The sequence below is a fragment of the Schistocerca gregaria genome, chromosome 10 (assembly GCF_023897955.1).
Source record: "Schistocerca gregaria isolate iqSchGreg1 chromosome 10, iqSchGreg1.2, whole genome shotgun sequence".
Lineage (NCBI taxonomy): Eukaryota > Metazoa > Arthropoda > Insecta > Orthoptera > Acrididae > Schistocerca > Schistocerca gregaria.
In genome coordinates this window covers 90,377,442-90,665,799 of record NC_064929.1, presented here as the reverse complement: position 1 = coordinate 90,665,799, position 288,358 = coordinate 90,377,442, and the positions used below count along the sequence as shown (strand labels likewise).

Below are 288,358 nucleotides of genomic sequence, written 5' to 3'. Positions count from 1 at the left end.
GAAAACGGAATCCTCCTTCCAAACAATATACGAGCAATAATTGTAGGCCCATCCTATTGCGGGTAGACTAATGTCGTCATGACTCTGCTAACACAAGCAGCTGGGATCCGATTTGAACATGTTAGCTGATACGTGGGTTGAAACGGTGTTTTTGAGAATAGACTAAGCAAAACCAAACAATCTACACCGAGCGAAATCTCTTGGAATATTCACGTGGAGGAATGTCGCATACACGACATTCAGTGAAAGCGCTAACACCGTCTTCATATTTGACGATGTTACCGTGGAAAACAAAGACCAGATTCGAAAATATTTGTTTCAGTCGTCATATGGGTGCTGATGTATTTTCTCTAAGTCAAACGTATTCCAGAATTCCCAAACAGCTTTTTAGGGACAACGAAAACCTCAGCCTTCAAACAAGACAACCTCAATTTAAAACATTTACCAAGCACATGTCGGAACGGACGTATCTTTACAAAATCGTTGAACGACATGTTCAGATTGCTGGAACCATTCACAGTGTGGGTTTCTCGTTACTGATAAAACAAGAAACCCGAGTGATGGTAGGGCAGGCGAAAATTTCAAGAGAACAGCGAATCAGCGATCATAAAGCTGTTACTCCAGAGATGATTTCAGTCGTAAATAGATATATTAAAAAAGGTTGGAAAATTTGTTTAGCAAAAGTGAAATCTGCTTTTTGTCAGAGTATTTGATGCCTCAACACAAAAGCTTTGTCTCAAGTACAGATAGTGTTGAGGATCAGTGGACAAAGTTCAAAACCATCGTACAATATGCATTAGATGAGTATGTGCCAAGCAAGATCGTAATAGATGGAAAAGAGCCACCATGGTACAACAACCGAGTTGGAAAACTGCTGCGGAAGCAAAGGGAATTTCACAGCAAACGAACATAGCCAAAGCCTTGCAGACAAACAAAAATTACGCGAAGTGAAATGTAGTGTGAGGAGGGCTATGCGAGGGCCGTTCAATGAATTTGAAAGTAAAGTTCTATGTACTGACTTGGCAGAAAACCCTAAGAAATTTTGGTCTTATGTCAAAGCGGTAGGTGGATCAAAACAAAATGTTCGGACGCTCTGTGACCAAAATGGTACTGAAACAGAGGATGACACACTAAAGGCCGAAATACTAAATGTCTTTTTCCAAAGCTGTTTCACAGAGGAAGACTGCACTGTAGTTCCTTCTCTAGGTTGTCGCACACATGACAAAATGGTAGATATCGAAATAGACGGCAGAGGGATACAGAAAGAATTAAAATCGCTCGACCTGATGGGATACAGTTCGACTTTACACAGAGTACGGAAAGGAACTTGCCCCCTTTTTGCAGTGGTGTAGCATAGGTCTCTAGAAGAGCGTAGCGTTCCAAAGGATTGGACAAGGGCACAGGTCATCCCCGTTTTCAAGAAGGGACGTCGAACAGGCGTGCAGAAATATAGACCTATATCTCTAACGTCGATCAGTTGTAGAATTTTGGAACACGTATTTTGTTCGAGTATAATGACTTTTCTGGAGACTAGAAATCTAGCCTGTAGGAATCAACACGGGTATCGAAAAAGACGGTCGTGTGAAACTAAGCTCGCGCTATTCGTCCACGAGACTCAGAGGGCCATAGACACGGGTTCAAAGGTAGATGCCGTGTTTCTTGACTTCCGCAAGGCGTGCGTTCGATACAGTTCCCCACAGTCGTTTAATGAACAAAGTAAGAGCATATGGACTATCAGACCAATAGTGTGATTGGAGTGAAGAGTTTCTAGATAACAGAACGCAGCATGTCATTCTCAATGGAGAGAGGTGTTCCTAAGTAAGAGTGTTTCAGGTGTGCCACAGGGGAGTGTCGTAGGACCGTTGATATTCACAATATACATAAATGACCTTGTGGAAAACATCGGAAGTTCACTGAGGCTTTTTGCGGATGATGCTGTAGTATATCGAGAGGTTGTAACAATGGAAAATTGTACTGAAATGCAGGAGGAACTGCAGCGAATTGACGCACGGTGCAGGGGATGGCAATTGAATCTCAATGTAGACAAGTGTAATGTGCTGCGAATACATAGATAGATCCCTTATCATTTAGCTACAAAATAGCAGGTCAGCAACGAAGCAGTTAATCGCATAAATTATCTGGGAGTAGGCAGGGGGAGTAGGCATTAGAGTTCTTTAAAATGCAATGACTATATAAAATTAATCTATGGTAAAGACGATGCCAGACATTCATTGGAAGAATCCTAAGGAAATGCAATCCGAAAACAAAGGAAGTAGGTTACACTACGCTTGTTCGCCCACTCCTTGAATACTGCTCAGCAGTGTGGGATCCGTACCAGATAGGGTTGATAGAAGAGATAGAGAAGATCCAACGGAGAGAAGCGCGCTTCGTTACAGGATCATTTGGTAATCGCGAAAGCGTTACGGAGATGATCGACAAAAGCCCGTACCGAGCTACTGAGCGTCTCTCTTGCAGAATCATCCACAGGAGTTTATCTAAGTTTCGAGGAGGGAGCAATATACTGCTTCACTCCTCGGTGAAGGTATCTCGCGAAGAGACCGTGAGGATAAAATCAGAGACTAGAGCCCACATAGAGGCATACCGACAATCTTTCTTTCCACGAACAATACGAGACTGGAATAGATGGTAGAACCGATAGAGGTACTCAAGGTACTTTCCGCCACACACCGTCAGGCGGCTTGCGGAGTATGGATGTAGATGTAGATGTAGATGTAGATGTAGATGTAGATGACCTAGATGGCCAGGGTGACTGGCATCTACTCCCTGGCACACGTGGGGAGCTAACGGCGCAGGCATCAGCAGAGTGACCCCAGTGTGGTCAGGGGGCCACAACTAAGAGGGTACATGTGGCCCCACCACAACGGACTGGCCACCTTGCTGGATATCACGTGCAACCGAGCAAACATGTCGATTATCATCGGCAGTATAGAAAATGATGGAAATGTACACATCCAGGAGGGTGACTATGCAAAACAGTTGGAGAATGAGCAGAAGTGCAGATCCACATTGACGGAGGACACGATTGTCTCAGTGCACGATGGACACAATGCACCTCGTAAGGTCCTCTTCCCCAATTGGCTCGCTCTTGGGGAAAATTTTGAAAAATGGAGGTCAAACCCTACAGGGGACCATCACAAAGACCAAAATGGGTGAGGCTCCTTTTAGTCGGATCTTAAGACAGGCAGGTATACCTCACGCCTATTTTAACCACTGGACCCACAGGGAGTACAGTTCATGTTAAACGGCAAGGGGTAACCATGTGCCAGGGTGGAGGAAGGCTGCGGGTATTCCCAGTGTGACAAAGTACTTATTGTGTCCCTGGTGGCTGCCACTGCGAGCTCGGTTCTGCCTCTTGCACTGGTGCACGAGAATGTTTCTTATATATTTTAGCGGAATCTCTGTAATAATGTGGTCCCTTTCACTATAGGAATAAACATTGTCAAAGTAATGAAATTGGTGTTCACAGTATTTAGAGACTGTTTAACATAGTCCATTTAGAGACGTATTGCGATTTCATAAATAACTTTCTTAAAAAATAGTTTAAACAATGCGTGACGTGCGCTATATTAGCCAACCATTGTGAGACCCTGCCACTCCATCAGCTCGACACAGACTGAGCGAATTTCGCACCAATTTCAAGGTGCGGGAGGGCATGGGAGACTGAAGGGGTTGGATGAGGTGGTGGTGGTGTGAACTAGGTTAGTTCATCTCTGGATCTCAAGGTGAGCACACGAAATCCGATATTTCCACCAATAAATTTGAATTTTCTGCAGTTTTCAGGATTGGAGGATGGTTGAAGTTACATCTATTGAGCTACCTCCGTTAATCTACACTCCTGGAAATTGAAATAAGAACACCGTGAATTCATTGTCCCAGGAAGGGGAAACTTTATTGACACATTCCTGGAGTCAGATACATCACATGATCACACTGAGAGAACCACAGGCACATAGACACAAGAAACAGAGCATGCACAATGTCGGCACTAGTACAGTGTATATCCACCTTTCGCAGCAATGCAGGCTGCTATTCTCCCATGGAGACGATCGTAGAGATGCTGGATGTAGTCCTGTGGAACGGCTTGCCATGCCATTTCCACCTGGCGCCTCAGTTGGACCAGCGTTCGTGCTGGACGTGCAGACTGCGTGAGACGACGCTTCATCCAGTCCCAAACATGCTCAATGGGGGACAGATCCGGAGATCTTGCTGGCCAGGGTAGTTGACTTACACCTTCTAGAGCACGTTGGGTGGCACGGGATACATGCAGACGTGCATTGTCCTGTTGGAACAGCAAGTTCCCTTGCCGGTTTAGGAATGGTAGAACGATGGGTTCGATGACGGTTTGGATGTACCGTGCACTATTCAGTGTCCCCTCGACGATCACCAGAGGTGTACGGCCAGTGTAGGAGATCGCTCCCCACACCATGATGCCGGTTGTTGGCCCTGTGTGCCTTGGTCGTATGCAGTCCTGATTGTTGCGCTCACCTGCACGGCGCCAAACATGCATACGACCATCATTGGCACCAAGGCAGAAGCGACTCTCATCGCTGAAGACGACACGTCTCCATTCGTCCCTCCATTCACACCTGTCGCGACACCACTGGAGGCGGGCTGCACGATGTTGGGGCGTGAGCGGAAGACGGCCTAACGGTGTGCGGGACCGTAGCCCAGCTTCATGGAGACTGTTGCGAATGGTCCTCGCCGATACCCCAGGAGCAAGTGTCCCTAATTTGCTGGGAAGTGGCGGTGCGGTCCCCTACGGCAATGCGTAGGATCCTACGGTCTTGGCGTGCATCCGTGCGTCGCTGCTGTCCGGTCCCAGGTCGACGGGCACGTGCACCTTCCGCCGACCACTGGCGACAACATCGATGTACTGTGGAGACCTCACGCCCCACGTGTTGAGCAATTCGGCGGTACGTCCACCCGGCCTCCCGCACTCCCACTATACGCCCTCGCTCAAAGTCCGTCAACTGCACATACGGTTCACGTCCACGCTGTCGCGGCATGCTACCAGTGTTAAAGACTGCGATGGAGCTCCGTATGCCACGGCAAACTGGCTGACACTGACGGCGGCGGTGCACAAATGCTGCGCAGCTAGCGCCATTCGACGGCCAACACCGCGGTTCCTGGTGTGTCCGCTGTGCCGTGCGTGTGATCATTGCTTGTACAGCCCTCTCGCAGTGTCCGGAGCAAGTATGGTGGGTCTGACACACCGGTGTCAATGTGTTCTTTTTTCCATTTCCAGGAGTGTATTTTCCCACCATGACGTCGGTGTCACATTGCCACATATATGACCTCAATCTTTGATCATCTTGAATAAATTTGGCATCAATGCAAAAAGGGTGAAGTTGGCATCACCTCAATTTCTGCCAAGTTGTCAGTTTGTGAAACAAGTTTATAATTACTTTTAAAAAATTTTTCGGAAAAATGAAACAAATAATAATCAAATAGGGTTTTGTGTTATTTATAGTGTCCATTAATCTCACCAGTAATCTAATTATGAATAGTACTTTCTCTGCTTTTGTGTTCAGAATAACTTTGAAGAATACACAAATGAAAACTCGGGGTATTTCGGAACTTTGTCACTGACTCATTTGCACAGGTTTATCTGCCACAGTCTAGGCTACTGGTTCACATCCTAAGGCTTGTGTCCACAACGTTCCTTTTTTTTTGGAGTTGTGATGTGACAAATGTGACGTTATTCAATGCAAAAGTTGGAATTTGATGAAACAGTAAGCGAAATCTTAATCACAATGGACAAGCCATGATTCTTATCACAATTGTCTTAATATATTGCATTATGAAATTTGAATAGTCTTTACTTGCAGTTTCGCGTGGCTTGCGTGCTATTGATTATGAAGTAACAATTAGTTAATCGTAGATACGATCATACCCGGTCGTGAAGTTATAACAAAACAAGTTCCTAAGGGAACAGAAAGTTCTTAAGGGCGCAAATCAACTATCACCACACAAAAGTGACAAAAAAACAAACTGTTTTATCGTCTTCATGCATCAGCTTTAATATTGAATTTCACTGTAACACGCACATTGGACTGCTGCTCTTTGTGTCTAATCTTAGCAAAACGCATAATTAAAATGAAAATACTGAGGAGATAATAGGAATAAGCACTGCTAACTGATTCAGTATTTCCAGAACATTTATTATAACTAAAAGAAAAATCTACCGTCATTGTAGTACTAAGCATAAGGTACGATAGATATGTCCGTTTCATGTCCATTGAGCGCTCTTTTATATAACCATTGTCCTCTTGAGCCACCCGTGACTCACGATAAGTTGTAACAGTTATTTTTACAGTTCACTCAGACGGAACACATTTTTAAACATTTAGTAAAAAGTTAGATCAGACCGCCACAAATCTGCGTCCGTCTTACTTAGAGAAACAGTACATGTGTTTAGCGCTCAGCGCTTCATTTGTTCTCCAGCGAACAAGGTGCTTATGAGAAATGAGAGACGTAGCGCGATGAACTTCGCTAGCTTTGGTAAAGCTTGTTACGGACAGGTTGCGTGAACCCAGTGAAATGTGGGTAATCCCATTCATGCAAAAAAATAGACTTTTTTTTTTTTAACAGAGAACGATTGCTGAGTACATGAAGCGAAGAGGGAGACCTATTGTTATCTAGTCTGCCCTCAAATATAAAAATTTTGGCAAGCACCAAAGAGAAAAGCCACCAAAGAAAAGATTCAGCGTTACCTGCGTACTCGTTAAGTAGTACATATGCTATGTGGCAGTAGAAAATGATATTCGTGCAGTAAAGAATAAATGCAACGAATGTTGCAAAGTCTGTAGTTTTCCTAAAGAGGAAATAAGCCCTTAAAAGAACGTTTGAAAGAACATTTTTAGATTCACAAGTAAAAGTAAACTTTGAGATCTATAGAGTCCATTCATAAAGCAGTTGAGTCCCACAAGATTTGACACACATTTTTGAACACAACTGCTAAGGTCATCAGTCCCTACACGCACACTCACGTACCAGCCGCACAGCCCATGACTGCAGTAAGGCAGTTCACTGGACTTGCCCAAAGGAGTGACCATTACTTGTAAATATTAGCTCGTAAGTGATCTATTTACAAAAGAATATAAGTGTTTCTGTAGCAATGGAGGAAACCTGCAAATTTGATTGTTTTGTAAACGAACGCTATCGACGAAGGAACTGAGCACGAATGCTGTGTGAAGAAGCACACTAAACTGCGACGTTCATAATATCACTAATACACACTGAACAGTTAGTGTTACACTGCAGGTGTAAAAATAAGTCAAGGCTACGACAATAGGTACAACGCAAAGTTCACTGTTGTTCTAAATGCACTGACAACTAAAACATTCGTCGTCACGTACCTGTGAACCTCACGGGAGGCGGTTGACAGGGAAGTATGGAGGCAGCTTCAGTGTCCGGCACCTCCGATGGAAAATGCGCGCGAGGCGTGTGTATCGAGGCACTCGCGTGATACGAAGTTCACAAAACAAAAAACAAACAAAACAGCGATCGACGACCGGCAGCTCTGCCACAGCCTGAGCGCGCACGGATACCGTGTATTGGAGCTCACGCAACACTGTGCAGCCGCTGTGAGTGACGAAACAATCCCAACTTTAAACTGCTAACCGCCGTGACTTCTATCGTACATACTGGAGGAAAGACATTTGCACACTTGTGCGACTACATTTTCATACGTAAATTAAGCAATTTTCTTGAGTTGATTTTAAGATGAGTGAGATTACTCAGACCTTAAAGCCATTAATGCCGGCACTCCTGAACACTGCTAAAATGAATTATAATCCTCTCTCTCGATAGTCAAAGAAAATGAATGTGCACTATAAGAAGACCCTGGACTCCAGACCAGTCTCGATCCTTAATGTATCCAATAGGTTGAAAGTTATACTAATAATTTTTCACTTCTGTTTCAACTGTAAATAAAAACCCGGGAAGCCACTTGAATTCCTGGCACCACAGTGGAAAGGACAGATGTACTGCATGATGAACGCCGTAGACAGCTAACACGGTGATGCTTTCACTTTCTAAGTGTAGTGCTACGTTATTAAACTGTAATTGGACCACAATGAGTCAACAGAGGCTCGAACATTGTCCACTTCAGTTTAGTGAAAATAAACGCTCACTGTACTCATGTATTAGAATTTACATTCTCTTGAGTTTAACAACTGAGTTCTATCCCCCGAAGTGAGAAATGAACGTTCACCTATTGTTATAAGCAAATATGGACCAAACTTAAATATGCACATAAATGTGAATCTTGGCATTAAGGAATGAAGTAACTAATGAACAAAGAGTGAAATTACTTTGATAAACATATCTGATATATATCATTTTCCAAAATAAAGTTTTTCAATTTATATACTTCGTACGCCAGGAACATTGTGTCATGTCACGAGATATTCGTGATTTTTGGTATGAGGATCGAGGTAATCCTTCGGCATTGACTTTCTCTTCATGGAAGAGATGTATTTGCTGTTTTCATGAAGTCAAAAATAGTGAATAACACTTTCAGCCCTTTGTCAAATATTTGTTTATAAAGAATGATTAATGTATAATAAGATGTCGCTTAGCGACGGTGGAATATCCTAAATAATGGTATTTGTTGTCTTTGGGCGGCAATATAAACAGAAGAATACGGATCGATATGTGACCCTTCACTATTTTTGAAATGGGCTTTCACGGTTTTTTAATACCACCCAAGGGTGACTAATGGAAGGTGTGGACCAAAGGGATTTGAGGCACTTCATTAACTGTTTCCTTTTAAAAGTATTATCAATGGTAATATAGAAGTTGTAAGTAGGCTGTTTAGGTTTTTTATTGGTAACGCCGCCGCCACGTAGCGCTCTGTATGAAAATCACTGGCTGTGCCGTGTGCAGTCTGTGGCTGGTTTGCATTGTTGTCTGCCATTGTAGTGGTGGGCAGTTAGCTGTTATCAGCGCGTAGCGTTGCGCATTTGGAGGTGAGCCGCCAGCAGTGGTGGACGTGGGGAGAGAGATGGCGGAGTTTTGAAATTTGTAAGAATTGGTGTCATGAACTGATATATATATTATGACTATAAAGGTAAATACATTGTTTGTTCTCTATTAAAATCTTTCATTTGCTAACTGTGCCTATCAGTAGTTAGTGCCTTCAGTAGTTTGAATCTTTTATTTAGCTGGCAGTAGTGGCGCTCGCTGTATTGCAGTAGCTTGAGTAACGAAGATTTTTGTGAGGTAAGGGATTTGTGAAACGTATAGGTTTATGTTAATCAGGGCCATTCTTTCGTAGGGATTTTTGGAAGTCAGATTGCGTTGCGCCAAAAATATTGTGTTTCAGTTTAAGCACATTGTACAATTTTTCTAAGGGGACGTTTCAAAGTCTGTTGTAAAAAAAATAAATAACACAACAGGCCTTGTAAATCCCCTAACTGCTAAAGTGAACTACTAAAAATAATCGTTAATATGTTTATTGTGTTCCTAAATTTGAGCTCACAAATAGTATTCAGTTGTTTAATAATTAATTAAATGTCTGTTCAAAGCAATTTCCCCACAATCAACACAACTTGAAACCAGAACTCAGTACAGTTCCTTGCTATTAATTGTCTGCGTAAGTTAATGGCCATACATAGTAACGTCTGAACAACAATTCAATTAACCCTATAATAACAACCACCTAAACATGTTTACAGAATTACAGGAAAGAAATGCATATACACCTGTTTAGCAAATGGCAAAAACGGAAGCGTTAGATCCCGCCCGTCTGCTTTGACCCATGACCTCAAAAATATGGCGGAAACGACCATAAACCACGATTCCAATGTGGCGCATATAAAGTCGGTACGTACACATTATGAGGACGAAAACACATCGAAAAACAAACACACACACACTTTCCACAAGAAGCCTAATGACACTTACGGGACAAGCGCGGGAAATGGGGGGTTTTTGGGTGGGGACAAACTAAATATAAACAAATTTAGACACCCACCGCAATACAAAACCACACAAAACTACCAAAAACCGACATCACACAACTCCCCAAATACCACTAAACACAATATCATCTGGAATCGGACACTTCCCTTGACCTATATAGCTCAACAGCAGCTCCCCATCCCATAAATTAGGATCAAACACTTCCCTTGGCCTATATAGCTCAAAAACATCTCCCGATACCAATACCAACATACACAGCCACACACTGGGATCGAACACTTCCCTTGACCATTCCTGAACAAAAACAACCGATTAATTTTACTAAAATTACCAAACGATGTACAGCGAACAACACTAAAACGAATTCCACTATAAACACAGTCGACACTAACAATTCTAGATAATGAGCAAAAGCAAACTGAGCCCATTACACCACACAAACAAAAATCCTGAACATACCACCAGAGAGCACAACAAACCACAACACGATGACATCTATAAACACGCCACACTCAAACCAAATTACGCGCCGTCATGACGTCACACATGACAACACCCTTACGTCACGGGTCAAAGCCGACGGGTGGGATCGGACGCTTCTGTCGACCCAGCAAATGAACCACTTTCGGCCTGAGCCACCAACAGCATAAGTCGTTCTCATTACCCACAAAGCCACTCCGAGGTACTGGAAGCAAAACTTAAGTCTTCCACGTGTACACCAAAGGCACGATCTCCCAGACTGCAAGCCGTAAGAAGCCAGTGAACAGTCTCCCGCCGCCAAGTACAGGAAGCCGTCTTGCTAGTAAACAACGCCCGCTACGGTGGGCGGGCGCGACTACGTAACTGCTTGCCACAGTGGGTCGGTTCCTCCCGCAGCATCTGCGAGGACCGGTGGCGAAATTAATGAAATTAGCACCACCTGTGACACAAAGGGCAAGCAACTCACCAACGTAATAATGACAAATTATTTGCATATACAACGTGTCCAAAACAGCTGTCTGTCCACTACTTCCAGCACCTCTGAGGACACCACTTAACACAGTCAAACCAGAGTCATCTAAACATACCGCGCAATCTGCGCAAAACCACATAAACGTAGTGTCCTCATGCACAGGAAGTTTAAGATAAGGAGTACTAACTTAACACAACACAAAACTAAATCTCCGGGTGACTGGCCTGGACTCGTGAAATGGATCTACCAACACAGCATGGCCAATAAACCACCTCCGCTCTCCACTTGCGAGGCACAAATAGTGTGTTGCATGACATATCCCGAGTGTTAATCTTGTAACGAACACTGTTTCCCTGTGACATTGATTAAAATATCTAAATCAGAAACAGATATGGGTTCGTTACAATAAACGCACAAATTACATGGCTGAAAAACACAACCAAGTCAGTGGCACACAAGAAGGTCTGTAATTGTAAGGCCCTTTATCATTTTCCCATTCAGAGGGGCGTAAAACAATAACACTTAATTGTCAATCACTGAATTGCTCAAATGCATTCATACTTCTCTCCTTAAGTTTTTAAATGCAGAACACAGGTCCTCACAGGATAAACGCCGCCTTACACAATGGACTCCTGATAGCAAAGTCAAGCGTCCAAAGCGCACTGCTTGCCGTCGTGGTGTATTTACTGAGCACACTCAGCAGTCGCCAGAACGATGGACACTGACAAGCGAACCTCCCCATCGCACCCAACTCAGATTTATTTATAAGTTGGCACAATGGATAGACCTTCAAAAACTTGAACACAGATCAATCAAGAAAACAGGAAGAAGTTGTGTGGAACTATGAAAAAAATATACAACCTGACTTGTCTATGTGTAAGATAAGCCAGATCAAGGATAGTGTGAGCTTAGGAGCGCCGCGGTCCCGTGGTTAGTGTGAGCAGCTGCAGAACGAGAGGTCCTTGGTTCAAGTCTTCACTCGAGTGAAAAGTAATCTTTGATAATTATCTGAAAATGAAAGTTCAGGCACTCACACATAATCAACTTCGCTCTCCAAAATTCCAGGACATGTTCAGATTTGCTTGGACGTATGCTTTTAACGTGTTCCAATTTTTCCGTGTGTAGACCGTCAAATCCTGCATATGTTTTGACAGAGCACAGGGAAAACTTGTAAGTAGGCTGTTTAGGTTTTTTTATTGGTAACGCTCCCGCCACGTAGCGCTCTGTATAAAATTCACTGGCTGTGCCGTGTGCAGTCTGTGGCTGGTTTGCATTATTGTCTGTCATTGTAGTGTTGGACAGCGGCAGCTGGATGCTAACAGCGCGTAGCGTTGCGCAGTTGGAGGTGCGCCGCCAGCAGTGGTGGACGTGGGGAGAGAGATGGCGAAGTTTTGAAATTTGTAAGAATTGGTGTCATGAACTGATATATATATATTATGACTATAAAGGTAAATACACTGTTCTCTATTAAAATCTTTCATTTGCTAACTGTGCCTATCAGTAGTTAGTGACTTCCGTAGTTTGAATCTTTTAGTTAGCTGGCAGTAGTGGCGCTCGCTGTATTGCAGTAGCTTGAGTAACGAAGATTTTTGTGAGGTAAGGGATTTGTGAAACGTATAGGTTTATGTTAATCAGGGCCATTCTTTCGTAGGGATTTTTGGAAGTCAGATTGCGTTGCGCCAAAAATATTGTGTTTCAGTTTAAGCACATTGTACAATTTTTCTAAGGGGACGTTTCAAAGTCTGTTGTAAAAAAAATAAATAACACAACAGGCCTTGTAAATCCCCTAACTGCTAAAGTGAACTACTAAAAATAATCGTTAATATGTTTATTGTGTTCCTAAATTTGAGCTCACAAATAGTATTCAGTTGTTTAATAATTAATTAAATGTCTGTTCAAAGCAATTTCCCCACAATCAACACAACTTGAAACCAGAACTCAGTACAGTTCCTTGCTATTAATTGTCTGCGTAAGTTAATGGCCATACATAGTAACGTCTGAACAACAATTCAATTAACCCTATAATAACAACCACCTAAACATGTTTACAGAATTACAGGAAAGAAATGCATATACACCTGTTTAGCAAATGGCAAAAACGGAAGCGTTAGATCCCGCCTGTCTGCTTTGACCCATGACCTCAAAAATATGGCGGAAACGACCATAAACCACGATTCCAATGTGGCGCATATAAAGTCGGTACGTACACATTATGAGGACGAAAACACATCGAAAAACAAACACACACACACTTTCCACAAGAAGCCTAATGACACTTACGGGACAAGCGCGGGAAATGGGGGGTTTTTGGGTGGGGACAAACTAAATATAAACAAATTTAGACACCCACCGCAATACAAAACCACACAAAACTACCAAAAACCGACATCACACAACCCCCCAAATACCACTAAACACAATATCATCTGGAATCGGACACTTCCCTTGACCTATATAGCTCAACAGCAGCTCCCCATCCCATAAATTAGGATCAAACACTTCCCTTGGCCTATATAGCTCAAAAACATCTCCCGATACCAATACCAACATACACAGCCACACACTGGGATCGAACACTTCCCTTGACCATTCCTGAACAAAAACAACCGATTAATTTTACTAAAATTACCAAACGATGTACAGCGAACAACACTAAAACGAATTCCACTATAAACACAGTCGACACTAACAATTCTAGATAATGAGCAAAAGCAAACTGAGCCCATTACACCACACAAACAAAAATCCTGAACATACCACCAGAGAGCACAACAAACCACAACACAATGACATCTATAAACACGCCACACTCAAACCAAATTACGCGCCGTCATGACGTCACACATGACAACACCCTTACGTCACGGGTCAAAGCCGACGGGTGGGATCGGACGCTTCTGTCGACCCAGCAAATGAACCACTTTCGGCCTGAGCCACCAACAGCATAAGTCGTTCTCATTACCCACAAAGCCACTCCGAGGTACTGGAAGCAAAACTTAAGTCTTCCACGTGTACACCAAAGGCACGATCTCCCAGACTGCAAGCCGTAAGAAGCCAGTGAACAGTCTCCCGCCGCCAAGTACAGGAAGCCGTCTTGCTAGTAAACAACGCCCGCTACGGTGGGCGGGCGCGACTACGTAACTGCTTGCCACAGTGGGTCGGTTCCTCCCGCAGCATCTGCGAGGACCGGTGGCGAAATTAATGAAATTAGCACCACCTGTGACACAAAGGGCAAGCAACTCACCAACGTAATAATGACAAATTATTTGCATATACAACGTGTCCAAAACAGCTGTCTGTCCACTACTTCCAGCACCTCTGAGGACACCACTTAACACAGTCAAACCAGAGTCATCTAAACATACCGCGCAATCTGCGCAAAACCACATAAACGTAGTGTCCTCATGCACAGGAAGTTTAAGATAAGGAGTACTAACTTAACACAACACAAAACTAAATCTCCGGGTGACTGGCCTGGACTCGTGAAATGGATCTACCAACACAGCATGGCCAATAAACCACCTCCGCTCTCCACTTGCGAGGCACAAATAGTGTGTTGCATGACATATCCCGAGTGTTAATCTTGTAACGAACACTGTTTCCCTGTGACATTGATTAAAATATCTAAATCAGAAACAGATATGGGTTCGTTACAATAAACGCACAAATTACATGGCTGAAAAACACAACCAAGTCAGTGGCACACAAGAAGGTCTGTAATTGTAAGGCCCTTTATCATTTTCCCATTCAGAGGGGCGTAAAACAATAACACTTAATTGTCAATCACTGAATTGCTCAAATGCATTCATACTTCTCTCCTTAAGTTTTTAAATGCAGAACACAGGTCCTCACAGGATAAACGCCGCCTTACACAATGGACTCCTGATAGCAAAGTCAAGCGTCCAAAGCGCACTGCTTGCCGTCGTGGTGTATTTACTGAGCACACTCAGCAGTCGCCAGAACGATGGACACTGACAAGCGAACCTCCCCATCGCACCCAACTCAGATTTATTTATAAGTTGGCACAATGGATAGACCTTCAAAAACTTGAACACAGATCAATCAAGAAAACAGGAAGAAGTTGTGTGGAACTATGAAAAAAATATACAACCTGACTTGTCTATGTGTAAGATAAGCCAGATCAAGGATAGTGTGAGCTTAGGAGCGCCGCGGTCCCGTGGTTAGTGTGAGCAGCTGCAGAACGAGAGGTCCTTGGTTCAAGTCTTCACTCGAGTGAAAAGTAATCTTTGATAATTATCTGAAAATGAAAGTTCAGGCACTCACACATAATCAACTTCGCTCTCCAAAATTCCAGGACATGTTCAGATTTGCTTGGACGTATGCTTTTAACGTGTTCCAATTTTTCCGTGTGTAGACCGTCAAATCCTGCATATGTTTTGACAGAGCACAGGGAAAACTTGTAAGTAGGCTGTTTAGGTTTTTTTATTGGTAACGCTCCCGCCACGTAGCGCTCTGTATAAAATTCACTGGCTGTGCCGTGTGCAGTCTGTGGCTGGTTTGCATTATTGTCTGTCATTGTAGTGTTGGACAGCGGCAGCTGGATGCTAACAGCGCGTAGCGTTGCGCAGTTGGAGGTGCGCCGCCAGCAGTGGTGGACGTGGGGAGAGAGATGGCGAAGTTTTGAAATTTGTAAGAATTGGTGTCATGAACTGATATATATATATTATGACTATAAAGGTAAATACACTGTTCTCTATTAAAATCTTTCATTTGCTAACTGTGCCTATCAGTAGTTAGTGACTTCCGTAGTTTGAATCTTTTAGTTAGCTGGCAGTAGTGGCGCTCGCTGTATTGCAGTAGTTCGAGTAACGAAGATTTTTGTGAGGTAAGTGATTTGTGAGACATATAGGTTAATGTTAGTTAGGGCCATTCTCTTGTAGGGATTATTGAAAGTCAGATTGCGTTGCGCTAAAAACTATTGTGTGTCTGTTTAATCACATTCGTGTATAATTGTTCAAAGAGGACGTTTCACATAGACCAGTCTTGTATAATTTTTCTAAGGGGAAGTTTCATATGTCGACCCTTAGCCAAGGATACCTCACTGGAATCTTCTATTCTTGTAGTTTGTGTAGTTAGTGTAGCCTTTGTTTATTGCTAGCGCGTAATCATAGAGAGAATTTCCTTTGTAGTTGCAGTCTTTCATTGTTGTACAGTAAAACAGTTGTGGCATGCATGTAGATTTGCACCAAGTATTTCGCAGCTTCGCTTGCAATTAACTAGATATTATTTTCAGTGCTATGTTAATGTGTTCTCTTATTTTTGCTCTTCAAATTGTGCTTTTATGTGTTATCGTGTGAAATATTGTGACAATAATGGCGTGTGAAAAACGTAACACTAGGCTACAAAGTAAACTGAGAAATAATAGTGACGACGAGCGTCGCTTATCAGCACCACTGTGTAGTGAATTAACAGACATTAGAAGTAGTAATTTGGTAATTGTACATAGGGAAATGGAGCGGGCGGCAAATAATGGTGTAGACAATGAAACAAGTAGTGAACAGGGAACAATTATCGATCGATCAGTCGGCAACTGCTCGCCTCAGGAATCCGAAATGACAGAACACAATATTGCTAATACTGTAGACTTAGGTTATGGGTCCTCACCGTTTTCTCAAATGAGTCAAGACACATTTTCTGCCTGTCAAAATGTAAATGTTGCCGTGAAAATGCACTGCCAAAAAGCATAGAAAAGCAGATTCCAGACACTAATACATTATTATTGCAATTAATGCAACAAATGGAACGAAATCAGAGACAAACACAGCAAAAGCTTCAAAAGTTAGACACAATGGAACAAAATCTGAGACAAACACAGCAAAAGTTAGACGCAATGGAGCAAAAGCTTCAAAAGTTAGACTCAGTGGAACATACGCTTGAACAAACACGTGAAGATTTAACCACTGAATTACATAAAATCGAATCGAAATGTCAAAAAGTCTGTAATGACGTAAAAACACAAATTTGTGAGCATTTCCAACTTATTTTTTCGCGGCATGAAAATGCATTATAGAATCACGAAGCAGCCATAAAAGAGCTGCAAACAATTGTTCATGAAAATCATGAGACCTTGCAAGCTAAAATTGACTCAGTTGCATCTACCGATTCGGTTAAGCAACTTGCAAAAACTCAAGAAAACTTAAAGGACACAGTAGATACTCTGAAAATTGGTTCAGAAAGACACATGGAGGACATTAGTTCATTATCAGAGAAAGTAGTTGAACTTTCGGATCAGCTAAATAATTTATCTACGAAGGTAGATGATAATCTGAATGACACAAAACCGGTAGTCTTTAATGACACAGAAGAGTTCGAACAAATTAGGAAATTCAAACAAAGTCAAAATCGAATTAATACGTAACACCAAAGTGAAATCCGGGAAGTACAAGATAAGCTGACACAGATAATAAAAGAATTACGTATTTCAGAGGACTCTCGCACACCAATACGGGAAGAGGGACATAAAAATACGGAACTGCCACAAAATAATAACACAGGGCACTTTGGAGATTATGAAAGAAATTGGCAAAGTACACCGAATTTTGAGATGGAACCGCCGAAACGACGTAACAATGACCGACATGCGACCCGCCGACACGATGATTTTGACTATAAGCTGTTCATTACTACACGTAAATTCAAAACATTTCAGAATTCTGGCAATGACATTCATCCACAAGCGTGGCTTCATCAATCTCTCATTGTTCCCCCCCCCCCCCCCCCCCCCAACTGGTCATTAGAGCACAGATTAGAATTTATGTGTGGCTATTTAGAGAATGAACCAGGTGTAAGAATGCGATCAGTCATTCACGATTACTACAGTGAGGGAGAATTTTACCATGCCTTCCTCTCAGCATGTTGGTCTCAAGCCACACAAGACCGAGTAAAACATGGCATCATAATGATGAAAAATTTCGAACAATCTGAATTTTCAAGTCTTGTGAAATATTTTGAAGACATGTTACATAAGAATCAGTATCTTTCAAACCCATACAGCCCGTCAGAACTCATCCGCATTTGCTTAATCAAATAGCCTGAACATTTACGGCATATTATTTTGGCAGGCCGTTGCAAAGACGACATTGAAGCTTTTCAGGGACTCTTACAAGAATTAGAAATTGACACTGACAATCGCGGAACGCGAAAACAGGAACACAACAATTACAGGTCACATCCGTCGCAATTCCGCGATGAAAGAAATAATAACTGGACATGACAAGGCTATTCTCACAACACAAATCGTGACCAAAACAGACACCACCCGTATGACAACCGTTGGCAGATTAGTAATAATTACAGGGAAAGATCACCTCTCCGCGGTAGTGACTATCACAGAGACAATCAGAGAAACAGACAATATGGGAACCAAAATAATTATTATCAAGGGAGACAGAATAACTTAAGACGCAACGGTCTAGCGCGCAGTTACGATTCAGAGAGAAATTCCCCATCACGTGACCGACAAGAAAGAAACTATGGAATCTACCGACATGACGACAGACGATATGATCGTAACGACAGACCTGAATTGCAGCAGAACTGGCGGGATTCAAACAGAGCAGGGCCCTCTCGACAAGGTGAATTTGTAGAAGTTAGGTCCCCAAATCCCAATAAAGACACGCGCCAACAAAGAGACAATAGGCAATGACTCATACCGCTGGCAGCCACAAAACATACTTATGAAACTGACGACGCAGATGCCGTAGCTAGTAATTACGTTAAAATGGAAGACATTAGGGACATCTTACTCCAGGAACACGACGTACAACATAATAACATTGCATATCCTGTGATTCACATTACAGTAAATGACGTAAAATTTACGGCAGTACTTGACTCAGGCAGTCCAATTTCAGTAATTAGTGAAACAGCTTTTAGCAAATGCAACAAATCGAACGATTGCCCCACACTTCCGTTACGCAAGATTAAATTACAAGGTGCAGTCATTGGAAAAAGTGTAGATGTACGCCAACAAACCAACTTAGAATTCTTTTGTCAAAGCCACAGCTTCTCTATGAACTATCTTATTGTTCCATTATTGTCGACGGAAGTTATACTGGGAGTAGACTTTTTGAATGAATACAAAGCAATCTTAAACTTTCACGATGCTGAAATAAGTTTAGAGAAAGAAGGTAAGTCAATAGCTTTGAAATTTGAAGATTGGCTCTCAAACCATGACGAGGAAATTAATCGGCTTTACCTTCTGTTAGACAACAGTTCGGAATTTTCTACGGAACTAGGCACTAACAGCCGCTCTGCAAGTACTGACAGGGATGATATCGACGGCACAATTGAAACTAATGAGTTAATTCAGAATAAAATTCAAACAATTGAGAATTGTAATGACACTGATAGGCAGGACCTTTTTGAGATTTTACAAGCACATTCCACAGTTTTTACTCACAAAACAGGAACAATCAAGGGATTTCAATACCAATTTCGTGTTCGTGAGCATACTAAATTTTGTGTTAGACCACACGTAATTCCAGCACATTATAGGGACCGTGTTAGAACAGAAATACAATCTATGCTTGACGACGGCATTATTGAGCCTGCAGTAAGCTCATACAACAATCCATTACATGTTGTTGAGAAGAAAAATGGATCGATCAGGCTTGTCTTAGATTCGAGACAAATAAATACTATCATTATTCCTGAAACAGGCAGGCCGCAAACGTTGGAAGAACTTCTTCAAAATTTTAATGGTGTAAAAGTGTTGTCTTCCATTGATCTCAGATCCAGCTTTTATCAGATCGAACTTCATCCAGAATGTAGAAAATACACAGATTTCCTTTGTTTCGGCGTTTGTTATCAGTTTCGGAAACTTCCTTTTGGTTTGAACATTTCCTCGGCAGCATTCATTCGCGGGCTAAATTCCATATTACCTGAGCTCTTAAAACGTCACATCACCTTATATGTGGATGATATTCTAATAGCAGAAGCCTCATGGGAACAACATAATCGCATCCTCAACAGCGTGTTACATATTTTTGCAGAATCTGGAATTATAGTTAACTTGGAAAAGTCTGAATTCCGTAGGACAAAGGTGAAGTTTTTGGGACATATTATTTCTTCTGAAGGCATCCAACCGGATCCTGAAAAGTTAGAAGCAATCAGAGCCATTCGAGTTCCATCCACAAAAAACAAGTCCGCAGTTTTCTAGGTCTCGTAAATTTTTGCCGTCGTTTTCTGAATATGCAAATTCTAGTTACACCAAAACTTTGTTCTCTCACTGGAAAAAATACTATTTGGAACTGGGACGAACAAGCACAGTTGGAATTCAATTCTTTGAAAGAATCGCTACTTAACGCGCCAATACTAGCTCATCCAGATCTCTCACAAGATTTTTGCCTTAGCACAGATTCTTCTAAAGTCGGTCTTGGTGCCCATTTATTTCAAGAAGCCACAGAAAATGACATTACTGTTAAGAAAACCATTGCTTTTGCTAGCCGAGTGCTAACAAAATCTGAAAAAAATTATTCCGTTACTGAATTAGAAGCTTTAGCTATCGTTTGGGCATTTAACAAATTCCGTTTCTTTCTTTATGGTAAGCCCGTAAAAGTATACAGTGACCATCGTGCATTACAATTTCTTATGTCTTCAAAATTAAATCATGACAGGTCAAAACGTTGGGCATTGTTTCCGCAAGAATTCCACTTCACAATAGTCTACATTCCCGGCAAGGAGAACACTGTTGCGGACGCACTGTCACGCGCACCGGCTGGGCTTGAGAAAAGTAACACAGAAAGCAACCTCCAGAGAAATTTCAGTAGTCTTTACATCCAGAAAGTCGCCTTTGAAAACTTCATCACCACATCTATAAAGGACATTGCTCATGAACAAGATAAAGATCCGATTTGGAAAGACATCAAAAGTAAATGGCATGAAAAGACACACACACAGATTCGGCATTATTATCTGGTTAGAAACAACATACTGTTCAAACGATGCACTGTTGATGACAAGCTATGGGTACTTTGCATTCCAGACGATTTTGTTAATAAGCTCATTTGGTACATTCATTTCAGGTATGCACATTTTGGTCCACGAAAATGTTATCATATTCTTCGAACGACTTGTTATTTTAACAATATGGAAAAGAGAATTCGAAGAGTCTTGTCTATTTGTAAACTTTGTCAAAAGGCGAAACCATCTACTGTGTCTCATCGTGCTCCATTGTTTCCTATCATTCCTTCTAAATTAAAAGAATTTGCTGCTGTTGATCTCTTGGGACCGCTTGTCAGAACATCTAATGGATTTTCGTACGTTCTAGTCGCTGTTGAACTTACTTCAAAATTTGTTTCTTTCACTCCGTTACGTAAAGCCACTGGACGGTCTGTATCCATCGCCATTGTTAAAAATTTCTTACGTGAAGTTGGACACGTTAATAAAGTCATTTCAGATAACGGACCGCAATTTAGATCTGCTGTTTGGTCACGCATGCTTCGTAACCATAAAATCAAATATGTTTTTATTTCATTGTACTCACCACATTGTAACCCGTCTGAACGGATTATGAAAGAAATCAATAAGCTTTGCAGACTTTATTGTCACAGAAAGCATCAGCATTGGGACAGATATTTACACTTATTTCAAAACGTGCTGAATGAAATGCCTCATGACTCCACTACTTTACCACCTGTTCTTGTACTGAAGAATGATGAACCACCGAACAGAATCAGAGAGCTTGTACCTTTTCCGAATACGCGTAAACTTCGACACAAAGACATTATTGACTTGGCTATTAAAAACATAAATTCTGCTGCAGACAAAAAGAGAAAATTACACGGTATAGCAAATGCAAAGAAATTATATATTGGTCAGAAAGTTCTCATTAAAGCTCATTCATAAGAAGAAACACTTGAGTCACAAATTCTTTCTAGTTTATAATGGACCTTACAGAATCCGACGTATACCACATGATAATTGCGTTGAAGTTGAAACTCTTCGTACTAGGAAGAGTAAAGGTTTACACCACATTTCACATGTAAAACCGTTTATTGAAATATAATCTGCTTTTTAACTTTGTCTTTGCCATAAAACTTTTCACTTCACATTTCTAGTATGCTTTGTTACACTGAGAAACTGTTAAAATGCAACAATGTTTTGAAGTTAACTATACAGTCTAGAGCCTAGGGAACATTTTTAAACAGAAATTACGAATGCATTGTTATAGTGAACAGACGACACAGTGTTGTTATTTGTACATTCTTGCTTGTTAGTTGCACGATTACGTGACGACTATAAGGCTTACATACTTAGAACATATACTGTTAATGAGGTTTTAATGCAACATTTTGGTTTACTTGAAAATACATTCTTTATTTGAAGTACATTCTGTGAGATTAAAGATGACTTAGCATTTGGTTTCTTTGATAGCTACACGATTATATCACGACGCTACTAATGTGTGACACAATTTACAATGTGCTTTTGCGGTGTATCTGTTTTATATCTGCACAGTTTTTCTGAATTATTCTGGAAAGTAAAACATGTTTTAGTGGTAACTTTTGTGGTATAGCTACAATTAGACAGCCTTTTCCATAGCACAGCAATACGTTACAGCACAGTACTTTCTTCATCATGGCAATAAGCGTAATAACTAAGATATTTATACGCAAAGCAATTCACTTCGTTTATTACGAGGTAAGTACATTGACTTCAGCAGAACTTTGCTTACAGAGGACGATAACTACGACACTTCCACATATTTATCTTACAACAAGACGCACAGTTTATCGCTACAGTACATGTATTTGCGTGATTAATTTTGTACTTAAAACATTTATTTTTAAAGATATTTGAAGTACAATGATACAAAGGTTTTCCGTGATACATTTCATTCCATTGCTGTAATCTGTAACACCTGAGGATATAATTACATTAATCCTCAGGGGGGTACACGCTTATTTTGAGTACCATGTGTTTGGCAAGCACAAGGAGCTCTAGCTAATATGATATTTGCTTATACTACTTTACGCTTCGGTACCATATTTCTCTAACACATAAATTACACAGCTATCTGATCATTTAACTTAGAGACAAAAATTTTTTTTTTACTACATCAGTGACACATGTTTACGTAATTACACTGTTGGATAACTTCACACTTCCGAAATTGTATTTTATCTGTACTTTGTGAACTGTTCATACATTTTCGGAACCATTGTGATACTATGAGAGCTTTGAATGAAATAATTGGGTATGAGATCATTATTTTTAAAGTACGATTGAGGTATATGACACTTTTGACATGAGCAGAGAATTTTTTTTAGGTTTTGAAATTATTGGAAGAAGCTACGACGATTTTGAGATTTGGCTGAGGTTTTATGATGTTATGATGACGAGGTGTATTACGCTGTTGCGGTATGCTTATGATCAATAAGCTGATGCTATATGAGTTATTTGATTATGCTACTTATATGTATGATGGAATATTGAAGAAGTGTCGACGAATAAGGTAAGAAATAATGAGTAGAGTTTAGGGACTCTGGTTTGTGAAAAAGGTTGTTGGAAACCAAGAATCGTACTTTAAGAGTTATGAAATGTATGTAAATGCGTGAATGTATTACAATGCCGACGAAAATTTTTGGACACTGTTATATCAATAGGATTTTGTTTCTACTGATCTGTAACGCAAATTCTTGAACTGTGAATTTTTTTATATGAGACTGCCACTGTAGCGGAAACTGGTGTCGTAAATATTTCGATAAGACAGTTAAGTGACCACCTGCACGTAATGCGTCGTGGGCACCCACCTGCGTGACAACCACCTGACAAAAAGAAAGCCATTAGTGTGTGCCTTTCAGAGGCACAGGTAAAAAAAAGGAGGCCATTATCCTCGCTATTGACATTCCTTTGTAGAAAGCACCGCAAATACGACACGCTCATTACTGAGAAAGATACTTACATCTGATACCTGATTATAACAAACGTCTTTCTACGAGAGTTGAGAGAATTCTACTAACTTATGAAATGTCACATGACTATTGAATGATATTTTTATGCTTTGTCCATAGTCGCTTATTTCATTTGATATCTGTTTTCCAGCTGTGTTGCAGCATTGGTTTTATAAAATTAAATGCATTTGATAATGTGAACACTTTCTGTCGACAGATCTATTAAATAATTATTTTATGATCCACATTCTTCGGAAAAGGAGCTCTTGGAATGGAAAGAGCAATAAGAAGCCACTAATAACAGTAACTGTATATATAATTTTCTTTTCAAGCACTTGGTAATTTGTTGTAGCATTAGTTTTTGTGGTGCACCACTTTAATTACATAGACATTAAGATGTGATTATAACTTTCCCTTATCTGCATTGTTGTCTTTAGTATACTATTTTTTCTGCTTGTGGGTTTTTTCATGTTTAGATATAAGATATTACATTTACTGCTGCTTGCTTTGCAAATCTGCATTTTTTTGGGTCATTGTTGTTTGTGTTAATTTGTTTTGTGCTGCTGCATTGCCTTGTCCCTTAGTTTAGCATCTGAGCTCAGTAGGTTTAAGTTAGCTTAAGAGGGGGTAGACTATATAAGAAACTATGATGAATTGGAAGATAAGCATTGAGAAGCTATATGAAAATGATTTGGCCAAAAAAAGTAGTGTACAGTGGAGGAAAACTATTTTTGAAAGAGGATGTGAACAAAATACAGAGAGCATGCTTGGATAGGATATTTTGGTGGAAACAAATGTTGAGATAAGACGAAAGATCTACAGAATGACGTTTTGGGTTGGACTGCAGTACCAAATGTTACACTGAAAACAAACCCTGTCCTTTCCTTGTGTTATCCCGCTATGTGTTTGTGTACCCTTGTGTATTTATGTTCTTCCGGTCTTTATATGTTTATCTGATAAGATTTATGTTGCAGAATTTTTCTAATACTCAGTTAGATGAACTATGATGAGGAATACTGTTATGCTCAAATATAATTTGCATTAATAATATGTTATTTACTTTGTAAATATATTTAGACATTATTTATCTGTTCTGTTTCGTTTCTCATATGTGAAGTTGATGTTTCAAAAGTTATTCTGATCTTTATGTATGTACTTATGTCATAATTTTTGTAAGACAGATGTGCATGTTTATTTCTATTCTTTTGTAAAGCCTGTATTACTGCAAATGTTATCTGTACTATTATGTTATTTAGTGATATATTTTGTACCTTTATTATTGTATTCTCATGTTATAAAATTGTAATTAACACCTGTTCATCAAATTAAGTAACTTGTAAGTTACATTTCACTGCACACATTTCTGTTGGTCATAGTATATGGACAATATGTGAGAAGTAGGGACTGATAGTGTTTGCACGTGTGTTAATAATTCAATAAGGGTCTGGATAACAACATTGCTGGTTCTAAGGACATTTCAAAAACAATTTTTATGAGTGCACAAGTGGTGGTTATGGACTTGCTATATTATCCGCAAGACTCTTCAGTGGTGATTGTGCGCCTGCACAGTCAAACAGATGGCTGCTGGCCACCTCTACAAGGACTACAGTGGGTCTACACCTTTGATGACCCACCAATACCATTATTTCTACAAGGTCTACAGTGGGTCTGCATCTCTGGTGGCCCACCAATACCGTGATCTCTACCAGGACTACAAGGGGTCTACTATGTGATGACCTACCTACCAATATTCTGCAAAACTTCGACTGACTCTGCTGTGGGTTTGCTCTGTTGTGGCCCATTACCTGTCTGCATGTCAAGAGTCAGCACTGTCTTTCCGTTGGAAGGACAACACTACTTCTTCAAGACTGCATGGAAATCCACTACTTCCGTGTGCATTTTCTTTTACTACTCAGACTTTGAGAAAAACACTGCAATTTTACTTTGATGAATGATCATGACTGTCTTTATGGACTGTGAGAAAATTTTAGCTTTTGACCAACATTGTATCGATAAGTGTGTGAATTTCATTTCTTTGTCATTGTAATTATGAAAAAAAATTTCAAATCTGTATTGGCCACTGCCCAAAACAATTTGTAAATTTTTTTGTGGGGAGCATGGGGGCTATGTAAGTAGGCTGTTTAGGTTTTTTTATTGGTAACGCTCCCGCCACGTAGCGCTCTGTATAAAAATCATTGGCTGTGCTGTGTGCAGTCTGTGGCTGGTTTGCATTGTTGTCTGCCATTGTAGCGTTGGGCAGTTGGCTGTTAGCGGCGCGTAGCGTTGCGCAGTTGGAGGTGAGCCACCAGCGGTGGTGGATGTGGGGAGAGAGATGGCGGAATTTTGAAATTTGTAAGAATTGGTGTCATGAACTGATATATATATTATGACTATAAAGGTAAATACACTGTTTGTTCTCTATTAAAATCTTTCATTTGCTAACTGTGCCTATCAGTAGTTAGTGACTTCCGTAGTTTGAATCTTTTAGTTAGCTGGCAGTAGTGGTGCTCGCTGTATTGCAGTAGTTCGAGTAACAAAGATTTTTGTGAGGTAAGTGATTTGTGAAACATATAGGTTAATGTTAGTTAGGGCCATTCTCTTGTAGGGATTATTGAAAGTCAGATTGCGTTGCGCTAAAAACTATTGTGTGTCAGTTTAAGCACAGTCGTGTATAATTGTTCTAAAACTGTGACAAACTGCAACAAATGAATGCAATAATTTCACAGTCGTACAAACTCTTATGATTTCATCACTTTTTTGGGAGTAATTATGACATCCACAAGGAAACATGAATCGGGCAAGGTAGAAGAATCTTTTTACCTTTTCGCCAAGTGTACAAGTTAGATGGGTCGACAACATATTCCTGTCATGTGACGCACAGGCCGTCGCCAGTGTCGTATAGAATATATCAAACGTGTTTTCCTGTGGAGGAATCGGTTGACTTATGACCTTGCGGCCAAATGTTTTCGGTTCCCATTGGAGAGGCACGTCCTTTCCTCTAATAAACGCACGGTTTTGCGGTGCGGCCTGAAAACACAGACACTAAACTTATTACAGTGAACAGAGACGCCAGTGAACGAACGAACAGACCATAACTTTGCGAAAATAGAGAAAGTAAACTTTTCACTCACGGGAAGCCTTGAACTAGGGACCTCTCGTTCCGCAGCTGCTCACGCTAACCACGTGACCACGGCGCTCCTGAGCTTACACTATCCTTGGTGTTGCCAATCATGCGCATGTACTACTCAGTTTGAAAAAATAAGCAAAATATACAGAGATCAATCGAGAAAACAGGAAGAACTTGTGTGGAACTGTGTTCAGCTTTTCAAGGCCTATCCACTGTGCCAACTTATAACTAAATCTGAGGGGGGTGCGGTAGGGAGGTTCACTTGTGAGAACAAAATGCTGCTTACATCCAAACCAACTGTGCTCGCAATGGCGTCACATCAGTCACAGGGCCATAGAGACGAGAACATAGTCACTAGAAGCAAACGGTAAATCCATGAAAAACAAGGAAGCAGCCTGTTCCCGACAGCATCGGCGCCTCTACCCACCAAGTCCGCCGCCGGCGCCCAAACACAATCAGGTAGCGCGGCAAACTTCCTTCACACAGCGTAGGCAGACACGGCTTCACGCGCTACTACCTACCTCACAGTTTCTGCTCGCCCTCTAACATCCAACTCCTCCACTGTCACAGGTGCCTCGCCGACCTCTAACCACAAGGGGGCGCCACTTCTATCTTTCCTCCGCGATACGGTGGTAATATTGTACGCGGTACGTTCGATAGATCGAACCCGAGCCGCCACCGCTCAATTTTGTTCCCTGGAGAATAAATGAAGCCCTGGGTGCTAAACACTTGTACTGTTTTTCTTAAGTAAGACGCTGATTTATGGAAGTCTGATCTATTTTTTTACTAAATGTATAAAAACGTGCTCCGTGTAAGTTAGAATGAAGTGTAAAAAGAAGAACTGTTATAACTTATCGTGGCGACGCACGAGTGACTCAAGAGGACAGTCTCTATATAAAAGAACGCTCAATGGACATGAAAGGGGCATAGAAGTCTACTGTCATTGTAGTACTAAGCATAAGGTACGATATATGTTTTAGTTATAATAAATGTTCTGGAAATATTGAATCAAATAGCAAAAAGTATAATTAAAATGGAAATAATACTGAGGAGACTATAGGAATGAGCACTGCTAAGGTTACAGACTCCAAGATCAGCAGTCCAAAGTGCGTGTTACACTGACAAAAAAAAGGTTTTATCGTCTTCTTGCATCAGTTTTAATATTGAATTTCCCTTTTGTGTGATGTTACAGTTGTTTTTGTGCCCTTAAGAACTTTCTGGTCCCTTAGGAAATTGTTTTTTCATAACAATAACTTCATGATCGTAGATACGATCACACCCGGTCGTGAAGTAATTGGCTAGCGTGCTATTTATTAACAAATTGCATTGTCGTCAATTTCCGTGACTGCCTCAAGCGACGCGAAACTGCAAGTAAAGACTATTCACATTTCATAATGCAATATTTTAGGATAATGGTCAACCCATGATTCCTACGCCAATTGTGACTGATGTTATTCAATGGAAATGTTGGAATTTAGGATTTCACTTAATGTTTTATCACTTTTATTTTCTTACATCAGAGTGTGCTTTCGCAAAGTGTGATGGACATAATGGAAGTTGGGAGATGAAGTACTAGCGGATGTAAAGCTCTGAAGGTGGCCCGTGAATCGTGATCGGATGGCTCAATTCCTGGAGCATTTGCCCTCGTAGGGCAAAAGTCCCATGTTTGAACCCCAGTCTGGAACACAGTTCTAATCTGACAGCAAGTTTTAAATTGGAGCACATTTTGCTGAGCGAAAATGCATTCTGGAAACTTAACGAATCGTTTATGGGTGCAATTTCATTTTTGTTTTATTATACCTTGGTGGTAGTTGTTGTGGTCTTCAGTCTTGAGACTGGTTTGTTGCAGCTCTCCATGCTACTCTATCCTGTGCAAGCTTCTTCATCTCCCAGTACCTACTGTAGCCTACATGCTTAAGAATCTGCTTAGTGTGTTCATCTCTTGGTCTCCCTCTACGATTTTTACCCTCCACACTGCCCTCTATGATGCCTCAGAACATGTCCTACCAACCGATGCCTTCTTCTAGCCAAGTTGTGCCACAAACTCCTCTTCTCTCCAATTCTATTCAATACCTCCTCATTAGTTATGTGATCTACCCATCTAATCTTCAGCATTCTTCTGTAGCACCACATTTCTATTTTCTTCTTGCCTAAACTATATATCATCCATGTTTCACTTCCATACATGGCTACACTCCATACAAATACTTTCAGAAATGACTTCCTGACACTTAAATCTATACTCGATGTTAACAAATTTCTCTTCTTCAGAAACGCTTTCCTTGCCATTGCCAGTCTACATTTTATATCCTCTCTACTTCGACCATCATCAGGTATTTTGCTCCCCAAATAGCAAAACTCCTTTACTACTTTAAGTGTCTCATTTCATAATCTAATTCCCTCAGCATCACCCAACTTAATTCGACTACATTCTATTATCCTCGTTTTGCTTTTGTTGATGTTCTTCTTATACCCTCCTTTCAAGACACTGTCCATTCCATTCGACTGCTCTTCCAAGTCCTTTGCTGTCTCTGACAGAATTACAATGTCATCGGCGAACCTAAAAAATTTTATTTCTTCTCCATGTATTTTAATACCTACTTCGAATTTTTCTTTTGTTTCCTTTACTGCTTCGTCAATATACAGATTGAATAACATCGGGGAGAGGCTACAACCCTGTCTTACTCCCTTCCCAACCACTGCTTCCCTTTCATGTCCCTCGACTCTTAGAACTGCCATCTGCTTTCTGTACAAATTGTAAATAGCCTTTCTCTCCCTGTATTTTACCCCTGCCACCTTCAGAATTTGAAAGAGAGTATTCCAGTCAACATTGTCAAAAGCTTTCTCTAAGTCTACAAATGCTAGGAACTTAGGTTTGCCTTTCCTTAATCTAGCTTCTAAGATACGTAGTAGGGTCATTATTGCCTCACGTGTTCCAATATTTCTACAGAATCCAAACTGATCTTCCCCGAGGTCGGCTTCTACAACTTTTTCCATTCGTCTGTAAATAATTCGTGTTAGTATTTTGCAGCTGTGGCTTATGAAACTGATTGTTCGGTAATTTTCACATCTGTCAACACCTGCTTTCTTTGGGATTGGAATTATTATATTCTTCTTAAAGTCTGAGGGTATTTCGCTTGTTTTATATATCTTGCTCACCAGATGGTAGAGTTTTGTCAGGACTGGCTCTCCCAAGGCCGTCAGTAGTTCCAATGGAATGTTGTCTACTCCGGGGGCCTTGTTTCGACTCAGGTCTTTCAGTGCTCTGTCAAACGTTTGTATTTCTTTTTGCCTGCTTCATTTATTGCATTTTTATATTTTCTCCTTTCATCAATTAAATTCAATATTTCTTCTGTTACCCAAGGATTTCTACTAGCCCTCGTCTTTTTACCTACTTGATCCTCTGCTGCCTTCACTGCTTCATCCCTCAAAGCTATCCATTCTTCTTCTACTGTATTTCTTTCCCCCATTCCTGTCAATTGTTCCCTTATGCTCTCCCTGAAACTTTGTGCAACCTCTGGTTTAGTCAGTTTATCCAGGTCCCATCGCCTTAAATTCCCACCTTTTTGCAATTTCTTCAGTTTTAATCTACAGGTCATAACCAATAGATTGTGGTCAGAGTCCACATCCGCCTCTGGAAATATCTTACAATTTAAAACATGGTTCCTAAATCTCTGTCTTACCATTATATAATCTACCTGAAACCTGTCAGTATCTTCAGGCTTCTTCCATGTATACAACCTTCTTTGATGATTCTTGAACCAAGTGTTAGCTATGATTAAGATATGCTGTTGGCAAAATTCTACCAGGCGGCTTACTCTTTCATTTCTTAGCCCCATTCCATATTCACCTACTACGCTTCCTTCTCTCCGTTTTACTACTACTGAATTCCAGCCACCCATGACTATTAAATTTACTATCTGAATAATTTCTTTTATTTCATCATACATTTCTTCAATTTCTTCGTCATCTGCAGAGCTAGTTGGCATATAAACTTGTACTACTGTAGTAGGTGTGCGCTTCGTATCTATCTTGGCCACAATAATGCGTTCACTATGCTGTTTGTAGTAGCTTACCCGCATTCCTATTTTCCTATTCATTATTAAATCTACTCCTGCATTACCCCTATTTGATTTTGTGTTTATAACCCTGTAGTTACCTGACCAGAAGTCTTGTTCCTCCTGCCACCGAACTTCACTAATTCCCACTGTATCTAACTTTAACCTGTCCTTTTCTCTTTTTAAATTTTCTAACCTACCTGCCCGATTAAGGGATCTGACATTCCACGCTTCAATCCGTAGAACGCCAGTTTTCTTTCTCCTGATAACGACATCCTCTTGAGTAGTCCCCGCCCCGTGATCCGAATGGGGGACTATTTTACCTTTGGAATATTTTACCCAAGAGGACGCAATCATCATTTAATCATACATTAAAGCTGCATGCCCTCGGGAAAAATTACGGCTGTAGTTTCCCCTTGCTTTCAGCCGTTCGCAGTACCAGCACAGCAAGGCCGTTTTGGTTAATGTTGCAAGGCCAGATCAGTCAATCATCCAGACTGTTGCCCCTGCAACTACTGAAAAGGCTGCTGCCCACACGTTTGTCTGGCCTCTCAACAGATACCCCTCCGTTGTGGTTGTACCTACGGTACGGCTATCTGTATCGCTGAGGCACGCAAGCCTCCCCACCAATGGCAAGGTCCATGGTTCATGGGGGGGGGGGGGGGGGGAGGGGTTGACATAGTTAAGATGCCCCAAACTAATGAAGTTGTGTCATCCTCTACTAATCGTAAGATATCAGTGAAGGAAGCCTTACGTATTGTTCCAAAAGTGTTCGAAGGGAATAAAAAAGGATTTAAGGGAATTTATCGAAAATGTAGATGCGGCATTTGAACTAGTAAAGCCAGAGGAACGTGAACCGTTACTGATGTTCGTTAAAGCAAAGATAACCGGTGAGGCCAGGTCGAGACTGTAAGTGCGTGAGCGCACCGGAACGTGGCGAGAGGTGAAACGCGTTCTAGAACAAAACTATGCGAGTAAGCGTACTGTAGACTACTACTCATGTAAGATTTTCCAAGCAAGACGGGGACAGGGGGAACCAATTGCATTTCGTCTATTCGGTTTGCCCAGATTGCAGAGAGATTTTCGAGAAGCAGTAGAGTTACGGCTATTGAAAACTTGAAGGGTGCGGTAGAACTGGTTGATTCCTTAGGCAGAGCCTGCTTTATACAGGGATTAAGCTGTGGCGTTCGCTGGGTTATTCAGTGGTTTGGTATTTAACTAATTTGTAAATGGAAATGATAATCTTATTTTATTACATTGAGTAATTACTAAATAATTTTTCTCCCGGCTAAATATTTGATCAAGTTGCGAAAGAACTCGAAGTTAACGTTGTGTTAAAGAGTTGTCTGTAAGTTGTGTAAGTGTCACTAAATCACAGTTCATACAACAGATTCTATACAACTATGGATTATGATGGAAACAGTTATCTACAGCAAAATGATCATTAAAACCACAGAATGTCAGCCGAGCACAACACTGACGTATGTTACCTGAAACAATATTCTACGCAACTCGTGCGTAATTAATTTCGGCTCCATACATCAGCTAGAAAAGTTGGTTATAACGATCGTGCTATGAACACTGTTTTTAAAGAACCAATCTGATTCGAATTATTTTCATTAAAATGAGTTCGGGACCACCGGTGCACATTTGTTTTTACACATTTGTATTACGTTCAGCATTTATGTCTGCAGAGTTGCGTAATTTGAATTTGCCGCTGAGATAATTGTTAAGATGTCGGCAGACAATTGATAGAGACTTTCTATTGTTAGACCAAACAAGTAAGTATTTGAAATGATAAACTAAACTTTCATATTGTGCACTCCTTAGAGACAAATCAAATGTTTGCTTGATGAGGTCTAAGGAAATCACAGACAAAAACGCAATAGAAATCGTTATCATCAATGGCTCGTTGCAGCGGAAAGAAATAATTAACACAGATAATGCTTACTGCGAGAGGAATTAAAGTTACAAATAATTATTCACTCATATTTATAATAATAATGAGCTCTATTTTCAAGTACTAATTAACAAATAATTACATTTTCTTAACAGACCTCAGTTTGATATGCGTCCGCAACTTACAAAAGCCAACCAACAAAAGGTAAAAACAAAAGAAGACAAACGTAGATCATAAAAGGAATTTACAATTATCATTGTCTTTGTATCATACCCATCAATATGTCAAATTACATCATAGAATATTATATAAATAATTAATATTTATCATCGTTTTCATTAGTTTTTACTGTTTTTTCATACGTCGAATAGATAATGTTTATAACTGTTAGAGGCATAATTTTCTCTCGTCTCACTGTAGCTAAAATTTTATCTCGTGGATGTTACAAAGCAATGATAGAATACAAACAAGCAGAGGCGACGAAATTACGTTGGCAGCAGCAGTGGAGTTGGCACTGCAGGAAGAGGGTGCGATATTGTCCATGAAAGAGCAGGGACTAGCCCCGAGGGTAACGTACACCCGAAATAAGGAAGCGGCAAAAAACGCGAGAGAAATTAAAGAACTGAAATGCTTGCTATGTGGTCTCTCAACCCACAATTGAAACAAGTGTAGGAAAACAGGCCAGAGCATAGAGTACGGGAAATGACAGGCAAAGAGTTTACAAACTTTTGCTATGGGCGTGACAAGCCGGGACACACAGACGTGGAATGCCGGGTGCGGTTAAGAAAAGTTCACCCGATAGATGTAAGGGAATTTAGAGGAAATCACTCTCGTAACCCTGCATCGGTTTCTCTGTGGAGACGCCCACAGTGTAATCTAGCAGGGAACTGCGGAGTTCCGTGTACGAGAGTAAAGGATGTTGCGTGTTTTAAGCGTAAGCTGCAGGGCCACTACGCGAAAGATTGCCACGAACGACCCTGGCACGCCTCGAGAAAAGGCAGGGTGCCAGCCAGTATTGAGTAAAACAGGAAAGGTGGTGCAGGCAAACTAAGGGGCGGCAAGGCCGCGCAGTCGGGCCCTGTTGCGATAGGTAAACACACAGTTAAGGCCCGTCCACACACAACGATCTGTCTGCGCAAATGTCTGCGTACATCACATCTGCGCACACAGTTCGTTGCGTGTGGACAGAAGATCTGCACCAACCTGAGCTGTGTGCAAACCTCGAAGTTGGAGTTGGAGGTTTGAGCGAAACCTCTCAAATCTGTGGGTTCAAACCACATCTGCGCAGCCGGCCGCGGTGGTCTCGCGGTTCTAGGCGCGCAGTCCGGAACCGTGCGACTGCTACGGTCGCAGGTTCGAATCCTGCCTCGGTCATGGATGTGTGTGATGTCCTTAGGTTAGTTAGGTTTCTGTAGTTCTAAGTTCTAGGGGACTGATGACCACAGCAGTTGAGTCCCATAGTGCTCAGAGCCATTTGAGCCATCTGCGCAGAGAAGTTGGAGCGTGTGGGCAGGAGATCGCCGCAAATCTGGCGCGAAACAGCTGTTTGCTCAGTATAGTGTTTGTATTTGTGCGCACAGGGCATTAAAATGGCTGATACTCGTCAGTGTTCTCGAGAGTTTGTAAGTGAATTCATTGAAATATATAGAAACCACCCATGTTTGTGGAAGATTAAAAGTAAAGAATATAGTGACCGAGACAAAAAGACAACAGCATACAATGCTGTAATTGAAACATTGCGGGCAATTGACGCCTCAGCAAACAGAGAAAAAGTAATAAAAAAATAAATTCGTTGCGAACTGTTTTGTATCCTGGAACAAACGTTTGTAACAGGTTGCTTCTACACAGTAGCGAGCTGAAAATGCCTACTCAGAAACAAAGTAAACCATAGCTCATTGGCCATGTAGGTATATAATCTCTAATAATATAGGCCTACTGTGTTTCAAACACGTCTACAACACCAAAAATATTATCTGTAACTTGACAGATTTAATTTACTTGACTTGCCTTCATGAACTCACCCAACACATGTGAAGCTATTTACGCTGTCCTGAAGGATATTATTTCACTCAACGCTTGTTTCGATATTGCAGTTGAAAATTCCAGATCCTTGTAGCTCCTTCTCGTTGCTAGGAATCTTAATGTTCCCGCCAGCCGTTCATGAGGAGAAATTGCCCTTCTCATACAAGTATTTTTTCTCAGAATATGAGGGGTTACAAGCTTTAAGAGATAATTATGTTTCTACATCCATCCGCAAATAATTTCGCTAGTCGTTAAGTTCGCCCTGCAACTCTCGCTGTAAATTTACGTGAGAAAACTGCTTCAGCCACTATCTACATCCTTTTGACCGCTTTCTCTGTTTCCTGCGGTTGGTCTGAATGTTTTTTGCAACACAAGTTGCGAACAGAGACCACAACACAATTTCCTCCATTTCTATATTTCAAAATAACTGAGTTAAATTTTTGACGTTTACGGGGAGCCTAGTCGCTTGCCACTGATATTTCTTTTCTACACCGACAGATGGCGGGTGAATAGTACATTGGGGTTTGTGTCGCGTGAACACACCACATTTGCAGCGATCTTTTGCATGTACAGACATCGGCGCCGATGTCTGCGCAGACAGATCGTTGCGTGTGGACCAGGCTTTAGAGTAATCGACTGTGCAACAGAAAACGACGTGGTAATATTGTACTGCGTATAGTTAAAGAAGTATTTGAAGCTACTAATAGACACAGGAGCACAATTCTGTTTGCTCAAGAGGACGAGTATTCCGGTAAAGAGTACGCTTGGGATCAATGAAGCAGAAAGGCTTCGGTTAAAAGGTGTTACCAGTGAAGCCGTTAGCACAATAGGCACGGTACAAATACATTTAAGTATAGACAACTCGGAAAAGGTGAGGCAGAAAGTTCACGTGTACGGTAGAGGCCTAGACATTCCGTACTACGGAATGATAGTCAAGCTTGACTCTACCTGCATAGGAAGAAATTTCTTAACAGAGCATAAAGTAATACGCCTAAAAGGGCGAGATGTACCCTTAGTAGTAGAGGATGAACCAGAGGGACAAGAGATAGAAGCAGATTCAGAAATAGGCGGGGAGATATGGCCCCAGGAAGAAAGAATAATGTTGTTGAAAGTGGATGGAAAGGTACCACGGGGAATCGAAAAAGAAATCGTCATACCGAGACAGGAGATTGCACAAGGGGTGCATATACCAGAGTTCTTAGTAAAAGTGACACGTTCAATGCACTTACTATGCATTTCCCATTTTGCAGAGGAAAGAGTTCGACTAGGAAACGTTAGGTTAATATCGGAAGAATTAGAAAGAAAAGCGAAAGTACGCGAAGTAAAATGTAGCACTGATGTAGTAGGGAGGACGGAAAGCCGTGCTAGTGTGTTGCGAAGGCAGCTCAGAATGGATCATTTGAGCGTCGAAGAAAAGAGCGCTCTAGCAGAGGTCTGCACGGAATACGGAGATGCATTTCACCTACCGAGGGACAAACTGTCCTATACTTCTGCAGTGAGACACAGAATACCGACTGCACCGGAACACGCGGGGAAGGTAGTGAACGCTAGACCGTACAGGATCCCTGAAGCGCAAAAGGAAGTGCTCAAAGAGCAAATAGAGCAGATGCTCAAGGATGACATAATTGTCGAAAGCAAGAGCGCATGGAACTCACCGTTAGTGTTAGTTCCGAAGAAGCTAGATGCCAGTGGCAAGTAGAAATGGAGAATCGTAGTGGACTACCGACAATTAAATGACATCACAGTAGGCCATGCATTTCCACTACCGAATATCTCCGATATCCTGGATCAATTAGGGCAAGCCAAGTACTTCTTAACGCATGACTTCGCAAGCAGGTACCATCAAATATTGACGGACGAGAAGACAGAGAGAAAACGGCATTCAGCTCAAACTATCAACATTACGAATACAAAAGAATGCCGATGGGACTGAAGGTGTGGGGCGGCGGGTGGAATAGTTTGCTATTAATGTAGAATGTAATGTAGAAAAGATGCATTTCCCGGCCGATGCACCATATGTGGGGCGGCGGCTGGAATATTTGTGAATGAATGGTCCTATTGTTTATGCTATTTGCCGTTCTCAACACTGGCTCTCTAACTACAATATTGGCAACCAGAAAGTGATTAACAAAACGTGAAGCCTGTAATTAGAATTCCTAGTGCCCACTTCAACTGAGAAATACACTTATAGCTACAGCTTATAGCTCTGAGGAATTAGGAGATTGTCTGGGATTCATAATAAAAAAAAAAAAAAACATGCTCTCTAAAAGTTCACTATATTCTGAAAGTCACAGACCAAAAAGAATCCACACAATCCAACTACCAGAGCAGTTCAGAGTCTAATGCACTGATGCAACTAAAACATTTAATTTGAACAGTTAAAGTGAATGCTCGCCATAATTTAATGATAATGTTCATCAAATACCACGCTAAATAACAGCAGAATGTCTGTCCCGCGGCGGCACGTGAAAATACGACATCCGCAAACTGAAGATAGATCATTAAAGTCATCCCAGAATTAACACTTCACTCGAAAACGATTTCATGGTTACGCGATCCCGAGTAACTTATTACTGCATCCGAGGCTGTTTATAGCAATGATACCGGCGCGACGCGACTCCCGGCAGAGGTGGTGCGCTAATCAGTGTCTGGAGATAACTGGGGCCTTTCTTTCTCGCGCAGCGTTCTTACATATAAAGCCGCGGTGCGGACGGCTAAGGGAACGCCTGATCAAATCTGCTCTCCCGACTAGCCGCTGGGCTAGTAATGCACCACTTTCAGTTATCGACTAAATCATTGCTTCCTTTGCTGATGGCCGATGAAGCTTTCAATTTAATTGTGCAATCTGCACACAAGTAAGTAATCATAATAAAAGTCTGACGTGGCTAAGTCAAATATTTTGGGCGAGAGAATTAATTTAATTACATTACACGCAGTAGACGAGCTCTGAACTTGTTCTTTGGAGATACGCTATAGCTATAGTTTTATAGTTATTCTGTTGAAATTTCTCACATTTTTATGATTATAGCAGATCTCCCTTCTACTTTGATTAAGTAGGCGAATAAATAAAGCTAGGGTGTTTAAATTTATCTTGCTTCCTTGATTTATAAGACAAAAACCAGAAAATCATGAATTTCAACTAAAATTTTAATTTGTGAGATGCTGAATACTGTTTCTACTAAATTATTACGAAAAAGGAATCTAAATATAAATTTTGAAGTTTCTACCTCTTTTCTGTTGCGCCAATGATTTTTACAGAAAAACATCCAAATTTCGAAAATGGTTAAAGTTATTGAACTGATATTCAACATATATTGATTTAGTATTATTCCTGACACGCTAGAAACGTTTCAGGTTATTTACTTTATTTTTAAAGTATTGCGCAACATTTATGACGTCAGAGCTGGCTGGCACACAATGGAAAGACTGATGTGAATTTTATACGGCGTGAGTAGGCTGCTTCCCTACAAAGGGAGCCCCAGGATGTTTCCAGAGATTGATGAACACAGTCTTGGCAGGGTTGCAAGGTGTGAAATGTTTTGTCTTTTTGGACGACATAGTATGTTATGGGATAAATCTGCAGGAGCATAACGAAAAACCCCGGGAAATATTTGACAGGTTGTGAGAGCACAATTTGAAGCTGCAACCAGACAAGTGTGAATTCCTAAGGAAGGAGGTAATCTTCCTCGGTCATTTTATCACTGAAAAGGGAATGTCACCAGATATGGCAAAGGTGGAGAAGGTGAAGTTCTTCCCACAGCCGAGAACAGCGAAAGAACTAAAAGGGTTTCTAGGATTGCTAGGGTACTACCGACGTTTCATTGTAAATTTCAGCAAAATTGCGAAACCTCTCCATGAGCTCTTAAAGAACGCAGTAGGGTACCAATGGGGAGAACGACAGAACAATGCGTTCGAAGAACTGAAAGAGAAATTAGTGAATCCTCCTTTACTTCAGTACCCTGACTTTACGAAACCGTTTATAATCACAACGGACGCGAGTAACGCAGCGTTGGGCGCCGTGTTATCGCAAGGGAAGAAGATTGGCGAAGACTTGCCCATTGAATATGCATCCAGAGCACTGAACTGTAGTACAACGGAAAAAGAGTTGCTGGCTATAGTGTACGCGGTAAAGCAATTTAGACCATACGTTTATGGGCGAAAATTCACAATGGTGACAGACCATAAGCCACTAACATGGATATTTAGTGTGAACGATCCGAATTGAACGCTCCTAAAGTGGAGGCTGAAGCTCGACGAGCACAACGACGAGGCAGTATATAAGTGAGGAAAGCTAAACAGTCATCCGGACGCGTTAAGCCGGATAAGGTATGAAGGAAGGGGAGAGACAAGTCCAAAGCGAAATGAGGAGGCGGAAAGAACCTCCGCAGCACAAGCAAAGCCGGAACAGAGTTCCGTAAACGTGCACCAAGCGCAAGTGTCGGGTGAGATAGTCCTGGAAACAAACAGTAGTGAGGAAATTAGCCCCCAAGAAAAGGAGAATATATTAAAAGAGATGTACGATAGTCCCTTGGGAGGGCACAAGGAATGCGTAGGACATACGAAAAGATAAAAGCGTACAAGCAGTGGCGCGAAATGAAGCGGGACATTGTTTTTGTTCTTTTGACATGATGGGCACTTCCTAATGTAATTTTCACAGATGAAAACCAGGATGCCCTTAGAAATTACGGACACAGCTGAAACAGTATTAGCAAAATGTGCAATGGATGTAGTGGGTCCACTAGACGTATCTAGTACAGGAAAAAGATACATCCAAGACGACCTGAGAAAATTCACCTTGGCAGTCCCGATTGACAAGCAAGACGCTGAAACAGTAGCAGAAGCATTTGTAGAAAACATAGTGCTAAGATACGGGATTCCATCAGTTTTGTTAACAGACCAAGGATCGAATTTTCTGAGTGATGTGTTTAAAAGAGTATGTAAATTGTTGAAGGTGAAACGCATAAATACCACAGCGTACCACCCCGACTCAAATGGTGACTAGAATGGAGTCATAGAACAATTGTAGACTATCTCAGACACTTCGTAACAGGAGATCAAAGTTCATGGGACAAATGGGTGCCGTATGCAATTTTTGTGTTCAACACTACACCACACAGCAGCACAGGTTATACACCATTCGAGTTACTTTACGGAAGGAAATTTAACATACCAGGAGTACTGCAGCAAGAAACACCGCAGGTAAGTTACGATTAAGATTCGTATTTCAATAAGCTGAGAGCAAGAATGCAAGAATCCCACCGAGTGGCTAGGGATTCGATTATAAGGAATAAGGTAATCAGTAGAGGACAGTATCAAACTGATATATCTCCTACATTGAATTCTTTTGGGTTCTAAGTGTTATCGCACGACGAGTCGGTGAGACGAGGTAGACATGGGAAACTAGATTCACAATGGAGAGGTCCATTTGAAGTGTTAAAAGTGGAAGGTCCTAACGTAGTCATAATAGTTCAGAGAAATAAGGAAACCAAAGTAGATGCCAACAGGCTGAAACAGTTGTTTTAAACTTCAGGTATGACACCCAAGTGGCAAGTTGTGCAACTCATGATAGTGGTAACAACATACAACTTCGCTGCATCAGCGTATGAAACGAACGATTTCAAAGTGACCCCAATACCAAGCTCTTCAGGACTATGTATTTCTACTTGTCTCCATGTGGTACTGTATTACGATAACATAGGACTAGTCACATATGTAAATCTAGATATAATAACAGAAAGATTTCAGAAAGCAGAGAAGTACGGTAAGGCAGCGGTACAGAGGTGCCGAGAAACTTTGAAACAACTAAACGTAGGATTAATAGAATGTAGAGTACTAGATCAGAAAGTTACACATCATGTGGAAAAGATTACAGGTCTGCAGCAACTCGTACAACAGCTCACAAAACACGAAACCAGAAGAAAGAGAGGAGTATTCAACTTCGTCGGACAGGTGAGTAAGACACTGATCGGAACGTTGGACGAAGCAGACGCAGCGCACTATAAGGAGAGAACAGACACTATGGAAAGGAACTCTGAAGGGTTGTTGAGATTAACTAAGGAACAGGTGACAGTGGTAAGAGCCACATTAGCGGGAGTAAACAGAACAGTATATACACTAGAATCAAATGAACACATTGTAAGGACAGGCATGCACAGACTAGAAGGGTTCATGAAGGAATACGTGAAGGAAACAAATACGGGTTTCAAGCGAGTAGCATCTTCTGCCACGGTAATGGAACAAGTGTTACAATTAGCGGCAGTGTTTGGCCGAATCGAAGAGGAATACGAGCAGATGATGAACGTCATTGTAAATGCTCAAAAGGGAATACTGCAGCCTCACATCATTAATCCAATCCAGATTGTGAAATGTCTAAGTTTAATAAGAGACGGACTAAAAGACGTGAAGTTTCCTGTTCCTCTCGCGGAGTCGTCAGGCTACCTCTTGTTAACAATAATTGATTTAGATATTATCTAGTAAAGGAATGATAATTACGTACCCTAGTATGCACATACACTCCTGGAAATTGAAATAAGAACACCGTGAATTCATTGTCCCAGGAAGGGGAAACTTTATTGACACATTCCTGGGGTCATATACATCACATGATCACACTGACAGAACCACAGGCACATAGACACAGGCAACAGAGCATGCACAATGTCGGAACTAATACAGTGTATATCCACATTTGGCAGCAATGCAGGCTGCTATTCTCCCATGGAGACGATCGTAGAGATGCTGGATGTAGTCCTGTGGAACGGCTTGCCATGCCATTTCCACCTAGCGCCTCAGTTGGACCAGCGTTCGTGCTGGACGTGCAGACCGCGTGAGACGACGCTTCATCCAGCCCCAAACATGCTCAATGGGGGACAGATCCGGAGATCTTGCTGGCCAGGGTAGTTGACTTACACCTTCTAGAGCACGTTGGGTGGCACGGGATACATGCGGACGTGCATTGTCCTGTTGGAACAGTAAGTTCCCTTGCCGGTCTAGGAATGGTAGAACGATGGGTTCGATGACGGTTTGGATGTACCGTGCACTATTCAGTGTCCCCTCGACGATCACCAGAGGTGTACGGCCAGTGTAGGAGATCGCTCCCCACACCATGATGCCGGGTGTTGACCCTGTGTGCCTCGGTCGTATGCAGTCCTGATTGTGGCGCTCACCTGCACGGCGCCAAACACGCATACGACCATCATTGGCACCAAGGCAGAAGCGACTCTCATCGCTGAAGACGACACGTCTCCATTCGTCCCTCCATTCACGCCTGTCGCGACACCACTGGAGGCGGGCTGCACGGTGTTGGGGCGTGAGCGGAAGACGGCCTAACGGTGTGCGGGACCGTAGCCCAGCTTCACGGAGACGGTTGCGAATGGTCCTCGCCGATACCCCAGGAGCAACAGTGTCCCTAATTTGCTGGGAAGTGGAGGTGCGGTTCCCTACGGCACTGCGTAGGATCCTACGGTCTTGGCGTGCATCCGTGCGTCGCTGCGGTCCGGTCCCAGGTCGACGGGCACGTGCACCTTCCGCCGACCACTGGCGACAACATAGATGTACTGTGGAGACTTCACGCCCCACGTGTTGAGCAATTCGGCGGTATGTCCACCCGGCCTCCCGCATGCCCACAATACGCACTCGCTCAAAGTCAGTCAACTGCACATACGGTTCACGTCCACGCTGTCGCGGCATGCTACCAGTGTTAAAGACTGCGATGGAGCTCCGTATGCCACGGCAAACTGGCTGACACTGACGGCGGCGGTGCACAAATGCTGCGCAGCTAGCGCCATTCGACGGCCAACACCGTGGTTCCTGGTGTGTCCGCTGTGCCGTGCGTGTGATCATTGCTTGTACAGCCCTCTCGCAGTGTCCGGAGCAAGTATGGTGGGTCTCACACACCGGTGTCAATGTGTTCTTTTTTCCATTTCCAGGAGTGTATTAAAATTATTGTTTTCATTTCCGGTAGCAGAGATCTCCCATTACCAAAAGAGATCCCAGATATGAAAGGAAGGTACGTATACATACAGCCAGATAAAGAATTTCTACTGATAGATGAATCCAATAGGCAATACGCGAAACTTTCTACAGATGACCTAAAAGGTAAAGAACTGGGTAAGAATAGGCGACTGTGCAGACAACCATTCGCATTGCAATCGACATTCGAACATGAGGAATGCGAAGCCAAATTGTTACAACCGGTAAGAGAAATTCCGGAAGATAGTGTGCGTAAAATAGTGGCACTGAATCAGAGCCTTTCGACCCATCTAAACAGTAATGAATGGCTATATTTAGCTCCTAAGGAAGAAGGACTAACAGTATCATGTGGAAAGGAACCCCCAAAGGACTTATTAATGAAAGGGGTTGTTTTTATAGTAAATGTAAAGGGTATGGAACGAGAGTGTTCATGCAAACAGATAGAGTAATTCATAGCAACGAAACAAAGAAACATATAATACCTCAGATTAATTTACAATTTGACTGATGTGTTGTAAACGAAGAAACGAAAAATGTCTCAATGCTAACATTATAATTACCATTGGATCAGGTAGTAACACAATTAGACGATTTGAAAATCGCTGGTAAAAGGCTGGATGATGTCCAGCGAATGGCAGAAACGTAGGAGGAAAAACTAAAGTATTCCAGATATTTTACACATTATCGCTATAGCTACATATGTTTAGTTATTGAGTAGTCATTTTTATTATAATAACATGTTTCTGTAAAAACTGTAGATGCTGTAAAGGATGCTTCAAAAGCTTATGGAAGTACTTTTACTATGGTGTTTCTTATACATACTTTACCACAACAGTTACTATCGGCAATCAGTACCCAGAGACTAGCTTAAGTAGAAGACAAGCTAATAAAGAAACTGAAGATGTAGTAATGTATGAACAATGTGGGAAAATCCAAGAAGAGTCAGTTTGGTTCAGAAACAGGCGTTAAGTAAAATCAAAAGATAAAATATATGAAAGGTGTCTTATAAAAAGGTGTAATCAATTTTAGTGTTTTGTCCATGTGTTATAAAACTGTACCTATTATGTAATTGTAATGACCAACGTTGAATGAAAATTGTATTTTGTATTAATGCTTTAAAAATCTACTGTTTGGGACTCATAATAATCAATCAATTAACCCTAGGACGCCTAAGGGGGGGGGGGGAGGAAGGGTCGTTGATCCACAATTTTTTTATCTCCCCTGCTTTTGCCCGAGTAACTTTCATACTACATATTCCCTTCGAGTTATTGTTTGTTGGCTATTTTATGAAACGTTAGTGTCAATATATTTTATAGAAAATTCCTGCTTTAAAAGAAAAAATAAATAAACTTATTATGGGTCCAACAACCCCCCGCCCCCCTTAGGCTTCCATGCTATGGAAAATTTCCCTTAGTAGGATTTCGTATTTCTCATGTATACAACAATGCAAGTTAGTTTCTTGTTGGTTGGTATTCTTGATATTCACGGCAATCGGTTTACTTTCAGAGGAAGTGATCGTTGATGTCAGTCAGCTGTTATTAATATTGTAAACTTGGAGTGACAACACGTAGGCCTCCAGTAACTTTGGTGTCCTACACAGCAAAAACGAAACCAAGTAAAAACTTACTGATGTTTGGGGAAAGCGCACCAAGATAAAGGCACTGTCGGAGGAGAGAAGAATAAAACCGAGATAAACGCATATTATAATTCCACTAAAGGTGGAATTGATACCATTGATCAAATGGCGTGGATGTACACCTGCAAGAGGGGAACAAAGAGATGGCCTCTATCTGTATTTTACTCTCTCATCGACATTTGTGCTATCAATGCAACCAGCATATACATTCAGCAACAACAAAGATGGAATGAAAAGAAACAACATAGGAAACTTTATCTTCTGCAAGCTAGGATGGAACTAGTGAAATTACAGGTAGAAGAAAGAAGTGCCAATGCCAGAGGGTTGTCTAACCAAATTGTTCAATCAGTGGACACTATTCTACAAAACAAAATCAAATCAAAGAAGTGACAACAGAAGCATGTCAGTCTCCTGCAGGGAAAGGTCGGTGCCATATTTGTGTAAGAAAGGCTAAAACAAAGAAACAGGAGAACAACAATCTAAGTAAACCATAACAGTATTGTGGACAGTGTCATTAACATGTGTGTACACACATTCAGAAAATATTGTGTCTTTTGCCTTGAAGTTGAGGACTCAGAGTAGCCTATCGTATATGGACGCATCTGTATTTTGTATTGCAATATGTCATTTTTTTATTCACTCAATCCAATATTTATAACAATTAACAACATTTATGAACCGATACCTTAGTTAAAATACATAAACCATTTTGAAAGTTGTAATTTTTCGTCAGTAAACTTATTTAAAGCCTGTGGGCTCGCAGAACCCCCCCTTCGGCATCCAAGTTAGAAAGAAAGGCTTGGGCGTCCTAGGGTTAAGAGTATCAACGGAAAGCATTCCTGACTAGAGAGAGGGGTCTGGGAGTGGAGAGAGAAAGAAAGAGGGCCCTTGGTGGCGACAGCGCTGCGTCACGAGGAGCCAGCGAAGGGCTCAGGACGCAGTGCATGACCATGTAGGAAGAGGCGCCTCCACCCAGCCTCTGAAGAACAATAGCAACAACAATACTTCAACGATACCAAATAAGGACAAGTTGCCTCCGACGCTACGTCATGCAAGCGCTGGCGGGGTCGAAGGGGGAACGCTAACAAAACTCGAGAGCACGTAGCCCTGCGGTCTTCTTCTTAGCATCTTGTCGAGTACTTAGTTAACGTGACAGCAGCAGCCGACTTGGGCTGAAGAACGGGCTGTAGGCAGGCAGCCGGAGATGGTCGCTGAAGGGCGTCAGGGCGTAGCCGTGGGACTCTGACGTAGGATGCTGGGAAACACTGCAGAGCTACTAGTGGGCAGTCGGACCGGTAGGGTCAGCCACCGTCTCTGTATTAGACTTGGCCTTCCTGTGAATGCAGTCACCACGCAGTTAGGATGAGCTGTAACCATTCAGAACAAACTGCAATGTATTAAAGTTAGCAAGACTTTAATTCTACCCGCTTCCTAGCCTTGTACCTTCACACCGGGGAATTCTACATCTTAGCCTGATCAAAAAGTCTCCCTCTCACTAAGGTCAACCGGCTAAGTCCCTATCACGAACCGTGTCGCTCAACCCCTCGCAATACCCACGCTTGGGACGTGACAATTGGGCTCATGAACTAACAGATCGAAATAAGTTTCAGAGAATCCGTTTAGCACAATTTTGGATGATATTTTATGCGTACCTCCGGAATTGAACATGTATTTTCGCCAACGTATCGAGGGTAAATTAGTCACCACCAACTATTATTGTACGAGCCGGGTACGTGTTTGAAATTAAAGATTTCTTTGAACCTTTCAGCAACTGTATCATTTGAACTGGGAGGTTGGTAAAAGGATCCAATTATTAATTTATTCCGGTTGCCAACAAGGACCTCGGCCCATACTAACTCACGGGAAGTATCTAACTTGTCGCTAAATTCAAGTAAACTACTTCTGACAGCAACAAACACGCCACCGCCAACCATGTTTAGCCTATCTTTTCGGAACACCTTTAGGTTCTTCGCAAAAATTTCGGCTGGGCTTATATCAGGCTTTAGCCAGCTTAGAAAGCACTGATGCTCAAAACGTTATATTAGCGCTTGGAGCTGTGGTACTTTCCCAACACAGCTACGACAATTTACAACTATTATACCAATGGTTTCTGCATCTACGTTCTTCCTGTGTAGAGCGTGCACCCTTTGTGACTGAAGAACTTTTTGCGTTTTCCCGAGACCCTCTAACGTAAAAAACCACAAGTCTACGCCACATAGCCCCTGCTACCCGTGTAGCTGCCTCCTGCATATAGTGGACACCTGACGTAGTCAGTGTAACCTGAGACCCAACCATGAATCGAGGATTCTGCAGCCCACACGGTCGCAGAACCGTCTCAGCCTCTGATTCAGACGCTCTACTCGGCTCTGTACCAAAGGTCCGCAATCAGCCCTGTCGACTACGCTGCAGATGGTCAGCTCTACCTCCAGCCAGTCAGCAAGACTGGCAGCCTTTACCACTTCTGTTAGCTGCACGAAACCAGAGAGAATCCCTTCTGATCCAAAGCGACTCACATCATTAGTACGGATGTGAGCAACCACCTGCAGTTGGCTACACCCTGTGCTCTTCATGGCATCCAGGAGGACCATTTCCACATCTGGAATGACTCCACCCGGTATGCACATTGAGTGCATTTTGGTTTTCTCCCCCTTCTTGTGACCCAAGTCCCTAAGGGGCCCCATAACGCGCCTAATGTTGGAGCTTCCAACTACCAATAATCCCACCCTCTGCGATTGCCCAGATCTTGCAGGCTGAGTGGTTTCCTCTGAAACAGGACAGGCGACAGCATCCGGCTCAGCGACAGTGTCAGCCACAGACAGCACCTGGAACCGGGAAGGCCTTACGTGCGGCGGCCTGGGAAGTCTTTCGCCGCCTGCTTCGCCCCGGGGCGACCTCCCACTCGACCAGAGGTGAGGGGTCAGCCTCAGTGCGAGCAGTAACTGGGTTTTCCACCGGTGAGGACCGATCGGAGGACTCTGAATTGCTGAACGTCCGTTGGATCCCCATGGCTGGCCCACAACAGTGGCGCCAATCCACTGCAGCCTCAAGCTGTGTAACCGAAGCATCACAACCTAAATCTGAGAGCAAAGTGTCACCAACTAGCCTGACATCAGCACACAACACTCGCAGTCCCTGTCTGTCCATACTAAAGACCGTGGAAAACTAAACTATTCAGGTAAACAGACTATCGGCACGTCCTGTGCAACTCTACTGTAGACCCTGACGAAAACGCACGAACTGTGTCTAGTAATAGGCAGATATTCACAAACCTAATTACCGTAGCATTCAAGTGAAACTAAATAATTTGTCCCCTTGATCAGGAACTTTTACAATGTCGCATTATCTGCTTACTTTCCGATGCAAAAGAAAACGCGAGAACTGTGGCTGTTAGATACTGAATTTACATGCAGAAACTCATGAAACGTAACTACTAAAGCACACAGATGATACAATAAAATTCTCTCTTGGTTAGGAATGACATAAAAGTGGTTTACTTACCTGTTGCTGCGTCTCTCTCGATCAGCGTCTGCTGCCTGACATACTGGTTGTGCCATTAACTCCGAAGGACAGCCAGTAGAGAGCAGCATTCTGTATAATCTCACGAATGTGTTAGTTTGTGTTAAGCAGCTAGTGACATGGGTAGGGGTTGCCAGGAACACCATCTAACAAGTGTTGCAATTAGACGAGAAGCTTTTTATAGCTTATTGCGTAATTAGTTTACTTACTCAGAAGAGTTGTGTAAGATGAGTAACAACTGGCTGTAGCATTAACTGTTAGGAATAGGACTTGAAATTACAGCAACGACGCGTGTTTAACGAACAACTTTATTCATAAAAGGACCGCACACTGTGTTCTCTGTCTGTGTGTGTTCCTTGTTCACACTGCTAGGACAACTCTGTACATAACATCATCTGTGGACACCAACGATTTTATATGGTGGTAAAATCTGAATCTCAACACGCCACCTCAATTTATGCTCACAGGTATAAATCGATGAACTCGAGTCCGTAAGTGTGTGGTTCTAGGTTCGCACATCTCATGCTTCGGCACAGGAAGGGCCTTTGTCAGCACGTCTGCTACCATGTCTTTTGTTGACCGATATTCCAGTTTCAGCGGATAATCTTGCAGGGCCTGGCGAATGAAATGGTACTTTATGTGAATATGTTTTCCTTTGAGTGAAAAACTAGGTTATTTGCCAATTTTCCAGCTGACTGGTTGTCATTGAACAGTACAATGTTTGTCAGCTCTGCTAAACCCAGCTCCTTCACGAAGGTTGATGGGTGAATCGCCTCCTTTGCTGCTTTGGAGTAACTCATATACTCAGCCTCACTTGATGAGAGAGCGACTGTACTCTACTTGTGCGAACACTATCTTGTGCAAGTCAGCAATCTCATGAAGTTGTAACCAGTATACGACTTCCTGTCAGCATCAGAATTTCCCCAGTCAGCATCTGCAAAACCGAATATTCCCTCTTTATCCTTGACGTAGGTTAGTTTCTTATCAATTGTTTCCTTGAGATATCTAAGAATTCGTTTTGCTGCCTGCCAGTGAACAAGATTATGGCTGTTGTTGTATTGGCTTAGCTTGTTGACCGCATGGCAATAACGATGTACATCAACACTCCGAGCAGTTCCCTGAACGGATACTGAGTCCCATATTCTGTACTTGCAGCTGCAGCATCCAGTTTGATCCCGGTCGCCAATGGGGTTCTTACGGGCTTGCAGTCATCCTTTCGGAATCGGTGAAAAAACTTCTCTGATGTAGCCACTTAGTCTGACACAGCGTGAGTTTGTCAACAGATTTACGTCAATGCCCAGGTAGAACTTCACAGAACCAAGATCCTTGATGCCGAATCTGGCAGATAACTTGTCCTGGATCTGCCTTGACCTTTCTGGGCCTGATGACGCAATTATGATGTCGTCAATATAAGGGAGCAGGAAGATTTGAGAATTTCCCACACTGTCCACATACACACAAGGATCTGCACTAGTGGGCTGCAATCCAATTGATATCAATTTGGCGTTTAATTTGGTATGCTACTGTCTGCCAGGTTGGCACAACCTGTAGATGGTTTTTGTAAGCTTGCACACTTTGTCATCAGATTTTAACTTCTGGAGCATATCATATGCCTTTTGAGCTATGTGATGGTCCTCCTCTACATCTCTACATCCTCTACATCTGGCTAATTAGTCTGGCTTTTCCATGAAGATTTCAGTATCAATTTCACTGTTGAGGAATGCAGTGGTGATATCCTGCTGCGAGGCATGAAAGTTAAACTTCAGTTGCAAGAATCGAGTCATTCAAACTCCTCATGGTTCTCGCACTGGAGAGAATGTTTCCACAAATTCAACTCCGGGTCTTTAGTTGAATCCTCATGCGACTATTCTGGCCTTTCTTCGTAGAAATGATCCATCACTGCCGTAGTTGTTTCTTAAGAATGAAACCTGGGACATCGTGGACAGACCAGCAAACAGAAAAATAATTGACTGCAGAACTGTCTTGACTAGCGACTTGACTTCATCGTATATAGCGCTAAATCATTCTTGACTATCTGGACTGTTCAATGCATCCTCAACACTGATTTCTGTTACATTAGCAGCAAAGTTGATGTCATGACTTGATTCATCTGGTGCAAGCTGTGGAGCAGGTGTGACAGTTGAGGAATTGCTGTCCTAGTTACATGATACGATATCATTTCAGATGATAACCTGTGGTATCGAGGTGACTTCTTCTTCAAAACCGTAGAGTGGCTCTTCATCAGAGAATGATTCTGACTCGCAGCTTCTGTTGTCACTCAGGTCGCCTGGTGAAAGGTCCGTGCAGATGCTTCTTCTTTGGCAATGATGTTGTTCATCTGCAGAGAGGTCTACATAGGTTTGCTTGGGTTCAAAACTATTATGATCAAGGAACCTGACATCTCGTGATGTGTTTATCTTGTGGTCTTGGTTCAAATGTCTCCGAGCACTATGGGACTTAACTTCTGAGGTCATCAGTCCCCTAGAACTTAGAACTACTTAAACCTAACTAACCTAAGGACATCACGCACATCCATACCCAAGGTAGGATTCGAACCTGCGACCGTAGCGGTCACGCGGTTCCAGACTAAAGCGCCTAGAACAGCACGGCCACACTGCCGGCATATCTTGTGGTCTTTTGGCACCCACACGTGGTAGGTACTTGGACAGTCAGACTAGGCTACGAAGATTCTTTGCTTGACTTTCGGATCAAACTTCCCCTTGTTTGGCGATTTGTCCAGGATGACGACACTTTCACCAAATACACGAAGGTGTGACAGCTCTGGTTTCTTCTTCATCCACTTTTCATACAGAGTTCCACCTGAAAGTCCTTTGGTTAGACAGCGATTTTGGATGTGGTTGGCTGTGTTAATAGCTTTGGCCCAAATTGATGGTGGCTGTCCTGACTCGAGCGTCATGCAGAGAGCCACTTCAACCAAGGATCGGTTCTTTCGTTCAGCAACACCATTATGTTGTGGTGTATAAGGAACAGTTCGACGCCGCTGTATTCCTGCCGCTCGGTAGATGAAGTCCATATTTCGTTGCAGTATTCCTTGCCATTACCTGACTGTCCACAGACTGGATGTAAAATCAGATCTTTCCAGATTTGTTGAATTCAAAATCTTTGCTGAAGAAAGTAGGCGTGACACCATCTGCTGTGGTCATCTACGAAGATTACAAAATATGTTGAACCACCTAGAGATTTTTCTCTCATTGGCCCACAGACATCTGAATGTACGAACTCCAGATGGTCACTTTTTTCATCCCGCCTGGTGAAGGGGGTGGGTGTGATCTTTCCTTCAAGACATACAGTGCACTTGGTGAAGTCTGCATCACTGAATTTTAAGCCTGTCACATACTCCTGAACTCTGGAGATATCCTTGAGCATCCTAATCATGTGTTCTAATCGAGCATGCCAGATTTGCGTGTCACTTTTCGTAATTTTTGTCTCGGCAGCTGTGCAGGCCTTTGGGCTGTTTTCATGCAAGTAAAACAGGTTACCAACTCTGAGAAAAATCGTGCAGTTATAAGGAACACTAACGATGAAGTTAAGGTGATTGCAAACAAAGGTTACAGTGTGGTTGCTGTCCACAACCTTTCCGACTGAGATTATATTTGCCATAACTCGGAACCGATCTAAAGTGTTTTTCAGCGTCATGGAGTTGGTATCACTGGCTGAAAGTTTGACGCGTACGTCATCTTTAGCTGTCACTAACGCTTGCAGACAACAGTGCTACGCAAAACTTTCTTGCACTTTGGTTACCCTTGTGAACACTTCAGGGTCGTTACACATGCGTGATGTGCAACCACTATCTATACACGAGAAAACGTTTAGTTCACGAGACTTCGGAGTACGTTCGTTAACGGAAAAACTGCAATGAGCTTCATCAACTTTATTTGCAGCTTGCGCAATTAGCTTCCTTTTGAAGAAACACTGCTCTGCTTTGTGGCCTTTCTTGTTGCAAAAACTGCACCTGAATGATGATTTTTCCCGCCTTTGCTTTTGTGTTCATTTTTGTTCCGATTTGGCACAGTCACCTAATGCACCTTTTGATTTGTTTACGAAATGTTTAGGCTTGACTGGTTTGACAAACGTCGCAGCATTCGCATTTTCACTATCTTTCTGAACTCTCGAGTTGTTTTCTTCCAAGATTTTCGCTTTTAGTGTCTCTATGTCGGGTAGGTTATCACGAGATCGATTGCACACTTAAAATTATCGTAACTATCTGGAAAACTGTAGAGCAACATTATCGACAGTAAATCACCGTTTATATCAGCGTCCATTGCTTGTAATTTGTCCACTGTATCGAAGAATTGATTAAGATGGTTCAAATGGCTCAGAGCACTATGGGACTCAACTTCTGAGGTCATCGGTCCCGTAGAACTTAGAACTACTTAAACCTAACTAACCTAACGACATCACACACATCCACGCCCAAGGCAGCATTCGAACCTGTGACCGTAGCGGTCGCACGATTCCAGACTGTAGCGCCTAGAACCTCTCGGCCACTCCGGCCGGCAACTGATTAAGATGATGTGTTACATCATGACTAGGTTGCATCTTGTGAAGAGTAAGACGTTACAGTAGGGTTGCATTGCGAGCAGGTCCTTTGGATGCGTAAATTGAGGTGATGTGATGCAGTTCTTCACTTGCTTCAGTTCCGTGGGGCTGATGGATAGAATAAGGTCTGCCTTCGCCATTCTTTCTGCAGCGCGTTCACCGGTCACTGCAGGTTGCTGTATGTCTCCATATACATACCCCTCACGTGTCGTTCCTGACGAGTACTGCTTCTACTTGAATTCTCCGTGTTTCAGAGTGGAAACGTTATCACGCGATAACTACAAGTGCGTGTGCAGACGGCCACGTGCGCTATATTGGTCGTGTTAACAGACTCACTTTATTCCCGCACTTCAGCTTACGAATTTCCGTTTTCATATAAACGAAGAGTATCGCTTTTACCGATCGCGTGGCCTAGGCCCATAACCTGTTAGGATTAGGACTTGAAATGATGGCAGTGACATGTGTTTCATGAATAAAGTTGTTCGTTAAAGAATCGCACACTGAACAAGGAACACACACAGATAGAGAACACACACTGCTAGGACAACTGTGTACATAATATCGTTGGTGTCCACAGATGATGTTATGTGGCGGTAAAATTTCAGTCTCAACATTGCCTACTCCTCATTCTTCATAGTTAGAGGCATTCTGTATGATCTCTCATAAATGTGTTCATTAATTTTAAGAAGTTACTGTTGAGTAGGGGCATCCAGGAACATCATCTAGCAAGTGAGGCAATTACACGAAGCTCTTTATAGCTTATTTCGTGTATATTTTATTTACTCTGAAGAGTTGTGTAAGATCAGTAAGAATTGGCTGTAGCATTTACTGCGATGAATGGCAGGTAGACAGAAGCAATCTAACAAATATATGTGAAATCATACAGTGTCAAGAAGCTTGTGATTTGAGTCAGGGTTGCGAGCTACATCACCTAAGAAGTGTGGCAAGTGGGTGAGAAGCTTTGTATCAATTATTTCACACTGTATATATTTTACTTCTTCTGAGCACTCATGTGAGCCACAACTCTTTTGTGGATACGTGCATGGCGAGCACGGGGCCCCGAGCCAGTGCAGTTCTCCTTCCTTCCCAGGCTGCCCTACCCCCTTCCCCATCCCTCCTCATCCCCCATCCTCTTCCTCCCTTCCCACCCCTTCATACTCCCTCTTCCTGAGAGTAATGTATCGAGCCTTCGTCCAGAGACAGCAGTTTGAACTCCTGCTTCCTTTGTTTTTCTCCATTCTCACGCTTTCTTCCTCTATTGGTCTTTCCCTATGTTTACTCTTCTCTTTGCTTTCATGCCCTTACTTCTATGTCTGCTTCATTCTCCTTGCCCTATTTGCCTTGTCTTCTTTTCCGTGTCTTCTTTGCCGTGTCATATTCTCCATTTCGGCGTTTGAGATTCTTTCTTCTATCCCTCTATCCCTCTCTCTCCTTCCTCTCTTCTTTGCTTCCTGTGCGTGTCTCAAGGTCGACCCCCAAGCATTTGCACACGTAGCCGGTGATGGGGTAACGCGTAATTCCCCGCCCTGGCGCGCACGTACTTCCTGGTATACGCCAGGCCAACGGAGGGGTGATTGCCTGAGCTGACACCTTCCGAACGTGCCGATTGGTCCCTCCGTCCGTTTCTCGGGAGGTGTGGACAATCACCTAAGGCAGGAGTGCCCTCTGAGGGGGTCCCCACAAGGAAGGATCGCGCCATCGGAGACGCTGGCAATCATGGGGGATTCGTCCGTAATGGATTTCTCTTCTTATTCCCTGTCTTCTCCCCAAAAAATTAACATAGATGAAACTCCTATTCCAAAAATTCTACCACCAACAAAGAAGTTTCTTGTTGTCACAAGATCTGACGGTCACGATTTCTCAACAGCCAACCCTTTTGTCATTTAGAAGGGTGTAGATGCGATTGCAGGACCAGTGAAATCTTGTACTCGGTTGCGCAACGGTACCTTGCTGTTGGAGACAGTGGCTCAAAGTAATTTTTGGGCCTGGAAGGCGCTCTCTCTCTTACACACATTCCCTGCACAGGTGGAGGCCCACTGCACCTGGAATTCGTAGCATGGCATGGTGTATACCAGGTCACTCGACGGACTAACCGATGAAGAGATTCTTTCTTTCCTCTCTGATCAGGGAGTGACGGCCGTCCTTGGGGTCGTGAAAAGGGTCGACAAGGATCTCATACTGACCCGAATCATATTCCTGACATTTGACACTGTGCAATTGCCTTCACGAATTGAATCGGGTTATGAGACCATTTCTGTTCGGCTGTATGTACCCAGCCCTATAAGGTGTTACCAATGTCTGCCGTGTATGGTTAAACTGCTATCTTGTTCAAGTACGGCTAAATGCGTTACCTGTGTCAGGGACGCCCATGAGGGTGACTGTCCACCTCCATCCCTTTGTTGTGTCAACTGCATGGGCGACCATGCTGCCTCCTCTCGGTACTGCCCCATCTACAAAGATGAGAAACGTATACAGGAACTTCGAGTGAGAGAGAAGGTGTCGACCTCGCCTGCTCGCAAGTTATTCAATAGCAGAAAACCCACTGTGCTTCCGGCAGGGAAATACAGTACTGTTCTCGCCTCTCTTTGTCCTACCAGGGAGGTAGCTACACAGACATGCGATCTAACATTTAGTGATTTGGTCGTCAGATCGGCCAGTGCTAAGATCGCCCGATTAACGTCTCTTCTTCCTCCCACCAACCCTAAGGCTCAAACGTCATCATCTGCTACTGCTAAGACGAGGACCTCTAAATCAGATGCTCAGACCTTCAAAAAAGAACCGACACGCAAAGATTTCTTGCATACCCGAACTTCACAGCCTTCAACTGTTCTTTCGACAAAACGTAATTCTTCAAAGAAGGCTCATAGAAAAAAAGATTTCTCCATCTCCGCCGAGGGGCGTTTTTTCTCCTGCGCCACCCAGCAGTTGCCGTCCCCAGCCATCTTCAGTTTTGCAGCCGCACTGCTGGCAGTCGATCATCTGGCTTTACATCGGCGGAGGAAGCTACCCCTCCTGACCAGCTTAGGAAGGTGGCAGGATCAACTGTTGAGTTGATGGACCATGACTCACCACCTATCGATTGCAGCAGCAGTGCTCCCTCGAAGCCAGGCCCTCAGCCGCCATTGTGGTGACCCTTTCTTGTTTGTTTTATTTATTTTTTTCTCTTTCCGGTTTTATAATGCCACTTCTTCAATGGAATATTCGCGGCATTCGATCCAACCGAGAGGAACTAAAATTGCTCCTTCGAATGCATTGCCTGCTTGTCAAAGGTCTCCAAGAAATGAAGCTACGCCCATGCGATTGTATTGAACTGGCGCACTATACCTCTGTGCGTTTCGACCTACCCCCTATGATAGGTATTCCGGCTCATGGAAGGGTCATGTTGTTGGTTCAGGATGATGTCTTCTTTGGACGGTAACTGCCTGCAGATCTGTGTGCAATGTGATTGCATCGTAGTTCTCTCCCCACTTTCACATTTTCCATTTGTACGTTTACACTCCATCATCGTCTGCCTTTACTAGGGCAGACATAATCCAACTGATTTCTCAGCTTCCTACACCATTTTTGTTGATTGGTGACTTTAATGCCCACCATCCCCTTTGGGGCTCTCCAGCATCCTGCCCGAGAGGCTCCCTCTTGTCAGACCTTTCCAACCACCTCAATCTAGTCTGCTTAAATACTGGTGCACCTACCTTCCTTTCGGATGCAACTCATACCTATTCCCACTTGGACCTCTCATCATCCACTATCCAACTTGCATGTCGGTTCGAGTGGTATGCTCTGTCTGACACATACTCGAGCGACCATTTCCCGTGCATCATCCATCTCCTGCATCACACCTCCACATTCCACCAGCTGGAACATCTCCAAAGTTGACTCGGGGCTTTTTACCTCCCTGGCGACCTTCCATAATCAAGACTTCTCCAGCTGCAATAGTCAGGCCGCATACCTCACGGACGTTATTCTCACCGCCGCTGAGTATTCCATCCCTCGTACTTCCTCTTCTCCCCATTGAGTCCCCGTCCCCTGGTGGACTACAGCATGCAGCGACGCTATTCATGCTCGGCGACGTGTTTTACTCACCTTTCAACGCCGCCCTACGATGGCGAACTGTATAAGTTACAGACGACTCCGTGCACAATGTCGTTGTGTTATCAATGAAAACAAAAAGGCTTGCTGGGTGGCTTTCACCAACTCATGCAACAGTTTTACTCCTCCTTCGGTTGTATGGGGTGGCCTGAGCCAGCTATCTGGCACCAAGGTCCACTCTCTGACTTCTGGCCTGACTGTAGTGAATGAAGACCTTGCGGATCCTGTGGATGTCTCAAATGCCTTCGGCCGCTTTTTCGTTGAGGTTTCGAGCTCTGCCCATTACCACCCTGCCTTCCTCCCCCGAAAACAAGCGGAGGGGGCGTGGCCACCTTGTTTCCAGCCTTTGAATCGCAAAAGTTACGATGCCATCTTCACTGTGCGGGAACCCGAAAGTGCACTCGCCCGGTCTCGACCCTCTGCTCTGGGGCCCAATGGTATCCATATTCAGATGCTGAAGAACCTTTACCTGCAGGAGAAAGGCTTTCTTCTTCGCGCCTATAATCGCATCTGGATTGAATGTCATGTTCCCACACGCTGGCGTGAAGCAATTGTTGTTCCCATACGCCAACCAGGAAAGGACAAACACCTTCCTTCCAGTTATCGCCCCATCTCCCTTACCAGCTGCGTCTACAAGGTGATAGAGTGCTTGGTAAATTCTCCATTGGTTTGGCTCCTTGAATCTCGGCGCCTCCTTACCAATGTCCAACGTGGCATTCTTAGGCGCCGCTCTGCTGTTCACCACCTAGTTACCTTGTCGACCTTCGTTATGGACAACTTTTTCCATAAGCGCCAGACAGTGGCTGTGTCCTTCGATTTGGAGAAGGCTTCCGACGCCTGTTTGAGGGCGGGCATTCTCTGCATTATGCACACTTGGGGCCTTCGCGGCCGCCTCTCTCATTTTATTAATGCATTTTTAATGGATCGAATGTTCAGGGTACGTGTGGGTTCTGTTTTGTCATATGCCTTCGCCAGGAGAATGGGGTGCCCCAGGGCTCCGTTTTGAGCGGTGCTCTTTTCGCCATAGCGATCAGTCCAATAATGGATTGCCTTCCAGCTGATGTTTCAGGCTTCCTTTTCATGGAAGACTTTACGATTTACTGCAGTGCTCAGAGAACATGTCTCCTGGAGCGCTGTCTTCAGCGTTGTCTAGGTCGTCTATATTCCTGGACTGTCGCTAACGGTTTCCGTTTTTCTGGTGAGAAAACGGTCCTTATGAATTTCTGGCATTACAAACAGTTTCTTCCGTAATCCTTACATCTCGGTCCTGTTGCTCTCCCATTGGAGACGACAAAATTTTTAGTTCTTACATTTCACAGGATACTTTACTGTTCTCCACATGTATCTTACTTGGCTGCTCGTTGTACCTGTTCCCTAAATGTCCTCCGTGTTCTCATCGGTACTTCACGGGGAGCAGATAGAATGGTCCTGCTTCGCTTATATCGGTCCATTGTCGGATCAAAGCTAGATTATAGGAGCTTTGTCTACTCTTCTGCCCGGCTGTCCATCGTACGCTGTCTAAACTCTATCCACCATCAGGGGTTACATCTGGCGACTGGAGCATTCTACACCAGCCCTGTTGAGAGTCTGTATGCCAAAGCTGCCGAATTACCGCCAAAATACCGGCGCGATATGTTGCTTTGTTGGTACGCCTCCCGACTGATGTCAATGCCCGACACCCGCCATATTTCTCCTTCTTTGACGACTCTCTCGAACGCCAATACAGGCTGTATGCCTCTGCCCTGTTACCTCCTGGAGTTCGCTTTCATCGCGTCAGCAACTTGATTTTACCCTCCCTACGACTTTTCGAGTGGGTGAGAGCCCGGCGCCACCTCAGCTCCAGGCTTAGGTTCGTGTTCATCTCGAACTCAGCTCGCTCCCAAAGGAGAGGACCGCAGATTCGATATACCGCTTGACGTTTGTCGAACTTTGTTCAAGGCTTGCTAATAACGTCTTTATTTACACAGATGGCTCCGAGACTACTGCTGGCGTCGGATGTACCTTTATGGTTGGGATGATACCTTTAACACCGGCTCCCTTACCAGTGTTCAAGCTTTACTGCTGAGCTTATTGCTCTCTATCGAGCTGTTCAGTATATCCGCCGCCATCTTCATTCTCCCTAGGCCACCTGCTCATATTCTTTGAGTGCCATTCCGAGTCTCCGTGATCCATATTCGGAACATCCTCTCGTGCAATGAATTCACTGATCCCTTCAGCCACTAGCTGATATGGCGCTCATGTCCCTTTTTTGTGGATTCCTGGCCACAGTGGTGTGCCTGGTAACGAAGCTGCTGATGCTGCGGCCAAGGCTGCTGTCCTCCTGCCTTGGACAGCTTCCTTTACATCTCGTCAAGTGATGTCGGTGGGGTTCTTTGTTGGCATGTTTCATAATTGTGGCACGAGGCTAGGTCCTCTCTCCGTGAAAATAAGCTTAGGCGCATCACACCGATCCCGATTCCTTGGACGACCTCCTGACGCCCTTCCCGGCGAGAGGAGGTCATTTTGGCCAGATAGCGGATTGGGCGTTGCCGATTTAGCCACCGCTACCTGTTGCCCGGTTACCCCGCCCAGCAGTGCCCCTGTGGTCATCCGTTGACAGTGCGCCATGTTTTATTGTCCTGTGCCTGTTTTATTCACTCTCGTGTCGTCCTGTGTCTGCTGTCTACCTTGCAGGAACTTTCAGCTGATGACACTCAAGGAGGTGCTCGTGTCCTTTGTTTTGTTATATTGATGGCCTTGTCCAAAAGATCTAGCTTTTACTTTGTTTCTCTGCATCTTTGTAAGTACTTTTTGGTGTTGCCCTCTTGCGTTTTTCTATGTTATTAGTGCACTATCGTTTGTGACTGGGCGCTAATGACCTCAGTTGTTGAGCGCCCTAAAGAAGAAAGAAAAAATGCTTTGTATTAGTTATTTCGTATACCATAGAGCGTCGATTATTCGAAGTAACTGGGGTACGTGGGTGTTCGGAAAACTGGTTTGTTCGGATAATCGAACTGTACATGTTTATTTTCCAAAAAGAAGTACTGTGCAGTAAATTTATTCAAAAAAACAGGCATCTCCTTTAGTATTACAAAGTAACATACAAAGGCAACTTCAGTGAGAATATATAGTATGTGGCACAATTTATTAAACAAAAATATATACATATTACATACGCATTTTGTATGAACAATACACACAGTATACAAAATTAACATTTAAAAATATCCTTTATTTTGGTCTGTCTAAGCAAGCCTACACGCTTAGGAGCAGCTAAGTCACGTACTTTTTTCATTACAGATATCTGAAACTTCAATCTTGAGCTTCCATCAGTAGAATCAAGCATAGCTGTAAAATATGCTATGCTCGTCTTTCGTTTTTCTATATCCGTAATGGTCGACTTTCCCACTTTGTACTCATTGGATAAAGTGGTTGCAGATTCACCTTCTTCTAACATTTTAATAATCTCGTACTTGTCCCTCATAGAAAGGACAAGCATTTTGTATCGGCAAGTTCACTTCTTCACGCAGCAGCACACAAGTGGTCGAAACAGAGGGTGACTCTTTACACCGCGAGAAGCTCTTCTCGGGGGCGCGCAATCCTTCAAACTGCGCGGAGTGGCACACCTCAACTCTAAGGCTAGGCACAAATTGAGAAGCGTACAGCACGTGTGACGTGACACGACACTACAGCGCGACACGCACGTGCCGCACGGGTCGCGCGGGTGCAGCGCATATTGCGACGCGTACACCGTACAAAGCACGCGCCGACTGGCGACGCTCTGCGCTGACAGAACCGAGGCGCGTGCAACCTGTTGTATTTTCAGTGAATAGTTTGTGTAAAATCGTTTGAAAAAGATATTATTTTTGCCTTAGTTGTAGCGCTATATGTCAGCTTCATGACGAAGTGCCCATCAACTCGCTAATGAGCATTCTTATTGTGAAACGTCCCCTTTGAAAAATTGTACAGGACTTGTGTATCAGTTTAAGCACATATTTTATAGCACAACGCAATCTGACTTTCAAAAATCCCTATGAAAGAATGGCCCTGACTAACATTAACCTATACCTTTCACAAATCACTTACCTCAAAAAAAATCTTCGTTACTCGAACTACTGCAATACAGCGAGCGCCACTACTGCCAGATCAATAAAAGATTCAGACTACTGAAGGCACTAACTACTGATAGGCATAGTTAGCAAATGAAAGATTTTGATAGATAACAAACAATGTATTTACCTTAATAGTGTTCAAAAGTCATTTTATATATATATATATATATATATATATATATATATATATATATATATATATATATATATCAGTTCATGACATACAGTCTTACAAATTTACTGTCTCTGATGGACACACATCCAGATCATCTGCTCTCAAAAATCCTCCATCTCACTTCCCCACATCCACCACTGCTGGCGGCTCATGTCCAACTGCGCAATGCTGCACGCTGTTAACATCCAGCTACCCAACACTACAATGGTGAACAACAATGCAACCAACCACAGACTGCACACAGCACAGCCAGTGATTTTCATACAGAGCGCTAGGTGACGTTACTAACATAAAAACCTGAACAGCCTACTTACATAGCCCCCATGCTCCCCCACAAAAAATTTTACAAATTGTTTTGGGCAGTGGCCAATACAGATTTGAAAATTTTTTTCATAATTACAATAACAAAGAAATCAAACGCACACACTTATTGATACAATTTTGCTCACAAGCTAAAATTTTCTCAGAGTCCATAAAGACAGTCTCTATAGTCTCATTAGTAAAAGAAATTGCACACAGAAGTAGTGAATTTCTATGCAGTCTTGAAGAAGTAGTGTTGTCCTTCCAACAGAAAGACAGTGCTGACTCTAGACATGCAGGCAGGTAATGGGCCACAACAGAGCAAACCCACAGCAGAGTCAGTCGAAGTTTTGAAGAATAATGGTAGGTAGGTTATCACAGAGCAGACCCACTGTAGTCCTGATAGAGATTACAATATTGGTGGGCCACCAGAGGTGCAGACCCACTGCAGTCCTTGTAGAAATATTGGTATTGGTGAGTCATCAAAGATGCAGACCCACTGTAGTCCTTGTAGAAATAATGGTATTGGTGGGCCATCAAAGATGCAGACCCACTGTAGTCCTTGTAGAGACAGCGAGCAGCCATCTGTTGCGACTGTGCAGGTACACAATCACTATCGAAGAGTCTTGCAGACAATATAGCAAGTCCATAAATCACCACTTGTGCACGCACAAAGTTTTTGGAATTGTCCTTAGAACAAGCAGTGCTGTTAACCAGTCCCTTGCTGAATTATTAGCACATGTTCAAACACTAACAGTCCTCTTTTTTCACATATAGTGCATATGCTATGACCAACAGAAATATATGCAGTGAAATGAATGCTTACAAGCTACTTAATTTGATGAACTGGTGTCCATTCCAATTTCATAACATGAGAATGCAATTACAGAGATACAGAAACATGATGAAAACATAATAATACAGACAACACTTGTAGTAATACAGACTTTACAAAAGAATAGAAATAGACATACATCAGTGTTACAGGGATTACAATATATAAGTAAATACATAAAAGATCAGAATAGCTTTTGAAACATCAACTTCACACATGAGCATTAAATTAGAACAGAATAAACAATGTCTAAACATCTTTACAAAGAAAATAACATATGAGTTATTATGTGGTATTTTTCTAATAATATCAGCTAAACACATAAAGACAGGAAAAACACAAATATTCTGCTATGTGTTTGTGTACTCTTGTATAACACAGGAGGAAAGGACAGGGTTTGTTTTCAGTGTAACATTTGGTACTGCAGTCCAACCCAAAACTTCATTCCATAGATCTTTTGTCTTATTTCAACATTTGTTTACACCAAAAAAATCCTATCCTAGCATACTTTCTGTATTTATATGTTCACATATTTCTTACCTCATTATTTATTTTCCATTATCTCACCTTATCATTTATTTCCAAGAAAATCCTACCTGAACCTGTTGTCCCTAAACCCTACTTTTTTGTTCATATCCTCTTTCCAAATACTTTTTTTTGGCCAAACCATTTCCTTATAGCTTCTCAATGCATTTCTTCCAATTCATCACAACTCGTTCTCTATATATAGCCTACCCCATCTTAAGCTAACTTAAATCTACTGAGCTCAGATGCTAAACTAAGGGATGAGGCAATGCAGCAGCACAAAACAATTAATACAAACAGCAATGACAAAAAATACAAATTGGCAAAGCTAGCAGCAGTAAATCTAAATTGGCAATTTACTGCATCTGTAGGCATAAAATATCTATATTAGTGCATCTATTAAATTTTATTTTAACCAATGCTGCAGTGCAGCTAGAATCTAGGTATTAAACAAAATGAGCAAACTCTCAACTAGAAAGACAATAGATGTAAAAATGTTTCTCATCATTTCATTAGGCATTTTAGTAAATATCATAAATTAAGAGCTCCACAGTGTAATCATATGTTTTCAAGTTTGTAGAAAGCATCGCAAATACGACACACTCAAAGAAATGTCAATAGCGAGGATAATGGCCTCCTTTTTTCTCCACCTGCACCTCTGAAAGGCACACACTAATGGCTTTTTCGCCAGTCAACTGTCGCGCAGCTGGGTGCCCACGACGCATTACGTGAAGGTGATCGCTTAACTTTCTTACCGAAATATTTACAACACCAGTTTGCACTACAGTGACAGTCTCATAATCAAATTTCACAGGTCGAGAATCTGCATTGCAAATCTGTATGAACAAAATCCTATAAATATAACAGTGTATCACAATGCCGACGAATAGTTTTTGGACATTAATGCATTTACACACTTTTCATTTCTTGGTTTCCAACATCCTTTTTCACAAGCCAGAGTCCCTAACCACTACTCATTATTCCTTACCTTATTACACATATACATATTCGTCGACACGTCTTCAATATTTCATCATAATAAATACATATCAAAATAAACATTCCTCAACAGCATAATACACATCATCGTCGTAATAATGACATCATAACACCTCAGTCAAATCTCAAAATTGTCGTAGCTCTCTCCAATAATTTCAGAACCTAAAAAAATTCTCTGCTCATTTCAGTAGTGTCATCTACCTCAAACGTATTTTGAAAATCATGATCTCATACCAAATACATCATTCAAAGCTCTCATAGTATCACAATGGTTCGAAAAAAAATTTGAACAGTTCACACTTATGAAATTGTATTTTGTCTGTACTTTGTGAAGTTATCCAACTGTGTAATGGCGTAAACATGTGTCACTGAGGTAGTAAAAAAATTTTTGTTTCTCTGTTAAATAATCAGATAGCTGTGTAATTCTGTGTTAGAGAAATATGGTACCAATGTGTAAAATTATATAAGCAAATACCAAAATTAGCTAGGGCTCCTTGTGCTTGCCAAACACATGGTACATAAAGTAGGCGTGTAGCCCTCCTGAGGATTTATGTAATTATATCCTCAGGTGTTGCAGATTACAGCAATGGAATGAAATGTATCACAGAAAACTTTCTTTGTAATTCAAAAATCTTGAAAAATAAATGGTTTAAGTACAAAATTAATCACTCAAATGCGTGTCCTGTAGCGCTAAATGATCGTCCTCCGAAAGCTTACAGCAAGACGCAAACTACGACATTTCCACAGAATTATCTAAGTTCTGCAGAAGTCAATGTACTTACCGCATCATAAACAAAAGTGAAATGCGTATAGATATCGTAGTTATTACGTACATTACCGTGATCAAGAAAGTACTATACTGTAACATATTGAGGTGCTACGAAAAAAGGCTGTTTCATTGTAGCTATACCACAAAAGTTACTACAAAAACATGTTTTACTTTCCAGGAGAATTCAGAAAAACTATGCAGATATAAAGCAGATACAGCACAAAAGCAACAATGGAAATTGTGTCACACAATAGTAGCGTCGTGATATAATCATGTAGCTGTCAAAGAATCCAAATACTAAGTCATCTTTAATCTTACCGAATGTACTTTACATAAAGAGTATCTTTTCAAGTAAACCAACATGTTGCATTAAAATCTCATTAGCAGCATAGTATGTAAGCCTGATAGTCGTTACGTAATCGTGCAACTAACAAGCAAGAATGTACACACACAACAACACTGTGTCTGTCGTCTGTTCACAATAACAATGCATTCGTAATTTCTGTTTAAATAAGTTCTCTTGGTTCTTGACTGGATATTTAACTTCAAACATTGTTGCATGGTAACAGTTTCTTACGTCTGACAAAGCATACTAGAAATGTGAAGTGAAAAGTTTTAAGGCATAGGCAAAGTGAAAAAGCAGATTATCTATCAATAAACGGTTTTACATGTGAAATGCGGTGCTCTTCATAGTGCTCAGACAATGACTCGCACCGCAGGTAGCCACGTGCGCCGGCTGGCTCAGAGAAAAATAACATAGACGCTAACCTTGAGAAAAATTCCAGTACTCTTTACTGACGTATACCGCATGATAATTGCGTTCAAGTTGAAACTCTGTCTCTTTGTTGGCGCGAGTCGTTATTAGGATTAGGAGACCTAACTTCTACAAATTCACCTTGTCGAGAGGGCCCTGCTATGTTTGAATCCCCCCAGTTCTGACGCAATTTAGGTCTGTCGTTACGATCATATCGTCTGTCGTCATGTCGGTAGATTCCATAGTTTCTTTCTTGTCAGTCACGTGGTGGAGAATTTCTCCCTGAATCGTAACTGCGCGCTGGACCGTTGCGCCTGAAGTTATTCTGTCTCCCTTGATAGTAATTATTTTGGTTCCCATATTGTCTGTTTCTATGGTTGTCTCTGTAACATTCATTACTACAGAAATGCGATCTTTCTCTGCCAACGGTTGTCATACGGGTAGTGTCTGTTTTGGTCACGATTTTTGTTGTGAGAATAGCCTTGTCGAGTCCAGTTATTGTTTCTTTCATCGCGGAATTGTGACGGATGTGACCTGTAATAATTGTTTTCCTGTTTCCGCATTCCCGCGACCGCCTGTGTCAATTTCTAATTCTTGTAAGAGTCCCTGAAAAGCTTCAATGTCGTCTTTGCAACGTCCTGCCAAAATAATATGTCGCAAATGTTCAGGTAATTGGATTAAGCAATTGCGGATGAGTTCTGAGGGGCTGTATGGGTTTGACAGGTACTGATTCTTGTGCAGCATGTCTCCAAAATATTTCACAAGACTGGAAAATTCCCATTGTTCGAAATGTTTCATCATTATGATGCCATGTTTTACTCGGTCTTGGGTAGCTTGAGACCAATATGCTGAGAGGAAGGCATGATAAAATTCTCTTTCAGTGTGGCAATCGTGAATGACCGATCGCATACTTACAGTTGGTTCATTCTCTAACTAGCCACACATAAATTCTAATCCTTGCTCTAACGACCAGTTGGGAGGAAAACAATGAGAGAATTGATGAAGCCACGCTTGTGGATGAATGTCGTTGCAGGAATTCTTAAATGTTTTGAATTTACGTGTAGTAATAAACAGCTTATAGTCAAAATCATCATGTCGACGGGTCGCATATCGGTCATTGTTACTTCGTTTCGGCGGTTCCATCTCAGAATTCTGTGTACCTTGCCAATTCCTTTCATAATTTCCGAAGTACCCCGTGTTATTATTTTCTGGCTGTTCCGTATTTCTATGTCCCACTTCCAGTATTGGAGCGCGAGTGTCCTCTAAAATACGTAATTCTTTTATTACCTGTGCCAGCTGATCTTGTACTTCCCGGATTTCTCTTTGGTGTTGCGTATTAATTTGATTCTGATTTTTTTTAATTTCCAAATTTGTTCGCACTCTTCTATTGAATGACACAAAATCGGTAGTCTTTAGATTATCACCTACCTTCGTAGATAAATTATTTAGCTGATCCGAAAGTTCAACTACTCTCTCTGATAGTGAACTTATTTCCTCAGTGTGTTTTTCTGAACCAAGTATCAGAGTGAAACTTCCTGGCAGATTAAAACTGTGTGCCCGACCGAGACTCGAACTCGGGACCTTTGCCTTTCGTGGGCAAGGTACCGAGTTCGAGTCTCGGTCGGGCACACAGTTTTAATCTGCCAAGAAGTTTCATATCAGCGCACACTCCGCTGCAGAGTGAAAATCTCATTCTGGAAACATCCTCCAGGCTGTGGCTAAGCCATGTCTCCACAATATCCTTTCTTTCAGGAGTGCTAGTTCTGCATGGTTTGCAGGAGAGCTTCTGTAAACTTTGGAAGGTAGGAGACGAGGTACTGGCAGAAGTAAAGCTGTGAGTAGCGGGGGTGAATCGTGCTTCGGTAGCTCAGATGGTAGAGCACTTGCCCGCGAAAGACAAAGGTCCCGAGTTCGAGTCTCGGTCGGTCACACAGTTTTAATCTGCCAGGAAGTTTCATATCAGCGCACACTCCGCTGCAGAGTGAAAATCTCATTCTGCAAGTTTCAGGGCGTCCATTTGTGTTGAAATCGTATCTACTGTGTCCTTTAAGTTTTCCTGAGTTTTTGCAAGTTGCGTAACCGAATCGGTAGACGCATCTGAGTCAATCTTAGCTTGCAAGGTCTCATGATTTTCATGAAGAATAGTTTGCAGTTGTTTTATGGCTGCTTCGTGATTCTGTAATGTATTTTCATGCCGCAAAAAAATAGATTGGAAATGCTCACAAATTTGTGTTTTTACGTCATTACAGACTTTCTGACATTTCGATTAAATGTTTTGTAACTCAGACACCACGCTTGAACAAACACGTGAAGATTTAACTACTAACTTCCGAAGATTTTTTTCCTTTGTGTCTAACTTTTGAAGCTTTTGCTGTGTTCGTCTCTGATTCTGTTCCATTGTGTCTAACTTTTGAAGCTTTTGCTGTGTTTGTCTCTGATTTTGTTCCATTTGTTGCATTAATTGCAATAATAATGTATTAGTGTCTGGAATCTGTTTCTCTATGCTTCTTGGCAGTGCATTTTCACCGGCAACATTCAAATTTTGACAAGCAGAAAAACGTCTTGACTCATTTGAGAAAACGGTGAGGATCCAAAACCTGAGTCTACAGTATTTGCAATATTGGGTTCTGTCATTTCGGATTCCTGAGGCGAGCTGTTGCCGACCGACCGATTGATAATGCATCCCTGTTCACCACTTGTTTCACTGTCAGCACCATTATTTGCCGCCCGCTCCATTTCACTATTCGTTATTACCAAATTACTAAACTGAACGTCTGTTAATTCATTACACAGTGGTGCTGATAAGCTACGCTCGTCGACACTATTATTACTTTGGAGCCTAATGTTACGTTTTCCACACGCCATTATTGTCACAACATTTCACACGACAACACATAAAAGCACAATTTGAAGAGCAAAAATAAGAGAACACATTAACATAGCACTGAAAACAATACACTCCTGGAAATTGAAACAAGAACACCGTGAATTCATTGTCCCAGGAAGGGGAAACTTTATTGACACATTCCTGGGGTAAGATACATCACATGATCACACTGACAGAACCACAGGCACATAGACACAAGCAACAGAGCATGCACAATGTCGGCACTACTACAGTGTATATCCACCTTTCGCAGCAATGCAGGCTGCTATTCTCCCATGGAGACGATCGTAGAGATGCTGGATGTAAACCTGTGGAACGGCTTGCCATGCCATTTCCACCTGGCGCATCAGTTGGACCAGCGTTCGTGCTGGACGTGCAGACCGTTTGAGACGACGCTTCATCCAGTCCCAAACATGCTCAATGGGGGACAGATCCGGAGATCTTGCTGGCCAGGGTAGTTGACTACACCTTCTAGAGCACTTTGGGTGGCACGGGATACATGCGGACGTGCAATGTCCTGTTGGAACAGCAAGTTCCCTTGCCGGTCTAGGAATGGTAGAACGATGGGTTCGATGACGGTTTGGATGTACCGTGCACTATTCAGTGTCCCCTCGACAATCACCAGAGGTGTACGGCCAGTGTAAGAGATCGCTCCCCACACCATGATGCCGGGTGTTGGCCCTGTGTGCCTCGGTCGTATGCAGTCCTGATTGTGGCGCTCACCTGCACGGCGCCAAACACGCATTCGACCATCATTGGCACCAAGGCAGAAGCGACTCTCATCGCTGAAGACGACACGTCTCCATTCGTCCCTCTATTCACGCATGTCGCGACACCACTGGAGGCGGGCTGCACGATGTTGGGGCGTGAGTGGAAGACGGCCTAACGGTGTGCGGAACCGTAGCCCAGCTTCATGGAGACGGTTGCGAATGGTCCTCGCCGATACCCCAGGAGCAACAGTGTCCCTAATTTGCTGGGAAGTGGCGGTGCGGTCCCCTACGGCACTGCGTAGGATCCTACGGTCTTGGCGTGCATCCGTGCGTCGCTGCGGTCCGGTCCCAGGTCGACGGGCACGTGCACCTTCCGCCGACCACTGGCGATAACATCGATGTACTGTGGAGACCTCACGCCCCACGTGTTGAGTAATTCGGCGGTACGTCCACCTGGCCTCCCGCATGCCCACTATACGCCCTCGCTCAAAGTCCGTCAACTGCACATACGGTTCGCGTCCACGCTGTCGCGGCATGCTACCAGTGTTAAAGACTGCGATGGAGCTCCGTATGCCACGGCACTTACCTGTCTCTTAAGGAAGTCAGTGTTGATGCACATATTATATTTATGGAATAAGGGCTATTAGTTTTGTGGAAGAGCTGCTACATCATTTCAGTGTTCTCCACAATGGAAAAATTTTTACTTGCAGTACTGACTGTGTAGTAATTTTTAATAGACATTCACAAGGGTACGAAGTCAAAAAAGTACATTTAGTCAATATATATATATATATATATATATATATATATATATATTGGTTTGTGTCTGAAGATGACACTACAAAATGAATAATATAAGTTCTGTATTTGTTTCCATTTTATGCTCACTGTATATTCTAAGTAGTTCCAATATAAAATTGAACATTTACGATCTTGGATTACCAGTTTACTTCTCTACTGGCCCCCTAACTGTCAAGCAGTACCTACATTTACAAATAAAAGGAACTGATGGAGAAGGAACAGGATAATAGGAAATGAATTTCCAAATTGAAAGGACAATTTGATTTTAGAAGCGGCCCTGTATCCAGGACAGTAGTATTTAAAACTTTTTTGAATGTACCCACATGTGTTTGTTGGCTTACATCTGCAACACCTGAGACAAACAACCATCATTTCTCGTTGGCCTCGCTGCAGTATATGTCGTCAGGGTGCTCACCCCATCACCACCTCACCAGCTCACTGTAGAAAGAGATTGAGAATGATCATGCGTGGTTTTACAAAAACAACAATGAGCAATTTAATTTTGTAAACAATCCATAATGAACTGAAGTGCCACTATCATGTCCCTAAATGTTTGAGAATTCGAGGGAAAACCAGGCCAGAACTACAAGACTGTAGTACTCTTATCAGAGGCTTTTACCCAAATGGGGGACCGTAAAACAAATCATTCTGAGGAAAGATAATAAAAGACTGCACTCCACTTCATAATAAAAGTCATCTATATACCAAAACTGCAACTGCAAGAAAGTACAAGTCTTATAAATGTGTCATCACCTGTTTGGACGCAGATGAATTCAATCACTCGGTAATAATATAAAAAAATCAAATAATCCTGTCGTCCCCTGTTTGGACGCAGAGAAACTTAGATTATTAACACCCTGATTAAACCAAATACGTCTACCGTCACCTGTTTGGACGTAGGCCTACAAAAGAGAAATATGCTATCGTGGAATGCCGTTTCCAAAACTGTACGCAATTATCCAAATGGAATTCCAGGAGGAATTTATAGCATCGCTTATTGGAAAAAGTAATGTATAGCGGCTCTGTTGTAGTCATATATTGATAAAATAATTTACGTATTCAGAGAAATGTAACTAATATTATCTCTGTATCGTAGTATATAAGAAAACATTTCTTTGTCTTCTCTTGTATCATCTTATTTGTCATCCGTGCCTGGTAGGTTCTGATCTTGCATTTCGATTACGGGCGATAAAAGAAATTATTTCTACCATACGCAGTGCATTTTTGAAAAATCTATATGTCAGTATCTAATGCAGTATGTGTGTGTGTTAGTAGCAAGACTTCATTAAAGTACCTTCTCTGTCCCATTGATTTAATTAATTACATAGCAATCAAATGTTGCCCTGGCCATACGTAGTTGCATTGTTGAAGTGACGACTTTTTCATAGCTATCTAATTCTGAAAGTATTGAAAGGATTTGGTCTCAGTAAAAGGAAAACGGTGTCTCATAATAATTTCCATTTCATTTTTAGGCTAGAGATACAGTTTTGTTGAAATAAAGTATTCTAATTGTGTATGATGCCATTGCACATTGGCAGCTACCTTGGAGCATCAAGCGTCACAGAGAAAAATAATTATTTGAATATTATATTTAATTTGCTTATCGTGTAACAGTAAAGAAAGATAATATTTTTACCCATCGTGAGTGAGACTGACATCTTCATGTTGAAATACGTATGATGTGTCCGGCAATAGCGCCCTGTGAATTTAGCCATGGCTCTTAATGAACGTAAAAGAGATTTTCTTTAACCAAGCATTTTCATTCCAAATAAATGGAACATTTTTTGTTTCTCTTTCAAAAAGAGTAAGTTATGCGATAATATATGTGAGGGAAACAATTTGTGTAATGGTCTAAAAGCCATAGTTAAAATTGGCTAGACTGTGACCTTTTGAATATTTATTAGAATAAATAGTAAAAATCTAAAGTAAATTTGTCAAGAATTTTTCAATATTTTTGCAAAATATTCGTCCCTATTACATGTTATGTGTATATTATAATATATATTAAAACTGTACAGAATATGTGTCCTTGAGTATCTTGTAAAAATTGGAACTAAATGATTCAAGAGCTTTTTGAGACACTTGCCAAAAATATTTTCTCTGTATATATTTCTATATATGTACATGTAGGATACAATTTTTAATGTATATGGTATATGTTTGTCAGCAAAAATTTTGTAACTTTCTTGACTGATTCACTTCAAATTTGTATAGGATAGTCTAATAAATGTTCAGACAATGTTTCCATTTTGTATACGAACCAAACCTGACATTCATCTGCATGTTTATTAGAGTATCGTGTACGAATTTGAAGTAAACCTTTCAAGTACTTTTGCAGATTTTTCCTAACAACATTTTGCGATTACGTAGTATATGTGTATTTACACTGAAGTACGAAAGGAACTGTTATACTGTAGGCATGCGTATTCAAATACAAAGATATGTAAACAGGCAGAATACGGCGCTGCCGTTGGCAATGTCTGTATAAGACAACAAGTGTCTGTGTCAGTTGTTAGATCTACATCTACATCTACATGATTACTCTGCAATTCACGTTTAAGTGCTTGGCAGAGGGTTCATCGAACCACAATCGTACAATCTCTCTACAACTCCACTCCCGTGCAGCGCGCGGGAAAAACGAACACCTAAACCTTTCTGTTCGAGCTCTGATTTCTCTTATTTTATTTTGATGATCATTCCTACCTATGTAGGTTGGGTTCAACAAAATATTTTCGCATTCGGAAGAGAAAGTTGGTGACTGAAATTTCGTAAATAGATCTCGCCGTGACGAAAAACGTCTTTGCTGTAATGACTTCCATCCCAACTCGGATATCATATCTACCACACTCTCTCCCCTATTACGTGATAATACAAAACGAATTGCCCTTTTTTGCAACCTTTCGATGTCCTCCGTCAATCCCACTTGGTAAGGATCCCACACCGCGCACCGATATTCTAACAGAGGACGAACGAGTGTAGTGTAAGCTGTCTCTTTAGTGGACTTGTTGCATCTTCTAAATGTCCTGCCAATGAAACACAACCTTTGGCTCGCCTTCCGCACAATATTATCTATGTGGTCTTTCCAGCTGAAGTTGTTCGTAATTTTAACACCCAGGTACTTGGTTGTATTGACAGCCTCGGGAATTGTACTATTTATCGAGTAATCGAATTCCAACGGATTTCTTTTGGAACTCGCGTGGATCACCTAACACTTTTCGTTATTTAGCGTCAACTGCCACCTGCCACACCATACAGCAATCTTTTCTAAATCGCTTTGTAACTGATACTGCTCTTTGGATGACCTTACTGGACGGTAAATTACAGCATCATCTGCGAACAACCTAAGAGAAGTGCTCAGATTGTCACCTGGGTCATTTATATACATCAGGAACAGCAGAGGTCCCAGGACGCTTCCGTGGGGAACACCTGATTCACTTCAGTTTCAGTATGATTTGCCGTCTGTTATTACGAACTGCGACCTTCCTGACAGGAAATCACGAATCCAGTCGCACCACTGAGACGATACCCCATAGGCCCGCAGCTCAATTAGAAGTCGCTTGTGAGGAACGGTGTCAAAAGCTTTCCGAAAATCTAGAAATACGGAATCAACTTGAGATCCCCTGTCTATAGCGGCCATTACTTCATGCGAATAAGAGCTAGCTGCGTTGCACAAGAACGATGTTTTCTGAAACTGTGTTCGTTACATATCAATAGATCGTTCCCTTCGAGGTGCTTCATAGTGTTTGAATACAGTATATGCTCCAAAACGCTACTGCAAACCGATGTCAATGATATAGGTCTGTAGTTCGACGGATTACTCCTACTACCCTTCTTAAACACTGGTGCGACCTGTGCAATTTTCCAGTCTGTAGGTACAGATCTATCGGTGAGCGAGCGGCTGTATATGATTGCTAAGTAGGGAGCTATTCTATCAGCGTAATCGAAAAGGAACATAATCGGTATACAATCTGGACCTGAAGACTTGCTCGTATCAAGCGATTTGAGTTGCTTCGCAACCCCTAAGGTACCTACTTCTAAGAAACTCATGCTACCAGCTGTTCGTGTTTCAAATTCGGGAATATTCCATGCGTCTTCCCTTGTGAAGGAATTTCGGAAAACTGCCTTCAATAACTCCGCTTTAGCGGCACAGTCGTCGGTAACAGTACCATCGGCACGCGGCCTGAGCTGGCGAGGCGTGCGCATCGCTGCCGTTGCGCGCTACGCTAACTCGGCCGTTGAGAGCTCGTGAAGAGGTTTCTGTGCTGTGGGAGCCGCGCAGAGCAAATTGTCGTGCGTTGTTTTGACAACGCGTGCAGATTGTCGTGTTTCGCGCCTCACAGCATGGGAAAGAAGGGTGCGCAGAGGAAACCTGCCGCTACGAAGGGTCCTTCGGTTGCGCAACTCACTAAGTCTGCCGACCATGCAAGGAACTCCCGAGAAGACGAGTCGCGGCCTGTCCCCCCTTTATACATCAAGTGTAAAGGTGGGTGGACAGCGCTGTTCGACACCATGACGAACTGCGCACGGAACGAAGTGGTCTACGAGTCTGTCGATACAGACTCGCTGATCTGCGTTCGAGCCGCAAACGTGGCCGACCACAGGGCGATCAAGGTCGCAGTGGCCGACCACATCGTCGACGCGCCGCCGGCGCGTGAGAAGGCACCTTCCCCAGGAAGGATGAAGACGACCAAGGCGCTCCTCAGGGGGCTACCTTGGTGCTGTGACGAGGCAGCGGTCCGGGAAGGGCTGCTGCGAGCCGGGTTTGGTGGTGTAACCGCAAGGCTGCACAACCGGACCAACAGGAAGAGGGCGCCACTCTATGCCGTTACCGTGCATACGGTCGACGGCGGGAGCGACATCTTCGACTTGCGGAAGCTGCTGGGCTTCCCGGTGACGTCAGAGGCTCTCCCGACCGCCATGGACCCCCTGCCCCAGTGCTTCAGGTGCCAGGGCGAGGGCCATGTTGCGAAGTATTGCCGCAACGCGGTGCGGTGCGTCAAGTGCTCAGGGGAGCACGACAGCCGCGCCTGCGACCGCGGCAGCAACGTTCTACCGACCTGTGTCCGGTGTGGCGGCCCGCACGTCGCCAGCTGGCGCGGCTGTGCTGCTTTTTCAAGCCGCAGCCGTGCCGGGGGCGGCGAGGCGGCCGCGGCCGCACCGACACAGCGGAAGATGCGAAGACGACGTCGGAAACGGCGTAGGGCGCAGAACAGCCCGGCGCAGCAGAGGGACGGCGCAGCAGCAGCTCCACCTGCCAGGAGCAGGGAAGACCGCTTGGAAACGGGCGGCCAGGACGCAGCCCGCGCTCCCGAGAAGATACGTGACCTCGAACTCGGCAACGCCGTGAAGGAGGCCACTGCAGCCCTCAGAGCCGTCATTGCGACGGAGAGGGCTGCCTTCGCAGCCGCCGTGGCTGCAGAGAAAGAAGAGGCCTTGAGGCAGCTGCGAGCAGTCTTCGCCCGAGGCCCCAGCGCAGTAGTACCTGCGAACACTCCCGCGACCTCGCAGAAGGACGTCCGCGCGCCTGAGCCAGCGGTTGCCCCAGCAGCACCGCAGGTGAGAGGTGCAGTGAAGAAAACCACCGCTCCAGCTGAACCGGTGGCAACGCCGACCGCGACGGGAGCCGGTCCCCCAAGGGATCGAGAAGCCAAAAGGGCAGCCTTTATCGCCCAGGCGCGAGCGAACGGCAAAACTTCCTCGGACGCTGAACTGACGCAGCTCTTCGAACAAACGGAGCTCTTTGACGCTACATTGCGAAAGAGCTGCGGCGTGCAGTAGAGGAGGACGCTGAACGGTAGCCGATAGCTGTCGTTCTGCACCAGCCTGATGAAGCTGCACCAAGTCACCGACGACAAGGCGCAGCAGAGGGCCCAACAGCAACGCATGCGTTGCCGCGCCGAACTCTTATGTTACAGGGAGGAAGCCACTGCAGCCGGCCCAGGGGACTACAAGCGAGCCCAGCCGCAGCACTCGGACTGACCCAGCTAACGGACACGCAGACATAGGTAACGATGCATGATACCTCACGCTAACCGACCTCACCTTGCATGCTCTATCGCAGCTAGCAAGCCGCTACTGCCCTTACTACCCGTCCTACTGTCGCAGAGGTTTTTTTTCCCTTGGCTCTGGCCTTGGCACTTTTTTTTCCCTCTGCCCTTACAACCGCTACCCTTCAATCGCTTTCGACCACTTCTATCTCCTGATGGACCATGTAAATGAGTAATCTTACCCAGACGCATGGACAACATCACAGCCTGCATCCTGTGACGCCTAATTCAAACTAACATGCTTACGGAGGTGACAGTAGAACTTTTGGTTTGGTCACCACGTTGATGCGGGCGTGGAGGGGCCCCATCCTCTTTAAAAAAAAAAAAAAAAAAAAAAATGCGCAGCAAAGGTATTGACTGCGTCTTGCCGCTTGAGTACTTTACATAATACCAGAATTTCTTCGCATTTTCTACCATATTTCGAGACAATGTTTCGTTGTGGAACCTATTAAAGGCATCTCGCACTGAAGTCTGGCTAAAATTTACAGACGCGCGAAATTTGGCACGATCTTCGGGATTTCGAGTTCTCCTGAACTTTGCATGCTTTTTCCGTTGCCTCTGCAACAGCGTTGGACCTGTTCTGTGTACCATGGGGGATCAATTCCATCTCTTACCAATTTATGAGGTATGAATCTCTCAATTTCTGTTGCTACTATATCTTTGAATTTGAGCCACATCACGTCTACATTTGCATAGTCAGTTCGGAAGGAATGGAGATTGTCTCTTAGGAAGGCTTCTAGTGACACTTTATCCGCTTTCTTAAATAAAATTATTTTGCGTTTGTTTCTGGTGGATTTAGAAGAAACGGTATTGAGCCTAGCTACAACGACCTTGTGATCACTAATCCCTATATGTCCATTCTAATCGATGTTGAACAACAGTTACTGAAACACGAGTCTGTGCCTAGATAACGCAAGATTGGTTACTGTAGCCACAATACCACGTTATCAATATTTTAGTGAGTTTGAACTTGGTGTTATAGTCGGCATACGAGTGATGGGACACTTTTCCTCTACAACCATTTCACATATGTACTGTGAGTATCAGGAATCTGGTGAAATATCAAATCTCTGACATCGCTGCGGCTGGAAAAAGATCCTGCTAGAAAGGGACCAACGATGACTGAAGAGAATCATTCGATGTGACAGAAGTGCAAACCTGAATTGATACAGATTTCAATGCTGGACCATCGACAGGTGTCAGCTTGTGAGCTATTCAATAGGACATCATCAATAAGAGTTTTCGGAGCCAAAGGCCCACTTGTGTACCCATGATGACTGCACAACAAAAAGCTTTATGCCTCACCTGGACCCATGAACACTGACACTGGACTGTTGACAAGTGGAAAAATGTTGCCTGGTTGGACGAGTCTTGTTTCAGATTGTATCAAGTGGATGGAAGTGTGCAGGTATGGAGACAACCTCATGAATCCATGGACCCTGCATATTAGCAGGGGACTGTTCAAGCTGGTGGAGGCTCAGTAATGGTGTGGGGCGTGTGCAGTTGGAGAGATATTGGACCCCTGAGATATCTAGATACGACTCTGACAGGTGGCACATAAATAAGCATCCTGTCTGATTATATGCATCCATTAGCGTCCGGTGTGCATTCCGACGGACTTGGACAATTCCAGCAGGGCATTGCGACCCTCACCTCCCCCCCCCCCCCCCCCCCCGACCACCCCACGTCCAGAATTGATACACAGTGGATACAGGAACACTCTTCTGAGTTTAAACACTTCTGCTGGCTACCAAACTCCCTGAACATGAACATTATTGAGCATATCTGGGATGCCTTGCAACGTGCTGTTCATGTCCTCACACCCTTACAGACTTATGTACAGCCCTGCAGGATTGATGGTGCCAGTCCCCACGAGCACTACTTTACACACTAGTCGACTCCATGCCACGTCGTATTGGAGCACTTCTGCATGCTTGCAGGGGCCCTACACAATACTGGGTGCTGGTAACAGTGTCTTAGGATCTTCACAATTTTTTAAAATATACATCCTATATACAATGTAGTGTATGACCATAAAAACATTTATTAGAGTATCATGTAAGTATCTGAAGTACTTTAGTCAGTAACTTTTCAACTTTCACTGTATAGTGGTATAGATTCGACATTTCTATGAAAACAAACTTTGTGAGAAATTTTCTGGCAAAAGCTCCATTTATCACTTGAATCTTACTCGCAGATTAACACTGTGTTCCAGACCATGTGTCAAACGTAGGAGTTTTGACTTCTGCAGGCAAGGACACTGCAGCTAATGACTCGGACTTAGAAGAAGAGCTACTTGCAGAAGTAAGGTGTAAGTGTTCTATCTACCTCCGACATGCTGTTTTAATCTTCCAGTAAGTTTCAAATCAGCAAGAAACCCCACTGCAGAGTGAAAATTCATTCTGGAAATAGCCTTTGCCAGTTCACAAGAGGTATTTTTGCAGAAAAGCTGGTGAAACGTAAATGTGAATGTTTATTACACATTAAAATGTAACTGCTATAGACAGCTTAATATACTGATCAATCTAACTGGTTAATGAAAAGCCCAATAAACCTATATTTGCTTGATGTTGTAACTTGTCATTTTGAGGTTTTGGCAAAAATACAGGGTGTTTGGACATTCCCATTACAAACTTCTATGACTTATACAGGGTGTTACAGAAAGGTACGGCCAAACTTTCAGGAAACATTCCTCACACACAAAGAAAGAAAATATGTTATGTGGACATGTGTCCGGAAATGCGTACTTTCCATGTTAGAGCTCATTTTATTACTTCTCTTCAAATCACATTAATCATGGAATGGAAACACACAGCAACAGAACGTACCAGCATGACGTCAAACACTTTGTTACAGGAAATGTTCAAAATTTCCTCCGTTAGCGAGGATACATGCATCCACCCTCCATCTCACAGAATCCCTGATGCACCGATGCAGCCCTGGAGAATGGCGTATTGTATCACAGCCGTCCACAATACGAGCACGAAGAGTCTCTACATTTGGTACCGGGGTTGCGTAGACAAGAGATTTCCAATGCCTCCAGAAATGAAAGTCAAGAGGGTTGAGGTCAGGAGAGGGTGGAGGCCATGGAATTGGTCCGCCTCTACCAAACCATCGGTCACCGAATCTGTTGTTGAGAAGCGTACGAACACTTCGACTGAAATGTGCAGGAGCTCCATCGTGCATGAACCACATGTTGCATGGTACTTGTAAAGACACATGTCCTTGCAGCACAGGTAGAGTGTCCCGTATGAAATCATGATAACGTGCTCCATTGAGCGTAGGTGCAAGAACATGGGGCCCAATCAAGACATCACCAACAACGCCTGCCCAAACGTTCACAGAAAATCTGTGTTGATGACGTGAAGTCAACATTACCTTCCTTCAACTGGCGGTGAATCGAGGAAGTACAGTAGATACTGACGAAACTAAAATGTGCTCTAACATGGAAATTATGCGTTTCTGGACACATGTCCACATAACATCTTTTCTTTATTTGTGTGTGAGGAATCTTTCCTGAAAGTTTGGCCGTACCTTTTTGTAACACCCTGTAGAACGTAGTGAGTACATAATACACTCCTGGAAATTGAAATAAGAACACCGTGAATTCATTGTCCCAGGAAGGGGAAACTTTATTGACACATTCCTGGGGTCAGATACATCACATGATCACACTGACAGAACCACAGGCACATAGACACAGGTAACAGAGCATGCTCAATGTCGGCACTAGTACAGTGTATATCCACCTTTCGCAGCAATGCAGGGTGCTATTCTCCCATGGAGACGATCGTAGAGATGCTGGATGTAGTCCTGTGGAACGGCTTGCCATGCCATTTCCACCTGGCGCCTCAGTTGGACCAGCGTTCGTGCTGGACGTGCAGACCGCGTGAGACGACGCTTCATCCAGTCCCAAACATGCTCAATGGGGGACAAATCCGGAGATCTTGCTGGCCAGGGTAGTTGACTTACACCTTCTAGAGCACGTTGGGTGGCACGGGATACATGCGGACGTGCATTGTCCTATTGGAACAGCAAGTTCCCTTGCCGGTCTAGGAATGGTAGAACGATGGGTTCGATGACGGTTTGGATGTACCGTGCACTATTCAGTGTCCCCTCGACGATCACCAGAGGTGTACGGCCAGTGTAGGAGATCGCTCCCCACACCATGATGCCGGGTGTTGGCCCTGTGTGCCTCGGTCGTATGCAGTCCTGATTGTGGCGCTCACCTGCACGGCGCCAAACACGCATACGACCATCATTGGCACAAGGCAGCAGCGATTCTCATCGCTGAAGACCACACGTCTCCATTCGTCCCTCCATTCACGCCTGTCGCGACACCACTGGAGGCGGGCTGCACGATGTTGTGGCGTGAGCGGAAGACGGCCTAATGGTGTGCGGAACCGTAGCCTAGCTTCATGGAGACGGTTGCGAATGGTCCTCGCCGCTATCCCAGGAGCAACAGTGTCACTAATTTGCTAGGAAGTGGCGGTGCGGTCCCCTACGGCACTGCGTAGGATCCTACGGTCTTGGCGTGCATCCGTGCGTCGCTGCGGTCCGGTCCCAGGTCGACGGGCACGTGCACCTTCCGCCGACCACTGGCGACAACATCAATGTACTGTGGAGACCTCACGCCCCACGTGTTGAGCAATTCGGTGGTACGTCCACCCGGCCTCCCGCATGCCCACTATACGCCCTCGCTCAAAGTCCGTCAACTGCACATACGGTTCACGTCCACGCTGTCGCGGCATGCTGCCAGTGTTAAAGACTGTGATGGAGCTCCGTATGCCACGGCAAACTGGCTGACACTGACGGCGGCGGTGCACAAATGCTGCGCAGCTAGCGCCATTCGACGGCCAACACCGCGGTTCCTGGTGTGTCCGCTGTGCCGTGCGTGTGAACATTGCTTGTACAGCCCTCTCGCAGTGTCTGGAGCAAGTATGGTGGGTCTGACACACCGGTGTCAATGTGTTCTTTTTTCCATTTCCAGGAGTGTATTTTGAATAGGAAGCCTTTTCTGGAAACTTAGCTTTTCTGTTCTGCAACAGCTTCAGTTCAGATATTTAACTCATCCACTTCTCCTTGAGGGACTGAATTAGACATGATGAACAACAATTATTAAGGCAATCCAAAGGAAACATAAGTGATAAGTGAATTTTTGTTAAGCACTGTAATGGCGACTCCCGCCACCAAATGCATCAGGGTGACCACATGTAGCGGAAAGACGCTAAATGTAGTGGATGGGTGCCAGGAGGTGTCGTATTAAATCATTTGGAAAGATCTCACCGAGTTTTGTTTGTTTCCACTAGAGAGCTCCGTCCACCTCGGTCTGAGCCACTGGGCCACTGGCCACAATGCAGTGGCCTCTGCAACGCAATGCTGTGCCGTGCCGGCCTCGGCCGTCCTGACGGTGCCAGGACGGCTGCGCCAGCTGCCGACTCGGCGCCCACTGTCCTCGATGTCCCCACGCCGCTACACCGGGAGCCGTAGGCCGGCCTGCAATGCTTCTTCGTCGCTGGCGTAGCTCAGATCGCGGCGGCTATGAGCGCCCGCTACCTGGCGTCCAAATCTGCGACCCTCGCCTCGGGAAGTCTCTGGGGTGTGTCGGGAGCCGGGACGACTGCCCGCGGTAGCGAGCGGGAGAGTGGCCCACCGCTGGCTGGCTGTTGGCCCCGCGTCGGCCTCAGAGGGTCGAACCGACGACCCGCCGTGCACTGGGACGCTGGCGTCCCATTTGTAGCCGTGTTTAGCCTGGTGGTGTGACACGCCCCGCCGTCCAGGAGAGCTGCCACACTTGGATGACTCTCGTTAGAAAATGGCACCTATTTATACTTGGCTGTGCACCTCTGTTTTGGCAAGTGCGCCGCTTCGCATCACATATTCGTAACTCGCTAGGTCGGCCATTAGCTCCATTCTGTCTGTGACATGAGCCATGCAAACTGCTGGGTGTGGCTTCTCCGGTAGTTCAACGCCCCTGCGGCCTCTATTTGCCTTCTCAACTGCTCGTATGTGTAACCCACTGCAATCCGGCCCGCACATGGCTGTAACGTGTGCTCAGAATATCACACAAAACTAACTTCCCCTGTCCTATACAGTGCTCCCGCTACAAGCATATTTGTTTTTAATAACACTCACACATTACATGTTTACTTTACTCCGAAACAAAAGTGAACCTAGTACACTATACATACAGAATGTAATGTTTAAGTGTTAATACAGACATGTGCTTTAGTGATAAATGGATTATGTTACTTTCGAACTGTTACCTAATAATTGTACTGTATGACGCTTGATTCAATTCCTCAAGCAGAAGTGGATGAGTTAAACATCTGAACTGAAACTGTCATAGAACAGAAACAGTACATTTCTGGACATATGTTCCTCTTCGACATTTGTAGAGGAGAGTGAATACATAATATTTTGAAGTTTGCAATAGGAATTTCCAAACGCCTGTATGTAATTCTGAGCAGACAGTTGACATTTCTGATAATGAATAACAAAATGAAATAAAATACTCAAATTATTATCATAAATATAGAAACAAAGTCTTATAAAAATACAGATGTTTGGGACAGTCCTCCGTTTGCATCATGTACACTTTTAATTCACCATAAACTATAACTCAAAATGATATCAACTGGAATAGAAAACTCATTTTTGCCATGTGTATTAAGTCACTGAAAACATTTGGATGGTTAACATTTAACAAATTTCAAGAAAAGTCATAGTAAATAACTTTATGCACAAGCAAAACTTCAGCATATTAGATAGTAAACATAACGACTGCACTTTTTACCGACGTAACTATTTTCCCATTGGTTATTGATGAAAAGCGCGGATTGACGCGGGAGAATGTTTTTTTGCTATCGGCTGTTGACTAAACTGACCAATGGTAAGGCAATATTCTTAGCGCGCCTTTCTCTGCTGGTAGAGAAGACTTAGAGTATTCTAGAGAGGAGTCGGAGCCTAGCCATGAAACAGTTCGGGCGTGTGCAGTAGTAGTTCCAATGGAAACGATAAGTTGCCGCATCTAGCAGTGTTTCATATATCAAAAGTGTGGTAAAGTGACGGCAAAATTACTCCGATTGGCGTGTAGAAATTTCGGAATTTTTAAGTGAATTTCGTGACGAGAAAAGACATATATTCTGCGTGGCGTATTGAGCAGGTCGGTGGCTAACTGTGACTGCATTTGGTACCGACAGACTTAATATTTGCCGAGCATTATCAATCAGAAACGATCAGTATGGTGTTGCATTTCCCGCAATCGTAATAGCAAGTTTATTTTTGTAGCTAAGTGAGTGAAAGGGATTGTGAGTGACTGTGTTAAGACTAACACGGACTTGGCAGTGATACCTGTTCACCTAAGCTTCAGAATATATTAATTGAGGACATAATTTCCAACCTTTCATTTGTGTGAAAACTTTCTCCCGAACCGTAGATTAGTGACTTTAATTGCAGCCTGGTCCACGTCGAAGTGCAGTAGGTTTCGCTCAGCTTCCCTACTGATGATCTGCTGAGACAATGTTCACAGGTAGGTGCAGGTTCGTCGTAAAGGGGCGGAAGGAACCGCGCCGCCGCAGGTTGACAAAGTGTGTTTTGTTTCGCGTACTCAGTTCTAGAAACAGTGCTAACATTTTTGGGTCAGATTTACAAGGGCATTCAAAAAACAATGCAACACATTTATTTTCTGAAAGCAGGTCAGTTTTATTCAGAATTCCATATTGTTCGCCGTTCATTTGCCTACAAAACCCTATTTTTCAGCACAATCTCCATACAATGTGATGGCGCCACCTTGCTGAAAAGGCCCACACTCCCATGTGGAATGACTGTTTTAGCGGCCCCTGGAGCCCACGTCTCGCTCCGTTAATAACCTCCCCGACATCCACGTACTGCTTTCTGTGGAGTGAATCCTTTACTGCGCCAAACAGATAGAAGTCGGAAGGTGCGAGGTGCGGGCTTTAGGTCTGATGAGGAAGAACATTCCGGTAAAGTTTTGTGAGCGGTGACTCCGTACGGTTTTGCTCACTGCCAGGTCTTCGTCACAGATATTCATAGGCGTCTGCAGAATGTATACGCTCTCGTTTTCTGCCAAAAGGAACCCAATGACAGCTCTCTGTTTGGAACCCACCTCCTTATGTACACCATTTTGAAGGCTACATATAGTGCTCCCACGCATTGGAGCTTCATGAAACTATAGGGGCTGAAGCAGGTCCACAATGTCCCACAACAAACTTCACATCTTTTCAACCAAAATTTGTTGAGAAAAAGATTTGTTCCATTACTTACCGAACAGCCCTCGCATTTGATTTGTCTGACCTCTATGTTTTACATATCTGTGTTTCGATGCCTCACACTTGTGTTACTGACTTTTGTAGTAAGTATGAAAAACGGATTGAACCAGGCTTAGGAAGAGCTAAAGACTTTGGAGCACACATTACACTGAGGGACACGCAGCCACGATTTTTTCGTGCACGGCTTGTCCTCCATTCACTACTTGAGTAAGTTGCTCAGTAACTGCAAAGATGGAAACACACAAATCGTTTCTGCAAGTTAATGGGCATCACCATTTATCATTCTAAAGAAGCTATCAGGTGGTTTATATCTGTGTAAATCAACAGTAAATCCACAAACTGTCACGGATTCTTTTCCTCTTTCTCATATGGAGGAAGTCATCGACAGACAGGAACTGCTCGTCCAGTGGTAAATGAGTAACATTCACTTAACTTTGTTCCAGTTCCAGTCAAAGACTACCATTTGAAAGCACTTCAGCTTCTGCAATTTTTCAGTGTTTCCTGGAACAGTTAACAGCAAAAGTCCCTTCTTGTACAAACTACATGGACAACGTTGTAATTGTGAGTAGTATGCTTGTCGAATATTTAGCAAATTTAGATTTCTCATTTCAGGTTCTTTCTGTGATTGGCCTAAAGTGCAACAAAGAAAAGTGTAGTTCCGTTCTTCCTCCAAGAAGGAGCAGGTTACGTAATTAATGCACAGGGTATTCACCCTACATCGCACCTCACTGCGCTTAGAAATCTTCTGGCGCCCAGTAACATTTAGGGGCTCAAATCAGTCGTGGGGAAGCTGACCTGTCATATAAAAGTTATTGCTAACACTGTGCAAATTGCTGCACCAGACAATGGTAGGCCGGAAAAATGTTCTTCTGTGTGGTGCAAAGAATACCAGACTGATTTTCAGCAATTAAAGGATGCATCATTCCCAAGCAGTACATGGTATGTCTCTACATATGAAAGATTGCGGAATTAAAACTTCCTCTCATTCGGATCTCTGGGAGGGGAACACATTGCGAGTAGACATATATGAAAGGAAGAAAGGGACAGTGAAGGGAGGAAAGATACGGATTGGAACATGGAATGTGAGGACACTTCTGCAAGCAGGAAAGCTAGAGAATGCAAAACAGGAGATGAAAAGGAACAGATTAGATGCCTTCGGTTTGTGCGAATGAGATGAGGAGAGAATGGGGAGATAGAAAGTGGAGATTATAACTCTTTTACTCAGAGGAAATCAAGAGTGGTGAAAACGGAGTAGGAATATTGATAGGGCAAAAGTTGAAAAATAAGGTAATGAAGGTACAATATATTGATGGAAGACTGATGATGATACGACTGAAGGGTAGTTCAAAAGATTTGGTATTAATACAGGTATATACGCCAACCAGCCAGCACAGAGATGAGGAAGTGGAAGAATATTATGAGAAAATACAAGAACTTATCGAGAAAGAAAATAGAAATGCCTGCGTTATCATCATGGGAGATTGGAATGCAGTGGTGGGTGAAAGAAGAAATGAAGATACAGTAGGAAAATTTGGATTAGGAATAAGAAATGAGAGGTGAAAGACTAATTAATTTCTGTAAAGAAAATTCATTAGCAGTGGGTAACACATTATTTCAACACCACAAAAGGAGACGTTACACATGGATATCAAATTTGAATAGGGAAATATATCAGCTGGACTACACACTGAAACAAAAAAGGTTTAGGAACTATTTGAAGAATGCTAAAACTTATCCAGGAGCGGATATAAATTCAGACCACAACCTAGTGATGGGAGAAATACAAGTGAAGTTGAAAAAGTCTGGAGAGGTAAAGCAAAGGAAAGACTAAACATAGAAAGACTCAAAGAGATAGGAAAGGCATCAGATCTGGAGAACAGATTTATGGAAAAAATGGCAAAGAGGTAGTATTGATGAAAGTGTTAATGACAAGTGGATAAAAATGTAGGAAGGACTCATGGACTCTGCCAAAGAAGTACTAGGAATTAGAGTATCCCAAAGCACCAGGAAAGAATGGATAACAGAAAACATGTCGAAAAAGATGGAAGAGCGTAGAAAGTGGAAAAGTGTAGAAACTGAAGAAGGCAAAAAGAGGTACAGGAAACTGAATAATGTATTACGAAGAGAAACTGAAGAAGCAATAGAAAAATGGATGAAACAGAAATGCGATGAAATAGAGAAAATGGAGAGAGAGGGAAAGTATGAAATGGTGTACAGACTGGCTAGTGAAATAGTTTTTGAACGTAAAAGAAAGAGGAATGACATGGAAATAGAAAGAGCTGATGGTACTCTAGCAGAAGAACCGCAGGGGGTTTTGAACAGATGGCAAGATTATATTGAATGCCTGTATAAGGGGGATGAAATGCAAAGCGAAATTAAGGTTGAAGAGGGGCAATATGTGCCGGACGATAGAAAGGGATTTACCATCTTGGAAGCAGAAGTAGAAAAGGTGCTGAAGGGGATGAAGAATAGGAAGACATGTGGAATAGATGATTTGCCAGCAGAACTGTTGAAGAGTCTGGGAAACAAGGCAAGAAAAGAAATAGTCTACCTCTGTAACGGGATATACGACAAAGGAGAATGGCCTGAGGACTTCGCTGAAACAGTTACGATACCAATAGAGAAAAAGAGAAAAACTGAAAAATCTCAGGAGCATCGGACCATCAGTCTAATTTCTCATGCAGCTAAAGTCTTGTTGAGAGTGCTGAATAGAAGGTTATATATGAAGCTGGATAGAGGGATTGCAGAGGAGCAGTTCGGTTTTAGAAGAGGAAAAGGAACAAGAGATGCTATTGGCCTGCTAAGAACTATAAAAACAGCAAAGATTTCTCTACCCTTTTCCATATATCTTTCCCCTATAGATTTAGAAAAGGCTTTTCATGCATTGGAACAAGCTGATGGATATTTTGAAGAGGAGAGGAGTAGACTGGAAAGAGAGACGACTGATACAGAATCTATATTTACACCAGAAAGTAAGGGTAAGGATTGGAAATGAAATGTCAGGAGGAAGCAGCATTGGACAAGGTGTTAGACAAGGTTGTTGCCTTTCCCCACTGTTGTTTAACGTATACCTTGAAGAGATTATTGCGAAAAGCTTAGATGGTAAAAGAGGAATATGTATTGGTGGAAAGAGAATAGAACGTATAAGATTTGCTGGTGACATGGTATTAGTGGCAGAAAGTGAATAAAATGCTCAAAGAGTATGGTCATCAGTACAAGACACAGACTGTCCAATAGTAAAATAGGACAATCTACCATTAGCCAAGTAAGTGAATTTAAATATTTCTGAAGCACAATAACTGAAGACTTGAGATGTCATCAGGAGGTGAAAACTCGAATTGCCAAGGAGGCATTCAACAGAAAGAGGAGACTTATGTGGCAAATAAGATAAAGGACTAAGGAAAAGGCTTGGCAAATGTTTTGTCTGGAGTGTGGCACTATATGGGACAGAAACATGGACGCTGAGACGGGAGGATGGAAAAAGGTTAGAAGCATTTGAGATGTGGATGTGGAGGAGAATGGAGAGAATAAGCTGGATGGAAAGAGTGAGTAATGAAAAGGTATTGGAAAGGGTTGGTGAGAGAAGATGTCTGCTGAAGGTTGTAAGAGAAAGGAAAAAGAACTGGTTGGGACATTCATTGAGAAGGGAGTGCTCGCTAGTAGATGCTTTGGAAGGATTGGTTTGTGGGAGAAGACTGAGAGGAAGAAGGAGATATAAGATGATTGACGACATAAAGGGAAGAATAAATTATACAGACCTGAAGAGGATGGCAGAAGACCGGACAGCCTGGAGAACTACCATATGAAAACCTGCCTTTAGGCAAAACACTGACAACTTAATGATGATGATGATGATGATGATGATCATCATCATCATCATCATCATCAATGTCTGATTCATTTTGATCCAGCTAAGTCCATTGTGTTAGCTGTTGATGCATCTTCTTATGGACTGGAGTTCTGCTCTCCTGTAAAATTGGTTCTTCTGATAGACCTACTGATTTTGCCTCGAAAACTGTTAACAGAGTGCAGTGTAACTACAGTCAGCTAGAAAAAGAGGCACTTGCCATTATGTATGGTGTTATAAAATGCCACCGATGTTTGTACAATCAGAAGTTCTATTTGCTGACAGATCATCAGTGTCCAATGGCCACACTCGTCCCACCCCGTACAGCACACAATCTCAGAGGCCACCTCAGCTATTTTTGTAAGTATCATCATGAGTTGTTGTACAGACCAACTGTTCGACACTCAAATGCTGACTTCTTGTCTCATTTGTGTCAGTACTGACTGATACTTCTTCATTCTTCTGAGGAATGGTGCTGTCAGATCCACACTCAGGAATTTGAATGTCTTGAAAACTCTCCTCTCGATATTCTGTATGTTTCTGTAGCTGCTGCTTCTGAGCTAGCTCTTCAGGCTGTTTTGCAATATGTGCACCATTTGTGGCCACGTAGTTCGAAAGAAATTCCCCACCAGTGGCGTATCCTACTTTCCACGTCGTCACATGCTATTCTTGCTACTGGATGTTCTGCTGTCGCCTACAGAGAATGACAAAGTGTGTGCGACGATTCCTCACTCCCTTCGGCAGGAAATTGTCTGTATAGTATCGAGGTCATTGGGGTGTAGTTCACAGATAGAAACTATCCAGACTTCATTGTACTCAGCAGAGGCCAGATGAACAGGTTGCGCAAATGACAGCTCGTTGAAAAGCTTATGCAGAGCATCAGTCAGCTCCACCACGACACCTTTTAGGCAGTGCATTTGTATTGATCTCGTGGGCCTCTTTTGGAGCAAGCAATGGTTATTAGCGGTAGATACTTAGAGTAAGTTTCCTTTTGTTGTCACGGTACATCCACCACTACTGAAAGTATTGTATCGGTTATGTCTTCCAGTTTTTGTCTTGAAGGTCTCCCAAAGGTCGTTATCACGGAAAAGGACCACAATCCACATCAGCTGATTTCTGAAAATTTTGTGCTTCCAATACTACTACTAATGCTACGTGATCAGACCCAGTTTCGCATCTACAAGTTTCCTCCTCCTTTGTATTCTGTCCATTGCTGCTATCCGCCATCCGTCCACATTTATTGACACTCGGTTTAAATCTTCATGGAGTCCATCCCTCCAACGCTTCTCGGTTCTCCCTGGCGGTCTCTTTCCTGTAGGTGTGAAATCCAGGTGCTTCTGCGGCCATCTGTGATCCTCCATCTGGGCCACACGGCCGGCCCACTATATTCGTTTGGCTTTGACAGCTCCTGCTATGTTGGGCTGCTGGTATAGTTCCTCGACCTCTCTGTTGTATCTGATCCTCCATTCCCATGTATCTGCATCCAGAACCGGACCGAAGATCTTCCGAAGCACTTTTCTCTCAAAGACAAGGAGCTTATGGAAGTCCTGCTTCCGGATACTCCATATCTCACAGCCATATAGAACAACAGGCTGGATCAGGGTTTTGTACAGTCGAATCTAGAACTCTCTGGAGAGAGATTTGGACCGAAGCAGTTGTGCTACGCTGTGGTAGATCGGTTTCCTGCTCGTATTCTGGCATTGATCTCTGCTTCACGTGACGAGTTCTCAGTGAAAAGTGCCCCTAGGTATTTGAATTCTTGCACTCTCTTGTAGGAATGGTCCCCAACCTGTAGTGATTGTAGATGATCAGCAGTGTGACAATGACCACATGTCATAACGGGGTACTCTGTCTCGGCTTCGTTTATGTTTAGCCCAAATTTGTTGGCAGCCTCCTTTAGTGCTTTGGTCATTCACTCCAACTCCTCTTCCGACCTAGAGAGTAAACAGATGTCGTCTGCATAGGCTAAGTATGCCAGTCTCTTTCCTTTGATTTCAATCCCTTCATTCTCTTGGAAGGTCTCGCGTACGATCTTCTCGAGGGAAAAGTTGAACAGGATAGGGGACATATGCTATGTGACAACTGCACCTTTTAACCCTCAGTCTAACAGTGAAGCAGAGCGGTTTGTTTGAACATATAAAAGTTACACAAAGAAGGTGCATTCCTCTCGCATATTGGAGCAAGCTTCACGTTTTTTTTTTTCCTAGCATTGCTTTCCACAAGATGGGACTTCACTGACAGAATTGTTATACGGTCACAGACCACTGTTGCATCTACTGTGGCCAATTTGTCTTGCTTGGTGGATGAAATTGTAGAAGAGTTCATTTCGTGGCTGAAACTTTGTTTTCTTACAAAAACTCTGTTGTTGATGAAACAGCTCCAGGAGCATGGAGCCATTACAAAAGCTGTCGACATTTTTCTTAAATCGTCCGAAGTTCTGACGGCCTGCGGCAGCAAAACCGACAAAATAAGCTGCGTTGTGCATACGAGTGTGTCAGTGATTCTGCTGCAGAATGCTTGAAGGTCTCTCGGGCATGCAGCAGGGTTGACTGGTCGTTGTAGAACGAATTTTCGACAGCGTAACGTGCCACCATCATCAGGTTACTCCTGTTGACTGACGTCCTAGGCCGGCGGGTGGTGTGGTATACAGGGTGTTACAAAAAGGTACGGCCAATCTTTCATGAAACATTCCTCACACACGAAGAAAGAAAATTGTTGTGTGGACACAAGTCAGGAAAAGCTTAATTTCCATGTTAGAGCTCATTTTATTACTTCTCTGCAAATCACATTAATCATGGAATGGAAACACACAGCAACAGAACGTACCAGCATGACTTCAAACTCTTTGTTAGAGGGAATGTTCAAAATGTCCTCCGTTAGCGAGGATACATGCATCCACCCTCCATCGCACAGAATCCCTGATGCACTGATGCAGCCCTGGAGAATGGCGTATTGTATCACAGCCATCCACAATAAGAGCACGAAGAGTCTCTACATTTGGTACCGGGGTTGCGTAGACAAGAGCTTTCAAATGCCCCCATAAATGAAAGTCAGGAGAGCGTGGAGGCCACGGAATTGGTCCGCCTCTACCAATCCATCAGCCACCGAATCTGTTGTCGAGAAGCGTACGAACACTTCGACTGAAATGTGCAGGAGCTCCATTGTGCACGAACCACATGTTGTGTCGTACTTGTAAAGGCACATGTTCTAGCAGCATTGGTAGAGTATCCCGTATGAAATCATGATAACGTGCTCCATTGAGTGTAGGTGGAAGAACATGGGGCCCAATCGAGACATCACCAACAATGCCTGCCCAAACGTTCACAGAAAATCTGTGGCGATGACGTGATTGCACAATTGCGTGTGGATTCTCGTCAGGCCACACATGTCGATTGTGAAAATTTACAATTTGATCAAGTTGGAATGAAGCCTCATCCTTAAAGAGAACATTTGCACTGAAATGAGGATCGACACATTGTCGGATGAACCATTCGCAGAAGTGTACCCGTGGAGGCCTATCAGCTGCTGATAGTGCCTGCACACGCTGTACACGGTACGGAAACAACTGGTTCTCCCGTAGCAATCTCCATAAAGTGACGTGGTCAACGTTACCTTGTACAGCAGCAACTTCTCTGACGCTGACATTAGGGTTATCGTCAACTGCACGAAGAATTGCCTCGTCCATTGCAGGTGTCCTCGTCGTTCTAGGTCTTCCCCAGTCGCGAGTCATAGGCTGGAATGTTCCGTGCTCCCTAAGACGCCGATCAATTGCTTCGAACGTCTTCCTGTCGGGACACCTTCGTTCTGGAAATCTGTCTCGATGCAAACGTGCCACGCCACGGCTATTGCCCCGTGCTAATCCATACATTAAATGGGCATCTGCTAACTCCGCATTTGTAAACATTGCACAGACTGCAGAACCACGTTCGTGATGAACACTAACCTGTTGATGCTACGTACTGATGTGCTTGATGTTAGTACTGTAGATCAATGAGTCGCATGTCAACACAAGCACCAAAGTCAACATTACCTTCCTTCAATTGGACCAACTGGCGGTGAATCGAGGAAGTACAGTACATACTGACGAAAATAAAATGAGCTTTAACATGGAAATTAAGCGTTTCCGGACACATGTCCACATAACATCTTTTCTTTATTTGTGTGTGAGTAATGTTTCCTGAAAGTTTGGCCGTACCTTTTTGTAACACCCTGTATATACCTGTCGCCTCTCCCCTCCACTGACTCCGCGTATGGACCGAGGGATGTGCAGGCCGCGGTGGTGGGGGTAGCTTGCGCTGACGAGATGACTGATGGGCGTCAGTACACAGTACACAGTGTGGTGCCCCGTTTCCGCTGCTCCTGCAGAACTTCTACTGCTGGATTCCACGCTTGGCTGAGTTGAAACTCGTTGTCCTCGTTAATAAGGTTCTCGTGCAGCCGGATTTCAATTGCTTCCTTGTATACACAGTCCTAAAAGCGGGATGTGTTGTGCAGCACTTCTGTGTCTCGTATTTCGTACGATGATTTGTCTCGAGGCAATGTTCTGCGATTGCAGATTTTGTAGGCTGTCGGAGATCGGTGTGCCGTTTCTGTTCGGTACACCCTTCCTCGATCGTGCGAATGGTTTGCCCCACATATCCTTTCCCACACTTGCACGGTATGAAACAAACTCCAGATATCAGGAGTCCTAAATCGTCCTTCACTGTCCCTACAAGGGACTCGATCTTTGGTGGCGGACGGTAGACGCATTTGATGTTACGACGTCCTAGAATGCTGCCTATTTTTCCAGATACGTTGCCCGCGTATGGTATGTAGGCTGTCGCTTTCGGTGGATCGTCATCAGGTGTCGGCTGTGGTGTGGTCTTCTGCTCGAAGGCGCGTCCAATTTGGCGGTCACTACAGCCGTTCTTCTGGAACACATCCTCGAGGTGGTCTAGTTCCGGTTTTAAGCTTTCTTCGTCGGAGATCACACTAGCTTTGTGAGCCAATGTATTTAGTACTCCTTCCCTTTGTGACAGGTGATGACTGCTGGAGGCGTGAAGTTACATATCCGTTAGGGTTGTCTTCCAGTAGACGCTGTGTCCCAGTATTTCATTGGGCTTTTTCCGTACCAGAACATCCGAGAACGGTAGCTGCCCGTTTTTCTCCATATCCGCAGTGAAATGAATTTGGGGGTGGATAGAGTTCAGATGTTGTAAGAACAGTTGGAGCTTCTCTTCCCCGTGAGGCCAAATGACGAATGCTCAACCCATTCCCAGTTGACAGGAGAGAACTGGGACGCCTATTATAGATATAGGGCAAAAAGTGTAGGGCCAGGCCAGCTCTTCTGGTAATTCGGTTCGCCGCAGGTGTCTGGATATAATGTACGAATGTTTGTTCGTGGAACCAGCGTGTTGCTTCAGTCCACACAGCTGTCTCTCTCTGGCATCTGCAGCCAACGCCACCCACTGTGGTGCACACGGAGGTATTTGTGCAAAATATGTGCCTAAACACGATTTACAGGACCAATAAAGAAATACAAAAAAATGGTTCAAATGGCTCTGAGCACTATGGGACTTAACATCTATGGTCATCAGTCCCCTAGAACTTAGAACTACTTAAACCTAACTAACCTAAGGACAACACACAACACCCAGCCATCATAAGGCAGAGAAAATCCCTGACCCCACCGGGAATCGAACCCGGGAACCCGGGCGCGGGAAGCGAGAACGGTACCGCACGACCACTAAAAAAATACAAATACAAACGATGTAGGGCAAGTCAGGTTGTTAAAGTACAGGGTGTTTCAAAAATGACCGGTATATTTGAAACGGCAATAAAAACTAAACGAGCAGCGATAGAAATACACCGTTTATTGCAATATGCTTGGGACAACAGTACATTTCCAGGCGGACAAACTTTCGAAATTACAGTAGTTACAATTTTCAACAACAGATGGCGCTGCACGTGATGTGAAAGATATAGAAGACAACGCAGTCTGTGGGTGCGCCATTCTGTACGTCGTCTTTCTGCTGTAAGCGTGTGCTGCTCACAACGTGCAAGTGTGCTGTGGACAACATGGTTTATTCCTTAGAACAGAGGATTTTTCTGGTGTTGGAATTCCACCGCCTAGAACACAGTGTTGTTGCAACAAGACGAAGTTTTCAACGGAGGTTTAATGTAACCAAAGGACCGAAAAGCGATACAATAAAGGATCTGTTTGAAATATTTCAACAGACTGGGAATGTGACGGATGAACGTGCTGGAAAGGTAGGGCGACCGCGTACGGCAACCACAGAGGGCAACGCGCAGCTAGTGCAGCAGGTGATCCAACAGCGGCCTCGGTTTCCGTTCGCCGTGTTGCAGCTGCGGTCCAAATGACGCCAACGTCCACGTATCGTCTCATGTGCCACAGTTTATACCTCTATCCATACAAAATGCAAACGCGGCAACCCCTCAGCGCTGCTACCATTGCTGCACGAGAGACATTCGCTAACGATATAGTGCACAGGATTGATGACGGCGATATGCATGTGGGCAGCATTTGGTTTACTGACGAAGCTTATTTTTACCTGGACGGCTTCGTCAATAAACAGAACTGGCGCATATGGGGAACCGAAAAGCCCCATGTTGCAGTCCCATCGTCCCTGCATCCTCAAAAAGTACTGGTCTGGGCCGCCATTTCTTCCAAAGGAATCATTGGCCCATTTTTCAGATCCGAAACGATTACTGCATCACGCTATCTGGACATTCTTCGTGAATTTGTGGCGGTATAAACTGCCTTAGACGACACTGCGAACACCTCGTGGTTTATGCAAGATGGTTCCCGGCCACATCACATGGCCGACGTCTTTAATTTCCTGATTGAATATTTCGATGATCGTGTGATTGCTTTGGGCTATCCGAAACATACAGGAAGCGGCGTGGATTGGCCTCCCTATTCGCCAGACATGAACCCCTGTGACTTCTTTCTGTGGGGACACTTGAAAGACCAGATGTACCGCCAGAATCCAGAAACAATTGAACAGCTGCAGCAGTACATCTCATCTGCATGTGAAGCCATTCCGCCAGACACGTTGTCAAAGGTTTCGGGTAATTTCATTCAGAGACTACGCCATATTATTGCTATGCATGGTGGATATGTGGAAAATATCGTACTATAGAGTTTCCCAGACAATTGACAATTGTACCTACTGTAATGTCGAAAGTTTGTCTGCCTGAAAATGTACTGTTGTCCCAAGCATAATGCAACAAACGGTGTATTTCTATCGCTGCTCGTTTAGTTTGTATTGCCGTTTCAAATATACCGGCCATTTTTGAAACTCCCTGTATATACAACATCATACACATTGTTATTTTGAAAGGATAAATAATTAAAAATTATTCAATACTTGTTTAATATTGACGACAAATTTAATATAATGAAATAAAATAATAGATTTATTAAGAATATTTGATCAGTTACACTACACTTTTCTGGTACTCTAAAGTGAAACTGAAGGAGTACTTGCTTGACATCTACATCTACATCCATACTCCGCAAGCCACCTGACGGTGTATGGCGGAGGGTACCCTGAGTGCCTCTATCGGTTCTCCTTTCTATTCCAATCTCGTATTGTTCGTGGAAAGAAGGATTGTCGGTATGCTTATGTGTCTGCTCTAATCTCTCTGATTTTATCTTCATGGTCTCTTCGCGAGATATACGTAGGAGGGAGCAATATACTGCTTGACTCTTCAGTGAAGGTATGTTCTCGAAACTTTAACAAAAGCCCGTACCGAGCTACTGAGGGTCTCTCCTGCAGAGTCTTCCACTGGAGTTTATCTATCATCTCCGTAACGCTTTCGTGATTACTAAATGATCCTGTAACGAAGCGCGCTGCTCTCCGTTGGATCTTCTCTATCTCTTTTATCAACCCTATCTGGTGCGGATCCCACACTGCTGAGCAGTATTCAAGCAGTGGGCGAACAAGCGCACTGTAACTTACTTCCTTTGTTTTCGGATTGCATTTCCTTAGGATTCTTCCAATGAATCTCAGTCTGGCAGCCTGACCACTGCTTCTATTCTGTTTCCAAATTATTAAACTTTTGTAAATTTTGCATCTGTTTCAAATAGGATGGCATGTGATTGTACAGCAATATGCCAGTATGAGACACTCCTCTCTTACAAATGTTTGTACTTACTAGGCAGAAGCATTACATGCATGTCAATACAGTTATCATAAGGGTGGTAATCACAATTATACTTGAAGATATTTCCATCTTTTAAAATACTTCGCTTTGTGAAATGTAATATTTCATACATATGTAAGCAAGGAAGAGGCAGTATACTGAGATTTTTAAATTTTGGTCTACAGTAGTCTCTGTTACAATAATAAACCATGCTAAGTACAATCTTTTCCGTAGCATAAGTGTTTTGTTTGTACCTGCGGAGTTCCCCCAAAAGATAATGCCATACATCAGCAGTGACTGAATACCGCCATGGTACATTGTGATCACAGATGCACGGTTTGTATTTTGTGCAAGGATTCTTACTGCGTACGTAAGTGTGTTTAGCTTTTTATTAACATGGTTAAGATGTGTCTCCCATTTTAGGTTTTGCTGGATATGTATACCTAAAATGTTTGTGTCACAGATGAGACAGTTTTTCCATCAGTTTTAAAGATTGGTCTTGCAGGATGTAGTTTCTGTGAATTGTGGAAATTGACTGTCACAGTTTTTTCATTATTTATTATTAGCTTGTTTGTTCTGAACCATTGTGTCAAATTTTGTATTATATCTGTAGCTGTTTTTTGTAGGCTTTCCTCATCACGTGATTTGATTAGGAGATTTGTGTCATCTGCAAAAAGTGCTGTTGTCGCTTTAGTTATTTTATTCTGAAAAATCATTAACATAAAGAATGAAAAGAATTGGCCCAAGGACTGGCCCTTGAGGAACTCCATATGTAATGTTTTGTGCACTGCTGTAAAAATTTCAATTTTTTGTGTTTTTATGTCTTTGTATTTTATTTGAGTGATCTGTTGACGGTTATGAAGGTAGGAATGTATCCACTTGTTTGGCAAGCCTCGTATTCCACAATAACCTAGCTTCTGCAACAGAGTATTATGATCAATTACATCGACGCCCCGCCACTGCCGCCGTCACCACCTCCAATGTCACCTCTGTCGGCACCTGTCCGGTATCCTGAACCGGTGTCCGTAGATGTGCTGCACCCGGAAGGTCGTCACACTGCTCCAGAAGATCACTTTGCCGTTCGACTGACCACAGTGTCCTCAGATCCGGATGAAGGTGTGCACAGTACGACCGGTTTCTCGGCCAGTGTTCGCAGTCACCCACGAAGTGAATACGGGGGTGCAGGCAGGAAGCTGTCATCGTCCGCCGTACCACTCCCCGTCTCCACATTCGGTCCTCGCAACCCCCCCCCAGTCGTGACGTCCGCACACCCTACACGGCGATGGTGTGGATGTATGTGGGGAATGTGATCTCACCTGAAGCACGGGTTGTCGGAGCGTGTTTGGCACCTCACTACGAAACCACAAAAAATGACCGTCACTACGTGCCAGTGTAGTTGCGTATTATAGAGCTCCGCTGCGCCACTGCTTTCACTGGTCTATTTCTGTCTGCTCAGTCACCGCTCAGGTGGATAGTTTTATCTGAGATAGGCTGCCAGTGTAACCATGAAGCGATTGCAGCCCAGGGGCGCCGGCACGGTAGCTCAGCGTGTTCGGTCAGAGGGTTACGTACCCTTTGTAATAAAAGAAACTGAGTTAATCGATCATCAATGAACTTAATCAGATGACTTACGACGTCCGCCCTGAGAAGATACAATGAACAAAAGTGAACAAAATGAGATAAAATAAAAGTGTGTTCGGTCAGATCGTTAGCTACCCTTTATAATAAAAAAACTGCGCGAACGGATCATCGAACAAATTGAACAGGTGACATCGACGGCCGCCCTGAACAAATTCAACGAACAAAATGTTTAAAAAAATAAGTGTTCGGCGTTCAAGCCGCTGGATCGCTGGACCGAGTTCTGTTCGCCTGTTTTTTTTTTTTTTTTTTTTTTTTCAACACCATCATTTTCTTTATCACTTATATTACAATTAATATAATGAGGAAAATACGTGTAATCGGATGAACTTTTATTAAATTTACAATGCTATTTGGCAGTCTACTAATTTTTATTATCACAAATAATGTAATATTCATGAGTATCGACTAGTAAAGGACCAAACGCATGAAGTGATACTGACAATGTATGCATGTCCGTGATCTGAGAAATCCCTTATACCGGGAACGAGCCCGAACCGACTTGTTACCTCCCAGTTTTGACCGGCACATACGGGTTTCTAAAGATGCACAATTAATCGTCGCTTTCGACATTACTAGTACAAGTTGCAGGATGGTATTTTTTGTAAAAACATGGAAAACATAAAGCTAAACGGCACCAGCTGCAGTGAATAAATGCTACGTTTCCGCATACGCAAGATCTTTTGACGTTTTCTGTGGAAAAAAACCTCGTTAACATTTTCAAAAACATCTGTTTCGGACGATAGTTTGGAAGCAAACCATCATAACGCAGTATTTCCTTAAAAATCTGCGCTAGTAATTGGTTATGCAGTATCGAGTGTATTTTAATAGTGTCTTCCGAGAAGCAATTTCTCGTTCTCTTTCGATTAAATACGGACAATTTTGAAGACACGGACAAGCATACATTTTCGGTATCACTGTATGCGTTTGGTCGTTTACGAGTCGATAGTTATGAATATTATATTAATTGTGTTAATAAAAATTAGTAGACTGCCAAATAACATTGTAAATTTAATACATCCGATTACACGTATTTTTCCCATTATATCAATTGTAATATAAAAAGTAAAGAAAATAACTGTGTTGAAAATAAAAAGAAACTGACGAACGGAACTCTATCCAGCGGCTTGAACGCTAACCACACTTTCTTTCTTTTTTTTTTTTTTTTTTTTTTTTAAAAAAGAAAGAAACATTTTGTTCTATATTGTTCGCTGAATTTTTTCAGGGAGGACGTCCGATGACTCCCGTTCAGTTTGTTCCCTCACCCGTTCGCTCAGTTTTTTATTAGAAAGGGTAGCTAACGCTCTGACCGAACAAACTCAGCTACCGTGCCGGCACCACTCGGCTGCAGTCGCTTCATGGTTAAAATGGCCACGCACAGATATATATTATCTGCAGCAGTGTGCGCTACTGCTGACACATTTTGTTGTCCTCACGGAGTACTACGAGTGTGCGAAGTTTACAGTAAATCCGGGTTCCAAACGTCGTGGCCTTCCCTTGTTAGTCGGAACTTTATTTGAACATTGTGTCAATTATCTTTCGAGTGAAGCCTCGCTACATTGAATATTTAAGTATCACTCGATACAGGCAGAGACAGTTGTAAATACTCACAACATTCCTCTCCAAATGGACTGTACAAAGCTAAGTAAATCTTCATATCCGTATTGTAATACAGTGAACTAATGTTTTACGTGTCATAGCTTCACTCGATCTCCTTCCGGAGAAAACCACAGAACTGACCGTTGCACGTGCATTTTCGCCAAGCACAACAACAGCAACTCTGATACTTAATTACACACTGAGTACCCAGTTGTGTTATGATCATAAAGAATACTGTAATCTAGTTAGATACTATGAAACGTAATTACAGTTTTAGTATCATAGTTATATATTAATACTGTGTTAATTTTATCGTGGCAATATTATTATAATTTTGACACCGACTGCGTCTGGCTAGGGAATGACATAAAATTGGTAACAAATGAATTGGTAATAATAAATGGAAAGTTTCCGAGCATGCTCTAAATTCTGCAGCATGGCCCCAGGGACACAAGTGCCTGCTACCTTTACACCTACAGGCTGCTTCAATTTTCCCAGCCAATAGCGATTTCTGTGCCCTCCAGAGATGAGAACTTCTCATCCTACACGTCCTCACAGCCTGATGCCCTCTGGGACGTATCTCCAGTAACACATCTCCAACATATCTTCCACTCTCTTTTTTCAATAAAGTGTTTATTTGGCAAAGTGCTTATTAATGTTCCACCACTAATGGTTCTACACTTCACCACTATCTCCCCTCACAGTCGCTACGGATAGGTCTCTCTCGTCTCAGGGTCTGGGTAACCTACCCTTCCCTTTGGACCTACCCCCTAACTATTCCTCTTCCTTCCCATACGAAGGACCTATTAGTTCTGAAAGCTAGGTGACGTGTCTCATTTAGTTAGATACGTGTCTATTGGCAGAACCATACATTTGGCCTCCTGAAGTTAAACACTGCCCAACAATGGTGTGTGTGTTATTTTCTGCTTGCTCATGTCCACAGTCTTGTAATATTTTATGAAGGGCCACAATTTCTGCCAATTTCTGTTCTTAAATCTAATTATTCACCACAATCACAATTTCATCTTACTCTACCACCTTAAATGGACAGCTCACTATAACACGCTTGATAGCATTGCTCCTTTTAAGAGAATAGTGTCCTTGGGTCAAATATGTTTACATATACTGCCTGTACAGTAAGACTAGAATTTTTATAATTTATGTGAAAGAATTTAGCTGTCAAGTGTCACATCTCAAGGAAGTAGGGTAATACGTTACCCCAGCCAAAATGCAACCCCACTGTCAATGTTACTCTTGGACATGGGACAAGTCAGCTGCGAATTGTCCTCACTGCTGTCAAATGATTGGCAGCTGCAGCAAGTTGGTGTGCCAGAAGACCTCCTGAGAGTCGTGTACCAGTGACACCGGTACCAGAGGTACATCTAGTACCGTCCTGTCTCTCCTGCAGAAAGTACAGGATCTGCCACTACTCTTCCACTTGACTGTGAGTGGTGTGTCAGTGGTAGATCTCAGTGCCGCACACGGAGCGGACTCGAGGCGTCGTGCAGATCCCCCTGACCGACAAGTTTGAGATGTTGCCTTTCACTGAACCTGAAACCAGTGGGACTCACTACATTTGTTGTGGGTAAACCTCATTTGTCCAGTGTCAGGAGGAGCCAAACGCAAAAGGGTAGGGGTCCATTAATCGTTGGCAGTTTAATGTATGGCGAATGGTGGTACCCCTTATGGAAATGGCAGCAAGGGAGAAGACGGGACATGACACCAGGTGCTCTCAGTGTGAATGCCTGGGGACCGCATTCGATACATTGAAGATGCTATTCTGGCAGCCATTTAGGGAACAGGGTGCAATCAACTGCAGAGGGGTGTGGCATACATTGCAACAAATGATGCCCGACGTCTCAGCTCCGAGGTCATACTTGGGTCACTCCAGCAACTGGCAGAGAAGGTCGAGAAGACTAGGCTTGCGCGTGGAGTTTCAGTGAAACCTAGAATTTGCAGCATTGGTTCAGTCCTTCCACTTGAATTCTGGGGGCAAGAGACTTCTGAAAGTTCTGTGATAAGCTAGTCTGTGACTTCCTGGACTTGTGTAATAGGAATGAGAACTGTAGGATTCCACTAAATGGGTCATGTGTGCACTACACATCAGAGAGTGCTACTCAGGTAGCTGATGTGTGTGGGATTCACACAAGGTTTTTTTTTAGTTTAGGTGACTCTTCATCCAGTCCAGAAAACAATAGCTGTAGGAAACCCAAATGTATCATGCAGGATCGAAACAAATTCCTCTCACATGCAAGGGTATTAAAGTCCTAATGGTAAAATTTCATAGCATTTGCAACCGATTCCCAGTTTCCAAATTGGAAGTGCTCATGAAAAGCAGTGAAGCTCACACAATATTAGGTACATAAAGCTGGTTGAAACCTGAAATCTATAGCAGTGAGATTTTTGGGGAAAATTTAGTGTACCGGGTGATTAAAACGTCAGTATAAATTTGAAAACTTAATAAACCACAGAGTAATGTAGATAGAGAGTTAAAAATTGACACACATGCTTGGAATGACATGGGGTTTTATTAGAAAAAAAAGTTCACAAAATGTCCGACAGATGGCGCTGGACAGAAAAACGTCAGTGACTGAGCATGACAATCGAGTATAAAAGGAGCTGTAATGAGAGAGAGAATCAGATGCGCCAGCAGTCGCAGCATGTTGATGTTACCTGAAAAGGCGCTTTTAGTGAAGCTGTATTATCAAAATGGGGAATGTGCTAGTTCAGCGTTACGATCCTATCGCCATAGAAAGGGGATTTGAATGGGTAAAGGTCCGTTGACAAATGCAGCTATGGCGAGAATGATTTTTAAGCTTGAAGCCACGGGTTTTTTAGATGACAGGCCCCGTAGTGGCTGACCGACCACAAGGCGTAATGCTGCTGAGACAGTTCAGGAAGAAATGGAGACTGTTGCGGGTTCGTCTATGCATGGGGAAGTCAGCGCTCGTGCAGTCGCACGTCGCACCGTCATTCAATGTACTGTTTGGTTGGCACTGAGGTGTACCCTTCGATGCTGTCCATACAAAATACATCAGCATTATGAACTGTTACCTGCCGATTTAGTGAAGCGGAGGGCATTTGCGGTGTGGCTGTTTCCAAAGATGGCAGAAAATGACGATTGGTTGAGTAACGTGCTGTGTACCGATGAAGTTCATTTCACGCTCCGAGGGTCTGTCAAGGCCCACAACTGCACAATTTGGGCTACCGAAAATCCAAGAACTGTTGTGGAAACTCCATTGCATGAGGAGAAAGTCACGGTATGTTACAGAATCGTATCATCCCCAGCCTGGCTGATAAACACCTGCTGGAACGAACTATGTTTATGCAGGATGGCGTTCCACCCCATATTGCTAGACGCGTGAAAGATCTCTTGCGCGCGTCGTTTGGTGATGATCGTGTGCTCATTCGCCACTTTCGTCATGCTTGGCCTCCCAGGTCCCCAGACCTCAGTCCGTGTGATTATTGGCTTTGGGGTTACCTGAAGTCTCAAGTGTATTGTGATCGACCAACATCTCTAGGGATGCTAAAAGATAACATCCAATGCCAATGCCTCACCATAACTCCGGACATGCTTTACGGTGCTGTTCACAACATTATTCCTCGACTGCAGCTATTGTTGAGGAATGATGGTGGACATATTGAGCATTTCCTGTAAAGAACATCATCTTTGCTTTGTCTTACATTGTTATGCTAATTATTGCTATTCTGATCAGATGAAGCGCCATCTGTTGGACATTTTTTGAACTTTTGTATTTTTTTGGTTCTAATAAAACCCCTTGTCATTCCAAGCATGTGTGTCAATTTGTACCTCTCTACCTACATTATTCCGTGATTTATACAGTTCTCAAATTTATGCTAACTTTTTGATCACCCGGTATATCGAAAGGATAGGAAAATGGCAAATAAAGGTGGTGTATTTGTTGCAGTAGACAAGAAACTCAAATCAACTGAGACAGAAATCAAAGCTGCATGTGAGGCTATTTTGGCAAGACTCGGTATCAGGGGTGGGCATAAAAAGATAAATGGATCCTTCTATCACCCACCAGACTCATCTCCTGACGTAACCAAAAAATTTAGAGAAAACCTCAGTTCACTTGTATGTAAGCTCCCAAATCATCAGCAGAGACATTAATTGTCTGACAGATAATTGGGAAAATTAAAGTTTTCTTAGTGGTGGGCATGATAAGACATACTATGAAACATTACTTCATGCCTTCTCTGAATATGGCGTAGAACACATAATTAGGAACCCCATTGAATATGGAAATATATTTGATCTAATGGCAACAAACAGCCCTGACCTCTTTGAGGATGTCCACATTGGACTATGGTAATCATTGTTGCCGCAGACATGTCAAAGTACAACTACAACCTCAAAGAGGAACTTGAAACTTTCAGCACAGGTCAGGAGCTTGTAGAGGAACTATGGCTCAATTTAAAAGAATAATTGACCATGCACTAAATAGATATGTTTCCAGTAGAACAGTTCATAATGGGAGGAAACCTCCATGGTATACATCCATTGTGAAGGAAATTCCAAAGAAATGGAGATTACTGCATTACAGGTGTAAAATAAATCATAGGGCTACAGATAAAGACATTCTGAATGAAACACATTTGGCTGCCGAGAGAGCAATGCATAATGCCTACAATGACTTGTTGTTGTGGTCTTCAGTCCTGAGACTGATTTGATTCAGCTCTCCATGCTACTCTATCCTGTGCAAGCTTCTTCATCTCCCAGTACCTACTGCAACCTACATCCTTCTGAATCTGCTTAGTGTATTCATCTCTTGGTCTCGCTCTACGATTTTTACCCTCCACACTGCCCTCCAATAATAAACTGGTGATCCCTTGATGCCTCAGAACATGTCCTACCAACCGATCCCTTCTTCTGGTCAAGTTGTGCCACAAACTTCTCTTCTCCCTAATCCTATTCAATATTTCCTCATTAGTTATGTGATCTACCCATCTACTCTTCAGCATTCTTCTGTAGCACCACATTTCGAAAGCTTCTATTCTCTTCTTGTCCAAACTGTTTATCGTCCATGTTTCACTTCCATACATGGCTACACTGCATACAAATACTTTCAGAAATGACTTCCTCACACTTAAATCTATATTCGATGTTAACAAATTTCTCTTCTTCAGAAACGCTTTCCTTGCCATTGCCAGTCTACATTTTATATCCTCTCTACTTCGACCATCGTCAGATATTTTGCTCCCCAAATAGCAAAACTCATTTACTACTTTAAGTGTCTCATTTCCTAATCTAATTCCCTCAGCATCATCAGACTTGATTCGATTACATTCCATTATCCTCGTTTTGCTTTTGTTGTTGTTCATCTTATATCCTCCTTTCAAGACACTGTCCATTCCGTTCAACTGCTCTTCCAAGTCCTTTGCTGTCTCTGACAGAATTACAATGTCATCGGCGAACCTCAAAGTTTTTATTTCTTCTCCGTGGATTTTAATACCTACTCCGAATTTTTCTTTTGTTTTCTTCACTGCTTGCTCAATATACATATTGAATAACATCGGGGAGAGGCTACAACCGTCTCACTCCCTTCCCAACCACTGCTTCCCTTTCGTATCCCTCAACTCTTATAACTGCCATCTAGTTTCTGTACAAATTGTAAATAGCCTTTCGCTTCCTTTATTTTACCCCTGCCAACTTCAGAATTTGAAAGAGAGTATTCCAGTCAACATTGTCAAAAGCTTTCTCTAAGTCTACAAATGCTAGAAACGTAGGTTTTGCCTTTCCTTAATCTATTTTCTAAGATACGTAGTAGGGTCATTATTGCCTCACGTGTTCCAATATTTCTGCGGAATCCAAACTGATCTTCGCCGAGGTCGGCTGCTACTAGTTTTTCCATTCGTCTATAAAGAATTCACATTAGTATTTTGCAGCTATGACTTATTAAACTGATAGTTCGGTAATTTTCGCATCTGTCAACACATGCTTGCTTTCTTACAATTTAAAACCTCGTTCCTAAATCTCTGTCTTACCATTATATAATCTATCTGAAACCTGCCAGTGTCTCCAGGGTTCTTCCATGTATACAACCTTCTTTTATGATTCTTGAACCAAATGTTAGCTATGATTAAGTTGTGCTCTGTGCAAAATTCTACCAGGCGGCATCCTCTTTCATTTCTTAGCCCCAATCCATATTCACCTACTATGTTTCCTTCTCTCCCTTTTCCTACACTCGAATTCCAGTCACCCATGACTATTAAATTTTCGTCTCCCTTCACTATCTGAATAATTTCTTTTATTTCATCATACATTTCTTCAATTTCTTCGTCATCTGCAGAGCTAGTTGGCATATAATTTTATACTACTGTAGTAGGCGTGGGCTTCGTGTCTATCTTGGCCACAGGAATGCGTTCACTATGCTGGTTGTAGTAGTTTATCCGCACTCCTATTTTTTTATTCATTATCAAACCTACTCCTGTATTACCCCTATTTGATTTTGCATTTATAACCCTGTATTCGCCTGACCAAAAGTCTTGTTCCTCCTGCCACCGAACTTCTCTAATTCCCACTACAGGGTGTTACAAAAAGGTACGGCCAAACTTTCAGGAAACATTCCTCACACACAAATAAAGAAAAGATGTTATGTGGACATGTGTCCGGAAACGCTTAATTTCCATGTTGGAGCTCATTTTAGTTTCGTCCACCTACGCTCAATAGAGCACGTTAACATGATTTCATACGGGATACTCTACCAGTGCTGCTAGAACATGTGTCGTACTTGTAAAGGGACAACATGTGGTTCATGCGCGATGGAACTCCTGCACATTTCAGTCGGAGTGTTCATAGGCTTCTCAACAACAGATTCGGTGGCCAATGGATTGGTAGAGGCAGACCAATTCAATTGTCTCCACGCTCTCCTGACCTCAACCCTCTTGACTTTCATTTATGGGGGCATTTGAAACCTCTTGTCTACGCAACCCCAGTACCAAATGTAGAGACTCTTCATGCTCTTATTAGGGACCGCTGTGATACAATACGCCATTCTCCAGGGCTGCATCAGTGCATCAGGGATTTCATGCGACGGAGGGTGGATGCATGTATCCTCACTAACGGAGGACATTTTGAGCATTTCCTGTAACAAAGTGTTTGAAGTCACGCTGGTACATTCTGTTGCTGTGTGTTTCCATTCCATGATTAATGTGATTTGAAGAGAAGTAATAAAATGATTTCTAACATGGAAAGTAAGTGTTTCCGGACACATGTCCACATAACATATTTTCTTTCTTTGTGCGTGAGGAATGTTTCCTGAAAGTTTGGCCGTACCTTTTTGTAACACCCTGTATATCTAACTTTAATCCATCCATTTCCTATTTAATTTTCTAACCTACCTGAACGATTAAGGGATCTGACATTCCACGCCCCGATCTGTTGAACGCCAGTTTTCTTTCTCCTGATACCGACATCCTTTTGAGTAGTCCCTGCCCGGAGTTCCGAATGGGGGACTATTTTACCTCCAGAATATTTTACCCAAGAGGACGCCATCATCATTTAATCATACATTAAAGCTGCATGCCCTCGGGAAAAATTACGGCTGTAGTTTTCCCCTTGCTTTCAGCCGTTCGCACTACCAGCACAGCAAGGTCGTTTTGGTTAGTGTTACAAGGCCAGAGCAGTCAATCGTCCAGACTGTTGCCCCTGCAACTACTGAAAAGGCTGCTGCCCCTTTCAGCAACCACACGTTGGTCTGGCCTCTCAACAGATACCCCTCCGTTGTGGTTGCACCTACGGTACGGCTATCTGTGTCACTGAGGTACTCAAGCCTCCCTACCAACGGCAAGGTCCATGGCTCATGGGGGGGGGGGGGGGGGGGGGTACAGATAATATTGATAGTGAAATCAGGCTTCTTGTATATAATGCAGTTGTCTATACTATCTCAGAGAAGCTGCATAAATATTCAGTCACATCTTGAAAAAATTTCAAAGTGGTGTAAAAATGGCAACTTCCTTTAAATGTTCAGAAATGTAAAACTGTACATTCACAAAATGAATAAATAAATAAATAAATAAATGTATCCTATGACTATAATATCAATGAGTCATTGTTGGAATCCGCTAACTCTTACAAATACCTGGGTGTAACACTTTGTAGGGATATGAAATGGAATGATCATATGGGTTCAGTCTTGGGTAAAGCAGGTGGTAGCTATTGGTTTATTGGTAGGACACTGGAGAAGTGCAATCTATCTACAAAGGGGATCACTTAAAAATCACTCGTGTGACTGGTACTAGAATATTCCCCAAGTGTGTGAGAACTGAACCAAATAGAACTAACAGGGTATGTGAAGATATACAGAGAAGGGCAGCACAAATGGTTACAGCTTTGCTTGGTCGATGGGAGAGTGTCACAGAGATACTGATGAAACTGAACTGGCTCTTGGAAGATAGTAGTAAACAATCCTGAGGAAGTCTGCTGACACAGTTTCAAAAAGCAGATTCAAATGATGATTCTAGGAACATAATGTGACACCCTATGTATCATTCACATGGAGAGCAGGAGTCTAAGATAGAATGACTGCTTGAATGCCTCTGTGTGTGCAGTAATTATTCTTCCTGTGCTCCAGACATGAACAGAATGGGAAGAAACCAGAGTAACTTGTGCAGTGGGACATACGCTCTGCCACACACCTGACGGTGGTTTGCCGAGTACACATGTAGATGTAGAATTAAGAAAACAAGTGGTTCAAATGGCTCTGAGCATATGCGACTTAACTTCTGAGGTCATCAGTCGCCTAGAACTTAGAACTAATTAAACCTAACTAACCTAAGGACATCACACACATCCATGCCCGAAGCACGATTCGAACCTGCGACCGTAGCGGTCGCTCGGTTCCAGACTGCAGTGCCTAGAACCGCATGGCCACTCCGGCCGGCTAAGACAACAAATCCATCACAATTATGGACAATCTGTAATAGTCGACTGTTCTGCTTCTAGAACAAAACCTTTTTTTAGAAATCACAGGAAATTATCTATGAGCATTGTGGTTTGCTAATGACAGCCAACTCACGATTTGTCATATTCGTTTCCCATCGTTCAACATGTGTGTTGTTACTGATATCGACATGTAACACAACAGTCACTGACATCATATGTGTACTTATTCCGAGTGTCACATTATGGACTCATTACTGTCAATATGCAAATGGTCAACGTACGCCTAATGTTGTTTGCCAGAAATAAACTCATGACTCCATTATGAAACAAATTACCTGTCATTAAAAAGAGTACACTACTTTTGGGACACCCTATATAAACACGCTTTACACAAGGACAATATCCTCTCAAAAGAAACAATGCAGTTACTCAGGGTGGGGTGTTACCCATACGGCAGCAATACAGGTCTAACGACAACGGGGCACATTATGAATGATGTCATCAATCTCGAGCTGAGGGAATAACTACCATTTTTCCCATTCTTCCTGCATAGCTGCTAGCAAGTCTCCGAGAGTGGTTGGCAGATGCTGACTTGATGCGAGTCGTCTTTCTAGTGCAGCCCAGACATGCTTTATGGGATTCAAATCAGAAGAGTGTGCAGGCCACACCATCTGTGCAGTATCTTCCGTCCCAAGAAAAGTTGAAGCACCTGTGCCCTATGAGATCGAGCATTATCATCTGCCAGCACAAAGTCTTGCCCCGCAATACCTAGCGGCAACTGCACGTGAAGTCCCGAGATCTTGTCACAATACCTGACAGCTGTTAAACCTTGCCAGTTCACCAGTACAATTGCAAGAAGAGGTGTTTGAGCGGTCAACATAATGCCTGCCAAAACAATTAGGAATCCTCTTAAATACTGATCTCTTTCCACAATGTTTGGATCCCACTATCGTGTTCCACGTTCCCTCCAGATGATAATCTGTCGAAAATAACTCTCCAGATGAAATCGGGTCTCGTCTGCGAAAATAACATTAGCCCAATGTTCGACCATCCGAGTGGCACATTAAGGACTCCACTCTAACGCGTCTTCACGGAAGGAGACATTTAGAGTTACACATACAGCAGGTGTCTGTGTACAGAAGGCTTCGGCAGAAGGGCCTTTATTGTTTGTTTGCCACAGTACAACACGTCCAGTGAATGTTACAAGGTCAGATGCCAGTAGTTGTGCAGTACTAAGGGGGTACTGTCATGTCCTTACAGCCAAATAATGGTACCGTCTTTCTGACGTCACATGTGGCTGGCCCTGCACTGGTCTTTGGGATACATTTTTGGTCTCTATAAACTGTTGCCACACCTGAGAAACAACAGAATGATTCACTTAAGCCAACGAGCCACATTAGTTTGTGAATGTCCCACTGTCATTCTTCCTAGGTCCTTGTCGAACGCACAGAGTCGTGTAGGCGTCTTCTCGGTGCCATGCTGCAGCATCTGTGGCTCTGTGTACAGCGACTGTGGATTTGGGACTACCTGGAAAATGCTACTCCATTTGATAGGTCCTCTAATGTCATTACTGGAATGGTTGTCCATTCTCCATAATGCCATGTTCCATGCAGAACATGGTACAGATCTCTCTGACAGTTTGTATGATTCTATCACAAATGAGGACAGGGAAATAAAAGCTTGTTGCTTTGATTTTGGATACCGGTGTATTAATGTATACATGTATTCTCCTCTATTTTTCTTCTTACTTACATTTGGTAATAATAATAATAACTAAAGAGTTCACCTAAATTTAAAGAAAAGAATTTTACGCCACTCGTAAGGTGATGTGAAATAAAGTAATTGGAGTACAAGGTAAATAAAGTAATAGGGAGCACTTGAAAGAATGCTGTGGCGAAGGTTGGCACTGCGACACCAACACTGATGGCAGCGCCCTCTAGCAGGCGTTGTCCAGACCTACGAGTTCCGCTCCAGATGCTCCCCATTTGACCAGGAGCAGACGGCCGGGACACTTCACGCCTCATTGCAAAGCTATGTATTCTTCTTGCTAGAGTAAAGGTGCTTTAACTGTATTTGCAGTACCGACGTGTTTTACCTTTTCCTGCTCAACTCACTTCCTACATTCGGCCAACCTTTCAGTTTCCAGGAGCAGACCCACGCGCCGCCTTCCAGGCAGAATACAAAACTGTGAGTGACGAGTGCGGAAGCATACGTTCAGTGGAGCAGGGCACCAGCTAATCCACTGGCACAATCAGGAGATGAAGTCACTAGTGGGCTGCCAGAGAGGCATGTCACACAGATGAATGGTCGGCAAAATTTTTCATTTTCTGATGTAATATGTTACTTCTTCTTCTTCTTCTTCTTCTTCTTCTTCTTCTTCTTCTTCTTTCGCTTACGCCGTAGTCCCGCAGCGATCGCAGGGTCGGCGTAGTTACAACGGATGTGGCAAGGTTAGTTTTCGGGGTGGCCGGATGCCCTTCCTGCCGCCACCAGGGATGGACTCAGTGTATCCCAGCTGTCTGCACCTAGTGTAAATCGTGAAACGGTGCGGACGTGCTTCAAATGTCTGTGATGTGTGTAACTGAGGCGGAACATGGGGACCAGCCCAGTATTCACCTAGCGGGATGTGGAAAACCACCTAAAAACCACATCCAGGCTGGCTGGCATACCGGCCCTCATCGTCAGTCCACCGGGCGGATTCGATCTGGAGCCGGCGCGCCTTCCCGAGTCCAGGAAGCGGCGCATCAGCGCTCTCGGCTACCCTGGCATGTATCTGAATAGTAACAGATTATTCTGCAAAAAGTATATGCAGTAAGATGCAGGGGAAGGAAGTAACTTTGAATGTGTCTACAAGTATCATTTCCAACTAGGATGATTATTATGTGTTTGCAAGATTTCTGATGGTCATGTCTACAGAGTTTAACCACACATATGGCCAGTTGGTTATGTAATGGAAGTATTGAACAATTATCCTTTTATTCTCTTTGTTATGTGCAAGAATATAGTTTAGAATCATTATTGAAAGGCCTGCATGACCGTGTAAAGCTGATTAATATGTAAAGGAATTTTCATTTTCATCATGTTTCCATGTTGTAACTGTGTTAAAGTACAGAGTGTGTGAGATAAATTATGGGTTCCTAGAAATGACTAAAGTGAGATAAGTTCTCTCTGTAGCGAGTTCTTGCCGGCCTCTGTGGCCGAGCAGTTCTAGGCGCATCAGTCCAGAACCGCACTGCTGCTACGGTTGCAGGTTCGAATCCTGCCTCGGGCATGGATGTTTGTGATGTCCTTAGAACTACTTAAACCTAACTGACCTAAGTCTAGGGGGCTGATGACCTCAGATGTTAAGTCCCTTAGTGCTTAGAGCCATTTGAACCATTTTGTAGCGAGTTCTCGATTAGCAAGAAGAATCGTGTTCAACACTACTGTTGGAAGTGTCGTATAAGGCACGTAAAGGAAGGCGTTTGCCCGATACCGCTGTCTCTCATGTGTTCTTGTCTTAAACGACAGTCGCTAAACTCGACTGTAACTATCGATCTCTCACTATTGTAACTGTCATTTATTAGAGGACAAAGTGCTTCTCAATTACATTTGAATGTTATTGCAGTTCTGTTACTTTTATTTGTGTCTAACCAAACTTACTTCCTAGTCTACCTCACATAAGTACAATTTGGGTAATGACAGTGCTTACCTACGACAGTCAGATTAGCATGGATCTCTTACTGGCGAGACGGTGAAATATCGGGGTTCGTGGCGCTCGCACACCATTTCAGAAAAAGTGAGACGGCTGTCATCATGCTGCCCACCATGATAAATGAAGTGGATGACATGTATGCTCTCGACTAAGTTTTGACTGACATCCAACCGATATGTTTAGGTTTTGAAATTAAAATTAGCACGTTCGACCAGTTACATGTTCTGAGGCATCAAGGGATCACCAATTTAGTATTGGAGAGCAGCGTGGAGGGTAAAAATTGTAGAGGGAGACCGAGAGATGAATACACCCAGCAGATTCAGAAGGACGTAGGTTGCAGTAGGTACTGGGAGATGAAGAGGCTTTCACAGGGTAGAGTAGCATGGAGAGCTGCATCAAACCAGTCTCAGGACTGAAGACCACAACAACAACAACAACAACCAGTTACCGAGATAGTCAGGGGGAATGAATAGTACATTTTATAATCCTCCACCGTGCTTCCTAAGTTCCAACTGGGATGAGAAAAACCCCTTTCCCCCATCTGGGACTGAACCCAGGACTTTCAGTTCTGGAGACATGAGCTCTGCCAGCCAGATCACCACCGCAACTAGACTGTAAATGATGCAACAGTGTACAGGCGAGGGAGAAGTGATGTATCTGCTGCCACTGAAGCAGAGAGAATTACACTGAAGAGGGCATGTGTGCTAATATCAGAACAAATTACAGTAATTAATTTCTTTCAGAGATGAAAGGGAAAGCTGAAAAGCTGAAGGCACTGTCATCTAACTTCAGGTGTGTCTCAGGGAAGGGTGATATTCATGTTGAATATTCAATGGTTTGGCCGACAGCATTCATAGTAACCTCAGACCTTTTGCAGATGATGCATTTATCTATTATGAAGCTCTGTCTCAACAAAGCTGCACAGAGTGTCACATATTTGTACGATTTTTATTTGTAAGTGGTGTAGAGAGTGCCAACTTGCTTTAAATGTACAGAAATGTGAAATACTGCACTTCACAAAACAAAATAAAGTACTAGTCCTGTGACCACAATACCAATAAGTCACACTTAGAATCAAATCACTTCACACAGATACCTAGGTGTAACAATATGGAGGGTCATAAAATAGAATGACCACAAAGGCTTGGTCATCTAAAGTGGCTGGCAGGCTTTGGTTTGTCGGAAGAATAGAATGGAAATGTAATCTCTTACCAAACAGGACTAACAGGGGATACAGAATGTATGCAAAGAAAAAAAAGTACAATGGAAAGTCATAAATTTGTTTGACCCACAGGAGAGCATCTCAGAAATACTAAAAAGATGGAAGTGGCGGACACCTGAAGACAACGGAAGCTATCCCGAGAGAGCCTACTTAAGAAGTTCCAGGAACTAGTATTAAGTGAAGGGAATAGAAATATAGTATGAACCTCCTATACATCACTCTTATAGGGATTTGCGAAGACAAGATTAAACGGTGTACAGGAACCGTACTTTCTGCACTCCACATTTGAATGGAATAGGAAAAGTGGTACAGTGTGTCTGTGGTAAGTATCCTGTGTCGTGTAGTTCATTGTGGTTTGTGGAGTAAGGATGTAAGTGTAGGCTCATTGTTTTGGATAGTTAGAGAGATTATAAAATGCTGAAGTATAAAATATATGATTGCCTGAACAAACACAATGTCATCAACTCTCTAACTACAAAAAATTAGATGCTCTATGATAATTGTGTTGAGATTAGAAAAGAAAAATGCAAATTAAAGTGGTTTAGAATAAAGGAAGGTGCACAACAGGCAACTTCCCTTTCCCACTTACTCTTCATCACAGTCAGGTTCTGTACTACGGAAGAAATGTAAATGCTTTCACATTTGCAGATGTGTCGCCATTTGGGGTTAAGCCAACACAGAGGTATAAGGAAACTGAATGTGTGAAATACTAAAGTCAAGAAGTTGGGCTAACTGGTAAACGGAAACAGAAATGAGACAGTGGTAATTCAGTAGTCTGCTGTGACAAGAGTGCCATTTCAACGTTCTGAACAGGCTACGCAGTGACTCCGATCCTTCAGTAGTGTAAAAAGACTTACTTGGAATAATGATGTTCCTCTAAGATTTAAGCCTACTGTGTTCACAACTTTCCTTCTGCCCTTCATATCCTACAGTTTGGAGAGCTGTGTCCTAATTGAAAGGTACAAAAAATTAATCACAAGTTTATGAAATGAAATACGTAGGCCTGCTCCACAAAAGACAAGGACAGAGATCAGCAATGGGCGCAATATGCAGGACCTGCAGGTTAGAGCACCCACAGAAGATAGGCCGAGTGCAGCGAGACCAAAATGTCAGTGTCATGTGAGATGTCAGTTATTACACAGAAAGGGATGTGCGAGGATGAAGAGTATGAACTGTATTTGTTTAATCACGACTGCTGTGAAAGATCGTGCCTAGTGCTTCAAAAACATAAATGCCTGACTTCAATTATGAATCTTCCTGCCTGGGACTCAAACCTGGGGCGAGTGTCTTTCACTGGCAAGTGCTCTACTGACTGAGCAATAGAAAGACAAGGTATGCAGAACAACTACTGTGAAGTTCGGGAGGTAGTGGCAGAAGTGAAGCTACAAAGGAAGGTCACGAGTTGTGTCCAGACAACTCAGTTAGCAGAGCACTTGCTGTGAAATGCGAGGTTTGTGTACTGGTCAGGCACACAGAGTTTTAGTTTGCCAGAAAGTTTCAAACTAGCACACACTCTGAAAGTTCATTCTGCATTTGCACACAGATGAATCACAAGCAAACAGGTTGAGGGATGGAGGGAGGGAGGGACGGGGGGGGGGGGGGGGGGAGAGTGGGAGAGGGAGAGGGGGGGGAGAGAGAGAGAGAGAGAGAGAGAGAGAGAGAGAGAGAGAGAGAGAGAGAGAGAGAGAGAGAGAGAGAGAGAGAGGAAGGACGGGGGGAGGAGACAGGAATAATAACTAACCAACAAGCTCACAGTTAGCTTCAGAAACATTTCACCTTAGTGTGCCCTGACATAATATTACAAAAGGGTCACCAAGTGGGTGTCAACTAGGTACTACAGGACAACAGAGCATAATATAATAATTTTACATGACTCAACAGTTTGGTGTAAGTCTTTCAATTGAATACCACTTTAGCGACATGTGTGTCCCTAATCTACCCCAGTTGTCCAATCGGGGAAAGGGAACCTACAGTTTAACGTGGAATCTGAACCGTGTCTCACACCTTCTCGTCAGGGTGAGGTGAGGGCTGGGGTAAAGGCAGGCTGAAATACCTCTGACCTCTGTGTTTCAACCAGGATTTGATACCGAGACCTCTCTGTTTCTGAGCATGTGCTTTAGCATTATATGAGGACTATTCAAAATGTACCCAATCTTATTTTTTTATGTCGAAACCAATAGTGGCTTTGGGACACACATTCCCTCTATGTTTGTAAGCATACATAGTGCACATGTGTGATTTTTTTTTTTCACAATAGCAGAAACAACCAGTCACTGCCTAGTTGTTGTCAGATGAACACTTATAAGAGATAGTTATTGGATTTTGTCACGAGGGCAAAATGACAAAAAAAGTGGGACAACATTATTGCATCAAATTTGTTTTAAGCTCAGCAAATCTCAGGTCCATTGAACCGACAAGATTTGAGAAGTGCTTAGGGATTAAGTGACGGGTACCACATATATAAAGGAGCAGCATGATCACTTCAAAGATGGGCACGCATCAGTGGAGAGTGAAGCACATTCAGGTAGGTCCTCACAATCCACAGAGCTGATAACATAGGGACACTGCAGGGTAGATTAAACATGAGCAGAGAGCTTGCACACAAGGTTAAAATTATTGTTGAACCCATTCATGCCATCTCAATATATAATTTGGATCTCAGGAGAATTTATGCCAAAGTTTCTAACAACTGAGCATAAGCAACTTCATTTGGAGATCAGACAGGATGTGCTGGATACTGTCCGTAGTAATCTGAACTTTTGTAACACAGTAATCACTGGTGATGAGTCGAAATTTACATGAACAACCAAGCAACAAAGTTCCACTCATTGCAAAGGAAGTATCTGTCATCCCTGAGACCCAAAAGAGTGAGGCAGGTCCATAGCAATGTGTAAGTCGCGCTGACCATCTTTTCTGACGCCAATCGTGCAGTCTGTCACGAGTACGCCCCAGAAGGTACTAATGTCAACGAGGAGTATGACCAAAAGGTTACTTGTGTGAAGCGGTGAGATGCAAACAGCTGGACTCGCAGGCAGTGGGCACCCTTCACCGTGGCAATATGCGCCCTCTTGTCGTTCTCCATTAATTCGGAGTTTGTTTTTTTATTTGCAAAAAAAAGACGGCTGTAGTTTGTCAGCTACCTGTTCCCCTGACCTAGCACTGAGTGACTTCTGGCTTTTCTGTACGCCGTAAAAGGCTCTGGAAGGGATCAGATTTCTGAACAGGCAAGACAACATGCAGAATTCATAGGAGCAGTTGAACGCCACACCAAAATAGGCTTTCTGATGATGCTTTCAGCAGGGGCAGCAGTGTTGGGAGAGGTGTGTACAGGCTGATGGGCACTGCTTTGAAGCTGAAACTATTGTATCTGAATAAAGAGTGATTTTATAGATAAAAGTAAGATACTTTTTTAACAGCCTTAATATCACTTTGCCCATTTTGACCAAGCTTGTAAATGAGGACTACACATTTTAGAATATCTAGGGACTGTAACATAAGATATTTGGGGAGCTGTGCAGTAGACAAAACACTAGGCTTGTTCCAAGTGTGCCAGATGTTTACTTTGGAAGAAAAAAGTACAAGATTAGTTACATCAGGAGTTATACCAAAAATGGAGCCTTTTGTGATTTGATTAATTACTGCAACTGTGGAATGCACAGTTAAATACGACTATTGAAAGATATTCTTTGTTTATTTATGGTACTTGTATAATGAATGTAACCTTGATGAAAAATTATTTATTAGACACTGTGTACAATTACTGTAAGCACTTTATAGATATTTGTCCTCCTGTGGTACAGCTGGTCTGAGCACCACCAGACTGTTACCAAAGAGGGTGCAAGATGACCACCCCTGTCCCCGCCACTCCCCTATGATGGATTAACTACTGTGCTGGATCTCAGGTGCAGACATAAATCCACTATAATAGTAGGAGCAAGAGATCATAGCACATGGTGGATAGGTTACACAACATGTCAGGTGTCCTTCCCCAGAAAACCCATATTTCTTTGAAATTTAGAAAAGTGTACAACAAACCCTAAGAAGGTGCATGTATAATTAAGCAAAAAGTTTGATGGAAAGGTCGTCTCAATAACAGTTGAGTCACCAATATAAAACCTTTGCTATGTATAAGACTCCAATTATTCGCCTTTTACAACAGGAAATGAGTTACTGCAAAGTTATTCTAGCCCCCAACATCATAGGCATTCTGGCAGATGACTAAGTTAAATTTCAAAATAACTGAAAAAGTTATTTCTAGCTAGCTCTGAACCCAATGTGTATTGCTCCTAGGACTTGCCTGTGTCATGGGCATATTCCGTAAGATACAGTAAAACTTACGACATTTCATTGCCAATAACCTTCAATTATTACTGGTCATACAATTTACATAGTCATTTTACATTCTTATTTAGAGATTTCATATACAGTTGGTTAAATATACATATAATGCATGATATAAACAAACACAGGCACAAAAGTTTTATAACTGAGTAAGTCTCTCAACTAGTCCGTAGGTCTTGATATTACCAAATGCAGTTCACTGAGATCACCAGGAAAGTTTACAATAAATGTCCTTCGATCAGATGTTGGCAAGTCACTTTCACACAGTATGTGAACTACAGCACGGGATTAACAAATTAGAATTATTACATCTATTAAAGTTTGTATTGCTCAAAATGGAGTTACCCTTAAATTTGCATAGCTGCTGATATGACGGACACTTTCATTGTATGTAACTCACATTTTATTCGTACTAAATGCCTAGCTGCAGTAAATACCAGTTCTGGGGACAGACGAGGAACTCGAGTAACCAATGACGTGGTCCACACTCCCAAGAATGGCATGTACTGTCCATCTGTTCCTCTGACGACAGAAGTCTGGAGACACCCACAGCGTACAGTCAGCCTCTTCATTAACAAACCACCACAACACTTGCCCGAGTAAGCGCACACCGCGAGGGGCCTGCGATCGCAGTGCCACCGGCAGTCACTTGTCGGACAAGTCGGTTAGACTCAGACTGCACAGCTGAGAGCTTTTTCGTGTAGCTTCTGAAAATAAAAACATTTAGTTTAGAGAGTGTACAGTGCCTTCAAACATGCAATTTGGTATAGTAGGAAAGGGAAGAGAAGGAAAAATAATAGAAAAACATGGACAGGGAAAGGTATGAAAAAGGAACGTGCCTGATAAAATTTTGCACAGGACATAAAATCACTGCTAACATCTGGTTTAAGAATCGTGTAAGAAGGTTGCATATGTGCAAGAGACCTGGAGACACTAGTAAGTTTCAGATTGATTGTACCGTGTGATCCGTCTAACATGTCAGAAGAGTATTGCATTATATTTATTAAGTTAGTGAATAAATCTCCAAGCGCTTTTCTGCAATGTATGTGAAAATGGGGCGAGTTAACAACGAATGACCACGCTCTGCGAGGCAAGCCGACAGTACCTAGTTCACAGCGCAAACAGCAGATGTTAGGAGCACATTGTAGAACCTACAGAAATGACACAAGTTAGCACACTCACCGTGTGTTGACTGTTAAGTGAAAATGGTTATTACACCTCAACAATGACAGCAATGTGGCATGTGGCCTAAAACATTTTCGAGTATTGTAGAGACCCAGGGAGTTTTCAGGTGTCGGTGCAGTGTTATCAGCCCATTATTTTTTGTGGAGTAGACTGTGCTCTCAATTACCTGGAAATGATTGACCAGTATGTCATCTATCAATTACAGAAAGATGGGATACTGGACATCGATGCCTATCAACAGGACGGTACTCCAGCACACTTGGATCTCATTGTGTGAGGACAATTAAACCAGATATTCAGTGATCGCCAGTGTGGGTTTGATAGACTTCCCCACGGCCTGCTGATATTCCGACCTAACATCAACAGCATTTGCATAAAAACCGCAGAATCTGACTGACCTACAGAGTCAGGTTACAGCGGCCCTTTATCAAATCACTCCAGGAATGCTATACACCAAGAGGCACAATATGTGCCCATTTGCAGTGACTGGCATGTTGAGAGCTAATGTGCTGTGACACAAAGTCCAGCCTCCCCTCCACATGTATGTACTGCTAATAAGCAACAAGTTTGCACCCTTTCTTGTATATAGTGTGTTGTATCCATGGACCCAACCAACCAACTCACGCACGTGCGCCCTGACTGTGCCATCGCTGGCCGCAGTTCCTGTCGCAGCTGTCGGCGTCTCAGGACGTTACTGCCGACAGAAGAGGTCGCGCCAGGCTGAGCTCGGGTCCGCAGCGCCCTCTGCCTTTTGCATATAAGGAGACGGACAGTCTATTGTCAATTGTCTATTGCTAGCCTTTTGTGGAGTTTACAGCAGAGCCATTGCAATGGGATGTTTGCTATTGTATTCAACTAGGCTCAGTACACGGATTACTCTCGGATATTACTTGGACTTGTATTGCTGGAGCACATTTCATCAGAAATAAAGATAAGGTATCTCTTCATTCTAGCTGGCGCAATTTTTGTCATTAATTATTTTTCGGCCAGCAGACATAGTTAAATCCTGGTCACTACCCACGCTTTATACAATTTGTGGTGGCTGCTTGAAAAGTACTGCCGAGGATCTAGGGTTTGGGAGCCATCACAAAATAGTGCTTTACTTTTCCAACATCTCAAATATGGCACCCAACATAATGGTAAGACACGAGATTTTTGGAACCACATTTAAACTGTAAGACATTTCCAGGGACAGATGTGGGCTGTGACCACAATTTATTTGATATGAACAGTAGATTAAAACTCAAGAAATCACAAAATGATAAGAAATTATGGAGATGGAACCTGGATAAGTTGAAAGAACCAAAGATTACTGAGAGTTTCAAAGGGAGAATTAGGCAACCTTTGACTGAAACAGCAGAAAATTAATGGGTAGCTTTGACAGATGAAATAGTCAAGGCAGCAGGGAATCAAATAGAGAAACAACGGAGGGCTAATAGGATCCTTGGATAACAGAGCAGACACTGAATTTAAATGATGAAAGGAGAAAACATAAAATGCAGCAAATGATTTGGGTGCAACAGAATACAGATGTCTAAAGAATGAGATTGACAGAAAGTGCTAAATGACTAAACAGGAATGGCTAGAGGACAATGCAAGCCTTTATAAGCCTGCGTAACTGAGGGAAAGATAGATGCCACCTACAGGGAAATTAAAGAGACCTTTGGCAAAAAGAGAAGCAGCTCTCCGAATATCGAGAGCTCTTAAGGAAAAGCAATACTAAACAAAGAAAGGAAAGCTGAAAGTGGAGGCTATATATATAGATGAGCTCTACAAAGGAAATGAACTTGAATACAGTATTGTAGAAAGAGAATGGGATGCAGATGAAGATGGGGTGGGAGACATGATACTGCAGGAAGACTGACAGAGCACTGAAAGCACTAAGGCGAAACAAGGCCCCTGGAGTGGACAATATTTTGTCAAAACTGCTGATAGCTTTGGGAGACCCAGGCACAACAAAACTATTGCATCTAGCATGCATGATGTGTGAGACAGGTGAAATACCCTCAGACTTCACGAAGAATGTAATAATTCAAATTGCAAATAAAGCAGGTGCTGACAGGTGTGAATGTTACCAAACTATCAGGTTACTAAGTCATAGTTGCAAAATACTAACAAAAATTGTTTACAGAAGAATGGAAAACTGGTAGATGCCTAACTTGGGGAAAATCAATTTGGTTTCCAGAAATATGTAGGGACCTGCAAGGCAATACTGACCCTGTGACTTATCTTAAAAGACTCCATAAGGAAAGGCAAACTTACACTTGTATCGTTTGTAAACCTACAGAAAGTTTTTGATATTGCTGACTGGAATACACTCTTTTAAATTCTGAAGGAAGCAAGGGTAAAATACGAAAAGTGAAATGCTATTGATAATTTCTACAGGAACCACATGGCAGCTACACGAGTCGTGGAGCATGGAAGGGAACCACTGGCTGGGAAGGCAGTGAGGCGGGGTCGTGGGTCGTGGCCGATACCAAATCATCTGAACTGTATTACGAGTATGCAGTACAGCAAACCAAAGAAACATTTTCTGGACAAATTAAAGTTTTGGGAGAAGAAATAAAAATTTTGAGGTTTGGTGATAAGAACTTAAAAAACTAAAATAAGGTGATTTACTGTTTAACTGTGTTCTAGAAAAAACTGTAAGGATCTGAAATTTGAAGCTAAAAAAACCACAAAATTGAACCAATAAATCTGGGAAGGAAAACAAATGGAATTAAGGTAAACTGCTTGGCTTTTGTGGATGATTTTGCAATACTTTCAGAAAACCTGACAAAAGCTGTTCTTCAGATAAACCTTCTGGAAAAAATAGCAAACAGAACTAGTTTCAAAATTTCAGCTCAAAAAAACAAAATTCATGACAAGTATAAAAAATGTGCCAAAATTCACAGCAAAACAAATAGGTAAAATAGAGCGAATCTTGGAGAGACTATACAACAGAATGGACTACAGAAATCTGCAATAGATGGAAGAAGTAACAAACTGGAAAGAGCATAGGGTCTGACCAAAAATATTTACAAGAAATGTATATCTAGAAAAACAAAACTAAAACCCCACACCACACTGGTACAACCAGAATGTTTATATGGATCTGAATGCCTAACAGTGAACTATAAGATGGACAGATTAGAGGTATTCAAAAAAAGGATTATTAGAAAAATAATGGGTGCAATAAAAACTGCAGATGGTTGCATAATAAGTAGTAATGAGGAGATCTACAAAAATATAAAGAAAATATATGAAGTAATGGCCACACAAAGATTAATCTTTTCTGGACACCTCTACCGAACAAAGCAAATACTCCTATATTGCTGAAAGGAGAAATCGACAATAGCATGGATTACAGTAGTAAGGAAAGATCTAGAAAGAAACAACATTAAAGAATCAGAAATAGCAGAAAGAAACTGTATTAAAAATAAAATACTAAATTTGGGAGGCATTCAAAGCAGAAGAAATAAAATATCAGGAACAACATGGACAGAAGAAATGAAGAGACTTCATGGGGAGAAAATGAGGGAATACTGGAAAAATAGAAAATAACAAAGGAAGAAGAGGAACTGAAGTTGTTAACGTGATACTAGTTGGTCAATACAATTTTTTAAAAAAAGGGTTTCAGGGCGCAAAACAGCTATAGTCATAAGCGCCCATTTGTGACTTAGTGAAGGATAAAAACAGGAGTTGAAATCAGCACTGATGGGAGCGAAACTTAATGAGGAGAAAAACTAAAAAACAGAAGGAAATCTTAGGAAAGTGCTATTGAAGATGGCGTTGTTTTCCCCAAACAATTGATGAGGGAGTGAAGGTATTAAAGGAGCTGCTAAAGAAATTCCAGCTTGCCTTCTTGCTGTCGTGTACGATGCGACGGCATCGCGCACGTAAGTACTTATAGCAGATACAGTTGGCTGACGTAGGATGACGGCGGCAAACACAAAGAGCACGTCTCCACCCGTGTATCGTGTCATTGCACACCTTGTTCCACCAAGGAGCAGGGGGGCACTGCGGCAATGGGGAACTACAAGGTATCGAACATTCTGTGGCTGTAAGAATAACTTCTGTAACACAAGTGACCTAATAATCGATGCTAGGAAATTGACGGTCATCAAATGTCGCTAGAGAGTAGAAAAGCGTCCAATTGGCTTAAGAAAACTTCCAGTGTCTTGGGCGCTTAGATGGCAGTTGTGGCTGTAATCAAAGGACACATGGAAAAAGTATTTATTAGCAAGAGGGAACCATTCAAAGTGCCAAACTATCTGAACAGTACTTACCGAAAGGTCCAAATGAGAGTAGGTTGACATGGAGGCAGACAAAAATGTAGGTTCCCCAGTGTTGAGGCGAACAAGATCCACTTGGTAGAAGAGGTCAATCAACAGGGAGCCTCTCGGACAAGGACGCAGAGGTCCCAAGTGGGTGGTGGGGATTGAAGTCCCTAACCAGCACATAGGGGAGCGGAAGCTGACCAAGAAGATGAAGGAGATTAGCTCTTGCCATTGGTGTGGACGACAGAATGTGTACAGTACAAAGAGGGAAGGTGTATCCAGAAAGGGAAAGATGGACAGCAACAGCTAGGAAGGAACTGTTTAAGGGGATTGGGTGATAATGAACAGTATCATGGACAAGAATCATGAGACCTCCATGTGCTGGAGTGCAATCAACAGAGGGGAGATCAAATTGGATTGACTGAAAATGAGGGAAAACAAAGTGATCGTGGGGACACAGCTTTGTTTCCTGAAGACAGACGATGACCGGCGAGTAGGACCGTAAGAGGATCGACTACTCATAATGGGCATCGGGTGGACAGAAAAGGGAAGAATGTGACCAATGTTGCCCTCAAGTCAACGACTGCTCAGAGCCGGCAGCCGACAGTGTGGAACGGTATTCAGCTGAAGGCAGAAGATCCTGATCCATACGTTGTTCAGGAGCAGCCGGTTGATCGGCCGCCAGCAGTGCGCCTCGGCTACACAGAAGACGGCCAATGGTGGTTACTGCCAGGTGGTGCTGTAGATGAGACACGCTGTGGCGGAGAAGGAGAGGAACTGAGTTTCTCATTAGCCTTCTTGGAAACAGGACGTTGAGATGGGGGAGGAATCGATGGTTGTGAATTCGGGGTACGTAAAAAATCTTCACGAGTGGGCTCTTTTTTGTAAGTCCAGGTGTCTGGTTTTGGGACTCACGATTTAGCAAAACCCACAGAATGAGCAGGTGATAGTGGGGAGGTTGAACGGGCGATCTTTGCGCTGGCTGATCTGACGACCATGGCACTAAAGGCGAGATCACAAGTCTGTGTGCCTGCCTCCTTTGTAGGCCAAGGAGAGGCAAGGACAGTGCTGTATTTACCTGCGTGAGGCACAGTGGGCTTTCGACTGGCAAATAACTTTGGAGCAGCACCTTTTCCTTCACTCTGATTTCCTGAATGAGCCGTTCATCTTTGAAAATGGGGCAATTTCTATAGGAAGCAATGTGGTCATCCATACAGTTGATGTAACGAGGGGATGGAGGTGGACGAGCACACTTATGGGCATCCCCACCACAGGTTACACATTTGGCCATATTGGAACATGACTGGCTGGTATGATTAAACCTCTGACACCAATAGCAATGCATAGGGTCAGCGATGGTAAACACGAACTGAAAATATCCTGCTTTGATGTTCAACACAAGTTGAACTCTGTCAAACATCAAGAAGAGAGTGCAGATCGGTACCAATTCCTTCTCAACCCTTTTCGTGACTCAGTGTACGGCCATTACTCCCTGATCAGACAGGTAATTTTTAATGTTCTTATTTGATAATCCGTTGAGTGATCGTGTATAAGCCACACCACGTGATGAGCTTAAAGTACAGTGCACTCCCACATGGACAGGGGAGGTGTGTAGCAGCATAGTTTGAAGCAATTTATGTGGCTGGAGGGCACTATCTGCTTCTAACAACAAAGTGCCATTTCGTAACTAGGAACAAGGCTTTACAGGACCTGCAACTGCATTGACACCTTTCTGAAGAATGAAAGGGTTGACTGTTGAGAAGTCTTGAACTTTGTCAGACCGAGAAACAACTAGGAACTTTGGCACTGACAGAAGAATTGTCCGTGGCCAAGACTCATCTAACTTTCTCTTGTGGGCAGAAGTTTTAGTATTAGAAGAAACCATTGCAAAAGTATTCCCCACGATTACTGGCATCTCTGATGGTGTGCTCTTCCTAGTGGGGGCCCTCTCTGAGGGCACTCCCGCCTTAGGTGATTGTGCACACCTCATGTTACACCTCCCAAGAAACAGACAGAAGGACCGATCGGCACATTCGGAAAGTACCAGCTCGGGTAACCGCCCCTCCTCGGGCCTGGCCTTTACCAGGGGGTACGTACGTGTCCTACTCGTCTACCCGGGGTGGGGAATTACGCGTTACCCCATCACCGGCTACGTGTGGGTTGGTCTTCAGACAGGCATAGGGAGGAAAGAAAGAAAAGGAAAGTAGAGAAGAATTGTCAAACGCTGCAGCTGAGAAGAAGGGAAAGAGAAGAATCGAGGAAAGAGAAGGGCAAAGTAAGGACAGATACGTTACATTGTAGAGATAAAAGAAGACAAACCACTTCATTCGTTCACAAGCGTCCATCTCAGGATGTAGGTGCAAAACAGACTCCCAAAGAGAAGGGGATGGGGAAGGGGAAGGATTGGGGGGGGGGGGGGGGGGGAAGGAGGATCGGGGATGGGAAGGGATGTGGAAAGGAAAGGCATGCGACCCAGAAAGGAAAGAGAGTTGCACGTGGTCGGGGTCACGTGCCCACCACGCAAGTATCCACAAAAGAGTTGCGGACCCCCTGTGGGGGGGGGGGGGGGGGTTTGTGAGAACTTGGAAGATCTGTTGAATGGAATGCTTAGTGGCTTGAAAAGATGGTACACAATGACTGTCAACAATTATGAAACAGAGGTACAGGAATATTCTCAAATTAAATTAGGCAGTGCTGGGCGAATTAGATTAGGAAATGGGACGCTAAAAGTGGGTAGTAAAATAACTAATGATGGCTAAAGTACAGAGGACGTAGACTAGCAGTGACAAGAAAAGTGTTTCTGAAGAGTAGCTTTGTATGGATGTAAAATGTGGATGATAAACACTTCATACAAGAAGAGTGTAGAAGCTTTTTAAATGTGGTGTTACAGAAGAATGCTAGAAATTAGATGGGTAACTGATGAGAAGGTACCGAGTGGAACTGCGTAGACAAGAAATTTGTGGCACAGTGTGACTAAAGGAAGGTATCAGTTGATAGGACACATCCAGAGGCATTGTGGCAAATACAATTTGTTAATGGAGGGAAGTGGGGGGGGGGGGGGGGAGGTAAAAATTGTACAGGTGGTGCATGTCACGAATACAGCAATCAGGTTCAAATTGATGTATGCTGCAGTAGTTATTCATAGATTAAGAGGTCTGCACATGATTGGCTAGTATCAAACCAGCTACATCAAACCATCCTATAGGCTGAAGGCCACAACAACATAATACCACCCTTACAAAGTACGCCTGCATTTAAAATACAACATAATAAAGAGTCACAAAAAAAGAAATTAATGTTAAGTGTCATAAAAGGGCACCAGATAACAGATTTTTCATTGCAAATTCAAGTGCATACAGTGGTTAAATAGCAATATAGGCAACCTACAACTTCAATGTTCTACGTCGTTTGGTAAAAGCAACCACTCAATACTGAAGTTTTCCACTGCCAAATGAAGAATGTAAACTTTAAGTGTGCATTGTATCTGACTTCTTTTACTCTTGGTCTTTAGAAGTGTGTTACCTTGACAACACATTTATGTACAATTCTCCAATACTGATATTTTTGCAGTTAAGAATGTCAATGGAGAGTGCATGCAATAAAAATTAACATTCATTGGTAGCAAACATATCTCCCTTATAATGCAACAGGACTTTAATGTTAAAGGTTCAAGCAACTAACTGTGGCTCCTCGTTTGTGCATTTTACACAAAACCGATAAGATGAAAAGAGAAATTACTTTTTGATACTGAGTAGCACATTAGTCATCTATTAAGAAACTACACCTCAATCTAAATAGTTACACAATGTGGGCAATCTGTATACAGTAGGCCTACACGACATAAATAATTTCTTTAATGTGTTGTTAGCACAGTTAAATGCTCCTTAACAGCTCTGTTGCTAAACAGAGATATACAATCTGCCAACAGCAGCATGCAACTCAAGAGCCTGAAGTATACTGTAAGTGTACTTTAGGCCAACAGTTCAAATGTAGGTAGCATTACACATTATATGAACTACCCACCACTTTCCCCAATTTATGACTTCAACTTCAACCACTGCACAAGCATCCATATTCATTTTCACTGTTTTCCAACTTAACCTTTTTTTGCGGCAACTTTCATCTCACATCTGTAGTCCTGCCTCTTCAGCCTTTATTTCTTTCTGTTATTCGAAGATATCTCCATTTTCCACAATTTTGTCTTGGAATCCACCAGTTTCTTACATTTCAGGGGAGGTAATGCTGACAGGCTCTGGTTTCTTTTCCGTCCTCTCAAAACGTTCTTCTGCCATTCTGTTTACAGCTGTCGCCTTATCGTGCAAAAATACGAACAACAGTAACACCAAAAATTCTGAAAACCAGTTTACTTACATACATATCTCAACACTACCTTTGATGATGAAGCCCTTCACTATCTGGGTCAGTTCCAAACAATAACAATGAAGGAAAATTAGGGGAAAAGTCATGTAGTCACAAAGTTTTACACAGTTCTAGGAGATATTGTCACAAACATTGTACCAAAAACCCTGACCTGTGGATTGTGAGCATTGGTGTGGGAGTAGGTTTACAGGTCATTTTTTATTTTTGTTCTTGAATGACTCAAAAACAACAGATCCTGGGGAAATTCTTCCCCAATACAAAATTAACCTGCATTCACTTCCCTGCCAAAAAAGGTTCTATTCACTTTTTGTCTAGGACTAACAGTTTGCAGAGGATGAAAAAAATTGCAAATGATGGTACTAAAAATATTGTTACAATAGTATAAAATTAATATTTATCTTTAAATGAAGTTGGTTAACAACAAATATTAAATGTGTGTACCACATCTAAGTGCAGCAGAGCCACATTAAGGGATAAATTGCGTTCTGAGGATGTAACAGGCTGGAGAGGGGAGGCACATGGTGTAGAATCGTAAGGAAAGGTAGGTTTCACTTCCCTCCTTCCTAGGTAAGCAAACTGAAGGTTAAGCAGGTGATCCCCCTCACTACATCACAAGAAGCAACTACAGGGTACATAACAAAGTTCTCTGTCCACAGCATGCCACACGAATCACTGGTGACACAGCATGCAGATGTCCCTGGGGAGGGTTTCTTTTGCACAAAATGAGTTAAAACTACACAGAATGCAGATACAAATTACTAACAACACTAATGCAGGCAATGTTCATGAACTGAACATATGTAAATCTCTGCACAAAGTTCTACACTGCAAGAGGAGAAACTGATTCTTAGTGATCTGTTACAGGAAAGACAGCTTCCCCCACCATGGGTGGTGCTCCCCAGCATTTCCTGTCCATTTGTATTATGCAAATTGACAGAATAACTTCACTGAGCTCATGTTTACACAGTGGAGTTATTTTCAGTGTACTGTGTACTTATTTGCAGTTGTTGAGTGAGCTACTCATATCACGTAAAAAAGTTCAACAGCTGGAACTGTCAATTGTGTACTATGCTGAAGAGACTTTTCCAAATAGGACACACCGTCAATATGTACAGGACATTGCAGATTTCATTGCCTCCATTGTCACTGGCTGGAATACTTTTCACAGCACGAGGGTTATCAAATGCATCCCCCTGCCTCAGTTCTCCAAAAATACGATGAGGCCCAGAGGCTTAATCCACTGCAACAAAAGTAGGTCACCAAGACTATAACAGTTGTTCAGATATTTCAACATAAGTCAAGCAATGAGTTACAGCAGATAACTGTTTTAGACTTTAATATTATCAGTCACATTCCATCAGACACAATCATACCCATTTTGGAAGATGTACTGTGGATGTGCGTTAAGTGGTTTCACTCGGTGCAGCCCACTCTGCAAATGCAACAATTCATGAATTATGAATGGAAAATATTTATGCAGTCTATCTGTAACACAATTAATGGGAGGGAAGTGCAGTAACATTTTTAGTCATCCATTAATTCACCACCAAGTGCCTAAAACACAATTACACGGTTTTACAACACACTGTCAACGACAGACAGCAGCAGCAGCAGCAGCAGCAGCAGCAGCAGCGGCAGCAGCAGCAGCGGCAGCAGCAGCAGGGTGCCACTTTTTCCAGTCCAATCCCTTTCCCACCAGCACCACATAAGTAACTGACAACATAACAGCTCACGTAACACCTGCGAATAAATAGGCCTACTCCCTTACCAAACAGGAAATAACTTCACTATATAAACACAAGTTCATCAAAGCTATTTTGTCTATTGGCAAAAGATAACTGGACACGAAACACAGGGCAGTTACAGCCTGCCTGTAAACAGAGAAATGATCTTTCTTAAAAGAACACTTCGTCTTCTGAACAGAACCATAAAGAACCAATTTCTTCTGTGGCAGTGTAGCACAGTGTGTAGAGACGAAAGTAGATTCTGTTCCTATTCATAACCTGTGTTAGTGTTATTAGCACCTTATATTCGCATTCCATGTAGTGTTAATGCACGTTGTGCAAACTAAACCCTCCTTGAGCATGTCTGCGCACTGTCTCTGCGGTGGTTCATATAGTGCACTGCAGAGGGGCCGTATAAGTTAGTGATATACTCTGTAGTTGCTTCTTGTGATGCAGTGGAGGAGATAGAGTGGAGAATCACCAACTCCACCTTCAGATTTGCAGACCTATGGAGGTGGGAAGTACACGAACACAGTGCAGTGACCTACCTTCACTCACACTTCTACTCCACACACCTCCCACAGCCCAGCCTGTTTCACCCCTGGAACACAATTTATCCATTAGTATGGCTCTACTGCACCTAGATATGGTACACAATTTAATAGTTGTTTTTAACCCATTCCAAATTATTGGTCCAAGAGGGAAAAAAGTACAGACCCTTTTTGTAGGAAATTGAATGTAGTTTAATTTTGCACTGGGGAACAATTTCAGCAGAAGCCGAGGTTTTCGATTCATTGGAGAAAAAATAAAACACAGGTAATGAATATGAAGGGAGGTGATCCAGAAATCTAGAAGTATGTATCTAAAAAAGGAAATTGACAAATCAAATAACAAAATGAAAACCATATGGAAATATGTTAAAAGTGAGACAGGGAAAAGCCTATCTGCCAAAAAAGTGATTAGCTTAAGAACTGGGAGCCTTTCAGTGGATGCTCCTGAAATGGTGGCAATATCTTTAACAATCATTTCCTAACAGTCACGAACCAAATGGGATTCCAAGGTTCTGTAAAGAAAGCTACAGAATATTTGCATAATACGTTAACTAACAAAATATATGAGATGCATCTTCGAAAAACTACAGTGATAGAATTAGAAAAAATAATTATATCTTTAAAATGTAAAAAATCTGCTGGAGTTGATAACATTTCCAGCAAGTTACTGAAATACTGTTGTAAAGAAATAAGTACAGTTCTCTGCCATATTAGTAATACGTCATTGGAAGAACGTGTTTTTCCCGACAGGCTAAAATATGGGCTTATATGACCAATTTATAAAAAAGGGAGAAAAGACTGAGGCTACAAACTATCGACCAATTTCATTACTCTCAGTTTTCTCCAAGGTACTAGAGAAATTGATGCATGGCAGAATGGTTGAGCATCTTAGTAAATATAACATCCTCAGCAGTAGCCAGTTCGGCTTTCGGAAAGGGGTATCAACCGAGGATGCAATACATGCCTTTGTTGACAATGTTATGGAAGCCATAAATAATGATATCATGACAGTGTAAGTCAGCATATTTTCTTGAGTAAAGCCAAGACCCTAGGAATGGGTGGAACAGTAGACATGTGGCTTGAATCCTATGCCTTTTGCAGATTTGACAAACTGGTTTGAAACCAATGGCCTTAAAGTCAACCTACAAAAGACAAATTACATTCACTTCTCTTCTAACACAAATGTTACTAATGAAATGAACCTAAAAATGGATGAGCACGAGATTTTGAAGGCTGAGTCCTCCAAATTCTTGGGTCTGCATATAGATAGCAAAATGAAGTGGCACCACCATATTCAAGATCTGTGCAAATGGCTAAGGTCATCAACATTTGCCTTAAGAATAATTTCAGACACTAGGGAAATGAGCACAGTAAAAACTGCATATTTTGGCTACTTTCACCAACTTACGGCCTATGGTATAATATTTTGGGGAAATCAACCAATAGCAAAAAAAAGTGTTCCATGCACAGAAGTGAGCAAGAAGAATTATGTGTGGAGTACATCCTAGGCACTCGTGCAGGGATCTGTTTACAGCTCTACCAATCCTTACAACACCTGCCCAATATATTTTTTCCCTGATGTGCTTTGTTTCAAAAATAGCAACTTATTCAAAATCAATAGTTCATACCAAAGTTATAACACCCCAAGAAAACTGGATATCCATTACGAGCTAAAAACGAAAAGCATGGTCCAGAAGGGGGTTTTATATAGTGGCACCAAGAGTTTTAATGCCCTCCCACTGCACATTAAAGAACTGGCTGGAAACATGCCAAAGTTTAAAGAAAATCTGAAGCAGTTCCTTTTAGATGAATCTTGTTACAGTAATGATGAATTTCTTAGAAAAAATGCATAGAATCTCTTGTTTGTGCTTAAACCTTACTGTGTGACCTTTACAACTGATTAATCATACTCTGTAAGTACAGTGTAACTTAATGTTGTTGTTGTTGCGGTCTTCAGTCCTGAGACTGGTTTGATGCAGCTCTCCATGCTACTCTATCCTGTGCAAGCTTCTTTATCTCCCAGTACCTACTGCAACCTACATCCTTCTGAATCTGCTTAGTGTATTCATCTCTTGGTCTCCCTCTACGATTTTTACCCTCCACACTGCCCTCCAATACCAAATTGGTGATCCCTTGATGCCTCAGAACATGTCCTACCAACCGATCCCGTCTTCTGGTCAAGTTGTGCCACAAACTTCTCTTCTCACCAATCCTATTCAATACTTCCTCGTTAGTTATGTGATCTACCTATCTAATCTTCAGCATTCTTCTGTAACACCACATTTTCGAAAGCTTCTATTCTCTTCTTGTCCAAGCTATTTATCGTCCATGTTTCACTTCCATACATGGCTACACTCCATACAGCTCTCCATGCTACTCTATCCTGTGCAAGCTTCTTAGTAAATATAACATCCTCAACAGTAGCCAGTTCGGCTATTTAATACAATACCCAAATTTACGTATGTCTGTATATGACACCTGTATAGAACAATACCCAAATTTATGTATGACTGTATATCCTTTCAGATGTCTTGTATCATAACTAATATGTAAGGGTATATGCTAAACTTCGCAGTTTCTTTAATCTAATGATGAGATCAATGTATCTGTGCACAAAACAGGGTCATTCCATGTCAAGTCACCCAGGCCTTGACACCAACCATGTCAGATTTTGATGGAACTTGGTACAATTACTTCTTTTATCATCCTGAAAGCACTTGTAAAAATTTTTTTGCTCTATCTCTTATAGTTTCTTTTTTTATAAATTTTTAAAGTCTTTAGATTTGGCGTTGTTTCAGCAGTCGGAAATCGTAACTTAAACATGTTCTCACAACTAAAAAAAATTGTATATTAGAGAATACTCAAGATATCAGTACGAAATTTCGGAATAAGTTTGTGTACTATATCTAAATGTTAAAAAAATTACCATAAAGATATATTAAAAACTGCAATATCTAGAGTCTCAGACCTGATAGAAAGCTCAAATTTGTTTTAAAATACTCATAATTTTTCTTTTATCTAAAAGCCTATACAATTAAGTTGGCTTTTTAACCTGTTTAGTAGTTATCTAATTTTTAAAATAATATTAATTATATTTTAGTACCAAGTGACTTAGACACTGAAAATAAGTTTTTGTCTTCTTGGAGTAACAATGTACGCTTGGATTTTGTTTTGTTACTCCTGTGTTTTGAAGTAAAAAATTATTACAGTGTTAAATAGTGCTTGGATAGTGTTTTATTAAGTTTATTCGAAATTACAGTAAGTACTGTTACTTAGTTTACAGAGATTCTTTTCCAACATCCTATAAAAGTAACCAGAACAGTAATCAGACCAAAAGTGAAATCAGTATGTCAGATATTCAAACCTGTAGCATAGGGTTATTTAAAAAATGTGACTGTTTCCAAACAACCTACACACCTTCAAAAAAGTTACAACCAGTATCTGAATTGAGTGAGGAAGAAAAAGATTTGATCCACTTAGATCTGGAATTAATCTGTGTGAATTTAAGAATATATGTTCACACCACAGCTACTACTTCGTAAATGTTTTTGAAAAGTATCAAACAACATGTGTAGACCCACTAAAAAAACACAAAAAGCCCATCAAAAAATTGTTGAGAAGCGTAGGCTTGGATCTTTGTAAACAATTACTGACAAAAAATATTAGCATAAAAGATGGACAATAGCTTTGCTCAACATGCTGTAACTTTTGTGAGGAAAAATTAAGAGCTGAAGTCAATGAAAGTGAAACAGATTATGAAGTCATGGTTGAATCAGAATCACTGGAATCCAGAAATGAATCCCTCATACAAACAAACATTGCTCTTGATGATTTAGGTTTAACACCGATAAAGCTCCATGGCTTGTCAGAACAAAGTAAAGGGTCTTATTTTAAAAGGAAGGTTAGCAGTATTGAAAAGACAGCAAAAAAAGGCGGTTTCAAAAGCATTAAAATATGATGCACCAAATTCTGATGATGACGAAGAAGAGACAAGTGTGGTTGAGAAATCAAAGGATTTTGATGTAATGATTTCTCTTGCGAAAGAGAAGATTTCATCTGTTGGGAGGTCTAGAAAAATCCAGATTCTGACCTTAGCTCCAGATTCTTTGAGTCGGAATAAAGTGATGAAAGAATTTAATGTAAGTGAGTACATGGTGCGACAAGCTAGAAAGCTAAAATCTGAAAAGGGTATTTTGGAAACTCCTGGTCCAAAAAAAGGTAAAACTCTTTCTGAAAATACAGTAAGACTTGTAACAGATTTCTATGAAAAGGACGAAAGTTCCAGAGTGCTACCTGGAACAAAAGACAAAGTAAGTGTTCAAAAAAAATATGCGTGCATGCAAAAACGACTCTTTTTGTGTAACTTGAGAGAACTCTATTATTCTTTCAAATGGGAGAATCCCAGGGTAGAAGCAGGATTTTCAAAATTTTGTTTCTTGAGACCTACATGATGTATCCTTGCTGGTGCTCCAGGCACACACACTGTATGTGTATGCAGTATCCACCAGAATGTTAAACTATTACTGGATGCTGTGAAAATTGAAGAATCTTATAAAGACCTAATTAAGATGCTTGTGTGCAACAGGGAAAACCAAAACTGCATGCTACATCATTGCAACAGCTGTCCTGGAAATGCTGCACTAACTGAGTACTTAACTGAAAAACTAAGTGAAGATTATGATTTAGAAGAGGAAATTGTAATCAGTCAGTGGGTTAACAAAGACAGGGCAGAAGTGATAAAACAGTCTATCAGTGTTGAAGACTACATTTCTTTATTGGTTAGGTCATTGGAAAAGCTCACCCTGCACTCGTTTATAGCAAAATCCCAATCAGCAGCTTTTAAAAGATTGAAAGAAGACCCACCACCCAAAACAGCAATTATTGTGATGGATTTCAGTGAAAATTATTCCTTTGTTATACAAAATGAGATCCAGAGTTACCACTGGAATAGAGGTGGTTGTACTCTACACCCAGTTGGAGTTTTTCTAAGAAATGAGGAAAACAATGTTTTTGTTTCCAACCACTGTTTTATTAGTGATGACCAAGAACATGACACTGGTTTTGTTAACTTTGTACAAAAAGAAATTAGAAATTGGCTGTCATTACATCATACTGACATTGACTCAGTTCACTACGTACTTTACAGATGGTTGTGCTGGGCAGTACAAAAATAGAAACAGTTTTAAAAATTTGACTGAACACTTGAGAGACTTTAATTTGAAGGCCCAACGCTCTTTTTTTGCAACAAGTCATGGGAAGTCAATTTGTGATGGCCTAGGAGGAACTATTAAAAGAATTTTAAGGAAAGCCAGTCTACAGCTTTCAGACAAAGAACAAATAATGACAGCAATCAATGTGTACAAGTTTTGTGAAAAAAATATTGAAAACATTCATTTTCACTTTATTGACAAAAAAGTAGCTTATTTGCTACGGTTAAAACTAGAAAAACGTTTTCAGCAACCCGAGCCATTCCTGGAACAAGAAGTTTTCACAACTTCAAACCACTTCCAACAAACAACCTTGAAATTAGAAGGACTACAGATAGTGTTAAACCCTCCTTAGTCTTTTCTTTCCATTCTTCTTCTGATTGGGTTAGCGTTGAACCATCCATAAATAGCTGTGGCTGCAAATTATGATGGTAACTGGTACTTTGGGCTGGTAAAAACAATATTCAATGATGAAGAAGATGCAGAAATTCTATTTCTACATCCTTCAGGACCAGCTGCATCATTTTATTGGCCTGAAAGAGAAGATTCTTGCATAGTGCCTTTGGAACACATAGTCTGTGTAGTAGACGCACCTCAATCAAGCAGCACTGGAAGATTGTATACTTCAAAAAAGACTGTATCAAAAGAACTGAAAGCTCTTGGATGAAGTGGAAAAACAGTTTGAATCAGCATTAATGTTTATTAAAAAGACAAAATTACCCAAAAAATTCAATGTTTCAAGCAATCAGCTGGGTTATACATAAGTGTCGTAAGTACACTATCTTTGTACATAATTTTAATGTAATCTACTATAATTGATAAACATGTTAAAAAGCCAGAATGAGATTTTCACTCTGCAGCGGAGTGTGCGCTGCTATGAAACTTCCTGGCAGATTAAAACTGTGTGCCTGACCGAAACTCGAACTCGGGACCTTTGCCTTTCGCGGGCAAGTGCTCTACCAGGTGAGCTACCGAAGCACGCCTCACGCCTGGTACTCACAGCTTTACTTCTGCCAGTACCTCGTCTCCTACCTTCCAAACATTACAGAAGCTCTCCTGCGAACCATGCAGAACTAGCACTCCTGAAAGAAAGGATACAGCCTGGGGGATGTTTCCAGAATGAGATTTTCACTCTGCAGTGCTTCGATAGCTCAGTTGGTAGAGCACTTGTCCGCGAAAGGCAAAGGTCCCGAGTTCGAGTTTTGGTCGGGCACACAGTTTTAATCTGCCAGGAAGTTTCATGTTAAAAAAGCCATCATTATTTTTGTTTTATCAAGTAGTAAATTAAAACAAATTTGAGCATTCTATCAGGTCTGAGACTCTAGATACTGCAATTCTTATAAAACAAAACATCCGTTAAAAAAAAAAGAAAAAAAATGCATATATATTTTTTTCATAGAAAATATTAATATATTTTAATAGTATCATTTTTATCTTCAATTATGTATAACAAATAAACTTGCTGCAAAAATTCATGATGTTATCTAAAAGAGTTTTTAAGATAAGCAATTTTAAAGTTTTGAATACAAATTAAATTTACCATATCCGAAGGTTCGGAAAATGCAAAACATAAAAACTTTAAAAATTTATTAAGAGAAACTATAAGAGATACAGCAAAAAGAAATAAAATGCAGGTGTTGTCAGGATGGTATTAGATTGTCATGATATTTGGCTCAAATAGTTCTAAGGAAGTGGATGTAAAATTTATTTTTATTGGGTAATTTGATATGGTTTGACCCAACAATAATCTGTAAAAACCTTGACTCGTTCTATATCCAGGGATATGTTCCCATATTAATCTATGGAACACGAAATAAATAAATAAATCCACATCCACCCCAACGCTCACACCGCACCGGCCACGATTTTTTGTGTTCAAGACACTTCCTCCTAGCATTGTGCAACAATTTGCGAATGCACGGTTTTTCCCCTTCACTTTGCTTGTGGATGTCTTAGCGACGGGCGACAGTTAACGCAACGCGATGTCATCACTAGCCCTGTGCAGGAGGGGGAATAACTATGCCAGTAAGCGGAAATAAAAATGAGTAGACGGGTCGATTCACTCTGCAGTACATGATTGAAGCTTTTCAGGTGAGAATACTTCCGAACATATTACTTCTTGTTACGCATGGTTAATGTCAGTATACGGTCTGTAACTAAATTTAAGAATTACTAATATATTTTATGTAAAGGGTGTATAATATGATAATGCTCACAATGGCAGTTAGCCGCAGATATCGGATGTTACTCAGCAAATCTACCGATAAAACTTCAGTGATAAGGACTCATTTGTAATAATCGGCTAGAGTGAAAATTGATAAATTTAAAATATGCGTTCAGCGTTATTGCCCTGACATCGGAGTGTAAGAAAACATTTGAATACCAGCATTGCCAAATGCCAACACAATAAATGAACACACATGATGTATGTACTATACGATAGTTCTATATAATTTGCTTAACGACTCATGTTTGAATGCCGATTAATTGAATTATTGTGTGTGTAGTTGACATGCTTTACAGAACTTTTCTCAAAAAGCAAGGTTTGCAAAGCGGTGTTTCACTTTCTAACTCTCGCTCTTGTTTCTCCGATAATATTGTACATACCATTCGTTACTGTCAAGCTGTGTTTACTAAGGCAACTCACAGTTGCGCGATGTGGTGTGCATTACAAATTGTCTTGTATGTTATTTGTTGAACTTCGCTATTTCTGCAACTATAACAAATATAGTACTCGCTCAAATTGTGGTGCTGCTGATGTAATGAAAATGATCAACAACGACATGTTCTTGTAGCATGCATAACTTCGTAACTGTAATAACGAGAACGATTCTCGCAGTAGGAGATTATTTCTTCCCTAACAACAAAAATATTTCTGAAGTTTTAAATGGTTGAGTATTTAAAACGTGTTGCCAATCCTTGCATCACTTCGAAATCTTATTAAGATGTGACAGAACATGGGAATATTTTTCAGATAGTAGACCTATTTCATAATTATTTACTCACCCATGGATTATTTCGTACAATAGTATAGAACCTGTCAAAAATATAACTTAAATAATATACTCTACATAAGGTATTAACAAAATACGATACAGCATAAAGTCGGCCAGGGCCTGATCAAAGGAACCATCCCAGCATTCACGTTAGCAACAGTGGGAAAGATGGAAAACACAAATCAGTATGGCCCGATGAGAAATAAATCCCAATGTTTTGAATGTCAGTCCGGTACAATAAGGGGAACCATAAAATACATCGCGTATATTGTGACTGCAACAGCCACAAAAAGTGAATCAATGAACACGAAATGTTGAAAATAAAAACACCGTCGAAAAAGTGAAAAAATAAATGACCAAATTACATGAAAAAATGCAAAAAACACAATATGTCATTCAATGATGTAAGTAAATAATTAAACTTCTATTCAAAACAATGCTCAAAAAATTGAGCACATTATATAGCACTGCTAAAAGATATAATGCATGAACACACGAAAACCTGCCGATCATCACAATTAGGTCAGTACCATATCCTTCCTCAGCAGAGGTGTATTACACTGCCACTGCATCTGAAACAGAAAACCAACAGCAGAAACATCCTTGCAAAGAAAAACACAATATAGATGGTACATCATTAACACGATCAAAAGAACCCAACAATGAATGAGGGCCTAGGAATCCTATACACTAACACATTTATTTACAATGTAGAAACACTTCTCAACAAGAAAGCTGTTTCTGTCTCCCATCTCTCTATGTATGTTGGCAGTGCATTATGAAGAGTAGCACCTAAGTGGTTCACATATCTTTGAGTGTTCAGCCATGTGTATTGTGCAAGACTCATGCTGTTTCTCACACACAAGCCTGAAAATGTTAGACATTTCATTGTCATGCCAGGTATGGCCCTTGCTCAGATATGAAGATGGTAAGAGCTATGTCTCAATGTTTCCAATTAGATGTCACTTGCACAAATAATTTCAGTCCCTTTGATGTGAATATTTTCACAGGGTCTATCTTAGGGCAAATATTTCTGAAAAACAGAGATGCCAAATAACTACAGACACAGTTGTAACAATCACTAGGAAAAGAACTGCAGCTTGGACAACAGAAATGGTGGCTACCATGATGAATTTGGAATTTTACATTAAAATATAAGACACATGTTAAATATAAAAGATGTGCTGCTCCTACCAGTACAGGACACTGAAGAAATGTAAAGATATTTCTGCAGATGTGCTGTGCATAACATCATGTGGAACTCACAGAACAGGAACAGAGGTCTCTAAATTGATAGTTTAGCTTGTTATCAACCTTTGCAGAGCTTACATGATATAGTAATTCCCATAATACCATACAGTATGTGGACAGCCCATAATAAATATAAAATTAACATTTTACAAGAAAATGTGATACAGTGAACTAATGCATTGGTCTTCTAGATGCTTTCTGAACAATTATGCTTCCAGAATGAAATTTTCACTCTGCAGCGGAGTGTGCGCTGATATGGAACTTCCTCCCAGATTAAAATTGTGTGCCAGACCGAGACTCGAACATCTACATCTACATCTACATGACTACTCTGCAATTCACATTTAAGTGCTTGGCAGAGGGTTCATCGAACCACAATCATACTATCTCTCTACTATTCCACTCCCGAACAGCGAGTGGGAAAAACGAACACCTAAACCTTTCTGTTCGAGCTCTGATTTCTCTTATTTTATTTTGATGATCATTCCTACCTATGTAGGGACCTTTGCCTTTCTGAGGCAAGTGCTCTATCCAATGAGCTACCCAAGTTTGTGGGTAGAGCACTTGCCTGGGAAAGGCAAAGGTCCCGAGTTCGAGTCTTGGTCCGGCACACAGTTTTAATCTGTGAGGGAGTTTCAAGTAAATAATGGTTTGAAATGCATGCAGTACACTTCGAGAAACACATTTATCACACCATTTGAAATTAAAAGAGTATAAAAACAAAGTATAAAATTTACAGTGAGAACAGAATGATTCATATGACAATGAAGAAGATACAAGTATTTGCCAATAATTTAGGGTTAAACAGAAAATTTAAGAGTGAACTCAAAAAATGCCTTTTAAATAAATGTGTCATCTTCCATTCCCTTGATGCAAACTGGAGGAGCATTGTCAGCTCTATTTCGCAATGGCTCGTGTTTTTGAGGATTTGTTTTTCTTGCTATATATACAAGCAGATTCTTACTGATATGTGTATTGTAATTATGAAAATCAGAATTGGTATGTAAACTACTCCATGTGCGTTCTTGTAACCAGTACACTTTGGAATATGTAAAAACATGGTACTGAAAGTATTTTTAACTAGTGGTTCCTCAATAAGGACCAGCAGTGTGTTCGTGGAGAGCTGTGTGTAATAATTCAAATGGCTCCTTTGTGCAATTTAAAAATGTTTGCAGATGAGATTTTGTTACACCCCAGAACATTATTCCACAAGATACAATAGAATGGAAATAAATAAAATATACCGATCTTACACACTCCGTGCTACAGACTGCACAAATTATTCTCAATGCAAAAATCCAGAATGGAATTTTTGAGGTGTGTATATGACATGTTCTTTCCGGCTCAAATAATTATCAATGCAAATGCCCAAAAATTTTGTAGACCTTACTTTCTCTGTCTCTTGGTCGCTCAACAATAAACAGAGGTCATCCTTCTCTTTTATTTTATTGTACTGTATGCAGTTTGTTTTATTTAAATGAAGTGTTAACTTGTTAGCATGAAACCACTGCTGCACACACTTCAGAATATTTTCAGCTGTAGTGGGTAAGGATTGCCTATCATTACGTATAATAATGCTTGTATCAGTATCAAATAGTATAATTTTGGTCGAAGTGTTGGGGCTTTTAATGTTATCTATATAGACCGAGAATAATAGGGGGCCAAGTGAACTGTTGGGGCTTTTAATGTCATCTGTATAGATCAAGAATGATAGGAGGCCAAGAATGCTACCCTGGACTCCTGCTTCCACTTTCTTAGAATGTAAGATGCACTTTATTTTGTGCGTGTATTGAGATGAGATGAGTTCCACAACCTGACTTCTACCTGGAGACGGGATTGAATCAGTTTCCTCCCAGTTCAAGTGATGCATATTGTCTCCAGTTTGTCAAGGATAATTTGGTGGTTTACTTTATCAAAGGCCTTGGAAAGATGTAGGGTGATTCCTACCACACTTTTGTTATTGCCTAAATTTCTGACAAGTTAGTATCACTTTACTGTAGGTGTAATATGAGGAAAGGAGGAATGGCCATATACACGAAAAGTGGAATATACTCCCAGGCCAGTGAACTCATTAAGTACTGCACTGAACAGGTGTTTGAAAGCTGTGCTTAATCTTGGAAACATACAAGATACGAGTTCTGGCTGTATATGCAGTGGCTCCCCAACAGCAAATGTTTTAAACTTCATTAAACAATTAGAGGGGCTACTAAAGATAGTAGTAATAACAGGGAAATGATTGTGTGTGGGGACTTCAATAGCAGTTTCATCACATATATTTTGTACTGAGGACACACATAATTAATGATGTCCAGCTTTGCTTTGACACCCTCAGTAAAATTCCAAACAATAACAGACAGACATAGTGCGATAGCATTGATAATTTATTCCTTAATCCAACTGTAATTCGTGAAATATATATAAGCCCCATAATTTACTTATTCACCCGTCAACCACTTAGTACGATAGTATCAGGCATGTCAGAAACATTACAGAAATAATATACAGGATGATTCGTATTAACATTTGAAAACTTCTGAAGCGATGTAGATGACACTGAAGACAATTAATTTGATATAAGACACACAGAGTTGCACATGTCGGGAGATACCCCAAAAGTGGATGGCAACCATGTGATGTGACCAGATATCAAAACTAACCACTTGTGCAGTCATTGGGCTTTGTTGGTTCTACACTTGCTGGTCCAAGGGCTCTGTTACACACTACTCCGCTAGTGTACTCTGTATTCATTCTCGCATTACCAATGTGACACAATAGTACTTGCAGTGGTAATCCAGTACGATAATTAATCATTTTACATTTACAAAAACAGAGTAGTCCAGCGGAGTGATGTATAGCAGTGCCCCCTATGGGCAAGGGTGTGTCATCTGGTGATATCACATGTTCAACATTTTCCATTCCAATTTTGGAGTATTTCTCAACATTTGTGAGAACATGCGTGTTGTATCAAATTACTTGTCTCTGTGTCATCTATGTCACTTTGGGGTTTTTTAAATGTTCATAATAATCACCCTGTATACAGATAAAATATTAACAAAATAGGATAATATAAGATGAGAATAGGGCAGGAAATAGTTTATCTGATCATCCTAATCAGTAGCAGCAATAAAGCATTGGTCCAGTTTGAATAAAAAGGGGAAAGTAAAATTACATAGATATGTATGTAAATGTCAACTCACAGTGGTTCTTTGGTTGGTTTGGGGAAGGAGACCAGACAGCGAGGTCATTGGTCTCATCGGTGTAGGGAAGGATGGGGAAGGAAGTCGGCCATGCCCTTTGAAAGGAACCATCCCAGCATTTGCCTGGAGCAATTTAGGGAAATCACGGAAAACCTAAATCAGGATTGAACCGTCGTCCTCCCGAATGCGAGTCCAGTGTCTAACCACTGCGCAACTCACAGTGCTAATAGAGAATTCGTGTGATGAGAAATGGGGAGAAGTTTACTATGAACACACATTATATGAGAAATTTGTTTTCTAAAAATATGCCTACATCTTTATGAATCCAATAATCCTTTACACTGGGTTGGGGAAACATACGTTTGAAGCCGAGAGAAAGGCGGGCCTACATTTGGGATCAAAATATCCTCCAGTACTAAGATATAGCTTTATTTAATGCAAAGGACTAGCTCTATTAAAGACTTTAAAATGTATCACAAGAAGTATTCAAAAATTCTTCACTTTATCATAAAAAATGCAAAACCTACATACTGTGCAGAAAAAGAAGTTCAAAATTGCAGAAACAGGGTAAGGGCAAGCAAATGATATAAAACGTAAATCATTGACTACTGAATTGAATTCTTCCTAACAGCAGCTGAAAACACAGAGTGAGAAATGATCCCTCAAATGCACATCCTTCAGATTCACTTAGCCAGGCGTTTGTAAATCACCTTTTAGAAGGACCGCAGAAATGATTAAGTCACTACAAGTATTAACTCTTCTGGCTATTGCAATTGCTCAGGAAAATTATTAAAAACTTGGCAGTGCTGCCCTTGATTTGCCTTTGTAACCAATCAATGATTCAAAATGAATCACTTGAAATCTCTCGAGTATTCAGTAGTAATACCCATTTACAACCATGGAGATAAGTATCTAACATTTAATTATTGATTCCTCTTCCTCATTTCTGTGTTCTTACAATTTTTTTGAGAAGGTGGCTAACAAGAGAATGTTTGACCTTCTTTCTAAGATTAACCTCTTAATAACAGCTGAGTTTGGCTTTCATAATGGGTTGTCTACTGAGAAAGCATTATATGACACCCAAAACTCAATTATGATCTGAGTAAACAACAAAAATTACCCTTTTGACACCCTCAGTGATCTTGTGGCAATCTTTGCTTGTGTTTTATCAGAAAAAAACTACGAGGAAAACTAAAATGGTATGGTGTTAAAGGCCTTCCTGTTGCATACATGGAGTCGTACCGTAACAATAGAAAACAGAATGTTACGTTTCCAAATGATAAAACAAGAATAAGGAATTATGGAATGAATAATTCAGGGAAACATTAAATATGGTGTGCCACAAGGATCAGTGCTTTGACCCTTTGTATTCTCCATCTACACAAATGCTTTATGCAGGGTACTGTAGGACTCTTCAAAAACTTTAGTATCTCGTGATGACACAAGCATATTGATAAAGTACCAGACACAGCAAAGAGAATAACTGTTTCACAGCCAACAGTATGATCCTTAATCTCACAAAAACTGATATTACACTGTTCCATTATAAAATTGACTTACAGGAGCTGTGAGTAGAGATCAGTGGCTGTACACTGGTTGAAGGTGGAAGTGTGAGGTGTGAAATTCCAAGGAATCAAGATGGATAACAACAGAGGTGGATTTGCTAACTGAAAACCCACTGCTACCTGCATTATTCTGAGAATGACTTACATAGCTACATCTACATCTATAATCCGTAAACCACCATGAGGTGGGGGTACGTCCCATTCTACCAGTTATTAGGGTTTCTTCCTGTTCCATTCACATACGGAGCACGGGAAGAGTGCCTCTGTGTGTGTGTGTGTGTGTGCAGTAATTGTTCTTGTCATACCCTCAGGCCACCTCTTGTGAGCAATACATAGGGTGTTGTAGCATAGTCCTAGAGTAATTATCTAAAGCCAGCTCTTGAAACGTTGTTAATAGACTTCCTTGGGATATTTTACTTCTATCTTAAAGAGTCTTCCGATTCTGTTACTTCAGTATCTCTGTGACACTCTCCCCTGGATTAAACACACCTGTGATCATTCATGCTGCCCTTCTCTGTATATGATCAATATCCCCTGTTAGTCCTATTTGATATGAGTCCCACGCCCTTGTGCAATATTCTAGAAGTGGCCACATGAGCGATTTGTAAGATATCTCCTCCAAGAGACTGATGGCACTTCCCCTGTATTCTACCAATAAACTGAAGTTTACCATCTGCTGTACCCGCAGCTGAACTTATGTGATCATTCCCGGGTATTTGTATGAATTGTCTGATTCCAACAGTGACTCATTGATTTAATAGTTATAGAATACTATGCCTTTTTGTTTAGTGAAGTGCACAATTTTACATTTCTGAACATTTAGAACAAGTTCCCAATCTGTGCACCACGCTGAAATCTTATCAAGATCTGACTCAATATTTATGCAACTTTTCTCGGATATTGCTTTGTTATAGATAACTGCATCAACTGTGAAAAGACTGATTTTACTGTTAATATTATCTGCAAGGTCACTAATATACACCGTGAACAGCAAGTGTCCCAACACACTTCCCTGGGTCACACCCGAAGTTGAAGTTACTTCTACATCTGACAATGACTCTCCATCCAAGATAACATGCTGCATTCTCCCTACCAAAATGCCCTTGGTCCGGATAAAAATTTCACTCGATATCCTGTTTGACTGTACTTTTGACAATAAGCATGGGTGTGGTACTTATCAAATGTTTTTGAGAAATCAAGAAATACTGCATCTACCTGATTGCTTGATCCAAAGCTTTTACCTCATCATGTGAGAAAAGTGTGAATTTGGTTTCACAAGATCGATGTTTTCATGCATGTTAGCATTGAGGAGGTCATAATGTTTGAACTCAGAATATGTTGTATGTTTCTACAACAAATCGATGTCACGGATATTGGACAGTAGTTTCGTGGATCACTTCTACTACCCTTCTTGTACATGGGTGTGACCTATGGTTTTTTTGGTCAAGGGATCTACAATAGATTGTAGTTAGATGAGGGGCTAACTCAGCTGCAAATTGAGTATAGAATCTACAGGGACTCCATTGGGCCCTGGAGCTTTGTTCAGTTTTAACAATTTCAGCTGTGTCTCAACACCACTGCGACTAATACTTATTTCATTCACACTTGTCAATGGCATGAGGATTAAATTAGAGCAATTCTCATTGGTTTCCCTTTGTAAAGGAACATTTGGAAACTGAGTTAGTCTTTTCAACTTTTGCTTTGCTACCCTCAATTTCAGTCCCTGTCTCATTCGCTAGTAACTGGACACTAACTTTGGTGGCACTAACAGCCTTTGCATTAGACCAGAACTACTTTGAGTTGTGTAAAAGATCATTTGAAAGTATTCTGCTATGGTAGTCATCGAAGGCGTCACGCATTGCTGTCTCGGGAGCCAAATGCGTTTCATTCAGCATCTCTCTATCTATAGCACTATGCTTTACTTTACATCTGTTTTGCAGTGGTCTTGTACTTTCAGTATGGTTTTACGATATGACCTTCTGGGGCAAGGCACCTAATGTCTAATGTGGAAGTAAGTCAGCAGTCAGCCACAATTCACTCTGTACATTATTGCAGATCTAGACTTCAGCTGCAGTGTAGCTTTCATCAGTGTATACGATATGAGTCAAGTAGACAAACGCTGAAATTTTGTTATTGTAGTTTGAGTGCATTCTCTATGAAAATATATTTGCAATCTATGTTTTCTCTGTTTTCCATTACTATTGCTTTATACACAGTCTACTGAAGTTAATGTGACCACTACCCACATTCAACATTGACACGCAATAACCACTCGAGGATGGCACGTTGTGGTGTGTGTACTGTAAGATCTTTGGTCCACACACCATCAGATTATTTGACTTGTCGCTCTAATGAAGTAGGCGAGTGTCAGCAATATGTCTCATGGTCTTATCGTGGCGTGTTTGTCTTCTGCCGTTAGGTCAGACGATAGAAATTCCACTGCACGCTTAGAGTAGCAGATTGACGGTGACCGACTTTAAACAGAACTTGATTAATTTTCGCACACATTTATTAAAATAATAACAAACATAAACATTATGTAACTTGATTCTGGATACTATTTACAATTGACAATCTGAAGTTCCTTTGGTCTGGGTATGTTAATCTTATTCTCACATATCTCTGATACTTGACAAAGTGTCTATACATTTATCTTCATGGCTATGAACATGAATATGGTAATCTTATTAGGTGCAGACTGAAACTTGACTATAGACTGGTACAGGTAATGTAGACTGGTACAGACAGGTGCAGATAAATGCAGACTGACTAATCGGAGGTCTGTACACTCGTTATAATACCTTGCGCGTTCAGGTATCACTGCACGAGTGTGATCTGCGAGGAGAAAAGGTTCTACGTTAGCAGCAATCTCATTGGCTGCATTACATATTAATACGCAGATCGGTGGAAGCAGAATTTGGTGATCCTTCAATCAGTACTTGTGTAATTGCATGTAACATGGGGGCGAATCAGACAAATGTAAGAACAGTCCTTCAAGAGCAGTTGTTACCTCCCTTTCACTTACAGTGTGTCCACAACTTGGAACCAGTTAATTATCCACCTAGATCACAGTTTTCACAGAGATACCTGGAACAGTGTGAAATGCAGCCTACATTTCCATCCTCTGTGTTGTTTACTGATGAAGCAATGTTCAGGCATGATGGAGTCTTCAACATGTACAATTCAAATGTTTGGAGTGAGGTTAACCCACATGCCGCAATTACTAGCGCTCATCAAGTGCGGTTCTTCGTTAATGTGTTGGTTGGTGTTGTTGGGGACCCTTTAATTGGGCCGTATCTGCTACCTAGGCCATTAAGTGGCAGGCACTATTACAATTTTCTCGCCAGAGCATTGCCACAATTGCTGGAAGACATTTCGCTCCCTACAACACAACGCATGTGGTTCCAACACGACAGGGCACTGGCACATTTCAGTCGTGTGCTTGGATTCCTGGACCAACGGTTCCCAGAAACGTGGATTGGCAGAGGTGGTCCTGTGCCATGGCCTGCTCGATCCGCAGATATGTCCCCTCTGGACTTTTTTGTGTGGGGAGAGATGCGCAACCTTGTTTACGCAACTCCTATTGCGTCAGAAGAGGACCTGGTTGCCTGGATAGTAGCAGCAGCAGGAACAATTCAGGATACTTCTGGGGTTTTTTTGCCCCTGTCAGGCAGAACATGACCTGATGGTGTAATCTTTCTTTACGTGTCAATGGAGGAATTTTGAAAATCTGCTGTAATTGAAATTGGGTTGTGTTAATGTGTTGTCTCTTGGTCGTGGAAAAGTATTTGTTGGTTTAATTAATTAGTCGCCAGAGGAAAAATATTTGTTTTGATGTCCCCTACAACTTCCCAGAGTTTGTCGGTTTAAATACTTTTCACCCTGTATACAGCTTGTTTATCCTGGACACAATGACATCTACCACCAAGACAATGCAACATCTCATTGTGGTTTGAAGAGCCCCAGGATGAATTTGCCGTACTCGCTTGACCGCCGTACTACCCATATTTAAACCCGATCGAGAATCTGTGGGACCACCTCAATCGGGTTATTCGTGCTGAGAAACCTGGTGCAGCTGGCCACGGCACGTGAGTCGGCACAGTTTCACACCCCCGTCGGTACTGTCCAGAAACGTACCGACTCTCTTTCTGCACATCTCACAGTGATTTGTGTTGTAAAAGGTGGTTACTCAGGTGTCAGACAGGTGGTCACATTAATGTATCTCTAAATAACGTATAATAATGTCCTGTGTTTGAGCGTACAGTAAACAGAATAACTGCTAGTTTCTGCACAACTGGGTAGTGCTGCTGCTCAGCAAATGTGGACTGATTTGACAAGTCAGTGCTCGAGTTGCTAAAAAGTACTTAAGTTTACTTCATGGTCAGCTTTGGCTCGTACTTTGAAACAATTTTCTAGTAGAATCTGAGAACTGTATTGCGGTGAAGTAAAGTCAAATTTGAAAATTGCACTACGATGAAGCTAACTCGAAATCATCGTGGAAGCACAATTTTCAGGTTCCATTACAAAATGAGTTCAGTATAAACCCAAAACCAGTCCTCGAGTAAAATGCAGAATTTTTCATCAACTGGAGTGATTACTCATCAGTCAGAAATAAAAAATGCTAATGAAAAATTTGTGATCAGGCAGAGTGGAAAATTTTTGTTTCAGCAGCCGGAAGCAGTCGCCGCTGACGGGTGGCGACGTACCACTGCAGCTGCAGAGACGGAGCAGAGGTTCGCACCGGCCACGTGGCACGGCGAGGCTGCGGATCGACTGCATCACCGGAGGCTGCCACGGCGAGTCGGAGAGAGACCGCCGGTCCGACACGCGTCGCCGTGCCGGAGCTCACGTTTGACAGAAGGACAGCTCTGAGAATGGTTGCAGGAGATGGACAGGGGAAGAATATTGATGATCTCCCAGATGAAATAATACTAAATGTATTTTCATTCTTCAGTTTTAATGAGCTTATAGACACTGCGCAAAATGTGTGTGTGCGATGGAAGAGATTGGCACACGACCCGGTGCTCTGGCGTGACAAAGAGTATATCATCAGAGGAAGGTAAGCAGTTATTGTTAATGTTCTGTTGTTGCTGATAGAGACATCAGTCCAAAGAGTGGCTTCAGGTAGCTCGGTTGCTAACCTATCCTGTGCTCAACTCCATTTTCAAATGTTCCTTTACAAAGGAAAACAGAGGAGGATTGCCACAGTTTAATCCTCATACCGCTGAAAATATGAATAAAATAATTATTAGTGTCAGTGATGTTGAGAAAGAGCTGCAGTTGCCAAAATTAAATAAAGCTCCAGGGTCCGATGAAATTGCTGTCAGATTCTATACTAATTTTGCAGCTGAGTTAGCCCCTCTTTTAACTGTAATCTGTCATAGATCCCTTGATGCCAGCTAGCACAGATTTCAAACACATTGATCGTGAGAGACACGACTCGTACTTTTCTCACGTGATGTACCGAAAACTTTGGATCGAGGCAACCAGGTGGGTGCAGTATTTCTCAGTTTCCACAATGCATTTGACTCATACCACACGTACACTTATTGCCAAAAGGATGATCGTATGGAGTATTGAGTGAAATTTGTGAATGGCTTGAGGACTTTTTGGTAGGTAGCACACAACATGTTATTTTAGATGGAGAGGCTTCATCAGATGTAGAAGTAACTTTGGGTCTGCCCAGGGAAGTGTGTTGCGACCCTTGCTCTTGATGCTGTACATTAATGACCTTGCAGATAATATTAATAGTAAAAATCAGGCTTTTTGAAGATGAGGCAGTTATCTATAATGAAGTACTATCTGATAAAAGCTACATAAATATTCAATCAGATCTCGATAAGATTTCAATGTGGTGCAGAGATTGGGAACTTGCTCTAAATATTCAGATATGTAAAATTGTGCACTTCACAAAATGAAAAATGTAGTATTCTATGACTATAATATCAGTGAGTCACTGTCGGAATTGGCCAACTCGTAAAAATACCTGAGTGTAAGATTTTGTAGGGATACGGAATGGAATGCTGACATAGCTTCTACATCTACATCTACATCCATACTCCGCAAGCCACCTGACGGTGTGTGGCGGAGGGTACCCTGAGTACCTCTATCGGTTCTCCCTTCTATTCCAGTCTCGTATTGTACGTGGAAAGAAGGATTGTCGGTATGCTTCTGTGTGGGCTCTAATCTCTCTGATTTTATCCTCATGGTCTCTTCGCGAGATATACGTAGGAGGGAGCAATATACTGCTTGACTCTTCGGTGAAGGTATGTTCTCGGAGCTTTAACAAAAGCCCGTACCGAGCTACTGAGCGTCTCTCCTGCAGAGTCTTCCACTGGAGTTTATCTATCATCTCCGTAACGCTTTCGAGATTACTAAATGATCCTGTAGCGAAGCGCGCTGCTCTCCGTTGGATCTTCTCTATCTCTTCTATCAACCCTATTTGGTGCGGATCCCACACTGCTGAGCAGTATTCAAGCATTGGGCGTACAAGCGTACTGTAACCTACTTCCTTTGTTGTCGGATTGCATTTCCTTAGGATTCTTCCAATGAATCTCAGTCTGGCATCTGCTTTACCGACGATCAACTTTATATGATCATTCCATTTTAAATCACTCCTAATGCGTACTCCCAGATACTTTATGGAATTAACTGCTTCCAGTTGCTGACCTGCTATTTTGTAGCTAAATGATAAGGGACCTATCTTTCTATGTATTCGCATCACATTACACTTGTCTACATTGGATTCAATTGCCATTCCGTGCACCATGCGTCAATTTGCTGCAGATCCTCCCGCATTTCAGTACAATTTTCCATTGTTGCAACCTCTCGATACACCACAGCATCATCTGCAAAAAACCTCAGTGAACTTCCGATGTCATCCACCAGGTCATTTATGTATATTGTGAATAGCAACGGTCCTATGACACTCCCCTGCGGCACACCTGAAATCACTCTTACTTCGGATGACTTCTCTCCATTGAGAATAACATGCTGCGTTCTGTTATCTAGGAACTCCTCAATCCAATCACACAATTGATCTGATAGTCCGTATGCTCTTACTTTGTTCATTAAACGACTGTGGGGAACTGTGTCAAACGCCTTGCGGAAGTCAAGAAACACGGCATCTACCTGTGAACCCGTGTCTAAGGCATCTCTGAGTCTCGTGGACGAATAGCGTGAGCTGGGTTTCACACGACCGTCTTTTTCGAAACCCATGCTGATTCCTACAGAGTAGATTTCTAGTCTCCAGAAAAGACATTATACTCGAACATAATACGTGTTCCAAAATTCTACAACTGATCGACATTAGAGATATAGGTCTATAGTTCTGCACATCTGTTCGACGTCCCTTCTTAAAAACGGGGATGACCTGTGCCCTTTTCCAATCCTTTGGAACGCTTTGCTCTTCTAGAGACCTACGATACACCGCTGCAAGAAGGGGGGCAAGTTCCTTCGCCTACTCTGTGTAAAATCGAACTGGTATCCCATCAGGACCAGCGGCCTTTCCTCTTTTGAGCGATTTTAATTGTTTCTCTATCCCTCTGTCGTTTATTTCGATATCTACCATTGTGTCAACTGTGCGACAATCTAGAGAAGGAAGGACAGTGCAGTCTTCCTCTGTGAAACAGCTTTGGAAGAAGACATTTAGTATTTCGGCCTTTGGTCTGTCATCCTCTGTTTCAGTACCATTTTGGTCACAGAGTGTCTGGACATTTTGTTTTGATCCACCTACCACTTTGACATAGGACCAAAATTTCTTAGGATTTTCTGCCAAGTCAGTACATAGAACTTTACTTTCGAATTAATTGAAAGCCTCTCGCATAGCCCTCCTCACACTACATTTCGCTTCGCGTAATTTTTGTTTGTGTGCAAGGCTTCAGTGATGGGTAAAGCAGTTGTAGAATTGTGGTTTATTAGTTTCATAACATACATAACCATTTGATCCAGGTACAGGAACACATCAAAAGTTTGGTAAAATTTACTGTAAACGTAGGAAGCTGATGAAACTTCCTGGCAGATTAAAACTGTGTGCCCGACCGAGACTCGAACTCGGGACCTTTGCCTTTTACGGGCAAGTGCTCTACCATCTGAGCTACCGAAGCACGACTCACGCCCGGTACTCACAGCTTTTCTTCTGCTTCTTATAGGAAGCTGATGTTTACATACATAATCATGATAATAATATAATTTTGTTTTATATACACAAAAGGCAGAGATAATGACAACAACAGTAATAAAAATAGGATCTAAAAATATAACACTAAATTACCCTAACTCAAATTATCATGTCATCCTGTAAAAATTCTTCTATCGAGTAGTAGCATTTCTCCCTAGAATCTGATGTAGCATTATTTTTAGGCTCTCTGGCTTAACATTAAATATATTTTTGCCCATTAATTTCTTATATATTGCCATCCTCATATACTATGGAGCACGTTCATATTATTTCAATTTGTGCGTGGGGAGCATAAAATTATTTTTATTTCTTGTGTTGTATGTGTGGTTAAAATTATTTTCCTCAGATAATTTTTGCCTGCTGTGTAGGAAGATAATAATTTCACAAATGTATATGGAAGGTAGAGTTAGGATTTGCAGTTGTCGAAATAATGGGCGACAAGATTCTGTTTTCTGTGTGGTACACATGTATCTGATATTCTTTTTCTGAAGTTTCAGTATATGAGAAATATTAAAAATAAATTATACCATACTTAATGACAGATTCAAAATAACTACTGTATGCTATTTTTCGTGTACACGTGTCAGTATAATTTTCAAGTATCTGCACTGCAAATGCAAAACTGCTTAGTTTATTTGATAAGGAGTCAATATGTGTGTTCCAGTTCAAGTTCTTGTCCACATTTAGTCCTTGGAATTTGACAGTGTCAACTTTTTCCATAAGTTGATTATTGTGTGTTGTTTTAAGCTCTGTGCATTTTAAGTGTTTAGTTTGGAAATGTACCATATGGGTTTTTGCAATGTTCAGTTTCAACCCATGTAACTGGAACCAGTTTTCTAGAGTATCCAGTGTGCTTACAATGAGGCTTGGAATTTTTTCTGCATCACCATCTTCAGTTAAAACAGAAATATTGTCTGCAAACAGAAGTGATGGGGAATTGATATTTGTGGAGAAGTCATTTACATAGAATAGGAACAAGATTGGCCACAAAATGTAGCCTTCAGGCACACCTTGTGATACAGTACTCCACTTCGAAAAATAATTCACCACATTTGAAGTGATAGTTACCCTTTGTTTTCTGTTGTGCAGGTACAATATAAGCCATTTGAGAGTATTGCCCTTAATCCCCTATTTATCTAATTTTTAGATGTGCAAGGGATGTTTTACAGAGTCGATAGTTTTAGTAAGATCACAGAAAATACCAGTAACTTTACTCCTCTGGTCCAGTGCTTTGCATATGTTTTCAGTAAAGCTATTTACTGCATCCAGGGTGTTTTTTCCTGGTTGGAATCCAAATTGATTATTTATAATAATATCATTTTTACAATAAAATTTTGTATCTGATTTGCAACTACTTTCTCAAACACTTTCAACAAGATTGTAAGAAGAGAAATGGAACAATAGTTTCCCATTTCTTCCCTCGACCCTTTATCGAACAGAATTGTGACTTTAGCATACTTCAACACACCAGGAAAGCATCCCTGTTCAAAATATTGCTTAATTATTTTAGTTAGTGGAAATGCTATTATGCGATACACTGCTTTTATCACTTTAGTCGGTATCCCATCCCATCCAACTGAATATTTTTAATGATAGTATAATATTTTCCACATGCTTTATTGAGACTTTTTTAAAATCTGTGAGATACTCAGCTCTTTGCTGGAGTCCAAAGGGGTTTACTTTACTTTGATACTCTACTATATCAACATCTGACTTTGCCATACTTGTGAAGAATTCATTTAAACACTCCAATATTTGAGCTGGGGTTACAATAAGGCCATCATTTACTTTAATCCTAGATATTTCATTTCTATTAATTCTAACACGTAACTCCGATTTGACAACAGGCTACACTACCTTTGTTTTACTTTAATGTTGTGAAATGAATGTATTGTTTGCCATTTGTTTGGCTGCTTTCACAACTTTTTGAAGGTAGCTTTATAATGTCAAGCATATTCAGTAAACTACCTGTTTTTATTATATCTCATTTCATTGCCTCTTCCTAGCACTAGAAATTTTTATACGCATAGTTATCCATTTAACTTTACCAGTGATTTTGTTACATGTGGTTCTAAGTGCGAACCATGGATGAAGGGTATCACACGGATGCCATGTTCCTTGACTTCCAGAAAGTGTTTGACTCGGTGCCCCACTGCAGACTCCTAAATAAGGTATGAGCATATGAGATTGGTTCCTAAGTATTTGAGTCCCTCGAAGACTTCTTAAGTAATAGAACTCAGTGCGTTGGCCCGATGGTGAGTGTTCATTGGAGGTGAGGGTATCATCTGAAGTGCCCCAGGGAAGTGTGGTACGTCCACTGTTGTTTTCTACCTACATAAATGATCTTTTGGATAGGGTGGATAGCAGTGTGCAGCTGCTTGCTGATGATGCTGTGGAGTATGGGAAGGTGTCGTCATTGAGTGACTGTAGGAGGATACAAGATGACTTGGACAGGATTTGTGATTCGTGTAAAGAAAGGCAGCTAACTCTAAATATAGATAAATCTAAATTAACGAAACTGAATAGGACAAAGAATTCTGTAATGTTTGAATACTCCATTCATAGTGTAGCGCTTCACACAGTCACGTCGATTAAATATTTGGGTGTAACATTGCAGAGCGATATGAAGTGAGACAAGCGTATAATGGCAGTTGTGGGGAAGGTGGACAGTCATCTTCGGTTCATTGGTAGAATTTTGGGAAGATGTGGTTCATCTGTAAAGGAGAGCGCTTATAAAACACTAATTCGACCTATTCTTGAGTATTGCTCGAGTGTTTGGGTTCCCTATCAGGTCGGATTGAGGGAAGACATAGAAGCAATTCAGAGTTGGGCTGCTAGATTTGTTACTGGTAGGTTTGATCATCACGCGAGTGTTTCGGAAATGCTTCAGGAACTCGGGTGGGAGTCTGTGGAGGAAAGGAGTAGTTCTTTTCGTGAATCGCTACTGAGGAAGTTTAGAGAACCAGCATTTGAGGCTGATTGCAGTACAATTTTACTGCCGCCAACTTACATTTCGCGGAAAGACCACAAAGATAAGATAAGAGAGATTAGGGCTCGTACAGAGGCATATAGGCAGTCATTTTTCCTTCGTTCTGTTTGGGAGTGGAACAGGGAGAGAAGATGCTATTTGTGGTACGAGGTACCCTCCACCACGCATCATATGGTGGATTACAGAGTATATATGTAGATGTAGATGTAGAAGTGGGAAACTTTAATTAAACACCCCAAGAAAACTGCTTAAATATTTGTCAAATACAGTTGTCATAGAGCCATTCAACCTCTCTTAACTTATTTCTAAATATAGTGTTTTTTTTTTTTTTTTTTTTTTTTTTCTCTATTGGAGTTCCTTTTCATAGAGCTTCTGTTGCATGGAATTCCTTTGCTAATTTTAGGCAATTCAATGAATAATGCAGAGTGGTCAGAGTTTCCTAGATCCAAGCAAAATTTATGGACTCTTCAAATACATAGTTGGTTAGGATATTATCAGTACAAATGGATGACTGTGCATTTACCCTAGTGGCTTGCTTAAAGTTTACTTTGAATCCAAAAGTTTTTACTGTCATTGAATTTGGACACATCATTGCTTTCACCTAGGATATTATTGTTGAAGTCAGCAGCTATTACAACCTTTTTCCTTTTTATTTTTTTAGTTTTTCAAGGAGGCACTGAAATTTGGACAGAAAAGTTTCAATTGCAGCTTTTTCTGATACTCTGTAAATAGAAACTACTATGATATTTAGGTCCCTTAACTCGATACAGCAGCTCTCAAATATACTGTCTTCATTCAAATGATTCAAATTGTTTCTTATTGCATATTTTATTTCAGAATGAGTAAGTATGCAAGAGCTTCCGCATGATTTCTCACATCTGCAAAAGATGTTTACTACTTCAAAACTTTCGCTTTTGTTAAGAATTTTGATATTGTCACATGTAAGCCAATGTTCATTGAGGCATATAATTTTGATATTTTTATGCTCCAAAAGAATAATTTGTAATTCGTCCATTTTATGACTTTTGTTTTGAAAGTCAGCACTTACACCATTTATATTCCAGTGCATTATGTAGGAACATTCTTTCTTATTTATGGTTTCAAGCAGTATTTTCTTTCTTGGTTATCATTTCGGTTTTGTCGTTTTTGTTACCAAACACTGTTTCTCATCCCCATCATTCCTCATAAGCTTCCCCCATTATTCAGAATTTTACAAGTATCAGTGAACATTTTTCTATGAATTTTTGATCCTGATCTGTTAAAATGAAGGCCATCTTTACCCAAGCATTTATTGCTTAAGAACTTACTAGGATTTACATACACGGCTCCCATATCATTACAGCTTTCATTTATATCACTGTTTATTCGCACTATTTAACTATCACTCATGGACCTTCTGTAGACAATACCACTCACTCCCATTCTAAACGTCTTGTAGACGTATCTGTCAGATCGAATTAAATTTTTTGTTTCGTTTACAATTTCCTCTTCAGAGTTGCTTGTAAGGGAATTTGTACCTTTGTGAATGAATATCCCCTTGTAATTTTTCCGAAATGCCTGTGCTGAACCATCCTTTGAGTTATATATGTTGTTAAAATGTTTCTTCAATTGATGGGTTTTGAAACCTGGGCGAATGTCTATTGTGGAATTTGGCACTGCCACATTTTTGAGCAGAGAATTGCCCATAACAAGGAAATCACTGTTTTCGTTCTGTGTTACATTACTGAGGTGCTTTGAGTTCTTTTTTCTGTATGTTACACTTGCCCACTACATTTATTTGGAGTTTTGTGATTTCTGTGCTAGTTTCTTCCGTAGGTGTTGCAGGTGCATTGTTTTGAACAGATGTATCAGTCCGTGTGTTTTTGATGTTATTTTCGGAAATCACCCACCTATTTTCACAAAAACATTTTCTTCCACTTTTTAGGTCCCAGTTTTCTTGCTTCTGTGCTGATAGTTGTGCTTTCACAGTGTGACTGTCACTGTGTAGGATTTTGATAATTTCTTCCTGTGAGCTCATGGATTATTGGTAGAATAGTGGGGGAAGTGCAATCAGTCTACAAAGGAGATCACTTAAAAGTCACTCGTGTGACTGGTTCTAGAATATTCCTCAAGGATGTGGGACCCATAGCAAATAGGACTAACAGAGGATATTGAATGAATAGAGAGAAGAACAGCATGACTGGTCACAGGTTTGTTTGGTCAGTGGGAGAGTGTCACAGAGATACTGAAAAAACTTAACGGACTGTCTAAGACAGGCGTAAATTATACCGAGAAAGTCTACTAACAAAGTTCAAGGACTGGCTTTAAATGATTACTCTAGCAATATACTACAACACCTTATGTGTTGGTCACATAGGGATGGTGAAGATAAAATTAGACTAATTACTGCATGCACAGAGGGATAAGTTTAGAATAATTACTGCATGCACAGATGCACTCAAACAATGATTCTTCCTGCATTCCATATGTGAATGGAACAGGAAGAAACCCTAATAACTGTTACACTGGAATGTACCCTCTGCCATGAACATCACAGTGTTTTGCAGAGTGTAGATGTAGAGGTAGAAGCCTCTTCACATTTATATAAACACTAAAACCTACATATACTAACAAAGAGATAGAGGGGCTGGCCAGTACTTACCTCAGCTCAGTACAGCCGATAGAAACACAAAAAACAACCGAAAATTTAAGCTCCTAGCTTTCGGAATAAATGTTCCTTCATCAGGGAGGAGAGAGGGGAAAGAAAGGGAAGAAGGAAAAGTGGATTTAGTTACTCACAACCCAGGTTATGAAGCAACAGGGAAAGGAAAACAGGGAAGGTAGCAAGGATGGAGGCATGGTTGTCAGAGGGAAGCCAAAGATATTCTACTGCAGGCACTGTGCCAGCTTCAAACCAAAGAGGATGCATACAGAAGTAAAGAGGTGTATAGTATAAAGATGTAGGATGGAAAGATGCATGAATGGCTAAAGAGGAAAGGGAAAGAGGAGAAGACTGAAAAGTAAATGGGAGTGAGGTTGTTTAACGTAGGTTTAGTCCAGGGGGATGGTGGGATGAAAGGATGTGCTGGAGTGCAAGTTCCCATCTCCGCAGTTCAGAGGGACTGGTGTTGGGTGGGAGAATCCAAATGGCACATACAGTGTAGCAGGTTCCTAGGTCCCTAGAATTATGCTGGAGGGCATGCTCCGCTACTGGGTATTGGACATGTCCTAGGCGGACAGTTCGTCTGTGTCCGTTCATGCGCTCAGCCAGTTTAGTTGTTGTCATACCGATGTAAAAGGCTGTGCAGTGCAGGCATGTCAGCTGATAAATGACATGTGTAGTCTCACACGTGGCCCTGCCTTGAATTGTGTATGTTTTCCTAGTAGCGGGGCTGGAGTAGGTGGTTGTGGGGGGATGCATGGGGCAGGTTTTGCAGCGGGGTCGGTTACAGGGGTAGGAACCGCTGGGTAGAGAAGGTAGTCTGGGAATATTGCAGGGTTTAACAAGGATGTTACGGAGGTTAGGGGAACGACGAAAGGCAACTCTGGGTGGTGTGGGGAGAATTTTGTCAAGGGATGATCTCATTTCAGGGGTTGACTTGAGAAAGTCATATCCCTGGCGGAGTAATTTATTGATGTATTCGAGGCCAGGATAATATTGGGTGACAAGGGGGATGCTTCTGTGTGGTCTGAGGGTAGGAATATTGTTGTTGGACGGGGAGGAATGTATTGCTCGGGAGATCTGTTTGTGGACAAGGTCTGCAGGATAGTTGCGGGAGAGGAAAGCACTGGTCAGGTTATTGGTGTAATTGTTGAGGGATTCGTCACTGGAGCAGATACGTTTGCCACGAATACCTAGGCTGTAGGGAAGGGAGCGTTTGATGTGGAATGGATGGCAGCTATCAAAGTGAAGGTACTGTTGTTTGTTGGTGGGTTTGATATGGACAGAGGTGTGGATGTGAGCTTCAACAAGATGAAGGTCAACATCCAGGAAGGTGGCTTTGGTTTTGGAGAAGGACCAGGTGAAATTCAGATTCGAAAAGGAGTTGAGGTTATGGAGAAAATTAAGGAGTGTTTCTTCACCATGAGTCCAGACCACAAAGATGTCATCTATAAACCTATACCAGGCCAGGGGAAGCAGCTGTTGGGTCTTCAGGAAAGCCTCCTCCATGTGGCCCATGAAGAGGTTGGCATAGGATGGAGCCATCCTGGTTCCCATGGCAGTTCCCCTGATTTGTTTGTAGGTCTGGCCTTCAAAAGTGAAGTAATTATGGGTGAGGATGAAGTTGGTAAGTGTGATAAGGAACGAGGTTTTTGGAAGATCTTCGGGTGGGCGTTGGGAGAGGTAGTGCTCAAGGGCAGAGAGACCATGGGTGTGTGGGATGTTTGTGTAAAGGGATGTAGCATCTATGGTGACAAGAAAGGTTTCAGGTGGGAGAGGAGTGGGAATGGATTTGAGGCGTTCTAGGAAGTGGTTTGTGTCCTTGATGTAGGATGGGAGTCTGCAGGTGATAGGTTGGAGGTGTTGGTCTACCAGAGCTGAGATACGTTCTGTTGGGGCTTTGAAGCCTGCTACAATGGGACGGCCAGGATGGTTCTCTTTGTGGATTTTGGGTAATAGGTAGAAGGTAGGGGTACGTGGCTCAGGTGGAGTGAGTAAGTCTATGGAAGCCATTGTGAGGCCTTGTGAGGGACCTTGGATTTTTAGGATTTTCTGCAGCTCAGTCTGAACGGAGGGAATGGGATCCTGGGTAACAGCTTTGTAGGTTGAGGTGTCGGAGAGTTGACGCAGTCCTTCTGCCACATACTCCACACGGTCAAGTACCACAGTTGTGGAGCCTTTATCCGCCGGAAGGATTACAATAGAGCGGTCTGTTTTCAGCTGCTTAATGGCACGGGATTCAGCTGGGGTGATGTTGGGGGTTGTCGGAATGTTCTTCAAGAAGGACTGGGAGGCAACACTGGATGTGAGGAATTCCTGAAACGTCTGCAAGGGATGGTTTTGGGGGAGGGGAGGAGGATCCCTTTGAGAAGGCGGTCGGAACTGTTCTAAACAAGGTTCAACACTGGGTCTAGTATTTGGGGGCTGTGTTTGGGTGGTGAAGTGATATTTCCAGTTGAGGTTCCGGGTGAAAGAGAGGAGATCTTTAACCAGGGCAGTGTGGTTGAATTTAGGTGTGGGGCTAAAGGTTAAGCCTTTTGATAGAACAGATGTCTCTTGAGGAGAGAGGGATCTGGATGAGAGGTTTAGAACTGAATTGGAGTTGGTGATATGTGGCATTTGACTGTGGTTATAGTTGAGATTTGGTCTGTGTGGGGTATGTGCTGGGATGGGGAGATTGAGTAGGGTGGCTAGGCTAGGTTTGTTGGCTATGAGGGGGGTTTGTTGACGGTTCTGTTGTGGTTGGTGTTTGTGAGGGATAGGGAGAGGGACCCCACTTCTTAGGTGTTGCACTAGCACTGTGGATAGTTTTTCAGGTGGTGTGTGGCATGGGACTCAAGTTTGCGGCTGGCTTCTAGGATGATGTTCCTGAGTGTGTTCTCCAAGCAAGGGTTTGAGAGGTGGAGGACTTTGAAGAGAGATAGGAGCTGTTGGGAGTGGTGGTTACATGAAGTAGTGTAGAGGTTCAGGACAAGTTGGGTAAGGGCTAAGGATTGAAGGTTCTGGAAGTCCAGGAGAGATTGGTGGAAGGAGGAATTGCACCCAGAGATGGGAACTTTTACGGTAAGTCCTTTAGGGGTAATTCCAAAGGTTAAGCAGGAACGGAGGAAAAGTATGTGGGATTGCAGTTTGGCTACGGTAAATGCATGTTTCCGGAATGAATGTAAATAATGTGGTATAGGATTAGGGTACATAGTGGGTAACTGGTGGGTAGGGAAATTAAATAACTAAAGTTAGAATAGTAATCATAAGAAGGAATAAAACACGGAAGGAAGGGCGAGAAAGAAAGAAATTGTGTTGGTAACGTTAAATACCAAAGAAAGACCACCGAATAAGAAAAATACGGAAAAAGTTGACCAGACCAAGCAAGTATGTCCAGATCAGGGGAAAAAGAACACACGCTGCTCAAAAACAGAGATAGCGAGTAGCGAAAAAAAGATCGCGCGTGACGCAAAAAAGATCGCGCGTGACGCAAAACAGATCGCGCGTGCCGCAAAAAAGATCGTGCGTGCGCAAAAAAGATCGCGTGTGCCGCAAAAAGGTTCGCAGGTGGCGCAGAAATGTTCCAAAAAATGTTTCCTGTGGCAGAGAAAGATAGACAATGGCACAAAAATATCACCAGCAACACGAAATCGACGGAATTGGATGATACTGATAGGTGTGGAAGAGATTGTTGGCAGTGATTGTTGGCTGGAAAACAGCGAATAACGAACGTTAAAACTATGGAATGTTAAATAAATAAATCAATAAATAGAAAAAGAGAAGTGGACTATAAACCGAACAAGACAATAGGAGGCAAATGAAACTAGCACAGTTGGTGACGAATATATATATATATATATATATATATATATATATATATATATATATAAAACACTGAAGAAGAGAAAGTGTTTAGATGATAGACGTAAGTGATAGCTAACAAAAGGGACAAAACAATGAAGAATGTGGACCATATAGGTGATCTAACTAATTAATAGAAAATCTCATATAAAGATGTGAAACAATTACTAACAAAGAGATAGAGGGGCTGGCCAGTACTTACCTCAGCTCAGTACAGCCGATAGAAACACAAAAACAACCGAAAATTTAAGCTCCTAGCTTTCGGAATAAATGTTCCTTCATCAGGGAGGAGAGAGGGGAAAGAAAGGGAAGAAGGGAAAGTGGATTTAGTTACTCACAACCCAGGTTATGAAGCAACAGGGAAAGGAAAACAGGGAAGGTAGCAAGGATGGAGGCATGGTTGTCAGAGGGAAGCCAAAGATATTCTACTGCAGGTACTGTGCCAGCTTCAAACCAAAGAGGATGCATACAGAAGTAAAGAGGTGTATAGTATAAAGATGTAGGATGGAAAGATGCATGAATGGCTAAAAAGGAAAGGGAAAGAGGAGAAGACTGAAAAGTAAATGGGAGTGAGGTTGTTTAACGTAGGTTTAGTCCAGGGGGATGGCGGGATGAAAGGATGTGCTGGAGTGCAAGTTCCCATCTCCGCAGTTCAGAGGGACTGGTGTTGGGTGGGAGAATCCAAATGGCACATACAGTGTAGCAGGTTCCTAGGTCCCTAGAATTATGCTGGAGGGCATGCTCCTCTACTGGGTATTGGACATCTCCTAGGCGGACAGTTCGTCTGTGTCCGTTCATGCGCTCAGCCAGTTTAGTTGTTGTCATACCGATGTAAAAGGCTGTGCAGTGCAGGCATGTCAGCTGATAAATGACATGTGTAGTCTCACACGTGGCCCTGCCTTGAATTGTGTATGTTTTCCTAGTAGCGGGGCTGGAGTAGGTGGTTGTGGGGGGATGCATGGGGCAGGTTTTGCAGCGGGGTCGGTTACAGGGGTAGGAACCACTGGGTAGAGAAGGTAGTCTGGGAATATTGCAGGGTTTAACAAGGATGTTACGGAGGTTAGGGGGACGACGAAAGGCAACTCTGGGTGGTGTGGGGAGAATTTTGTCAAGGGATGATCTCATTTCAGGGGTTGACTTGAGAAAGTCATATCCCTGGCGGAGTAATTTATTGATGTATTCGAGGCCAGGATAATATTGGGTGACAAGGGGGATGCTTCTGTGTGGTCTGAGGGTAGGAATATTGTTGTTGGACGGGGAGGAATGTATTGCTCGGGAGATCTGTTTGTGGACAAGGTCTGCAGGATAGTTGCGGGAGAGGAAAGCACTGGTCAGGTTATTGGTGTAATTGTTGAGGGATTCGTCACTGGAGCAGATGGATATGACTTTCTCAAGTCAACCCCTGAAATGAGATCATCCCTTGACAAAATTCTCCCCACACCACCCAGAGTTGCCTTTCGTCGTCCCCCTAACCTCCGTAACATCCTTGTTAAACCCTGCAATATTCCCAGACTACCTTCTCTACCCAGCGGTTCCTACCCCTGTAACCGACCCCGCTGCAAAACCTGCCCCATGCATCCCCCCACAACTACCTACTCCAGCCCCGCTACTAGGAAAACATACACAATTCAAGGCAGGGCCACGTGTGAGACTACACATGTCATTTATCAGCTGACATGCCTGCACTGCACAGCCTTTTACATCGGTATGATAACAACTAAACTGGCTGAGCGCATGAACGGACACAGACGAACTGTCCGCCTAGGACATGTCCAATACCCAGTAGCGGAGCATGCCCTCCAGCATAATTCTAGGGACCTAGGAACCTGCTACACTGTATGTGCCATTTGGATTCTCCCACCCAACACCAGTCCCTCTGAACTGCGGAGATGGGAACTTGCACTCCAGCACATCCTTTCATCCCGCCATCCCCCTGGACAAAACCTACGTTAAACAACCTCACTCCCATTTACTTTTCAGTCTTCTCCTCTTTCCCTTTCCTCTTTAGCCATTCATGCATCTTTCCATCCTACATCTTTATACTATACACCTCTTTACTTCTGTATGCATCCTCTTTGGTTTGAAGCTGGCACAGTACCTGCAGTAGAATATCTTTGGCTTCCCTCTGACAACCATGCCTCCATCCTTGCTACCTTCCCTGTTTTCCTTTCCCTGTTGCTTCATAACCTGGGTTGTGAGTAACTAAATCCACTTTCCCTTCTTCCCTTTCTTTCCCCTCTCTCCTCCCTGACGAAGGAACATTTATTCCGAAAGCTAGGAGCTTAAATTTTCGGTTGTTTTTTGTGTTTCTATCGGCTGTACTGAGCTGAGGTAAGTACTGGCCAGCCCCTCTATATCTTTGTTAGTAATTGTTTATGAGATTTTGTTTAGTAATTGTATATGAGATTTTCCATTAATTAGTTAGATCACCTATATGGTCCACATTCTTCATTGTTTTGTCCCTTTTGTTAGCTATCACTTACATCTATCACCTAAACACTTTCTCTTCTTCAGTGTTTTATATATATATATATATATATTTTCGTCACCAACTGTGCTAGTTTCATTTGCCTCCTATTGTCTTGTTCGGTTTATAGTCCACTTCTCTTTTTCTATTTATTGATTTATTTATTTAACATTCCATTATTTAACATTCCATAGTTTTAACGTTCGTTATTCGCTGTTTTCCAGCCAACAATCACTGCCAACAATCTCTTCCACACCTATCAGTATCATCCAATTCCGTCGATTTCGTGTTGCTGGTGATATTTTTGTGCCATTGTCTATCTTTCTCTGCCACAGGAAACATTTTTTGGAACATTTCTGCGCCACCCGCGAACCTTTTTGCGGCACACGCGATCTTTTTTGCGCACGCACGATCTTTTTTGCGGCACGCGCGATCTTTTTTGCGTCACGCGCGATCTTTTTTGCGTCACGCGCGATCTTTTTTTCGCTACTCGCTATCTCTGTTTTTGAGCAGCGTGTGTTCTTTTTCCCCTGATCTGGACATACTTGCTTGGTCTGGTCAACTTTTTCCGTATTTTTCTTATTCGGTGGTCTTTCTTTGGTATTTAACGTTACCAACACAATTTCTTTCTTTCTCGCCCTTTCTTCCGTGTTTTATTCCTTCTTATGATTACTATTCTAACTTTAGTTATTTAATTTCCCTACCCACCAGTTACCCACTATGTACCCTAATCCTATACCACATTATTTACATTCATTCCGGAAACATGCATTTACCGTAGCCAAACTGCAATCCCACATACTTTTCCTCCGTTCCTGCTTAACCTTTGGAATTACCCCTAAAGGACTTACCGTAAAAGTTCCCATCTCTGGGTGCAATTCCTCCTTCCACCAATCTCTCCTGGACTTCCAGAACCTTCAATCCTTAGCCCTTACCCAACTTGTCCTGAACCTCTACACTACTTCATGTAACCACCACTCCCAACAGCTCCTATCTCTCTTCAAAGTCCTCCACCTCTCAAACCCTTGCTTGGAGAACACACTCAGGAACATCATCCTAGAAGCCAGCCGCAAACTTGAGTCCCATGCCACACACCACCTGAAAAACTATCCACAGTGCTAGTGCAACACCTAAGAAGTGGGGTCCCTCTCCCTATCCCTCACAAACACCAACCACAACAGAACCGTCAACAAACCCCCCTCATAGCCAACAAACCTAGCCTAGCCACCCTACTCAATCTCCCCATCCCAGCACATACCCCACACAGACCAAATCTCAACTATAACCACAGTCAAATGCCACATATCACCAACTCCAATTCAGTTCTAAACCTCTCATCCAGATCCCTCTCTCCTCAAGAGACATCTGTTCTATCAAAAGGCTTAACCTTTAGCCCCACACCTAAATTCAACCACACTGCCCTGGTTAAAGATCTCCTCTCTTTCACCCGGAACCTCAACTGGAAATATCACTTCACCACCCAAACACAGCCCCCAAATACTAGACCCAGTGTTGAACCTTGTTTAGAACAGTTCCGACCGCCTTCTCAAAGGGATCCTCCTCCCCTCCCCCAAAACCATCCCTTGCAGACGTTTCAGGAATTCCTCACATCCAGTGTTGCCTCCCAGTCCTTCTTGAAGAACATTCCGACAACCCCCAACATCACCCCAGCTGAATCCCGTGCCATTAAGCAGCTGAAAACAGACCGCTCTATTGTAATCCTTCCGGCGGATAAAGGCTCCACAACTGTGGTACTTGACCGTGTGGAGTATGTGGCAGAAGGACTGCGTCAACTCTCCGACACCTCAACCTACAAAGCTGTTACCCAGGATCCCATTCCCTCCGTTCAGACTGAGCTGCAGAAAATCCTAAAAATCCAAGGTCCCTCACAAGGCCTCACAATGGCTTCCATAGACTTACTCACTCCACCTGAGCCACGTACCCCTACCTTCTACCTATTACCCAAAATCCACAAAGAGAACCATCCTGGCCGTCCCATTGTAGCAGGCTTCAAAGCCCCAACAGAACGTATCTCAGCTCTGGTAGACCAACACCTCCAACCTATCACCTGCAGACTCCCATCCTACATCAAGGACACAAACCACTTCCTAGAACGCCTCAAATCCATTCCCACTCCTCTCCCACCTGAAACCTTTCTTGTCACCATAGATGCTACATCCCTTTACACAAACATCCCACACACCCATGGTCTCTCTGCCCTTGAGCACTACCTCTCCCAACGCCCACCCGAAGATCTTCCAAAAACCTCGTTCCTTATCACACTTACCAACTTCATCCTCACCCATAATTACTTCACTTTTGAAGGCCAGACCTACAAACAAATCAGGGGAACTGCCATGGGAACCAGGATGGCTCCATCCTATGCCAACCTCTTCATGGGCCACATGGAGGAGGCTTTCCTGAAGACCCAACAGCTGCTTCCCCTGGCCTGGTATAGGTTTATAGATGACATCTTTGTGGTCTGGACTCATGGTGAAGAAACACTCCTTAATTTTCTCCATAACCTCAACTCCTTTTCGAATCTGAATTTCACCTGGTCCTTCTCCAAAACCAAAGCCACCTTCCTGGATGTTGACCTTCATCTTGTTGAAGCTCACATCCACACCTCTGTCCATATCAAACCCACCAACAAACAACAGTACCTTCACTTTGATAGCTGCCATCCATTCCACATCAAACGCTCCCTTCCCTACAGCCTAGGTATTCGTGGCAAACGTATCTGCTCCAGTGACGAATCCCTCAACAATTACACCAATAACCTGACCAGTGCTTTCCTCTCCCGCAACTATCCTGCAGACCTTGTCCACAAACAGATCTCCCGAGCAATACATTCCTCCCCGTCCAACAACAATATTCCTACCCTCAGACCACACAGAAGCATCCCCCTTGTCACCCAATATTATCCTGGCCTCGAATACATCAATAAATTACTCCGCCAGGGATATGACTTTCTCAAGTCAACCCCTGAAATGAGATCATCCCTTGACAAAATTCTCCCCACACCACCCAGAGTTGCCTTTCGTCGTTCCCCTAACCTCCGTAACATCCTTGTTAAACCCTGCAATATTCCCAGACTACCTTCTCTACCCAGCGGTTCCTACCCCTGTAACCGACCCCGCTGCAAAACCTGCCCCATGCATCCCCCCACAACCACCTACTCCAGCCCCGCTACTAGGAAAACATACACAATTCAAGGCAGGGCCACGTGTGAGACTACACATGTCATTTATCAGCTGACATGCCTGCACTGCACAGCCTTTTACATCGGTATGACAACAACTAAACTGGCTGAGCGCATGAACGGACACAGACGAACTGTCCGCCTAGGACATGTCCAATACCCAGTAGCGGAGCATGCCCTCCAGCATAATTCTAGGGACCTAGGAACCTGCTACACTGTATGTGCCATTTGGATTCTCCCACCCAACACCAGTCCCTCTGAACTGCGGAGATGGGAACTTGCACTCCAGCACATCCTTTCATCCCACCATCCCCCTGGACTAAACCTACGTTAAACAACCTCACTCCCATTTACTTTTCAGTCTTCTCCTCTTTCCCTTTCCTCTTTAGCCATTCATGCATCTTTCCATCCTACATCTTTATACTATACACCTCTTTACTTCTGTATGCATCCTCTTTGGTTTGAAGCTGGCACAGTACCTGCAGTAGAATATCTTTGGCTTCCCTCTGACAACCATGCCTCCATCCTTGCTACCTTCCCTGTTTTCCTTTCCCTGTTGCTTCATAACCTGGGTTGTGAGTAACTAAATCCACTTTCCCTTCTTCCCTTTCTTTCCCCTCTCTCCTCCCTGATGAAGGAACATTTATTCCGAAAGCTAGGAGCTTAAATTTTCGGTTGTTTTTTGTGTTTCTATTGGCTGTACTGAGCTGAGGTAAGTACTGGCCAGCCCCTCTATCTCTTTGTTAGTAATTGTTTCACATCTTTATATGAGATTTTCCATTAATTAGCTAAAACCTACATACAAGGGTAATCCCAAAAGTAAGGTCTCCTATTTTTTTATAATTACATAGACCTGTTTATTTCCACAATGGTATACATTAGTTTACAGCTTGAACATTTAGCTATTTTTCAACATAATCACCATTTCTGTTGATGCATTTTTGTAGATGCTGTGGCAGTTTTTGTATGCCCACGTCATACCAGCTCACCGCCATGCTTTTCAGAAAATTATGAACCTCTTCTTACACCTCGCTGTCGGAGCTGAATCACTTTTCTGCCAAATGTTCTTTTAACTTCGGGAACAGGTGATAGTCACTGGCCGCCAAGTCAGGACTACAAGGTGGGTGGGTGATCATGTTCCACTGAAACTGTTGCAGGAGAGCAAAGGTTTGCCGAGCGATGTGTGGGCGAGCATTGTCATGAAGAATGTGTATGCCCTTGCTCGACATTCCTCTTCTCCAGTTCTGAACTGCCCATTCAAGTTTTTTCAGAGTCTCACAGTACCTGTCAGCATTAATTGTGGTCGCAGCGATTCAGCTCCGACGACGAGGTGAAAGGAGAGGCTCATAACTTTCTGAACAGCACAGTGGTGAGCTGGTACGGTGTGGGCATACAAAAACTGCCACAGCGTCTACAAAAATGCATCGACAGAAATGGTGATTATGTTGAAAAATAGCTAAATGTTCAAGCTGTAAACTGATGTAAACCATTGTAGAAATAAACGGGTCTATGTGCTTAAAAACAAATATGAGACCTTACCTTTGGCATTACCCTCGTACATTTGAATTTGCTCATTGTATTCATGTTTCGTCTTCCTGTATGACTTTTACCCATTCACCACACTTTCCTCCATTCATTGATGCCTCAGAATGTCTTAACAACCTGTCCCCTTTTTTTCAATTTATCCCAACTAACTACTCTGACAAGGCTTTGACTTCCCTAAATTGTGCCCTGAAAATGGGGTTCATTCTGTCTGACATTTAGCGTGCCACCCTCCCAATCTGTGCAATATCCTTTCAGACCTCATTCTCCTTCTGCACCTCTTTCCCTATGCTATTTCTCCTACCCCTGTGGTTGTCTTCACTGTAAGACTTGCACCCTCCTACCACCACCTGTACCAGCCCTGTAACTGGCAGAACGTGTACTGTCAAAGAGAGAGCCATCTGTGAAATGACACACATCATGCACCATCTGTTATTTAAACACTGTTCGGCTTTTTACATTGGCACAACTACCACCGAGTTATCAGTTAAGGTGAATACGCATGGGCAGAGGGTGCATACCGGCAACACGCACTGTCCTGTTCCAGAGAGTGCTCTACAACGTGGAAGTCGTGACCTCGGTGCTCGTTTCACCGAACGTGTCATCTGGATTCTTTGCCCAGACACCAGTTTCTCAGAGCTCCGCAAGTGGGAACTGGCCACTACAACTCGTCCTCAGTTCTCGCCGTGCACCTGGCTGTATTTACGTTAATTTATCGGGTCTCGGCATTTATTTTCGGCAACTCTTCCTTTCCTTTCCTTTCCTCCATTTTATTTTCTGTATCTTTTGTTTTGTGACTGTCTATTTTTCCCCGCCTCCCACCTCTACCACACATTACGTGCTGAGCTTTCTGCTCTTATTTACTCTAGCACAGTGTTTTTTCAATAATCTCTGCCTTGCATATTACTGTCTTCCATCTTGAAGCTCTCAGGTTTTCAAATCTTGTCTGGTGCAGTCCCCATCAATCTGTCTTTCATTCTCCTCCTATCCAGTAAGTCTGCACTGACACGGGGTTCTGGGTGACTTTTCTGTAACTTTCCCCACTCCCTAAACCATGCCAGTCCTTTTCCTTCACCACCTGTACCAGCCCTGTAACTGGCAGAATGTGTACTGTCAAAGAGAGAGCCATCTGTGAAATGACTCCTTCCGTCAGACCCCTCTGCCAAACAAAGAGCCACTGACTCCAAAAGCTAGCACTTTTTAATAACTTCTACCTTTCGCCTTCCACTGTGTGGTGAGTAGATTTTTTTGTTATATTTACAAAAACTGATTATTTTTGTTTATTAGTTTAAGTGGATTATCTTATGTACCCATTCCATTTTCACCAGTCACCTGTAGAACCAGATTTCAAAAACTATTATCTTTGCCTCATCTGTACTATTTATTATCCATATAAGACTACTCTCCAAATGAATGTGTAAAAGAATGCTAGCTAACACATATACTTAGATTAGATGATAACATACTCACTTTTTCAGAGACACATTTCCTTCTTTTGGCAGTCCTAATTTTATACACTCTTTACTTCTGATGACTTCATTTACTTTCCAGTCCAGATAGTAAATGTATATACAACTTATAGAAACTAATTTTTTTCAATCTAATCCCCTCCAGCATCACCTGACGATCAGATTGCACTTCATTACCTTTATTTTATGTTGTAAGGAGAGTTGCTTGACAATTTTTAAATATTTTGATTTTTTCATGTGATTAAAAATCCACTTTTCAGACCCAAAAATAACAACCAAGGAGTGATTATCAGAGTGTATTTTTTCTTTTTTCTAGTTAGATATTATAAACTCGTAGCCTTAAATAGAGCAAGAACACTGACAAAGGTTTCCTTAAATTTTTATAAATTTTTGAAAGTTGAAAATCTTTATTATTTTTGTAAAGTTTGGAGCTATTTATCTCTGGTGAGACTGAATATAAAAATTTGTTTTGTTCACATACTGTACATTTATACGGTAGCAAAGTACTGTAAAAATTTCAACATTGATATTTGACTGTGAACAAAGATACGAATTTTTGAATACAATGAAATAGTTGATCTTGTGCATGTTTAAATGGTTAATTGTTCCATTGTAATAAAATTTAGTTGCCGCAATGGTAACACCGGTTCCCATCAGATCACCGAAGTTAAGTGCTGTTGGGCCGAGCTAGCACTCGGACGAGTGACCGTTCGGTCTGCCGAATGCTGTCGGCAAGTGGGGTGCACTCGGCCCTAGCGAGGCAAACTCGGGAGCTATTCAATCGAGAAGTAGTGGCTCCGATCTCAGAAACTGACGTACAGCGGGCAGAGCGGTGTGCCGACCACGTGCCCCTCTGTATCCACATCTGATGACGATGCCTGTGAGCTGAGGATGACATGGTGCGGGGTCAGTACCCCGGCCGTCGTGGCCTGTTCAGGGTGGAGTTTTGTTTAATATCTTAAGTTAACACTATCATCCTATATTTAGTTATTATTATTTATTTTAATAACAAAATATTAAACAATAGGAGCTTTTGCTTTGGTTCTGTGTTAAAAAAAAATGCCCATTTACACCTTGGTTTATTCTCAATAAAGTAGCACATTGTTACAAGTTCAAAATGATAAAAGTAAAATAATAAACATGAAAAATTTCCCTATTGTTGGTAAGTCTACTGCCTTGTGCATGACAAGTGTGTACAGGGGCTTGGTGGCCCGAGTTACGAGTCTGCACAGCAGCCCGGTAGTCGGTGACATAAACTGTGTTCCCCCGCTACATTTGCTGGGTATGGTATTGTTTTGGCCTGTCTGTCCAGAAACCTTTGTTAGTACGGATCTACATACTTCATTGAGAGCATAGAATATTTTATGTACTTTTGTTTTGAGTGTAATTTTAAATCAACTAAAATAATTTTAAAATTTAATAACAAATAAATTTGAAATTTATTGGAATGCAATAAAATGGATGAACAGTGCTCTATTGGACATATAGTAAGTTAAGTGTGTCACAAAACAGTGTATGGTTCAGTCTCAAAAAATGTAAAATATGTTAGTGACTTTGACGAAGATAGACAAACTTTGTCTGAAATAACAAGTAAGGTCTTCTGTATCACAAGTTTCTGAGTATTGTAAGGGAAAATATGTTATGACATACAATCACATTTCGGGGGGGGGGGGGGGGGGGGGGGGGAAGCGCTGATCCATTCAAAGTTTATAAAAAGCCTGTTACTACAGGTTTGAGGGAAATAAAACTGGAACATTTGTCCTTGCTGAGTGAGAGTAAAACAGCTTCCCGAATGAAACATAAATGTAATTCCCGGAAATTCTCCATACCCAAATTGTCATTCAAAAATATTTGTGATGAATGCAGGACCAAAACTGTGTAATCTTGTAAATGACATTTCGGTTCCTAATGAAAAAGCTGTTAGCAAATTGGATTTTGCTTTTCCTGATGTAGAAATATCTTGTGCCTCAAAAATAAGAAAACTGAGTTGCAGAAAAATAAAAGGAGCTATTGAAAGCAAGGTACAATAAATTTCAGACAATATTAGAAAAGACTTAGAGCCATGTTTATATCATCAAAAGTGTCAGACTGGTGACTATGGGTGCAAAACCCAATGATGTTAACTACAAAGAGTTACTAGATTTAACAGTCTGTGACACTAACAATTATGACTCCAAGATGATTTTGTATGATAAATGCTACAATAAAGAAACTGCTCTCAAATTGTTTAGCGAATATGAAGAGGAAATTCCCAGCAGTGCTACCTTGAGACAGTGGGTCACAATTGCAGTGCTGAAATGCTTAAGTGGTTAAATCTCAGGAAGTGTACTTTGAATCTTTAATTGATAACTTAGAGAATCACAAAGTCACCACTATGTTTCTAAATACCAAACTAAGTTTTTACTCTACGTTTGTGGTTCAGGATGAAATACAATGGTACCACTGTGTCAATGACCAGGTGACAGTGCATCCATTTGTTCTGTACTTAAAAAATGAGAAGTACGAATTTTGCAGTTCATCAATTTGCATTCTAAGCAACTGCTTGGAGCACAGCACTTTGGTTGCCCATGTGTATGTAACAAATTACATAAAAGAAAAGTTGTCCAAGGTTGAGAAGCTCATACACTTTTCAGGTAGAAGTGGTAGTCAATATAAGAACAAAAAGAATTTTCAAATCTTTCCAACTGCAAAGTAGATTTTGGGTTGGAGGCCGAGCAGTGAAGTAGGAGGTACAATAAAATGCTAAGTGAGTAAATCCAGCATACAAAGAAAGACCACAGACAAATTTCTTACACAAGAGGACATGTATGCCTTTTGCAAGCATAATATTATAGATATCGCCTATTTTCCCACCAAGAAGGAAGAGACAGTGCTTCATATAAAAACAACACTTCAAATCAGATCTGAAAACTGTATAGCAATTAAAGGAAAAATGCAATTCCACTTTCACTAATGAAGTATTAAATGGCTGAGTAACTGGAAGTCACCCGTTGGGATTTTTTGTGACCTATCAAAGGCTTTTGATTGCGTAAATCATGGAATACTTCTAGATAAGGTCAAGTACTGTGGTATGAATGGGACAGTGCTCAAATGATTTAAATCATACCTAACTGGAAGAGTGCAGAAAGTTGAAATAAACAGTTCACATAATATGCAAAAAAACTGGTGATTTCTCCAACTGGGGAACAATCAAGAATGGGGTGCCGCAAGGTTCGGTCTTGGGTCCTCTGTTGTTCTTAATATATTAATAAATTAATGACTGGCCATTCTATATTCATGAAAATGCAAGGGTATTACTTTTTGCCGATGATACAAGTATAGCTATCACACCCGACAGACAAGAATTAACTGGTGAAATTGTAAATGATGTTTTTTAGAAAATCATTAAGTGGTTCTCTGCAAATGGGCTCTCATTAAACTTTGACAAAACACAGTATATACAGTTCCACACAGTAAATGGAATGACACCATTAATAAATATAGACTTCGATCAAAAATCGGTTGCTAAGGTAGAATATTCAAAATTTCTAGGTATATGCATTGATGAGGGGTTGAACTGGAAAAAACACACTGAGGCTCTGCTGAAACATTTGAGTTCAGCTGCTTATGCTGTTAGGGTCATTGCAAATTTTGGAGATATACATCTGAGTAAATTAGCTTACCACATCTAATTTCATTCTCTGCTTTCGTATGGCATCATATTCTGGGGTAACTCATCATTGAGTAAAAGAGTGTTCATTGCACAAAAGCTTGTAATCAGAACAATTGATGGAGCTCATCCAAGATCATCTTTCAGACACTTATTTAAAGAGCTAGAGATCTTCACTGTAGCCTCACAATATGTATATTCACTTACAAAATTTGTTGTTAAGAATCCGAACGAATTCGAAGGTAATAGCAGTGTACATGGTTACAACACTAGGAGAAAGGACGATCGTCACTACTCAAGGTTAAATCTAACTTTGGCTCAGAAGGGGGTAAATTATGCTGCCACAAAAGTCTTTGATTACTTACCTAATAGCATCAAAAGTCTGACAGATAGCCATACAGCATTTGAAAGGAAATTAAAAGAATTTCTTAATTGCAACTCCTACTCATTAGACGAATTTTTGGATATAGTAAGTGGGTAATTCCCCCCTCAAAAAAACAAAAAAAAATTAAAAATACTGAGTGTCATTACATATTTTGTGTAATGTAATATCTTGTATAGACACCTTTTATTAACCTGACACATTCCACATCATTACGAAGTGTCGTATTCATGATCTATGGAACAAGTACTAATCTAATCTAGATTCCTTGAAATTGCAGAATACTAAGTTCGATGTTACATAACATCAGATACCGAAATTTACCAAGTTCATTGTCAGTAAAATGACTCAGGAGCATGTGTGTGTGATACACATTGGTGGCTTGCACAGGTTGAGTCATAAGTTTGGAAAATAACTGTGTTTCTGTGCATTTTTACCATCCTGCTGGCCCAAGAACACCATTCAAGAAATCTAATAGTGACAAAGTTTTTAAGGGCGCTTTCAGTGCTTGAACTTGCCACAACAGCTGGGAGGTCTTATTCTATATCTCTCAAGCTGTCTGAAGAAATAAGTGGTCTTAACAGAAACTACTAGGTTCGGAAGCATCACATCTTGAAAAATTACTTAACTCAACATTTGTATTATCTTGAAAAATTGTTAATGAATATTTTCAGTTAACATACTTTAGAGTTTTTGTATATAATTCAGTACCTTAACTTCTATTTGATTATGTCTAGCCAATATCACACATGGATTAGGCAACAGCCACAAGATCAATTGTAATGTGATGTGAATTATTTCCTCATTTTCAAAAATTCGTGTCTATGTTCACAGTCAAATATCAATGTTGAATTTTTTACAGTACTTTGCTATCATATAGGTGCACAAAATGTGCAAAAATCAATCAGTCCCACCAAGGATAACTAGTCCCACACTTGACAAAAAATTAAGATTTTCAAATTTCAAATATTTATAAAAAATTAAGGGAAAATTTGTCAGTATTCTTGTTCTGTATAAGGCTCTACATCCGGCTAGTAGTTTATGATGTATAACTAGAAAAAATTGTTTCTTGGTTGTCATTTAGGGGCCTAAAAAGTGGATTTTCTAAATTTTCGATACCAAACTTTGGAGGTCATTTTGACTGGTTAATTTTGAATTTAGGATGTTTTGGGTAATAAACAATGTTGTTGAGAAGACTTCTGAAAATAATCATGTCAGTTGCAGTATTGTAACTTAACCCAGTGCAGTGATATTAAAAATAACCTAATGTCTCCAAATTGAAAAACCACCATGTGCTTACAAATAAAAATGGCCGCCATTCAGTAACAGTGCAAGGTAAAATTTGTTTTAAAACCTTTTTTGAACCTTTCAATTATAGGGTAATCACCCATAAAAAATCAAAATAATTAAAAATGGTCAAGCAACTGACTTAATTTTTATTGGATCCCTTCATTAGGACTGGCCCTAAAGTAAGCTGACAATTTGTGCACCAATTTGAAATCATATATAGATATCTGACTGGATATGTTTTTGGATAGCACTCAATTCGATGACTGTGTATTCTGCAAAAAGTCTGAGGTTCTTGATGTAGCTCTTACTTCCTAGTCTCCAAATTGAAAAACCAGCATATTTGTCAATTTTTATGAAAAATTTCAACACCAGTATTTATGAGCGGTATAACACCCACCATACTCGTCTTCTTGAGATATTTTGATTGCTGCTAAAAAAAAAAAAGGTTTTGATTGCCATTAAAATGTATGCTGTTCCATTAAAACAAATTATGGTTAGGGTTAACTGTGTTCACTCCATAACAAAATTAGATGCCCCTGTGCTTACTACCAATTGCTGAAAACCGACTACTCACTGAAAGTATATATACGTGTGTGTGTGTGTGTGTGTGTGTGTGTGTGTGTGTGTGTGTCAAAATCACAATTTAATTGTCTCATGACATACATAATTGATTTAAAGTAGAAGATGCTTGTAATTGTAAATAATGTACCAGAGGTACATACAATGTAGAAAGAAACCTAATTTATAAAAATCATTACAAATTTGTTTCATTATTCTACAAAAGGAATCTTCTTCGTCATTCAAAAATTCCATGCATGAACAATAACATTTTTGCACTAGGATGGTGCATAATTTTATCTTCAGTAAACCTAGTTCCATACTGAGAAAGGTTTTCATTTTTAATTTATCATAAATTTTTATAGCTGTTTATTGAGGAGCCTGGGAGTAGAGTTTTAGCCTATGAGATAGCAACAGAAAATTATCTTCGTTTCTTGTGCCATATATAAATTGAAAATGGTTTCCCATAAATAATTCTGGATTGATATGGGCAAAGACAAACAATTCATAAATGTAAATACATGAAGTAGTTAAAATTTTTAGACCTCTGAATAAAGGTCGGCATGACACTCTTGGATCAATATTTCACATATTTCTACTAATACTTTTCCAAAGTGATAATATTATATCTACAATACTTCTGTTCCCCCCAAAAGATTTTCTATATCTCATAATAGATTCAAAATAGTTGTGGTAAGCAACTTTCGTAGTGAAACTTCCTAGCAGATTAAAACTGTGTGCCAGACCGAGACTCAAACTTCACAGAAGCTTTTCTGTGAAGTTTAGAAGGGAGGAGATGAGGTATTGGCAGAATTGAAGCTGTGAGGTCGGGGCGTGAGTCGTGCTCGGGTAGCTCAGTTGGCAGAGCACTTGCCTGTGAAAGTCAAAGGTCGCGAGTTCGAGTCTCAGTCCGGCACACAGTTTCAATCTGCCAGGAAGTTTCATATGTGTGTGAGATGTGAGCACACTCCACTGCATAGTGAAAATTTCATTCTTGGAACTTTCCTAGCGTCCATGTCACTTGCATAGAACAGTATTGTCATTGCGATAGACTTATACGAGAAGACCGGGATAATTTCTTTTCCTAAAAATACCCCAAGTAATTTGACAGATTCTGCTTCTCCAAGTTCCTCATTTTTATGGATACTTTGGAAGTCAGTTGATGTTGGTTTTTTAAACTGTACTATTTAGTTCTTTTCCTGTTCTGTTGTAATCCACTTGCATCAAACCAGTGTTATAAACTATTTAGGGTGACATTCACACAGTATCTAATAATACAATTAAGTAATTTCAGTACACATCTTATTTTTGAGGTAAGAAAACACCTTCAATGTTGTACCGACCGAAAGCAAGTAAAAAGTGTGCAATATTCTAGCATTATCCTATATCCACATCTGCGTCTAAAGGGTGTCCCGGGATTTGGGAGCCTGACAGAAACGATCATTGTAAACAAAAAGTGTCACATAAGCATGGGCTCTAAAGTACATACCATAAGAGACATGAATACACTCTGTATATTGTGTAACAAATCCCTTGTACTGCAAGATCTCTGCTTTTCAAATTTTGAGAGGTGGTGGTATGGATCAAAACAAGGAAAAATTTCCAGTAAGCAGGGGCTCTAAAGTGCATACCTTAAGAGCTACAAACATTTATTCAGTAGAAGAGATGTTTTTTCAAAATAGCATAGATGAATCAGTGGTCATAGCTTTTAAGTTATGACCGCAGGCACATTTTAGAGCCCGTTCCTACTAGATTTTATGCTTCAATCGATCATTCCTGTCGTATCTCCGAATATTGACCATTCTTGCTGGGATACGCTGTACAAAGGAAGGTTCGATATACTGATGGACGTCCGGGAGGTCGACTTCTGGGAACGCACACGCTCCTAATTTTAAAAGTAATCTATTCCGTGGTACACGACACTCCTCTCACAGTGTCTACCGTTTGAGTCGACTGGACATCTCCTCGATGCTTTCACACTTACTAAATGAACCTGTGACAAAATGTCCTGCTCTACTTTTGCGTATTGTCTGCTTCTTCTATCAGTCCTATTTGTTCCAGATCCCAGACTCACGAGCAATATTCAAATACAGTGGAACTTCACACAGTGAGCACAATTCATTCCGGAATCTTACTCTTAGTGCAAAACACTTTTTAAGTGAAATAATTTATCCTGTATAAATTAATGTAAAGTACGATAATGCGTTCTGTGCAGAAAAAGTACTAAAAGTTGTATCTTCTTCATGCCATTTGTTCAAAGAAAATTATGCATACAGTATTACGTACGTGATAGGGGCAGGGAATGTGATGTAGGTGGTGACCTGGTAAAGATAGCTACCCAAACTGGTGACACTATGTGCATTTCGTGCGATGTTTCAGCATCACAATTTGCCTCATCTTAATGCGGCTGTTAGGCACGTTAACATACTGCTGGAGAAGGCACTGGTGGCACAGGAGATGGGTCACATTGCAATTGTCCCAGTACAGTCTTATCAGTAGATCAGGTTCCACTAGGCATGGCCTGCACCTCAAAAGATATAGGGAGGGGAGGCTGGTAGAGCTTATAGGTGACAGTGTAGTGGGAGAGGGTGGTGGGATCACTCGTGGAAAAATTCCTGTAGTATTTGGTGTTAGAGCTGCACATTTTTTGGACTGAAGTCACCTGATAGGTATACCTGCTTAAAGGAAGCCCCTCTAACTGAGGAATCACCGTCAGAGGACGTCACATTTCCGAGTAGAGAAGGGATTAGCGTATTTCATCAAAATATGAGAGGTATTAGAGATAAAGTTAGTAGTGAACTGCTTATAGATGTTGAGTGTGAAATTATTGATATATCAGAGCACCACATAAATCATTTGACAATTCAGAGGCTTCTTTTATCAGGATACAGATTAGCTGGCTGTTTTTCAAGCAGTTCCTTGTGGGATGGGGAAGTGGCTACGTACGTAAAAAACAGTATTCCATTTGAGTCCATAGACGTATCACGGCACTGCACTGAACAGATATTTGAATGTTGTGCAGGGGCAGTTGAATTTAATGAAACTAAACTTCTATTTTTTCTTGCTTATAGGTCCCCCAACTCCGACTTCAGAGCATTTCTGCTCAAGCTAGTGAGGGTTCTCGATTCACTTTATAAGAAGTACCAGAAATTAGTTATACGTGGTGACTTCAATGTTAATTTTATATATGATTGTGCAAGAAAAATGATGTTAGTAGATCTCCTAAATTTGTGTGATCTGATACAGACTGTTTTTTCCAACTAGGGTGCAGGGGAACAGTAGTACAGCCATAGACAATATTTTTATTCATTCTTCATTACCAAATGGGCATTCTGTTGGTAAAAGGGTGAATTTCCTTTCAGACCAAGACGCACAAATTTTAGCGCGAAAAGGCTTTTGTGCTCAAATGAATGTCACATATAATTACAAACTGTGCAGGAAAGTTAATCCAAGGGCAATAGAGAGTTTTTTTTTTTTTAAGTTGTCAAGGAACAAGAGTGTCAGGATGTTTATAGTGCCGATAACATAGATGATGAATATAATGCTTTCCTTGACACATTGCTCATGCTCTTTGAGAGCTGCTTTCCATTAGAACATTCTGCATGGGGTACTAGCAGTAAAAGGCAGCCTGGGTGGCTGACCAGGAGGATAAGTGGGAATTGGGGATAAGTGGGAATTGTATCAAAATGTTAGAAGTAGTCGCAAACAAGCTACAGTTGCCCATTACAAGCTGTATTGTACGGTGCTTAAAAATATTACTAGGAAGGCAAAGAGTATGTGGTGCGCAAATAGAATAGCTAATACACAAGATAAAATTAAAACTGTATGGTCAGTTGTGAAGGAAGTGTCTGAAGGTTGACAATATAAAGTAAGTTCATAGTAAAAATATTTCTGTTACTGATAAATAAGATATATGTACAGTATTTAACAATCATTTTCTGAGCATTGCTGGTGAATTAAATAAAAATTTAGTTTCTACAGGGAATCACACAATTCTCTTGGAAAGTGCCTTTCCAAGACTGATGTCTGAAATACTCCTCTGTGATACTGAAAAGGGGGAGATTTAGTCAATAATTAAATCACTGAAGTCTAAGGATTCTCATAGATATGATGGAATGCCTCGCAGAGTATTAAAGTACAGTGATGCACGTGTAAGCCCTGTACTTAGCCTTATTTGTAATTTTTCCTTTCGGTATGGTCAGTTTCCTAAACAATTAAAATACTCAGAAGTAAATCTGCTTTATAGAAAGGGATAATGTAGACAGTTTTAGACCTATTTCTATGCAATCAGTGTTTGCTAAAGTTATTGAAAAGGCTGATTATTTAAGGATAATTGATCATTTTATGTCACACGATTTGCTATCAAATGTACAGTTTGGCTTTAGAAGTTGTTTAACAGGTGAAAATGCTATATTTTCTTTTCTCTGTGAGGTACTGGATGGGTTAAACAAAAGGGTTCAAATGCTAGGCATATTGTTTGATTTAACTAAGACATTTGATTGTATTGATCACAAAATATTGCTCCATAAGTTGGTCCATTACGGAATACAGGGAGTAGCTCAGTTGGTTCATCCCTTACTTTTGAGACAGGTAGCAAAAGGTCATTATTCACAATGTTGAGAATGTGATGTGGGGTCTGAGTGGGGTACAGTCAAGTGGGGGGGGGCAGGGATCAGGGTTGAGGCCACTCCTGTTTCTTATTTGTGTAAATGATATGCCCTCTAGTATTATGGTAACTCTAAAATATTTCTGTTTGCTGATGACACTAGCTTGGTAGTAAGGGATGTTGTGTGCAACATTGGATTGGTTTCAAATAGTGCAGTTCATGACCCAAGTTCATGGCTTCTGGGAAATAAACTAACATTAAATCACAGTAAGACTCAGTTTTTAGAGTTTCTACATGTAATTCAACAAAACCTGACATTTTAATTTCACAGAATGGGCATATGATTAGTGAAACTGAACAGTTCAAATTTCTTGGTGTTCAGATAGACAGTAAACCAACGTGGAAAGCCCACGTTCAGGGTCTCATTCAAAGACTTAATGCTGCGATTTGTACTATTTGAACTGTATCTGAAGTAACTGATGGTTCGACATGATAATTAGTCTACTTTGCTTATTTCAATTCACTTATGTCATATGGTATTATATTTTGGGGTAACTCTTCTCATTCTAAAAGGATATTTTTGGCTCGGAAACGAGTGGTTTGAGCAATAAGTGGTGTGAGTTCGCGAACCTCTTGTCAGCCCCTGTTCACTAGCCTGGGTATTTTGACACTGGCCTCTCAGTGTGTATGTTCTTTACTGTCGATTCTTGTTAGCAATATCAGCTTATTCGCAAGAATAAACAGCTTTCACTCAGTTAATCCTTGGCAGAAATCCAACCTGCCTTTGTATCGGATTTCCTTGACTCTTAGGCAAAAAGGTGTTCAGTATACTGCTGCATCCATTTTCAATAAGCTACCACAAGAATCCTCCCCCATGAACCATGGACCTTGCTGTTGGTGGGGAGGCTTGCGTGCCTCAGCGATACAGATAGCCGTACCGTAGGTACAACCACAACGGAGGGGTATCTGTTGAGAGGCCAGACAAACGTGTGGTTCCTGAAGAGGGGCAGCAGCCTTTTCAGTAGTTGCAGGGGCAACAGTCTGGATGATTGACTGATCTGGCCTTGTAACAATAACCAAAACGGCCTTGCTGTGCTGGTACTGCGAACGGCTGGGGAAACTACGGCCGTAATTTTTCCTGAGGGCATACAGCTTCACTGTATGATTAAATGATGATGGTGTCCTCTTGGATAAAATATTCCAGAGGTAAAATAGTTCCCCATTCAGATCTCCGGGCGGGGACTACTCAGGAGGACGTCGTTATCAGGAGAAAGAAAACTGGCGTTCTACGGATCGGAGTGTGGAATGTCAGATCCCTTAATCGGGCAGGTAGGTTAGAAAATTTAAAAAGGGAAATGGATAGGTTAAAGTTAGATATAGTAGGAATTAGTGAAGTTCGGTGGAAGGAGGAACAAGACATTTGGTCAGGTGAATACAGGGTTATAAATACAAAATCAAATAGGGGTAATGCAGGAGTAGGTTTAATAATGAATAAAAAAATAAGAGTGCGGGTAAGCTACTACAAACAGCATAGTGAACCCATTATTGTGGCCAAGATAGACACAAAGCCCACACCTACTACAGTAGTACAAGTTTATATGCCAACTAGCTCTGCAGATGATGAAGAAATAGATGAAGTGTATGATGAGATAAAAGAAATTATTCAGGTACTGAAGGGAGACGAAAATTTAATAGTCATGGGTGACTGGAATTCATCAGTAGGAAAAGGGAGAGAAGGAAACATAGTAAGTGAATATGGATTGGGGGGAAGAAATGAAAGAGGGAGCCGTCTGGTAGAATTTTGCACAGAGCATGATTAATCATAGCTAACTCTTGGTTCAAGAATCATAAAAGAAGGTTGTATACAAGGAAGGATCCTGGAGATATTAAAAGGTATCAGATAGATTATATAATGGTGAGACAGAGATTTAGGAACCAGGTCTTAAATTGTAAGACATTTCCAGGGGCAGATGTGGACTCTGACCACAATCTATTGGTTATGAACTGTAGATTAAAACTGAAGAAACTACAAAAATGTGCTAATTTGAGGAGATGGGACCTGGATAAACTGAAAGAACCAGAGGTTGTACTGAGTTTCAGGGACAGCATAAGGGAACAATTGACAGGAATGGGGGAAAGAAATACAGTAGAAGAAGAATGGTTAGCTCTGAGGGATGAAGTAGTGAAGGCAGCAGACGATCAAGTAGGTAAAAAGACGAGGGCTGCTAGAAATCCTTGGGTAACAGAAGAAATATTGAATTTAATTGATGAAAGGAGAAAATATAAAAATGCAGTAAATGAAGGAGGCAAAAAGGAATACAAACGTCACAAAAATGAGATCGACAGGAAGTGCAAAATGGCTAAGCAGGGATGGCTAGAAGACAAATGTAAGGATGTAGAGGCTTTTCTCACAGGGGGTTAGATAGATACTGCCTACAGGAAAATTAAAGAGGCCTTTGGAGAGAAGAGAACCGCTTGTATGAATATCAAGAGCTCAGATGGAAACCCAGTTCTAAGTAAAGAAGGGAAGGCAGAAAGGTGGAGAGAGTATATAGAGGGTTTATACAAGGGTGATGTACTTGAGGACAATATTATGGAAATGGAAGAGGATGTAGATCAAGATGAAATGGGAGATAAGATATTGCGTGAAGAGTTTGTCAGAGCACTGAAAGACCTGAGTCGAAACATTCCTTTAGAACTACTGACAGCCTTGGGAGAGCCAGTCATGACAGAACTCTACCATCTGGTGAGCAAGATGTATGAGATAGGCGAAATACCCTCAGACTTCAAAAAGAATGTAATAATTCCAATCCCAAAGAAAGCAGGTGTTGACAGATGTGAAAATTACCGAACTATCAGTTTAATAAGTCACAGCTGCAAAATACTAACGTGAATTCTTTACAGACAAATGGAAAAACTGGTAGAAGCGGACCTCGGGGAAGATCAGTTTGGATTCCGTAGAAATGTTGGAACACGTGAGACAATACTAACCGTATGACTTATCTTAGGAGAAAGATTAAGAAAAGGCATACCTGCGTTTCTATCATTTGTAGACTTAGAGAAAGCTTTTGACAATGTTAACTGGAATACTCTCTTTCAAATTCTGAAGGTGGCAGGGGTAAAATACAGGGAGCGAAAGGCTATTTACAATTTTTACAGAAACCAGATGGCAGTTATAAGACGGGCATGAAAGGAAAGCAGTGGTTGGGAAGGGACTAAGACAGGGTTGTAGCCTCTCCCCGATGTTATTCAATTTGTATATTGAGCAAGCAGTAAAGGAAACAAAAGAACAATTTGGAGTAGGTATTAAAATTCATGGAGAAGAAATAAAAACATTGAGGTTCGCCAATGAAATTGTAATTCTGTCAGAGACAGCAAAGAACTTGGAAGAGCAGCTGAACGGAATGGACAGTGTCTTGAAAGGAGGATATAAGATGAACATCAACAAAAGCAAAACGAGGATAATGGACTGTAGTCAAATTAAATCGGGTGATGCTGAGGGAATTAGATTAGGAAATGAGACACTTAAAGTAGTAAAGGAGTTTTGCTATTTAGGGAGTAAAATAACTAATGATGGTCGAAGTAGAGAGGATATAAAATGTAGGCTGGCAATGGCAAGAAAACCGTTTCTGAAGAATAGAAATTTGTTAATATCGAGTATAGATTTAAGTGTCAGGAAGTCATTTCTGAAAGTATTTGTATGGAGTGTAGCCATGTAAGTAAGTGAAACATGGATGATAAATAGTTTGGACAAGAAGAGAATAGAAGCTTTCGAAATGTGGTGCTACAGAAGAATGTTGAAGATTGGTTGGGTAGATCACGTAACTAATGAGGAGGTATTGAATAGGAGTGGGGAGAAGAGAAGTTTGTGGCACAAGTTGACTAGAAGAAGGGATAGGTTGGTAGGTCATGTCCTGAGGCATCAAGGGATCACAAATTTAGCATTGGAGGGCAGCGTGGAGGGTGAAAATCGTAGAGGGAGACCAAGAGATGAATACACAAAGCAGATTCAGAAGGATGTAGGTTGCAGTAAGTACTGGGAGATGAAGAAGCTTGCACAGGATAGGGTAGCATGGAGAGCTGCATCAAACCAGTCTCAGGACTGAAGACCACAACAACCACAAGAATTCAAAAATCTTAGCAGTTATCCATGCACTTGCAAATCGAAACTGAAGAGTTTCCTCATGGGTCACTTCTTCTATTCTGTCAAGGAGTTCCTCGAAAAATTAAGCTGACTCTTATGTTGTATTGTTTACTGCGTTTACTTAAACTTACCGACAGAATTTTCTTTGGGGTGACAATTTTCAGTGGACGATGCAACCAATTCTCACGCTTTCAGCATTTCTCTTATCGGACCAGAAGATTGCTGCTTTGCTGTTACTGCCACCTCCTCTTTCTCCTCTTCCTCCTCCTTTGAAGAACTCCTCTCCACAACTTCCTGCCGTGAAGCACATTGCAACTCTATAAGCTCTTCAGTGCTCATTTCTTGGCTGTGATCTTCCACAAGTTGATTGATGTCATTGTTGTCCACTTTTAGTCCTGTGCTCTTGACAAAGTCACAATCTCATTGACTACAGGCTCCACAGGTACTGACTCTATTGCCTCCGAGTCACATTCGACAGTGCACTCTGGCCAAAGCTTCTGCTGAGTAGAAGTGAGAGTAATTGCTTCCCACACCTTTTTGGTCATCTTGGCATAGGTAATGATGCGGAAGTGATATTTCCAAAACTCTCCGAGAGTGAGATTGGCAACTTCAGTCGACTCAAAGCAATGCTTGAAGGGTGCATGGGTGCCTGGAGTAACGGATTGTGATGAACTGAAATTCTTCAAGGAAGTGGTCTCGTAGTTCTGGAGAAGAGGCAGGAGCCTTGTCCATAATGAGTGAGATACGGAGTGGTAGATTAATCTCGAGCGAATATTTTTTCATCGGAGGACTGAACACTTCGTCGATCCTATCACAAAAAAGATCATGTGTTACCCAAGCCTTGTTGTTGAACCTCCACATCACATTTTATGCGCCCTTTACACTTTTTGAAGGCTTGAAGAGTTTCTGAATTGTAAACAGGGAGAGGTTTAATTTTCAAATAATCACTTGCATTGGCACAGAATAGCAGTGTGAGATTGGCTTTGATTGTCTCACAACTGGGTAATGCATTCTCCTCTGCTCTTACAAAGGTATGCTTCAGTATCTTTTTCCAGAATAGAACTGTCTCATCACAATTAAAAGCCTGCTGCGGCAGATAACCCTCAGAATCTATGAGCATTTTGAAGTTTCTGTTGAAGTTCTCTGCTGCCTCTGTGTCTGCCATGCAGTGGATGGCTGTTCTTCTCTTAAACTTCTTGGACCACCCATGGTTTCCCTTAAACACTTATATGCCCGCTGATGATACTGGTGTCTTCTGAAAGAGATCTGTGAAAATCGTTCTCACCCTTTTCACAAATTATGTTCTCATTAATAGTATTTTGCAATCTCTTTTCATTTATTCATTTTATCCGTATAAGGAAAACCTGTCAATATCATCCAGAATACTAAACCATTGTTTGGATGTTCATGTCACTCACTTTGCAGCATCTATCTCCTTGATCTTGTCTCGGTTCTTGAGGATAGTGCAAATAGGTGATGCTAAATCAGCAATGCTCACACCAAGTCCGCATTCTTCAATGATTTTCCATTTCACTTCTGAGGTCATTTTCTTCCTCTCACGGTCATATTCTTACAGCTTTAGCACCTGGGACATATCTGTGAATCTTTTTAAAATTTGTGCATAAAAAACACTGTGGGAAATGAATTTTAGAAAAAAATGTGTGATTGCAAGCTGCAGTAAGGTGGTAACAGAAAGAGCACTAAACCCAGACTGTGGTATGTACTAAAGACTGCGTGCATACGGCTGGTTATGTCGCACTAAATCTTCGTGACTCGTGCTTGTTAAGCGTGTCTGTTTTTAATAATTTGTTTAGCTCATTATGTGAATTGCACATTGTGGGAGCTACTTATTAAGTGAAGTTCCACAGTATTGGCTGAACGAGGGCTTTTGGACTAGCTCCTTTGTGTGTGGTCTACAGTTCCTGAGGATTAAGTCAGCTGATCTTAGTGTGGCATCGACCTTTTCCTACAGTTAGTTTTACAAGGATATTCTATTTTAAAATGCTCTGTGCACATATTCCAACATAATAAATATGGCTGCTTCCAGGGATTGTTTGGCAATTGTGTAATTGTCCAGTAATGGGTCTTTCTGTTTATTTATGTGCAATATGTTAATTTGTTTACTTTGAGGGTCAATTAAAAGTTACTGCACCAAATGTCAGTCCTCTGCAGTAATCATCTGCAAACTGACTCACGGACCTCTTGATGTTCTCCACAAGCTTATTTATACACACTGTGGATAGTTACGGACCTACAACACCCCTTTGGGGTATCAACTTCCTTTGTTATAATGCTATTGCATTTTTGGCTTACATGCCTTTGTCACACTTAAGATTCAGTGCCATATTGTTGTTATTGTTCTGCTTTTCATTCCAAAGATTCGTGTGATGCACTTCCCCCTGCCACTCTTTCCTGTGCAAGCCTCTACGTCTCCAAATAGCTACTGCAACCAGTGTGATCAATGTGATGTGAATTCCAGCCCAAGATGCTGGATTGGTGGTCATGTGGTGCATGATGTGTGCTTGCTTTGTGTGTGTGTGTGTGTGTGTGTGTGTGTGTGTGTGTGTGTGTGTGAGTGTGTGTCTTTTAATCACACCTGACTGCTACCTGATGTGTCTTCTTTATGGTAACTAGCAATGTGTCTATTCCTACATTGTCGGTGTTCGTACCTCAAGTTTCGAGTTTTGGTATATGAAAAATAGCAAGTCTTTGCTGCAGCTTGCGACCTTAGTGCACATCGACAGCAGGAATTAGTACCCTGTCACAACTAAATTTTCCTCTACCTTAACTATGTATCTGAATAATTTCTTTTATTTCATCCTCTGTGGAGCTAGTTGGCATATAAACCTGTACTACTGCGGTAAGTGTTGGCTTCATATCTGTTTTTGGCTTATGTGGACTCCTATTTTGTATTCATTATCAAACCTACTCTTGCACTACCCTACTTGATTTTTATTTATGATGCTGTACTCACCGGACTGAAACTCCTTTTCCACTTGCCACAGAACTTCACTAGTTCCCACAATATCCAACTTCAAATCATCCAGTTCCCTTTTTAAATTTTCTAACTTACCTGCCCAATTAAGGGATCTAGCAGTCTATGACCTGACCTGTAGATTGTGTTTGGTTTTTCACGATGACGACATCCCCCTTATCGGCCCCACCTGGAGACCCGAATGGGGAACTATTTTACCTCCAGAATACTTTACTCAGGAGAATGCCATCACCGTTTAACTACACAGTATAGCCGCATGCCCTCAGGAAAACTGACAGCTGTATTTTCCCGCCGCATTTAACTGTTCGCAGTACTGGCACAGTGAGGTCGTGTCGGTTCTTGTTACGAGACAGTGGCTTATAATCCAAAATTGCAATAGCACAATAAAAACAGTTACAGTTAAAAGTGAAAATTATATCTTTTAAAAACTCCCTTGGGATATTCCAGAGGTTACTAATATGTCTGAAGGTTTCTTTTTACTAAGAATGGCATACTATGTTCCGTTTGTTAGGAGCTCTTCTGTTCAGTCACAAAACTGGTCCAATATTCCGTACGCTCATCTTTTGTTTATTAGGCTACAGGGTGGAACCCTGTCAGACATCTTCCAAAAGTCGAGGAACGTCAACCTGGGCACCAGTATCTTGTGGATTAATTCACTATAAATTGACTACACAGTTAACAAGAGTAGTTTAAGGCACGAAACTTACGTCGAAGTATAAGAATTCAATCATTATCTGTTTCTCGTTGTGCATCTCTTACGCTGCAGGGCACAGAACGGGAGGAGCTGCTGCGGTGTCACCTGCTCCGAGTGCGCCCACTGCAGGTGTGAGAAGACGGACAGAGAGGTCTTACGGACAGCCGGTTCGATGCCACAACTGCGGACACTCACGATGATGCGCGGTACCAGAGCTCGCATCTTACGTAAGATCTGCAGGAACTGTCCGAATCTCACAACTTTGCAGCTTCATGGCTGTCAGAAGATGAACTACTCGGTAAGTTGAACCTTCTGTTATAGTGTGAGATATAAATGAGGGCCCACTTGTGCAAGTACTGTTTTTAGCCGGATGGACAATTCCTGTTTTCTGTACTTTATAGTGAGGGATCGGACAGGTTAAAAGATATGTGTACTTCTGAGAAGCAGAAAGTGCACGTGATTCAAAATGTAGCAATGTGGGACGTCTCAACTTGCTTTGAGACCACTCCTAGTGTTCATACATGGTGTTTTTTTCTTTCTTTCTTTTTTTCTTTTTTTTCATTTTTCAATTTATTTTTGGACTACAGTTACCTGTTAAAATTACATTGTAGGTTACATTTTTCATATTTTTGTTAACTAGCCTTTTCCCCTGGCTTCGGTCACATACACTTTTGACACATATATTACACACATGTCCTGCTCTCGCTCTCTGTGTCCACTTCTTCCTCTCCCTGTCCACCTCATCCTCCCACCTCTTCCCTACTCCCACATTTTCCCTACTCTCTCTCTCTGCCCATCTCCTGCTCCCCCTTTCTCTGTCTGCCCGCCTCTCCCTCCTCCTCCCTTTCTCGCCGTCAGTCTCTCCTGCCCCCCCTCCCCCCTCGCTCAGCTGTGCCACTGCAAGTTGTGCAGATACTACTCACATGACGTGCCAGCCATGCAGAGCAGCCTACATGTCGGTGGTAGGAAACCCTTTTGTGCCCGTATCTCCACTCTTATGGAAACTAGGAATTTGTAACTGCCACAGTGCCGAATGTGATACAGCAAGCAGCATGTCTTCCAGATTTGGGTGAAATTGATTAAGATGCAATTGACAATTTGCTTATTTCTGTAGTGTGAGAATTTTTGATGCAATGACCAAACTCGGCAATCAAGGTTAATAGAATAATAAAAAGTAGCAACCGGTATCACAAATTTGTTTTATATCTGGTGTCGGTAATTGGTTTTGGTCATTAAACCGACTTCAGACTGAGACCCCAGATGATGGAGGAGCCTGTGCCTAGCTCTGTTGTGTGATGCCTCTTGCTGTCTGGGACAGATACTACTTGGTACTGCTTATGGCTCCAGGCACTGGCTTCTCTCCTCATCTGGAGCCTCAGTCTGAAGACAGATGTCATGTTCTGCACTGTAATTTTTTATCATTACGGTAGAGTGTAATTAGTATTGTCAAGGAAGCACCTTCTCGTATGGCTCAGCTGCAGCGTGCTACCTCGAGTGACAGCGAGGGAAGCCAGACATGGATCAGCTCTGTGCAACAGATTAACCACCGGATTTCCTTTTTTTGTTTTAGGGTGCAGGATCGTACGCACCCGTGTCAGAAATGTAGAATGTCGGTGTCAATGACGAAGGCACCGCTGATATCACGGTCAGTTCGAGAGCCATCAGTGTACACAAAGGTACTATTGTGAATTTCCGTGTGAAGGTCATGAAACTGAAGGCGATAGAGCGAGGCTGGGGGTAGTGTCCTTAGGAAGCGAATGAAAGCTGAGGCGAACACGGGCCGCTGCGTGAAGTCGAGTTGGTGAAGTGTTCACACGCTTCAGGAAAGTGGCAGGTATTGTGAAGTTAAGCTGTCGGAGGAAGAGCCGAAAGTGAACTCTGGGAGGTAACAGAGAAGAGGAATGTGCCCCGTACTGGTGATGATCAAAGGAGTCATCGAAGAAGGAGGCACAGGGTGGGTGGTCGAGCACGGCAGACGAACGGCATGCTTACCTTCTGAGGAGAAAGTAGGATTGCAGTAGTTTGGCAGTTTCAGCACACAGACTCTCAGCTGGTCTAGTGAAAAGGTGCTAGTGACCAAAGAGACGCCACGATGGTGAATAGTATTGAGACAGGATAAGAGGGACAGATGTGCAGATGCAAAACCAAAACACCCATAGTCTAGTTTTGAATGGAAAAGGGACCGGTACAAACAGAGGAGGGTGGTTCAATCTGCTCCCAGGAAGAACCACAGAGGACACGTACAACATTGAGTGACTGCATACAGTGGGCTGCTAGGTAAGACACGTGGGAGTATCGAGGAAGTTTGCTATCGAGCATGAGACCCAGGAATTTAATAGTTTCAACAAACCGAAGAGGTACAGGTCCGAGGTGCAAAGATGGCAGAAGAAACCCATTGCACCACAAGAAATACGTACAAACAGTTTTGTCAATGAAAGAATGAAAGCCACTGTCCGTGCTCCAAGAGTAGAGATGATCGAGACATCGCCGAAGATGCTGCTCGATGAGACAAGTCCGTGTAGAACAGGAATAGATGCAAAATCGTCAACAAAAAGGGAGCCCAAGATGTCCAGTGGGAGTCAGGCCATTATGGGACTACTGGCGATAGCAGAGAGGACGACACTCGGGATGGAACCTCGAGGCACACTGATTTCCCAAATAAAGGTGTCTGACAAGGCAGAAGCCACACATACTTTGAAAATCCGGTATTTTTAAAATTTCTGAAGGAAACTGGATATGCGGCTACGGGAGCCCCATGTGTAGAGAGTACAGAGGATACCGGTCCTCCAGCAGTTGTCGTAGGCTTTCTTCGAATCGAAAAACACGGCCACAATCTGGGAGTTCTGCAGCAAACCGTTCGTGACACGGGTGGACAAAGTGATGAGATGGTCGACTGCAACTAAATCTGCAGTATGCAGTGCTCAGTAAATTGTGAGACTCGAACCACCGTACGGGCTGGGTGAGAATCGTACATTCCATCACCTTGTGAATGCAGCTGGTGAGAGAAATGGGGCAGTAGCTAGAAGGAAGGCGTTTGTCCTTACTGGACTTAGGTACGGGTATGACAGTGGTTTCATGCCAGCATCTGGGATGTGATGTCATCAGTCATACGACCACAGCACCGCCTGAGAGAGCGATCCACCAGATGTGATTCTCTCGATAAATGGAACAGAAGAACGACTGTGGTAGCCATTGTTCGCCGCAAGGCGCCACTAGGCCACTTCGTGTGCAGCAGAAGAGTGCAGTTGTGCCAGCCTACAGTTCGACTAACGTCGGCGTCTGCAGCTCAGTATTGCTGCCATCGAGTCTTTGTAGCTCTGTTCCAAGTTAGTCTTCAAATTCACCGGATTCGACATTCGAGATGACGAGAAATTAATTCGTCACTCCACGATTTGTGACTTGTAAATTATGTCATTCTACAGATGCTTAGTCTAGTCGCGCCTTCTGTAATTGTCAACCGACTGATTGTGGACTGCAGCAAAATTAAGAAATAAATACTTTCTTATTTTGTACTCCTGCTAATTAATTGTGTTTTCCTGTTGTAGCTACCGAGCAGTCTCGGCACAGTTGAACCCACGTTTCCACCTCCTCGGCTACCTCACCTTTGCCACCTCATGTTGACGGACTCGATTATGGTGGAAGATTGAGAGCCGTTGTGGGAAATGTGCCCTCTGCCCAGATGAGGTCGTACGAGTTAAGCAGAAAGTGCTTGCCCTGCCCGAGCCTCCTCCACTCATGAGAAGGCAGGAAAATGGCAGCCCGAGGTGTTGGAAATAGCAATAGGGTCCACTATAACACTGTCTGCTACTGTCAGGCCGGAAAATGGGGAGCGGATCTCCATCCCAGAGATCTGTCGGAGATCGACCCATGTGATGGATGAGGGAGTGGAATGTTAAAAGAACTAGTGAATGAAACTGAACTAGATTGTTTGCTGTCCTGAAGAAGGTGATGACACTGTGCACACAACTGTTTATAATGATTGCAGTTTGCCATCGTAGGATTACGGTTAAAAATGCAGAGAGCATGTGTCCGCACGCGAAATGCGTCACGGCACGCCTCGATCCACCGAGGGACCAGGGCGTGGCGTGGTGAAGAGAAAGTGCGAGGAATGGAATGTACTGTCACAGTAATGATAACGTCTGTAAGATACTCTACCTGGTCAGCACAATGTTTGTCGAAGGTCACCAGAGAAGAGTAAAGCCTCCGGTCAGACTTAGTAAGCTGCCATTTGGGTGTGCACGTAGATGGGATAGGAGTCAGCAAATGGATAGCACATGGGAAACGGTCACTCGATTACATGTCAGAGAATGGATGCCTCAGACAGTGGGTGAGCTGGGCAGTGCAGAAGGATAGCTCCAAATGGTAATAGGTGTGCATGAAGTGTGAAAGGAACGTGGGTGCTCCTATGTTAAGGCAGAGGAAGTTCATTTGATTGAGAAGGTCAGCCGAGAGGGCACTTGTCGGACACATTCTGTTAGAATCCCAAAGGGCTGATGCACATTAAAGTCACTGAGCAGCAGAATGGGGTGAGGTAGCTGCCCAGTAAACTCCAGAAAGCTGCGCAGTAAACTCCAGAAAGTCTGTCCCGGCGATATCAAATGGCCAGGGATGAAAATGATACAGAGGGAAAAGGTCAAGTGAGGAAGGAAAAGGCAAACTGCAACAGCTTGAAGATGGGTAATCGGAGAAGTGGATCGATTGTAAACGTCATTCCGTACGAGCTACAAGGCAGAATGCCCTCCTCAGGGGGGGAGGTCAAAACAGATTGGGAAGAATTGTGAGAGCTCAAAGTGGTCGTGAGGATGCAATTTTGTTTTCCCGGAGGCAGAGGACGAGTGGACACTGCGATTCTGAGAGCACCTGTAAAATTGCCGTCGTCGGATTGAAGAACGCAAACGTTCCACCAGAGGAGAGTCACGACGAGGAAAAAATGGAGGGATGTCACCTTGGCGGCTGCCGAGTGCCGGCCCACAGTCAGAAGGGAGCACACTTGCCTCAGATGATTGTTCACATTTGAGATTGCACTTCACGAACACCTGACAGAGGTACCAATTGGCAATGTGAGAATGTAGCAGCTCGGGCAATCACCTGTCCCTGGGCCCGGCCTCTTCCGAGGGGTACGTGCGAACTCTACCTGTCAACTCGGGGCTGGGATTTGAACATTACCCGTTCACGTGTTATGCATCAGAGGCGTGCGCTGGTCTTCGGCAGTGCACGGAGAGGAAGAACATAAAAGGAGGACCTCGAACGCCGAAACGGAGGAAGGATAGGAGAAGGGGAACAGAGAAAGAAAAAAGGAATGAAAAACAGTGCAGAGGCTGTTCTTATATTGGCCACTGAAAATGCAAAACACAGTTCCAGAAACATTCGAGACACATTCCCCGAGGGAGAAGAAATAGAACAGTGTGAGGATATATGTGCAGCACCGAAGGGAAACTGTGCCACAAAGCCTGGGGACACACGGTAGCCGAGTACGAACCCGCCAAAGAGTGGCGAGTCCCGTGAGGGGTTAAGAATTGGTGGTCTGTTACTTCGGTCAGCCTGAGTATGGCTTTTAGGTGGTTTCCTGCACTTGTGTAGGGAAATGCTGGGCTCGGCCACAATCTCCACTCGGTACAAATATCTGTAATATACGGTTACACAAAGAACAAAGTTTACACGATCCAGAGTCGTGTGGCAGCCACAGCTCTCCTCCCTGACGTTAACTGATGACCGTGGCACCAGAAAGGATATCTGGCCTCAAATTTAAAATAAAAACAAAATCTGCCAAATCGTGTTAAATAGTAGTGCCTTATGATGGAGTAAATGCTAGGAAAGACAGTTAGTGTTTGTGACGAAATTTTATGGTGCAGAACAACCAGATTTTTGATATTTCACAGTACCGTGCAGTCAATAAATTTTAGCATCATTAATAATATTTTCTGGGAGAATGACCTGTATTGCTCTACATTACTAAGTTCCTTAATTTAAAAAAATTCTTTAATTTTTAACTAATTTTCAATAATTTAGAATGTACTTTTATGTAATTATTTCATTTTGTATGTAGACATGTAATCAGGAGTATACTGCATAAATTACGTATAAAAAATAGGACATGTTTAATCAATTTACAAATGTATGTGAATTACTGAGAGACACAAGGAAATGTGTGTTAATTATATTAGACTGCTTAATAAAATTATACAACCATAAATTATATGAGCCACTGAGAACCATAAGAGGCCAAAGCATATCACCATTGATTGAGACTTTGTAGCATTTATTTATGCTTCTGACATCTGTCAATCTTAGGCTGCGTCATGTGTGTCTGTGCTCTAAATTCACAATATATGTATGAACAGTCACAAAAAGCTATCTCACTGGTTTCTCTGATATTCACTTAAATATTGGTTTGATGATGGTTTACTTAAGGCCCTTGTGGTTCTTAGTGTCTCATATTTGTCAGTTGTACAGAAAGTGCAAAATTGCTAAGCAGGAATGGCTAATGGATGAATGCAAGGCTACAGAAGCATGCATTACTGTGGGAAAGATAGATGCCATCTAGAGGAGCATTAAAATGACTTTCGGAGGAAAGAGAAACAGGTGCACGAATATAAAGAGCTCAGATGGCTCGCCAGTACTACACAAAGAATATGAAGCTGAACGGTGGAAGGAGTGTGTAGGACTTTACAATGCAAATCAACTTGAAAGCAAAGGGAAGATGACATAAATGAAAATGAGATGGGGATCTGATTGTGCGAGAAGAATTTGTTGGAGCACTAAAGGTTGAAATAAGGCCCTTGGAGGGAGTGACATTGCCTCAGAATTATTGAAATCCTTGGGGGAGTCAGCCATGACAGAACTATTGCATCGTATGTGTACAAGGTCTGTTCAAAATATTCCAGAACATTTGTAATTTTCATCAATGGTGTGTTAGAGTGAAATGTGGCTGGCATCCCCGTATGCTTGTGTTTAATGTGTAATTGGCAGAAGTTACATTGTTGTATTTCTGTTAGTTATTGTTCAGTGCTGCGTTTAGTAAAATGTTGTGTTGCACAGTTGGTGAATTTCGAGATGGAAGAGCTAGAGGAGCAATGCATCTGCATTAAATTGTGCAAGAAAATTTTCAGAAACACTCCAAATGGTGCAGGAAGCCTACGGTGATGAGTGATTAAGTCGTACTCTGTGTTACAAATGGCTGACACAGTTTAAAAATGGCTGGACAAAAGTTAGAGATGACCCTCATTTGGGACAACCTGCGACGTCTACCACTGACACTCGTGTCAGTAACACCGACAAAATTGTGCGTGCCAGTCACAGACTGACTGTCTGAGAGATTTCAGAATGTAACATTTCAATTGAACCGTGTCATGAAATCTTGACACGGCATATTGGAATGCAATGTGTTGCCAGCAAATTCGTCCCACAGCTCGTGAGTCGAGACCAGAAAGATCTTCGCCGTGCAACCTGTGAAGGGCTCTCGTATTGCACAAATGTGAATGAGACGGTCCTTAAGAGCATCGTAACGGGTGATGAGATGTGGGTCTACAGTTATGATGTTGAGACTTAGGTTCAATCTTCACAATGGATCGGGAAGGATTCTCGACACCAAAACTAGCTCATCAGGTCAGATCAAATGTCAAAGCCATGCGGACAGTTTTCTTTGACTTTGAATGATTAGTTCATCTTCATCATGAATTTGTGCCACAGGGACAAACAGTTAACCGATGGTAGGATTGGGACGTGTTACGAAGCCCAATAAAATGTGAGAAGCAAACAGCCTGAAAAGTGGCGAGACAGTTCACGGCTCTCGCACCACGATAACGCACCCACACATTCCTCCGTGTTGCTGCATGACTGTAGCACAAAAAATGAAATCATTTTGGTGCCTCATGCTCCATACTCTCCAGACCTGCTCTCTGCGGACTTTTTTTTATTTTCAAAGTTGAAATCCCTTTTGAAAGGACAAAGATTTGCAATGATAGACGACATAAAAGAAGATTTTCAGACGGCCCTTTGCATAATCTGTCTAGAGGCGTACCAGGACTGATTCCGGATGTAGAAACGGCATTGCGAGCAGTGTTATTAATTGTGCTGGAGAGTATTTTGAAAGAGAGCGTGTAGAAATAGTAGAAGGTAAGCCTAGACAAATTTTGTGGACAGAATTTTTTGAACAGACCTCGTAAGATGTATGAAACAGGCAAAATACCCTCTGAGTTCAAGGAGGGTGTCATGATTCCAGTACCAAAGAAGCCAGTTGCTGTGCTTACACTTGTGTATTCTACTGGACCAACGGTTTACTAAACCATTGTTGCAAAATACTGGCACCGTGAGGACAAGTCAACGAATAATTCACAAATATCAGTTTACCTTATACTGTGTTTAAATTGTGCATGTGTACTTTGCCAGCAGATAGTGGCATGTGTACACATTTAGAGGCTGCAGGGAACATCGTGGCGACTGAGGCGCTATGGTCGGTACCGTATTTACTCAAATCTAAGCTGCACTTTTTTTCTGGTTTTTGTAATCCAAAAAACCACCTGTGGCTTAGAATCGAGTGCAAAGCAAGTGGAAGTTCTGAAAAATGTTGGTGTGTGCCGCCACAGCTTACTTCTGCCGTCGAATATATGTAGCGCTACACAGTCTTGCTTTGCAGGCACAAAGATAAATACTGGCGCCAAAACCTCTGTGTCAGTAAATAAATTTAAAAAAAAGATGGAAGACCAGCTTTTTTTCCTCCGCCCCGAGTTTCGACCACTGCATTTTCACACATTATCCAATGAAGTAAATACAAATTTCGTATTGTTCATCTTCGAATGTAGCAACATTTCAGTGTACTACGAAAATCCGACTGGCAAGACAGTTTCAGGTTTTTGTCAATATAGCCAACTCTACATTCTGAATTTTTTCCTACCTGTGAGAAGAGATGGTTGCTAATAGGAACTTTTATGAATTGTGAATTACATGCAGCATTCTCTTCACCAGAAGAATAATACGGTTATAAACATTTTCGCATGTATTCTTTCGTGTTTGCAGCTATCTCATTTAAATCCTGTCTGCCCAATAAACTACGAAACAAGAGTGAGACAACAGCAAACGCGGAAGAATGTACATATCGTGTCGTGTTTATATTTGTATTATTCTTATGCCTAATAGTGATACAGTCAGAAATGAAGCACGGCATTTAACTAGATTTTTAAATCTAAGATGACCCTAATTTTTGTGCAGAGTGTAATGTACTAAAGAGGCGTGTGCAAAGATTTTCAAACTGAGAAAAATTTTCGTTAAACTCTCGTTCAGAACATCTTCTATCATACTGAGTCTATTATTTGGTTCTTATTGATCATTATCAAAGAAAGCAGCAGTGTAAGTAATAACAAATAGCAGTCTCTTGCTATTGTTTCGCTAATGAGACGATTCCTCTTTTTGTTTTTTTGATGCGGTGGTAGCGTGCACAAAAGCAAGCCATGCCGCGAGTGGCAACAGGCCGTAAACACTCACTATCAGAATGGACAAACAATGCATGACACAGTACAGTAACGCATTTTCATCTCAGAGTGACGTAAACACCTATAACAAAGAGAGCGGCACTTATGACATCAAAGAAAAATAAAAGTCAATTCAAACCAGACGAAGCACGTGTAAAAGGAAGGGTACCCGTATAAATACGGACGGAGTGTCTGACGCATAGCAATGGCTACCTGGTAAAGCTTAACTGCTGAGCTTATGACTCGAACCAAACTACTGTAGCTTCATCGTCATTCATTCAACCTAAATTGTGTCTCATATTACAATGGACCAACTTTGTTTAGATTTGGAGATGCGGCCTAAAACTTTTCTCTCCCCTTGAATTTCGACTCTCAAATTTCAGGTGCGCCTTAGATTCGAGTGCAGCTTAGATTCGAGTAAATACGGTATGCTACCTAAGTGTACACAAGAAGAACAGCATGTGGTCGTGCATTTCTTGTGGGTTGAAGGGCTGTCCACAGGAGAAGTGTATTGTGAAGTGAGTCCCGTGTATGTTGACAACTGTTTATCACAAAAATCTGCATTCACTCGGATCAAGTGGTTGCAACTGAAACCGAGGAGCAGTGTGTGGAGCAGATATTTTGTAACGAGTGGTATGTGGCGATGAGTGACGTAGCACGTGCTGTAGGCTGTTCATGTCAAACAGCTTACACTGTGATGGATGAGCAGCTGAAGTTTCATAAAGTTTGTGCACAGCGGTTGCTGTGACTGAGGAGCACAAAATTAATATAACGGGTTTTTCTCAACAGTACCTCATTCGATACTCTGGAGAAGGAAGGAAGGAAGGAAGGAAGGAAGGAAAGAAGGAGAGGATTTAGTGGCACAAATTGTTGCAGGGGTCAAGTTTTGGGTTCACTACTTTCAACCAGAAACCAAACGACCATCCACGGAACGGAAGCATTCTACCTCTTCAACATTAAAAACACTGAAAGCCATTCCATCAGACTGCAAGATTCTGCTCACCACGTTTTAGGACACGTGAGGGCTGTACTGGTGAAATTCCGGCCTCACAGTGAGACACCGAATGCCGTGTCATACTGCACCAGTATGTGGGAACTCTTGACACACCATTCACCACAAGTGTCGTGATTCCTCTAGATGACAGTGCCTGCCCTCGTACAGAAACATATATGCAGTAGCTGTTACCAATATTTAATTGGGAATGCTTTGAACAGTTGCCATACAGTCCCAACTTACCCTCAGAAGACTTCTTTGCTGCCAGTTATTAAGGTGGGGTAAGTGTCTGAATGTACAATGTGAATATGTAGCAAAGTGAAACAAGTTTCAGGAAGTTACTTTGATTTTTATTGCCTCTAGCCTGTTTTGCAACTTATTTATTGACGCGCCATCACGCTTACAGAGATACAGGAAAACTAGTAGAAGCTGACCTCGAGGAAGGTCAGTTTGGGTTCCAGAGAAATGTAGAAACACACAGGGCAATACTGCCCCTGAAGTTAGCTGGTGTAAAATATGGAGAGTGAAAGGATATTTATGGCATGTACAGAGAGTAGACTGCAGATGTAAAAGTTTAAAGGCACGAAAGTTGCAGTGTCGTACAGTATCAATACCGTGCCAGGCGGAACGCATCCACTGCTGTCTTGAAGCCAAATCTCTGGTCGTACACGTATGTAGCACCACTGCTGAACTGGATAAGAAGACACTGCAATGAGCCAACTAGTAGTCTACGAGCGAAGGTTATAGTGGCGTTTCTGTATTGTGATCATTTATGATGATTAGGCTCTGTCTAATGGAATGTCTCAGACTTGCTGTACGAATTTAAGTAAACAGCTGTGCCACTGTGATTGTGCGTACTTCTAATCTTATCTGCTCTCTGTCTAAGCACCCGCTATTCCACGGCACCCACCATGTGCGGATCCGACGAAAGGGAAGCAGTACTGCGAAATGAGGAAGATGGGGTTGTAGCCTAAACCAAATGTCGTTCAGTCTGTTCACTGAGCGAGCAGTAAAGGCAACCGGGAATATATTTGCAAATGGAATTAAAGCCCAGGAAGAAGAAATTAAAAGTTTGAAGTTTCCTGATGACTTTGTAATTTCTGTTAGTGTTGGGAGAGGACTCGGAAGAGTAAGTGAACAGAACAGATAGTGTCTCGAAAAGAGGATATTAGACAAACGTCTACAAAAGTGAGACAGGGTAGCAGAATTTAGTCGAATTAAAACGGACTGTGGCGAGAGAATTAGATTGGGAAATTGGACACTAAATGTAGTGTAGGAGTTATGTTATCTGAGTAGCAAAATAACATAATTGCTGAATTAGAGAGGATGTAACATGCAGATTATCAATAACAAAAAAAGCATTTCTGAAAAAGAGGGCTCTGTTAACATCGAATTCAAACTTAAGTGTCAGAAAGTTCACCTCTGTAACCAAACGATTAATGTTACTGCCTTCAGTGTGGAGGACGCAGGTTAAATTCCTGGTACCTCCTCAGATATTTTTTGAGATAGGGAGATATGCTGCGGTATTCACTCAGCCCTTATGAGGTCAAATTAAGAAGCAACAGCATCATCAGGATTCATCTGCTGGCTACAACGGCTGGAGCAATTACCAGCTTTATGATCACACGTTCCACTGTCATAGACCACTCCTCGTAGCGCCTTTTAGGCAGCAGTTGGCCAGTCAGAACAGGCCTGAGGCCTAATCTGTGAGCGGTGTTTAGGTTTATGTTAGAGACCTTTCCTGAAGGTACTTGTGTGGAGTCTACATTTGTATGTAATTGGGACGTGATTGATAAGCAATTCAGGCAAAAGAGATCCTTTTGAAATATGTTGCTACAGAAGAAAACTGAAGGTTAGATGAGTAACTGACAAAGAGGTACTCTGTGAAATAGAGGTAACATAGACTTAAGATTGTCTGACGACAATGCTTTCACCATTGAAATCCCTTTAAGGTCAAACGAAGATAAAGGTGTAAATAATATTTACAAAAGAAACTTCTCTGCAGACAGCTGCCATCAGTTCATAAGTATATTAGAAAATATAAATTGGTTAGATGTTATGAAACAAGCAAGTACAGATGAGGCATATAGTGTATTTGCATCTAATTATCTGATGAACTTTGAGATGTGTTTTCCAAATAAACTGACCAGAATGAAGTCTAATGGACACATAAAGTCAGGTTCATGGATGACTGTTGGTATTAATGAATCATGTGAAAAAATGAAAAAATTCAATTCAGAGTTGAGGGAGTGTGCAGATGCTGATTTTATAGAATGTGTAAAAATGTATATGAAAACATACTGCAGAGTAATTGCAAATGCAAAGTTAATAAGTAATGACATGGAAATAAAACAGTCCAGAAATAAAACTAAAATAGCATGGGAAATTGTGAGAAAAGAAACTGGGGTACCTATCAAAGATAAGGAGATTATTCTAAAATATGAGGAGAATAAAATGTTACATAAATATGCCATGCCCAGTTATACACTCCTGGAAATTGAAATAAGAACACCGTGAATTCATTGTCCCTGGAAGGGGAAACTTTATTGACACATTCCGGGGTCAGATACATCACATGATCACACTGACAGAACCACACGCACATAGACACAGGCAACAGAGCATGCACAATGTCGGCACTAGTACAGTGTATATCCACCTTTCGCAGCAATGCAGGCTGCTATTTTCCCATGGAGACGATCGTAGAGATGCTGGATGTTGTCCTGTGGAACGGCTTGCCATGCCATTTCCACCTGGCGCCTCAGTTGCACCAGCGTTCGTGCTGGACGTGCAGACCACGTGAGACGACGCTCCATCCAGTCCCAAACATGCTCAATGGGGGACAGATCTGGAGATCTTGCTGGCCAGGGTAGTTGACTTACACCTTCTAGAGCACGTTGGGTGGCACGGGATATGTGCGGACGTGCATTGTCCTGTTGAAACAGCAAGTTCCCTTGCCGGTCTAGGAATGGTAGAACGATGGGTTCGATGACGGTTTGGATGTACCGTGCACTATTCAGTGTCCCCTCGACGATCACCAGAGGTGTACGGCCAGTGTAGGAGATCGCTCCCCACACCATGATGCCGAGTGTTGGCCCTGTGTGCCTCGGTCGTATGCAGTCCTGATTGTGGCGCTCACCTGCACAGCGCCAAACACGCATACGACCATCATTGGCACCAAGGCAGAAGCGACTCTCATCGCTGAAGACGACACGTCTCCATTCGTCCCTCCATTCACGCCTGTCGCGACACCACTGGAGGCGGGCTGCACGATGTTGGGACGTGAGCGGAAGACGGCCTAACGGTGTGCGGGACCGTAGCCCAGCTTCATGGAGACGGTTGCGAATGGTCCTCGCCGATACCCCAGGAGCAACAGTGTCCCTAATTTGCTGGGAAGTGGCGGTGCGGTCCCCTACGGCACTGCGTAGGATCCTACGGTCTTGGCGTGCATCCTTGCCTCGCTGCGGTCCGGTCCCAGGTCGACGGGCACGTGCACCTTCCGCCGACCACTGGCGACAACATCGATGTACTGTGGAGACCTCACGCCCCACGTGTTGAGCAATTCGGCGGTACGTCCACCTGGCCTCCCGCATGCCCACTATACACCCTCGCTCAAAGTCCGTCAACTGCACATACGGTTCACGTCCACGCTGTCGCGGCATGATACCAGTGTTAAAGACTGCGATGGAGCTCCGTATGCCATGGCAAACTGGCTGACACTGACGGCGGCGGTGCATAAATGCTGCGCAGCTAGCGCCATTCGACGGCCAACACCGCGGTTCTTGGTGTGTCCGCTGTGCCGTGCGTTTGATCATTGCTTGTACAGCCCTCTCTCAGTGTCCGGAGCAAGTATGGTGGGTCTGACACACCAGTGTCAATGTGTTCTTTTTTCCATTTCCAGGAGTGTATAAATAATTACTTCTTAAATGTATCCCAGACATTAAGCAGGAATTTTGTGGAGCAGATTAAGAGAGCAGCACCCAAGGCAGCCAGCAGTATGATGGCAGTCCCAACAAACGAAAAGGAAGTTTTAAAAGTGAGTAAAAGTCTCAAGTCCAAGATGTCAGCTGGAGTAGTTGAGGTGCCAATAATAATAGCAAAGAAAACAGCTAATCAAATAGCGAAACCACTGGTGCACGTAGCAAACTTGTCAATGGCTGAGGGCGTGTTTGCACAGAAACTGAAAATTTTTAAAGTCGTTCCCCTGTTGGAACAAGAGTGATAAGCTTAAAACAGAAAACTACAGACCTATCTCACTTCTCCCAACTTTCTCAATGTGTACTCATATTTCATTAGTATCTCTAAAACCTTAATCTTAATATCCACAATCTATTTCATTTGTATCTCTAAAACCTTAATCTTAATATCCACAATCTGATAAACAGTAATCAGCACGGTTTTCAAGCTGGGAGAAGTACTGAAACAGCTGTACTGGAATACACAAAAGAAATAATCAGTAAATTGGAAGAGGGAAAAAGTGTAGTTGGGATAAATCTAGATCTGTCAAAAACCTTTGACACTGTTGACCACAGCATACTTTTGGAAAAGCTTGAAGCTATAGGTATCAGAGGACCGGTAAAAAAAAGTGGTTTGAGTCATATCTGGAAAAGAGGATGCAGGTAGCTGAAATTACAGCACCAAATATTAACCAAAAAATGAAACAAAGATCAGATCCAAGGGAGGTCACAGTAGGAGTACCCCTAGGAAGTGTATTAGGCCCTTTGCTGTTCCTCATTTATATTAATGATATTCAGGTGTCGGAGAGAAAATCTAGAATTATGGTATTTGCTGATGATACTAGTTTAATAGTTAGTGATATGAAGCAGTCATTGCACAGTACTGTGGACCATGTCCTACAAGATATACAAAAATGGTTTAGTGCAAACAAGTTAACACTCAATGCAAAAAAAAAAAAAAAAAAAAATGTGCAATATGGAAAAATAAGTGAACATGATGACCTAAATGCCACCATGGAGGACAAACAACTTGAAAGAGTGCAGTGTGCAAAATTCCTGGGTATGCACAGTGTTGAGAAGATAAACTGGAAGGACCATGTGGTGAGCTTAGCACTCAAACTAAATTCAACATGTTTTGTACTTAGAATAATTTCAAGAGTTTGTAGTAATGACTGTACCAGATTAATATATTTTGGCGATTTTCAGTCCTTTGTGTCCTATGGGATAGTATTCTGGGAAAAAACAAATTGTCATCTAAATGAGATTTTCAAATTGCAAAAATGTGCAATTTGGATAATGACCTCAAACACATTGTAGGCCCCTTTTTAAAGCATTGAAAATTTTAACAATTCCGTCATTATACATTCTGAAATGTCTGTTGATGATCAAAAGAAGTCAGGACAAAATGAAGACCAATACAGACTACCATAATTACGATACACGGCAATGTTAAGATCTCTCCTTACAAGCTGTAACAAGGACCCGAAGTCAGAAACATGTTTGTAATCAAGGCTTCAAACTTTTTAATGCACTACCAAAACATATCGAGCTGGGAAATAAGGATAAATTTAAAGCTGTTATAAAGAATCAGATTCTTGACAAATGTTGATACAGTGTAAGTGAAATTCTTGGCTCAACTGTATTAGAATATAAAGAACCACATGCTTGACAAATGTTATGACAGCACAAGTGAATATCTCTGCGCAACTGTATAATAATATATGTGTAAATTAATGTGACAAATGAAATTACATCAGTGATTATGTCTGTCAAGCACATAAGAAGATTAAGAACCACGCGCTTAACAAATGTCACTACATGAGAAGTGAATAGCTCTGCTCAACTGTAAAAGAATGAATGATATCATAAATGTGACAAATGAAATCACAACATCAAGGAATAGGCCTGTTAAGCACATAAGAAATTACATTATAAAAACACTTCTTAGTTGTATATTGTATTAAACATAAGATAGATTCATATGAATTCAGAATAGAAAAATATTTTGTTAAGATATTATATAGTTGTTGAAATGCATCCTGACAAATCCTATATCACAAGTGTGATCATTGGGATGATAATAAATGAATAAATAAATTGGGGGGGGGGGGGGGGGAATAGCTCTCTGGCACAATATGGCTAAAGGAAGGAGTAGCTTGATACAGCACAATCTGCGGCATTGAGGAGTAATTAATTTGGTGGTGGAGGGAAGTATATTTGATTATAATGCTTTACTTGGACTGAAGTTCAAAATACTTTTCAGTTACTGGCGCCTGCTATACGAAGCAGACTTTGAAGGAATATGAGGAAACTCTGTACATCATAATAAATTTCCGTTGCATTGCAATAGTATAAAAATAGTTTTGTTGTAATACTTTCTTCTTTTGTTTACCCACCTTAGTGTAGAAAACTATTAGTAGATCAGTTTTCTTGGATTTAGTAAAATAATTTGTGTTTACTTTTAAGTCAAAGACAGCTACCACTCATTGCTGTAATTAAAGGCTTATTACATTCTCTGAGTATTTAATCCCAATCTTTCATTTGGGCTAAATGGATCTTTAATGCTGCAGTTGCATATAACTACCCAAACTTTGTGCAAAATAAAAATAAAAAATACCCAGCTGCAAATTTTTTTAATTGTAAATAATTCCTCTCACTACATATATTGTGAATTGTGATAATGAATGTGATAATTCCTCTCACTACTCACTATAAATCTACATTATACATTCACAAATCATTTCCTGTGATGAACAGGTGAGAAATAATTGTACTGGCAATAGACAATAACTAAACATTTTCTTAATATAAATTACATGGTACAGTTACAGAGCTGTCTTCTTCTTCTTCTTCTTCTTCTTCTTCTTTAAGGCACAGTGAGGTTATTGACTATACAGCTGCCGTCTTTTCACCTTTGCTTACTGTCGGCTAATACGTCGTGGTGCCTGGCGTTGCATCAGATGAGAAAGATGATACCACACTGCCAGTATTGTAAACTCCACATGAAATGGAGACCGAAAAATTTGAGTAAATGTATTGAAAAGAAACTAAACTAAACTACGCCCGAACAGGCAATGAAGGCACAACAGTACCGACCGGTTCAAAATGGTTCAAATGGCTCTGAGCACTATGCGACTCAACTTCTGAGGTCATCAGCTGCCTAGAACTTAGAACTACTTAAACCTAACTAACCTAAGGACACCACACACATTCATGTCCGAGGCAGGATTCGAACCTGCGACCGTAGCGGTCGCTCGGTTCCAGACTGTAGCGCCTAGAACCGCACGGCCACTCCGGCCGGCTAGGTACCGACCGGTTGCCGTGCCATCCTCAGCCCACAGGTGTCACCGGATACAGAGGGGGACGTGGTCACCACAGTGCTCTCCCGACCGTACGTCAGCTTAAGAGACCGGAGCCGCTACTTCTCGATCAAGTAGCTCCTCAGTTTGCCTTGTGAGAGCCGAGTGCACCCTGTTTGCCGACAGCAGTCGGCAGACCCTATGGTGACCTGTCTGAGTGCTAGCCCGGCCCGACAGTGCTTAACTTTGGTAAACTGATGGGAACAGATGTTACCACTATGGCAAGGCCACTGCCAAATGTATTGAGATGAAGCTAACGTAAATGCTATGAAGTATAAAATTATGAATGTTTGCCTGATGTCAGTTGGGCAGGGAATGTTAGTAATACTACATATTTTAGAGGCAGACCAGAACTTAATTACAGGAAAGAAGGAAAGAGGTTCAAACAAGTGTAGGCTGAGTGGTTTTTCAGAGATGAAGAGACAGACAGCTGCATCAAACTAGGCAACTCTTACAAATCTCTGGATGTAAGTATTTGTAGGGAAATTAAACTGAACTGTTTTGTAGCCTCTGGCATAGGTAAACAGGTGGCAGACTTTGGTTCATTGGTAGAACACTAAGAAAATAGAATGAGTGCATGAAAGTGATTGCTTGCAAAACACTTCTGCCATCCATTCTAGAATATTTCTCAGGTGTGTGAGACCCATACCAGACAAGACTAACGGTGGATATTCAAAGGGTAGAAAGAAAGGCAGCCTGAATGATCGCAGGTTTGTCTGACCTGTGAGAGAGTGTCACAGAGATACTGCAGATACTGAATTGATAGACTCATCTGCATCTATACTTTGCAAACCACGGTGAACTACACGGCGGAGAATATGTCCCGTTTTACCAGTTACTGGGGTTTCTTCCTGTGACATTCGTGTATGGAGTGTGGGAAGAATGATTGTTTAAGTGCCTCTGTGTGTGTGCAGTAATTATTCTAATCGTTCCCTAGTGCCACCTCTGTGAGCAATACAAGGGAGTTGTAGTATATTCCTAGAGTAATTATCTAAAGCCAGCTCTTGAGAGATCATTAATAGAGTTTGTTGGGGTAGTTTACATCTATCTTCAAGAGTCTTCTGGTTCAGTTCCTTCAGTATCTTTGTGACAATCTCCCACAGATTAAACAAACCGGTGACCATTCATGTTCCCCTTCTCTGTATATAATAATATCCCCTGTTAGTCCTATATGGTACGGCTCCTACACACTGGAGCAATATTTTAGGATAGGTTACACTAGTGATTTGTAAACAATCTCTGTTGTAAACTGATTGCACTTTCCCAGTATTCTACCAATAAACCAAAGTCTACCATGTGCTTTAGCCACGACTGAACCTATGTGATTATTCCATTTCATGCCCCTGCAAAGCATTACACCCAGGTGCTTGTATCAGCTGGCTGATTCCAGCAGTGACTCATTGGTATTATGGTCATAGGATACTACATTTTTTCAGTTTGTGAATTGCAAAATTTTACATTTCTGAACATTTAGAGCAAGTTGCCAAACTCTGCATCAAGTTGAAATCTTATCAAGATCTGACTGAATATTTATGTAGTTTCTCTCAAATAGAACTTCATTATAGATAACTGAATCATCTGCAAAAAGACTGATTTTACTATTAATATTGTCTGCAAGTCATTAATATACAACATGAACAGAAAGGGTCTGAACACTCATCCCTATTGTACACCCGAAGTTACTTCTACATCTGATGATCACTCTCCATCCAAGATAACGGGCTGCATTCTCCCTACCAAAAAGTCCTCAACCCAGTCACAAATTTCATTTGGTACCCCATATGATCATACTTTTGACATTGCAGTACTAAGAGAAATGCTTTTTGGAAATCAAGTAACACAGCATCTACCTGGTTGTCGTGATCCAAAGCTTTCAGTATGTCATGTGAGAAAAGTGCGAATTGGGTTTCACATGATGAATCTTTTCAAAAACTGTGCTTGGTGGCAATGAGGAGGTCATTTTGTTCAATATAGCTGATTATGTTTTAGCTCAGAATACGTTCTGAGATTCTACAACAAATTAGTGTCAAAGATATTAGACAGTAGTTTTGTGCATCACTTCTACAACGCTTCTTGTAGATGGGTGTGACCTGTGCCATTTTTCCAAAAATTGGGCATGGTTTTTTGTTTGGGGATCTACAATAGATTGTAGTGAGGAGAGGGGTTAACTCGGCTGCAAATTCAGCAGAGAATCCGACAGGGACTCCATTGGTCCCTGGAGCTTTGTTTAGTTTTAACGATTTCAGCCGTTTCTCAGCACAATTGACACTAACACTTATTGAATTCATCTTTTCAGTGGTTTGAGGATTAAATAGGAGCAACTCTCCTTGGTTTTCCTTTGTAGAGGAACATTTGAAAATGGAGTTAAGCATTCCACCTTTGCATCTACATCTACGTGGTGGAGGGTACTTTCACTACCACGTTTTGATCCTCCAACCCTGTTCCACTCCTGAATAGTGTGTGGGAAGATTGATTGTCAGTAATCCTCTGTATTGGCTCTAATTTCTTGAATTTTCTCCTCGTGGTTAATACACGGGATGTATGTGGGGGTGAAGTAATGTGGTGTCGGACTCCTCCTGAAAAGTACTGTCCCGAAATTTCAATAGTAAATCTCTCCATGATGCACAATGCCTCTCTTGTAACATCTGCCAGTGGAGTTTGTATACTCCTTCTACCTTTCTGCTTTTCCTTCTTTGCTTAGGGCTGGTTTTCCATCTGAGCTCATCTTTACAGTTGACCTCTAGCCATCCCTGCATAAGCATTTTGCACTCCCTGTCAATCTCATTTTTGAGATGCTTGTATTTCTTTTTGCGTGCTTCATTTACAGCATTTTTATATTTTCGTCTTTCATCAGTTAAATTCAATAACTGCTGTGTTACCCAAGGATTTCTACTAGCCTTCGTCTTTTTACCTACTTGATCCTCTGCTGCCTTCTGAATCATTTCATCTCTCAAAGCTGTCCATTCTTCTTCTATTGTACAGTTAACCATTAGGATTTCAATACTCTCACCTGTGGGAGACATTTCTTTCGATCTTACACTGATACTTCTGGGTTTCCTATATCTATTGTTATCTGGATTGGACGGAGAGTCGCGTAACCTGAGAAACCCTTGTGTGCATCCCACACACAGTGAGTTACCTCTGATGTGTAGTGCTTACCTGACCTACTTAGGGAGTCTCTACAGCTCTCAACCCTATGGTGCAAGTCCAGGAAGTTGTAGCCTAGCTTGTCACACAACTTCTGAATTCTCTGGTTCAGTCCTTCCACTCTACTCCTAACCAAAGGGCCACGATCATTACTGGGGACAATGCTACAAATTGTGAGCCTTATTGAAAGAGCACGCACAAGGCTAGTTCTCTCAACCTTCTCTGCCAGTTGTCGAAATGACACAAGAATGGTTTCGGAGCCCAGACGACAGACATCATTTGTTCCAATGTGTGCCACAGTCTGCAGTTGGCTGCAACTTATTCCTTCAATGGCTCCTGGAATAGCCCCTTCAACATGTTGAATGAGCCGCCCATCAGGCACTGAGTGCACCTGATGTTCTTTCCCGTTCCTTGCTGCCATTTCCCTAAGGGGTACCACCATTCACCGTTCGAAGTGCCGACAATTAGTAGACCCCTACCCTTTTGTGTTTGCCTCCTCCCGACACTGGACAAAACAGGTTTCCCCACAACAGGTGTAGTGGGTCCCACTGGCTCAGTTTCAGTGAAAGACAGCACCTCGAACTGGTCAGTTAGGGGGATCGATATGACAGTCTGAGTCCTCCTTGGTCACTGTCCACCCTGTACAGGACAGCTGGATCTACCATGTACCAAGCCACTCAAAGTCAGTTGGACAGGTAAAGACAGATCCTGTATTTTCTGCAGAGGAGGCAGGATCCACAGGAGAAGATGGTACTTGAGGTACTTCTGATACAGGTATCACAGGTACATGACTCTTGGGAGTTCTTCCGACACACCGATTCGCAGCAGCTGTCGATCACTCGACATTAGTTGTGGTGATTTCCGGCTGCTTACGAACATCGACCAACTTGTATAGTTTACATATATATCAAGAAAGCCTGTTAAAGGCTTCAAGAACATGCTTGTAATGATGATAAATATATGAATATAATATTGTTGTTGTTGTGGTCTTCAGTCCTGAGACTGGTTTGATGTAGCTCTCCATGCTACCCTATCCTGTGCAAGTTTCTTCATCTCCCAGTACTTACTGCAACCTACATCCTTCTGAATCTGCTTGGTGTATTCATCTCTTGGTCTCCCTCTGCGATTTTTCCCCTCCACGCTGCCCTCCAATGCTAAATTTGTGATCCCTTGATTGATGTCTCAGAACATGTCCTACCAACCGGTCCCTTCTTCTCGTCAAGTTGTGCCACAAACTCCTCTTCTCCCCAATCCTATTCAGTATGTCCTCATTAGTTATGTGATTGAATATAATACTACATCCCCTTATATATATTCCTCACATAAGGTTATTTACAGCATTCAGAGGGGCATTCAAACAATCATTCTTCCTGTGCTCCACACGTGAATAGAATGGAAAGAAACCCTAATAGATGACACAGTGGGACATACCCTCTCCCACGCACTTCACTGTGGTTTGCTGAGTGTGGGTGTAGTTGGTGTCCTTTGACTCATTTTCACAGTAACGAGAATGCAGCTGTATAAATTCGTAGAGAACATTAATAGCAATACTGATATTGAGAAGGTGTATAAAATATGGCAGTAGTAAATGAATAGTTACATCCCATAATGAGATGTAATCTATGGAAAATACTGATGTAGTAACAAATACACTGCAATTTGTTCCCCCTGCAGCTCCTGAAGTACATTTTTGAGAAGTGTCCGAAGATAGAGAAGCTGATAATCGCCAACAACTTACTGGCCGACCGACGGTACGCGGAATTGGTGTCGCGCCTGGAACACTTGCAGAGCCTGGAAGTGTTCGAGAATCGGAGAGGTGCAGGGCCCGTGCTGCTGCGCTTCCTGGCAGACGCCTGCCCGAAGCTGCGGGAGATAAACCTCAGCTGGGACTACCACCCACTGGAGGACGTCGAGTACTTTGTGAAGGCCAAGAGGGACACGCTCACTTCTGCCACTGTGCGCTGGACCATGGCGGGGAAGAGGTGAGTGTGTCGGCATCTTTCTCCGCATTCTGGTACGTCACCTACATTTGCACAGACGTAAAATACTCCACGAGCCAGTGTACGGTGCGTGGCGGAGGATACCTTTTACCACCTCTAGTCATTATCTTTCCTGCTACACTTGTAAATGGAGCAAGCTGAAAAGTGGCTATCTGTTCACCTTTGTACCACCATCGATTTCTGTTATCTTACCTTTGTGATCATTATGTGATACGTATGTCAGTTGCTGTAGAATCGTTCTGCAGTCTGTCACAAATCTCAGTTCTCTAAATATTCTCAATAGTGCTTCAGAAAAACAATATTTTCTTCCCTGGAGGCATTCGGATTTCAGTTCTCAGAGTATTTCTGCAATACGCGTTGATCAAACCTGTAACAGATTTCAAATCTGATATAATTACATGTATTCTTTTAATACAATCTGGTATGGATTCCAAACACTTGAGAAGCGTTCAAAACACAAGTATTCTATTTGCAGACTTCTTTATAGCTAAGCTACATTTCCATAAAATTCTGCCAAAAAACTAAAGTCAACCACTTGTCTTCTCTTTACACACTCGTTCCATTTTGTGTTACTTTGCTCCATTATGCCTAGATGTTCTGTCAAGCCACACACCACTAATACTGTATTCAGACTTTACAAAATTGTTTTTCCTAGTCATTTTTATTAACTTACATTTTCCCACATTTAGAGCAAGCTGCCATCCATTTCATCAAATAGAAACTCTGTCTAAGACATCCTGAATCTTCCTACAATCACTCAAAGATGACATTTTCCATAAACTACAGCATCAGAAAATTTTCAGTGTCAATGAACTTATTGTATGAAACTTTCTGGCAGATTAAAACTGTGTGCCAGACCGAGACATAAACTCGGGCGAGTGCTCTACCGTCTGAGCTACCCGAGCACAACTCGTGACCCATGCTCACAGCCTCAATTCTGCCAGTACCTCGTCTCCTACCTTCCAAACTTCACAGAAGCTCTTCTTTGAACGGTGCAGAACTTATTTGTATAGCGCACGGAGCCTGAAGATGGCAACACGAACACAAATTGCCGAAACTGGTCGCTTTCAGAATAAAATAAAATATCTTAAAGTGTACAGCTGTCAGTAAGGTTTATTGACACTGAAAAGTACATACTAGCCGATGTTCCCTAATTGCAACGGACTGACTGAGATCGTCAGAAAATTGTTGCTGTTCACCCTATCTGTCTGGCCATTTATGTATATACAGGGTGTTCAAAAAATGACCGGTATAGTTGAAACGGCAATACAAACTAAACGAGCAGCGATAGAAATACACCGTTTGTTGCAATATGCTTGGGACAACAGTACATTTTCAGGCAGACAAACTTTCGAAATTACAGTAGTTACAATTGTCAACAACAGATGGCACTGCGGTCTGGGAAACTCTATAGTACGATATTTTCCACATATCCACCATGCGTAGCAATAATATGGTGTAGTCTCTGAATGAAATTACCCGAAACCTTTGACAACTTGTCTGGCGGAATGGCTTCACATGCAGATGAGATGTACGGCTTCAGCTGTTCAATTGTTTCTGGATTCTGGCAGTACACCTGGTCTTTCAAGTGTCCCCACAGAAAGAAGTCACAGGGGTTCATGTCTGGCAAATAGGGAGGCCAATCCACGCCACCTCCTGTATGTTTCGGATAGCCCAAAGCAATCACACGATCATCGAAATATTCATTCAGGAAATTAAAGACGTCGGCCGTGCGATGTGGCCGGCCCCATCTTGCATAAACCACGAGGTGTTCGCAGTGTCGTCTAAGGCAGTTTGTACCACCACAAATTCACGAAGAATGTCCAGATAGCGTGATGCAGTAATCGTTTCGGATCTGAAAAATGGGCCAATGATTCCTTTGGAAGAAATGGCGGCACAGACAAGTACTTTTTGAGGATGCAGGGACGATGGGACTGCAACATGGGGCTTTTCAGTTCCCCATATGCGCCAGTTCTGTTTATTGATGAAGCCATCCAGGTAAAAATAAGCTTCGTCAGTAAGCCAAATGCTGCCCACATGCATATCGCCGTCATCAATCCTGTGCACTATATTGTTAGCGAATGTCTCTCGTGCAGCAATGGTAGCGGCGCTGAGGGGTTGCCGCGTTTGCATTTTGTATGGATAGAGGTGTAAACTCTGGCGCATGAGACGATACGTGGATGTTGGTGTCATTTGGACCGCAGCTGCAACACGGCGAATGGAAACCCGAGGCCGCTGTCGGATCACCTGCTGCACTAGCTGCGCGTTGCCCTCTGTGGTTGCCGTACGTGGTCGCCCTACCTTTCCAGCACGTTCATCCATCACGTTCCCAGTCCGTTGAAATATTTCAAACAGATCCTTTATTGTATCGCTTTTCGGTCCTTTGGTTACATTAAACCTCCGTTGAAAACTTTGTCTTGTTGCAACAACACTGTGTTCTAGGTGGTGGAATTCCAACAAAAGAAAAATCCTCTGTTCTGAGGAATAAACCATGTTGTCCACAGCACACTTGTATGTTGTGAACAGCACACGCTTACAGCAGAAAGACGACGTATAGAATGGCGCACCCACAGACTGCGTTGTCTTCTATATCTTTCACATCACTTGCAGCGCCATCTGTTGTTGAAAATTGTAACTACTGTAATTTCGAAAGTTTGTCCCCTGAAAATGTACTGTTGTCCCAAGCATATTGCAACAAACGGTGTATTTCTATCGCTGCTCGTTTAGTTTTTATTGCCGTTTCAAATATACCGGTCATTTTTGAAACACCCTGTAGATGTACAGAGGACAAGAGTGGTCCTAGCACACTTCCCTGGGGCAATCCTGATGGTTACTTTCTCTGTGAGGAACGTTCACTGTCCTCATTGATGAGGATTTAAATTTGAAAAAGCAAATTTTGGAATTCCTGAAACGACTTAGTTCAACCACATTTGCGCTTAGAAACATTGTTAATTCCACGGAGAGACAAAACAGTAAGCTGACATTTTGTGTATTTTAATTCTATAACATCATGTGAAATAATTTTCTGGGATAACTCATCTTTAAAAAAGAAAGTCTTCATAGCTCAAAAAGGGATATAAGAATAATACGTGTTGCTCACCCGTGATCATCTCGTAGACATCTGTTCAAGGATTTCTGACTACTGCTTCCCAGTGTATTTATTCCCTCATGAAGTTCGTTGTAAATAATCCACTACAGTTCAAAAGGAGCAATGATGTACAAAATTACAATAGGAGAAGGAGAAATGACACTCATCACTCCACAGTAAGGTTGTCTTTTGCACAAAAGAGGGTGCACAGTGCTGCAGCTAACATTTTTGATCACTTCCACAAGGACATAAAATGTCTGACAAAATTTGAAAACAAATTAAAAAACTTTGTACTTGACAACTCCTGTTCTGTACAAGAATTTCCATTACTGTAACATGTAAAATGTTGTGGGTATATACATGTGTATATTTAATTTCTTCTTTTAGTGTTCAACCCTGAGGTTGGTTTGCAGCAGAGCGCCATTCCTCTCTTCTGTCTGCTTTCCTCTTCATTTCCACATATGTGTTACATCCAACGTCATTCATGATCTGTTGCATGTATGATATCCTTGGTCGCCCCCGCCGATTCCTTCCCTCAATAACTCCTTCTGCTATTGTTCCAATGATATTGTTGTGTCGTAGGATGTGCCCTACAAGTTTGTCTCTTCTTGTTTGGATGTGCCTCCACAGAGATCTGGTTTCCTGTACTCTTCTAAGCACCTCAGCAGTAAACCATGTCAGTATATTTAATACATAATAAAAAAACTTATATATAGCCGTATTTCCAAATTAATTTGCAATGTGAACAATAAGACAGTTTGATGACTACGATATGTCATGCAAAATGATCCGTGGAACGTGAAATAAACTAACTAACTTTTCTATTACGTAAACACTCTTAAAGACACTTACTTATCTGAGAACCTATACTATGTGCTCGGACCTTCATTAACGGTCTGCAGTGTGGCACCGTGTCGAATGCTTCCTGCAGATCTAGGAATTTGCAGTCTGCCCATTGCCCTCAATCTACAGTTTGTGGGAGAAGAGGACGAGCCGAGTTTCACCGGAAAGGCGATATCTAGACCCCTATTGATTTTTGGATATGAGCTTTTCTCTCTCTCGAGAAGATTTGTTAAATGGAAACTCCAGGTGGGCATATCGACAGTGTAGGAAAAGACAGATTGCTGCCTACCGTAAAGAAGACATATTAAGTTACAGACAAGCACAATTTAAAGATGCTTATACAGGGTGTTACAAAAAGGTATGGCCAAACTTTCAGGAAACATTCCTCACACACAAATAAAGAAAAGATGTTATGTGGTCATGTGTCTGGAAGCACCTAATTTCCATGTTAGAGCTCATTTTAGTTTCGTCCACCTACGCTCATTGGAGCAAGTTATCATGATTTCATATGGGATACTCTACCTGTGCTGCTAGAACATGTGCCTTTACAAGTACGACACAACCTGTGGTTCATGCACGATGGAGCTCCTGCACATTTTAGTCAAAGTGTTCGTACGCTTCTCAACAACAGATTCGGTGACCAACGAATTGGACCAATTCCATGGCCTCCACGCTCTCCTGACTTTCATTTATGGGGGTCATTTGAAAGCTCTTGTCTATGCAACCCCGGTACCAAATGTAGAGACTCTTCATTCTCGTATTGTGGACGGCTGTGATACAATACACCATTCTCCATGGTTGCATCAGCGCATCAGGGATTCCATGGAACGGAGGGTGGATGCATGTATCCTCGCTAACGGAGGACATTCTGAACATTTCCTGTAACAAAGTGTTTGAAATCACGCTGGTATGTTCTGTTGCTGTGTGTTTCCATTCCATGATTAATGTGATTTGAAGAGAAGTAATAAAATGAGCTCTAACATGGAAAGTAAGCGTTTCCGGTTACATGTTGACATAATATATTTTCTTTATTTGTGTGTGAGGAATGTTTCCTGAAAACTTGGCCGTACCTTTTTGTAACACCCTGTATAAAGCTTTCAGCCACAGCCTTTATCAGTAGAACAGAGACACGTGTCATTCGTACGTACAAGAAAGCACACCTCACGCAGATACGACCACCGACTCCAGCTTCTCGGACCGGAATGCGACTGCGATGTGGGATACGAGTGACAATCTGGAGGGGCAGGGAAGGGGAAGGGGCAGTAGTGTACGAGTGTGGAGAGAGACGAACACTGCCTAGCAGAGTGAGCAAGGACTCGACGAGTGCAGCATTAGGAGGTCGTGGGGCGAGTAGGTAGGGAAAAAAGGAGCAAATGAGGAGAGGAGTGAGGAAACGTGGGCAGTTGTGGTGGCAGAGAATAGCAGACAAAGAGGGTGGGAGAGGGAAACAGAGAGGAGATAAGACAATGTAGGGGAGTGGAAACTGTGGGATAGAGAGTGCAGGAACAGTATGTTACTGTAGGTGGAGTCCGGGATAGCTACAGGAGCACAGTTTTGAAAGGGTGGTAGTGAACGGGAGATCCCAGATGCCTCGGGTAATGGCACAGGTGGTCGAAATTGAGCAAATTACATTCAGCTGCACGCTGTGCCACAGGGCGCTCCACTTCGCTCTCGGCCACAGTTTGGCAGTGGTCGATCGTCCCGGTGGACAGCTGGCTGGCAGTCGTACCAATATAAAAAGCAGAGCTGGTAAATGGCATGGCTGCTTTCACAGGAGGCCTGGCCCCTGGTAGGGTGCCAGGACTGGAGTAGGAAGTGTCGGGTGACTGACTGAGCCAGTCTGTCGCCTCCGTCTTCCTCAGAGATATCTCGTCAGTGTGCTGACAGGAGGATCAGTAGTGTGTCACACAATTATGAGGCTAAGTACACAACACCGTTAAGCTTCAGAATCACCACTCTACCATTCCAGCATACTGTTGTAACCACAACCAACAGCAGGAATGCCTTGGGCTGCGGATCAGAGCCACCAGGCGGGGAAGCCACCAGTGGTGGAGCACGCACCACCGGGTAAGCACAGGACGAGCCGGACAGACCGACGACAACTGACAACAACTGACCACGACCGACTATGAGTGACACAACAAGGGAGAGATAAACAACGGAGGCTTGTGGAAACCACAGCACCGAACACCAAACATAAATCCACTCAGAACCAGAGCCAGGCAAATGTCAACAATGAGCAATGACCAGAACGCAGTACCGCCGAGATAGAAACGAAATCCAGAGCGAGTACCAGACTGGCTGGACTAGGGCAGAGCGGGTCCCTATATACGAAACCAGAGGGAGCGGCTATTGGCCGCTGTCTGCACGTGGCGGGGCCCTCACTGCGTGGGAGAGCCGCCGCGGAGGCGGAGCCCTCTATGGGCTGACCACGTCCATTTGTTCTGCCGCGTGTTCGACTTCTGTGGTGGAAGGTACTAGACATACCTTCATATTTGGACTAAAATTGGTTGGACTGCATTGATTTTTACTATTTTTAGGTGTGGTCCTGCCTTCTATTTTACGATTCCTCCCAAGTCGACTTAGGAGGGTTGCCCAGAAAGTAATGCACCAGATTTTGTTTTTCTTCGACAGCTCTTTATTGAACATAATGAGAATTACACACACAAAATAATGGTGTTTCATCTACACACCCTATTTTTCCGTGTAATCTCCATCCTGTTCTACAGCTTCCTCCGGCACGAAATGAAGGCGTGTTTGCTCTGTCGGTACCGATCCTTGTTCTGGGGGCAGAGCCAGTGCTTCACTCTGTGAATCGCCTCCTTGTTGCCCTCAAAATGTCTTCCATGAATTGCATCCTTTAATGGCCCAAATGAGTGGAAGTGCGAGGGGGCTAGGTCAGGTGCGAGAGCTGTCAACGGTCTCCCCCGACCGCTGAAAGTCGTGGAGCTCTAGCGAACTGCCTTCTGGTGACTTTGCCCTCAGTGTCCGGCAACTAACTTTACCTCTGTCAACAGCAGGTGCTCCTTAAATTTTGGAAAAGCGTTTTTAAGTATTCCCCACAGTTTCTTTTGCTGCAGTGAGTCATTCGATGACGGCACATCACTGGTAACATCTGTCATCTACAGACACCATTCTGAAATTGCCCCGAAGCTACACTATCCGTCGAAATTGACTGAAACTTGGCACACTCACTCGGGAGACTTCAAATAATACGTGTGTAATGTTTTGCATTTGCAGCATTATTTCTGGCTGAAAAAAATAAAATGCTTTACATTACTTTCTGGGCAATCCTCGTATTAATGAGAGCATGTAGTTGTCTCAGAGATGAGGGAACAGAGCTTACCTCATAAGCTGTGTCGTATCTACTAAGAAAGGTAAAGCTGTGCCAATAGACTTTTTTGCTGGATCTGAGCTTTGCAGGTTCATGTAGTCTCTACTTGAACCAGCCCATTGGTTAGCTGGTTGGCACATACATTCCAGGGTCGACTACAAGCTCGACGAGAGGTGCTCGATAAGCTATGGATGGTGTTTCATAACGTGTGAAATCTTTTATCTCTTCTATATCTGTCCCTCTTCTCTCTGTCCCGGTGTGGAAGCTAACTTCATCTATGCAATCTAGCCATTGTCCAGATTCGAGTCAGGGTAAGGCAGTCTTGCAGTGGTTTGTGCACACACACAACTGTTTTGAATTTAAATTCTCGGTTCAGATGCAGTCGGAATGCAGTTAGTGCCCAGCACTTTTAGCATCACTAACCTACATCTAATCAAGATTTCACTAATCACTGTGAGGTACATGGCAGAGGGTACCTCCCACTGTACCAGTTATTAGGGTTTCTTCCTGTTCCACTCTTGTACAGAGCGCAGGAAGAATGATTGTTAATGCCTCTGTGCGTGCTGCAATTATTCTGATCTTGAAACTTCCTGTCAGATTAAAACAGTGTGCTGGATTGAGACTCAGAGTGAAAATCTCATTCTGGAAACATCCCCCAGGCTGTGGCTAAGCCATGTCTCCGCAACATCCTTTCTTTCAGGAGTGCTAGTTCTGCATGGTTTGCAGGAGAGTTTCTGTAAAATTTCGAAGGTAGGAGACGAGGTACTGGCAGAAGTAAAGCTGTGAGGATGGGGTGTGAGTTGTGGACGGGGCGTGAGTCGTGCTTGGGTAGCTCAGATGGTAGAGCACTTGCCCACAAAAGATAAATGCTCCGAGTTCGAGCCTTGGTCCGGCACACCATTTTAATCTGCCAGGAACCTTCATACCAGCGCACACTCCACTGCAGTGTGAAAATCTCATTCTGGAAACATCCCCCAGGCTGTGGCTAAGCCGTGTCTCTTTAATATCCTTTCTTTTGGGAGTGCTAGTTCTGCACAGTTTGCAGGAGAGCTTTTTTAAAGTTTGGAAGGTAGGTGACGAGGTACTGGCAGAAGTAAAGCTGTGAGGACCGGGTATGAGTCGTGCTTCGGTAGCTCAGTTGGTAGAGCACTTGCCCACAAAAGGCAAAGGTCCCGAGTTCGAATCTCAGTCAGGCACACCGTTTTAATCTGCCAGGAAGCTTCATATCAGCGCGCACTCCGCTGTACAGTGAAAATCTCCATGTGAGCGATATGTAAGAGATTGTAGTATACTCTTAGAGTCAGCATTTAAAGCTGGTTCTTAGAACTTCAGTAGACTTTCTTGGTATGCTTTATGTCTACCGTCAGGAGCCTGCCAGTTCACTTCTTTCAACATCTCTGTGATACTCGCTTGCTACGGGTCAAACAAACCTGTGACCATTCATTCTGCCCTTCTCCGTATACGTTTAGTGTCTCGTGTTAATCCTACGTAGTACAGGTCCCACAAACTTGAGCAATATTCTAGAATAGGTCGCACGAATGATTTGTAAGCAGTCTCCTTTATAGACTGATTGCAGTTCCCCAGCAATCTATCAATAAACTGAACTCTACTGCCTATTTTCTTTACTCATTACTGAGCCTATGTGATCATTCAATTTTGTATCCCTATAAAGTGTTACACCCAGGTATTTGTATGATTTGGCCGATTCCAACAGTGACTCATTGATATTTTAGTCATAGGATACTACATTTTTTCGATTTTTCGAAGTGCACTATTTTACATTTCTGAACATTTATAGCAAGTTGCCAATCTTTGTACCACTTTGAAATTTTGTCAAGAGCTTACTGATTATTTCTGCAGCTTCTTTCAGATAGTATTTCTATATAGATAACTGCATCACTTACAAAAAGTCTGAAATTACAGTTAATATTGTCTTCAAGGTCATTAATATACAACACTAACAGAAGTGTTCAAACACACTTCTGTGGGGCACACCCTGAGTTACCCCAACACTTGACAATGACTCTTCATCAAGACAGCACACTGTGTCCTCCCTGCCAAGAATTCCTCAGCCTGCTCACAACTTTCACCTCACAGCCCATACAATTGATACTTTCAGTAATAAGGATAGCTACGGTACTGAGTCAGATGCTTCTCAGAAATTGAGAAATACTGCATCTCCGTGACTGCCTCGATCTGTGGCTTTTAAGATTTCCTCTGAGAAAAGTATGAGTTGGGATCCACACGATCAATGATTTCAAAATCCATGTTGGTTGTGATGGAGGAGGTCATTCTGTTCAACATACAGCATTACATTTGTACTCAGAATATATTCTAAGATTCTACAGCAGATTGATGCTAAATATATTGGATGGTAGTTTTGTAGATCACTTCTGCCATCCTTCTTGTAGAAGTGTGTGTCCTGTGGTTTCTCCCAACTACAGGGCACAGGTTTTTGTTTGAGTGACCTGCGATAGATTATTGTTAATTAGCCATAGGTTTGATATGGAATTTTGATAAACATTTCTGGAATACAGTGATGAATAGATTATTATATTTTGACTAGAGTTTAGTCTTGATCACACCATTAATGTATCAATGACATAGGTAACTGGTTTCGGTTATTTTTACATAACCATGGCTTCCTTAGGATGGTAGGCGGAGCTCTCCTCAGCTGCTACGAAGTCAGCCATGGGTCTGATGATGGTTATGTAAAAATAACTGAAACTGGTTACCTATGTCATTGAGACATAAATGGTGTGATCAAGACTGAACTTTAGCAAAATTTGATGTGGAACTTGATGGAGGTTCCATCAGGCCCTGTAGATTTGTTCAGTTCTAGTGATATAAATTATTTTTCAACACCAGTGACACTAAAATCTATATTGCTTATCTTTGCAGTGGTGCAAGAATTAAATTGAGTCAGCACCTATAGATTTTCCATTGGGGGAAAAAAAAAATTTGAAAATCAAGTTAAGCATTTCTGCTTTTGCTTTGCTACCCTCAGTCTCAGTCCCTGCCGTGTCCACGAGTGTCTGGAGACAGACTTCGGTACCAGTAACAGCCTTTCCTTGCGATCTGAATTTCTTTGGGTTTCTCGACAGGCCTCCGATAAATTTCTGCAACGGTAGTCATTACTCTCTTGACAGCCAAATTTGTAGTGGCTCCTTGTCCGTAGCCCAATGTTTTAAGAAAATGAACTGCTCTACCAGGTGCATATCTGTCAAATTAATGGCCAATTATTTTTTAAACCTAAGCCACAGTACGTCTGCAGGATTCTCACTAGAGCTCAATGTTTAAAGTTCCTTACTGAGATATGACACTACGTCATCTCTATCTAGTTTACTGAATTTGTGAATGTTTCTACTCATTTTGGTGCTTTTTGAATTTTGCTAATCATTGTTGCTACAGCAGCCTCACAGTCACTGATACCGGCCTATGTGTAAATCCTCAAAGAGCTCAGGTTTATTTATTATTGTTATATCCAATATATTTCTATCATGACTGGTCTTCCAGACAGTATGTCCTAGGTGGTTTAATAATGTTTTGCAGAATACCCTGCCATGCCCACCACTTACAAAACCATATTTTTCTCATCTACTGTGAGAAATACACCACATCCATTTACCATTAGCCTACTCTTTCAATACACATTTAAAGTTTTCGCAAAAATCTCACTGCCGTCAGTTTCTGGTTTTAACCAGATTTCTGCACCTAGCATTATTCGAGTCACTCTCATCTGAATCCTTCTGCAATTAATCAGTAGGATTTTAAGACTCTCACCTGTACGAGGCATTTCTTTGAATCTGATACGGACACTTTTGGGTCCCCTACATCTGTCATTATCTGGAGTGAATGTTGAGTTACCTAATATAAAAAGCCCTTGGGTGCAGTCCATACACAGTCAGCTACCTGGGTAGCAACCTCTGATATGTAGTGCATTTTTTACCCATTTAGGGGGACCGTACAGTTCTCGACCTTATGTTGCTATTCCAGAAAGTTTCAGCCTAGCTCATCACAGAACCTTTGAAGCCTGTCATTCAACCTTCCATTCTATTCAGAACTGTGGTGCCACAGTGAGTTCTGGGGTCAGTGCTGTAAACCGTGACCTTTGAACAAGAATGGTCTCCTCAGCCTTTCCTGCCAACTGCTTGGAATAATTTGAGTATGACCTCGGAGCCCAGATGACAGGCATCATTTGTTCAAACACCCACCACAATCGGTTCTCGGTTGTACCTCATTTTGTCAACGGCTGCCGTACTAGCATCATTGGTATGCTGAATGAGACCCCCAGGCAGGTGAATCTGGTCTTCCTTTACATCCCTATCTGCCATTTCCCTAAGAGGTGCCATTATTTGCCATACATTTGAACTACAAATGATCGATAGACTGTACACTTTCGCATTTCCCTTCTCTTGACCTGAGACAGAACAGGTTTCCGACAGGGAAAGTGAGTCTCACTGGCTGAGTGTAGTTTCTGAGGAAGACAGCATTTTGAACTTGTCTGTTATTGAGATGGGTCTGACACATGGAGCTCTCCATGGTTCCTGTCTCCCCTGGATACGTTGCCTAGCCCTCCCTCTGACAAGTCACCCACAGCCGAGTGGATGAATAGCCTGCTGTAGAGGAGACAGGAGAGGATAGTGCTTGAGGTAACTTTGTTACCTCTGGTACACAACTCTGGGGAGCTCTCCCAACACACCCATTAAAAGCAGTTTCCAATTGTTTGACAATAGTCAGGGCAATTTACATCTATCTCGTCCCCATGTTTGAGAACAGCCTTCACAGTGAGGCTCCATTGTGGCAGGTACAATGTTTTCTAAGCAGCAAACAAATAACTTTAAAATAAGTCTTCTGATTCTCTTTTAATTTCTGGATTTGTTTTTAAAGTATTACTAATTCCCTTTAAGAACTGATGCAATAAGCATACAAAACAATATATCCATAAAGCAACAGAACCTGGGACAAAAATTACTAGTTTCATGAAATTGTCTTTCAGAGTTATAGTCATTGAAATTTACGATAAATGTCGACAGTGGAAATGTCGAGACATTACTGGCTGTTACCTTTGATCCAAAAAGTCACCGAGATAGCATAGTCAGCCATATTACCTCTATCCGCTACATTGACAAACTCAATAAATTAACAAAACAAAAACAAATACAAAATTTGATTAGAGTAATTTAAAGAATAACATGAAAGTAACAGGAAACACATGGGAATTGGGGGATTTTGGGTGGTGAGAAACAAAACAAATGACTTTCTGTGTTAACTCACACACCCAAGCAAAATAATACACAGGAATCAATAACACGTACATTGCATAAAGGCCACAAAAACCCACGCAAGTTGGTATTGACATTTTCAATTAACCTGTTTAGGTAAACTGAGCGTTATAGTACCATAATACACACGAACCACACCAACATTGCATAAAGGACACAACATCCCACACAATTTGGTATTGTCATTTTCTATTAACCTGTTTGGGTAAACCGAGCTTTATAATACCAATTAATGAGTAAATGTATCAAATAAGTCTAACCAAAAATCCAAACCTCACTACAAATTCTCACATCGGAAACTTCAATTGACCACATAGCTAGAAAGAAGTCCACGATACTAAGAAAGAAAAACTTGCTACAAAAACTGGCACTGAAAACTCCACATGACCTATATAACTAGAATTCAGTCCTCAACACCAAGAAAGCAAAACATGCTGCAAAAACTGTTACTGAAAACATCACTTGATGTACATGCATAACTGACACATTGCCAACCTATGAGAATCAGACACACAGCATTCACTGGCCCTGACACTCATCTATTTAGGTATACAACTGAATCACATTCTGCTATACCAAATAAATTCACGACATTCTTCTTAAAATGCAAAAAATTAAAATTGTACTTAGCAAGCAAAATCCCCCTTCACACACACACACACACACACACATACACACACACACACACACACACACACACACACACACACACACACACACTTCATTAGCAGAGAAAGGTGTGTGTGTGTGTGTGTGTGTGTGTGTGTGTGTGTGTGTGTGTGTGTGAGAGAGAGAGAGAGAGAGAGAGAGAGAGAGAGAGAGAGAGAGAGATTGGGGCAGTGAGATAAAACTTAAGAATATATCTGAATCCAAGTAAAAGAGATTGTCATACAGGAGAATCAGATTTAAGGCACTGACGTGTAGGTAAGAAGTACATTGAACAATGAAAAATCCAGGAAGCTGCAAGAGACTGTGGACACGTGTGTGTGTGTGTGTGTGTGTGTGTGTGTGTGTGTGTGTGAGTGAGTCTGTTTTCGCAAAGGCCTCATTTTGTGACAGTCTTTTTGTTGTGCCTATCTGCAACCCTGCAACTCAGAATCTCTGCTATATTGTAAGAAGTACATCAAGTTATATAAATCACCAAAATTGCTAAGCAGTGCACCGAAAAGTATCTTTTAAGAGAAACAGATCAAATATGGGAACCAGTGAGACAATAGCGTATGATAAAAGTAATCATGGTGAGTAACTGAAAATACAGGGCGGTATAATGAACTATAGTTGTGCAGAATGCTGAATGAAATTTAATGCAGTGTAATATTTAAGCTGTTCTTTTAGGCTTCTGCGAAACCACAACCTTGGAAAATGGAGCATTCAAAAAATAAATAAATAAATAAAAACACTACATTTTTGAGACAATCATTTAAACTCCCACATTCAGATGTGACTTAGACTTTGGGCTACACTACAGATCAGTCTGCCATGACAGCCAGTTTTCTTCCATTCACATTTGATGGCTTCCCCAACTGACAATGAATTGAACATTCCACATTAACATAGACTTCAGGCTATGTGTTTGTCATCACAACAAGTTTTCTTTGATTCACATTTGTTGGCTTCACCATCTGGCAACCAAACTGTGACATTCCAAACTAGCCTAGGCTTACAGCTACACTACAGATCCTTCTGTGCAGTAATCATTTTCTTCCATTCACATTCATTGACTTCACCAGTGCACAGCCACACTAACATTTCAACTGTACATTGATCATTCCATAATGCTTTTCTCAGGAATGTGTTTATGTTAGGAATGTCTTTTAATTTAGTTTCTCCCTGCCCACAACTCTATAATTCTCAAGCGTCATGTTAGTTTTATGGTCCGAAGTGAAATAAAATGGTCTCCGGTTGTCGGTAGTGACCAAATCCTCGCTTGTAGTTCTGTCTGTCATTCCGATGCTTCACGCGATCACCTTTGCCTCATTTGAGCTCGATGGCTGCCTCCTCGCAGCTTTCTCGGTGCTGTGGAAATGCTGCACAGTGCCACTACTTGTGGCCGCGTGACTTCGACTCCTCCTGTAGAAGGTCGAGGCCTGTAAGAGAGTGCAGATGTACGTCAACTATTTACGAAAAGATGTAAACAGTGTATCGTTAAATCTCCTGTATTTTATGTTCACTACTTCTCTGTGTACAACTTCAGTGATACTCTGGGTGAACAGATCTCAGGAAGTCTCAACATACATAAGTCTTGCTCTGATATTAGCCAATGACTGAGTGACAGTTCTAGCAACTGTTCATCATTTGATTTCTTTGTTGATTTTCTTGCACACTTCTTTTCACTCCTCGTCCTTCAAGCCACCACTGAGCTGCGACGTCCAAAAGAAAAAGTGCTCTGCCACGGCAGGTGGAGTCTTTTATTCACCGTCGTGCCTTGCCGATGTCTGGAGCTGACTTTATTTACAGTTCATCTGCACAGACGTAAAATTAGGGTACACACAGTGTAAGGTCGTCCACTTAATAAGTACCTAAAATATGTTTTCCACTCTAATACAACCGGTATTGGAAATTTTGGTATTTCTGTACACCCCATATAATAAAATTTTTTAAAAAGCTTAAAGTGTGTCACTTGCTGACAGGTGTGTGGTTACCGTGCTGAAAGAGGCTGCCAGCTCTCTTGAGAAACTGCAGTTGCACCTCTTTGACGTGGCACCCGAGGAGGAGGCCGCGACGTTTGCGGATCTCGGAGAGCTGCACAACCTGCGTGAACTACACTGCAACCAGCTCTGCCCACACCGGCCTCGCCTCATCTCTCTCGCCTTCCAGTAAGTTATTCCTCACTATTTATAGGTACGAGGCTGAGTCGATATAAATCGATTTTATTTTTTAAGAATTCATTTATTGAAAAAAGGCAGTTACAATTTATTTTTCCACGTAATTCCGTGCTTTAGAAGCACATTTTTCCCAGGGAGAAGGAAGGTTTCTTTATTGCAGCATTATAGAATGAAGCTGGTCACGTCAGAAGCCAACTGCGCACGGATTCCTCCACACACCCGTCGTCTTCAAATTGGTGCTCTCCTAGAGTTTTTTTAAGCTGTCCAAACAAATTGAAATCACATTGAGATAGGTGTGGGCCGTAAGGAGGATGACTAAGTTAAGTCCAGTGCATTTTCTGTAATTTGGAGATCACCAGAGCTGCAGTGTCGAGTGTAGCACTGTCACGGAGGACGACGACCTGTCAAATCGGTCGACCTCGTCTTTTGAGGCGATACGCAGCGCTCACCTTCTTCGGCAGCTCACAGTAGTGTACTGCGCCAATTGTGCATCGCTCATAAAAAAAAATCTGTGAGCAAAATGCCTTACCGGTAAAAGTAAAAAATGGTTGAAAGAAACTCGCCAGCTAACAGCCGAGCCCTGTCTTTCACTGGGGCTTCCTCCCCTTTCCTCCACCACTCCCTACCGACACACGAGTCACAGGTGACGATCCGACTCAAAAATGCATCACCTTATTTCTCAAACCTTGCTGTAAGACTTCGACAGACCTCCGAATGTGTCAGCTTCTGATTTTTGGTCAAAAAGAGACGTACCCACGTGGAACACACTTTGTGGAACTGTAGGTAATTTGTGACAATCGCTCGAATGCTCCCGTAACTTATTTCTGATATTCTCACCTATCGGTCGCCATCGAGAATGTATCGAACTGCACAAATGTCTCTGTCTGTAATACTGGTCCGAGGATGGTGATCGTATTGCTGATTTTCCACATGTTCCTGTTCTTCCTTGAAATCTTTATGCCAGCAAACACATGCCTTCTTGACTGTATTTGATCACCGAACTGTGCAGTCAGTCTCTGGAAGATTTCTGTAACTCGAACTCTTTCACTAGCAAGAATTTTTGTAATAATTATGCATCGCGCAGTGGAGAGGTACACCTGTCGCTCGGTATCTTGCGCATTACAGACGAAGCTGTCAAGGTATGCGATAGCCGGCCCTCCCTGCTCCTAACGGAACCACCCGACAGTACTAGCAGCAATGGTCCGGTACTACCAACTTTTGGTGCTCGGGAACAAAAATCCCATTTGCATCTGACTCACCCTCATACCAACTCTGTTAAGTGTCAGGATCAGAAGTTCCAGTTACAGGAGAAAGAGTGGAGAGGTCAGGATGGTTTGATGAAGACTGTAAAAAGAAAATGACAGAGGGAAATGAGGCAAGAAAGAAAATGATAAACAGGGCAACAAAAACTAATACAGGAGATTTCACAAAGGAAAGGGAGGAAGTAAACAGAATCTGCAGAAGAAAGAAATGAAAATCGGAGAAAACACGAATTATAGAGTTAGAAGAAAAAGTAATGGCCAAGAAGTAAGAAAATTCTACGAAAGGTTTCGTGAACTAAATAAAGGCTTTTATTCTGCAGTGCTAAAGAAGGAAATTTTATAGGAGGAGAAGAACAGAGATATACAGAAACCTCTTTATAACTTTCCCTCAGATAATGTTTCCCCCGTGTTCTGTCTTTATTTTCCAGTCCCGACAAAAAGCCCATTTGCCCACTGCTAAAGTTTCCTCTTTAGTATGTTTACTCTATACAACACTTACCTCCATGTAACATTAATATTTTTGGAACCCTAACCAATTATTTCTCTCTTCGCAGCATTTAAGCCTTTGGTGGAGGTGCTTCGTTTTCTGTCCTGTGTATTTGCACAAGCTCCGAAAGGTCACGCTCGGTGTGAGTCAGACGTCGGCGTCAGTGCCCGCGTGATGTGAGATGTGACACACATTATGGTTGTCGTTTGTCTCGTCGGCAGTGTTATTTTGTTTTTCGTGTGAGCAAACGGTGAACAGCTGTACGGTGTGCTTAACACTCTACCCCTATTACACTGTGCACTGAGGTTCACTGCAGGCATATGTGTTTGGAACTGCAGATTGATTCACGTCAACCAATTACACAGTACACACAGGATACTCCTGGCACAAATCTGCGTGTTTACACTAGATGGAATAAAATGTGAAAATGGAAGGAGAATGAGTGATTTTTCATAATGTAATTCATTTGAATTAAAAATTTCTGGCAGGTGAGACCTTGAGGTTCCTATTTTTTAAAGTAATTGTTGTTCTGTTATGTAGCTAGCACAAAATTATTTTATTACTGTTCTGAATTATGACCCAACTGTTTTGTATTATAATGGTTGTTTGCTCAAGGACACTTTATCTAAATTTATAACAATAATGGAAATTCCAGGATAGAGCAATATGTAAAATAAGGGAAAGGCAATTACCTACTGTCTAACAGATTGGTATGTGGAACATAGAAACACTTAAAAGCAACATTCATCCTAGCTTTTGAGCATATACACTTCTTCCAGCAGTAGTACACACAACCACACAGGCCATAAATTTACATTTATGCAGCATTTTGTACACGGTAGACGTAGCTGTTTTTTATATTCCCTGGCAGTGTCTGTAACCTTTAGGATGAGGGCAGGATGATGACGACGACGACAACTGTGATGAAAAGACAAATGTTTTTGGGATCACCATGGATGGGAAGAAGGAACCTGGGGCCTGAAGATCCATTTATACAAAGGTGGCTGAAGGATTTGAAACATTCAAAACATTCAGGTTTATGATGACCCATAAACTTGAGGGTACAACAATAGCACAACTTTCTCATTTGGAGCAAGAAATGGTTCTGATACAGTCCAGAGGAAATAGGAAGCAAACATGTATGCTTGACTACTTCAAAAAACCCTGGGTACAGGATGTTCAAGTTGTGTCAGTTCATAGATTTTTGCGAAAGTCTGACTGGAGTTGTATTTTACAACTTCATTATTAAAGTAATTATTTGCAGCTAATTCTTTTTTAATTTTTACTACTTACTGTCTACTTACGTAGTATAACTTCAGTAAAATTTGACTCAACTTTTATAATCATTAATTAGAAGTCTTCCTCTTTACAGTGTTTACCTCGACGCAGTGTTCAGAATTCGTGGTCCCTTAAAAAATATCATAGAGAGATTTCACTGTAGTAATACTGGAAGAAAATGAAACAGGGAGCAGTCGGCCATGCACAGTGGTAGCTAGGATGAAATATTTGCACCCACAACAATAGTAGAGGAAACTAGGTTGCCAGTTAAAAGCCTGAAGAATAGTGGTGTCTCGGAGAACGATAACATTTCAGCAGGGATGGCTGAAGGTGGTGGTGAACATCTGACACACCCTGATCATTGAAATATGAGAAAAAGAAGTGGTGTCAGACCAGTGTAACTTGGCCATTATTTACCCAGTTTATAAGAAGAAGGAGAAAGCAGATTGTGAAAGTTACTGTGGTATTCCCTTATTTGATGTTGTGTACAAAGTCTTAGCCAAAGTTATTCCTGTGAGACTCATTCCATTTGCAGAAGACATACTTGGAGACCATCAGTGTGATTTCTGAGAGGGCAGATCAGTGACTGACTGTATATTTACTATAACGCAAATAATTGAGAAGCATTATGAACATAATGTGGATGTACATCAGCCCATCGTAGATTTCAAAAAGCCTTACAATAGCATTAAAAGAAGACGCTATATCAGATCGTAATGGATATGTAATTTCATTATAAACTAATGACATTGGTACAATTGGTCCTCACCGGCATGAAATGCCAAGTACAAATAGAAAGAAACTCTTCTAAAAATTTGAAGTTAACCAAGGGGGATGTGTTATCTGCACTACCTTTCAACATAATATTGGAGAAAGTGATGAGAAGGGGAAAGATCAATAACCCATGTGGTACTCTGTTTAACCATATGAACCAAAACCGAGCATATGCCTATGATGATTGCATGTTGTCCAGAAAATTGGAAGAACTGGAACAAGTATTTGGCAGACTAGAAAAGAAAGCAGAAGAGTTGAGCATTTGAGTAGACGACATCAAAACTCAATACTTCTTCGCTTCCAGGGGAAATGCTGCTGTAAAAGAGAAATACTTCAAGTTGAACGGGACCAACTGTGAGAGATGAGAGAAAGTCTAGTGCTCAGAAGTGCCGATAACTGATGGTAACAGCATAAGTGAAGAAATAAAGGTGAGGATTGCTGTGTGAGATAGAGCTTACTGGCCCCCGATTTAGATTATTTAGTCACATAGACTGAGCAGGAAATCGAGGTGACTTTCTGTCAAGCAGTTATGAGGCAGGTTTTAATACGGACTATTTGATCAAAAGTATCCGGACACCTGGCTGAAAATGACTTACAAGTTCGTGGCTCCCTCCATTGGTAATTCTGGCATTCAATTTGTTGTTGGCCCATCCTTAGTCTTGATGACACCATCCACTCTCGCAGGCATACGTCCAATCAGGTGCTGGAAGGTTTCTTGGGGAATCACAGCCCAATCTTCACAGAGCACTCCACTGAGCAGAGGTATCGATGCCAATAGTGAGACCTGGCATGAAGTCAGTGCTCCAAAACATCCCACAGCTGTTCTATAGGGTTCAGGTCAGGACTTCGTGCAGGCCAGTCCCTTACAGGGATGTTATTGTCATGAAACCATTCCGCCATAGGCCATGAATTACGAACAGGTGCTCGATCATCCAATCACCATCCTTGAATTGCTCCTCAACAGTGGGAAGCAAGAAAGTACTCCTGTGCTGTGATAGTCCCACTCAAAACAACAAGGGGTGCAAGTCCCTTCCATGAAAAACACGTCCGCACCATAACGCCACCAGCTATGAATTTTACTGTTGCCACTACAGACGCTGGTAGATGACGTTCACCGGGCATTCGCCATACCCACACCCTGCCACCAGATCGCCACATTGTGTACCGTGATTTGTCACTCCACACAATGTTTTTCCACTGTTCAATTTTCCAATGTATGTTTATGCTCCTTAAACCGAGCAAGACGTTGTTTGGCATTTACCGGTGTGATGTGTGGCTTATGACCATGAAATACAAGTTTTCTCACCTCCTGCCTAACTGTCATAGAACTTGCAGTGGATCATGATGCAGTTGGGAATTCCTGTGTGATGGTCTGGATAGATATCTGCCTATTACACATTACAACCCTTTTCAACTGTCAGCAGTCTTTGTCAGCCAACAGACGAGGTCGGCCTGTACGCTATTGTGCTGTACGTGTCCCTTCACTTTTCCAATTTACTGTTGTTGTTATGGTCTCCATTCCAGGGACTGGTCTGATGCAGCTCTCCATGCTACTCCAGCCTGTGAAACCTTCTTCATCTCCCAGTACTTACTGCAACCTACATCCTTATGAAACTGTTTAGTGTAGTCATCTCTTGTTCTCCCTCTACTATTTTTACCCTCCACGCTTCCCTCCAATACTAAATTGGTGATCCCTTGATGTCTCAGAATTTGCCCTACCAACCGATCCCTTCTTCTAGTCAAGTTGTGCCACAAACTCTTCTCTCCAATTCTATTCAATACCTCCTCATTAGTTATGTGATCTACCCATCTAATCTTCAGCATTCTTCTGTAGCACCACATTTTGAAAGCTTCTATTCTCTTCTTGTCTAAACTATTTATCGTCCACGTTTCACTTCCATACATGGCTACACTCCGTACAAAAACTTTCAGAAACAACTTCCTGACACTTAAAGCTATACTCGATGTTAACAAATTTCTCTTCTTCAGAAACGCTTTTCTTGCTATTGCCAGTCTACACTATATCCTCTCTACTTCAACCATCATTAGTTATTTTGCTCCCCAAATAGCAAAACTCATTTACTACTTTAAGTGTCTCATTTCCTAATCTAATTCCCTCAGCATCACCCGGCTTAATTCGACTACATTCCATTATCCTCGTTTTGCTTTTGTTGATATTCATCTTATATCCTCCTTTCAAGACACTGTCCATTCCGTTCAACTGCTCATCCAAGTCCTTTGCTGTCTCTGACAGAATTACAATGTCATCGGTGAACTTCAAAGTTTTTATATCTTCTCCATGTATTTTAATACCTACTCCGAATTTTTCTTTTGTTTCCTTTACTGCTTGCTCAATATACAGATTGAATAATATCGGGGAGGGACTACAACCCTGTCTTACTCCCTTCCCAACCACTGCTTCCCTTTCATGTCCCTCGACTCTTAGAACTGCCATCTGCTTTCTGTACAAATTGTAAATAGCCTTTCTCTCCCTGTATTTTACCCCTGCCACCTTCAGAATTTGAAAGAGAGTATTCCAGTCAACATTGTCAAAAGCTTTCTCCAAGTCTACAAATGCTAGGAACGTAGGTTTGCCTTTCCTTAATCTAGCTTCTAAGATACGTTGTAGGGTCATTATTGCCTCACATCTTCCAATATTTCTACGGAATCCAAACTGATCTTCCCCGAGTTCGGCTTCTACTACTTTTTCCATTCGTCTGTAAATAATTCGTGTTAGTATTTTGCAGCTGTGGCTTATTAAACGGATTGTTCGGTAATTTTCACATCTGTCAACACATGCTTTCTTTGGGATTGGAATTATTATATTCTTCTTGAAGTCTGAGGGTATTTTGCCTGTTTTATATATCTTGCTCACCAGATGGTAGAGTTTTGTCAGGACTGGCTCTCCCAAGGCCGTCAGTAGTTCCAATGGAATGTTGTCTACTCCGGGGGCCTTGTTTCGACTCAGGTCTTTCAGTGCTCTGTCAAACTCTTCACGCAGTATCGTATCTCCCATTTCATCTTCATCTACATCTACATCCTCTTCCATTTCCATAATATTGTCCTCAAGTACATCGCCCTTGTATAGAGCCTCCATATACTCCTCCCACCTTTCTGCTTTCCCTTCTTTGCTTAAAACTGGGTTTACTTCTGAGCACTTGATATTCATACAAGGGTTCTCTTCTCTCCAAAGGTCTCTTTAATTTTCCTGTAGGCAGTATCTATCTTACCCCTAGTGATATGCGCCTCTACATCCTTACATTTGTCCACTAGCCATCCCTGCTTAGCCATTTTGCACTTCCTGTCAATCTCATTTTTGAGACGTTTGTATTCCTTTTTGCCTGCTTCATTTACTGCATTTTTATATTTTCTCCAATCATCAATTAAATTCAATATCTCTTCTGTTACCCAAGGATTTCTATTAGCCCTCATCTTTTTACCCACTTGATCCTCTGCTACCTTCATTATCTGATCTCTCAAAGCTACCCATTCTTCTTCTACTGTATTTCTTTCCCCCATTCTTGTCAGCCATTCCCTAATACTTTCCCTGGAGCTCTCTACAACCTCTGGTTCTTTCAGTTTATCCAAGTCCCAGCTCCTCAAATTCCCACCTTTTTGCAGTTTTTTCAGTTTTAATCTACAGTTCATAATCAATAGATTGTGATCAGAGTCCACATCTGCTCCCAGAAATGTCTTACAATTTAAGACCTGGTTCCTGAATCTGTATCTTACCATTATATAATCTATCTGAGATCTTCCAGTATCTCCAGGCTTCTTGCATATATACAAACTTCTTTTATGATTCTTGAACCAAGTGTTAGCTGTGATTAAGTTATGCTCTGTGCAAAAGTCTACGAGGTGGCTTCCTCTTTCATTCCTTAACCCCATTCCATATTCGCCTACTACGTTTCCTTCTCTTCCTTACCCTACTATCGAGTTCCAGTCACCCATGACAATTAAATTTTCTTCTCCCTTCACTACCTGAATAATTTCTTTTATCTCATCATACATTTCATCGTCATCTGCAGAGCTAGTTGGCATATAAACTTGTACTACTGTAGTAGGCATGGGCTTCGTATCTATCGTGGCCACAATAATGCATTCACTATGCTGTTTGTAGTAGCTTACCTGCATTCCTATTTTCCTATTCATTATTAAACCTACTCCTGGACTACCTCTATTTAATTTTGTATTTATAACCCTTTATTCACCTGACCATAAGTCTTGTTCCTCCTGACACCGAACTTCTCTAATCCCCACTATATCTAACTTTAACCTATCCATTTCCCTTTTTAAATTTTCTAACCTACCTGCCCGATTAAGAGATCTGACATTCCATGCTCCGATCTGTAGAACGCCAGCTTTGTTTCTCCTGAATAGTCCCTGCCCGGAGATTCGAATGGGGGACTATTTTACCTCCGGAATATTTTACCCAAGAGGACGCCATCATCATTTAATCATACAGTAAAGCTGCATGCCCTCGGGAAAAATTACGGCCGTAGTTTCCCCTTGCTTTCAGCCGTTTGCAGTACCAGCACAGCAAGGCCGTCTTCGTTAGTGTTACAAGGCCATATCAGTCAACAATCCAGACTGTTGCCCCTGCAACTACTGAAAAGGCTGCTGCCCCTCTTCAGGAACCACACGTTTGTCTGGCCTCTCAACAGATACCCCTCCATTGTGGTTGTACCTACGGTACGGCTATCTGTATTGCTGAGGCACGCAAGTCTCCCCACCAACGGCAAGGTCCACGGTTCATGGCGAAGGGGGCGGGGGGCCGACTTTACTATCACTCTGTGGAACTCGTGGCCTTCGAATGTGGTCAGGTGATTGGGTGTCACTTCTGTTTCACATCTGTATGTGAGATTTCCGCACTCCTAAACATCCCTCTGTCCACTATTTCCAATCCACTCTACTATAACATTGGAAACAGTGGACCTAGGGATGTTTAGGAGTGTGGAGATCTCACATACAGATGCATAATGTAAGTGACTCCCAGTCACCTGACTACATTCGAAGGCCACGAGTTTTGCAGTGCGGTCCATTCTGCTCCCTCACGGTGTCTAATGTCTGCTGAGGTCGCTGACATAGAGTACCTGGCAGTGAGTGGCAGCACAATGCACCTTATATGAAAAACGTACGTTTTTGGGGGTGTCCGGATACTTTTGGTCACAAAGTGTATGTCTCGGAAACATGGACAGTGACTGTAGCAGAACAGGAGTTCCTGAGAAGAAAGGAGAGGAAAATATTAAGAAAGATTTTTTGAACAGTGATTGAGGCAGGGCAGTGGAGAATTCAGAAAAACAAGGAACTGTACAGTTATGCTGACCTAGTTTCAGAAATTGAGTGCAGCAGGTTAAGATGGTTGGACCACACAGTGCAAATGTCAGAGGATAGATCTGTCAAGAATCTCTACATAGGAAATCTGCATGGCAAAAGGTACAAAGGGAGGTAATGGAAATGATGGTTGGATTGTGTGGAGAATGACTTGAGAGAGATGGAAGTAAGAAGCTGCAGCAAACAAGTGGAAAATCATTGACACTGGACTTCGATTGACAGAGAGGCCCAGGTCAATTGAGGGCTGTAATGCTAAGGAGAAGCTAAGTAGTAACTATTTATACGTATGGTACATATTTGGGAAATAGAGGTTCTTACAAACACAAAAACCAAAATAAGTAAAGAATGTTTTGTTCTGAGAGCTGCACAATTCTACTCCCAATCCCACCACTGTCTTAAACTTTCATTGTCTTCGGTGCCAGTATGACACAAACAGTGTGTGTTGTTTACTGTTTATTTGTGTGATTTTTAAATGTGTGACAATATTAATGATCCCACCAAGTGAGAGTGTAGAGTGTTTTTCTGTATGGCTGTGAAAGCTGGGAATTGAAGGAGAGAGAGAGAGAATATAATAAATTTACGTAGAATATAATAAACTCTCTTGAGAATGATGATCTTATGTCCACAAATCAGCACGATTTCACGTGTGTGACTCAGCTTGCCCTTTTCCCACGTGACATACTGAGAATTAGGGATGGTGGGCAACATGCAGATTTCCAAAAAGAATTTGACATGCTACCCCCTTGCAGGCTGTTAACAAAAGTACGAGCATATGGAATGTGTTCACAGATATGTGAGTGGCTCGAAGACTTCTTAAATAATATAACCTAGTATGTTGTCCTCGGCGGTGAGTGTTTGTCAGAGACAAGAGTTTCGCCAGGAGTGCCCCAGTGTAGTGTGACAGGAGTGCTGTTGTTCTCTGTGTACGTAAATGATTTCGTGGACAGAGTGGGTGGCAATCTACAGTTGTTTGCAGGCATCAAAGTTCAGTGGCTGTATGAAGGTGCAAGACAACTTAGACAAAATTTAATTGATGTGATGAATAGGAGCTAGCCCAAAATGTGGAAAAATGTAAGTTTTGTGGATGAGTAGGAAGATCAAACCTGTAATGTTCAGATACAGCATTACTAGTGTCGTGCGTGATACAGTCAAGTCGCTGACTTAACGTTGCAAAGTGATACGAGGTGGAACGAGTGTCTGATCACTGTGGCAGGGAAGCTGAATGGTCGACTTCAGTTTATTGGGAGAATTTTAGGAAAGAGTGGTTCTCCTGTAAAGAGGACTGCATATAGGAAGCTAGTGTGACCTATTTTTGAGTAATACTCGAGTGTTTGGGATCTGTATCAGGGCAGCTTGAAGGAAGACATCGAAGCAGTTCAGAGGTGGGCTGCTAGGTTTGTTAACAGTAGGTTCGAACTGTACGTGAGTGTTATGGAGATGTTTTAGGAACTCAAAGGGGAATCCCTGAGAAAATTTAGAGAACTGGCATTTGAAGCTGAGTGCCAAACGGTTCTACTGTCAGTTATATACTCCGCGTGAAGGACCGTGAAGATAAGATACGAAAAATTGGGGCTCATATGGAGGCATGTAGATATTAATTTTCCCTCACTCTGTTTGCGAGTAGACCAGAAACAGAAATGACAAGTATTGGTACAGGGCACCCTCTGCCACACACCATATGGTGACTTGCAGAATGTAGATGTAGATCTAAATGTACAGAGAGAGAGAGAGAGAGAGAGAGAGAGAGAGAGAGAGAGAGAGAGAGAGAGAGAGAGAGAGAGCGTGAGAGACTTAAAGAATTTGAGATGTGAGGTTGAAAGAAGAATGGAGAAAACAACATGAGTGGGTAAAGCGAGGGATAATGGGGTAGTGAAAAGCATAAAGAAGCAAAGAAATATCCTAAACTTCATTAAGAAAAGGGCAACAGATTTAGCGGAACACATAATGTGAGTAAAGGATTTCTGACAACAGCTCTTGAAGGTTTAGTGAGAGCACAGGAGAAATTGGGAAGGAGAAGAATAAAAATGTACGACAAAGTCAAACGAGGAAGATTCCAACGTAGGAAGCAGTTGACCTATGAAAACTGGTGTCACCAAGTAGGCAACAGTCACAGCGCCTCGTAATGGTCATGAAGTGTGAGGTTCTTAGCATAATGTGGTTTCTGAATGCCAAAAAGTCTACTGTATTGAAATTTACAAACACATAACAAAACATTATGGAAGTGTGTTGAATGAAGTTTTAGTTCAAAAATTGTGCATCACATTTAGTGGCAGGCAAAGGAAAATTTATGATGAAGAATGATCAGGCAGAGTGGCAGTTGCTACTGACAAACCCAGGAAAAAAATTCGATGCTGTAAAATTCTACTATTGACGGACTGAACTTGTGCTTTCCTGAAATGTCATGATCAGTTTTTTCAAATTTATTCTGGTGATTTCGGCTATAGAAAGTGTGTACCATGTGGTATTCTTGACATTTGGCAGATAGACACAAAATGACAATGAATGGGAGCTGCAGCAACATTTCTCACACAGCTCAACAAGTTTGGTGGGGATTTTTGTAACCACATTGTCACTGGTGGATAGAAGTGGGTTTCATGTAAAAGTACAGAAACAAAGGGTGTGTCATTCGAACAACATCATTCGTGATCCCCAACAAAACAAAACAAAAACGAACAAATTCTGATCACTAAAAAGGCTGCAGCCACATTGTTTAGGGATCGAATGGGCATCCTGTTCGTTGGCTGTAAGGTTCAAGGAGAGACCAAAAATGCTGCAGCCTGCTGTCAGACCCTTCAGAGACTTCACCATGCCAATCTAAACTGATGTGTGGGTTGTTTTTCAATAATGTTCAGTCGCATTCTGCTGTGTCGCCATGGCAGTTTATGTGAAAAGCTTTGAAGAGCAACGTCATAGCCCAGATCTGGTCCTGAAATGATTATGATCTTTTTCACAAAATGAAGAACTTTTTGAGCTGAGAGCACAATGGTAATGACAACAAACTGAAAGAGGTCAGTAGTCATTGCCTCAACAACTTGATGGCAAATGAGTCTGCAAAAGGCATAGGAAGCCTGTAGAGCTCTGTGACAGGTATTTAAATTTGAGTGGCAGCTACATAGAAAAGTAGCTCAGCTACCAAAATATGTTGTAAAATTTCTTCAGTTATCTTCAATGAAACGTGCTGGAGAACCAAAAATCACTCTATTCTAGAGTGTACATGTTCAAATGTCTTATTAGAACACAGCTGGTGACGTCTTTGACAACTGCCAATATTTTGACAGGCACAGACCTCACCGTTTGAGAGAAACACATGCCATGAGAGATGAGAGTGTGCTGTGCAAGGAAGTTTGAAACCTCGGTATGCTGGCCAAAAAGGGAACACACACACACACACACACACACACACACACACACTCACACACACAGAGAGAGAGAGAGAGAGAGAGAGAGAGAGAGAGAGTAAATACTAGCTCCACTGCACAATCAAAGATGATGAACACTGGAAGTTATTGATTGTGAATATTAATTATCAGCAGGAGAGGAAGCAACGTTAACTCTGTCTCTTTGTTGTTTAGCGAGAGAGAGAGAGAGAGAGCTGGATTTTAAATTGAATTTGAGCAAAAACTTCCTTCTAGAGACGTCACCATTTAGTATTTGCTATTGATAACTTTTGACATTCATCATCACGGTGGTGCTATTCATTTGGTGTTTGTCTGAATGTGATCTGCATATCGAGGTTGTAAACTTCCTCACACAATGCTGCCCTATTGCATTTGCACCTTGAAAATGAAGGGCTGTTCACCTGGCTACATATCAGTGGTTGCCTAAAATATCTCCTGACTGTACCCCCTCAAGCTGTTTGAATATCTTATACATCAGCAGAAATTCAAGTTTGTGATTGGCTTTGATACGACCTAAGTGAACATTTGCGTGTGCCAGCAGAGAGTGCCATTCTAAGTGCACCATACACAAAGTTACTCACCCCATAAAGACATCACACTAACACTTTCACAGTGGCTGAGAGTCCAGAGGCTGTTTCAGGTATGCCGCTCGTCAAGCTCAGATCCTATAGAGCTACAAAAAATGTGGGGATATCGATTGCTACTTCCCACCACTATTTGAGAATGCCCCACATATTTTTCAGTTGAAACGTCCGGGCTGAGAGGCCGTGGTCGATGTATAAAATTTCCACCTGACGTTTCGTCTCCATCTGCGGGAGGCATCTTCTGAGGTCTACGGGCTACTGCCACTGAGTCTTTACAGAGCGCATAGAGGGCACAACCATTCGTCACGTGATTCAGACGGTATGCCTATCTTTGGAAGGCGTCATCATTCTCGACTAAGAGTAATCGATTGTCATTCTACTGGCGCATCGTCGACATCCATATTTTGTCCAACTTTAAAACTTCCTCTTTTCTATTAAAATTGTTATGGTGTTTGTGAATTTGTATTGGTTCTCTATACATGCGACCATGATAATGGGATATTCGTGCTAGAACGCTTGTATCATTAAATTTAATTTCGTGATTCCCATCTCGAAAAACACGCTCAGCCACGGCAGAGAATGAGAGGGGCCGTCCAGAGTGACGACGTTCAGACGGCGGTTGAAAGGAGCTGAAGAAAGATGTCATTCTCTTCTGATCTTCTCTGAGATTCCTTCAGGATATGAGACCTGGCGTATACACTCGGCGGTCACTGAAAGTGTTACCTGGCTGAATTTCCGGAAGTTATTTGAAATCCTTCAGGATATGTTTTTCTGATTAACAAGAGATCCAATGTTCTAATTGTTACAAAGAACAACCAAAAACATAATGGTTCTTCAAAGAGTTGTTACATCATTTAGTAGTGTAAATACTACAAAGCTCTCTTCCCGCCCTCGATATTCTGTATATGGAGAAGAAGTCAGACTGCAATATTTGGCATTGTGCAGCACGTCCTCTGCACCGAGAAAATTTGAGAAAGGCGACTGTATAAGAAGATAATCGAGGTAAAAGTCATCAAGAATCTCGAAAGTGCAGCAATTCCTGTCAGGTTCGAAATTATCGTCGAAAAGGCACGACACTCGTCTCCCTGTCGGTTAGAATCTCGTTACGACCTCTGTTCCAATATGCTGTGAGTGGTGGACTAGCCTCTGTAGGCACACTGGACACAGAACCTGCAGAATGCAGCTGTTTGTTGTATGTGCTCTTCAATATACTTGGCATGTAACAGTGTTACTTTGCGCAACCATCCTACACATACGAGACACGTGGCTATATTTACAGTAAGCACAAAGGCCGCTGGTATGTACCACTTCTAGTGCATCACTGTTTATTTTACTGTACATCATTACTCAAATTAACAATTTATTGTAAATTTAATCGTGCCAAAGCTTCGTTGCCTATTTTGTTGGGTTCAAATGGCTCTGAGCACTATGGGACTTAACATCTGTGGTCATCAGTCCCCTAGAACGTAGAACTACTTAAACCTAACTAACCTAAGGACATCACACATCCATGCCCGAGGCAGGATTCGAACCTGCGACAGTAGCAGTCACGCGGTTCCGGACTGAGCGCCTTAACCGGGAGACCACCGCGGCCGGCTATTTTGTTGGGCTTACACATTTTACTTATGTGTTGCATGCATATGTTTATTAAATAATTTCTTGCATTACCACGATGAATGAACTCATACTGAACACTCGTGCACTGACGATTCAGAATGCCAGAATACAAGAGCTTCAATAATTATTGTTCACTGAAGTTCACTGTAATTAAGTGTGTGAGACCCAAACCAGATAGGACTAACAGGAAATATTGAATGTGTACAGAGGAGGGCAGCATGAATGATCACAGGTTTGTTTACTGCATGGGAGAGTGCTACAGAGATACTGATGCAACTGAACAGGCAGACTCTTGAAGACGGAAGTGAACTATCCCGAGAAAGTCTATTAACAAAGTTTCAAGAACTGGCTTTGAATGATTACTCTGGGAACATAGTATAGCACTCTTCATATACCTCCATAGGGAACATGATAGTAAGATTAGAATAATAACTGCTTGTACAGAGGCTTTCAGACAATCATTTTTTCCACGCTACATATGTGAATGTAGCAAGAATAAACCCTATTTATTGGTACAACGGGATGAGCCCTCTGCCATGCACTTCACGGTCGTTTGCAGAGTATAGATGTAGATGAAGATCTAATAAAAAGAACACTTTAACTATTACGTCAAAACATTTTAAAAAATTATTTGGATTGGTGTCGATACCCCGATAAATGCGGCAACTTGACCGAGGGCCCGTGCAGACGAGGCACCTCCCTCCGGTGCTCCACTCTGCCACGTTTCCTGCCCGGCACACCTCACTGCACCGCTCACTGCCAGTTCCACACGTGTGCACCACTCCACAGCCATCTGTGTACCGTATTTACTCGAATCTCAGCCGCACTTTTTTCCGGTTTTTGTTGCCCAAAAAACCGCCTGCGGCTTAGAATCGAGTGCAAAGTAAGCGGAAGTTCTGAAAAATGTTGGTAGGTGCCGCCACAACTAACTTCTGCCGTCGAATGTATGTAGCGCTACACAGTCTTGCTTTGCAGGCACAAAGATAAATACTGGCGCCAAAACCTATGCGTCAGTAAATAAATTTAAAAAAAAGATGGAAGACGAACTTTTTTTCCTCCGCCCCGAGATTCGACCACTGCATTTTCACACATTATCCAACGAAGTAAATACAAATTCCGTATTGTTCATCTTCGAATGTAGCAACATTTCAGTGTACTACGAAAATCCGACTGGCAAGACAGTTTCGGGTTTTTGTCAATATAGCCAACTCTACAATCTGAATTTTTTCCTACCTGCGAGAAGAGATGGTTCCTAATAGGAACTTTCATGAATTGTGAATCACATGCAGCATTGTCTTCACCATAAGAATAATACGAATATAAAGTTTTTGCCATGTATTCTTTCGTGTTTGCAGCTATCTCATTATCCTGTCTGCCTAATAAACTACGAAACAAGAGTGAAACAACAGCAAACGCGGAAGAATGTACATATCGTGTCATGTTTATATTCGTATTATTCTTATGTCTAATAGTGATACAGTCAGAAGTGAAGGACGGCATTTAACTAGATTTTTAAATCTAAGATGACTAATTTCTGTGCAGAATGTAATGTACTAAAGAGGCGTCTGGAAAGATTTTCAAACTGAGAAAAATTTTCGCTAAACTCTCGTTCAGAACATCTTCTGTCATACTCAGTCTATTATTTGGTTCTTATTGATCATTATCAAAGAAAGCAGCAGTGTAAGTAATAACAAATTGCAGTCTCTTGCCAGTGTTTCGCTAATGAGACGATTCCTCCTCCTTTTTTTTTTTTTTTTTTTTTTTTTTTTTTTTTTTTTTTTTTTTTTTTTTAATGCGGTGGTAGAGTGTACAAAAGCAAGCCATGCCGCGAGCGGCGACAGGCCGTAAACACTTTTTTTTTTTTTTTAATGCGGTGGTAGAGTGTACAAAAGCAAGCCATGCCGCGAGCGGCGACAGGCCGTAAACACTCACTACAGAATGGACAAACAATGCATGACACAGTACAGTAATGCATTTTCATCTCAGAGTGACGTAAACACCTATAACAAAGAGAGCGATTCAAACCAGACGAAGCACGTGTAAAAGGAAGGGTACCCGTATAAATACGGACGGAGCGTCTGACGCATAGCAGTGGCTACCTGGTAAAGCTTAACTGCTGAGCTTACGACTCGAACCAAACTACTGTAGCTTCATCGTCATTCATTCGACCTAAATTGTGTCTCATATTACAATGGACCAACTTTGTTTAGATTTGGAGGTGCGGCCTCAAACTTTTCTCTCCCCTAGAATTTCGAGTCTCAAATTTCAGGTGCGGCTTAGATTCGGGAATTTTTTTTTTCCTTGATTTCGAGTCATTTTTCAAATGCGGCTTCGATTCGAGTGCGGCTTACAAGGGGAAGGCTTCAGAGACGGCCAACGGATTCGGCTCAAATTTGGCAGGTCCCTTGTGTATAACCTAAAACGAAGGACTCTAAGTTATTTTGGGTCAATACCCCCTCGTTTTTGAGAAAATCGCCCCTAAAGGTTGTGAAGAGCAATCGACTCAAAATTGGAGGGATCGATAGATAATTGTAAATAGACCATTTTTCAACATCGGGTATGGGGTCCGGAAACGCAAACTTTTTCAGAAATCGAGGAAAGGAACTTTTATAACTGCTGCTTCTGTACCCACATGTTAAACGCTATTCGGCGACAGCGCTGATAGCGCACCGGCCAACGTAACTGGCTGGGACTCAAATAACCCGGGTTCGAATCTCGACTAAATATGGCAACAAACAATAACTAGTTACTGCAGCATAAACAGACGAGCTCATTACCACAAACTACAGACAATACTCGTCATATGTTACTTACGGAAGGACACTGTATTCATTCACGAAACGTATTTCATTCGGCGTATTAACGATGGAAAAATCACTACATGTATCCGCGAGGTTCGCTGCGGCCTAATGACGGAAAACAACTCTTTCCGATCGACTTCTATAAGGCTCGTGCTGGACACCACCGCTCTTCCATGTTCACAACTATGATATGACGAAGAGGCAACCGGGACAACGCAACTCTCCGCGCGTGCACCCTATCCCGTGCCTCGCTGTAAACAAGAGTCACACGGTTGGCTATCTGTGATCCCTCGTGAGGAATTTGCAGCCCTCTTATTCGGAGCTGTTTTCATGTGACAAGGCTTAAAAGTTTAATACTTTACTAACTCACGGCGTTTGGAAATTAGTTTGCCTAGCTTATTATGATCATTCCGTATTGATTTACTTACCTTATTAACCCTCCTATCCCTATCAATTGAGATATGGAAAAATTCAAATGAATATAATAACATCCGCGAGGTTTCTTCGAGATTCGAACCCAGGTTCTCCCGTTCCTAGCCAGTTACCTTTGAAATTGCGCTGTCGGCGCTGCCGGCGGAAAGCGTTTCGCATGTCGGTACAGAAGCGACAGTTGTACAAGTTTCTTACCCCCATTTCTAGAAAAGTATGCTTTTTCGGACCCCATATCTGACGATGAAAAATGTAATTACAAGTATCTATCGATCCCGCCAATTTTGAGTTGATTGCTCCCCATAACCTTTAGGGGTGATTTTCTAAAAAAACGAGGGGATGTTGACCCAAAATATCAGAGATTCCTTCGTTTTAGCGAAGCGACCTGCCAAATTTGAGCCGAATCGGTTGGCCGTGTCTGAGGCGTTCCCCTTGCTAGATTCGAGTAAATACGGTACTCCTTTGAGGGGCTGACCAATACTCCAGCTGTGCAGCTCAGATTTCCATTTAGAACAGGTGGTGTTTGTGACAAGTGCAGGCCCGGACGGCTGCCGCTGCTGCAGAGGCTGCACCTGCCGCACGCCACCGGCCTCCCGGATGACGCCGTGGCCACCATCTGTCGGGGATGCCCGGCACTGCGCGAACTCAGGCTCATTTTTGCGACGAGTCTCACGGACGGAGCACTTGCCGAGATCCACCGTCTCAAGCACTTACAGATGTAAGTACCCGACATCGCTGTTATACAGTTTTTGAACATGTTTTATGCTCACGTACAAAGGAGTTTAACTTCTTTTTATAAGTTCACTTCAGAAAAACTCACACACACAAGTTATTTAATCTGTGTATAGTCTTCTGAATGGGAAATACATTTTTCCCAGCGGATAGGTAGTATCTTCGATAGGTAGTATCTTAGAAGAATGATTAAGTAAAGCCAAACGTACGTTTCTAGCATTTGTAGACCTAGAGAAAGCTTTTGACAATGTTAACTGGAATACTCTCTTTCAAATTCTGAAGGTAATATACAGGGAGCGAAACGCTATTTACAATTTGTACAGAAAGCAGATGGCAGGTATAAGAGTCGAGGGACATGAAACGGAAGCAGTGGTTGGGAAGGGAGTGAGACAGGGTTGTAGCCTATCCCCGATGCTGTTCAATCTGTATATTGAGCAAGCACTAAACTGAACAAAAGAAAAGAACGGAGTAGGTACTAAAATCCATGGAGAAGAAATAAAAACTTTCACAGAATTACAATGTCATCGGCGAACCTCAGAGACAGCAAAGGACTTGGAGGAGCAGTTGAACGGAATGGACAGTATCTTGAAAAGAGGATATAAGATGAATATCAACAAAAGCAAAACGAGGATAATGGAATGTAGTCGAGTTAAGTCGGGTGGTGCTGAGGGAATTAGATTAGGAAATGAGACACTTAAAGTAGTAAAAGAGTTTTGCTATTTGGGGAGTAAAATAACTTACGATGGTCGAAGTAGAGAGGATATAAAATGTAGACTGGCAACAGCAAGGAAAGCGTTTCTGAAGAAGAGAAATTTATTAACATAGAGTATAGATTTAAGTGTCAGGAAGTCGTTTCTGAAAGTATTTGTATGCAGTGTAGCCATGTATGGCAGTGAAAAATGGACGATAAATATTTTGGACAAGAAGAGAATAGAAGCTTTCGAAATGTGGTGCTACAGAAAAATGCTCAAGATTATATGGGTAGATCACATAGCTAATCAGGAGGTATTGAATAGAATTGGGGAGGGGAGTAGCTTGTGGCACAAATTGACTAGAAAAAGGGATCGGTTGGTAGGACATGTTCTGAGACATCGAGGGAACACTAATTTAGTACTGGAGGGCAGTGTGGAGGGTAAAAATCGTAGAGGGAGAGAAAGAGATGAATACACTAAACAGATTCAGAAGGATGTAGGTTGCAGTAGGTACTGGGAGATGAAGAAGCTAGCACAAGATAGAGTAGCATGGAGAGCTGCATCAAACCAGTCTCAGGACTGAAGACCACAACAGCAACTTACTCCCGTTTTGACAAAATGAACGTGGCTCTAACAGCAGGGTTCACACAAACACTTTGACAGCGCGATTGTTGTGAGATCTGTGTCGTCCAACTGCTTCTTTTAGTGGCCCAAACAAATGAAAATCGCAGTAGAATAAGCGCGGACTGTAGGGAGGATGTCCTAGTGTGGCACACGACAGCTCCCGAACCTTTTGTCGAGTTTGGGCTGCCGTGGGGCCGAGCGCTGCCACGCAGCCTAGTCAAGCCACAGATTTGGTATCTTCTGACGATATTCACTTTCTGATGGATGCAAAAAATGGGAGCAGTATACAGCACCCACAGTACAGCATTTTTGGAGAAAACTGATAACCTTCCCCACAGAGAGACAATTTTAGGCACTCAGTGGGTGTAGATTCGTCTTTGTTGTGCCATTTTGGGCTGGTTTTTTCGATTCCCCTGCGTAACAGCGGATCCACACATTTCATCACACATCAAAATCCGGTGCAAAAAATGTTCCCCTTCAGTTTGGTATCGTTTCAGTAGCTATTTGTACGCCTCAAGATGATGAAATTTGTCGTCTGTTGTGAGAAGATGGGGCACGCATTTTGTGGACTCTGAAATCCGAGGTTGTCAGTGATGATCACCTCAGCACTACCGTATGTAATGTCTCTTGCAGCGGTCTCTCCGCGCCCGATTCCTAAACTTTAATATAAGATGATTATCAATGCAGAGTAGTTTCAAGCCCTGTTATTCCTTGGGGCGTCCATTTACTACATGGAATAGCTTCTCTGCTATCTATCTTTTCTCTTATGAAAACAATGAAGGAGATCTTGCCGATTAGCCGTGAAAGAACGATGTATATGTATGTATTGTTGAGCTAGTCGCCATCTTGATGACATTCTGTATGAGAAGGAATTTAATACATGAATTAAACTAAAGTAAGTGTGTTCCCGTATTATTTAACTGATTATTATTGACAGTGTCTGCTTACTACGCCGTGTTGCACGGGATCAGTGGGGAACGTCTGATTTACACTGGACGAACCTGCCGTTTTGTACGCTCAAGATATCCAGTTTATTACTTTCAATAAATGGGCTAACACGGTCTTACCAGCAGATCTCCGGTCTTCCCCATGTGATCACCGAAAGTTAATAATTATTACAAATGTTTTCAGGAGATGGACTGGCAATTTTCGTCGCACTGAGACTTCGAAATTGCTTCACTGCCTTATGGAATTTAAGTTAAGCTCAATGTAATCAGGACAGAACAGTATTGAACTGTGTGATTGTGATAAGCCTGTTTGTGAATGAAAATTCCCTTAATATACGCGTGTTTTCTCCTATCCTGATCAGTGAAGCTAAACCAGGCCGGCGTGAGGGAGGTTTTTAAATTTCAGATCCCACAAAAAATATTAAACGTAGCTTATGCCAAACCCGGTGACATTTTCAGCAACTTGTCGCAGCCGCCCCACAGATGGACGTGGGCAGCAGCACGTCAGTGTTTACCTGTGAGACGAGACGTAACGGCCGGGCCGACCCGCGACAAGTGCGCAGCGCCCGCGGGCACAGAAAGAGCGGAGCAGAAGCCAGTGCGAGCTGGGCCTCCACGCCTCGTGGGCAGTTACGCCTGTTTCCGGTTCTGTCAGCCACGGGCCGTGTGGACCCAGTGACACCTTCACGAGTTTGAACGAGTGCCGACCGTTTGCTCCGTCCTGTCGCGTCCACGACAAACGGTGCCCGCGAGATGAGCCGTACTTTGCACATCTTCACGTCTGCGTAGCCACGCGGAACAGCCCCACCGTATACCGGAAGCGTCCCGGACGGAGACAATTCGGCCCGTACTTCCCGGACTGTGAGTAATCCGAAGGACGAGATCAGTATTAGGCCTGTACACCTCGCCAGTGGTCAATCCATTCCCGGTGTGTTAGTGCAGCAGATGCTACCGTCACACGGTGCCTCGGGGCCGACACTGGCTCAACATCTGCGCAGTCGTACAGCCGACCTCCGACTGCACGCGCTGACACGGCACAGTACCGGTGGGTATTTGTTCGAGCCGATCTACAGTGTTGCACATCATGCAGGGTGAAAAGTATTTAAACCGACAAACTCTGGGAGGTTGTAGGGGACATCGAAACAAATATTTTTCCGTAGTGTCATTTTTTCGTATGAGGAGTATTTAAACCGATACAGGCAAATTAATTAGACCAAGAAACACTTTTCCATTTTTTTACGACCAAGAGACAACACATTAACACAACCCAATTTCAATTACAGTAGATTTTCCAAAAATGCCTCCATTGACACGTAAAGAAAGGTTACACCGTATGATCATGTTCCGTCTGACACCGGCAAAAACCCCAGGAGTATCCTGAATTGTTCCTGCTGCTGCTACTATCCGGGCAACCAGGTCCTCTTCTGATGCAACAGGAGTTGCGTAAACAAGGTTGCGCATCTCTCCCCACACAAAAAAGTCCAGAGGGGACATATCTGGGGATCGAGCAGGCCACGGTACAGGACCACCTCTGCCAATCCACGGTTCTGGGAACCGTCGGTCCAGGAATCGACGCACACGACGACTGAGATGTGCCGGCGCCCCGTCATGTGGGAACCACGTGCGTGTCTGGTAGGGAGCGGGACGTCTTCCAGCAATTCTGGTAATCCCGATACTGCCCAATTAAACAGCCCCCAACAACACCGACGCACACATTAACGAAGAACCGCACTTGATGATCGCTAGTAAGTGTGGCATGTGTGTTATGCTCACTCCAAACATGCCAATTGTGCACGTTGAAGACTCCATCACGCCCGAACGTTGCTTCATCGGTAAACAACACAGAGGATGGAAATGTAAGATGCATTTCACACTGTTCCAGGCACCACTGGATAACCAACTGGTTCCAGGTTGTGGACACGCTGTAAGTGCAATGGACGTAACAGTTGCTCTCGAAGGGCTGTTCTCACATTGGTCTGATTCGTCCCCATGTTACGTGCAATTGCACGAGTGCCGATTGAAGGACCCCGCTCCACATGCTGCAAGACAGCTTCCTCAAACTGCAGCGTTCTTACCGTGCGATGGCGTCCCTGTCCAGGTAATCTGCTAAATGACCGGGTCTGACGCAGACGTTGATACACAGCAGCAGAGGTCGTATGATGCGGGATACGGCTATTAGGATATTGTTGTTGATAAACCCGCTGTGCAGCTCGTCCGTTGTGGTGCGCTACGTAGTATGCACCAACCATATCAGTGTACTCACTCCAGGCGTATCGCTCCATTAGTAAACACAGGCAATGCGCTACTACACTGGTGGACAGCAGTTGCCTACAAGTGAAGATCGTAATACAGCCTCTAACAACTGAAGAGTGTAATACCGCCTCTACCAGTTTAGATACTCCTTATAAGAAAAAAATGACACGGGAAAAATATTTGTTTTGATGCCCCCTACAACCTCCCAGAGTTTGACGGTTTAAATACTTTCCACCCTGTATTGTGCGTAGACGTGCTACGGCCACCACTTACGCTGCCGCACTCACGAGTGCACCCCACGGTCACCGTGACGCGAAGATTTTGCAGATCAAAGGTAATGGCGATCCAACTGAAGTCTCCGTGCACAGAATTGAGTCAGCTTTCATCTCGACTACTCGGATTCTCGTCGAGTTCTTCGAGCCGGTGGAGGACTTTTCCACGGACGACGCTCCCCGTGCGAGCTGTTAGGCCAGCGCAGCGCTGCACGTGTGCTGCTCGCGTGCAGCCGTCGAATGGGGCAGTGGCCGCGGCCGGCAGGTTGCGGCGGTGCGGTGCCGGGCTGAAGCTGCGTTGTGCAAGACGCGACAGGTGGCTGCGACTGCGACGCCGCCCCCTCCCCTCCCCACCCCTCCTCTCCTCTTTCCCCACCCTGGCAGACGGCGACGAGGCCGCAACGCGACAGGAGTCGTCGCTGTTCCCCAACCTCTGGTCGGCGGCGGCGGATTCAAATACACAAGAAAAATAGGAATTCCGATTTTCTTCCTGTAAATAATACGGTATGTTAATGGAACAAAGTTACATCGGCCCCCAGAGTTAGTTTTTCCATACAGATTCTTCTTTTACTTTAAAAAAATTCAAAAGTATCTCTTCCGGTTTTGCGTGTATTTTTCGCTGTAGAGTACTTCTATATCGATTGTGAGGAAAGTAAAAGGCACAAAATAGACTTTTATCACGAGTTTCGACAGCAAGAGTTTCGTCGTCTTCATCGTGAAGCCGCGAAAATAATGTCAATGTTTGGCTCGACATACGTTTGTGAGAGATTTTTTTCTGTTATGAAAATTAATAATTCTCGGTTAAGAGCAAACATCAGTGATGAAAATTCCCTAACTGTTTGCGTTTGTCTGTATGTAGAAATTATGTTCCCGACATTAAACGTATTGTAATCTCCTACTGTGATAATTAAATAAAACGTATCGTAGGTGACAGCTACTCTTTCAAGCCACGGTTTGTTTCGAGCACTCGTACTAACTTCATGCCTTCGTTCAACACAGCAAGCCAGGAAACAAAACGCATTACGGAGGAAGGAGCGGACAGACGCTATGGCGGGGAGCGGAGAGAAGCGGGTGGCCAGCTTGCCCCGTTAACTGCGCGCGTACAAGTACACCGCACACGTGCAGGATTCCTGCCCGCCGCCGTGCTAGGCAGAGCGCAGTGCGCTAGCCGCCAGCGGTGCACGGACACCCCCAGCTGCCACTGCGCGGCCACTCCCAGCTCGTCCGTCCCCGACCTGCCCGGGCAGCCCCCGAGACCACTGGTACTCCGGCTGCCCGCAGACTGCGTCACGCCAGCTGGCCGCCGCGTCCGTTTCGAATGCCCGCGGCGCATCGTAGTGACGTCACACCACACGATACGGCCAGCTCGCACCCCGCCTGCCGTTAAGGCTGGCCGCAAGATGCGACGCAGGCCCCTAAGGTGACGCAGGGTGACTAACAGGGACTTTTTGCGAACCACACAGCTGAATGGCCCTGCGCACTTCAGAGCGCAGCGTGACGTGACGCAGTTCCTGCGCTTGCTGACCCTGCGGACCGCAGCCTCCTGTACGCCGTTTACTGCCAGGCTCACGGTGGTTCTGGCTGTTGGTACTTCGAAATGGAGCAAAAGAGAATTGAAGCCGTCCGTGGTGATGGCAATATTATATTACATACGTAAGTATAGCCAACTAGCGAACCAGGCAAAACTTCCGCAGTTGCTAAATATGGATGGCAAATGTGTATACATCCTACACTATCGTCAGTGGTTTCGACAGGGCGTTATGAGTCAGTCACTCAGTCAATCAGGACAGTGCCTTTTATATCATATAAAGACCTCACATGTTCTAAAATCCGAGGAATACTTACTTAAGAAAGTTCGAGGAAGCGAGAAATGTGCTTTTATATTTATATATTAAAAAACGTAAGCCATTGAGTTCACATAAAAGCTGTAATACCCTTGGTTACTTCATTTGGATATATGGTAACCCTAGTTACAATGTTTTGAAATATGGACACAACGTTGCATTGGACTACGTGCATGTAACTATAATACACTCCTGGAAATGGAAAAAAGAACACATTGACACCGGTGTGTCAGACCCACCATACTTGCTCCGGACACTGCGAGAGGGCTGTACAAGCAATGATCACACGCATGGCACAGCTGTCACACCGGGAACCGCGGTGTTGGCCGTCGAATGGCGCTAGCTGCGCAGCATTTGTGCACCGCCGCCGTCAGTGTCAGCCAGTTTGCCGTGGCATACGGAGCTCCATCGCAGTCTTTAACACTGGTAGCATGCCGCGACAGCGTGGACGTGAACCGAATGTGCAGTTGACGGACTTTGAGCGAGGGCGTATAGTGGGCATGCGGGAGGCCGGGTGGACGTACCGCCGAATTGCTCAACACGTGGGGCGTGAGGTCTCCACAGTACATCGATGTTGCCGCCAGTGGTCGGCGGAAGGTGCACGTGCCCGTCGACCTGGGACCGGACCGCAGCGACGCACGGATGCACGCCAAGACCGTAGGATCCTACGCAGTGCCGTAGGGGACCGCACCGCCACTTCCCAGCAAATTAGGGACACTGTTGCTCCTGGGGTATCGGCGAGGACCATTCGCAACCGTCTCCATGAAGCTGAGCTACGGTCCCGCACACCGTTAGGCCGTCTTCCGCTCACGCCCCAACATCGTGCAGCCCGCCTCCAGTGCTGTCGCGACAGGCGTGAATGGAGGGACGAATGGAGACGTGTCGTCTTCAGCGATGAGAGTCGCTTCTGCCTTGGTGCCAATGATGGTCGTATGCGTGTTTGGCGCCGTGCAGGTGAGCGCCACAATCAGGATTGCATACGACCGAGGCACACAGGGCCAACACCCTGCATCATGGTGTGGGGAGCGATCTCCTACACTGGCCGTACACCTCTGGTGATCGTCGAGGGGACACTGAATAGTGCACGGTACATCCAAACCGTCATCGAACCCATCGTTCTACCATTCCTAGACCGGCAAGGGAACTTGCTGTTCCAACAGGACAATGCACGTCCGCATGTATCCCGTGCCACCCAACGTGCTCTAGGAGGTGTAAGTCAACTACCCTGGCCAGCAAGATCTCCGGATCTGTCCCCCATTGAGCATGTTTGCGACTGAAAGAAGCGTCGTCTCACGCGGTCTGCACGTCCAGCACGAACGCTGGTCCAACTGAGGCGCCAGGTGGAAATGGCATGGCAAGCCGTTCCACAGGACTACATCCAGCATCTCCACGATCGTGTCCACGGGAGAATAGCAGCCTGCATTGCTGCGAAAGGTGGATATACACTGTACTAGTGCCGACATTGTGCATGCTCTGTTGCCTGTGTCTATGTGCCTGTGGTTCCGTCAGTGTGATCATGTGATGTATCTGACCCCAGGAATGTGTCAATAAAGTTTCCCCTTCCTGGGACAATGAATTCACGGTGTTCTTATTTCAATTTCCAGGAGTGTATATGAATTTATAGAAATTTTATAACGGGGAAACATTGTTACGAAAAATCGTGAAAAATTACATGTATATAGGTTATATATAATATATTAAAGAAATAGGTCCCTAAAAGCTATCTGTATTAGAATGCAACGTTGTGTCAAAATTTCAAAGCAGTCGGTCGAGAGCTTTCGGAGGTTAGTGGCTATACACAAACCAACAGAACGTTTTTATATATAGAGATATGTGCTAATCATAATAGCTAACCTTTAAAACACAGCTAGTTTCTCCTTGGTTCCAATCGGCCTTGTAGCGTTGCATCCCTGTCTGTCAATTTCATTCTTGATGAGACCATGCACTTCTTGCAATTGCCACGGTTTAATCTAAAATAGTTCGTGAATTTTTCATCATCAAATTCCTTAGTTAAAGCAAATTCCCCATGTCTTAGTTTTCTTTTCATGTATGCACTTTTTTTCTGCTTCTTGTTTCATCAAAGCGATGTAACACACCGTTTCGAACTCAAACTCAGAATCGGAATCCAGTTCTGAACTTATATCTATTAACATAGCAGAAGTAGACGCCATCTCTGCCAGAGCCAAAGTTCCTGAGCAAACTGCGTATTGAAACTGCGATCTAACTTGCGATGATTGTCGCCGTGACTCGCGCTGCCGTGAGGAATCTGGCGTGAGCCCCCCTGCGTCACGTCACGGGCCTGCGTCTCATCTTGGGGCCAGCCTAAGACACTGTCTGCGGCAGGCCACTTCACCTCACCGGCTGTGGTCTCGTCTCCCGCTCTCCAGACGTCTGCTCCCGCCACAGCTCCAGGGCCCCCTGTCGTCGCACCGGGCCCTGGGGCCACTGCCGGTATCCGTGTCACGGCCCCGCTGAGCTCCATATACTAGCCGGACCCGTGTTCCGGTCCCGACGTCACTGGGAGGGAGCCTGTGCTGTCCGTCGTCTCCGCACCGCTGCTGCCGAGTCCGTCGAGGCTGCCTGCACCTACTGCCACGCCACGGCTCTGCGTCCACAACTCGGTGCACTATCAGGATGTACACAACGCGCGACAACCGGGAGATCCGCGAAAAACCCGTGAATTTTTTCGTCCGGGAGAAAACCGGGAAAAACCCGGGAATTTTACATTGTTTTAGGTATCACTTACATTTTTATGCTTTTTACAGGTAAGAACCAATACTCTAACAAAAGATATTACTGTATCCCGCTACTATAGCATAATAGTGCAACAACAAAACATGAACGAGGAAAAAGAAACGAAAACTAAAATGTAAGTCGCTAAGCAAATGCGCCATATACAACAACAGAATACAGTGCTCATACAAGCGTCTTCCAACAGCAAACTGTGTCAAAGGCTTTAGGAACAACACGTAATGCTTCCTGACAGTGACGTGTCAGCTGTTGGCATTAGACTCGTTTGAGCAGTTGCGGGCGGGCTCTCGCGCATGCGCAGGTGAGTCGCGTATGGGCAGTACCTTCTCCCGCTGCTGGCTACGGATGTGTGGCTGGGCGCCACTACTCAATATTGCCTCGCTTCGGAAATATCGTAGGCCCGGGGCTGCTGCACAGAGCAGTCTGAGTTGTGGTGGGGAGGTGGGCCGTCTCCACGTGACCGGGGTTTACGTTCAGCGATTTTGCTGTTTCCTCTTCATTTACTACCCTCACATCAAATGAAAACAAAACGGGTTTCTGTGGCCGGAAGCTGTCAACTGAATTAAAAAACATTCACATAATTACGGAAGGCTAAAATATGTTATTAGCTTCAGATTTTATTTTGTTTCCACTTTTCTGTCGGTCAAGGATTAGTTGCCTTGCAGAGCAATGAAGTTATTTTTGTCGGTTTGCTGAAGAAATTTGGCTTTTATTACTCTTATCCACAGAGACCGTCACTATATTTGAAACGAAGTCTTTAATTTCACACTGTTGGCTAGTTTCAACTGTTCGCTGCATTTCAAGTGCATGTTTTCCACCTTCTAGCTCGTATGGAATTATGCCATAAAAAAGGAACCAAATATGAGATAATACAGTACTGGTACTCAAGAAAATTTACATCCGAATGTGGACAAACGAATGTGCACTAAATAAGCCGAATTATGCATTTTAGTATGGTTCACGAAATTCCGATGCTCTTCAAGTATCCTCTGATGTCTCGTTTCTTATATGACATAATGTAAGATCTTTTAATGTTTCACACGTACGAAAATGCGGGCTTCCTGCGTCATCGTAGTTGCGCAGGCGCAGTGACGTCTGTTATCTGGCGCTCTCTGGCAACTGCTGCAACGAACCAATTTCTAGCAGGTCACGGGAAAAATTTTGCGAATCGTGGTTTGAAAAGCGTCACTTTCAAAGTAAATTTCCTTTTACACAAGATGAACTATGTGCGAGAATGTACGACGAATTTCTTAAATCACAGAGGGTTTGACTCTCATCTAAAAATCAACTCTTTGAGGGCGTCAATCGAGAAGGATTTCGAGCCCAGAAGATCTAAAAATCAACTCTTTGAGGGCGTCAATCGAGAAGGATTTCGAGCCCAGAAGATCAGACATTTACGTCGATATTAAAAATTTTACTGACACATTTGTGTCATGTATCATAATGTGTAACACGCGCAAAATGATCATCATTATATGTGGAAGCTTAGCTTGTCTTGCAGCTTATTAATCTTAGAGACCGATATTACATGTGAAAGCTTTGTTTTCCTTGTAGCAACACCATGTATATTAATTTAAACCATTGACTTTTCTTATTTGTGTGCTCGCTCTACTTAAGTGTGATCTTGCTATTGGTTGACTACAATAGTGTCCTGTGCGTCATCAGCTGGCGAGATCACGTGAAATGAGGTATGACTGGCTTACAAAAGCGCGTCGCGATCTCAATTTCAATGCTTCGGAAAGGAACATGCTATGTTTGGTGGAATCTGAATTTATATCTCCGTAGCACGAAAAAAATGCAGCGTACATGTTGTTGCGCATCAAAGATCTTTCCAAAACGTGTTTCCCTCCCTGAGAAAGTGCGCGTCATTTACGATGCCGGCCGAGTTTAGGTTCGCTCTGCGCATGTGACGTCACAAAACACAGTCAGCCAATGAACAGAGAACGACGTTGCCACAACTCGACTGCAGTGCAGAGCACGGGCGAGTGTCTTCAGTTTTAGAAAGGTTCAGTCATAAATAAAGTAATTGAACAAAAGCTATGTCTTGATAGCGGACTTTCTTTTATAGAAAGTTTGGAAAAAGCAATCTTTATGCCAATTGCTTCATATTCGATGAATTAATTAAACCAAACAAGCAATAAGCCTCCTAATTCAGGCGATAGCAACGAAAGGTGTTTGTATCATTCTCACAAACCGCTTTTCCGCAATAAAGAACAGCGGTAATTGTTTTATTTCCAATTGTACTTCGACGAAACGTGAGTAATTGATAATGATACCAACAGTGTCTGTAAGTATTTTGCGTGAACTTTTAAAGTCCTCAGGGAGTTGTTTAGGGTGACGAGATGTGTTACTGTAATGGTTAAAGTGAATGGCTGCTAAGCAAAAGGTTCTGACTTCAAACCTTGTTCTGTGCTCAATATTTTCTTTTTTTAAAAACAATATCGGAGTTTCTTACTTCATGAATTTTATTCGTTTGAATGTAATTTTTTGAAATTTCTAGTGGCAACTAAAATCGACCATAAGTATGGACCGTTACCTCTGCAAACTCTTGAAAATTTCGTGCAATGGTTTACTAAATCTAACACTGCACAATAATTGCGTTGCACATCGAAACAAAATTAAGTCATTTATGGGGGGAAAGTATCAGTCAAGAAGACGTATAAAAATCAAATTGTTGGGCCTTGGTTTTTGTGAAATCGAATGATAAAGTGTGTCAAAGCAGTCGAAACACCTTGTGTCTGCACAGGCGGGCAGTGCAATGATGACAAAATCGCGCCCAGCGCGGAATGCGGGGAGCACGTCTGTGTAGCAGCGAAAGGGTTAATGCGGCCGTGGTGGCTTTACTTCATAAACTGCGCGCTCCCCCCTAAACGTAAGTTTGCGAACTATACTATGGCGCTGCTTGTCTTGGCGCGCACATCTGGCTACGCTGCAATCTCCCGCACCTGGGCGGGCATGCGCGAACCTCCAAGATAAAACAATTGAACTGTAGTGGGCTGCAGGAGGAGGCACTCACTGTCACGAAGTCATCTGCCCCGCTGTGGAGCGCCGGCACAGACGACCGCCTGCCGCCACACCCCCCTAGACGTCAGCACGCAGTGTGCGAGGCCCGAATGTGAACTGGCCGCAGACAGCTACGGAGCTCCGCTGTCCGAGGGGCGATCTGTGCGGCAGTACCGCATAATCACTTGGCTGGCGGCACATCAGTGTTAGCAGGCGAGCGCAGGCTTTACCACGAGGCCGACCTGTGGCTTCAGAGCGGCACTCGTCGGCGTGAAAAAGGCGAGGTGAAAGCCGGTGTGAGCTAGACGTCTGTGCTGCGTGGACGATTATGCAGGTGACACATTCTGTCGGCTGCAGACGTCTCGGGTCGAGTACAGCACGCACTCCCCGACAACGTCTTTGCGAATTTGAACGGGCGACGGTCGTTCACTCTGTCCCATCACATCTGCAAATTAAATGGCGCCGGGTGAGATGAGACGTAATTTGCGGGTTTGGCCGGATATGCACCCTACGTCTTCCTGCGGTAGACAACATTCCATTAGAACTACTGACGGCCTTGGGAGATCCGGTCCTTAAAAAACTCAACCATCTCGTGAGCAAGATGTACGAGACAGGGGAAATACCCTCAGACTTCAAGAAGAATATAATAATTCCAATCCCAAAGAAATCAGGTGTTGCCAGATGTGAAAATTACCGAACTATCAGATTAATATGTCACAGCTGCAAAATACTAACGCGAATTATTTACAGACGAATGGAAAAACTGGTATAAGCTGACCTCGGGGAAGCTCAGTTTGGATTCTGTAGAAATGTTGGAACACATGAGGCAATACTGACCCTACGCCTTATCATAGAAGAAAGATTAGGGAAAGGCAAACCTACGTTTCTAGCGTTTGTAGACTTAGAGAAAGATTTGACAATGTTGACTGGAATACTCTCTTTCAAATTCTAAAGGTGGCAGGGGTAAAATACAGGGAGCGAAAGGCTATTTACAATTTGTACAGAAACCAGACGGCAGTTATAAGAGTCGAGGGGCATGAAAGGGAAGCAATGGTTGGGAAGGGAGTGAGACATGGTTGTAGCCTGTCCCCGATGTTGTTGAATCTGTATATAGAGCAAGCAGTAAAGGAAACAAAAGAAAAGTTCCGAGTAGGTATGAAAATCCAAGGAGAAGAAATAAAAACTTTGAGGTCCGCCGATGACATTGTAATTCTGTCAGAGACAGCGAAGGACTTGGAAGAGTAGTTGAACAGAATGGACAGTGTCTTGAAAGGAGGATATAAGATGAACATCAACAAAATCAAAACGAGGGTAATGGAATAGGAAATGAGACACTTAAAGTAGTAAAGGAGTTTCGCTATTTGGGGAGCAAAATAACTGATGGTGGTCGAAGTAGAGAGGATATAAAATGTAGACTGGCAGTGGCAAGGAAAGCGTTTCTGAAAAAGAGAAATTTGTTAACACCGAGTATAGATTTAAGTGTCAGGAAGTCGTTTCTGTGTAGCTATGTATGGAAGTGAAACATGAACAATAAATAGTTTGGACAAGAAGAGAATAGAAGCTTTCGAAATGTGGCGCTACGGAAGAATGTTGAAGATTAGTTGGGTAGATCACGTAACTAATGAGGAGGTATTGAATAGGAGTGGGGAGAAGAGAAGTTTGTGGCACAACTTGACCAGAAGAAGGGATAGGTTGGTAGGTCATGTCCTGAGGCATCAAGGGATCGCAAATTTAGCATTGGAGGGCAGCGTGGAGGGTAAAAATAGTAGAGGGAGACCAAGAGATGAATACACTAAGCAGATTCAGAAATATGTAGGCTGCAGTAGGTACTGGGGGATGAAGAAGCTTGCACAGGATAGATTAGCATGGAGAGCTGCACAAACCAGTCTCAGGACTGAAGACCACAACAACAACAACAACAACAACAACAACAACAACAACAACATCTTCCTGCGGGCACGAGATTATACTACGAGCTCGATCAGCGAGGAGTGTGCACGTTGTGATGTAACAAAATAAAAGTGATGTTGTTATTCAATGGAAAATTTGGAATTTGAGATTTCGCTTACTGTTTTATGAATCACAATTAGCGTAAGAATCATGGATTGACCATTGTCATAAAATATTGCATTATGAAATGTTTATAGTCTTTAAGTGCAGTGTCTCGTGGCTTGAAGCAGTCACAGCTAGCATGCTATTGATTAAGAAATTGCATTATCATCTTTCTAATTACTTCATGATCGTAGATACGATCATACCCGGTCGTGAAGTTATTCTTATGACAAAACAATTTCCTAAGGGACCAGAAAATACTTAAGGGCGCAAAAACAACTGTAACATCACACAAAATGGAAATTCAGTATTAAAGCTGATGCAAGAAGACGACAAAACAGCTTTCTTTTTGTCAATGTAGCACGCACATTGGACTGCTGATCTTGGTGCCTGTAATCTTAGCAAAACGCATAATTAAAGTGAAAATAATACTGGGGAGATGATAGGAATGAGCACTGCTAAATGATCCAGTATTTCCAGAACAAATATTTATTACAACTAAAACATGTGTCGTACCTTAAGCTTAGCACTACAGTGACGGTAGATTTTTATGCCCGTTTCATGTCCATTGAGCACTCTTTTATACAGCCATTGTCCTCTTGAGTCGCTCGTACATCGTCACCATACGTTATAACAGTTCTTCTTTTCACACTTAGGCGGAACACGTTTTTATTTATTTAGTAAAAAAATTAGATCAGACCACCACAAATCTGCGTCCGTCTTACTTAAGAAAAACAGTAGAAGTGTGACTTCTGAAATTTTCCCGGCGTATTTGTTCATCTAATAATTTCCGGGTATGCAGCCGGATCCCGTCGACATTCTGCCACGATATTTCGGCCCAGAGACGTCCGGCCATCATCAGGTGAGCACACAAGTACTGAAGAGCCCATCCTCTCGCTTCATCTTATACTTTCCCCTCTTTGGGGAAGTGTGTGTGGGAGTTTGTAGCCTTTTGGCTTTTACTCCCCTGTGTACTTGTGTGTGTGATTTTTAGCTGTAGTTTTTTGGTTGTCTGTGATATGTGATGAATGTTCTGTGTGTGTCTGGTACTTGCCTGAGGTTGGCGAGAATATTGGTGTTTCTTGGGAAGGAGCAGGATTGAGGATTGGATATTGGGATTTAATCTTCGACTTAATCGTCAAAGATCGTCATGGGGCGTTTGTGTTTATCGCGGGACATGTCATACCGACCTAAGGAGTGGATAAGGTTATTCTCGGATCTGGAAGAGCTCTCGTAGAAAGCCCTTGCCAGATCCTGGAATCTTTCTTTGAGGATTGGTATTTCAGCAGCGGCGTGCAGATCGTCTGTGGGGAATCCCATGGGTAGGTGCAGTGCCCTCCTGAGGGCGCGGTTCTGCAGCCTCTGGAGTTTGTCCAGGTGCTCCTTCGCCGCGTATCCCCAGACAGGTCACGCATATTCCATTACTGGCCGGATCAGGGCCTGGTAAACGTTTACTCCTACTCTGCAGGGGAGGGAGCTGGTTGTGTTAAGGATTGGGTACAGGATGGACATTCTGGCGCAGACCTTCCTGTGGATCTCGTCTATGTGGCGTTTCCACGTAATACGAGAGTCCACGGTTACGCCAAGGTACTTGGCGGTTCTGCGCCAGGGGAGTTGGGATCCGTTTAGGTGAAGGTGGAGGGGGGGTGTTGAGGAGGTTCGCGCCTTCCGAGCCTACGGGTAATCAGCATAGCCTGCGTCTTTTCCGAGTTGATGGTAATGCGCCAGCGTCGGGCCCAAGTTTCTGTGTCATCTAAAACCCTTTGTAGCCTACGAATGACCAGGTCCTTGTTCGCATTTCTAGTGTAGAAGGCTGTGTCGTCTGCATACTGTGCGGTGTGCACCAGGGGGGCGGTCGGCGTGTCCGCAGTGTACAGACTGTACAAAACGGGCCCCAGGACCGATCCCTGTGGCACCCCAGCACGAATATGCCTTTTGGTGGAGGTGGCAGTTTCTACTTTGACAGAGAAAGTTCTATCCGTGAGGTAGCTTTTGATCTGCTTGATTATGCTCCCGGGGAACCCTTGTGTGTATAACTTGTAGAGAAGCCCTCTATGCCATACTGAGTCGAAGGCTTTGGCTACATCTAGTAGCACTATCCCGCAGTAGCCTCCGTGGTTGAAACCCTCTGTGGCTGCTTCCACCACTCTCATGATCTGTTGTGGGGCAGAGTGGTTCTGCCGGAAACCAAATTGGAAATCCGGCAGACGTTGCTCTCTGGTAATGTGTTCCTGTATAGTTCTTAGCAGGAGGTGCTCATAGATCTTGCTGAGTGTCGGCAAGAGGCTAATCGGCCTGTAGTGCTGCGGGAATAGAGGGTCTTTCCCTGGTTTGTGTATCGCGACCACGAGTAATCTCGTTGAAGACGTTCGCGAGGTGTGTGATTGCCGTGGGTGGGAGGTTTTTAACTAACTGGTTGGTGACACTGTCGTGTCCTGGCGCCTTTTTCAAGGGGAGGGACCTGATTACTTTTGCCACGTCTTCGGGGGCAAATATTGTGGGTTCGTCCTCTGGGTCCTCCTCAGCATTGAGGAAGACAGCCAGTTGGCGACGGACCACCTCTTCGTGTTCATCATCCTCGGGTTCTGCCGCCTGAAACTGCTTCTCGAAGGAGTCGGCGAGGGCGTTGGCCTTTTCAGCGTTGCTGTAGGCCAGACCCCTTTCTCCATGCAGTGGCGGCATCCAAGCGCGTCTTTTGGTGAATTGTTTGGTTGCTTGCCATAGTGTATGATCGTCTACTTTGAGGGCTGTGAGGCGGTTTTGCCATTGCTGGTTTCTGTGCTCATTGAGCGCTGCCTTCAGCTCTCTCTGCAGACGATTGAGCAACCTCCTAGTGGCCTGATTTCTGGTGATCTTCCACTCTTTTGCCACTCTGTTCTTATGACGAATTTGGGCTATCAAATGTTCCGGGAGCTGTATCTGCAGCGGCGGGCCATCCCTTTGTACAGGAGTGGCCGCTTCTGCTGCCTGTAAGATGGTACCTGTTAGGTCTTGTAGCGCTTGTTCTACTGTTTCGGTAGTAGGTGGCGGAGCGCGAGCGATATCAGAGGCGACAGTTTCTCGGTATCGCTCCCAGTCTGTACGCTTGTAAGACGTCGGGTACCGCGGGAGTGCTACCCATTCTCCCACGTCGACCTCCAGAATGACCGGGTTGTGGTCGGAGGACATTCTGTTGATTGTCCTCGCGGCAACAGACCCGGCAATCCTCCTAGTGAGAGCTATGTCTAACACGTCGGGCCTGCCTCCCTTTTTTGGAAAATGTGTGGGTTCGACTGGACCCCATGTTTCGAAGTGGTGGGTGCGCGCGAGTTGTTGCAGTCCGGCGCCTGCTCTGGAGGTTACTCTAGAATTCCAGTCAGGGTGTTTGGCATTGAAGTCTCCCCCTATTACGAGTTTGCCTGCAATTTGCCGTAGAGCAGCTATGTCTCCCTCATCTATCTGGTCATCTGGGGGTCGCTAGACTGTAAGAATTGTTAGGGGTCCGGTGGCAGTGGTTACTTCCACCGCCACTGCTTCGATTTTATTGGTAGCTGGTAGGAATACGTGGTGGTGGGGGATCCCTCTTTTTATGTATATGGCCACTCCTCCGCCGTGGGTTGGCCTGTCTTTGCGGTAGCTAACATAGTTGGGAACTGTCGCTTTTATTCCCGGTTTTAGGTGGGTTTCCCCCATCATGCATATGTCGATGGAGAACTCCCTCATGAGTTCTCTGAACTCGACCACTTGATTAACAATGCCGTCTGCGTTAAAGACGCACATTGTCAGGCCTTGGATATTTGGTCGTCTATCCATGATGGGGTTTCGAAACTACTGAAGAAGTCGCAGAGGGGAGCGACTGCTGGACTGCTGCCTGAAGGGCAACGAGGACCTGCGTGTTCTGCTTCTGGGCTTCCCTGAATTCCTTCATCATTTCCATGACGAGGTTCATGGTTTGCACCATAACGCCTAACAACTGATCTGTGGGTGTGGACTGTGTGTGGGGTTCCCTAGCGCTTTCTCTGTCTTGGTGGACCTGGTCGTTGTTGTTGTGTGTTTCCCGGTGTTGTTCTTGTGATTGTGTCTGATGTTGTGGTGATTGGGCTACGTTTCCATGACCTCTCGAAGGAGAAACCACTTCAGCGTATGTTGCCCTCGGTGTGTCCGGTCTTGGTTTTACCCAGCCCTTGTCCGTGTGTGTTGACATGTTTTGTTTCTTTGTGTGACTTGATGTGTTGGTGGTGTTTTGCTTCCGTGCGTGGGGGGCGGCCTTTGCACCCTTAGCCTGATGTGTGTGTCGTTTGTGGACCTCACAACCTTGGTAACCCGCTGTGTGGTTTTTGCCACACAGCGCTCACCTTATTTGTGGGTCCGTGTGTTTTAGTGTACATGTTCTTGTGTCGTGGGCCTCGGCGCACTTTCTGCACCTTATTGGCATTGTACAGTACGCCGCGATATGGTTCATGCCCTGACACCTGAAGCATTGTACCGTCTTACTTTTGCGGCGCAGCGGTTCGGTGGTGACAGGCACAGCAAGGACCGTTTTAATTTCCCTTTTGTTCTGTGGAATATCAGGGAGTGTCACCTGATATAGTGGCCACTCGCTTTCGATGTAGCCCATCTGCTGGACCGCCTTGACGACGTAACCCTGGGCAGTCAGGTCTGTTTTAATCGCCTGGAGGGATACTCGTCTAGGCAGGTCTCTAATTACAATGTTTTTGTTGCGTGTTTTTGTTGTGGGGAACGTGTAGTGAGGTATGTTTTTGTCGTTAAAGAGTGTTTTGACTGTGGTGTAGTTTTCCAATGTGCGTAATGTTATCTTTATTTTGTCACCACCGGCAGGTTTTGCCTGGAAGTTGCCTCCTCCGATTTCCGTCTTTAACAACTCGTACAGTTCCTCATAATTACGAGGAAACTCCGCGACAATCGGAGGGAGTTTTTGCGTGACTTGTTTCTGTGTTTGTGTTGTGTTGTTTTGTGTCTCTGGCTCATCAGCCACCGCCTGGAACCTATTCGGGGTGGGTTCCACTCCCCGAGCCGGCGGAAGCCTCGGCTGGGGAAACGTTTTCTTCGCCAGCACGAAACCGTCCAAGTCCTGCCCGGTTACGTGGGTCCCGTCCAGTGCAGTTGTTTCCTGGTTCCCTCCCAGGGCGACAACAGGTGCTGTCGGGGGCGCAGGTTCCTCAGAGGGTGAAGGAGTGGTTGGGGCAGGGGTGGTGGGGTGATTCTTCCCCTTTGTGTTATTCTCCTTCCTATCCTTTTTCACACGCCGCTGTTTGGATGTGGAGGGCTTGTGTGGGGGGGATTTAAGGAATTTGGATCGGGTGGAGTGCTGGGACGAGGTGGTGGGTTTGCGGAGGATTTTGGTCGGTAGACGGGTTGACTGCTTGCTAAGGGATGCAATGAAGCCTGGGAGGTTGTCGGTGGCATTAGCAAGCTGTCGGTGGCATTAGCAAGCAGGAGCGGACTTAGGAGAAGGGAGGGAGGGGTGGGATTGCAAGTACTGACGGCGTATGACGATGTTGGTGTTTAGTGTAAGGTAGCATTCGCTGTGTTTATTGCCATGTCCGGAACGGAAAGGGGGGTTGCTGCCGGGGGGGTGCCAGTTACAGCCTTCGTTGTCACCGTTAGGTTTCCCGGCTGCATTGCTGGCCCTACTGTACTAGTGGACGCGGATAACTGGCTGGCGGCGGCGGAAACCATCTCTTTGGTCCCGCGGCCGGCTTCCAGGTCCTGGCCCACAATTTCCCTAACATTGGGGGGAGCAGAGCCTAGCTCTGCGGCAGCTGGTGCGCTCGACACGGCCGGCGACGCGGCCCGCGGCAACGACAAGACGCGACCTTTGTCAATAGCGGCTGGCCGCTTTGACCCCAAGGCACCTCTGAAGCTCGACATTCCGCAAAACGAAAAAGAACACGACAATTCTGCTGTCGGACGTCGCTAAATAAAATAACCTGCCCGCCGTAAATGCTTACTGCAGACCTCTGACAATGAGTTCCCGCCAGTGCTTTTATAAAAGCAAAGCCAGCGATACTCCTGGTTTGTCACCCGTACAAGCGGGGGCCTATGGCTGACAGCGCGCGAGTAAGAGGAGCAAGCTCAACCCTTGACTGCCGCTCAGCGAGTGCCCAGGTGCAGTCGCCGTATTTATGCCGAATCTCGCGCATGCGAAATGTACTGGCATCCTACAGCGCATGCGTCACGTGTTGACATGCGCGGCATAGCCGAGTTGTACGTGTTGCCCTCGGTGGTGAAAGTAAAAGATCATCTAGTCATTGAGTATCGAATGACGCTGTCTATTCCGCTATGATTGTATAACATTGTAACAGCGGAATAGACAGCGTCATTCGATACTCAATGACTAGATGATCTTTTACTTTCACCACCGAGGGCAGCACGTACAACTCGGCTATGCCGCGCATGTCAACACGTGACGCATGCGCCGTAGGATTCCAGCACTTTTCGCATGCGTGAGATTCAGCATAAATACCGCGACTTCACCTGGGCTCTTCAGTAGTTGTGTACTCATCTGATGATGGCCGGACGTCTCTGGGCCGAAATATCGTGGCAGAATGTCGACGGGATCCGGCTGCATACCCGGAAATTATTAGAACAGTAGAAGTGTTTAGCGCTCAAGGCTTCATTTGTTCTCCAGCGAACAAAATACTGAAGGATCGAATATCTATCCGTATTTTTCTGTTTATATTTCCGCCCAAAGACGACGAATCACATTACTTAGGAAGTTCCACCGTCGCTATGCGACGCCTTATTATACATTAATGATTCTTTATAAACAAGTATTTGCCTTCTGGTTGAAAGTATTAACTATTGCCTGTTTCAATGAAGTCAAAAATAGTGAATATCACAACGCTCCGAGATCAGTGGTAGAGTCGTAGAGGGAGACCAAGAGTTTACTGAAACCGTGCAAGTGCAGCCTGTGAACATTTCAGACAGTACTTCTGCAGTCACACGTTTCATCAGTTACTGTTACCTAAGCCTCCATCCCGAACTCAGTGCGTGGGTGGGCACAGCACTGCACGGTGGACTTCCAAATGGTGAAAACGACCTGTTTCCCACTTCCGACCCTACTTTGGCAATCGTCTTCGGTAAGATGGCTGACCGTGGGAATATTATCAGTCTTGTCGATTTTCAGGTGAAGTCAGTGAGCTGCATTCTCAACAGTTTCTCATTCTCATAAAAATTGTTCGTACCATACACATGCTTAAGTCTTTCTACGATGTTGTATCAAACTACTCGATTGTAATGTATAGTCAACAAATGAGTGTACCTCTTCCTCTAACATTGTGATTCTGACTAAAGAATCGGTGTGACAACTTTTTAGCTGTAGAGAATAATTCACCCTTCTATTATGACATTTCTTGGAGACCAAAAAACTCCTCTATACGAATCAACAGCTGTAACATCCACGAGATAAATTTTAGATACAGTGCGACGAGAGGAAATTATGCCTCTGACAATTATAAACATTATCTATTCAACATATGAAAAAATAGTGAAAATGATGATAAATATTAATTATTTATATAATATTCTATGCTGTAATTGGATATATCGATGTGTATCATACAAAGACAATGATAATGGTAAATTCCTTTTATGATCTGCGTTTTGTCTTCCTATGTTTTTACCTTTTGTTGGTTGGCTTTTGTAGGTTGCGGTCGCATATCAAACTGAAGTCTGTTAAGAAAGTGTAATTATTTGTTAATTATTACTTGAAAATAGAGTTCATTATTATTACAAATATGAGTGAATAATTATTTGTAACTTTAATTCGTATCTCAGTAAGCATTATCTGTGTTAATTATTTCTTTTCGCTGCAACGAGCGGAGCCATTGATGATAGCGATTTGTATCGCGTTTTTGTCTGTGTTTTCCTTAGAAACAAATCAAATGTTTGCTTGATGAAGTCTAAATAGTGCACAATACGAAAGTAGAGTTTATAGAGTTTAATAAGCATTTCAAATACTTACTTATTTGGTCTAACAATAGAAAGTCTCTATCAATTGTCAGCCGCCATCTTAACAATTATCGCAGTGCTCATAGCACGATCGTTTTAACAAACTTTTCTAGCTGATGTATGGATCCGAAATTAATTACGCACGAGTTGCAAAGAATATTGTTTCAGGTAACATACGTTAGCGTTGCGCGCGGCTGATATTCGGTGGTTTTAATGATAATTTTGCTGAAGATAACTGTTTCCATCATAATCCATAGTGTATAGTATCTGTTGTATGAACCGTGATTTAGTGACACTTACACAACTTACAGACAACACTTTAACACGACGTTAACTTTGATTTCTTTAGCAACGTGACCAATTCCTTAGGCTGGGGAAAATTTATGTAGTAATTACTCAATGTAATAAAATAAGATTATCATTTCCATTTACAAATTAGTTAAATACCGAACCACTGAATAACCCAGCGAACGCCACACAGCACTTCCGAGAACAACAATCGTGTGAAATTCAGCTCGTTCTGTTTGTCCGCGAGACCCAGAGGACAGGGGATACCGGCACCCAAGTCGATGGCGTGCTACTTCGACTTACAGAGAGCATTCACTAAAATTTTGCACTACCAGTTATGGAACATCAGACCACCTATGTGAATGGATTGAAGAGTTCCTAGCAAACAGAATAAAGCATGTCATTCTGAGCAGAAAGAAGTCTTCAGACATAAGAGCAACTTTGGATCTACTCTAATGAAGTGTTACAGGACCATTACTTTTCACAACATATGCGTAAATGACCTATTGGATGAAGTTGGAGGTTCCGTGAAGATTTTTGCACACGATGCTGTCATATACAGAGAATTCGCAATGCTAGAAAGTTGTAGTGAAATACAGAAAGACCTGCAGAGGGGTAGGGGCTGTCAGTTGACCCTCAACATAAACAAATGTAATGTATTGCACATAAGTAGACAGAAATACCCATTATTGTGTGATTACACAATTGCAGAACAGTCACTAGAAGCAGCCACACCCGTAAAATATTTGCGAGTATGCGCACAGAGAAATTTAAAGTAGGGCGACCGTGTAAAGAGATTCAACGGAATATCCTTCGGGAAGAGTAGTGTGCTCACAAAAGAGGTAACCTACAAAAATCTCACTGACCGACACTTGAATACTGCCTGTCACTTTGGGATCTGTACCAGATACAATCGGTAGAGGAAGTAGAGGAGACCCAAAGAAGAGCACCGTGTTTCGTCACAGGAGGTTCATTTAGTAACTATGAAAGCATCACAGAGAATCTCAGCCAAATCCAGCTGGCATATGCTTCAAGAGAGACATTTTGTATCACAGTGTGGTTTATCGTTAAAATTCTGAGAGTGTACAATCGTAAAGAGTGAATCTGTATATTGTCTCCTCCTACATACATCTTGCAAAAGTACGACAAAGGAAAAATTAGAGAGATTTTAGCTCCAATGGAATCATAACAAATTATTGTTCATCTTGTAGACCATTCATGACTGAAGCAGGAAATGAGGGATGTGACAGTGGTACACAAAGTATCCTCCGCCACACACTGTATGGCTTGCGGAGAAAAGATGTACATGTCGTTCTTAATGCGTGTCCTCCTTCCCCGCCCTCCCCCCCCCCCCCTCTCTCTCTCTCTCTCTCTCTCTCTCTCTCTCTTGTTATCATATAGACAAAGTAAGAAAGTTCTTTGCCTGGTAGCAAAAGATAGTGTTTTTATGAGGTGTGTTCAAAAAGTAAGGTGACTTTATATTTGTATGAAAAATATTTATTTATGCATCAATATTCATGTTGTCCCCTTCAAATTAATCCCTCTCAGACACTTGTGCCAATGTTTCTTCCAATCCTCGAAGCACTTCTCGTAAGCAGTTTTTGGTACAGCCTCGAGTACTTCCAGTGATGCAGTTTTTATTTATTCAATCGGTGAAAATATTCGCCCTTTTATAGGTCTCTTCAGTTTTGGGAACAGGAAAAAGTCACAGGGGCCCAAATCCGGTGAATATGGTGTCTAAGGCATGATTGTCGTGTTGTTTGTGGCTAAAAAATCTCTCACAAGCAATGATGAATGAGCAGGTACGTTGTTGTGATGCAAAAGCCGTGAATTGTTTTTCGACAATTCTGGGTGTTTTTTGCGTATCAGTTCCCGCAAACAGCTCATAACGTCAAGGTAATACTCGCTAATTGACTGTACGACCTTGAGGCAAAAATCCGTGTTACACTACACCACGGTAATTGAAAAAAACAATGAGCAAAACTGTGACATTCAATCGAACGTGGTGTACCTTTTTCGGTCTCGGCTCTCCGGGATGCTTCCATTGGGACGACTGGAGTTTGATTTTGATGTCATAACCGTAAACACGTGTCACCAGTTAAAACCCTTTTGAGAAAATCACGATCATCATTGACATTGTTCGAGAGCCCCTGAGCAATGTTCGTGTGACAGTTCTTCTGATCGCAATTGAGAAACTTTGCTGACACACGATTTGCACCCAAAACATCCGAAAAAATGGTGTGACACCTCATCAACTTCTCTTATGGTAATTCAATGATTTTCCAAAACAATTTCCTTCGCAGCTTTGACGTTATCATCTGTTGGTGATGTGCTGGGACATCCAGAGAGGTTCGTCATTGGCATCTTCTCGGCTATGTTGGAACAGCTTGTACCACTTGTAAACATATATCACTGTCAACATTTCAAGTGTTTTAGAGCACTCAATACCACTTTTCACGTAAAATTTGATGCATATATTTTTGTATACGAGGTGTGATGACAGAGTAGTAAGAATTTTTTAATTTCACAGGCTTTATACATCTGATTTTTCAATACTTTTCTTTTTATCTTGCTGGTACACATGTTTCTGATGTACATTTCATTTTCAGCGCTGTTAAATATTTAGTTCATTGTTGACAGTCAAAGAGGTTATACATCGTTTTGAGCTCTTGGCAAATTTTTACTTTTGAAAAAGACGGATCAAAGGATTTGAATGAAATTTTGCTTTAAAAATCAAATAAAGTGCAGCACTGCATTCAGAATGTCGACTGTGGCTTTTGGCAAGAATACTAAGAGGAAGACAAGAGTTTAGGAGTGGTGTAAACATTTCAAAGAGGGTTGAGAAGATGTTGCAGACGACGACTGTCTGGATGTCATATCCCTCGGCTCGTGCCAAGCAATTTTTCAGGTGTTTTGGGCATGAAATGTGTAGCAGCAAAATTTGTTCCAAAATTGTTGAATTTTGACCAAAAATGATGTATGCATCACTCAGGAATCGCCGAATGAAGTTGACAATGATGCTGAAGTTCAAAAGAAGTCTATAACAGGTGACAAAACACGGATATACGGGTATGATGTCGAAACCGATGTCCATTTGTGTCAATGAAAACTGCACGAAGAGCCGAGACCGAAAAAATTCGACAGGTCATGTGAACATTCTCCTCATTGCTTTCTTCAGTTACAATGGTCTAGTGCGTCACGAGTTCCTGCCTTGCGGGCACACTCTCAGTGAGGAATACCACCCGAAGGTTATGTACCGTTTGCATAAAGCAATCCAAAGAAAATAACCAGAATTGTGGCAAAGTCACTCATGGAATTTGCATCGTAGTAATACTCCCACTCACTCCTCGATGCTCACTAGTTTTTTGCCGTATTCCCTCAACTGTAGTATTCGCCAGACAGGCCCCCCTGCAACTTCTTTCTATTCCCGACACTGAAGAGAACTGTGACAGGGTAGCATTTTGGCACAATTGATGATATAAAAATTGAATCACCTTCAGAATACTCTCCATTACATGCGATGCACTTGTCAAGTCTCTTTTCCCACTGTTGGAAGCATGTTTGGAACTCTTCACTTTTGATATTGTCCAGTGCCCTCTGCGAAGCTGTTATTACTACCTCCACATCGTCATAACGCCCCCCTTTTTAGTGTTTTTTTTTTTTTTCATTCGTGGAAAGAGGAAAAAGTCGCACGGGGCTAGGTCCGGCGAATACGGAGCGTCGGGAACGGCAGACCACCTCTGAGATGCCAAATAGTGGGTCACTCGTTAAGCCGTGTTGTGACGCAGAAACCAATCACCTGATCGCCAAAGTTCCGGGCGTTTCCTCCTCACATCCTCTCGCAGACGCCTTAAAACATCCAAGTAAAAGTGCTGGTTAACTGTCTGGCCAGGGGGAAATTCCACAAACATCAAAGAAGACAATGATCATCCTCTTCACATTTGACCTCACTTTCCTTGCTTTTTTGGTCTGGGAGAGTTGGGAGTCCTCCACTGGGTTGACGCTTGCTCAGTTTCTGAGTCATATCGTAACACCAACTCTCATCCCTTGTAATGACTTTGTTCAAGAAGTTTGGATCACGTGCAATCTCTGTTTTCAAGTCCTGACACACATTCGCGCGGATGGTTTTTTGCTCCTGTGTGAGAAGTCGCGGAACAAATTTAGCAGCAACACGTCTCGTGCAAATCCTCACTCAAAATCCGCTGGCCCGAGCTCCAACTGATTCCTGTCTCTGCTCAAATTTGGTCCATCATTTGTCGACGACCCTCGTCCATCTTTTGGCGGACCTTTTCAATGTTCTACTCATTTCGCGATGTTGAAGGGTATCCAGAAAGAGCTCGGTCTTCAACACACATCTCACCACGTTTAAAGCGCCCAAACCATTCGAAAACCTGTGTGCGGCTCATAGCGTCCCCCGGGAAAGTTTCCTGAAGCATTTGGTGTGTTTCCGTTGCAGGAAACAAAATTTCACACACTCACTCTGTTGTTTTAAAGTTGCCATAACGATTTCGCAGAGGTTACCCGCCAACAGTCAGAGAAACACAATAGCACACCTGCTCGTTCAGCTGTACACTGACGCCGTCTGCACAGCTGTTTCATGAAGGTCTCTAATAACGCCATCTAGCGTGAGAACCCTGCACTTCATCTACAAGTGGCAGCACCCTCGGACTCCGGTTTCTTTGGGGTCCCCCCCTCATATATGGTGTGATGTTGTTAAATGGGGACAAGCTGCAGGAAATCGTCCCCGAAAGAACAAGAAGCAAATACATATCGTCGCTAGGCTGGACATCCACTCCGAGGGAAGTACACCCGTAGAAGGTGGAGGGAAAAGAACTCTGACAGCGAAGTCGGTACCGACAACAGGCGAGTCTCCCAGCAGAGTAGGATAACCCGGATGACCGTGCAGAGCGTTCTCCGTGACAGCTGCCTCTCACAACGCTGCCCAGTGCGGCTACGTGCACACTCGCTTCCGCAGTGACCGTTTCGTCACCAGTTAGCCGACAGGCCCCCACTGTGCTGGGATTCCTGCCATCCGTCCTATTCGTCGGTGGGGCGTTATCGTCATCCTCTACGACACCCGACTGTAGACAGTGCGGAATCCCCACGGCACGGTGGTAGCGAATCGTCGTCGCCAGTCTCGCGTCACTGTGTGGGCGGACATTATTGGTCACCGGCCGTCCTTCCGCGACGCCTCACGGGAGAGGCGTATCTGCACTTACTGCGTCACCTCCCGGAAGTGCCATTGGTAGTGTGAAGGATAGCGTGGTTACTACACGGCAGTCCTCCAGCTGTCTGCCCTCTCGAGTGTGCAGGTAAAAGGCAGAACATTCTCACTCGTCTGTTATGTTCTCGTGTGCGGTTTTGGTCGTCAAAACCTACACTGTCAAACGACTTCTACGTCCACCTTCGAATGGGTGTACGTCCTTCGGAATACATTTTGTGCCACGTGTCTGAATGACTTTCTATGCTTCTAATCCTCTTGAGATCATTTTCTGCAATTTTTCCCCATTTGGCAAAATCACCCTGTTTGTACATAAGGACACTTTATACAGGGTGTTACAAAAAGGTACGGCCAAACTTTCGGGAAACATTCCTCAAACACAAATAAAGAAAAGATGTTATGTTGGACGGAAACGCTTAATTTTCATGTTAGAGTTAATTTTAGTTTCGTCAGTATGTACTGTACTTCCTCGATTCACCGCCAGTTGGCCCAATTGAAGGAAGGTAATGTTGACTTCGGTGCTTGTGTTGACATCCGACTCATTGCTCTACAGTACTAGCATCGAGCACATCAGTACGTAGCATCAACAGGTTAGTGTTCATCACGAACGTGGTTTTGCAGTCAGTGCAATGTTTACAAATGCGGAGTTGGCAGATGCCCATTTGATGTACGGATTAGCACGGGGCAATAGCCGTGGCGCGGTACGTTTATATCGAGACAGATTTCCAGAACGAAGGTGTCCCGACAGGAAGACGTTCGAAGCAATTGATCGGCGTCTTAGGGAGCACGGAACATTCCAGCCTATGACTCGCGACTGGGGAAGACCTAGAACGACGAGGACACCTGCAATGGACGAGACAATTCTTCGTGCCTTTGACGATAACCCTAATGTCAGCGTCAGAGAAGTTGCTGCTGTACAAGGTAACGTTGACCACGCCACTGTATGGAGAGTGCTACGGAAGAACCAGTTGTTTCCGTACCGTGTACAGCGTGTGCAGGCAGTATCAGCAGATGATTGGCCTCCACGGGAACACTTCTGCCAATTGTTCATCCAACAATGTGTCAATCTTCATTTCAGTGCAAATGTTCTCATTACGGATGAGGCTTCATTCCGATGTGATCAAATTGTAAATTTTCACAATCGACATGTGTGGGCTGACGAGAATCCGCACGCAATTGTGCAATGACGTCACCAACACAGATTTTCTGTGAACGTTTGGGCAGGCATTGTTGGTGATTTCTCGATTGGGCCCCATGTTCTTCCACCTACGCTCAATGCAGCACGTTATCACGATTTCATACGGGATACTCTACCTGTGCTGCTAGTATAGGTGCCTCTACAAGTACGACACAACATGTGGTTCGTGCACGATGCAGCTCCTGCACATTTTAGTCGAAGTGTTCGTACGCTTCTCAACAACAGATTCGGTGACCGATGGATTGGTAGAGGCGGACCAATTTCGTGGCCTCCACGCTCTCCTGACCTCAACCCTCTTGACTTTCATTTATGGGGGCATTTGAAAGCTCTCGTCTACGCAACCCCGGTACCAAGTGTAGAGACTCTTCGTGCTCGTATTGTGGACGGCTGTGATACAATACGTCATTCTCCAGGGCTGCATCAGCGCATCAGGAATTCCGTGCGAGGGAGGGTGGATGTATGTATCCTCGCTAACGGAGGACATTTTGAACATTTCCTCTAACAAAGTGTTTGAAGTCACGCTGGTACGTTCTGTTGCTGTGTGTTTCCATTTCATGGTTAATGTGATTTGAGAAGTAATAAAATGAGCTCTAACGTGTCAAGTAAGCGTTTCCGGACACATGCCCACATAAAAAATGTTCTTTCTTTGTGTGTGAGGAATGTTTTCTGAAACTTTGGCCGTACCTTCTCGTAACACCCTGTATAAGAAAAGGTTTAACTTGGAGTGGACTGTTTCTGTTAGTAGCAAAAATCTGGTGATACGGATGTACAGAGATAATGTATTGCCACATAAGTGTAAGAATGCCCGTGTCATTTAAGAAGCCTCGAGATGTTCACTTACCAGCTTTACACAGTATTCGTATTGCACTCTCATGTAGAATAATTACACGGTGTTTTTAAATAAATGGTGTGGTCTTAAAAATCGATTTATTGCTTCACAAGGTTAAACCTTACAGCACAAGCAGTGCAAATTGTCTAAGTATTTGAGGCGTTCATCACAATTCTTCACTATGCGTGCACACGGTCACGTGGCGTACGTCTACACGGTAATCGAATTCTTTCCGTGCTCGATGTAGCATGTGCTCTGTGACGGTCTGCAGTGCACGCTTTATCAGAGCACGCTCTTCTTTGAGGGACGCGATTATTGCCATTACGTAAAATAGGTCTCTCACGGAAAGAAATGACGGGGTGTCAAATCCAGTGAATGGGGTGGCTGGGAGAGGCGACTGTTGTCTGCCGCTGCAGCACGTCCAGTAGGGAACGCTGCTTTCAACCCTCCCGTGTTACCCCCTACAGATGCCACTACTGTCGGAGCACTGATTCGTTGTTACTCTATTCACTTTCACTTGTTGTTGTTGTTGTTGTTGTTGTTGTGGTCTTCAGTCCTGAGACTGGTTTGATGCAGCTCTCCATGCAACCCTATCTTGTGCAAGCTTCTCCATCTCCCAGTACCTACTGCAGCCTACATCCTTTTGAATCTGCTTAGTGTATTCATCTCTTGGTCTCCCTCTACGATGTTTGCCCTCCACGCTGCCCTCCAATGCTAAATTTGTGATTCCTTGATGCCTCAGAACATGTCCTACCAACCGATCCCTTCTTCTTATCAAGTTGTACCACAAAATCCTCTTCTCCCCAATTCTATTCAATACTTCATCACTAGTTATGTGATCTACCCACCTAATCTTCAGCATTCTTCTGCACCACCACATTTCGAAAGCTTCTATTCTCTTCTTGTCCAAACTATTTATCGTCCATGTTTCACTTCCATACATGGCTGCACTCAATACAAATACTTTCAGAAACGACTTCCTGACACTTAAATCTATACTCGATGTTAACAAATTTCTCTTCTTCAGAAATGCTTTCCTTGCCATTGCCAGTCTACATTTTATATCCTCTCTAATTCGACCATCATCATGTTATTTTGCTCCCCAAATAGCAAAACTCCTTTACTACTTTAAGTGTCTCATTTCCTAATCTAATTCCCTCAGCATCACCCGACTTAATTCGACTACATTCCATTATCCTCATTTTGCTTACTTTATAAAAATTTGTCAACAGATGTAGCTAGAGTGCTCAGTATTGATAGTCATAATTACTGATGTATACGTAAATAAATTGAAACTATCTGCTCTAGAGTGTCATAGCAGTCAAATATCGACAGTTGATAACTGTGCTACTGTGCTGTTCATTTGCGGACATCGTGCTTCGTTGATACTCGTTTACGTTTTCTTATTTCATCTGACTTTGTTGTTTTTATTTAGTGCTGTTATTTAATATTGTTTCTTTATTACTTTTCTGTAAGTTAATGTTTTGAATTTGTTTCTTTCATTCACTTTTGCAATCTATATTTCAAAAATGTCTCCAACAATCATATTATCCAGTTACTGGAAAGTACAAGTTTTCCGAGAATAATAACCAAAAGGGACCTGCTACGAAAACAAGTGGCACTCCAGACTATGAGTTCCGGTTGTTTTGCTGTCGGTTGGCATCCCACTGCTCTCTGGGGTGTCACCAGGCATGTCGTTGCTGGTCACTGTGGCTCAATTTCGAGCAGAGCTCATCACTGAAGAGGATTTTATTCCAGCCAGTGAGATTCCAGACTGAAGACACGTCTGGAGGTACCCCGGACAGCAGAGGGATGCGGTGCGACAACCAGAAGTGACGGTTTGAGGTGCCATTTGTTTTCACGGCAGCACTCCTTCGGTTGTGATCCTCGGAACACTTGCGGTACGACAGTAAGTCGACGCTACTCTACGCCCCGTTTTGTTGCTGTTCGTGGCGAGCTGTCCTGGGCTTACGTTTCGGCAAGATAATACCTGCCTGCGCGCAGCGAGAGTTTCTACTGCTTTTCTTGGTGCTTGCCAAACCCTACCTCGGTCATCAAGTTTGCCGGATGTCTCCCCAATTGAGAGTATTAGGAGCATTATGCGTAGGGTCCTCGAACAGTCACAGAATTATGAAGATCTAATGGATTCATAGGACAGAATTTGGCCTGATATTCCTCAGGAGGACCCTCAACAACTCCGTCATCAATGCCAAGCTTGCACAGGTGCCAGAAGTGGACCAATGCACTATTGATTCACTCAATTTGTGGAGCTCTCTCTCCTGAATGAATCATCCAGTTTTTTTCTGAAATTGTAATGTGGTGTGCATTCTGTAAGACCTACGGTACGCACACCATCAGATTACTTGACTTGTCGCTCTAACGAAGTAGGCGAGTGTCAGCAATATGTCTCGTGGTCTTATCGTGGCGTGTTTATCGTCTGCCGTTAGGTCAGACGATAGAAATGCCACTTGCACGGTTAGAGTAGCAGATTGACGGTGACCGACTTTAAACAGAACTTGATTAATTTTCACACACATTTATTAAAATGATAACAAGCATAAACATTATGTAACTTGATTCTGAACGCTGTTTACAATTGACAATCTGAAGTTCCTTTGGTATTGGTACGTTAATCTTATTGTCACAGGTCTCTGATATTTCACAAAGTGTCTATACATTTATCTTCATGGCTATGTACAGGAATATGATAATCTTATTAGGTGCAGACTGAAACTTGACTATAGACTGGTACAGACTGGTGCAGACAAATGCAGACTGACTAATCAGAGGTCTGTACACTCGTTATAATACCTCGTGCGTTCAGGTATCACTGCGCGAGTGTGATCCGCGAGGAGAAAAGGTTCTACGTTAGCAGCAATCTTATTGGCTGCGTTACATATTAATACGTGGATCGGCGGAAGCAGAATTTGGTCCGTCTCTAAGGCAGCGCCATCTCGTAGTGCGGAGACGGACGAGCGCTGCGTCTGCGCTGTTGTGCTTAGCGGGGCGCACTCTAGTGGGAAAGTTGTGTACGTGCTTACTACACGGAACTATGTACATAACATGTAACCATTTGTTTGTCTGTACATGTACAGATTTCTCTCTCATTTTGATAATTCATTGCCTCCCCTTTTTTATGTCGTAGTGTGTATTACACAGCAAATTTCATGTTGTCACCAACATCTTAAATTGTTACATTGTTTTTCTGTTTGTTCTTCTAGACTGGATCTTTCCGGATGCTCGGGGCTGGGCGGATGTGCCATGGCCCACGTGGCGCAGCTGCCGGCCCTGCGCACACTGCTCCTCCAGTACATTGACGACCTGACAGAGCTGCAGCCGAGCCTACGGCACGTCCTGGACTTGGAGCAGCTACGCTGCCTCAATATCTTGAACAGCGGCCACATCAGAGCTGTGCCATTTGAAGAATTTGCTGTCAGGCTCGTGAATCTCAGGTATGTTCCTCCTGCCGGTTCTGTTCACTGTCCGAGCCCGGTTCTAATGAATTTGTGTTTCTACCGTATGACCTCGATGACTTCCACAAGAGCGGGAACACAGTGCTAGTATTAGAGAGAGTGTGAGACAGGGATATAAACTTTCGATCCCAACTTTCCAGTTTATATATCAAAGAAGCAGTGATAGAAATAAAAGAAAGATGGAAGAGTGGATTAAAATTCAGGGAGAATGGATATTAATAATATCATTCAGTGATGATACTGCTATTGGCTAGTGAAAGGGAGGAAGAATTTCAGAACCTGTTGAATGGAAAGAATAGTCTAATGAGAACACACAGCAGATTGAAAAAAAACCAGGGAAGATGAAATTAATGAGCATTAGCTGTATGAGATTAGTTATGGATTTAATATCGAAACCAGTGTCCCTGAAGTAGAAGAAATGATGCAATTCTGATACATTGGAAATAAAATGACACACGATGCATGAAGAAATGATGACATACCAAGTGGCTGTAATTATAGCGCAGATACTCACAGAGGTCCAGTGTGGGCTGTAATTATCGTACGGAAGCAAAACTTGATTTATATTCTAACGCGTTAACACAGAACAGTTTTACGCTGGAGAACAATTAGTTTCAGTTTTGGCGACCAGGTGCGAAGCTGGTGCTTTGAATGGAAATAGTTCCCACTTATTTGTTTTCGCTGTAAGTTCAGTGGTAATCCGTGTTCCCACTTCTAACTTGTGCTACCATCTCTGTTAGAGTGTGCTAACTATGTGTAGATTGTCAACAGTTAGGCGAAAGCTGTTGCATTTCTACCTTGTGAGTCAATCAACGCAGAAGCGCAGTTCCCGCCTGAAAACGAGCCCCTCTTTTGACCGCTACAGCGTTTTTTCGATAGTGTGCTTTCCTTTTGCGTGTGAAGTGACTTGTGTTGTATTTATCTACTTTTATATTTATGAGGGAGATAGTATTCGTCTATATTTGCTGGATTTGACTGAAAATTACATAAATATTACAAGGTAAGTTAGTGGAAGCAGAAGTGAAGTTTTCTCCCCATTGGCTGTGGCAGAGTATAATAAAATAATGGGAGGATTCGACAGATTTGATCAGCTGCGTGAACGGTATGCTGTAGGCCGTCGTTCATGGAAGTGGTGGCACAAACAGTTTTTTTTTTTTTCTTGTGGATTTGGCAGTTGCAATTCCTACGTTATGTGGAAGCTACAGAAGCAGACCAGCTAACATTTAGACTGCCCTTGGCAAGGCAGCTTATCTCTGGCTTCTCACGTCGTAAGAGAAGAGGAAGGCCTGTTCACTTTCAAACACCAAAAAGAGGTGTGTCTGGAGTACCAGATGAAGTTTGTCTGGAGAAAGTTGGAACTCATTTCCCTACAAAAGGTACAACAAACAGAAGATGCCGCCAATGAAGGACCGAGAACAAAGAAAACAGAACAAATATGTGTAGCAACTGTCGTGTACCATCGTGTGTAGCACCATGCTTCTCTAAGTTCCACAGTACATCACCTTAGTGAACTCAAAGGACAATATGGACGAATACAAACGTAAATGTAATGTTTAACATGTTTTGGTACTAAAATATAAAGAAAACACATTTTTTTAAAGTGAAGTTTCTCCAGAGTTCGGTGGGAACAATAGTTCCTACTAATTTTTTTTATACTCGTAGGCTAAACTCTCATTTCAAGATTTAAATTATGATTTTATGAACGGTTTCTTAGCCCAATAAAGTGTTCATAAAGTCTACTACTCCCGGAAATAATTTGGTCACTAAAGGGTTAATTCATTCTGTACGAGCACTGGAGATGTCAATGAGATACTGCTTCTGTAAAACGAGGTGATCAACAGTTGCTCACCGTAGTTCCGGTGGAATCTAAGCGATGTGTTCCTGTGTACTGTTCTTCAGATCAGGTAGAGACCTAATGTGCCGCTGGTAAATGCATTCTTTTAGGTATTCCCAGAGCCGAGAGTCACATGGATTCAGATCTGGTCATCTTGGAGGCAATGCATCTGAAAACCTCTGGAGATAATATGTTTTGAGGAAGGTTGCACTAGGCAGATCTTTCACTGGGTGAGTGACGTGCGATGTTGGCCCACCTTGCATGAAGACAGTGGTTTCCACGCAGTTGTGCTCTTCCACAGCAGGAATCACGTGCTGTACAAGGAGGTCTCTATAACGTAAAGGCATCACAGAGGTCCCCTCCAAGAGGCCCTATGGGTGTATCCTCTTCAGAGAACGGACCGACAATAAAGATGCTTGTGACTCCACACCAAACAGTCGTATAAAGCAACTGCAGTGGTTCTTGGCGCACAACATGCAGTTTAGCAGTACCCTTAAATTTGGCAGTTGTGTGTATTCACTGTACCCTGTAGTGTGGAATGTGCCTCGTCACTCCATAGAATATTGCCTGGTCGCATGTCATCGACTTCTATCTGTCCAAAAACTGAAGAGCAAATTCAGTACGTTGCTGCGCATATGATGTTTTGGTTGGTGCAGCGTCCGGATCTTGTAGGGGTACAAGTCTAAAACTGTCCATCCTGTTGACCGCAGGATGGACAATTCTCGTGGTAGGGCACGAGCACTAGCATTAGCCGGGACACGTGCTGCACACTGAGTTACAGCAACCATAACTGTTCCACTGGGATGCCTTCCGCTTCCACGTTCTTCAATTTCATCATCATTTTCTTTAAAGCATTTAATGACATCTGGGCTCTCCTCAGACCTTTCAGTCAGCAGTACTATGTCAGAATGAGATTTTCGTTCTGCAGTGGAGTGTGCGCTGATATGAAACTTCCTGGCAGATTACAAATGTGTGCCGGACCGAGACTCGAACTCGGGACCTTTGCCTTTCGCAGGCAAGTGCTCTACCAACTGAGCTACCCGAGCACGACTCACGCCCGTCCTCACAGCTTTACTTCTGCCAGTACCTCGTCTCCACAGTTGGTAGAGCACTTGCCCGCGAAAGGCCAAGGTCCCGAGTTCGAGTCTCAGTCCGGCACACTGTTTTAATCAGCCAGGAGGTTTCAGTACTCTGTCAGCGCAGCACTGTAATTGCTGCCGTTCACATAAAACTGTTTCACTAACAGCACACAGTCTTTCTCCTCAATTATCACTACTGTACACCCACGTTACGGCTCGTCGAACGATAGCGTGGGTGTCGTCCTGTTGTACAAACGGTGCACTGTGCCGGTTTTGCTCGTAGTGGCCGTAGTTGGAAGTTATTGTTTTTCCAACATAAATTGGTTCTGCATTAACACATTAGCAAACCTATCAAGTTTCACTGCCATGTGATAATTGCAGCGCACACTGGACCTGTGTAAGTGGCTGAACTTTAATTATAACCAAACAATACGTATAAAGCAAATTAGCAAAGACATAGAGGGCATTTCTGGCCAGGAGAAGTCTGCAGGTATCAAACATCGGCGTTAATTAGAAGAAGAAATTTCTGAGAATGTACGTTTGGAGTACAGCATTGTATGAATGTGAGGCACAGACTACGAGAAAACTGGAAGAGAAGAGAAGAAAATTGAAGTCTTTCAGACATTGTGCTATAGAGGAGTGTTGAAAGTTAGTTGGACTGTTATAAGAATTGAGAGGCGGGTTATGTGCAGAATCAGTGTGGAGAACACTGACAAGAAGAGGGATGGGATGATAGGAGAGAGACAGGATATGCGTTAGGACACTGAGCAATGACTTCCGTGGTACTAGGAGGAGTTGTGAGGAGTAAAAAGTGTAGGAGGAGATTGTAATACATCCATAAAATAATTGAGGACACAAGAAACTGAAATCAAGAGATTGGCTCATGAGAGGACTTTGTGGTGGGTTGTATTGGACCAGTCAGAAGACTGACTGGAAAAAAGGAAAAATTTTGAAAATATCTTGTGGGATGATCCTCAGGTATTTACAGCACAGAGGAAAAAACACTTTCTTTAAAATCATCAATCGCAAAATAGTGCATTATTCCAAATTTAATTGGATTTGATGTATTCGAGAATTAATTAGAATGAAAAACACAATAGAAATCATTTAGTCCTTACCTCAGCTGCAAGTTGAGATCAATTTTCACTGTTTTTGTAGGTTCTTCATTTCTCCAAGTCATTTATTGAGATATCAGTCTTATTTAGGCTACGATTGTTTCCAAGAAAGACTTCTGTTGTGCAATTCCCGGTATAACTTGCTTTATTATCTTCATTGAAGATGACTGCTTCCCCTCGCTTACTGCACAACGCACTTTAGTAATGTATAATGTGCGTGTTAACAGCTGGCATTTGTAGCTTTCATGAGTAGCTTCATCACAGTTTCAACTAATTCAAGCGTTCACTCTCATAAGAAGGACAGTGACCGTTGATGTCCACGTACGTGGCACTCAGTCGTGTAAACATATAGCCGGGGAGGTGCAATCACTTTATCCTGTAAGAGATTATTATCTGCTATTTCAAACTGAGCATTTACGTAACACAAAACACTAAATGCTACCCACATATTTCCACAGTTAAAACCTGTTTAATATGAAGATAGGTATTAACTAGAATTTGTATCTCCTAAGTTTAAAAATCCTGATAAATTTCCTTAGCATTTCATTTATGTCACAGTTCATCAATGTTTTTGGTTTGTAGTATTACAAGAAATAGGGTGTAATAAAATACAGAAATACAAATGTTGCAGCTACTTTTTCCCTTTCTTCTTCCAGGGAACTACACGTGACGTACGAGGAAGAGGATGAGGTTTTTTACAAAAATGTTTTTGCTGAAATGCAGAGTCAAATGCCTCGGCTCAGGATCATTAATACTTTCCGATGGACAGAGGACGACTTCCTAACAGATTACGAAACAGATGATGACGGCGATGATGGTGACGACGACATAGGGTACTGAGGAACAATTTTGGTTTTCTGACTGCAGAATGTAACATTGGAGTCCCTGGATGAGTGAACTGTTTGAAAAACCAGTAAAAGACAAAATATGGATGTATGAAATTATTGTATAAGTGCCAAGAAAGTGTTGGCCGAAATAAAAATGCAATTTTTCGTGTTTACAAAATTTTTATTTCCCAAAAGATTTCATTATGGTCAGCCACTGAAACTGATTTTATTTCCCTCCATATTGAAGCTCATTGTCACAATTATCATTACACAAATGGGAATTTTTGGTACCACAGTGAATGTCATATTCATTTCTTTTATTGCCATATCCTTGTGTTGATGGAATTGTCCTTTAAATCTGAATGGGCAGATAATCCTACCTCCATCTGTCCTGAATGTCTTTCCAATGCCTGTTTCACACTTTTCAGTTATTTCATATGTGCACTATTTTGATATCACCTGCAGATACTAATACACATGTCAGTTCAGTATAATATATTTGCCCAATCAATACCCATTTATCATCTGCGTTTCTTCTTGGTGTAGCAATTTTAATGGCCAGTAGTGTATTAAATTGCTTCTGCTCAAATGCCTGTTTCACACTTTTCAGTTATTTCATATGTGCACTATTTTGATATCACCTGCAGATACTAATACACTAATGAAATGACACAATTTTTATTTGGGACGAAATGGAATTAAATTAATAAAGTGTCAAACAATGGAAAATCCGGGACGGACTCGGCATCTCCGCTATATGGTGAGTAGCAACTTTCCTTCTCATAATATTGTTCTGAAAAAGGGACAGGTCAAGCTGGAGGTAAGGAATTCCTGGATGGTGACCAGTGAGTGGTTAGGTGGAGGATGGAGGGGGGTGGGGAGGATCATGGTTGGACAGTGGTATGAACTAGGAGAGAGAGGGTTCAGTGTTGGGAGTACGTTGGCTTTGGTTGGAGGGACCGATGGCAAAAGAAGTATTTCCATTTCAGGAATCAGGAAGAGGAGAGTAGGTCTCTGACACATCAGCAAAGTCAAGCTCGGGTGTGGGACTGAAGGTGAGTCCTGTAGCTACGACCGAAACTTCTCTGGGGCTGAGGGTTTTGGAGGAAAGGTTAACAAGAGTGTTAGGGGAATGTTCTGACTCTGGATTTGGTGGAGTGTTACCAGGGAGTTTTTGGGGATGTGGCAAGTTGAAAAGATTAGCTAGTTATGGTTGTTGACAAGTAGAAGCACTGTGGGGAGGATAGGGACTGGATACTGGTTCACTGAGGTGGCAGTAGGATGTCAGCAGGTCGGATGACATATGAAAGTGGTGCTTGTAATGCTGTTACAGGTGCTGGACAGTGTGGAGTTCAATTTCAGAGACACGATGTACAGAGCTTGTCTCGGAGGGTTGCTGAGGTAGTTCTGGCACATCTGTGCCATACAGATGTGTATTTGCAGTACCAGTTCAGTGAGAGCCAGGAACCAGCGGAACCTGAGAAGATGCTCATTATGAAAGGAGGGTGGAAACCAGAGAAAGAAATTTTTGCAGTCAGACCATTGTATGGGCTGGGAGTGTACTGTGGTTTCGGCAGTGTTTAAGAAACAGGATGTGGGACTGGGTTTTAGCCAGGCAAAGGTTCTGAACTGGTACAGAAAGATGGAGCATGGGTCCATTGTGGCAGGGACACTGTAGGGAAAACGGGAAGGACACGGAAATGGTCAGATGAAAGAGTTCGATGGTCGTGAGGGGAGCTGAGTAACAGAGAAGACGAGTAAAAAAATACGACACGCAAAAACATGAACAGATACGTAAAAATACACACAAATACGTAAAAATATGCAAAAATGTGTGGAACTGTGTAAAAATGTGCACAGATACGTTAAAAATGTACAGAAACACGGGAAAAAAGCAACCGACGAGGAACGGGAAATGCGTGCGTAAGGGAAAAGTGGGGGACGGGGGATCGGTTAGGCCGAGGATCAAACTTCGTGTGGCACAGGTAGTCGTGGAAAATAAAACGTAAAAATACTTGAGGAGGAGCGATAAAATTGGATCAATAGGAATAATTATCATTTGCAGTGGGAAGAACTATGGGCATCAGATGCTGCACCAACAGCGCGTGCAGTCACGAAGCCAAATTTTTAGTGGAAGAAATCGTTCGTACAGAGTCGCTCGGAAGTGTGTGAGGTTTGAAAGGTGGTGAATAAACATTGGAAAGAAGGGGGAAAATGTACAGTGAGAAGAATAATACTATAGAGAATAGTGACAAAGGAAAACATTACAGAGTTGTGCGACTGTAGAAAACCCATTAGGCGAAATCAAACAATGGAAACTCCAAGTTCGAATTTCAACAGTATAAGGAAAAGATGGATCTACTCACTGAAAAGATGACACGCTGGCTTGCTGACAGGCACAATGAAAAGATGCTTACACATTTAGCTTCCAGTCAAAGCCTTCAGAAAGTGAAACACACACACACACACACACACACACACACACACACTCACATGAGCGAGCACATCACACACACATGACCACCATTTCTGACAGCTGGGACCAGGATGCAACTGTAATGTGGGATGGAAACAGCAATCTGTAGAGGAGGAGGGGGGGCGGGAGGGACAGCAGCAAATGGGTGGGGGAACAGAGGAGTGCTGACTCACAGACTGTGCAGGGACCAGACCGCCAAAAGGTGCGGTGTCAGCAGGTTCTCGGGCTGGGAGGTGAGGGGAAAGGGACAGGAGTGGGGAAGGGGAAAGGTGGGTGGATGCATTGGCAGAGTGTGGCGCACAAAGGGGGTGAGCGGACGAGAAAGGGAAGGAGGTGACAGGACGGAGGGTGCGAAAACTGGCGGGCGGAGGGTGCAGGGACTGTAGGTTGGCGGGTATGGAGAAATCGAAATGATGCAATTTGAAGCTAAATCATTAAAAGGTAACATACGATGATTAGGATGACATAGATGCAAACCGTGTCAAGTTTTTACACCTTAAATCTCCATAAATATCTAAACTGGAAGGCACACATTGACTACTTAACAGCTTAGTATTTGCAATTTGTATTTTGGCAGACTAGAAAGGTAGTTTACAACTTCTACTTTGAGTCAGGTATTCATTATGAAATAATCTTACTGGGAAATTCAACAAACGAGACTCCTAGTATTACAGAAGAAAATAATTAGGAACATGTTACCAAACAACAGGTGCCCTGTCAACTATTGTTAAAAGATTTCAAAACACTATCTGTACCCTCCCTTTACATATATAAGGTGATGTCATTCTTATATAAAAGTCAGCATACAGTAAACTCTGTTTCGTCCACAACTACAATACTCACCACAGAGAGAACGTTAAACTCTTGTCTTTACAAATGTTTCTTATTTTAAATCGTGACATGTCTCTCACAAATTGTGTATTATGAGACAAATAAGAACAGCGACAAGGCGCGACAGTGAGTGCATGTTTCCACCTGCTTTGCAGGTCTCAGAGCTCCACTGAAGTGAGTAAAATCGAGAATGGTGACCACAAGATATTTATAATGTGTAAGTTGGCACCACTTCAGGAGGGTGAGAGATCGTCTATGGAGTGGATCACCAAACCCACACTTGTGCCACTCCACAATGTGTGCTGAAACCATGAAAAATGAAAGAAAATGACAAAATTTGTTTTTCTAATGAGCCCTCCAATTGTGATGTTGTTAATGTTGACGTTTTATAACTTCTAATTATATGTAAATCGTGAAATATAGATTAGAAATACTGAACGACAGAATGGCAGTGAAGTGTGACTTCTGGTGACACTGGCTGTGCAGTAATGTGTTTCAGAACCTCTAGAATATGAAAACTGGTCAGATCTGACTGCTGAGCTGTGGATCAGGGCAACATGGAAAGCATGTAACGTATGCATGACTGACACTTTATTAACAATATTATGAGAAGGAAAGTTGCTACTCACCATATAGCGGAGATGCCGAGTCCGTCCCGGATTTTCTATTGTTTGACACTTTATTAATTTAATTCCATTTCGTCCCAAATAAAAATTGTTGTGTCCTTTCATTAGTGTATTAGTATCTGCAGGTGATATCAGTGATATCAAAATAGTGCACATATGAAATAACTGAAAAGTGTGAAACAGGCATGTGAGCAGAAGCAATTTAATACACTACTGGCCATTAAAATTGCTACACCAAGAAGAAACGCAGATGATAAATGGGTATTGACTGGGCAAATATATTATACTGCAACTGACATGTGATAACATGTTCACGCAAGTTGGGTGCATAGATCCTGAGAAATCAGTACCCACTACAACCACATCTGGCCTTAATAACAGCCTCGATACGCCTACGCATTGAGTCAAACAGAGCTTGGATGGCGGGTACAGGTACAGCTGCCCATGCAGCTTCAACACGATACCACAGTTCATCAAGAGTAGTGACTGGCGTATTGTGATGAGCCAGTTGCTCGGTCACCATTGACCAGACGTTTTCAGTTTGTGAGAGATCTGGAGAATGTGCTAGCCAGGACAGCAGTCGAACATTTTCGGTATCCAGAAAGTCTCGTACAGGACCTGCAACACGCGGTCCTCCTGAAATGTAGGGTTTCGCAGGAATCGAATGAAGGGTACAGCCACGGGTCGTAACACAACTCAAATGTAACGTTCACTGTTCAAAGTACCGTCAATGTGAACAAGTGGTGACCGAGACGTGTAACCAATGGCACCCCATACCATCAAGCCGGGTGATACGCCAGTATGGCGATGACGAATACACGCTTCCAATGTACGTTCACCGCTATGTCGCCAAACACGGATGCGACCATCATGATGCTGTAAACAGAACCTGGATTCATCCGAAAAAATGACGTTTTGCCATTCGTGCACCCAG

The 288,358-nt window shown here is 42.6% G+C and overlaps 1 protein-coding gene across 9 annotated transcripts; it reads left to right on the top strand.

Moving 5' to 3' along the window:
- Window positions 1–136,494: 136,494 nt before the first annotated feature.
- On the top strand, window positions 136,495–283,669 carry LOC126293526 (uncharacterized). 9 transcript variants are annotated; one of them, XM_049986785.1, is made up of 8 exons: window positions 136,496–136,674; window positions 148,264–148,651; window positions 188,315–188,540; window positions 210,840–211,147; window positions 226,346–226,531; window positions 245,043–245,222; window positions 278,385–278,615; window positions 283,321–283,669. In XM_049986785.1, the coding sequence occupies exons 2-8, from the start codon at window positions 148,467–148,469 to the stop codon at window positions 283,502–283,504; spliced, it is 1,500 nt and encodes a 499-aa protein (XP_049842742.1). In that variant the 5' UTR covers window positions 136,496–136,674; window positions 148,264–148,466; the 3' UTR covers window positions 283,505–283,669. The 9 variants fall into 9 exon arrangements, with proteins under 9 accessions (XP_049842750.1, XP_049842742.1, XP_049842743.1 ...); XM_049986786.1 differs by having other exon boundaries at window positions 148,261–148,651; XM_049986787.1 differs by lacking the exon at window positions 136,496–136,674 and adding an exon at window positions 136,927–137,008.
- The last annotated feature ends 4,689 nt before the right edge of the window (window positions 283,670–288,358 follow it).

Excerpts from the sequence above, each read along its gene's own strand:
- LOC126293526 (XM_049986785.1), top strand. The coding sequence starts at position 148,467 with ATGGTTGCAGGAGATGGACAGGGGAAGAATATTGATGATCTCCCAGAT. Across the intron at positions 188,541-210,839 it reads GTCAGAAGATGAACTACTCG|CTCCTGAAGTACATTTTTGA; the intron begins GTAAGTTGAACC and ends TTCCCCCTGCAG. Across the intron at positions 245,223-278,384 it reads CGTCTCAAGCACTTACAGAT|ACTGGATCTTTCCGGATGCT; the intron begins GTAAGTACCCGA and ends TTGTTCTTCTAG.